Source organism: Pomacea canaliculata, linkage group LG2 (genome assembly GCF_003073045.1).
Source record: "Pomacea canaliculata isolate SZHN2017 linkage group LG2, ASM307304v1, whole genome shotgun sequence".
NCBI lineage: Eukaryota > Metazoa > Mollusca > Gastropoda > Architaenioglossa > Ampullariidae > Pomacea > Pomacea canaliculata.
Genome location: NC_037591.1, coordinates 44,255,802 through 44,516,902, shown reverse-complemented (window position 1 = coordinate 44,516,902; position 261,101 = coordinate 44,255,802). Strand labels below are relative to the sequence as shown.

The window sequence follows — 261,101 nt, the reverse complement described above, 5'->3', positions numbered from 1 at the left end:
GCGTAGATATGTATAAGACATGTAACTTTCGCTGTAGACATTGTATAAGACATGTACTTTAGCTGATAGAACATTGTATAAACATTACTCATGTACTTTAGCTGTAGGACATTGTATAAGACATGTACTTCGCTGTAGGCATTGTATACGTCACATGTACTTTAGCTGTAGGATATTGTATAAGACATGTACTTTAGCTGTAGGACATTGTATACGTCATGTACGACATATTAGCTGTAGAACATGTATATAGCTGTATATAATAATTACAATGTTACTTTAGCTGTAGATTTAGCATTGTATAAGACATGTACTTTAGCTGACGTAGACATTGTATACAGACATGTACTTTAGCTGTAGGACATTGTACTTACTTAGGAATTGTAACATGTACTTTAGTTTGTAGACAAGCCTTGTAGTAAGACAATGTACTTTAGCTGATAGGACATGTGATAAACATGTACTTTTAGCTGTTAGGACATTGTACGACATGTTTCTGAGCTGTAGGACATTGTATACGACATGTACTTTAGCTGTAGGACATTGTATCACTCAGACATTGTACTTTGAGCTGATAGACATGTACATTTACTTAGCTGTAGGACATGTGTTAGGACATTGTAATAAGCTGTACATGTACTTAGCTGTAGAATTGTATAGACATTGTATTTAGCACAGACTTTCAGCTGTTAGGTTGTATAAGACATGTACTTAGCTGTACTTTAGGACATTGTATAAACATGTACTTTAGCAGCATGTTATAAGACGACAGTACTTTAGCTGTAGGAACATTGTATACACATGTACTTTAGCTGTAGAAATTGTATATAGTACATGTACTTTGGAATGGCTTGTAGGTACATGTGTATAATGTACATGTACTTAGACTGTAGGAGGACATTGATAACGACATTGTACTTTAACATGTACTTAGCTGTAGACATTATACACATGTACTTAGCTGTAGGACATATAGACATGTACTTTAGCTGTAGACATTGTATAAGACATTACTTTAGCTGTAGAACATTGTATACGACATGTACTTTAGCTGTAACATTAGCCTGTAACATGTATAAGACATGACTTTAGCTGTAGACACTATACATGTATAGCGACATGTACTTTAGCTGTAGACATTGTATAAGACATACTTTAGCTGTAGGACATTGTATAGGAGACATGTTACTTAGCTGTAGACATTGTATAACATGTACTTTAGCTGTAGGACCATTGTATACGACATGTACTTTAGCTGTAGGACATTGTATACGACATGTACTTTAGCTGTAGGACATTGTATAACATTCTTTAGTGTAGGACATTGTATAGACATGTACTTTAGCTGTAGAACATTGTATAAGACATTGTACTTTAGCTGTAGGACTATTGTATACGACATGTACTTTAGCTGTAGGACATTGTATACGACATGTACTTTAGCTGTAGAACATTGTATAAGACATGTACTTTAGCTGTAGGACATTGTATATGACATGTACTTTAGCTGTAGACATCATTGTATACGACATGTACTTTAGCTGTAGGAACATTGTATAAGAACATGTACTTAGCTGTAGGACATTATAAGACATGTACTTTAGCTGTAGGACATTGTATAAGACATGTACTTTAGCTGTAGGACATTGTATACGACATGTACTTTAGCTGTAGGACATTGTATACGACATGTACTTTAGCTGTAGGACATTGTATAAGACATGTACTAGCTGTAACATTGTCATGTACTTTAGCTGTAGAACATTGTATAAGACATTACTTTAGCTGTAGGACATTGTATAAGACATGTACTTTAGCTGTAGGACATTGTATAAGACATGTACTTTAGCTGTAGGACATTGTATACGACATGTACTTTAGCTGTAGGACATTGTATAAGACATGTACTTTAGCTGTAGGACATTGTATAAGACATGTACTTTAGCTGTAGGACATTGTATAAGACATGTACTTTAGCTGTAGGACATTGTATAAGACATGTACTTTAAGCTGTAGACATTGTATACGACATGTACTTTAGCTGTAGGACATTGATAAGACATGTACTTTAGCATGTAGGACATTGTATACGACATTGTACTTTAGCTGTAGGACATTGTATAAGACATGTACTTTAGCTGTAGGACATTGTATACACATAGACATTATAGCTGTAGACATTGTATAAGACATGTACTTTAGCTGTAGACATTGTATACGACATGTACTTTAGCTGTATACATTGTATAAGACATGTACTTTAGCGGCTGATAGACATTGTAATGTACTTCAGCTGTAGGACATTGTATACGACATGTACTTCAGCTGTAGGACATCGTGTTATTGTATAAGACATGTACTTTAGCTGTAGGACATCGTATAAGTCTATAAGACATGTACGTTAGCTTATGACATACTGACGTCAGATCTGTTGTGTACATCCCCAGGGCTGGTGTATAGGACACATGTACCTGTGTCATCAACCTGCTGTTTATTTTTTATTTTGATGGAATGACAACGGAAAGGTATTTGTCGATGGCGAGTGTTTAGTGTGAGTGGGAGGGATGTTTCGTGAGTGAGCGTCTCACGACGGATGTAACGGGGTGACTGAGAGGTTCCACCCGTATCAACGGTGAAGATGAACAGCGCCATGTTGTTATGATTGATAGGATTGTCATCAGACTGAGACACAAAAATTCACAGAAAAGCAAAAGTGTGGGGAAATGTGTTCTGTAAAATCCTGTTGTTGTTGTTGTTGTTGCTGCTGCTGTTGCTGTTGCTTCTTATGACATCATGCCATGTTATAGGATATCATGTTTAATATATATTAATAATATGGTGAGGGATCTTAACCGGAAGCATGTTCAAGACGGGTATTTGTCCAGTTGTGACATGATGGCCTGTCTCAGTCTACCAGAGTTGCTGGCTGACCTACAAGAAGTCAGTTTAAAGACGCGATGTGTTCAAAGACCTTAGATGTGTGACGATGATATGACTGTGATCACAGTCGATGTCAGGACGATGTTCAGTAAGAAGAGAAGAAAACAAATGTAGTATAACAGTACTGACAGAGAGACAAAATATCAAAATACTCAGACAAGAGGAAGGAGAACAGGATGCAGTGTGTTACTCACTTTGTAGCAGGCGATGCTACACACGATGTTGACGGCCGCCATGATAAGAGGATACCACTGAATGTCTACAGTCTTGTACGTCAACGACCCCAGGAGGGAGCAGTTGTGGAGTGGTGTCTTTACTGTGTAAAACTTGAAAAAGCCGAGGATGCAGTCCTCGCTACCATAGCCGAACCACAGTGCCGGGAGTCCTACTGTGAGAATTATTTTCCACAAGGAGGTGACGAAGATGATCTTTGTTCGTCGCTTTTTGATGGCGCGCTTGAGGACAGTCAGCAAGCTGGAAGCCTTGCGTCCGCCGGCAGACTGCAGACAAGAGGCAGAGGGCAGAGGGCAGAGGCACTGACTTGTGTTAGTAGTAAACAGAGGAGGAGGACACGGAATTCTGACTCTACTACTCCATTCTACCACTCTCACACACCACTAATACACGCTGTAACTAAGGATTGATATAACAACAGACATAACATTAAAAATACAAAAACCCAGAGAACCATACAAACATTAGTCGTATGTATTTTATGTATAAACTATATGTGTAGTTGTATAACTTTGTCATCGGCTTCTCTCGTCCCTACAGTTTTCTTGTTGTTGTTGTTGTTGTTGTTGTTGTTGTTGTTGTTGTTGTTGTTGTTGTTTCTGCTGCTGCGTTATTTTGTGTGTGTTTTTTTTAAGTTGGGGTTATTTTTTTTTGGCAAATCTCAGGTATTTCAGTCTGACTTTTCTGAAATTGAGTAGAGAGTGAACTTTAATTTAGTTCACGATGATAGATGGTTTTCTTTGTCCAGATTAGTAAATCTCTAATGTGTTTTTTCAAATTCCACAATATCAGAGCAGTGACACAAATTCATTTCAAACTTCAAACTTGTGCAGTCCAGATTCCAGTGTAGCAAAATACAAGACACTTGTCCCCTTGCCCGGTGGATCGCACTATTTTAGGGAAATATTGTGGACGTCCACAGCACTGGACAACATGCTTGCCCTGGATACCATAATATTTTAGAAAAATCTTTTATTTTAAAGTTGACAGATTTGATGCTCACCTTCTTGCCAGAAATGTAGTTGTCCCACCATGAGAGGGAGGTGAGGATGAGAGACACGGGGATGAGGACAGTCAGCGTGGTGTTCTTGAGGACGACGAGGGCGCGACACATCCACACCAACATCGTGCCCACCTGCAGCAGCACCATCACGATGTCCAGAACTTTCTTGGTGACACTCGCCGCGTCACACTTGGTGTCGACATCTTCGAAGCTCGATTCCTCAGCATGCTGGCTGTCGTCTTGTGCTTTTGGTGACGACTGGAACATCTGCAGCAAACAAGTCTTAACTGGATCAGTTTCCTCCATGCCATTCTCTTGTTCGGGATTAGTAGAGGCTGCCCCCATCAGTCCCTCCTTCTTCACCTCCTTCCTTGATCCCTACCTGCCGTGGTCGGACTTTACTAATGACCCTTGACCTTATGAGTCGCTACCTGCACCTGCCCTCACCTTGATGAGTCCGGGAAGAAGCCGACGTTGAGCAGCAGGAAGCAGCCGATGAGCGGGTCGAAGCTGGGCAGGACGTAGAAGACGAGCAGACACAGACCCACGGAGTGCAGTGTCTCCACCACCAACGCCTGTGACGTCACAATACTTCCTGTGTACTCGTTATCATCGGCAGCAACGGCGACATGTTCATCAACAAGCTCAGGCAAAGCATTTTGTTTCATATCTAGCGATATATTGGTCCTTATCACATCTGCTCCCCCCACTCGTCACAATCAGTGCGAACTGAGTTACTGTTAGCATCCTGAGTTTGTACACGTGTTGAGAGGCATTACTCAGTGGGGTACATGTGAGCGTGCGTACATCTGTGTGCAATCTCCCTGTAATATTGTCAGGTGTATGTGTGTATTTAATACTAACCTGTGTATATATATATATGGGAACGGAAGATATCAGTCTCTCTGGAGTCTATTCAGCAAATAAGCGGATGAGATTATTTTCAGGAAAGCAAGAAATCATGAGACATCAAAGGCTTTAGTTACTTTTAGGTACTGCACTAGTTTGTACCTAAGGCGAGCCGCATGGTGTGATTGTTTGTTGTTTGCTTTTTGCCTGCGGATGCATTTATTCTGTGCAGACGCCGGCGCCGCCATGTTTTGCAAGGAACCAGTCTGTCCTGTGTTCCGGGTAGGAAAGCGCCCCCTTGTGGCCGCCAGTGGGACGAGATACAGAATATAGATACAGATACAGCCTTCAGACCGGTAGTCGGACCTCCAGGTGTGTACAGGTGACAATCACCTGAGTCCCCAGTCGGAGACTGTCGAGACAAAGGGGAGATAATGTTTTGATAGCTGTGATCGCACGGCTTATGTCGGAAACTGTTGGCGCTCAGGGCGATATTGGAGGGGGGCGAGGGGCGACTGAGGGGAGGGTTGGCACGAAAGGAGACGTGTGGTTGGTGTGGTCAACACTCCACACTTACGGCTCACGGCCCCACGTATTCCTACGCCGGCTCTGGCACCGCCTTGTCGTCTGCCAACCACTGCAGACCAGCGACCTTCTGTATCGAGATGACTGGAGAGTTGGGGTGTGGGGTTGGAGAGACACGGGACCTTTGACCTGTTGCCTGTGACTCAGGCTGTGGTGGACCTCAGGCTGAAATACAGGAGTTAGTTGCCATTCCTGTAAAGTTTAAGTGTGGGCGGTGCCAGCCAGTATTTGCTGTCACACTTTTTGTTGATTATTTTGTTGTTTGTTTTGTGGGTAATATTTGTCAGGTATCGCTGGGTGGGAAGGCCAGGACACAATATTGTTAAATGAAAAATCATTAAATGTCAAACTGCATGTAGTGTGATAGTCTTACTATCAATAAGTTAAAATCATATCTCAGAAATATAGATATTATGATAGAAATGAAAGCGATTGTTTTTTTAATATTTTCGTTTTCAACTTACAGCTACCAGAGGTTGACATCGCAGTGGCTGAGTTTTCTTGAAGATGATCTTCCACAGACAAGACACCGCAGTGAAGACGTAGGGAGCCGCCATGACGAGAATCAGGGCCCACACCCACACCAGGCTGAAGGGTTGGTTTTTTTCCTTTATCTTGTAATGATCCCCGGAACTTTTGTCGACAAAAAAGTCATGTGGGCGGATGTTGAAGGTCATGACCAGCAGCGACAGGCGCGACACTATGGCTGTGGCTGTGGTGACATCAAACAGTGACAAGACATCAACTCCACGAAAACATGGAGCAAACACACATGTCCACCTTCACCTGTCTGTTGACATATGTCTGTGTGTGTGTCTAGTTGTGTGTGTACACCTGTGTGTAAGTGGCGTGTGTGTGTGTACTTGTGTGACTGTGTGACTGTGTGAGTAACAAGCTGTCATGTTGTGTGTAAGACACGTGTTTGTGTGTACAGTGTCTGTGTGGTTGTGTGTGAGAAAGAGAGAAAAAAGTTGTTTGTATATGAATGACAAAGTGATGGTAACAGGCTTTTTCTTCTTGGAGTCTTCCTTTTCAAGCACAAAGGTCTACTCCACTACAGAACTCGTGAGTACAAAGTGAAAATGTAAAATAAAAGTTATCATACGACACCATTTAGTTCACAGTGTACACCACTGACATAAAATATTAGCTGTGTAAATACCAACTACCATGTTTACATATGTATTTACATATGTATATTTACCATATGCACTCACAGGACACCAGTATATGTTCACATGACACCCATAGAACATGTTCACATGATATAAGGCCTGTGTCTTACCGCCGACAGCTCCAAAGAAGACGATGGCAGTCATCAGACGCATGCAGATGAACACATTCCGCCATCTTGTATCCTCGGAGTGGCTGATGCCTGCGTCGTCTTCCCTCTCAGCAAATACATCCCACCTGTAATTGAGCCTGAAGTGAGCCTGAAATACACTGTCATCCCACCTGTAATCCCACCTGTAACTGAACCTGAAGTGAGCCTGACATACACTCTGTCATCCCACCTGTAATTGAGCCTGAAGTGAGCCTGACATACACTCTGTCATCCCACCTGTAATTGAGCCTGAAGTGAGCCTGACATACACTCTGTCATCCCACCTGTAATTGAGCCTGAAGTGAGCCTGACATACACTCTGTCATCCCACCTGTAACTGAACCTGAAGTGAGCCTGACATACACTCTGTCATCCCACCTGTAACTGAACCTGAAGTGAGCCTGACATACACTCTGTCATCCCACCTGTAATGAACTGAAGTGAGCCTGACATACACTCTGTCATCCCACCTGTAATTGAGCCTGAAGTGAGCCTGACATACACTCTGTCATCCCACCTGTAACCTGAACCTGAAGTGAGCCTGACATACCACTCTGTCATCCCACCTGTAACTAACCTGAAGTGAGCCTGACATACACTCTGTCATCCCACCTGTAATTGAGCCTGAAGTGAGCCTGAAATACACTGTCATCCCACCTGTCATCCCACCTGTAACTGAACCTGAAGTGAGCCTGAAGTACGCTGTATGTACACCTAGACTGTAATACATTCTATATTACAATCTTAGTATATCTTCACATCAGTCACAGGTGTAGTCACCCATCCCCTGTAAGCCAGGCTGTGTACAGTCCCAGTGTACACAACACATCAGTTGCTGCAGTAACGGCGCTCAGTGTTCAACGTGTTTTACCTCCATATTCAGTGTCGTCTGTATCGGAGTGTTCAGCTCCTGTTCAGCCCCATGGTTAATATTTGTGTTAATTTATACAGCTGTGTATTTCAGCATCCAGCACCTGTTCTGCTTCAGCTGACACTGTGTTCTTACCTCAGTATATGTACTCACTCTAGTGTATGACAGATGTGGTGTCCAGTCTGTCATTATTTGTGTCCTTTACTACCTCAATACTACCCGGAAAGTGTACAACACCTGTACTCGAGTACTCAGTACTTTGTACTAACTATTGAGCACCTGTTCCACTGGTTCTCTCTGTTACCTTCTCTGATAAACCGGCTTTTCCACGGCCTCGGGGACATTCTCAGGGTTATCCAGTTCATCTTCGCTGGAGGGATCATCGTAATCGTTTCTGTCGTCTGATGCCTGAGCGTACCAGTCACTGCACACACAGGAGGGCGAGCATGCATATCATGAACATATTGATAGACATACCACACAAACACATACTATACATGTAGACATAATAAACTTGATGCGAACATGTATTATACCACAATCTACAACATGCAAACAAAATGTACTATATACCTTACAGACATATGACTTCAAGCAATGCATCATACACTTTCTCTTGCTGAACTGTTTCCAAACTGTTGGGTAGGCATCGTGAATTGCAGCGAATTTAGTGTAGGCGCACAGCTGGACACCTTTGTCCCCTCCACTAGGTCCTCCAGCGGCGGCAAGGTGACAGGCCGCCATCTTGTCGGACTGTGGGCGACAGTCAAGACCTGTACACGACGACCTGTCCAGTCGTTGACTTACGTTAAGTCCCTTCTTCCTCTGACCACCGCGATGTCACTAGGGTACCTTGAAGGACAGGTCGACAGGGTGTCGTGTCGGGTCACATGACCATAGAAGACCAGCTTTTACATCACTTGACGTTGAAAGTAATGAGTTCCTGGTGTCCCACGAGGCGGCCATCTTGTCTCTACAAAGTCGTTGGTTCGTTTCTGTGTATAGATCGTAGCAGCCTCCTCAGCACTTTTCTTGAATGTCTGCATTCTTTCACACCCTGTCTTGCTAAACACCCTGCACTGTGCTAAACACCTGCACTGTGCTAGAGTAAACACCCTGCACTGTGCTAAACACCCTGCACTGAGCTAGAGTTAAAACACCCTGCACTGTGCTAACACCCCTGCACTGCTAAACCCCATGCACTGTGCTAAACACCCTGCACTTCTAGAGTAAACACCCTGCACTCAGTGATTTACCTCCCATGCTGTAACCCTGGCTGTAAGAAAGTTTTTTGAATAGAGCTAAATTCTCTGAGGCTCACAAGACATAATTTCAGAACTTTCAAATTGTCTTACCTACCCGTCTTCTTCAAAGCCTCATTGTCGAAGCCACCCTGAAGCCTGTGCATTCATTTGTCATCCTGCAAGATAAAAAGTGTGTGAGACAAAATGTTCCTACGAGACAAAACATCCTTCCTGACATCGTGTCCGCAGACAAAATATCAGACATTAATGGCCCACTGACCAAAACATTGTTAAAGGACTGTTTTTTTAGTTTCTTTCCCATTATTTACAGAGACCTCAGACGTATAGTTGGAGGATGGGGATGTAACAATAACTTGAGATTTTGTAAGGGTGGCGATGCAGAAGACCTAGGACAGCAGAGGTTCAGGGTCCTTATTGCCACCAATTAAACACTCAGTTGTAGAAGTTATACTTGGCTGCTCTGAAACTTGTGTGGATAGCAATGTAAAGGCTTTACAGAGCTGCAAGTCACAATATGTTGTTTGCTGCTGTTGTTGTGGTGGTGTGGTGGTGGGGTGGTGTTGGTGTGGCGTTTTTGTTTCTTGAGTTTTTTTGTAAAAAACATTTACCTCTGACAATATAACGGCACAATATATTCATTCTACAATGATGGCCTTCTATCATTCACTAGATTTGAATGCACTGGCGATTATGGTTTATATCTTCTATAGACATATATAAATGTGCTGACTTCGTGTGCTGTTCATCCATATTTTTCTTTCTTTTCCTTTTTCACAGCCTATGCTAACTACAACCTATACTGCTCACAGCCTGCATTTTCACAAAGGATGAAAGCAATACAAAATAACATAAAACGACCACAAACAACTGTTCATGCTGTAAATAATTTAAATTTCATAATTGGACAGTTAAGTGTGAGCAGATTCTGAAGACCAGTCCGTTTGTATGAGTAGTGTGAGTAGATACAATGTCCAATCATCAATTTAATCTCAACGGACCCGTCAACGACGTACTTCAACAGGTGCGGAGGCGCCCATCGTGCTGCTGTACACTCCCAGTGTATCTCTCCACACACACTCCACAAGTCGCAACAGTCGCCTGAGTGATGGCCGCTCACTCCTGGTCAGGAACAGCAAGAGCTGCTCATGTTTGCTGCCTTCAGGGGTCGGCCTCACCAGATGTCCGATTGGGCGAGGTCAACAGCGAGTCGGGTGCAGATGTGACGCGCAGACAAGCCAACGAACTTGCTGCTACAGTTGATTTTCTCGCATTTTCGTGTAGTTAAAGCATGGAACACTCGAGCACAGCAACAGCAAACCAAGCTAGCACGGGTCATTTAAGTGCCGTGTACAACTACACTTCACAGTTTCCGTCTTACTAAAGGCTTGTATCAATTAAAGTGTAAGCGAGTGTCTAAACGAGTAGTTTATAGCTATTATTTTTGTTTTATGCCTGTGTATGTTATTTTATACTAATTTGTTGTTTCCTTAGTTACAGATCTGTTTTTGTATCTGAGTATGTTATATTCACGAACTGATATTATCCCTGGACTGCTGGCAGACGATTTTTTTCCAGTTAACTGCTAAAAGAGGCATTAGACGACATAGCTTCCGGTTTAGTCACATTCTTTGTTGAGGCTCGCCGAGACTAGCAGTGGAGACCTTGGCAAGAGGCTAAGCGTTGGTCTTGGCAGACAGACAGCAGTCCACGTACACACCTCCTTGCTTATATTGAGTATTATTTCTTGCATGCCTCTATATCTGTTTAACAGAGTGTTGTATACCACTCATTATTTCCTTGGTTACAAGCAGTAGACCTGTTTTAGCTGAAGATATATGTTTCTATATATCTCAATAAGGTTTCAGGTGTAGCCTTTGTTCTGACTACGTCACCAGACTTACTGTCGGAACTGTAATGGCCGTTAGAGTTCCACGATGCTTGGGGAATCGGCAAGGCTCCCCTTCCCTAAATAGAAAGGTTCATTAGCAAAATCACAGGTCTGCTGAGTGACCCTCCCAACTTGTTTAGTCTCCCTGTGTCCTCTAGTGAGGGACTGCTATCCACGTATATCAGCAAAGACAGACACGACAAGAGGGAACATGTCTTGCCAGCTAACCACCACCTGACCCAGCAAAAACCTCATCAGCAGTTCCTGACTGTACGAGTCCCTGTACTAGTCCCTGTACTAGTCCCTCCTACTTCTCACCCTCTGTGTCCCTGTACTAGTCCCTGTACTAGTCCCTCCTACTTCTCACCCTCTGTGTCCCTGTACTAGTCCCTGTACTAGTCCCTCCTACTTCTCACCCTCTGTGTCACTGTGCTAGTCACTGTACTAGTCCCTCCTTGTCTCCCCCTGCAAGGCGTGGACTTTGCTTGGTGACACGGAAAGAAGCAGGCGTTGGGGGTGAAGTACCCAAACTTCATCTAATCTTCTGAACGGAACATGAGACCAAACAGATATGTACGAAGTATTGTAACTACCCCTAGGGGCCACCGGAACCTCTTGGTATAAGGTAAAGGAGTGGAACTGCCCTTGAGTTTCGGCCACGTGACAATAGTCTAACAGCCGTAATTCCGGTACGTAGGAGGGTAGCCGATAGCTAGACAGCCACAGAGAAGAAGTCTGGCTGGCTAAAATAAAAGATTGCGCTGGACTTGGTTTACTTACCTGCTCGAGTCTTTATCACCTGCTGCCTCAGCCCCACCCAGCCACCCACCCTCTCTGACGACAGCAATACAGGTGACCGACAAACCTGATCACCTTTCACCGGTCAGAAGATAGACACACGAACTTTTATTGTAAATTTATTGTTCGATCGTCCGGTAGCACGGGAAAACATCAACTTTGCTTACTTTTATCTTAGAGAAAAGTAAACAGCGGTGCAAAAGCAGGGAGGAAAGTGTGACTGGAGATTAGCACGTGATAAATGACAGAAAGAGTTCAAAGATGTAGACCTGCTGGCACAAAACAGTCCCCGCGTGAGAGCCTGTTAATTGGGTTATTATCACTACCCTCGTGAGACGTCACCCCGGTACTTCCTTGTAGATAAGGGAGTATGAGTGAGCCAGCTCTTTATAGACTTAGTACTGGACGCTGAGTGGCCATCAACAGTACTGACTGATTTACTGGACACTGAGACACGGTGACGGGAGTGTGAGATTAAGAGGATTGAGGGGGAAGGGCAGACATGCTGATGGTGAGGTCACGGTTGGTAGGCGTTGCAAGGAGTTAATACTGCATTTCGTCAGTCGCCTACAGAGGCTTACACCTGTATGTCGTCATTATAACACAGAGCTACACCTGTATGTCGTCATTAACCTACAGACCTGCACCTGTATGTCGTCATTATAACACAGAACTACACCTGTATGTCTTCATTAACCTACAGAACTACACCTGTATGTCGTCATTTACACACATCGATACCTGCAAGTTTGTCAGTTTAACACAGAACTACACTTTAATCAGCCATCCCTTGACCGGCACCTGTGTTTGGGAGGATCCCCTGGATAGACTGGCAGCTGACATCCCCAACTCTCACCTACCGTGGGTGACAGTCAGCAGGACCTGCACACGACGACCAGTCCAGTCTTTCACCTTCGTAAGTCAGTTCTTCCTCTCACCACCGCGGCGTCCACCTTGGTTCTGTGTTCTTTGTATGAGATCCGGAGCAGCCTCCTCAGCACTTCTTTTCGAATGCCTGGATCCTCCTGTTCGTGTCGGCGACTAGAGTCCACGTGTCACATCCGTAGAGCAGGATGGACACTACGAGGGTTTGTACAGCTTGTGCTTGTAGTGACCCTCATCTTGTGGCTATGCCAGATGCTATCCAGTCTAGTCATTGCCACTGTTGCTGTTGTGATCCTGATGTGGATATATGGTGTGGAACTGTCGTCCTTCGAGAGGGTGGCTCCCAAGTATTTGAAGCTGCTGACCTCTTGGAGCTGCACCCCGGTCATAGAGACCTGTGCTTTGCTGCTGCCATTGACCCTCACTTTGGTCTTGTCAGTGCTGGTCTCCATTCCATGAACATTTGAACTGTCTGTCAGTCTGTTGGTGAGGTCTTGTAGTTCTTTGTTAGTGCCTGCTAACTGGTCGTCTGCAAAGTGTAGATTGCAGATCGGTCCTCCTCCAATTGAAATGGAAGAATAATAGTGGTGTACACCTTCGCGCATGATGTTCTCCAAGAAGCTATTAAACAGTACCTGTGATAGTTGACATCTGATGATACGACTACTGTGGTGCGAAAGTAAGCTCCTATCTGTTGTTCAGCACACACTGTATTCACTGAGCTATTATACAGCGCTTCCATGAACTGAGCTAGGCCTTCTTTGATGTTTGAATTCGTGCATCACATGTCATAGCCTCTCGTGCCAGAACTCCGTCAAAGGCCTTTTTAAAGTCGATAAAATTGTGGTAGAGGTCTCGCTGATGCTGAAGTGAGTTGTTTATATGAGAATTCAGCAGTTGAAGATCTGCTCAACTGTACTTCTATGTGTCTGAAGCCAGACTGTTCTTCTAGCAACTCAAATCAAATAAACTTTATTGTCATGTCTGAGGAAGTTCAAAGAGTGGAAATTTTTCTCTTGCTCACCAAGCCATCCACGTACACAAACATAGTATGAGCATAACATAGAATAAAGCATAACAAAGTATAGTATAGCATAACACACCAGTAATTGACAGACTACCCGTACAAGACATTCAACACACGCACACCTACACCTTCTCTCACATATAATGCTACGGAGGATGCCAGGTAGTATGGAGCCCTACAAGTCCTTGTGCCTTATATTCAGGATGGTGATGGCTGCTGGCACCAAGGACCTCTGGTAGGCAGCTCTTTGCGCACGTAGCACTTTGTAGGCTTGCCCGAGGGCAGCAGCTCTGTGGTGGTTCTGATTGTAGGTTCTGTGACTTTAGCATGGCTTTGCTTGTGTGGGCTGAGAAGGCTCATGGTTCTGTAGTTCAGCTCAGCAGCTCATCTGGCACATTATCAACACCTGGCAACTTTTCCTCCCTCAGACTGTACAGCTCTTTCGACCTCTTCCCGTAGGGACTGGTAGGTCTGCGGGTTCACTGTTCTAGTCTGATTGTCTTGAGGATGTTGGTGTCGGTCTTCAGCTGGAAGTTGTACGTCCTTGCAGTACTCAGCTCATCGGTTGAGTACAGCATTGCTGAAGGTGGCCATTGCTGTCTTCGATGACTGAAGTCTTGTGCTGGTCTGTCTTAGTGAGGGCCTTTAGAAGTTGGTAGGCCACACTTCAATGTTCTCTTTTAAATACCGAGGCACTCTGTGTGCTAAACGTTCACAAAACACGGACGGCGAACACAGTTTTCAAGCCTACGTGTTGACACCACTCGGTACAAGCAAAAATCTGTGTCCATGAACTGCTGCAGCGTTAACTTGTATCTCTACAACACTCACTACACGTCTCTACCAATCATAGCTACGCAACTAACACTACAGGTCTAGTGTACACGCACACAAATACATACACTCACTTTACAACCATGTCTATACGGATGCGCAAACACACTCATGTTTGGTAGTGTATCGTCTTCTTCTCTCTCTCCCTGTCTAACCCTCTGTCTGTCTCTGAAACCTCACTCACTCTCTCGCAAACTGTCGCCTCCAGTAAACTCGCTTCATTGCCCTCTCTCTTCCCTCTCCTTATTCACTCGCTGGTATGCATGCATACATAAAACACACACATGCACAGACACACGTACACATACACTAACACACACACGCACGCACACACATACACTAGCACACACACGCACGCGCACACATGTTTTTTAATCTACTTTACTTACAAATCTGGAAAAACGTGGTGTCCACCGAGTCCATTGTCCTTGTGATGACGACTCAGTATGTGTCTGTCTGCTGTATGCTGTATCTGTATGCCGTATGCTGTATTTCTGTATGCTTATGCCGTAATGCGTCTGCGGTCTGCGGTCTGCTGACTTTCACACCAAATGTCGTAGAGCTCAGGTGTAGAGAACCACGACCCTCAGGGCCTCACCCTAACCCTGCTGTGTCATGGACCATGTGTTCTTCCAGCCAACTATTCACATGAGTTATGTTTCTCCGACTGTAAGACAATGCAGGAGGAAGTTTAGCCACAGCTGGACAGACAGACAGACACGACAGCCAGACAGACAAGACAGACAGACAGACAGACCATCACGTTGCACTGTAAATAATGCATGTTCCTGTTGAGCAAGAACTTATCAACATACGCTGCATGCTGGGAAAGTGTCAGCTATGTTAACGGCTTTCCCGCAAATTTAACGGACACTGGTCTTGTAGGCCGTCCACCTCACGAGAACTCAGTTAGATTGTAGGGACTTGACTAATAACAGCAAGTGAACAATCCTCGCACAATTCAACAGCACGTCACACAATAGCACGTTATGCAACAGCACGTCACACGATAGACCAGATGGATGAAATAGTGACCTATCACAGTTCAGAGTAGTGACCTATCACAGTTCACAATAGTGACCTGACTATCACAGTTCACAATAGTGACATGACTATCACAGTTCACAATAGTGACCTATCACAGTTCACAATAGTGCCTGACTATCAAGTTTCACAATAGTGACCTGACTATCTACAGTTCACAATAGTGACATGACTATCACAGTTCACAATAGTGACCTATCACAGTTCACAATAGTGACCTGACTATCACAGTTCACAATAGTGACCTGACTATCACAGTTCACAATAGTGACATGACTATCACAGTTCACAATAGTGACCTGACTATCACAGTTCACAATAGTGACCTATCACAGTTCACAAGAGTGACCTATCACAGTTCAGTAAGTCTTCGTTGTCTGCACTAGAGAGTTCACGCGGATGAATCAATCGATCTATCAGCCAAGCAGAGAGTCCATCAACCATGTCAGGAAATTCTGAGAAAGAAAAGACGGAAAGAAGGAAACAGAGAAAATGAAATATAGAAATAAGTAATTGGGTGAGTTGAAAGGAAATACAAGAAAATATAAAGAGGACAGTAAGCACCAAGATGTATTCACGGAAAGAGACGTGAGTTAATACTGACCCCTGCGGTGAACTATTGCCTCGTGCAATGTTTAGAAGGTTTTCAGTAAGAGAACTTCTGTGACTTAGCACCTCCTGCACCTGGGAGGACGACAGCGCTTAGCAGGCGAGAAGGAACTCTCGCCACTCAAAGTGCATTTGTTCCAGAACAATCGCAAGTCCCTCCCTGACAACCAGCAGCCAGGTGTTGCGTGTGAGAGCAGGTGCCAACTGCCCGCGAGCCTCCGCCGCGAGTCTTTTATCGCTCCGCTCGCGACAAGTCGCACACTCGTCACAAATGATCCGCCATCGTCTGTGATTTTTATTGTTGTCCCTAAACTAAAAGTGTCGAGCTCAGGAGGTGACATTGAACACAATGTCCTTAATTGCACCCTTATTCTCGTTATGCTTTACCTCCCTCCGTCCCTCCGTCTCTCTCTCTCTCTTGCCCTTCACTTTCTCGGGGCAAACCTGTGGTGTTCACCGGTCATGATTTACTGTCATGAATCACAACTCTCTGTTTTCTGTCGTCTGAGGCTTTTTGAAATTTCCCATCGCCCTTTTTACAGGCTGACCCTGCATCGCTGGTGGTGTGAGATCTCGTCACCGGCCGAAGACATGAGGTCAACTAATGACTACGCACAAAGGTCAAGCACCACCGTGTAAGAGGTCACTAATGATTAACGCACAAAGGTCAAGCAACACCGTGTAATGAGGTCAACTAATCACTACGCACAAAGGTCAAGCAACCACCGTGTAATGAGGTCAACTGATGACTACGCACAAAGGTCAAGCAACACCGTGTAATGAGGTCAACTAATGACTACGCACAAAGTCAAGCAACACGTGTAATGAGGTCAACTAATCACTACGCACAAAGGTCAGCAACACCGTGTAGTGAGGTCAACTAATCACTACGCACAGAATGAAGTCAATCTTTGAAGTCACGTAGGTCTACTGAAAGCTGATAACATCTGCGTCCCACTCTCCAACAGATGACTAGACCTACAGGCAAGTTAGCGGTCTGGGGATGTGCGTCTGGACAACACGGGGGAGTGGGTTTGGAGGGGCGAGGAGGGGAAGGGTTAAAGTATTTGATGATGATGATGATGATGATGATGATGATGATGATGATGATGATGATGATGATGATGATGATGATGATGATGATGATGATGATGATTTTAAAGAAAAGGTGGGGAATAGTTATGATGTAACTCTTGCCGTCCACGCGCGCACACAGACACACACACAGGATGCCATTGGACGAGAACACTGGACACACGGGTACTGGACACACGGGTATTGGACACACGGGTATTGGACACACGGGTACTGTTGCTGTGCCTAGCAGTGCTGCCTGTCACCCAGTCCCATTCTGGTAGGAACACAGGTAGTTGACCCGGGACTACATCTTGTCCAGACAAACCAGACTTATTTGACAGATGACCTCCTGATCTTGATACATTCACCTACAACAGTCTGGAGACAGGACAACCTAGTCTCAGCAACTCACTTCACTTACTTGTTTGTATCTATGTGGTATGTAAGGCATTAGGCATCCATATTGGTCTGTCAGCAGCAACCGTAGCCGTGCTGTTTGAGGTCAGTTGATGGTCCTTTATTTCTCTCTCTAAGAATCACATGCAACAACATGATCAACAGTAAAAGTGAGAACTCACATGCAACATATAATCAGTAATAGTAATCATCTGGGTTGTCTCCTACGGATTTACTGATTACTGAAGACTGCTGAGTCCGTGCTGGCTTGCTTTCTGGTTCTTAAACTAGATATCAACAAGGAAGACTGCTCCTGTCCCTAGGAAAGACTGAAAAACAAGACAGGAAAGAAAAGATGAGACTCTTAATGAAGGACTGGTAGAACAAGTGAGGATGACAGAGGTGACAGAAAGCTCGGAGTTTCCGCAGGAGGTACAGGTGTTGTAGGTGTTGTAGGTGTTGTTGGCTGTTACAAAGAACCGTGTCAGTGTCGATGTCACATTTAAACTCGTCATCGATGACAGAACCTAAATATTCGTGACTTGACTATCTCTCGAGGAAATCACCACGGAGAGTACTGCTTCCTACACCAAGCTTGCTCCTCCTGAAGCCAAAGATAATTTCCTTTCTCTTTGAGTCATTCAAGACAAGGAAGATCTGTGACAGATGACTGGGCACCAGTCCACAGGGACCAGAGACTGTTTCAGTGTGGAAACATTGTGAGAGAGGTCATGTTTGTCAAAGAGGGCATAAGAAGAATTAATGTTGGGAAGATCGCCAATGTAAATATGTGGACAGACAGACAGACAGACAGACAGACAGACAGACAGACAGACAGACAGACAGACAGACAGACAGATTTAAAGCTCTATTGAGGGCAGTCAACGTGTATATGTATGAACACATTATATTGCTAGGATATGAGGACCTGTAGAGCTTGTCCTTGTTGATGGCTAAAGCTGGACTGGGTTCCCTTCCTGATAAAGAGGCGTGGACTGAATCCACACTACCTTGGCTTACTCGGTATGCGGCACATGAGGAGTTATGGAGGGCTGCTTCACCAGCACACCTGTATTTTTTCATTATATTCGTAATCTCCACGTGTTGTGAGCTTTGTGGACACTCAGGTGTAAGAGCAAAGCAAGTAGGGGTCATTTGAGTACAGAGCACAGCCACACTTCAGACCTTCCATTTTATTCTAGTAAGACTTTAATTTAATTTCTGTTAGTTTGTTGAGTTATACAGAACTATTGCCAGGTTTGCTCTTGTATAAACCATACAAATATACATTTATTGTAAGCAGTCTGTATCGTGTGTTCTTGTGTACACAGTATAAACCTGTTGTACAGTTTGAGTGTTAGCTGGGTTGTACATTGTTGTTGTTTGTTGTCTTCTGACTGCTCCTGTCTGTTCTGCTTCACACAATCTTCAGTCTAATGTCTTTTTGTGTTTCGTGCTCTTTAAATGTATTTCTCCTCTCCTTTGCCGGAAGACACTGGTGTGAGGAGAGAGAGAGAGACAGTCTTGTTGAGCTGAAGACCTTTGAATACTGCTACTGGACAGACAGACCTTGTCCTCCAGGTTTCCTGGGAATCTTTACAAACTTCTGTAAACTTGCTGCCCGATCTGCTCTGGTGCCATTCACAGAGGGTTCATGTACATTCACAGAGGGCTTATGTTTGTGAGCCTCGTCACTGATGAGTCTGCTTTCTGAGTCTTATTTCTTGTGTCTCTTTTCTGTGCTGTAGCTCCATGTTGATGCCTAGTCCCTGTTAGGTTTTTCAGCTGAAAAATAATATTTATTACGTGTAATAATCTTTATTACAAAGGGTTTCACTACACAGTGTGTATGTATAATGTGCTGTGTGTATTGCACGCCTCCCTTTTTGTTCTTGATGATGTCCGCACCTCAATCTCCTTTCAAACTGTACAGCAATGGCCTGGCAGGTGGGGGTCTTGCACCTCCCATGTCCTGAGAGTGTCAGAGCTTATCAGCCGCCTGTATAACCTGCTACCTGTAACTGCATTAGTTGCATGACCAGGAAGAGGTGCTGGTGATTTATTGTATTTTTATGATCAGAGGGTCACGCGCCGACTAGGAGGGGATGTGGGGGGCGGGGTCGTGATACGTGTACTTGGTCGTCAACATCTCGCCAAAAATGCGAGACTGAGTTGTGACCTCTTATATATGTCACTGACTTCCTACTGAGCTACTGAAGTCATCAACCCCTGCCACACTGTGATACTACCATTGTCTCTCTCCTCAAGTCATCACCATGGGGCTCAACATGGCGCCTTTTCTACTCTGTGGCGAACAGACATGCAGTGAGTCCTGCTTACACGGCCACGCAGACAAACAGCATTGCAGTAGTCATGCTTGCAAAGGCAAAATATTTTTAATAAATGCAAAAAAAACCCGAAGAAAGAAAGTAACAACTCCAGAAAATAAACAATCGTCTATCGTACCATCGTAACCAGAGGTCTGAGCTTATGTATTGTAGCAATGTAAGTTAGAGGCAGGTACTTATTTATTGTACCAATGTCAGTTACAGCCAGGTGCTTATTTATTGTACCAATGTCAGTTAGAGGCAGGTGCTTATTTATTGTACCAATGTCAGTTACAGGCAGGTACTTATTTATTGTACCAATGTCAGTTACAGGCAGGTGCTTATGTATTGTAGCAATGTAGGTTAGAGGCAGGTACTTATTTATTGTACCAATGTAAGTTACAGCCAGGTACTTATTTATTGTACCAATGTCAGTTACAGCCAGGTGCTTATTTATTGTACCAATGTCAGTTACAGCCAGGTACTTATTTATTGTACCAATGTCAGTTACAGCCAGGTGCTTATTTATTGTACCAATGTCAGTTAGAGGCAGGTGCTTATTTATTGTACCGATGTCAGTTACAGGCAGGTGCTATTTATTGTACCTATATGTCAGTTACAGCCAGGTGCTATTTATTGTACAATGTCAGTTAGAGGCAGGTACTTATTTATTGTACCAATGTCAGTTACAGCCAGGTGCTTATTTATTGTACCAATGTCAGTTAGAGGCAGGTACTTATTTATTGTACCAATGTCAGTTACAGCCAGGTGCTTATTTATTGTACCAATGTCAGTTAGAGGCAGGTACTTATTTATTGTACCATGTCAGTTACAGCCAGGTACTTATTTATTGTACCAATGTCAGTTAGAGGCAGGTACTTATTTATTGTACCAATGTCAGTTACAGCCAGGTGCTTATTTATTGTACCAATGTCAGTTAGAGGCAGGTACTTATTTATTGTACCAATGTCAGTTACAGCCAGGTGCTTATTTATTGTACCATGTCAGTTAGAGGCAGGACTTATTTATTGTACCAATGTCAGTTACAGCAGGTACTTATTATTGTACAATGTCAGTTACAGCAGGTACTTATTTATTGTACCAATGTCAGTTACAGCCAGGTGCTTATTTATTGTACCAATGTCAGTTAGAGGCAGGTACTTATTTATTGTACCAATGTCAGTTAGAGGCAGGTGTTTATTTATTGTACCAATGTCAGTTAGAGCCAGGTACTTATTTATTGTACCAATGTCAGTTACAGCCAGGTGCTTATTTATTGTACCAATGTCAGTTAGAGGCAGGTGCTTATTTATTGTACCAATGTCAGTTACAGGCAGGTGCTTATTTATTGTACCAATGTCAGTTAGAGGCAGGTGCTTATTTATTGTACCAATGTCAGTTAGAGGCAGGTGCTTATTTATTGTACCAATTTCAGTTACAGGCAGGTGCTTATTTATTGTACCAATGTCAGTTACAGGCAGGTACTTATTTATTGTACCAATGTCAGTTACAGCCAGGTGCTTATTTATTGTACCAATGTAAGTTACAGGCAGGTGCTTATTTATTGTACCAATGTCAGTTAGAGGCAGGTGCTTATTTATTGTACCAATGTAAGTTACAGGCAGGTGCTTATTTATTGTACCAATGTCAGTTAGAGGCAGGTACTTATTTATTGTACCAATGTCAGTTAGAGGCAGGTGCTTATTTATTGTACCAATGTCAGTTAGAGCCAGGTGCTTATTTATTGTACCAATGTCAGTTACAGGCAGGTGCTTATTTATTGTACCAATGTCAGAGCCAGGTGCCTGTTTGCACCTAGACATCTGAGCCTGATCTTGCTGAAGGTCTATGGCTGACTGCTGCGATTGTGGATTGTTATCTGCCTGTCTACTTTATCATTTTTCTCGTGCGGCAAATAATAAGGGAGGCCAGTCCCCCTCAATTAACAGGAAAAACGGGGGAATCACCAGCTCTGACCTTATCTGTGCCCCCAGTCTCTGTAAGTGACTCAGGGTAGGGGGCGTTTAGATGACCACCTTGTCACTAGACACACATTCTGCATGAGGGTGTAGACACGCATTGTTACAGGATGTAGACAGGCATTGTTACAGGATGTAGACACCCATTCTGTATGAGAGTGTAGACAGGCATTGTTACAAGATATAGACACGTATTGTTACATGTTGTAGACACACATTGTTACATGATGTAGACGCCCATTCTGCTATAAGAGTGTCAACAAGCATTTGGCAGTGAGAGTGTAAAGGTCAAGTCTACTACTGCAGTGTAGGTGAGGATACTGCGGTCAACGTGTACATTCTGCCATCAGAGGAAGGAGGAGCTGGCCTGGTCTAGGATGCCTTTTGCTCCAGGTGTTCAGGAGGAATGTCTACAATGTCTTTCACTGTCAGACTTGTAGGTGTGGTCGACAAGGCCTCGACTAACAAATACAACTCGCCCACAAGTAAAGGCCGCAATAGCTACTGATAGCTTTATTCCAACACATTCTCTACTCCCACCTCATCTACACTTGAGGACATCAATGAGCAAACACCCACACCTTACCTTTAGTTTTCTTCACACAAGCAGTCTGCTTCATATTCCTGTTTTGGGAAAGAAACTTTTAATCATGGATGTTTGGCCACACGAACATTATTGCCATAGCTATGACTAGTGGAAATCATGGCTGCCCCCCTTGCCCCCCTTGCCACCAGGTGCCAGTCAAGAGACAAAAGACTAAACGACTAACTGTATCGCGCAGCTTCTCCTCATCAAAGGGGCAGGGAATGTAGGGAATGTAGGGAATGTTTGAGCGGCTCTTTTTCGTGAGCTTCTCAGATAATTGGTATCAAGCAGAAGGATTTAGCTTCTTTTTGCGATTGTCAAACAGAGAAAGTTCCCGCATTTTGTCAATACCTGAGCATGTGCTAACAGGAGAATATGTGTCATAACTTCAGGTAAGCGCTGTGCCTTCCCCAGTCTATGCAAGTTCAAAGCAAGACTCCGACAACGTCGACCTGTATGAACACCTGTAAGTCTCTCTGCGGCCTAAAACATTGAAGGAAAAGGGACTATCTCCCTTTCCATCGAGACCTATTTGCAACTTGCTTTGAAAGGTGTGTCTGCGACATGATATTTTAGTTGTAGGCTCCTAGCCTCACCATCTGACCCAAAGACGTCTGCACTGACACCATTAGTCTGCAATTCCCGCTGTGGGTTACGAACCGGGAGTTTGCCTGTCAAGGTAACCACCATCTGGAGCCGGAGCCACGAAGTCGCTACTCGGAACAAAATGGAGAAGTCAAGAAGAAACTGTGTGTCTAGTCACGATGGACTGTATAGACCTACTTCCATGTTACTGGACCCTAGAGTACCCTTGCCACTACCCTCTATACCTACGGTCTCATGGATAAGGCAACATCCGCGGTCTGGACACATTTTCTAACTACGGAGACAAGACACATGCCGTGGATTTAGCCAGGACAACGACTTACCCTCACTCCACGAGTGCGGTCCCTGGTTCCTTACCCAAGTCAGGTCCATGTAACCCATGTCCATTAATATAAGCCCACATGTGTATCTTATTTATAAAGACAGGCAATCAGCTTCAAAAGGTGAGGACTGGTTCCGGTGAACCACTTTAAGTTCACTGGCCATACAGCTGCATGTTAAGCGATATTTGTGTTTAGATGATGGGTGCACGTAGAACTGCCTTCAGTTTCACTCCATGATGTGCTCACCCTTGCCTCCCAACACTTAGCTCCAGTCTATTCTCGATGCCCTCACGACTGGAGGTCCGGACCAATCAAGTATTTTAAATCTTAAAGGGCAACATTTTTTCTTTGTGATCGGGTTAATTTTGAAATAATAATTTCCAAAATATGATTAAATAATTATGCTTAATTTTCAAGATATAAGCCTTTAAACATCGGCATTCTCACCTGCCTGTAGGAAAGCAGAAGAAGATTACTCTGCTAGTCTGGAGAGTTGTGTGCACACAAGTTGTGTTTGTAGGAGTGAGTCGGACTCACTTCACTAAAGCTTTGCATGTCTTCGTGTTGTCTTCAAGAGGAGATGCTTTGCCCAGAAAATGAAACGGTCTTTTACCAACAGTCGCAATGAGCTCTAACAGCTCGTGCTTGATGTTTGTTCAGTTGTTTACCAACAGTCGCAATGAGCTCTAACAGCTCGTGCTTGATGTTTGTTCAGTTGTTTACCAACAGTCGTAATGAGCTCTAACAGGTCGTGCTTGATGTTTGTTCAGTTGTTTACCAACAGTCGTAATGAGCTCTAACAGGTCGTGCTTGATGTTTGTTCAGTTGTTTACCAACAGTCGCAATGAGCGCTAACAACTCGTGCTTGATGTTTGTTCAGTTGTTTACCAACAGTCGCAATGAGCTCTAACAACTCGTGCTTGTGTATCGCTGGCATTGCTGTAGGAGGACGATCTCTGAGTTTTACTGAAAGTCCACGACTTGCCGGGACTGTGTCAGTGACTGGATACCAGTGGATGTTGAAATGTTTTGAGCCAGTTCGTGAGACCGGTGTGAGACCACTGGCGTTTGTTGCCATTATCTTCATCAGGTGACGATGAGTGCAAACTGCATCTGAGTGTCGAAGAGAACATTCAGCGATAGTTCACTGTCTGTTTTCCTTTACCAATCATTCCATCTTTCCTCTTCGAATTCCGCTCGTGCACACGACGCTATTTTTAGTAATACTATTCTTTCATCACTTCTTGTTTTCTCGACTAATCCAGGTGTGATTAGTCCTAACATACCACCGGAGTATGTTTTCGTAATACTCTGTTTCCAGCAATTTTCGCTGAGCGCTCGTGTTGACCTTTAAACTGACAAATGTTGGGATGGATGCAAGAGATGCAGGCGTGAAGAAGCTGTTTATAACTGCTTTGACTACACAACCGTTGCACGTCGACTGTAACTTCTTTAGAGACTTTTGTGTTACCTACCAGATACTCTGAGCTCTCGCCTACCCAGCTCACGCACATCACCAGGGTTACATTTCATTTTATCCTTTTGCATGTGCTTTATCTTCTGCTGACTTAAGTCCACTTTGCTTAACATTCCTCCTGTTGCGTGTTGCGCTCGTGTCGGCTGTCTTCTTAGTTTTCCCCGCCAAACGGCAGGTGAGAAGTTTCCTTACTTGGTCTTATCAATTCAACGCAAAACCTGAACCAGTTTACTCGGGTAGGCGGCGGAAAGAGAGCTTACAGGGTACTTTTAGAAGAAAAATTAAGATAAAATCCTTTGGCACAGGTGCGTGACTTACTCGATTTCTTGTTCACAGCGGAAGAAGAAAGAGTGATGGGCAGTTGGTACCACCGCCTGATACCACAATAAAAATCTGTTGTCATGGGTTTAAACGGGCCTCATCATATCTCTCTCTGTACGTGACGACTGCATGTATTTACCGACAGATGGGGGTGTAAATGTGGGCCCCGACATACTGTCCCTGTAGGTGACAAGCTGTGTGTGCATACACGTGATGCCTCACCTAGAGATGTGGGGAAAGTTTGTAACCTTTGCCCCAAAGTATGGGTTTGACCTCTTCCACTTTTGATGTGGGCTCATTGCTACATGTGCAGTATCTGTACAACGTCTGTGTTTACTACCAAATGAACTGTCGTGGAGGCATTGTTAGAAAACTACATTCAATCTCAGTTTCAAATGGCTAACTTTGTTTCTTACGAATTTTCTGAGAGCAGACGATGATGAATTGTGACTAATGTGGACGTAGAAATCCAGGCGACAGGCGACAGGCGCCACAACTTTCAGCCACGCATTATGCTTCATCGACATCAACATTACATTTTGGTCAGACATTTTTATTATACATAAAAAGACAAGATTGAGGACACATCCAGGGGAAAATACATACAGCCAGCACATAAGCAACGAAGTTGATCTTCTTTCACCTGCTTAACCTCTCTTTTCTTCCAAGCATGCACAGACCAGGGAGCCATAGAGAAGAGAGAAAAAGAGGAGGAGAATAAGTAAAGGAACACAGAGAGGAGAAAGACCAAAAGATGGATGATGTTATGGAGGTATACAGATAAAGAGGCAAAAAATGCTTATGTCATGTTTGGACTTTGTTCTGCCTCAGAGAAATGAAAATTCTATAAATCTCCACCAAAGTCAGCTTGGTGTAAATTAGGTCTCATGCCAGCACATGTTTACCTGCATCTCAAAACTGTAGTCTCCATTTTTACTCTATTCTGCTCTCCCTCCCCACATTTTTACCAGCTTGATTCAACAGCTGATGCACATTTCTGTATGCATTAATTATGTTTATATAAATATATCTTAATATTTTATGAGTGATGCAGATGAATTCTATTCTGTTGTCTCAATATTTATTATGAGCCTTTTCCGTTTGATGACCAGCAGCATACCAAGAGGCAAACCAGAGTATGCAGTATGCAACAGAAGTCATCAGTAATCAAGAGGGCAGCTACAAAAGTTGAGAGAAAGTATTTTAAAACAGGAAGCTTACAATTGTAAAAAAGTCTTCATCATATCAACATCAGTCAGTAAGACTATTCAAGAAACATACATCAGTTCAAAGTCAGCATCACATAAACTGAGGTCTGCATCATGTCATTGTTTTCTAAACATATTGCATTATTTTGCAGTCAATTTGAGACATCAAGCCCGGACTGCATAAAAACTCCACACAGATGTCCATGCATTTAGGACATTTCACTGCTATCTATTCTCCATCAGACAGCAAAGTTGTTTTAAAGCTTTGCCACACATAAGTTTTGCGTACACTCTTGGTTTTATCTGGCGACAAAACACATTTTTAAAGGTTGAGCTGCAAACATTAAAAAAGATAAATTTAGTTTTCACTATCATTCAAAGATTTAAAGGACCTCAAAAACTTCATCTTTACACAAAGGCATGTAATTATCATCGCCCTTTTTCTTGCTGAACTACTGCCCATCACTGCTTCTAGCTCTTTCTGCCTTTTACCTCAAATTAGTTGCCCCTGGCTCAGCTTTGTTTTATAGCTTCATTATAGTTGTCCTGACAAGTATGGACAACTCTCATAGCTTCTTCGATGTCCTCCTGCCATTAGAAAAGCAGGTTATCTTTATAGCCATCTCAGTAAATCATAGCTCATAAAGTACTCTTCTCCATTTAAGAGCGGGAAGTTGTGACTACACCAGCGGCAGATTTTAAAAGACGAGCCAGATTTTTTCACATAACACTTGTACAGCAATATATAATATCGAAAGCAATCTTTCCTCAGAACAGTATAACAACTCTTCTCAGATATGAAGTCCTACATTAATGCTCTTGTGTCGCTCTTTTAATGCTGAGACATATGCTCTACATATGGCTTCTTGAAACCGTAAGTAAAACTGCAAGTTTATGATATCTCATGATGAGAATGCTACTGCCGACAAGAGGACCATGCTGAGATATCTGGAGCTTCAACATAGATCAGGTGCTGAGTGGTATAATGACCAAGTTATTCATTGGACTCTAACGATGTCAAATAACAACTTCCCAGAAATGATCTTAAAAAAATAGGGCAACCATCATGATCCCCAAAATATGTACTCTTCGCACTTTCACAATAAAATAACTTACCTGAAATGTACCATATCTCTCATACCAATGTAGATATGCTCTAGCCCTCACCATGAGCTCTGCCCTTTGACAGATGGCATCAAAATATTGGGTCACACAGCTGCTGTTGAGTGCCATGGTTATGGAGGATGTATCCTTCGGGCCTGTGGTGTTCACAAAGGCTGGAGAAGTGTACAAACAGAAATAATTCAATTTTTAACTTTTTTAATCTTTTTCTTCTGCCTTGTGCCAGATGATTATTTTGAATTTTCAAAGAGCAAACCATCATATAGAATAAACAAACCTACAAACCCGTCCAAACATCTATGGGGAATGGATTCCAGTCCACAAAGTTCAAGGCTGATCTGATCCTTTTATCCAATCCAAGTTTGAGTGACTTATGGAAGCTGCCAGTCGTGTCTCCTCTGGCAGTAAGAACACTAGCCAGGGAACTAAACTTTGTTCCTGTCAAGGAGGTATGTACTTTTCTCTCAGTAAGTGCTTTAGATTGTCAAAATATAATTGAAAATGTTCCCTGAATAACTCTTTCACTGCTGAAAATAGTATTTTGAAATAGTTATGTGACGTAGAAAAAAGCAACTATAAAAGAGCATCAAAATTTTGGTAGACAAGTTTGTAAGTCAGATGAAACCATTGTTGGCATAAGAGCGTTGAAATATAGTTACTATTTATAGAGCTGTATACCACAGGGTCAAGTCAGTAAAGAGGTGATAGCAAGCTCAATATTACAGATGATATGGAAGGCACTGGTGTAACGATATTACAATTGGTGCAACAATATTACAATTAGACAGTCATTTGACTGCTTGGTCAGCCAATTAGGATGTTTACATAAACAGTCAACATGCAAGCTTGTTACCTTGTTGACATTAGCAGTTCCAGTACTAGTAAAGGATACTAGTTACCTAGTTGACACTAGCATAGTCAGCACTTGTAAAGGATACTGGCTTCCCCATGTGACTGTAGCGAGGAGTAGCATGGAGAACCTTTGTGACAAGCCCTTCCCAAGAAAGCTTGCTGAAACATGACAGCTAACAAGCTTGAGTCTCTGGTTCTTACCCTCTATTGCACTGTCATCTGATAAGAAAGAGCTAAACAGTGTCAGAAACCAATCTATTATTTTTCTGGTTTTCTAAGGCTGACAGGACTGAGGCATTTCATTCTGTTTATGCAATAAGCCAGCTAAGTAATAGGACTTTGAGGCTTTTTTTAGGGGGTTCTTTCATCTCTAAGATGCTACTATTTCAAACTGATGCTTTGATTTTAATCTGGCTTATGATGAATATTTTGACACAAAAATCTGAGGTTTAAAAGACTTGACAATAGAACTTTGAGTTTGTGAATTAAAACAAACATTAATATGTTAAGCGTACATCTAATTCTTTTCTGTATTATATATGGATGAGTGCCCACTCTGTGTGTGAGAGACAGAGAAAACTGTCATGCATCAGGGTTAGGATGGCAAAAGATGGAAGAGAAGATGCCTAATAGATCTGAGTGGTGCTCGTCACATACAGTGAGAATCAGGTATTGTGGGTCCTTATCTCAACTGTGTAGCATATCTGTTTCATACCTCACCTTTGGTTTTTGGGGGGTTTTTTTCCAGGTACTCTGGTTTCCTACTCTGTTTGTGATACATGGAGATTGAGTATTTATGTTTCCTCAGGTGCCTTCTAATGATGCCTACTGATAAGTGTGTGCTCTTGTGACTTCATCTAAGTGCCTACAGTCCACCTTTGTTGGTGGGATAAGGCATTCTATAAAAAATATTATTAATTTTTTCTTTAAATATTTCTTTGTACATCATTTAGCCCAGTATTCAAGCTCATTATGTACAGAGATAGCTAATGTAAACTTGGCGCTGATGAGACCATATTAAACAATCCTTAGTTTTCTTTCTTCATTCCCTATCCAAAGTAGAGTTATAAGAGAAGAAAATGACATTTTTTACTCACCTCTTAGCTAGATGAGTGGCTTGCAAAAATTTAGTGGCTGGCATAGGGCAGGCAATCTTCAAAAGTTCCCATGGCTCTTGACCTAGATTTATGTTCCTGAATGTGAAAAGACAATAAAAACAAAACCTTGGCCTAACCTTTGCTACAAAGACTATAATCATCAGCAAGTCCCCAAAACTCTTTAAAGTATGCCTTTACACCTGACATCAGCTGTTGGTGAAACAATGATTAGGCTGAATATGCTACAGTGTAGCTTTTTTGTAGCACACACTGTTTGCACTTGCTTCAATAAATAAATGTGCACACATGCACCAAGTGCTATACCTGCTGGTTGTGAGGGAGTCAGTAGGAAGCACAAGACCTGCAATGGTGTGGGCAATGACTTTGTTGACAGCTTCAAATGAAACTTGACAGTCTGGTGATTTCTTGTGCAGTTTGTCCAGTATGTCATCATTCTGAATGAGTATGATGCCATCAACAGTTCTGGGGACATAAGAAATTTTGTGCCAAAAATTCATCATGCCGGATCCTTAGCAACAAAAATTATCAGGTTTCTTTTGTAACAGCATACTAGCTAGTCACAACAGAAAAGCTTACTTTAACCTCACTGGTGTCGGTTGGTTCCTCATTTTGAGGTGGACTGATCTTGGAAAAAGACGTCACATGGTGAAATAATGAAAAACAATCAGTTACCTAACTAGGCTGATGCCAGCGGGTCTGATGACTAGTGCATACAACAATCAGAAGCAGATGCAGTAAGTTTGTCAGTGGCAGAGATCAATGTGCCCTCTCACAATATTTAAACAATTTGAGGCTTAGCAAGGATATTTATTTTCAGGGTTGTCACTGACATTAAAATTATATTTTTAAATCAGTCACACTGTTTGAGGGCATTTCTGACAGAACTTAAATTTTGTGACTGCTCTGTAGAAATGATAATGTGATACTCCAGTTGCTCTTTGCAGAGTCGCCAGTTCCTGCACTTCACCTTCACTGAAGTCTCTTGTTTCTCAACTATTTTATCCATTGGTGGTTGGGTAGAGTTAAACATTTAAGCACTTCAAGTAATGATTGCACTTCAAGTAAAAATCTGAAATGCTAGTCAGACACTGTAAAAATAGAATCGATCAAATATCAAACTACACTATTGAAAATATTACAACTACACCAAACACACATGAAGCCATCTTTGCAGTGATTTGAGCTGTGTACAGTTACACTCTGCAGTATTCAGATCTCTAATAAAGATCTGATGGGCTTCTAATTAGGCTAAGTAGCGTATTGATGAGAACCAGAGTGAACTGTGGCTCCATGTAAAAATGAACTTTAAGAGCATTATATAGATGACATTACACTACACTATATTGCGATTGTGCTCAATTTACAGTGTAAGCTAGCAAACAGTAGGACATTACAAAATGGTAAATGCTTCTAAATCATGAAAATCACTTCTATAATGTTGCAAAGTCACAAAACACTTCTCTGTAATGATGTTAAATCATGAAACTCACCTCTAATGTTGGAAAGTCTCAATTCTTATCTCTGAAATATTAGAAAGTTGCAACACACCTCTGTAATGCTGCTAAGCAGAGAACAGAATTGTAGTGCTGCAATGGGCTTTCTCCACTAGCACATGGTCCAATGGCCACAGACATTAAGTAGTTCACAGGGTACTTGTCTCTCAAAGCCTCACACAGGTGAGAACCAAATCCTGAAAATCAGACCAGTCTAAATATGAAAGCAGTATCTCAGCAAAGAGGTCACACTTCTATTTGCTATAAGCTGTGAAAACAAGCTGCTCAAGTAGGATGTGGAAGAAACTACAAAGACCCTGACTGTTCTGTACCTGGGAGTCTGGGAATGCAAGGAATGGGCCACGGAATGGACATACTCACTAATAATACCCCTCCCCAAAAAAGGATACAGCAGACAGTGCCAAAACTACAGAACTGTAAGCCCTATCAGCACCCAAGCAAAGTCATGCTAAAGGTTGTATAGAACCACCCCAGAAGAGCTGCTAGCAGAAGAACAGGCCAGCTTCAGACCATGTAGAAGCACAGTTGAGCAGATCTTTAACTGTTACATTCTTAAGCATCTTCAGCATCATCGGGACCTCTACCACAACTTCCTTAACTTTACAAAAGGCATTTGACAGAGTCTGGCACGAGGGGATATGGCATTTAATGCAAACATTCACCATCGAAGAAGGCCTCATTCAAAAAGCTGTACAATAGCTCAACAAGTACAGTCTGTGGATGATACGCGGACTCTGCTTGCTGAGACGGAAAGGAGAATCCAGGCTTTTGAGAACAAGTGTCTAAGGAGGCTGCTTCAGATCTCATACAAAGGGCATAGAACCAACGACTTTGTACAAAACAAGATGGCCACACTCGTAGGATACCAGAACCTCTACTCTCAACAGTCAAGCGAAGCAAGCTGGTCTTCTATCGTCATGCGACATGGTATGACACCCTGTCAAAGACTATCCTTCAAGGCACCTTCGAGGGTAGTCGAGACCGCGGTTATCAGAGGAAGAACTGACTTACAATAGGCAAAAGTGGGGGGCCCTGTCAGCTGCTGTGTCTATCCATGTGATCCCCCCATGACAGGTGGTGGTCAAGGGAGGACTGACTGACACTGCTGACTGTTCTAAAGAAGGGAAGAGGGTCCAAAGCACTTTTAAAAGAAAATTAATCTCAAGGTCTGAATGATCAATGTATTTACTAACCACAGGCAGGGCTTCTGCATACGCAAAAAATTGCGTACAGTACGCATTAAAAGTTCGGAGGACCCCTTCAATTTTCGTCAATGGGGTCCCCTTCAAATTTGGGCGAATAACAGGGACCCCTTAAAAATCTGAAGGGGGCCTTGGGACCCCAAAGAATTTAGCCTTAGCAGAAGCCCTGCCACAGGTATTGGAAAATTTCTGCACAGGTGGGCACTCAGAGGTTGATTCTTGTTAATTAATTTTTTAATCCCTACTTCATTTAAGTCAGGAAACTTTTTTCCTCTGAGGGCCCTTTGGATTTTTATAAGGTCATACATGGCCCACGCAAAATTATCAACTGAAAATAAGTCTGCTATATTTGGTCTGACATTGCTATGGCAGCGACACTACAGCTTGACGTTAAATTTGACAATTTCAGTATGACTTCAATTTATTACAGTATGTCAAATTTTCAGAGATTTGAAGATATAAGGAACTTCTTATAATGTTGTCCTATCATTTTACCATTAAAATAAAGTGACAATACATCCTATAGTCCTATACAGATGAACAGCTTGAAAAAAGCATAAGGAAAAATCCACTCATGATGGTGCATAGTAATCTCACTGCTTCATGTCAGAAGGTTTCTATCCTTTATTATAAGCATCTTTGTTGAAAAGGTGATAAGAATACATTAATAGTGATGATTATGAAAATATTTAGCAACAATTTTTGTAAAGATGCCATCTAGTATTTCTCTGTTACGGATCTACAATTTTTCAACACTAAATCAAGAGAAGACATAAGTTAAGCAAACTCAAGAAACAACTACACACCTGAGCCTGTTCCTCCGCTGAGACTGTGTGTAAGAAGGAATCCCGAGAACATATCACATCTGAAAAATAGGAAAATCAACAGTATGGACAAATGCACACAAAAAAAAAGATGCAATGGAATATTTTTTCACTCACAATGATAAGCTGTGATGGCTGCTCTTTAAGTCTGTGGAAGTAATTAAAAATGCTGGTGTCTCTAACCTAACTAGCCATTTCCCTTGCCTCTTCCTCGAGATCATAAAAGTTTCACTTTTGGTTCCTTTAAATTTTCCCAATAAAAAATTCTAGCTGCCATAAAAGATTTTTAAAGTGATCTTTTCTAGTTTTACATATTAAAAACCAACCTACTTCCACAGGTGTACCAGAAATCAGGGACACACTTGTGAAATATATACACAGACTGAGGACAGCCCAAAAGGTGATTTTTTTTTTTAACACTGTTAGACAAGATGCTGAATTTTCTAACCTTTCAACCTCTCTTCTGATACTCTCCAGAGTTTCTTCCAATAAACAATCATCTCCTGACACATGGAGGCCATGATAACCTGTAACAGATCTTCAATCTTATCAATAGAGCATAATGTGCCAATGTGTGTGTCTGTGCATGCGAAACCTATGCAAATCCACACTATTCATCCAATCCATACCAAATTTTGCAGGAATATTCCCTCAGGCTACATATATATAGGAAGATCTCAGACTATGTTTGACTAGTATATTCTGCGCCTGACCATGTTTATTTTTTCCATGTTAAGATTTTATTAGGGTCTCCAGATGAAGAAAAATATTATGCTCAGCCAATTGTGGTATACATCTTCGCAAAGGGAAATTTTGACATCCATGTCATTTGAAAGGAGACCTCATGAGACAGCAAAGCAATGACAGAGAGGGAGGGATGATAGAGGACCAAGTAAAAGTCACCTGACACCTAGTACTACTGCAAGTTTTATTTTTTGGAAAATGTACTGTATTTTTTTAAAACTGTATTCATCACACTGTGAATATTTTTTTTTTTAATGTGATCTCTAAAAAGAGCTGCATTAAAGCACAAACAGTTGGTCACAAGAATCTTATTTTCATAAACAGGTGACGTGCAAAATGATGCAAGTCATGATGAAGCACAATCAACTGTTGTGCACTTGTGAAAAACAAGGCACAACACTGAACAAGCAGTCTCTTTCAAAATTTACTTTATTTTACATGATTTCTGCAGAGAATCATGACGTAGGGTAAATAGTCAGCCAGAAGACATCTAAGAGTTCTTTGAAAAAATCATAATAGAGTACAAACTATTGATCATAAGTTGGGTGGGGAAGGTAGTCATAACAGAAATGACATTTATATAGCAAAATACATCCTTGAAGATGTTTGGGTCTTATCTATAAGAGGAGGTCATAATAAGGAAGGGCTTAATAAGGAGGTTCCACTGTACACACATACAATCATAACATACAGCATACCAATCACATGCACACACAACCATAACATATTGCATTCCAGCCAGACCCACACAGCTACAACCATAACATAATGCATACCAACCATACTCACACACAGCATAACAACAACATCCACACAGCTACAATCATAACATACAGCATACCAACCACATGCACACACAAATACATGTAAATGCACACACAAATTACTGACAATCATGCTTTCTAAGACAATTTAACCCTGATCAATAAAAGGTACTGTATAGATTGTGAATACTTTGAAGGCAGACAAAGGGATTCAACTAATACAGTGCAAGCAAGACATATGATAGTTGTTTTGTCATTGTCTTATGACATTAATTTTTTTCAGAATACAGCCTTAAAGTGGACAGCACTCAAGCTAGGTGTACTATTACTTCTTCACATCTGGTTCTAAATATGTTTTGATTGTCACTGATTCATAAAAACTGAGGTTAAAAAAAGTGTTAACCTAAAGACCAGTTGTTTCCACGACCTCTTTTTCCAGTGATGACATTTTTCTCCCTGTTAAAAAAAAAAGCATGATTTTAATATTTTCAGAGAATGCATATATTATAGATTAAAAAGTATAAAAATAAGAACATACATACTATCAGGTGGCATATCTCATGTGCATTAAGAAGATAATTGCAGCAAGTGTTACTGGAACTCCCATATAAAAAAAATATTCTGCTATTCAGTTGAGAGCTAAAGGGAGCTAAATATGTTTCTGTTAAGTATGTGAGCACGATGACTCATACACAAACGCATGCACATAACACACACAGAAACATCAATGTACACAACACACATAAACATCTATGCACACAACACACACAAAAACACACAGAGAATGGAGGAAAATGGAGTACCCATAGAATACCAAAGTCATCACTGAAAACAGGTTTCACATACAGAGTTAAGTGTGTTGGAGACCAGATTCCAAGCCACAACAACCAATTCACACTGTCATGATGACAAGAACTGCAGACACTGCATACCAACCACCCCAACTTAAAAACTTTTCTAAGGAAGCAAATTTATGAGCATTTTTCAAAAGTCACTCCTGTCATTCCGATGCATTAAACAAGTATTTTATCAAACTTTTAAAAGTGGCTCTTTCTTCTAAATTTTACAGCTGTTTTCAACTGACTAAAATAGTTTTTTTAACAGCAATGACCATAACATGGGGCGGAACATGAGGTGTTTACAAAAAAAAAACAGAAAAAAAAACATGAGACTATGATAACTGATATGATGACAAATTATTTAACTGTCTAGTTATTGAAGAGATTATAATGACTATCAATGAAAGCACAGCTTAAGTCTGTGAATAAAAAAAAATTGTTTTGAAGAAGCTTTGAATGTTTATAGAGAAACAATCCTTCATCAAATGTTTCATTTGCAAACTGTATTTTAACAGATAACGTACAAATTTCTACCAGTAGTGGTATCATTGTCTTATAGTGGTCGTTCCTTGGCGATGGTCAAGTTTGCCTGTTTGCCTGCCTTCATCCCTAGACTGGTCACTGGGGGAAACAAATAGACAGAAGATGACTTTCTTTAGAGTGGTGGTAAACAGGTCCTGCATGGAACAACCAGTTCTTCCCTGTCCACTTCAGCATTGACCACCCTCCATGGTGCCCTGAAGGACAATTTGACAAAGTGCCATGCCAGGTCACAAGGTCACAAGCTTGACTGTCGTGAGCAGGGTTCCTAGTGTCCTACAAGGGTAGGACATGTTTCATATAAAGTCACTGGTTTTCTGCTCTCTGTATAAGATTCAGAGCAGCCTCCTCAGGCACTTAGTTTTTAATGGATCTTTTTTCCTCTCTGTATTGGCAACCTGAGTCCATATCTCACATTCAGCAGGATGGGAAGTGTATAAGACTTGTTAAGACTGTACTTAATAGCAAACTTTAAAATGTTACTTTGCCAAATCCTGGATGCTGCTGCTGTTAATAATGCAATCATGATGTGGATATCTTATGCAGCGCCTTCTTTAGAATGGCTTGCTCCCAAGTACTTAACACTGTTCACCTCCAGAGATATACTCTATTCATGTTAAATCTCTGTTTTGCCATTGATATTAACCCTCAATTTGTTCTTCGGTTCTATAGTCTCCATTCTATGTGCATTAACACTATCTATCAGTATGTTGGGTTTTGCAGATAACCGTTGGTAGTATCAGTTCTCAAATTGTTTTGAAAATACTTTTAATTCAAACTTTTACCTGAAAATATTGCAACAGAATACTTAATAAGAAAATTTTATATAAGTTTAGTGTAGAATGACAAATTACCTTATCTTCATCACTGAAGATAAACGCTTGATCACTTTTGATTCACCATCCACGTGGACTGCCCTGTTAAAGCCTTCGACTGTTACGAAGCTCCGACTGAAAATAAACAACAACACACACACACACAAATATACAGTGATACGTGAAAATTCTTTCTGTCTGCTTCTTCACGATAATACGTCGATGTCTATGAATGTGCCATCTCCAAAACACCATCGCGACTCTTAATTTCAAAAGCTTTTACCTTTTGATGACTTCTGCATCCTTTTGAATGCATCCCCACAAGTGCTGACTTACTTGATTACCACATTGACCGACGTGAACAAAAAGAGTAGACATTTGCGCGCTTTCATCCCACCTTTAGCGTCTGTGGCGACCGCTGTCCAGAGTACAGTCCCTTGTAAACCCCATAAATCATCAACCAAATATTTCGTATTAAATAAATATAAAGAAAATCCAAAGGCTTAAACATGAAAACATATAGTTTAAGTCAAAATAAATACTAATGTATTAACACCCTTGGCTTGTCTTTATTATAGCGTAAATCGTTTAACTTGCTTTGTGTGGCTTACCTTATGTAAACAGAGTTAATCGACACTCCTGAAAACGCAATAACAGGCTTTAGACACGAATTGTTACTGAACAGAGAGAAATGGCTGGAGAAGGTGTTACAAAAGTAGTTAAGCGTTGCGATCAAGCTAAGGAGAGTGGAAAGCTGGGTAAAGTTAAGACATCTTTTATTGCTGCACGTTCTCAAAACATGTGGTCTGCATGGCTCTCGGGTGACCCATACACTAAGACTCGCACCATGCGTGTTTGAAGAACGCATTGATACGTGGCTTAGGGCCAGGGGACAATGACGACTTTTGGAATAAAGCGCCGTAATAAACTCTTAATAAATTGTCACATCATTTCGATCCATTCAGTTTAATTTATTGTTGATTAACCAAGTTCTAAATACGAGAATGTCTTACTACTCGAAACAAGCTTTATTATCATTCAGTTACGGTCTGCAGTTTTTTTTCCACACATTGTATCACAGAATGTTTACAGAGTCATTTGAAAGTCACTTTTTGTGCGCAATAAAAGCTGGATGCACTACTTCAACATTTCTTTGAAAGGGGCAGTTTACCAGCAACTAGTATACGTAAAGTATACACGAGATTTTCAGAAGTCAATTTTCGTTTATGATACAATCAGAATGTGCAAACTGTTGATACCTGCAGATCTTTCCGAATGTGAATTGGTTCACATACCCGATGCTGTGTACATGCTGATGCGTGACACAGTCCTGGACATCTGTAACCTATCTGCCAATGTCCTAAGACGTATTCCGGCTAAGCTTGCCACCAAATTCCCCAACCTCACAGGTGAAAATTAAGTATACTTTTTACTCACTTACCAATAGCTTTTCATGAAGGTTTTTTTTTTCAGCGTGACCAATAATTATTACCCAGTGCTTGAAGTGAGGTACTCAATGAGAAGCTGCTGGAGACAACACTTTATGCGCTATACAAATCTCATTATTATTACTACTTCTATACAATACTGCAAAAGTAGGTAAGGTGAGTTAATCTCATCATTGGATACAGCTATTTTGATAACATCAGTGTAAGTATTCCAGTATTGCTGCTGAAGAAGGCATCACCTCTTGTTGGAAAATGATTCTGTAGATCCATTGATGTTTGTTTTTTAAGGTGGGCAAATGTTAATGTGATTTCTATTTCTAATGGTGAACAGATTGCTATAGCTAAATTTGCACCTGTTTTCTGCAGAATTACATCTGAGTAACAACCAGTTGAGCAGCTTGCCGGAGGAGCTTCGTCATGTAGCAGGTTTAACCTTGCTGGACATTTCCCACAATCACTTTGAAGCTCTCCCTCAAGTTATCTATCGTCTAGAAGCTTTGCGCAAGCTTAGGGCCGAGGATAACAACATTAAAGGTATATTATGCTTAATCTTTTAATTTACATTATTTGGTAAGGAAAGAGTTTATGCATTAAAAAAATACATTTGTTTGCTCACAGATGTAGCAAATATTTCTAAGCAGGAATAGCCGATATGCAGCAATACCACAACCTGATCCTCATTACACAATGTACAAAAAATGGTTACAGCATAAAATGTTGGTGAATGCTTGAACTCGTGTCATTAGAAGAGTTACATAAACATCTGATGTTTACAGAAGCAGAGACACTGCTCATGTATTTGTAAAAACGCAGGGAGTGACATATAGCACAGCATGTAATTGAGTCTAGAAATATAAAAGTAGTGATAGACACTTGGTTTCATCAGTAGATAAAATACTGTGTTGCTTTTAATATTTCTTTGTCACTGCTGTATGGCAGAAGTCAATGTCACTCGTCTGAAGGCCATCAGCTCCCTGACAGAAGTCAACTTTCAGGAGAATCCACTCACAGATGAAGTTCACCATCAGCTGCTGGAGATCCGAGTTATCAATATTTTGGTGACGCCCAGAGACCCTGAGCTGGACACTGTTGACTAGCACTTAAATGTCTTGTACAGAGGATTATGTCATGCTTCAAGCTTGTGAGTGGATGTCCAGCATTTTCTCATCTTTGTGTGTTCAAACAATTTATTCAGTTTAGAGCCAGAGGAGTTGAAACTGAAGATGATGGATTGTGGTCAGTATCTCAGATATGATCACATCGTGGTGAGCAAGGTTGTGATGGTTGTGTTGTGATAACAAATTATTTTGTAAGGGTTTCTATTATTTATTCCCAAATCCTTTCCCTCCTGCTAGAAATGCATGGTTGCTTATTTATTTGGATTGGAATTCTACCTGGCTAAAGGAATACTTACCTTCAGTGCTTGTACTTGAAGCACATCTTGCACACAAGTGATGACGTGCACAAAAAATGCTTTGAAGTAATGTTCCAGTTCAGTCAAACATGAACTGCGTAGACTGTGATATTACTTTGTGAGGTTTCTGTATGTCAGATATATAATCTACATTAGAAACAGATTATTTTTGGATAAAGCTATGTTAGAGCTTGACGAAGAAAAACATAAATGAATATGAGATTACTATCACGATCCATGAAAGTCTCAATAGTGTGATACCAAGTCTGGCTCGTGATTTTTTTTTTTTAATTTTTCTTCAACAGCCTTATAGACAACTTGTGAAAAATGTTGTCATGTGGAACAGTGTTCCCTTATCAAGCATAGTTACGGTTTTTGTTTTCAGCTGCTTTGATTTTACAACTAGTTAATGCATTTTCATGTATTTTTCACTTTGCACTGTCTCTTACATTTGTCCAGCTTTATCTGGCGGCCCAGTTGAGTAATGGTTAGCACCTGTCACCACTACAGTCCAGGGTGCAGGTCTCATCCCAGTCACGCTGTTTTTTCTCTGCATTTGGCATCTGTTTACAGGGCTGGCTGCCTTACACACATTTGTCCAGTTTCACCAGGCTGCCTTTCTGTGATATAGCCTTAGTGCTGGCTCGGCGTAAAACACCAATTCCTACTCACCCCACTCCAGTTTCACCCTACAAAGAGATATGTAAACTTGTCTCCACAGCAGGTCACCACGTATGTTTATCTTTGTAGTCAATATCCACCAATATGAATCTTGCAGACTGATATTGCAGAACTACCTTTACCCTTGATATAAATTATCTAGTGATTTTAATAAAATCTCAAAAATTTAATAGCTGTATAAAAAATATTTTTGCTGCATGCTGCATATCTCTTTATTTTTAAATGTTTTATCTCTGGTCCTGTGGCAGTTGTGATCTTAATCTTTTTGTTGACTGACTTTAATGCTTCTAGTGAAACACTAGTTTTTTAATGCTATTATTATTATTATCATTGCCAACATTACAGTATTTATTGATGTTGATTACATCATATAAAGATGGGGTGCTTCAAATAGGCTTTCCCATAAATATGACATTTAGTCTTTTCATTTATTCATCCCTTGGTAAAATTACATAAAACCAATGATTTTGTATAAAACATGGTTACCACATTTGAAGGACACCAGGAACTTCTACTTGCAACAGTCAAGTGATGTAAGCTGGTGTGGTTTGGTCATGTGACCCAGCATGACACTTTGTCAAAGATTGTTCTTCAAGGTATCTGGAGGGCAGTTGATGGCACATTGGCCTGAGGAAGAACTGGGCTACTGACATCAAAGACTGGTCTGGTCCTCCTTTACAGGACCATGATCACTATTGCTCAAAACAGGTGAGATTGATGGGCCTTCTCAGCTGCTGCATCTATCCATGTGCTTCCCTCAAAGACAGGTACCAGCCAGGGGACAAATGACTGAATGACTCACTGACAAGCCAGGTAACATGACTCAACCATACCAAATTGCACCGGTTGACCGCTGCAAGTAGATGTTCCCGGTGTCCTACAAGTGTAATGACTTAACTTCATATGAAGTCGGTGGTTTTATGTTCCCTGTGATCTGGAGCAGCCTCCTGAAGCAGTTACTCTCAAATGCCTGGATTCGCCTTTTGGTATCGGCAAGCACAGTTCAGGTTTCATACCCATAAAGCAGGGTCATGGTAAATATCGTATTCCATGCTAAATCTGATGTTAGGGCAACACCAGCTGCTTTCAACACCAGTTGCTTTTCCTCTTTCATCAAGGCCCTCCTTTGGTCACAGAGATCTAGGATGTCATTCCTGACCCAGCAATGTTTCTTTTTGCTTTGTTGCCCTAGCAATTTTCTTCGAATGTTGACAAGAAGACCTTTTTGATGTTTACAGCATGGATGTCCATGTCTATGTCCCAGTCCACCATGTTCAGTGTGGCAAATTTAACTGCAACTTTTGCCCTGAAGATTTTGACAACTATGTACAACCATTGAAAGTTAGGTGTAAAATACTAATTTAAGTCATTGACATTGTGAAGTGATGCACAATATTTGTTTATGTGCCGCAGAATGGTCAGGTTACTAAATTACATCATACCGTGCAAGAACAAATAATTAAGGGAAGAATCGAGTGAGATTAGCCTAACCCTTTATAACAGATAAACTAAGCATCCTCCTGCATGTTTAACAGTAACAGAAACTTCCTGCTGCATGTCATGCTAGAGATGATTTTCATTTGCAGCTTTTGACGTGGATTTCCACCGCAGTAAAGTTACATGACGATCAATACTCATTAAACTCTACATTGCTGTCTAATATTTTGTGTATTCTATTTGTTTATATAGTAGATTTTTGAACTTCTTCCTTTCTTACACTCATTTTTTGCAAACAGTTGAACTTGGATCTATATAATTGCTTACCTTCTTTCGCAAATATTTAGAAGATGGAAAAAGAAAGTTATAAAGAAATTTTTTTTACATTTGTATTGCCATAAAGATTGTGTGATATTCAGGTCCATATGTCTACTGAAGAAACAAAATGTAGAATGATTTTTTTTTTATAGAACAGTGATGCCCAACCTTTTTCGGCCTGCGGGCCATATACATTTCCGACATGCGTGTCGCGGGCCGCTTCACCGCAAAAATACAAAAAAGAAAAAAAAATAGAGCAGATACCATTTTTTATTAGAAACAAGTTGTACTTAGCATTAATTATGTAGTAATTAGTAGGATATTTGAAGTTGTTTTCCAGAAACCAACTTCTGAATGTCCGGCTGCATCGTAGAGACACCAAGTCGATCACTGAACCGAACTGTTCGTCCGCGAGGCGATGACGTCAGACGGGTTTCGCCCGTTTCATCAGTGAAAACGTTTGTTCACACACATAAGTACTTGTAAACATCGTGATCATCCTTAACGCTTGTTGTCGGAGATTTGGACAAGTTTCTGCAGGCAACACGGCGTAGAAAGCAATTGTCTGCATCGCTCGAAATTTGTCAAGTAGGGATGTCTGGCTTTGCAAGTCAATCAGTTCCAGTTGCAGGTCTGTCGGGGCACTTGACACATCTGCCGCAAATGGATTTTCGAAGAGACGTATTTCATCCTTCAAATCATCAAAATCCACAAATCTTTCATCGAAATTATCCTTCAAGAGCCCCAGAAGTTGTATCATTCTTGCTTTGGGGAAAGACCTGTGTAGCAGGGTTAGGGTTATGTTGGCGTAAGTCAGGTGGTCCGCGGCTGACAGTCGTCATATGTCAGCAAAGTGATGTTTAAATCGCCAGATAGGCTTGTAGAAAACTTCAGTTAAGTAGGTAGTTTTGTGTCAACTTATTATATACTATTCTACTGTCACAAAAGGACATTTAGTTTTGAATTGTAATGAAACAAATGCGGCAATTTAAATTTGAAATTCATAGTACAGACTGAATTTTAGGCCTCGGTGGTCGCAATATTTTTACTTAAGTAAAATGGTCCGCGGTCCGAAATACTTTGAGAACCACTAAGATAACGCACTGTATGCTCGTCACCGTTGTAAGGGTTAGAGGGGAGATCATCTTGTGAAGAATAATAAAGAGAGGAAGATACCTTCTTGTGCCCCTTTGATTTTGTATATTCTCTTATATTTTCTCTCCATCTCTATTGGTTTTGTTTCTTTCCAATCTAAAATTACACTTTATCCCCAGCAACAACGACAACACTGCTGCTGCCTCCTGCTTACATCCTCACCAACCGCCCTTGCGAGGTACACGGACGTTTCACCGCCGGACGTTTCGGCGCGGGGCACTTCATTTCGGCATTTCACGCGAGACCTTTAGCCGAAGTCAAGTGTGTGACGCCCCTTAGCTCACACATTTCTCTCGCCATTGTATCAATGTATCAGTGAACTCTCTCTCACTATCCCTCCTCATGTGAACCGTTAGCTCACACATTTCTCTCGCCATTGTATCAATGTTTTTTCTCAAAGCTGTTGCGCATAATCTGTGACAATCAAAGTGAACTGTCTGTGAAGTCTGTGTGTAAAATTTGTTTGAAATAAAGAATTATTGTGTAATCTAGTAGTTACTTTCATTCTTTGAGAAGTAAGTAAGCTCTCTCTCTCTCTCTGACATAATGCGGCGAAACGTCTCATACAAAGGGCATAGAACCAACGACTTTGTACAAAACAAGATGGCCACACTCGTAGGATACCAGGAACCTCTACTCTCAACAGTCATGGGACATGGTATGACACCCTGTCAAAGACTATCCTTCAAGGCACCTTCGAGGGTAGTCGAGACCGCGGTTATCAGAGGAAGACCTGACTTACAATAGGCAAAAGTGGGGGGCCCTGTCAGCTGCTGTGTCTATCCATGTGATCCCCCCATGACAGGTGGTGGTCAAGGGAGGACTGACTGACACTGCTGACTGTTCTAAAGAAGGGAAGAGGGTCCAAAGCACATTCTTATACCCACGGTAGACAGTTGATGAGGGGCGACATTTGACCTTTGCTTGAGTGTCACACAAGTCGACAGGCAAGTCACTCATTGTCTGCATCGTCAACCGTGACATCTACTCATCGTTTATTTTACAGGCGGACTGAACATTGTGCCAGATGATAATCTTTAGTCTGAACGTCTAGAGAGAATTCTGCGATCAATAAAAGTAAACAAAGATGGAAACTCGATAATCACTCGTTTTTTATCGATCTCGACTTCCTCGGATACAAGTGACGTCACGACACCCGCTCATCACGAGCGTCGTGTGTTTGGATCATGTGTATGTATTTGTGCCTGCGCGTGCGTGTGCGCGTGATACACAGAGTTTGAATTAAATTTTCTAGGCTTTCAGTGTGTTTGTGTGTGTGTTATTTTAGTCATTCAGTGTGTGTCATCACTCAGCGGTGTGGAGAAGACGATGCAATACATGCAGTATGTGACTGAGTTCTTGTCACGCTGCCCAGTGCACTTTGACCTCACGTGGTCGGTCCTGTCGAACATGTCGGTCCTGTTGTCTGTTGACACCTGGCTCGCTGCCTGATCTCAAAGACTTGTTGACAAGTCATGCACCTGTACCAGCAAGTTCATTTTAAAAATGACAAATGAAGTATTTATGTAAGGTTTGGTGTGAACGATCTCATGAATATTAAGTTAACGTCCAAAACAAAGTCGGTTGTCCTGCATGTTCATTATTTTCAACATGGGTCCTACTGTGATAACAATATAAATAGAGTAAATAAGATGTGTACACAAGCAATGTCTGTAAATACCTAATCACATGTCATACTAAGCTGCCGACAGTTTGTGTTTTACACCTGAGATACCTGGCTACACAGCAACACCACAACCATCGTGCAAACTACAGAAGTAAGGATGAGTTTCATGAGATGGCTCTAGGTCAAGGGTGGGCAATTAATTTTCCCAAGGGGCCGCATGAGAAATTGGGATGCTTTTAGAGGACCGGACTAATATAGTTAACTCAGTTTTACCCAATACTGTATATATAGTATATATACGGGCGGGCGGGCCGGTCAGAGACAGGAGGCGGGCCGGCCTTTGCCCAGGTCTGTTGTAGGTGCTCACCCACTGCTAGCTGCCAGGTCAGAGCTCTGTGTCTCAGACACTTGCACGCCATTTTAATATCCTTAAATTTTTGTCTGTGTTTATGTGTGTTCCTGTTTGTGAGAGAGAGAGAGAGCAACTGAGGGAGGAAATGTGTTTTTATACATTTGTGTGCGTGCTTCTACATATATATTTATGTGTGTGTCCGTACCTTGCGTGTTGTAAGTCGTGTATTCAAGATCGTGTTTGTGTGCCTGTGTGAAGGCTTCATGACGTGTGTGTTTGTGTGTTTGTTTGTGTGATTTAGTGGTCAGTACGTGGAAGACAGGGAATTCACTCCGGTATTTTCTGTTGGTAGGTTGCCCAGTCCATTGTGTCCTCCGGTGATGATGTTTTCACTGTCGTCCTCGTCTGTTGACACCAGGCCTGACCTCACTGACCTGTTGACACGTGAGCTTCATGCATTGGAGCCTCCTGTACTTTAGGTATGTGGGGGAGGGGCTTACATCCTCATGTGAGCATCGCTGCGGTCGTTGGTTCTTCACTCGCTCCTGGTATATCTCCCTCTCCACACGTGCAGACTACCAGCAGTTGTCAACCTCTCCTCGTCTCAGAAGCTGCTTTCCTCGGGACATCCTGCCACTAACAGCATTCTCACAAAGACCATCTCCGGGTGAGTTATTTTAATCATGATGTGTTTGATCTGCGGTTAATTATTTTACTCAAATGGCTTTGATGTAAATGTCAGTTATTTTAGTAACTGTCTCTCGATCTCAAGGTGAATTTACTGAGTCCCTGAGGATTTATTTTAGAGACTCTATCGTCGACCTAAAGACATTTTTGTCATTTTATGTTTGACCTATGGGTGAGATATTTAAATCACTGTGTGTTTAAAGTAAAGTAAGTTATTTCTGTCATTAAGCTTCTCCCACATTAAGTTCGGTTAGTTCATGTACGCGGCATCTCCCCTTCAAAGGTCGCCTGTTACCTGAGGAAATGTAAATAGTTACAAGAGTTCGCCAGCCAGTCATCCACACCTGAAGCGCTATTAGTTAAGGCCCTTCGCCCCTCCTGGTGGATAGGCCATCGACGACAGTCCTCCAAAGCCTCTTGTCCTGGGCTACCGTCACCAGTTGCCCCCATCCGAGTCCGGTGAGCTTGGTGTCGGCGAAACGAGCAAAGAAAGCAGTAGGCAGGGCCGTACTCTCAACGCTTGAGATCGAGATTTTGGCTTTCGACCCCTTACTCCGATCGTCAGTAGCTTCATCTAACTGCAAAGCAAAATTGTGGCTTTTTATACGACTGATCAACTGATCAGACACGTCTTCAGATATCTCAGTTATTCTCCGGCGAACTGTGTAATTTGACAAAGGAAAAACTTGCACATCGCTCGTTTCTTCACTTTTTCTTTTCAAAAAACCACCGCAGTCAGTTCCTTTTCGCAGCACAAATTTATCCATGGCTATCTTCTTCAGAACAAACACGTGTATTTCCCCCCCAAAATTTGGATTAAAACTGCTGTCTTTATCCAGTCGCAGCGGAACGTTCCAGAAACTGTTTTTCCTCTGTTCCCACGGCCTGGTTACGTAATGTAGCCTCGACCTTTCCTCCCACCCCGCTCCACACCTGGGGTCAAAGGCCAGACTTCTTAGCCTTGTGTCCACATGTGGAGTGTGTGTTTGAGAGCGTCTATATGTGTGTGCATGTGTGTGTACGTACGCGGCTTGCATGTGTATGCGTGTGATGACCGAGTGTGTACATGCGTGAGTGCTAAAGGTGCGCCCCACCCCGCACTGTCTGGTCATGGCCTTCTGTCAGGGACCTATAGAGCACCTACAGACCTATAGGACTGAGCACGTGCGAGGGCGAAAGGGTGTGAATGATGGACGTTTCCTGAATGCCTGGCTTTTAGATGTTAAAAAAAAAAGGTGTGACTGGAGAGGGAGAGGGGAGTCAGCGATGAAAGATTGGGGGAGAGAGGGCAAAAGGCGAGAGGAGGGAGACTGGAGGCTTAATTGTTGAGAGGGGGATTGTGTTTTGAGTTTTGGAAGTGAGAAGTCACTGCATGCCGAGACAGTGTACTTGAATAGGGAGAAGAGATTTGGAGTTTGAGCCCCCGCACCACTCGGTTACACAATGTAAACTAATTTCACTAATACCGGTATAAGAAACTTTAAAAAAATGACCACCTTCGCGCCCCCCTTGTAGGCACGTGCGTGTGTATTGTCCGTACCTTGTATGTGGAACTGCGTGTACGTGTGTGTAAAGGACCATTGTTGTGTGTGACTGTGAATGTTTCACTACATGTGTGTTTGTGTGATTGAATGGTCACTGAGAGACAGTGTTTTGTTTCCTGTCTGTCAGTAGGGCTAATGTGTTGCTCAGTATATTTTGCACTACGGCGGTGACGTTGTGACTGTTGTTGTCGTCTGTTCACACGTCAGTCGCTCGCCGACCTCAGGGAGCTGTTGACGCGTGCACTTCATGTATTAGAGCCCTGGACCCGGTTGCACTGCTCGGGCGTTGCTTTGCACCCGACTAAGCGAAGTTTAGTCCGCAGCTCGGGCGTAACTTGAGTCCAACCAGGGGGTTGGCATACTGCCGACTAGCAAGTGACTAACTGACGAGCGTCCACAGCAACTCGGTTTTCGTTTATAAATTTTACAGAAGAAACATAGGACGACGATGTGAAACTTGTTTTTGGTAGATGAAAGTTATATTCTTTATCAAAATGGACCTTAAACTTGTTAATCGTTATCGTGAACTTTAACAAAATACGGCGAAAGCGAGCCTTCGGAGTCACGTTTTCGATTCTATTCTTCGGGATGTTTTCAGTTTCATGAGATACGATCAACGCGCATAAGTCGACAGTTTCTCGAACAATTCACCGTGTGTCTAAGGCTCTTACAAATCGACTAAATTGTAGCGGGAGCGCTGTTTAGGTCAGCAGGTACAGCTGACAGTGCCTAGTCCCTCCACCCCACATCCCCTTCCACCCCACGCATGGTCGCGCGAGCGGCGCGCAGCGCGAGACGGACAGCAACAGCGGGTGACGTAGTACCCAAGCTGCCCTGTACAAAATGCGGGCGAAGAGCTGTCTTAACCCACCAAAAGACATGGCACTCCATACTGACATTAGTAGTAACAACGGTGGCAAGCCACCCGCATGCTAAACTCATATAAACAGTTAAGAAAACGCCAAAGCCTAACCCTGCATAAGTTTCTATATACATAGGGAAATATACATAGGTAAAAAAATCTGAACAGGGGAAAAAAACAGCGAGCAGCATAAGCAAAAGTAATACCTCAAATAAAAGCCTAGGATATAGAAATAGGGCAACAAAAAGGGTGTGGCAACCGGGACAGCACCAGTAGACAACACCTGCGGCAAAAACAACGAACGAACGGCAACCCTTCTCCCACTCCCTTCCCCTCCTTACCACCGTCACCTACCCTCTCCAAAGCCTTCCCCTCCCCCAAAATCCCTGGCCCTCCTCCCCCATAGTGCGAAATCGCCTTGAGGTGGAAGCACTCTCCCTTTCAAGATCAACAACAACAACAACAAAAAGCGCCCGCGCCTTTTCTCTCGGTACGGGAACTGGTCCTGCTGGTCTGGCAGTAAGAACGTTTTGAGACTGAGCTAGCGAGAAGTACCTCGGTGCCGCAAGGAAATAGCGGCTCGCATCACTCAGCGTCCCACCCCTCGGAGTTAGATGTTAGGTTTTGGCTAGGTAGGTAGTTGTTAAGTTTGATAGTTGTTTTGTATATCTTGTAAATAAATTTATGTCTTGAACTGTAAGCACTCGTGTGAGCGTGTTAGTGTCCCTCAAGAAAATGGTGACATTAATGACGGAAGGAAAAACCGCAGACAGAACCCAAAATTCACTAACTCTGAAAATTTGTAGAACAACATAAATTTGTCTCAAGTAAAAGATAATATTTAAAATACAGTGAATATTAATGGACACCTGTACTTTTTATAACATTATCCCCATTGTGCTAGAAGGATTTTAAAGTAATCAGGTAGATATATAAATAATAAATATGTATCAGAATCAGTTTATTGAATAGGCCATCGGTCCTTGTCAAGGGGGAGCATAACCATCAAAGATATATATCAATAGTCATATAATTATAGGTAAGCACAACATGTCCAGGTGCAAGTAAAGATATGCATTGTCATTTAACCATACACCATACAGTTATATAAATATGCAAGTAAAAATTAATACTTATCAAATTAATCGTAGTCACAAGACAACATATAATCAACTAACATTAACATATCTTTGGTCTCAGTTGCAGTTTTTCTTATTTCCAATGCATTATAAACAAAAGAGACAAGACGTAGTGTAGTTCGCATTCTATTACCTGACATCAAGAGTGTGAAACGGAAAAGGGAAGGGTGCTTAGAATATTTTTTAGGGATAAAAAGTTTACAAAGGTCCATATATTTAGGGCATGTAAGGAGAAAGCGCTGTTCACTTTCAACTATGTCAGGGCAAAAGGGACAGTTCAAACATTCTGATTGAGCTAAAAAATAGCGCTGCTGATGGCATTTGAGTACAGTTATACCCATTCTAAATTTTATGAAGGTATCTCTTATGCTTCTGTGTTTCAACCAGACAAGGTAGTTGCTTAAAATAATATGAGTCTTGAATGTATTGTATGAGAAATATCTTGAACTGCAGTAGTGTTAACATTAAATAAGCTCTTTTCTGGAGTCTAGTTTGTGGCATTCTTAGCAGGCTGAGCCAATATCCAACACACCGCACTGATGCATTAACAGACAAAGGGAATCTACCACATTCCCCATATGTCAAGAGTTAGGTGTCCTTGTTGTGACTCCTAAAACCCTTTTCATTGCGAAGGTTTGAACCTTCTCAATGCTATCATTACTGGTACACAGACCCCATATCTCAGAGCCATTTAAAAGTATTGGCTGGACCTGTGCATCAAAAAGTTTGAAAAACAGGTTAGGTGAAGTATCACCAATGTACCATAACAGTTTGAGAATACTTATAACTCCCCTCTCTGCTTTTTCAGCTATATCTTCTAATGCATGTGTAAAAATACATCTTGTGGAGAAAGCTATACCCAAGTATTTGTATACATTGACAATTTTTAAAAAAGAATTACCAATAACCCTTTTTCTTTACAAGATATAAAACCACCATTTCGAAAAATCAAGACATTTGATTTATCAAGATTAACAGCAAGATTTAAAGACCTTGAGCACTGAAAAAGAATGTTCAACTGGTTTTTCAGTCCAATGATTGTATCTGATACAAGGGAACATCAGCAAAAAGTAAAATAAATATCTCAATAAGTTCTGGGGTTAGCTGGACATCATGCTTCCCATACTCATTTATGTCCTTTGTTATTTCATTTATAAACAAAGTAAATGATACAGGGCTGCAAAACTCACCTTGTTTAAGGCCACGGGGGCATTCAATATAATCAGACAGTTTTGCACCAGCTCCCACTCTAGCCTTTATATTATTGTACATGCTTTGGATTGCTAAAATCATTTTTCCTTTTAACCCATTTTTTATAAGTACATTATGCATTATGCAGATTTCAGAAGGGTCAGCACTCCGAACTTTTGTGTTCTGCTTGAATTTGTTATGCTTTTAGCGTTATTGTGCCGACCTGTACTTTTTATAACATTATCGCCATAGTGCTAGAAGGATTTTTCAAGATGCTCATGATAAAAGCACCACCCCAAATATAAACCACAACAAAATCGTCAGATAGAGTTAGGTTGTCCATTGCAACACACAAAGGACGTATTGAATTTTAAAGTAATCAGGTAGATATATAAATAATAAATATATAGTACAGTTGAGTATTTAAAGGGGCGCCTTTGCACGAGAGGCATACACCTATATGTAAAACTTGAAAGCACGCGCAGTGGGCCGATTTTGTAAGGAGAATCTATTCTCTAAAAGTAGATTTTTGTACATGAAAAATAATCCCTAATGCCTCTTTTGGGGCATAAAAGACCCGCTCAAGTTTTAGGGGAACATAGAAAACCCAGAACCCACGCTTCTAGGACATGCTTGTGTACGGGTTTCTCTGTCTTGTATGTATATCTTTCGATGAATCCTCTCCCCTGGTTTGTTGACAAATATCAGACTGTGGTCTTAGGTGTGCATTTCGCATCTGTCTTTCTTTGTGTATTAGTCTTTCTCTTACAAAGCGATTTGAATCTTCTTTGCAGTAATCAAATGCTGCTACACAAAGATACTTCTTCTTATGTTAGTATTATTATTGTTGTTATCTGTGGGAATTATAGCATTTGTAATCGTTCTAAGAGTTTAAAGTTTGATTTTGTAATATTATTTGTGTAATCGTACACAAGCTGTGCAAAAAATGTTTACTGTACTTGGAGCTTGTGTTCAGTGACGAAAGAAATATTAGCTACAAAACCCACAAAAAAATGCAAGTAGCCTTCATTACGGGTAAACACTTAATACATCTTTACTTTCCTGTGGCTACAGGTGGTCAACATGTGGACAACAATGATTTTACTCCTGATACTTCTCTCTGTGCTCTCTTGCCTTCATGCTCAGAACAGCGGCAGGTATGTCACGTGACCATAGTAAACTCAACTATATTGTATTAAAGTATTACAGTGTGTTACTGTGTCAGCTGACTGTTGTTTATAGCGCAGTCAGTCTTTAGGCAAAAGTGTCTTTTTTGTGATACATTTACTGAATACTGTTACTGGCGATTTTACAAAACCTGTATTTACAAGTATGTATTTCTTTCACAATATGACACAAAGTTTCTTATTATTTTAAATAATATGTTTTGTATTACTTAAGAATACATAGTTTTCAGCAAACACCCATCCCCCTAACTTTATAAAAACAAATCCACTAAAGACAGGACTAGACCTCGAGTTAATCGTTCGTAAGCTGATATCAAACTCTTCTTTGTGGAAATGCTAATTGATGTACAGGGCCGCCGAGAGCCAGCCCGGGCCCCGGGACTGACGACCTCTCCGGGCCCCTTGTACTTGTAATCGTAAATTATTTTCCCAGTATATAATTTATAAAAAAAAATGTATATAATGTAAAAAAAAATCCACTGACCAAGGCCAGGCCCCCTTGACAGCCGCGGGCCCGGGTACACCAGACCCCACTGTCCCCTCCTCTCGTCAGGCCTGTTGATGTACCTAATTCCCTTTGAATTTTACGTGAAAGCAACATTTCACGAAAAAAATGAGAACGGTTTCTTTCTCCTAATTTTCAACTTTCTATCCGCCGTGCTTAGTTTACTTGATATTAAAAAAAATAATTCAAGTATGTACAACATCTGCACTATCTATAAACAAGGGCAAGTACAAAAACAGAGCATGGATTACAGACACAAATACTTTTTCTTCTTTTGGATGTTTAAGATCTCGTATTCACAAGCACAGACAGACAAACAGTCTGGCAGACAGTCTCGCAGAATCGATGATAACATTCTCACAAATACTTTTTAATATCAGCCTCACAGAAACACACGATTAAAAGGTAACTGAATAGTTTTATATTCCCATGAAAATACAAAAAAAGAAAGAAAGAAAAAGAAAAACTGAGTCGCTATCTATATTAGTTTAGAAGATGTTGCTGTTTGAAGTTCGTGATTTCCGTCACAGCCATAACTATTTATTTTATGGACCATGTTTGAAACTCTCATATCATCATTAAATCTTAGAAGCTTTTAAGTATGATAACATACCAACACTGACCTTCTACTCAAGTGACCAAAAATAATTTGCAAAAAGACAAGTAAAAACTAACATAACACCACAAAATTTGTGTGGTTAATACAGTCATCTCCTAACTCTTTTGATTAAAGTGGTTGCTATTTTCCTTTCCTGTTTAAAAAAACAAACAACTTTGGGAAAATGTAAATGTACAAAACCACAAAATTTCCACAACTCAGGTCCCACTTTGGAACATAAAAAATGTTTAACTGCATATTCAGTTTTGTAATTTTGATATTTTGATATGTTGTTGCCCCATTTACTCTCCATATACGACCATTGTTGGATACTGGGAGATAGGTGTGTCTCCTGTAAATACAAATATATTTTCTACTTTTTATCAGGCTTTGAAAGCCCATTGTATGCATTATTTCCTAAAGCAACTTTCTTTTAAAAAAAAAGTTGATAATCGCTGCCTGTTGATTCATTATGTCACAAACGGTTCCAACGTGGAGAGTGTCGTCATCATAAACAGTCAGCTCGCACCAGTGTTTTGAAACAGGGTTGGTGTCTTTGCCAGCCAAGCGGTTGGCTATCACGAAGTTGACACTGCCATGTCATCAACCATCGGATTCAGCAGAAAATACACTTTCACCCTCCACTAGGGAAGCACGTGGTGTTTTGCACTTGGTTTGAGCTCCGTTATTTCAAAGTTGACAAATATTTTGTGTCACCTTTTATTGTGATTTGGAAATGTTACATTTCATTAAGAAATACACAGGCTTTTCCCCCGATCTTATGCGAATTATTTCAATATGTATACATCAATATCCATACGAAAGCTTGTGAACGCGAGCACAACTACCGACCCAACCATCCAAACGCGTTGCACGGGACACGATGTCGTGCCGGGTATCATTCATCCTCACAAACTACACATTATTCTCTCCATCACACAAAGCTTAGACACAGTCTGAACATAGACGAAATGTCGTTCTTTGTTGTGATTTAAAAGTAATATTTCTATTCCTGATAGTCCATAAAATACTTTGAATTGAAAAGGAGCGATTTTTTGTGCGATCGCCTGCTTACTGTCCGCGGCTATAATGGAATTGTCTTGCAGCGCCCCCTCGCAAGTGCAGCTACAATCCAGTAGCATGGACTACGTGCTGTTTGGCTACAACAGTCTCAAGGGATGCCCTTTGACACTAGGATATGATCCGGGCTTTACTTTTCCCATCTTTTCTGCCGAAGTGACCAGAGACAATGGCGGGCCACGTGGCGTGCTTCTGTCCCACGATGTGTCATGTGACACGTCGTTTACGTCGACGGTGGTGAAGACGCCGTACGAACTGACCACGCTGCTGACTGGCACCGCACAAGTCGGTGCTGATAGGTGGGGGCGTCCCTTCTCGGCCAGCCAACACTTTCAAAAGTTCTCCGAGGAACTGAAACAAAATGTCTTGGTCTTGTCAACCGCTGTGTGCAGTATCTATCACGTGAAGCTGTTACTCTGGCAACCGCCATCTTTTCATTCATCGTTCGTGGAGTGGATCATTAAACTCAACAACACTGATGACGAGGACATGTACCTGAAGTTCCTTGACACCTACGGCACACACTTCGTGTCACGGGCCCGCTTTGGGGCCTCGATAACAGTCGTGCACAAGATGGAGGATAAGGTTTATCGGAACCTCACGGAGGGTCACGTGAGATCAGCTGCCAGCTTTGTGGCTGCTGCGCTATTTGGACAACCCCAGACCTTGACCTCTGATCAGCAAAAAGCAACAAACGAGTTTCAAAATGAAGTGGAGACAACAACGATTGCTGGCGGTGTTCCTCTACCTTATGCAGGTAACAGTCTGACTTGGTTGACAGCAGCGAAGGATCAACCCTCCGCCATCCACTATGACCTGACCTCTGTGGAGGTTCTCTTCTCAGACACCCTCATGGGTAACTCGAGTCTCATTGGCAGTTATGGTATTGACCACATCAGGATCAGGAACAACATCGTGGCTGTCAAGACAAAGTACTGTTGGACTGTAAAGAGACAAGACCTGACAGGTGAGTGTGAAGGTAGTTCAGGTAAGACACTGCTTTCCACAAAGTTGATGGGTAAGTCGGAAGACAGAGCCGCTGAGTCCGCTGACCAGTGTGTTGAGGGATGCTATCAGCTTCCGGGCTGCGTGGCTGTAAGTTTTTGTCCTGAGTGTAGACAGACAAACCTCAGCAACAACTGTCACGTGTTCAGTACTGGCGACATACAGAGAGCAGTGAGCGACCCCAGGTGGCACACCACCATGTTAGTTGACAAACTGGAGACATTTGTAAAACTACAAAACACCACGGTGGTTGTCAACTCTAGTTCTCAGTCTAACATCTCTACTGTCACCTCCACAGAGGACTGCCTCCAATCTTGCATTGAAGATGCCACATGCTTGGCCTTCACCTTGACTAACACTTCTGGGTCCTTAATTACTTGCACGCGCCACACAGACTCACTTCAGTCCTTGACACAGGGAGCAAGTGTCACTGTGTACTTCCTCTCCCCGCTGGTAAAACGAATTTTCAGAAGTGGACAGACGAGAGGCCTTGCTCCCTCCTCCATGTACAACGACTGGAACAACACAGTCTGTGTCATCGACGACGAGTGTAGTCAGGAAAACTCCATGTGCTTTATGAACAGGTGCCGCTGTCGTCCAGGGTTCTTCTCAACACGTGACTACACGTGCTCTGCCAGTGAGTATTAAGTGGTTCGGCCAGTCTAGTGCAGTGATGCCCAACCTTTTTCGGCCTGCGGGCCATACACATTTCCGACATGCGTGTCACGGGCCGCTTCACCGCAAAAATACAAAAAAAAGAAAAAAAAATAGAGCAGATACCTTTTTTTATTAGAAACAAGTTGTACTTACCATTAATTATGTAGTAATTAGTGGGATATTTGAAGTTGGTTTCCTGAAACATTCATCTGAATGTCCGGCTGCATCGTAGAGACACCAAGTCGGAGAACTGAATCGAAATGTTCCTCCATCGAAAAAAAGATTGAGAGACACCCCTACGTAGGGATAAATACTTCTTTTTCCCCTTTTTTTCGTTTTTTTATGTCTATTTTAATTGCTAACATGCTGATTTCCTGCACTGTGGGCAGAAGTTTCGCGGGCCGGATGGCACCGCGTCGCGGGCCGGATATGGCCCGCGGGCCGTAGGTTGGGCATCCCTGGTGTAGTGGATTAGAACTCTGTCTTTGCATAACACTCCCATATCGATTATTTTAGTCCCATTTTTACTACAAAATCTCGGGTTTTTTTTTTCTTATTTTGTACATCAACCTGGTGATGAGTTAACGAGGACTACTCGGTACAGTGAGGAAGGTTAGAGGTCAGAAATGTGCACCCACCCAGAGGAACATGTTAGAAGTTTGAGCCCAGTTTTGATGCTTTTGTGTTTACCCTTGAACTCAAGCTGAGTGCTTTAGCGTAGTGTTTGTACACGAAAAAAAAAAGCCTTCAGGTTAAGGAAAATAATTTTGGACTATATTTGGACTTTTTTTTTTACTTTGTTCAAGCTTGTTGGACCTGACCTTAAAATATGTCAACTCTGCTTAATACAATTAAAACAGTCATACTTAAGTTTTCACTGTTACTTTATGTAATCAAACTGGCAATCATTCAGAGATATTAGGGCAATGTCTGGAACACAAAAGTGTGAAAGATGTTAACGAGCGAATTCCCATCCTAAATATTTATACCAAAGCAGCACTAGCTGACAAAGGGTTGATCATCATTTAAGGCCAGACATTCGTGACCAAGAATCTGGGTTGTGGTCTTGTATAAAGAGGACATGAGGTCAACCAAGTGTAGAAGCCTACAAAAAGGTTAAGAACCTGCTTGCGACGTCTTCAACAGTTTTGTGTAGAATCTTGTTTGCAATATCCAAGCATTGTAAAGAACTCATTGAAGCATGTTACTCATTAACAACCATCAAGGAGACTTCTCTCACACAACACTCATGGCCATAAAGGGTGGTTACAGTTGTCTGTACTGATTAACAGCCAACAAGGGAACTTCTTTCAAACTACAGTAAGTGCCCGTTGAAGCTGACCGCAAATGCCCGAACTGCCTGACATCTTCTGGTAGACCATCAGGTGGAAATCCCTCTCACCATATCTCCCTTTCCTTCACTGAACAGAATCTGCCGCATGAATACCGCTATCAGCCTTTTTACGAGGAATCAACTCTACAGTTTCCCATAATTCCCATTTGGCAGTGGGGTGCGAGATGTGGGCTTTTCCTCCCAATGTCTCCAAAGGTCACCATCTTTTCTGTACCGACGCCATTGAGATTTTCCTACAGTATACAGTGAGGCCGCAGTTCTAGAGTATAGAGTACAGAAAAACTAAACACAACAGCAACAACAACATCTACTGGACGTAGCCGCTAGTGACAGCCTGCACCAGTAGCACAGCAGTGCAGGTCACCACCTGGCGCTAATCAAATATTGACTAAATCAGCAAAAAGTCCACAAGAAAATAAAGAAAAAGGAATCTGTATATTTTATTATCAAAGAAAGATGTATATTTAAGTACTGCTTACAATATCATGTATAAGAAAGCTGCCAAACATAGTTTATTTCAAGAGGTAGTTGTGTGTGTGTGTGTGTATAAGTATATTATAATAATATAAGTAATTACTAGTTACAGCCATGTGTACAAGCCCACCTGACCCGCACAACACCTTCACGGAGTACCCTGACAGCGGAATAAGGGGACACAATCTCGTGGAGCGGGATGGAGTCAGTTTGCAGACCTGCACCAACCTGTGTGTCGGCAACAGAGCTTGTCAGTCCTTTGATTTCAGAGGTTTGTCTGACTATGTATCGTCATAGGCCTAACAAACTGACCATTGTGTCACGTGATGTGACTAGTTCACTCGCTTCATTTCTCTGTCGACCCCCAGCCCCTTGAATTGTAGTTTTAGACTTACGTTTGGGGGTTAGTTTAGTTTAATCAATGGTTATATTTATACAGTTTTAGTTACATTTTCTATCAGTAATTCATTAATTTACAACGTTGTGATCAATGGTTAGCTCACTTTGCATACTTGAAAACAAATTGTATATATAATATAGAGAAGCAGGCTAATATTTTCTAATATAATAAGGTGCATAAACGTCCAACACAATGCTGGATGCTGACTTCCTGTGTTTACTACAATCTACTGATATGGTGTAAGTACTGACTGTACTTCTCTTCACTGTTAGTCACTGGAGGGCGCTGTCTGCTTCATGAGGTCAACGCGCTCCAGGCTCAGTCAGAGTGGTTTCCTCAGACCAGTCGAGGCTGGACCCACTACCAGAGAAGCTGCCTGCAGTTTCCCACCTTATATCCTGGACCTCAGTGGTACCACACACCCTGCAACATCGACTTGGTTTGCCCTGAACCTAACAGTCAGTGTGTGTCGGGTAGATGTGTGTGCAGGTCTCCCTTCATTTTATCTGAAGCTAATGCCACGTGTCGAGTTCCTAGTAAGTTACATCATACTGACATTATTTGTTATCAGCTTTTATTTAAATATAAGCATTGTCTGTGTTTTTCTAATCAAAGAAATGTTTTGAGACTATTGGAGTAGCTTCAATACCTCACTGTTAGTGAGAACACTTGCATGTATTATGAATATTGCTTTAGTTTTACATCCACTGACCACATCATGTCATACATACCTTGATGGAGAGAAAAGTTAGTAGAGCAAGCTTAAAATCTCATCAACTGATTCAACTGAGTGATGGTGGTTTGGAGAATGGTATGACTAGTGAACTTTCTCCCCTAAACTCAATCAGATGCAGGAAGACAGCCGGCAGATGTCTTGTCCTTTGTTACAGAGTCAGCTTTGCCCTTATACATCCATCACAGAGCTAAACTTCTATGCCCCTCACAGAGTTAGACTTATATACCATTTACTGAGCTAAACTGTTTGCAATGCTCATGTAGACCTGCTTCAATGAGAACCCTAACCAATCACCACCGAGGACTTTTTGTAGGCGTCAGTGTGCATCTCCCGCCTAAATGTAATTCACCGTGGGACTGCCAGCCACCCTCTACACTGACATCACAAATACAGTTTATGTTGTCAACAACTATCCTTGTAAGAAAGTTGGTTTAACAAAGCAGCAAATATTTACTAACAATAATATTCTGCGTAACAGCAAATAATGTTTAAAGTGCAGTTTTTACTGTATCAACATGTAACTCAGTCCCTGTAATGTCAGTTAAACAGTCAGGATTGTACTGGTCTGTAAGTGTTGTGTTTACTGCTGTTTTAGTTAACTGTAATGTTATGAGTAATAATGTTGATACAACTGATGCTTTAATGGACAAGCATTTGTTTGACAGAGTCATGTCGAGAGTTGCAGTCAGCGGGAGCCAGGACAGGTGTCCACACCATTCAAGTGGGAAGAGAAAGTTTCTTGAGGAGAGTCTGGTGTGACATGGACACTAGTGATGGCGGCTGGCTGGTATGATTTCTTTCTGATTGTGTAACATGTGCTTATCTTAGCTAGTGTGCTATGAACATGATTACATTTAAGGTATAACGAATTGCGCCTAATCCTAAGACAGTGAGATATGTTTCAGAAATATTTATAAAGGGTAATAAATGTTGATTCGGGCTTTAAAGGGAATGTAAAGGCAAAATAAAACTGCTCAGAATCTCATAAAGAGTAGGATCCACTTGAATCTCGTCTATTTTCGCGTCTGTTCATATGGGTGTAACCGAGTGGTGGGGGGTGTATGGTGACGAAAACACACGTCCAGCACTCAAAGAAAAGGCAGGAACCGTCAGCAGGTGTGCGACCCTTTATTACACAGGCTAGTACACTGGCCATGGCTGCTCCACATCGCCAGAGGAGCTAACAGTCAGGCTGTCCCCTACTGTCACATGTCTGTGCTCTCTCTGATCCGCCGATGTCACCAAGACGGTTCTCTCATTTTCATCTTTTTGTGAATGAGTCACTTACACTACTCTGCTTCTGTGTTCCAAACCTTGCTGAAAATGTGACTGTATTGGATATTAACTTGCTGTCAGATTGTAGAAAACTTGGACTCATTACTAAGAAAACCGTGCGTGGAGTACGTGGTGGGAGGATAGTTGGAGTATGTAGCCTTGCTAATTTCCGTTCATACTTCGTGAGAGTGTTCACACCAAGCTCTGGCACCAGTGAGCCTCCTGGACTTACAGACTCTGTGGATAGTTTGTCTTTGGGGCTACGGCCCTGTTCCTGTAATTCTTCATGCTGCTGAGCACCCCGGCGCATTGAGCGTATCACCATGATACGGATTTTGCGCGATATAAAACCCAACATCATCATCATCATCATCATCTCGTGCTCTGTACTTGTAACTAAATATAGTTTTGAAACGTTTGACCGTCGCCACATCCTTATCACAAGCCTTGAGTATCCCTTCAAGTCCTCGTGTGTTTTGTGACTTGTTTTGTAATTTGTCGATAAGATCGATTACAAGGACTCAAGGTCTTTATTTGTAGCATGTAAAATTGTAAATGGTCTTAACACGGTCAGTATCGTATAGCATAATAGTGTATTAATGTTCAATTAAGTGAGTATAACATTATAGTGTGTTAATGGTCAATTAAGTGAGTATAGCATTATAGTGTATTAAGTGAGTATAACATTATAGTGTGTTAATGTTCAATTAAGTGAGTATAACATTATAGTGTGTTAATGTTCAATTAAGTGAGTATAACATTATAGTGTGTTAATGTTCAATTAAGTGAGTATAACATTATAGTGTGTTAATGGTCAATTAAGTGAGTATAGCATTATAGTGTATTAAGTGAGTATAACATTATAGTGTGTTAATGTTCAATTAAGTGAGTATAACATTATAGTGTATTAATGTTCAGTTAAGTGAGTATAACATTATAGTGTGTTAATGTTCAATTAAGTGAGTATAACATTATAGTGTATTAATGTTCAATTAAGTGAGTATAACATTATAGTGTATTAATGTTCAGTTAAGTGAGTATAGCATTATAGTGTATTAATGTTCAATTAAGTGAGTATAACATTATAGTGTATTAATGTTCAATTAAGTGAGTATAGCATTATAGTGTATTAATGTTCAGTTAAGTGAGTATAACATTATAGTGTATTAAGTGAGTATAGCATTATAGTGTATTAATGTTCATTAAGTGAGTATAACATTATAGTGTGTTAATGGTCAATTAAGTGAGTATAGCATTATAGTGTATTAATGTTCAGTTAAGTGAGTATAACATTATAGTGTATTAAGTGAGTATAGCATTATAGTGTATTAATGGTCCTAAAACAATTGAGTGAGTATACCACTATAGTGTGTTTATATATATCAGATGTTCGATGAGACGTGTTTAGCAGGCACGTGACGATGGACAAAGTTCTCACGTTTCCAAGGTAACGACCTTGTCTGTCACGGTCAGGTGTTCCAGAGACGTAGAGACGGTTCTGTTGACTTCGACAGGAACTGGACACAATATGAAAACGGCTTTGGTGACATCACCGGGGAGTTCTGGCTGGGCAAGACTTCGTTTTAACATTATCTCTGTATTCCTGGTTTTCTTCCTGGAATGAAAGTATAAAACGTCTGTGGGATTATAAAGCAATGAGAGAGTTTTCGTTCTTTGTTGTTTAAGAAAATCTCACATGTTGCCGTTTGTTTAAATATCTGTGCTTCCTCGGCAAATAATAATAATAAAGAATGACGAGGAGATAAAGAAAAATTAAGAAGAGGAGGAAAGAAAACGAACAAAAAGAATACGACGAAGAAAGCGACAGAAACTAGTGTTCAAATTTCAAACTTTGGATATTAACTTAGAATATCCAGCTTGAGTAAGAACGTTTTTGACTATATGCAGAGTTTATTTTTCTTTTTATTTACATTTATAACAATACATTTTGAAGATAGTAGATGTACGTTGAAGGATAAAATGTTCAGTATTCCTATCTAACAAAGATACCGGATACCACCATCGCAAATATGTCGAAGAGAGAGATATTCATCTGAGTATCATTAGTCTTCTTGTCTTGTTGATCAGAGTTTGGTAAAATTTAATTTTAAAGGATAACAAAAATGAACGAACAATTCTAGTCCGGAAGATTTGGTTATCGTCTGTATAAAGACATTAGAAAAGATTATTATATTAAAAGCTAGTCCTTTTTCTCACCCTTCCTTTTGCAATATCATGTTACTCTCAGCTCTTGTTCTTGTTATTTGGTTGCTCTTTGTGTTTTCTGTATTTGATTTTCTTCTTCGTGTAGTATGGTTGTTTATTCTTTTATCGTTCGTGTGTTATTTGTTTCTTTTCCTGGCCTCGTATGCTGTTTATTTTTTTCCATAATCGCTTTGATCTTAGCCAAAAGGCCGAGAAGCGTGTGCTGTTCATGTTTCGTTCTTGTTCTTAGGCGCTAAGAACATTCTCCTTAGGAGTGCTTTACAAATTTTGCACTTACTATTATTTCTCTAAAAGTGGGAGTTTTTGACACGCTTGTCATATTTGAGACATATATATTTATACAAAATAAGCATTAACCAATTATGTAATAAAAGGAGGAACCCTGTATAACAGACATTGTGATGTCTAGTTAATGACTTATTGACGTTTCCAATCTTTGCTGTCTAACCTCAGGGTTATGGGATGTGCACGTGCTAACCAGGGAGATACCACAGCGACTCCGTGTTGACCTGGCAGATAACATTGGAAACCGTTACTACGCTGAATACTCGTCATTCAGAGTGGCTGCTCGTTATACAAACTACAAAATGTTCATATCGAACTACTCGGGTGATGCAGGTACGTGTGCAGACAATGAACAAGCGTGACTGTTTGTTTGGCTGGCATGGTGGTTGACTGTCACTAAGCCCGAAATAGAAAATAACGCTGCTTGACGTTGCCATGCCTGACACAGATAATATGTAGCAACTCGAGATGAACACCTCTCATCTCCACCTCCTGGCCTCTAGCAGCTCACACAGCCATCACGTGCACTCAGCTCAACGAGGGAAAACCTCGCGTCTCGACAACGAAGTCTCTTAACTTTTTCCCTGGAGATTCGTGGAAACTTTTTTTCTCTCTCTCAATTTTACCTGTATCCGCTTTGCGTAATAACTCATTCCGATTAGACCGATTACAAACTTTTGATAATATAAAATAATGTTTCCTCAAAGTTTAAAACACGAAATGCAGCCTTAGCCGGTATACAGATCACAGCTTTGACCATGAGTGCTGCAGATGGCCTTCACCAGGCCAGACCACACAGTTCTTCATACCTTGACCTTCACAACGGACCGGCAGTAGCCTCGATAAATGTCTGGTCATGATGTCATTATTTTGCTCACCCGACTAGAACTGGATGTTCACCTGTCTTGACCTTGACTGGTAGACACGTGGTTGCTGCTCTCTCCAGTCGTAAACACTTGTTCAGACTCACACTACCACCGACCACTCCTGTCGTTCCTAGCAATAGCATTTGTCACATCAACGATGGAGTTGCTGACTATGTATGCCACTCTTCTGTAGCTTACTCTGTCTGAAGATGGTATGTGTTACAGTCGTGACTCGTGTGATGTACAATCCCTGGTAACACGGCGCTGTTGCAGTAATTTAGGAGACTTCAAGCTGACGATCCATAATCACGTGTCTGTGAGATGTTGTGTTATAATACTCGATCATTTTAAATCTGAATTATTGCACTGAAATTACTGAGAACATTCCTCTCCACCATGCTTCGGTTAGCAACTCCGTGTCAGCTGCTTGAAGCGGTTCTTACAGCGAGTCATGAAGACCTTAACTGGCTGTGATTTGTATTTTAATTGTGAACATGTTTGCTTATTAACAACATAGATGTGTTAATGTCGTTGGACTTTCATTTTGTATTATATGCTACGTCCAGCAATGCTGGCACCTACAGTTCTGTGCAAGCAGATTTTATCTGTACCCGCGTCTTTCTGTGTATCTTTGGCAACATTAAATGTTTCCATCACAAATAGGTTTCATGGTTGCGATGGTCAGTACCACCAAAGTAAATCTTCAGTATCAACAGAACCTCTACCACAGCTTCATTGACAGAGTTTGACACGAAGGGCTATGGCGTGTGATGCGAAAATTCTGTATCGAAGAAGGCCTTGCTCAAGTTACCGAAGCGCTGTACGATAGCTCGTTGAGGACAGCAATGCTGAACCTAATAGGAGCTGAAGTTTTGCACCACTGTAGGCGTACGTCAAGGATGTACCCTATACCCAGTGCTGTTCAACGTCTTGGAGAACATCACACTTCCATTTGCATTGGTAGAAGACCGATTTGCAATCTACGCTTTGCAGACGACAAGATCTCTTAGCGGCCCTAACTAAGAACTGCAAGACCTCACCAACAGACTGAAAGTTCAAATGCATATGGAATAGAGACCAGCACTGATAAGAGCAAAGTTGTGGTCAATGGCAACCGCAAAGAAAAGATCTGTATGAACGGGGTACAGGTGGAAAAGTCAGGAGCTTTAAATACTTGGAAGCCACCGTCTCCAAGGATGGCAGCTCCACGCCAGATATCCCCATCAGGATCGCGACAGCAGCGATGGCTAGATTAGATAGGATCAGGTATAGCCCTAAGCCAAGGTAAAGTTCACTAACAAGCACAAGCTGTAGAAATCCCTGTCAGTGCCGATCCTGCTCTACGGAAGTGGCATGTGGACTCTGTTCGCCGAGACGGAGAGAAGAATCCAGATATTCGAGAAAATGTGCCTAAGGAGGCTGATCCGGATTTCATGCAGAGAATACAGAACCAACGACTTTATACGAAACAAGATGACCACTTCCTTAGGACATCAGGAACCACTACTTTCAACAGTCAAGTGATGTAAGCTGGTCTTCATGGCTCATGTTACCCAGCACGAGACTTAGTCGAAGACTATCCTTAAAGGGACCTTTGAGGGTAGTGGACGCCACGGTGGTCAGAGAAAAAACTGGATTACGAACGTCAAAGACTGGACTGGTCGTCCTGTACAGCAGTGGTTCTTAAAGTGTGGTCCTCGGACCACTTGTGGGCCGCACGCATGGCAGGACCTGCTGACTACAGTATTGCCTACAATAGGTAAGAGTGGTGGGCTCTGTCAACTGCTGTCTATACGTGTGATTCCTCTCCCCCACTCCAAACAACAGGTGCCGGTCAAGTGACGACTGACTGAATGACTGATTGGTCTGTACCTATTCGTCTATTGAAAAGTGGATTTTTTTGAACATGTGACATTATATTTCGATGATGTCACAGCAAAACATTTGACGAGGGAGATCATTAAATGAATACACACATCATGCTTACATCAACTGTAAATAGAACTCACTAAGATCGTTGTCTAGTGATGTTATCTGTGAGGACCGAACGTTAAATATCACTAGAACATTATGGTAACGTTCACCAATGTCACGTGCCCTAGAAAACAGTCCGACTGATGCTGATGGACATGGACAGTAAAGATGCGGGTGTTGACTTTAAATATGAGAACTCGGTTAAAATGATAAATACTATTAATTATTAATAAAGACCCACAACAGGAGCAAGTTCCAGCAGACTGGAAGCTTGGCTTTTTAGGAAAGCTATCCCGTGACATAAAGGAAAAAAAATTGTCTGAACTTTTTTTTTATTTACTAAAAGATAATTCCTTCTCAAGATTATGAAGTCTTTTTTTACACACACCTGAAACACACTACTAAGAGCAATTTCTCAGTCTGGTGGCTATGATCAGCGTCTCCAGTCTCGTGGCGAACCTGGGCAAATAAAGAATCGATGACCCCTTCGCTAATGTCAATAATTATAGTTGTTAGAAATGGGGGTTATCCCCCTTGTCTGTATTAAGGAACAAGGATTGTCACCCTTAACTGAACGAAATGTTCACGGAACCCCTGAAGTTAGGAGAAACTCAGTTTGAAGATTCCCACTCCATTCGTCGAAGAAGAAAGACACTGTAGCAAATTTATGTGTGAAAAAGACCGGAGAATTGGAATAATTCCTTGCCTAGGAAAAGAAAGACGAGTTGAAGAGTATCGTCGTCAGCCAGGTGTCTACCCACTCAGTACCTACTGTTCTTGAATATCGGAGTGTACCGTCGTCAGTCGGGTGTGTCAGACTAGTCGACACTCATTGTTCTAGGGTAGAGACACCATCGTCGTCAGCCTGGCATGTTGACCCAGTCAACCCCAGCGGCCCCAGATTAGAATATTGAAGGGAGAATATTTCGGGGAGTGTGTGTGTGTTAGTGTGATCATTTATAAACTTCATCGAAAAATAAATGAAAATTTTGGTCATTCTGTGTGTATTGGGATACCAATCTGGGATATTAGGGCACCCGTCACGGTTCCCATTTGAGAAACAGTATGGTTTGCAAAACTAGTCATTTGGAACTACTGAAGTAACTTCTGTTTATAGCGATTGCAGGACTGGAAGGTGGAGAATCGCTTATGGTAATGATGTGCTATTTATACAGGTAGAGAGTGATCTATGTCATTCAGAGACTTATCTGGTTTATAGTCATTTGATATATATATCTGCGTTCTGTCTGTACCTAAAATTAAAAAAAAAAAACAAGCTCCCGAACAATAGAGAATTTTCCACCCACGTACAGGTCTTGGTAAGTTGTTGTAAGAAAGAAGACGTGAGGGACACAGTGCTTTGTGTGTCGTCCCCAACAATCTTGTGCACGGCGGATGGCCTCTTTATTAAAGCTAGAGAAAACATTAACTTGTAGGACGACTTGCTTTGCTTTTATATGCGCGTGTCCTTAACTTTAAAACCAAGGGGCGGCCTCTGATATTCTCATCATGGCAGACTGTTATAATACGACATATAGCTTACATATGTACATATAATTATAGCTTACATACTGCTCTGACTGTAACAACATTCGTAAATACAGCGGATTGATTAACAACAAACGTAATTATGATAATACATATAGATTACTGCTCCAACTGTAGCAGCATCAGTAATTACAGCGGACTAATTAACAACGAACACAATTATAATCCTACATATAGCTGACTGCCTCTACTCTAGCAACAAGAAACAGTGTTTTGGTCATATTGCCGTCAGCAGTGTCATTTTTTCCCTTTCTGTTTTATATTAAAGATATACATTGGTGTGGCGACCCCTGGGATTAGGCGGCGCTGTGCAGGTGCACATACCTATGGCCGCCCCTGTTATGGTTTAAATGTTCACCTGTTCGCTTCAGGGCTGTCTTGAGGTTCGTTTTGTTTCCGATATAACATAGCTGCAGTTTGCATCTAATTGTGTCTATGTGTGTGTTTACAGGTGACTCCTTCATTTATCATAACGGAGACGCGTTTTCAACCTATGACAGCGATAATGACAAGTCAGGCTTTCGGAACTGCGCTATGTATTTTAAATCTGGCTGGTGGTTCACAAAAGACTGTTACCACGCTAACCTCAACGGTCAGTACAACGTGGAAGCATACGGCATCAGTTGGAAAACGATATACAATGATTGGAGAAGCTTCGCATTCTCTGAGATGAAACTGAGACCAGCCTAGCATCGCCTTGTCTCCTGTGGTCTCACTGTTTTCATGGTCAGTCTGCCGTACACGACAGGTTTCACTGACGAGGTCAGCTCAGTGCATACTGCTCTCGTCGTGTTGTGGAGTCAGCGCAGCCAACTTTGTTGACTCTGATGGCGGTCCTGATTGTGGTCTGAATTACATTAAAACTGTTGTATTGTTTCTCTTAGATTAATTTTACTTGTTTCAATCAATAGGCTTAAAATGTAAAGAAATTCAATAATAAATATTTGATTATTGTAAAATATTTATTCCATGAAGGTCTCATAAGACATATCTGAATTTGCTTGTATGGTATTTCACATAGTATAAAACTTTCATAATGGACAAAGAAAGATGCAAAAGTGCAGAGACTGATTGTATCAAACTTTGTATCACACTTTGTTGTTTTTTTCATTACAACTGCGCATGACTTTATGTGCACCGTGTGTACAACAGCTGAAGACAATGAAGTCCATCTTGAATGAAGTCCATCTTGTACTTTGCTGCTACATTTACAGTGTTAAACATATTCACAACACACTGTTCTCATCCATAAATTGAAGTATTGTGAATAATTGATCGGTATTTCCAAAACACAATTACAATTTTATTTCTTCTTATTTTAATATTTTGTTTCTCTAACTTTTGCGTAGAAACAGTTAAGACACTAACATGATCATGCAACTCTCTCTGTCTCTCTCTCTCTGCCTCTACCCCTCTATTATTGTATTTACCTGTATCTCTGTCTCTCGCTGTCTGTCCCTCTCTGTCTCTGTTTCTCTGTAGTAAACGCATTTTGTAGCTACGGTCGTGCATGCGGGACAGCCAGATAGTGAAGTTTACAGAGAATAATTATCAAACTGCATTGAACTAATTTGCTATGTACATGCATTCCTTCAATTGCTTATTTTCTTTCAATTTTTTTCTAACAAGCTCATTGTGCGGATTTACCTGTTGGTATTGTAATGTGTGGAGAGTGTAGTTATTCAGTGGACACCTGGCTCCATTACAGTCTTGTTGTTTATTTACAGTGTTGACTAGACGTCACTACATTGATGTGTACTCCCTTGTAACGTATACAGTCGCTGATGATTGTCGCGTGTCGGCGATTTTTCTGCTGTCCGTGTTGTGCTTCCCGTACTGTGCTGGCCTGTCGCTGGGTGTGTACGTACGGATGGGGAGAATCAAGGGACGGTTCGCCTGTCCTTGTGTAACCCTATCCGTCTCGCGAGCCCAAGAGCCCTGACTCGCGGCGTCGTCGTCGCGCGTCAACTGCTGGCAGGGTCCTCACGGGTATCTTCTTTTTGACACGGGACAGCAAACCCCTCTTCCCTTTGACTTTCTCCCCCCCCCCCTTTTTCTGTGTGTTTCTTTCCTTTCGCGCGCGTTGGGGTCCTTGGCGCGTTTTTCTGTCTTTTCTGGAGAGTCTTCATCCGGCAACGGACGGCGCCGGACGTGGGGGACGGTGGAGGACCGTGGCCCTAGCGGCCGGCGCTGGTCTCTCACCATCACAAGCCGATTTGGGTTAGTAGAGTCTACTTTCTTTGAGTTCTACACGTTTCTAGTCTATAGGGCCCTTAGTTGGCGGTTGGGGTGCGAACGAATTGATCCTTTTGTGTTATGACTATGTTCACGATTTTTTTTTGGGGGGTGAGTGTAAGACCTGTGTCCTGTTAGGATGGCTTTTGTGTTGGCCGGGTCGCGGCGCATGTGGCGCGCACCCGTTTTTTATCAAGTGGATTTGTGTTTTAGGACCGGCGTTGTAATGGTCACATACATATACTTGTGTTAGGATATGTGTTTAGAAACTGAGCAGTGTTTGGAGCGCCGCCTGTTGATTGAATGAATTGTTTTTCTCTACAGGCTTTTTTATTTTCTACGTTTTTCTACATATTCTTCATGTTGGATTTGCTCTTCGTCCATGTCGTCGTTTCTGCATATTGCCTTTCGTGCTAATGTCCGCCATCGTGTCGACCATGCGCCTTCATCGCCTCTTCGGCGCGTGAGCGCGACCCTGCTGCGCGAGTGTGGGGCCTGGCCATCGAGGGAGTACCTAGGGTGGAGGCCGGCGAGCAGGGACTCACGTGACCAAGGTCTACCCGGACGGGAGAACCGAGGGGGGGGGACAGCTGGTCCAGAGGAGAGAGGGGGGGTCACCGCGGGCCAGAGAGGGCGGGCTGCCGCCAGCGAACACCTTGAGCGGACATTTGACTCGCCACCCAGCCGTGCGTGCGGGTGGTTTGTCTTCCCTTGTTTTTTTTTTCCTTTTCTTCGCCTACTGTAACATGCCTGTGCACAGGGCAACTCTTTTATTGTGAATTATTTTCGATGCTTGCCTCCTATTAGTGTTATTTTATGTTAGTTAATAAACCTTTCTGTTTTGTAAACTTTGTCTTTGTCATCGTTGTTGTTGTGGTCTGCGCTCAGCCTGTGGTTCGAATGGTATGTCAGCAAGCCGTCTCCGGCCGAGCGGAGGGGGTTGCGCGTTCGTACCGGCTTTGAAGCGGATTTCGGGCGTGCATCCTTCGCCGTCTGGGGGTGGTCACGCGACAATGATAATGGCGATTACAATATCACATCTGTGACACAAATGTAGGGAACAAAAACTACTTCTCTTTCAAACTGAAGTGTACAAACACAGACACGCTGACTAAAGGCGATACGCGCTCGACAATACCTGTGCTCTGTCTCTCTCTCTCTGTGTTCTATCTGTGCCTCTTTCTCTGTCTCTGTCACTGCGCTCTGTGCCTCTCTGTATTTCTGTGTCTCCTTCCCAGAGGCGGCGTTAGGACCACGCGGGGCCGGGGTAATGGAGGATGTGTATCAACATCCCTATTGATATGATGCCAAAGCACTGATTTATATACAGTTAGATAGGCTGGATCAATTTCGCGAAAAAACGCACGAATTTAGTGTTTTAATTATTTGCAACCTTTGCCACCGTTTGTGACAGTAGTGGGTTTTTCTTAAAAGCGCAATAATATGGTGACGGTAGAGGGCTGTTGTGTTCAGGTACCTTGGTACAGTGATCGACGGGAGGCTCTCATTTAGTGATCACGTGAACCAAGTGTACAGACAGGCCCAGCAACGGCTGTACCTTCTGAGGAGACTCCGCAGCTTCAATGTCAGCTCTGGGGTGCTGGAGACTGTGTACAGGTCTATTGTTGAGAGCACCCTCTCATTTAACATATCTGCCTGGTATGGTCACCTCCTCGTCCAAGACAAGGCAAGGCTGGCCAGAGTCATCCACCAGGCAAATAAAGTTATTGGTAAATCACAGCTGCCACTCTCTGATTTGTACCTTCATGCAGTCAGAATTGATTTGATTTAATAAACTGCTTGTTATTATTGCCGGGTTTAAAGTTAAGACATAGGTTCAATAATTTGCTTAATTAGAACTTAAAAGTGTTTACTGAACGTCAATTTTTTTGGTCACAACTTGTTTAACACAGCTGGCAATAAGTCATAAAGATGACCTCGGGGCTGAAGCGCGGGGCCCCTTCGAGAGCGGGGCCTGGGGCGGCCGCCCCTTTTGCCACCCCCAAACGCCGCCTCTGGTCCTTCCCTTTCTCTCACTGCGTTCTGCCTGTGCCTCTGTCTTTTTATTAAATTTAAAAATGGCATCGACCCAGATGCAGGCCTAAACATTTCATACACTAAATGGCAGAAATCGATATCTCTGTCACAAGTATAGATGGCCATGTCTCCGAGCATACTTATGAAAAATAAACTTATTCACATAGATAACTTCCCTGGAATGTTTAATAAATGCAGAATGTTACAGTTGCTGTACATAAGCATATAAACTGTTCATATTTATGCAATGAATTCACATTCATATCACAACTATCCTATCACTTCCTGTGCACAAAGTGTCTAGCCCCATTCTATCATATCACTCTTGTGATCAATCTACTTTACATTAACAACTATGTCCATGCAGTATATTTCATACACCTGTTATATACCATACTGTGCTGTGTAGTCAATGTCCTGCTATTACAGTAGGATGGGGCTGAGGTTGCACCACACAGGAATAAATCTTGTTTTTCTTGAAGCTCTTGATATTTTCAAGGCTATCCCAATACAAGAGGGCACAAAAAAAAATTAATAACCTAATTTTGTATACCTAGATGCTAGATGCTACATCCCCTAATGAAGAAAATTTGGGAACAGGAGCAAGTTCCAGCAGACTGGAAGCTTGGCTACCTAGTGAAGTTACCCAAAAAAGGTGACCTGACAAAGTGCAGCAATTGGCGAGCGATTACGCAAGGTGTTGACCAAAATCATCCTGGAGCGACTGAAAACTGCCCTAGATAGGAGACTTAGGCAAGAACAGGCAGGCTTTCGGCAAGAAAAATCATGTACCGACCAAATCGCTACTCTGCGAATTATTATCGAACAGTCCATCGAATGGCAGTCACCACTATACATAACCTTTGCAGATTTTGAGAAGGCCTTTGACTCCGTAGACAGAGAAACCATCTGGAAACTGATGCAGCACTACGGATTTCCACCAAAGTTCATTGCCATCATCTAGCAGTTGTATGAGAACTCGACATGCCGGGTGATACACAAGGGTAAGCTGACTGACCCCTTCGCAGTGAGGACTGGAGTGAGGCAAGGTTGTCTGCTCTCACCGACAATCTTCCTGATCGTCATAGACTGGATCATGAGAAGAACAACCTCTAACAGCAACACGGGCGTTCAGTGGACCTTCACCAGGCAGCTTGAGGATCTTGACTTTGTGGATAACATCAGCCTGTTGTCCCACAAGCAGCAACACGCAAAGACAAAGCTCACTCGGCTCGCAGAAGAAGCAGCAATGACTGGCCTAATCATCAACATCAAGAAGACAGAGGTAATGCGGGTCAGCACAAAGCAAGAAGCCCCACTCCAACTACATGGGGAATGTATTACAGAGTCTGACCGTTTCACCTACCTTGGCAGCATAGTCAGCAGCAAAGACGGAGGTACAGATGTCAGAAGCCGAATAAACAAAGCCAGGCTTGCATTCCACACCCTAAGACCTGTCTGGAACTCCAAGGCTTTGTCTCTACACACCAAGATCCGCATCTATAATACCAATGTAAAGTCCATCCTTCTGTATGGATCTGAGACATGGCGGGTGACAAATGCCATCACCAACAGGATACAGACATTCATCAACTGATGTCTGCGCCGCATCCTTAACATCAGATGAGCTGAGAAGATCTCCAATACAGACCTGTGGGAGAGAGCCAACCAAAACCCTGCCAGCCAAGACATCAAGAAGCGGAAGTGGGGCTGGATTGGCCACACTCTACGAAAGCCAGCCGACAATTTTATATTTAACGCGACAAGCTCTGGGCTGGAACCCACAGGGGAGGCGCAAGGTTGGGAGACCCAGACAGACGTGGAGGAGATCAGTCCACAGAGAGGCAGAGACTGCTGGCATGACGTGGTGCCAACTGAAAAGGGACGCCCAGGACCGGGTCCGATGGCGGGGTGTGGTTGCGGCCCTATGCTCCACTTGGGGCGTATAGGAAAGAAGAAGAAGAAGAAGAATTTTGTATACCTACCCAATAATAAAATAGTATGAACACATTGAACACAAGCTAAATGTGGCATCCACCTCTAAAGAGCATCAACATTCTACAATTCATGCACTTTCCAACAGGCATGGGGACTGACACTGTCCTATCATTGTGTTATATAAGCAACTTCTTATCAGACTATTCTTTTTATTACTTAGAATAACCATTAAAATTTAGGATATACAGCCCAAACATACCCAGATGTGCGAATTCTTACAACTACAGTAGAAAAGCTGGTTAATATACATGCTAAGTACTTACAGGACACCCGACTGAAGGGCACCACAAAGGCCTATGATCACAACAAAACTATTTCTACTAAATATAGCGTCTATAGGAGAAATCAAAGTTGCAAAATCATTCGCACAAGGTTAAGGTCAACTCAATAAAGCTGTTGAGCTCAGAGTCTTTGAAAAATTAGATTTTGCTCTTGAAAGAACTGAGAGACATTACAAATGTCAAGAACAGAGCATGACCTTGATGTCACGCAGTAAACACAAGCACCATGCGAAAAAAATAATTTAGCCAATGCAATGAGAAATTAACATAAGTAATAAATAAATGACTCGAAGTGATTCTTGTGTTACAATCATTGTCAGACATCTTGCTGATTCACTTTGCATAAGGCTTGTTAATGTCATGGCTTTTATAAAAATTGTCAGCTTTTGTCTTAAGGAAATGGCCAAAAGTAGAACTGAAAATGAAGAGTACATAGCAGCATGACATCTCAGACTTATCAGAACTTTGCTGCTCCACATAAGACAATGCAATCCACAAAATATTCTCACTCCCAGACTGCTCAAGTAACAAAATACAAATAAAGATTGGCAACTTTAGATAGACCAAACAATATCAAAAATGAGAAAAAAAAAACCCCATGCATCTTTTGTTCAGAATGGTTCTTTCAGATAGTCCACAGATGTAAACCTGTTCATTCAGTGACATCATCAGTAAGCTGGTGATAAATACATGTCTAATATCACTACAAGCTTGCAAGCTTATTATCACTAAGCTTGCATGTCATAACACTGTCATTATCATTTTTTTTCTGCTGAATGCTTCTTGGGGATTGCATGTTTAACATTTGTTTACAACACTTCTATCTTATCACCATGACTTGGTCTGCATGGAGACTGTAGATGTTAATGTTTAACATTTGCTCATGACACTTCAATCCTATCGCTAGGACTTTGATTCCTTGGTTAACTTGCTGCTGTCTTATCGCCATAACTTGGACTGCTTGGGTAATTTGCTGCTTTTGCTGGGTGCTGCTTGATGTTGCTGTTGCTGGTGCTGCTGCTGCTGCTGCTTTAGCCTCATGGCGCTTTTGGAGAAAGCTGGAAAACAAGAACTTGTGTCAATAAATGCAAGATGGATACTACTTCTCTCCCCTAGTGGAACTTTGTATTTTATTTCCCGTAAATTCATCATGTGTCAAAGAGTCTGTAATCTTCCCTACACTTGCTCTGAGCAACAAGAATAAGGCAGACAAAATGCCATTCCACTAGACTGGAGATGACACCTCACTCCCTCCTCATGGTTTCTAACAGTATTTATAAACAGGAAAACAAACTACAATATCATATCAGTTGCCACATTGACTTTTTTCACTCCCTGATTTCAGGATATTCAAACACTATAATTACACCTAGTTGCTCTAGCTTTGACAATCCTAGCATAACCAGACCAAAAAAAAAAGTGAGTGCCTAAACTACCATTTACAATCTTAACACAGAAGAAAGAGGACTCTTCTAAAAAAAAAAATGTAATCTGCCATTCCTTGCTTTTAAGTCTTACTTCATTTAAATTATGAAAACACCTTGAAGTTTCATTCACATACAGTACACTGGTTGCAACTATATAAAAAGTCTGATTGTCAGAGATGCCTCTATGCCTTCAGGTGAATGAATGGGAGATAATGCAACGTAAATATGACAATGTGCATAAAAGGGAAATAATGTGCTGCTGGTCCACAAGAAAGACCTACCAACAGATTTAGGAAGAAGTGAGCTATTAGGTATTCACTCAGACATGAGAAAGGATCGAAGTATTGTTGAGCCTTTGATGGAATGACTGTAGTACTAGTGAAACATTTGTATCACTACAGTCCCCTAACTGCACCCTAACCTTGTCAAATTGAGGTAATACTTTGTAGCTTTTGTTGCTGTTGAAATATTAGTTAAAAGGATGAAAGTTAATTAGGACTCAGTAAAGCTAATATGGCATTCTTGTAAATTTGCCTTATTGGGATAAATTGTAAACTGTATATGACTTTTTATTTTTTTCATACACATATTTCGAATAGTTTAATGTTTACGGCAATGGAGGACTAAGAAACATTAATACTTTGCACTGAAACAAGATTTGCATCTACGAGGAATAAAATGTGGTGCCCACAGAGCTGTAGGACTATGAGCAACATGCAAGTTACAGCTTCCTTCACCAGGCAGTTTTTTTTTTTTTTTTTGATGTTGTGAAGGCTATTCTTACATGATCCCCAGTGCCCTATGTTCAAACCTGTAAGAAGAGAGTTGATGTACCCATCCCTACAGTGGAGCCATAGACAATAGGGCAACTTAATTGTTTCCTGACTTTTTGGAGCAAAGGAGAATGCTTAAGATAGACACTTGACCCCTTGTAAATAGTATAAAATCTTAGACTTAAGAAAGGAAGTGTGTAGTTAGCAGTGTTTATGTTCAACATCAGGTTAATTTATTGATGAAGTAAGGATACTTAATTTACAGCTAAATTTTTCTGTGAGAAATAGTTGTATACATGCTGGAATATTTGGTTTGTGCAAATATTTGGTGTATATTCTATCATTTGAATTATTGGCTCTTTCAGTGCTGATCGCCCACCAGGTAAACCCACATTTTGAGATTGGGTATTTTCTGAATGTAGATGAGTGTTGAATACAGATATGTTATCAGCAAATCCTTAGGAAGACATAACTCATTCTCTCTATTTATGATCATGTGTTGGCACATAAATTTTCACTCTCGCGGTCTGGCTGTAGGTACGCGATACCTGAGTGCTGAACCAATCGTCACCGCAACTCATTCATTCCACGTGCCATTCACTTGATAAACTCTACTGGCAGTGATCTTAAAGTAGCCTGAGGTGGGCTGGGGTCACCAACTGTATCTGGTGTTGTTAGGAATGTGTGTGTGTGAGAGAGAGAGACAGAATGTGTGTGTGAGATACTATTTCAACATGTACATTTATATTATCTCTTTTATATCATGTATATGTATATATATTATTGCTAGTATGGGCACTATCTTAAATTTCCCCTGGGGATCAATAAAGTTGTGTTGTACTGGAATTAATTTGTGTTGTGTTGTCTGAAGTCCTTGGTCCAGAGAAAAAAACAAATGATATAATGCAACCTGAACAGTCCAAAGCAATTGTTGTGGTTTGTTGAAAGAACGCACAATTGTGATGAGTGCAGAAAACCAACCACTCACCTGAGTCAGTGGAATGGCCACTACTAAAAGTAGGCGCAAAGGTGCTGCCTGGCTTTTTTGGACGTGACACCTTCTCTGGTGCTGTCTGTGGTCGTTTTTCTGACCTGCAAGAGGAACCTAGACTGTTTGGCATGGCTCAGGCATATTTAGGATCACATGATAGAATCTGACACTGTTCGGTAACACTCAAATGTCTGAGGTCAAGTGACGTCATCGTTTACTGTTTACCATGTGAATAGGGTCAAAGTTCTAAGCTATGACAACATCCTCTAATGTTTGGAATATCTCAGTTATGCAAATGGTCTATGGCAGCATCCATAATATTTGGCGTGACTAAGGGTATGTTGAGCATAATGTAACAGTATCCTCTACTGACTAAAGGTATTTTGAGTCTGAAATCATTCTCTTGATCTGCAATGTCCTCAGTTGTGTGCTTACCCATTAATGTAATGATAATGATGGGTACTTATAGTGCACAGCATCATGACCAAGATAGATCACACTCTCTGCACTGACCAGTAATGGTAAATGAAAGATAACAGACAGCGCCTGCCACAGTTTGTCTTGTAATATATTGAGACAACTATGTCATAACTGTCAACCCAGGCCCAATGTTTTATAATTGGCAAAATAAATCAGAACACTGTAGCAGTTATTATATACTGTATTCTTGTTGACTTTTGGATATTCTTGATTTAGTTGAAACAGTTATTGTTGAGCATAACTGCATGATCCCAGTGAGCAGCAGCGCTTAGTCCCTCCCCAGCATTGCTTACACATAGTAGCCCATTCAGGTATCCCTGAACTTTTCCCTTTCATCCTACTTCATCTACTTCCCTGGCCATATCACATGTAGGGTCGCCTTGTTCATTTGAATACCTGGGTATTGACCATTTGGCTTCTAGAACAAGACAGGATGGAGGACCAGCACATGGACATCCAATCACAAAAACATGCACACACATTGCACATGTATTTTTATATATGCTCATAGGCATTTATATACCCACATACATTTCCACACACATACACATGCACTCACCTGCACTCATATCCCCACATACACTTGCATGCATGTGTGCACACACACTCACATGCACTCATGTGGTAGAGGGTGGCTTAGAGGCCAACTAAAGACCAGTTAGTTGGCAGCACCAGTCAGCAGTGCTGATTGGCATGCAAGTTTCTGTTGCCCAGAGGGGCAGAGGAAGCCACAGAGACCGTGACAGCTGCACCCAACCTCCCACTAGGCAGACCCCAGAAGCTCAATCACTGCTATCAGCACAATCAATGCTATCAGCGCAATCAGCGCTATCCTCCAATAGGACCAGGCACCCTTCATACATTACCCTTCTTGGTGAGTATATAAGGTGAGAGTGACATGCAGCAAGTATATAAGATGAAGACATGGAAGACATATAAGGTGAAGGAGACGTGAAATGCAAAGTCAGAGAGACGAGTCCATGAACACATGAGACAGACAAATTTTGAGAGTAAAACATGTTGCAGCACCACCAGCAGACTGACATCTCAGCCAGCAGTCCAGCTGAGGAGCTTGCATAAAGTTTGCTTGGAGTGCACCCTGCTAGATGGTAGAAGTAACAATTGCTGTAAGCAGGCTACAGACTAGCCAAGGTCAGGTGGTCACAGAACACAGGCACAGTGGGAAACCACAATGGGTTTAAGGGCAGTTTTATATAAAGTTTGTCAGTGAGGGGAGTAAATAGGGGATTTATATCTCTGGAATGCTGGCTGTCTTCTGAGACCAACTCTTAGTCAATCTTTAAGCTGTAGGCTGTCAGATCTGTTGAACCATTTAACAGTTTAATAGTCTAAAATGTGATAAAACTCTTAAAATCAACAATAGACTTGCTAATAAATTTGCAAAGACTTTTTCAATTTTTTCTTCTTTGGAAAAATTCTTTAACCTCTACTTCCCATGACTTAAAGCTGATAAAATGAAAACACAACAGACCATAAAGTTTGAGATTTTGTACCTCCATCGACATAAGTTCGCATCATCTGCTCTTCTTCTTAATAATGATAACAATGCAAAATTTGTAATGCACATACACTCCTAAGGAGTATGCTCTTAGCGCTTAAGAACAAGACGTTTATAGTTGATAGTTAAACTGGAAGCGAATTTGTGCAATGGCCTTGTTCTAGAAATTAAAATGAAAACTATTCTGCAAGGACTTCAGAAATATCCATCCGTGGTTCAATCTCACCTTGCTACAGGCACATCTAGCTGAAGTGGAGACACTTGGAGGTGATGACTGGCATGCATGGTGATTGGTTTGATAGCCCTGGACAAGAGAAATTTGTAGTGCTGCTTGAGAGGCCCACTGAAAGAAAGTGAGACATGTTCATTCTAGCAACTAGCTAAAGGACTGTTAGCTGACAGGCATTAGCTGCTAGATATGAGAAAATGGAGAAGCATTCATTCTAGTACCTAGCTGCAGGGCTATTAGCTGCAAGGTATTAGATGTTAGCTGCAGGACTGTTAATAATAATGAACGCACAGCATCACGACCAAGATAGATCAAACTGTCTGCACAGACCAATAATGATAAATGAAAGATAGCAGCCAGTGGACAGTGAGGTATGCACAGACACAATGACAACATAAAGATGAGGTACAAGAGTCGACCATAAAGCACTGGATGACGGTATGAAGGGATGTAGCTACTATAAACAGTGCAAGATGGAGTCGTTACATGTATTGCCAGAGAGTTAAGGAGTGTGTGTGTGGGGGGGGGGGGAATTGGTGTTTTACGCCAGCAGCTGAGGCCATATTACGGCAAGGCAGCCAGCCCTGTGCCAGAGAGTTAAGAATAGTAATTCAGGAATAGTACTTTGTGAACAAATATGTTTTCACACAGCATGTGAATGTAGTCTTGGAGTCCAAGTGGCAAGTGTGATGTGGAAGAGAGTTCCACTGCTTAGCAGCACAGAGGGAGAACATCTGTTGTCCATATGTGACTGTCTTTGTGGGAAGGAGGATAGAATGCTCAAGTCTTATGAGAAGTGAAGGTTTGGGGCAGGAGTGTGGACAGACAAGATTTCAGTAAAGTAGTCGGGATAGGAGCCTTCAAGAATCCATTCAGTGACAGGCACTAACCATTAGGGCACTGGGCAGCCCTAAAAGTGGACCAAGCACACAAAGCTGAATGGCACCACTCAAAATGCATCATTTTAATCAGACATACAAATTGTAAGATGCTATTCAAAATGAACTCTTGAAAGCAAATTCTCTTTTTTGAGGACTTACCAGATGACATGACCATAGGAGATGAAAGGTTACACTAGATCTTTAACCATCAAAAAGTTGTCTTCCTGACAGTGAGCTAGCACGTGCCTGGCGTGCAGATCACTCTACTGTCAGGTGAGCAATTGCCCTGTAACAACAAAAAAGGCCAACACCAGTTTTTGTTCTACCAACACTCTACCCAAACATCCAGGAGAGTCAGGAGGACCTTGATGTCATGTCATCTAGTAAGTCTCCATGAAAGAGTATTTACTCTCAAAATTTCGTGTTTTCTTTGGCTTTAGTAGATGACATGACAATAGGAGAATAAAAAATCAGAGAAGAAACAAAAATCCATCTGAGAAGCAGGATGCAGCCTGTTGAGCTGTATCAATCAGCCGCAATGGTGCCATAGAAGCAATGAGCAGGAAAAAAAAGGTTTCTCAACAAAAAGAAACATCAGCCCACTGCAGACAAGGCAAAGTTATGATGAAAGGCAAGGCCAGCACAAACACTGACAAGTTCTGGTCAACAACACTACTAAAAACAGTATGACAGGGATTGAGGAGACCTCTTAACACAGGTCGACCCTCAGAGGCCGACAACCAAAGCAACAAAACTTATTCAGGAAAGTTTAAAGGCATCATCCCTCACACAGAATCAACTCTTGAAACTGGCAAAGCTGGGTCAGCTGGTAAAGCATACATCTCAGAGACCTTTGTTGCAGTGGCCAGGGCCAACAAGAAAACTACCTTTTTCTTGACCCTGCTAAGTTACAGACTGAGTCTAACAGGTCTTGGAGTTAACAAACAACAAGATTCAGACAAGATTCCATTTGGGGAGAAAAGAATGAAAGGTAGGTCGTTCTCGAAATAAGTTGACAAAAGTTACAAAGCAAACTGACATCCCACAGGCTAAGATGTTGGAAAGCAACAGCATGCTCTAAGCCTAAGCATGGATGGCAGCCAGTTAACTTCACGGAACCAGTACAAAATAAGGGACAACCAAAGGTAAACCGCCTGGAATGTCGCCAGCTGGTGACCTTGCTCCTTGCCTTGTACCCTCTAGAACAGGGATGCACAACCTACGGCCCGCGGGCCATATCCGGCCTGCGAAACTTCTGCCCACAGTCAGGCCTGACGAGATCTGGTGTACCCGGGCCCGCGGCTGTCAAGGGGCCCGGCCTTGGTCAGTGGATTTTTTTTTCTTCTTCTCCTTTAAAGTATTACACTGCAAAAAAAAACAAAAAAAAAAAAAACAACAAAAAAAAGAAAAGCGGAAACAGGTGGAACTTCACAGAGTTACTGTATTCTGTGGTTATCCCGCAGTATTATACCGACATCTGTTGGAAGGGACGTTCAAGCCTCGCCGGTGGAAAAGGTTTCCTTTTAATCTTCATCCTTTGTGCAAGACCGAGACGTTCTGAACATCGTAAAAACACTTCTAATTAGATTCATCAAGATTTTTTATACGATAATACAGTGGATATTGACTTGTAACTCGACTTGTGACAATATTTATGTCAATTTTATTGTCTTAATAGTACGATTTGTTTCATTCAAAATTGTGTTTGAGAAGTACGACACATTCGATCGGCGGCCCTGCCCAAAGACAGTCGGCATGTAATTCAAAAAACAAAAAAACGAAAAAAGAAAAACAACTTCAAATATCTCACTAATTACTACATAATTAATGCTAAGTACAACTTGTTTCTAATAAAATCGTATCTGCTCTATTTCTTTTTTTTTTTGTATTTTTGCAGTGAAGTGGCCCGCGACACGGTTGTCCGAAATGGATATGGCCCGCACGCCGAAAAAGGTTGGGCATCACTGCTCTAGAAAGTATGGCCGGCAAGTGCTTGTGAATCTGCTTACTGAAGAAAAGACGTTAAGCAGTCTTCCATCTAGCAACCAAGGCTATTGACCTTGAAGAAAAGGAGGGGTTAAGTAGACACCCTTGCCCGTCATGCTGGTGCCGGTATCAACAGTGAACGTCAAAACCATCCATCAAGGCTAAAGGAGGGTGGCATGTAAGGTGTCTGGGACTAGGTCCTTTAGAAAAACAGTTGCCTATTTCTAAAAATGTAGGTAGCAATGTAAAGGTCGCATCCTGCACCGCCCCCAAGGGATGAGATCCGCTGCTGCATTCAAAAGACACAGATGACGCAGTCCTTCCTGCGCCGTCTTTGCAGAACTAGAGCAACAAAGACTGCTTCTTACTAGATCGTCACTGCCGGCTCCTGGGGTGGACAGACTCTGTATCTGCGGGCAAGGAAGTGCATTCCCAAGGTGCGAGAAGACTTCATGGGAGGAATGAATAAAGATCCCCCCTGAGCATTTTCTTCTATCTTCTCTTCCTCTCTAAAATTCGAAAGCAGTGAAGTAGCAAGTCGTCTAGGTAGGGTAAGCGTGTGCAGCTATGACTGGCCTCGTCGCAGATATCGTGGTGAACACGCAAAGCGATGGACAGCCTGACGGGCAGGGTCACAAAAGGTAAATTTTTATGTTTGCTTAATTCCTGTAAACAGAATAAAGAAGAAAAACAACGATGCCGAGCCTATGGCGGAAGAGGCGGAAAAACACTGAAAGCCGGTGGGTCAAAATCAAAGATGCTGGCTAAGACTAAAAGTATGCCCAGCTGATCGAGGTTCTCTACTGAGGAACCGAACACGACTGTGGCTCCAGCAAGAAGAAAAACTTTCTGCGAGACAGAATCAGGGTCCGAGGGCAATGTAAAAAAAAAATGTGGGGGGGGGGGCCTCCGGACCAATCTAAACAGCAGCATGCAAGAACGAACGAACGTGCGTCTGAAAAAAACTTCACACCGCGAAGTCCAGGCAGGCAACGCGGTGCACGGTGTACGACTCGTTATTATAGCTTCAAAAAAAAAAAAAAAAAAAAAACAACTAACATGAGGCAAAAAATGAACACTAAAGGTAGATGGTACCCCGAAGAAAGCACGGTGTCAAGAATTCTGACCAAAAATGCAGAAAACTCTGTAGAGGTAATACCCGTAGCGCAGGTGACAGACCGGAAAACGCGTTTTTTTTCTCAAAGAAAAGAAGTCCACCATCAAAAGAAATCCAACCAAAAAAACAAAACAAAACCAAAAAAACAAAAACAAAACCAAAACAAAACAAAAAAACCCAAACAAACAACAACGCAGAATTCACTGAAGCTGTCAAGCACACGTCTTTTCTTGGATAAATACATGTCCAGTATCACAAGAATCCTCTGCAGCGGTAAAACCGTAGCACACTGACAGGAGTCACATAATTTCTGATGGCAAAAGCAGAATTCTCTGTAGCATAAAAAGCGTGGCACAGGCGAAACAGTCAAGAAGTCTTTTCTCAAAGAAAAGAAGATCAGTGTCACAAAACTACGAAATCTCTGATGCTGACTGTCTGTCAGACTGTCTTCAGAACTGAGTCAGCAGCGACTAGTCAACCCCCAAAGTAACCATCACAAAAGCTGGTGTGTTGGCTGTTCCTCAGTTGCTCACCTGACTAGAGTGCTCTGTGCACCAGGCATATATTCTAGCTCACTGTCAGGGAGACACTTTTCTGATGCTTAAAGAGTTAGTGTAACTCGATCTTTATCTCCTATGGTCATTTCATCTGATACAGTCAAAGAAATGCATTATCATCAGACATACAGTGACATGATGCCACTTAAAATGAATCAGATACACGGGACCTCATAGCAGTTGCTCAAAAGGCATTAGTAAGCTGAAAATGCATGAACACAATCCCTAGTGTTGAAGTTTCTATATGGCTCTAAGTACATACATTCTATTTAATTAAATTATTCTATTCAAGTACATTTATTCTACATCTTTGTTACTATTTTGTGGTCTTGATCAGCGCAATGAGTCCACCTTTGGCTGAGCTATTGGGCTTTATAAATTCCCACTTCTTATTATTATACACAGAATAGTCTTAATGAAACACTAACCTCAAGTCATCATGACTAGCTGACTGGGCACTGCTAGATATAGGAGATGTAGTACTAGGCCGAGTTTCACCAAAAACAGCGGCTTCTGCTTCTCTGGTAATTGTTAAGGGCATCTTAAAACACTATCCGCACTATCCAAAGCCCATGGTAATTGTTAAAGATATCTTGAAAATCACCATCATCCCAAGCCCAAGCATATATAGACAATCTCGTTTTTCTCAAACTTCACCCTAGAGAAACACAAACTGGAAAGCTTGGATCATCAGTATATGTAAAGCCCGTGGACCAGTAAAGATTGCCTTAGCTGTTCCATTATTGCCGCAAAATAACTATTGTAATTGTTCAGTGATCATCTTATTGGCACTGTCTGCAGGCAAGTGCTTGCATTACCTAACATGACAAGTTAAACAATGTTTTTGGCAGTTGTCTCTTGCAGAGATCTTACACTAAGCCGCTAAATTCTGTGACAGGACATCCTGTCAGATCAAAGTTAACTGTTAGAAAACTGGCAGGATACTGCGCTTGCTGTTTCCTCTTCAAAGCTTTTAATGTGGCCGAGCTGATGCGAGGTCCAGAACCACGGGGGTTTTCTTCTCTGGACTGAAATATGAAAAATGAATCAAGCTATTAGGACAGAGGATGAGCATGAATCCAGTTAATAAGACAGAGGATGCAAATGAGAAAAGAAACAAGATTATATTTGTCATTATTTTTTCTTTTGAGGTTGTGCTATTATTGCTTTTTAAGCAAGTGACCAATAACTAAATCACCAGTCTTTCATACTCACTGTTAAATGACTATTTCAATGAAAGCACCGACTAGTTGAATGAAGTTGAATGAAAATGTGATGAGTACTGTGAACTTACATCAGTAATTAAGAGCTATGACCAGTATGGCTTACTATTTACCGTAAGACCACACTTAATCTTATCTACAGAGCTGTGCTACATGCTTAATGAGCTCTACCCCTCCCCTGTCTTGGTGTGTCATATCATCTGAGTGTATACCTTGTACCAGTTTATAAACCTGTGTTCATATAGTGTCAGTCACTCGTCCCCTGACTGGCACCTGTAGTTGGGGGGATCACATGGATAGACGCAGCAACTGACAGGGCTCGCCACTCTTGCCTATTATGGGAAATAGCCTGCAGGTCCTGTACAGGACAACCAGTCCAGTCTTTTACCTTTGCAAGCCAGTTCTTTCTCTAGCCATTACGGTGTCGGCCACCCTTCAAGGTGCCTAGAAGGATGGTCTTCCAGAGGGTGTTGTTCCTGGTCACATGACCAAAGAAGACCAGCTTATGTTGCTTGACTGTTGAAAGTAGAGGCTCCTAGAGTCCTACATACAGGTGTGCCAAACAGTGAATTCCACCAAGTGCTGGACTGTGACTGTCTTGAGAAGATAAGGCTATTTAAGTGTACCAACTGATAGATGTCTGTCCTAATCTTGAGGACTTGATCAACATCATTTCCTCATATATCTCCTGTCTAGATTGCACTTTTCTATTTGTGCTTTACCCAAACAACATACCTTGAGTAACCAAAAGCTTAAAATCAGTGCTAAATGAAAAGTTCTGCTCATGAGAAGATGCTGGTAAATAGAGAAGTCTGCTATTTGTCAGGCCGAGATACAGTATAAGGACAAAGGGTAGTCTCAGTTTGGTACAGACAACATCCATGCAGCTTGGCAGAGCCTCAAGAAAATGGCCGCTGTTGAAGACTGTCTTAAGGGCTCATCTAAAATCTACACCTTGGATGCTGACAGTTAGGCCCTGCCTAAAGCTTTTAATGCTTTCTTTACTTAGTTTGTGACACATGACTCATCTGCAGAGATTAAAGAAGTGCTCAATTCCATAGGATTGTAATTTTTGAAGAACAGGTAGTAGAGCTATTTAAGTGAGTAAAAATAAGCAAGCCTCTAGTTCCAGATGGTATTTGTGGCAGAACCTTATGTTTCAGCACTCCCTGGATTCTCACTCCCTGCTGCTTGAAAATTGTCTAGCATTGTACTAGTTCCAAAGAAAGCTCAGCATCTTAATGACTAAAGACCAGTGGCCACAACATTGTTGGTTATGAAAGGACTGGAGACAATCATTAAAAACCTGATTCTAATTTCCACTATGCAAACATCTTGCCCACTGCAATTCGCATACTCAAAAGAAGTCTTGATGCCAAACTGATTATCCTCCAATATATAAAAATATACACAAACACCTGGAAATACCACATGCCCATGCAATACTGCTGTTTGCTGATTTCTCATCACCATCGAAATCATCCAACTTTATTTCCTAGCTAGAAGACTCCTTGATGAAATTTTCTTGACCATCAGCTAGCGTCAAGGATCATTCACTGTCTGGTTAAGAGACACCAGTGAGTACTTGTCAATGACACCTTTTCTGACTCCATCACAGTATGCAATGGGTCACCCCAAAGATGTGATTTATCCACGCTTTTATCCTGTTTACCGGCAACTGTTACAGACCATGAAGGGCAATATCTTCTCAAGTTCTCAGATGACATTGCACTGCTCTCTCCTCTTAGCAGGCCAGTAGACACCCATGGCATAGCCTGGGATGAATTTATTGCCTGGTGTGATGACCATTTCTTAGAACTTAGCATGTAGGTAAAATTAAAGAGATTGTCTTTATTTTCCATCAGAATTCTCCACCAAGTCTCATAACTTGTCATCCATGATGAGAAGGCGGAAACTGTCAACACATTTCATTACCTGGGTACCATCTTTGACAGGAGACCTCTGGAATACCAGCACTCAGGCTATCATAAAGGCTCAACAGCACTTCTTCTTTCTGCGGAAGTTGGCCTTTCTCAGTGTTGCAGAGATTTCTTCAGCAATTTATAGATCCCATTCAAGATTGAGGCTGTTCACTGTTTTGGCCATGTTACTTCTGAAGGCTACTGTGTGCAAATAAATGTAGAACACATGCAAGCCTAAATCATGAGGGTCTGTTTGGTGAAGCAGGTACAAATGTTGGTATTGTTATTTCCCTCTGGGATAAATATAAACAAATTGTATATGAGGATAAGACTGAGTATTTAAATGAGGATAAGATTGAATAGTTAAATGAGGGTAAGAATGAGTAGTTAAATGAGAAGACTACTTAAATGAGATAATGCAAAATGTGTAAAGCGCACACTCACACTACTAAGGAGCATGCTCTTAGCGCCTAAGAACAAGAACGAGACATGGACAGCATACAAGAGATAGGAAAACAAACGAATAGCATATGAACTAAGAAAGAATAAACATCAGTACCTATGATAAATAAAAACAAATACAGAAAAGCAAAGAGGAACCAAATAACAAGAACTGAGAGTATCATGATAAAGACGAGCAGGGAAGGGTGAGACAAAGGACTAGCATTATGGGAAAGATTGTTAGGAGCAATATTTACAGAAGAAGTGCATTTTCAGTGCATGTTTAAAGGATTCAATAGTGGGTAGGTGGCAGATATGGAAAGGGAGAGAATACCATTAAATATACGGTTAACACTATTTAAATGAGACTGAGCATTTAAATGTAGTGAGTGTTGAGATTTAAATGAACAGAGTAGTAACTTGAATAAACAGAATAATGAGTATTTAAACAGAGTAGTGTTTACAGTTGTGAATATTGAATAAAAACAGAGTAATATTTAAATGAATGGATATTGAACAATTTAATGAAAAGAACTGAGTATTGAAATGAACAGAGTTCTAAGTACTTTAGTGAACTGATTCTTGTCATCTAAGAACCCATGATGTACTGGACAATGCCAATAAACACAAAATACAGTACTGTCAGCTAAAACTCTTAAATATATGCTGGATAATGCTAATAATCTATTAACAGTACTGTCAGCTAAAAACCCATAAAGTGAAAACACTGATAATGACTTATACAAGTATTTGTATACTGCATAAATGAGTTGTACTTGACACATAGTTGTACATATACTTGGTTGTACAAGCATAAACTTAGAAACTTGAGGTAATAGTAGGTATTGTGTTATGTAATGCGCACTTTGTGTTCATCTAAAATGCAGGTGTTTCTACAGCTATAGTAATCTACACATCCTTGCTAAGTATAAACAAATGATTTCTATATGGTCTTCTGCAGGAACATTGTACATGCTTACAGATGTGTGTTCCTTCTCCAGCTTGTGTTGACGTGTCTGCTTAATCAGCATCATCTTCTCTATGACTGGCATGTCAAAAAATATCTCGTGAATGTCCATCAGAGCAGCCTGAAGCTGAAATAAGACAGTTGTTTTAGTTAAAAGGAGGTACAGTAGTAGTTAAAACACTCACTTGTCACCACTACAGTGCTCAGGGTTCAGATCTTGGGACACTCTGTATTTGACGCAGGGCTGGGCATCAGGGGTTTTCTTCAGGTACTCCAGTTTCCTCCCCCTTCCCACTCCCCCTAATAATAATAAAGTTGATTTATATAGCTCGAGACAGGCTCAAAGTGCTTTACAAAAAAAAAAACCAACATACAGACATATTAATAATCAACATTGATCTAAAAAACAATAAGATTATTGTGTGTCCAACCAGTTTAGCCACTCATATTAAATAATGCCATCAGTACACATGCGGTCTGAAGCCTTGCCATGGTATGAAATCTTCGGTAAGTCAAAAAGTTCTGCTTTTAAAAAGTAGTTGAGAGTTAGTACAATGTTTTTTTTATGGAAGCTCAACTGTCAATCTTTGGTGGAGTGGCTTAACTTTTGCAGACAGAAACATGGTTCCATAATGACAATGGAATCACACTAACGGTCACAAACTAATTTTTGAAGAGATGCACAATGTTACCTTATCAGACCTGTGTTTGCTGGGCACAAAGCTTGCTGTGACAGCTCAAGCATCAAACTTTCTGGAGCAATTGTAGAAATGTAAGTTATGCCAAGAGGGGGCCGACATGGCAGTAGAAATAAAATGATGTAGAAAAGAAGAAAAGTGCAAAATCACCTCTCGGTGATTTGGTTCCTACTAAATAAACCAACTAGTTCAAAGGATGAAAGTTAACTGGGAGTGAATATGAGATATTTACATTTATGTGTTATTGGGATAAATGGCAAAAGATGTAAAACTTTAGAATTTTGGCTAATGTGTGCACGATGTAGGTGTGTCTTAAGAATGGTCTAGATCAGTGGTTCTCAAAGTGTGGTCCGCGGGCAAAAGTCAGGTGGTCCGCGGCTGACAGTCGTCATATGTCAGCAAAGTGATGTTTAAAGTGAGGATTCCTCGCATTAACAATTTAATTACAAAGAACGAGGTATACGTAGTTTTATGTCAGCTTATTACTATACTACTGTCACAAAATGACATTTAGTTTTGAATTAAAATGAAACAAATGCTGCAATTTAAATTTGAAATTCATAGTACAGACTGATTTTTAGGCCTTGGTGGTCCGCCATAGCTTTTACTTAAGTAAAGTGGTCCGCGGTCCGAAAAACTTTGAGAAACCAGTGGTCTAGATGTAAGATTGCATGTTTTGGGTTTTCTGTAATGCACCACTTGCCTTATTCTTATCTTTTAACTCATACTTGTTCTATTTTTTAAACTGAAGCAAGTTCCACATACTTCACAGCTGAAATGTATGGCCCATAGATCTGTAAGACTAAGAGTAACATACAATATACAGGTTCCTTCACTGGGCAGGTTTTGTGAAGGCTGTTCTTTCTACTTGACCCCTAGTAGTCTGTGTTCGAGCTTGTAAGAAGAGGGTGGACGTACTCATCTCTTCAGAAATGTATTGGTCTCCTATTGCAGTGACCACTGGACCCATGGGCAGATGGCAGCAGCCTAGGGCTAAGTGTTCACAGTATTACTGCATGCAACATGGCCTTACTGACTACATGAGGTCATCTGTCTCTCAACCGTGCTGAAAAAATTGTGCTGAAGGACACTGGTCTAAGTTTGACCTTCTGCAGCATGGTGACATTTTTATGACTGTTATTAGAAATTAGGATACTCAAATTATCAGCTTGCTGCTTCTATCTGAATGGTACTAAGAATGGAAGTACATGGTTAACAGCGTGTTTCAACATCAGATTAGTTTATTTAATGACTTACTGATACCAAATTTACAGTAAAGTTACTCTATGGTAAGTAGCAATATTCCTGTTTGGATGCTGGAATATTTGAGGCTTTGTTATTTAGTATAAGGTGAAGTTGAATTAGTGTCAATTCAGATTTACCTCTAAGAGGACCTTCAGTTTGAAAAACCAAAGTTTCCCTCTCTACCTTTGAATCTTTCAAAGTATTTGAACCGCAGATTGAAATTCCCTGCCATTTTACTTAAGCCATACCAAGAAACATAAAACTTCAAGAAAAAGACCTCAAAGCTCATCTTTACAGAAATACTTAACACAATGACTATCTATGTGTGTGTTTTTCATGGTCAGCAGCTTCTAGCTAGTACCTGGCACAATATAAGAATCATTAGTACTACTACCTGATTAATGATCCTTTCAAACAGATGTCTGTCCTGGCGGGACCATGGCCCTCTTGCAATAGCTACTTCTGACTGAAAGCTGAAGGCAAACTCCCTTGTGGCCTGCAAATAAACATAGTATTCAGTAGGCACACTAGAAGCAAGCAAACAGATCTCTTCTATAAAGGCAAAGCTAAGCAAAGATAGCAGGGTTTTTACCGACATTCTACACAATCAAACAGCAGGGAGGACAGAAAGGCCTTAACGTCATGTCATCAGGTAAGTCTCAAAAAAGAGAATTTACACCAAAAAATATCATTTCTTCTTTGACCTTACCAGATGATAGTACATTAGGAGAACAGAATTCAGAAAAAAAAAGCAAATTAACCTACCACCATACCAAGTCATCGCCAAAGTTGGGTAAAAAAATTTATGTATATGAAAAAAGTCTCTCGAACAGAACCTTCCATACATTAACAAATAATTTTCTAGATAACGTTATAAAAGCAGTTCTGAAAAAGGACATCATTGTACTTAGTGACTTGAATGCCAAGTTCAGCCCAGATGACCCAGATGAATGGTGGGTACATTTGGCCTTGGGGGAACCAATGACAGGGGTCTCAGACTCTTAGAGTTTGTACGGAGCCATTAACTTAGCCAATGCCTTACATACCAACAGGAAAAAAAATTCAAGGATGGGCGCCATTTTCTGCCAGGCTTGGGAACCAGGAAAAAGCTTAAGTAAAACCCCAGTGACATCTGCCAGATCACCCTCTGAACAACACCCGAACACCAGTTCCTTAACTGCATCCTGCAAAGCAAATTCTTCAGCCGGATATGCTGGGTATCTGGTCCAGATTGGTAAGGAGATCATCACTAGCTTAGACCATGAATGATAGCTGGCTGGTAAAACACAATAAAACAGTCTCCGTGGCACATTCAAATAAGCTAATAGAGCCAGGAAACAAAAATGAACATAGTGCAGCAATAAGCAACAGACACATCACAAGGCTAAAGAGCAGGTATCAAAATGGGTGGTAAGCACTACTGTAACCATCGGAAAAAAACTGCTGCATTGCTGTTTACTGTCACATTTATAGATTTGTAGGGCTGCTGCTCACTTGCACACCAGGCACATGCTAGCTCTGTGTCAGTAAGTCAACTTTCAATTGATAAAGAGCAAAAATTAGCCTATTAATGACCATGGTCATATAATTTGGTAAGGTCAAAGAAGAAACCACAATATACCTTAATGGTTTTAATCAGCTCCTGAACCTTGGAGGATTTCATAAGGCAACGGGTGAGAAAACCACGGGCTAGAGCTGTCAGCTTGTCAAATTTCACCTTCATGTGGGGCTCTAGTGCCTGCAAGACATTTTAGATATGAACAGCAGACACTGTTACAACAAAATATAAAAAAAATGATACCTTTCTCCACTGCCGTAATTTCCAGTAACCCTGCATATATTTATAGTTAAAGTCTATCTGCACTTTTTTTTTCAGTGAGACTGCATGAGACGCCATTATAGTAACATTGTCTCCATTATGCATTGCTCAATTGCTATTATAACATTTTTCACTACCATAAGATTTTTTTAAATCCTTTATCTATATTTATTATATACATAAATTTATACGATTTTCTATAGATAAATTACTTCATTATGAATATCTGTAGGAAGGTAAACTTTGCATTTATCAACAATTTGCACCTCATAGTACTTTGCAACTTAAGTTTAGTTTCAATTTGAATATCTTTAGGATAAAAATTAAAGATATGAAAATAACAAATATAATCAATACTTCACCTCTGGTGGTGTTGTAATTTTGTAGGAGCTTGTATGCCTGGAGCTGAACTTGCCAGGAGATCTGAGCACAAGACGATGTGTTGGCGGGCCAGAGGACAGTGCAGGTTTTCGTGCTGCAAAATTTCCTACTGTGTGATCCACAAATTTACAAGCAGGCAAAGAGCCTTGTTTTATCTGTGTTTCCTCGCTCCCTAACTCCTCAAAAGTGGGATTAGGCTGAACTGTTTTTGTCTGGACCTTGATGGATTCTGGTAGATTGGTTTCTAAAAATTCTTGCTGTTCCTGCCAATATTTTTGTTTAGATAATCAAAGGATTCATATACACAATATCATATAAACGCATTTGTGACATATGACAAAGTTCTCTGTGAAATACAAATATGCTAGTCTAAGGACATGCTTAACATCTTTAGAATCAATCATTTAGGACATCTTTCCATGAATATCTTTGGTACTGATGATAATGAGATCAATGGCAATTACGAGGAATAGTTTCAGTTAAACTGAAAACAAAATCTGAAGGGGACAGACTCGATACAACAAAAAAACCAAGGACAGGTCGGCCTATCGAAGAGCACTAGGTTGATCTATTAAAAAGAACTAGGATAGTTTGGTGGAAAAGCACTAGAATAGGTTGGTTTATCAAGTATGTCGATCAAATGCATAGTTTGGTCAATTGAATAGCAGTAGAATATCTTGGTTTATCAAACAGTATATTGGTCAAGTGTTAGTAAAGCAGTTAGTACCGATCAAGCGTTAGTAAAGTAGTTAGTCCTGAGTGGCCTGCTCTGTTCACTGCCATTTCACAAATTGGCAAAGTCATAATGTATGACATACACATTCTCACCTACATTTCACATGCTGGCAATATAATGTATGACATACACATTTTTATCTATATACACATTTCAAGCATTACCAAAACATAAAAAAATAAGAACTAAAAGTGATAAAAGAGCTAATCAAAACTAAAGCTGAAGTTCAATACATGTAGAATTCAACTGTTTTAACAAATTCTCCTTAATTAAGAGCTGTGATCAAGATCAGAAAAACCAAACAGACAAGAATCACTGATGTCTTCTACTTCAGAACTGTTGCTTTGTTTGGGACTTATGTCCTTTCTATGACTTCTAATACTTCTTTCACACAGAGCTGCATGTGTAAACATGTGCCAAGATGCCTTTTTTTTCAGAAAGTAAAAGGGATGTTCAGAAAATCTATGCACTCTTATTAACTGTTCTCCTGTTCAGTCATCCCCTGACCAGCACCTGTCGTTAGGGGGAGCACATGGATAGAGGCGGCCACTCTAGCCTATGGTGGGCAATAGTCAGCAGGTCCTGTACAGGACGACCTGTCCAGTCTTCGACCTTCGTAAGTCAGTTCTTTCTCTGATACCTGCGGTGTGTACTACCTTCCAAGGTGCCTTGAAGAACAGTCTCCTACAGGGTGTCGTGCCAGGTCACACGACCAGCTTACGTCGCTTGACTGCTGAAAGTAGAAGTTCCTGGTGTCCTACGAGTGCGACCATCTTGTTTTCTATGAAGTCGTTGGTTCTGTGTTCTTTGTATGAGATCTGGAGCAGCCTCCTCAGGTACTTGTTCTTGAATGCCTGGATTCTCCTTTCTGTCTCAGCGAGCAGAGTCCACATGTCACACCCATAAAGCAGGATCGGCACTATCAGGGATTTGTACAGCATGTACTTAGTAGTGAACCTTATCTTATGGCTATGCCAGATTCTAGCCATTGCTGCTGTTGCTGTTGTGATCCTGATGTGGATATCTGGCTTGGAGCTGCAGTCCTTGGAGAGGGTGGCTCTCAAGTACTCGAAGCTGCTGACCTCTTCCAGCTGTACCTCATTTAAAGAACTCTATGCTTTGCCGCAGCCATTGACCATCACTTTGCTCTTATCAGTGCTGGTCTCCATTTCATATGCATTTGAACTGTCTGTCAGTCTGTCAAAGAAGTTTTATAATTCTTTGATAGTGCCTGCTAACAGGTCTCTGTCATCTGCAAAGTGTATGTTGCAAGCCAGTCTTCCACCAGTGGAAACTGAAGTATGATGGTCATGGAGAGCTTCAAACATGTTCTCCAAGAAGGTATTAAACAGCAGTTAAGGAATGAACTCAAAGCTATGAAAGTTTTGACCCATTTACACACATTATACTTATGCAAAATTTAAAACATATTGCATGTCGATTATATTAGCAACATGTTGCAGTTTGCATGTGCAAAGGTGCTAGTGTGTTAAATGATTAGGGTTTATAAATTATGTGTGGCTATATAATCTGGTAAGTACATGTTTGCCTATAATGTTTCTTTTAACTCCTTGCTCTTACCTGTGTGGGGTAATGTCGACATAAAAAGAAAAATTGTAAGCTTGTTTACAATCTCAGTTTTGCATCCCAGTTACACATGAAAAATAAAGCAACAGCAACTTAGTTTGAAGAAATGTATGCTCCACAATAAAATATACTTGTACAGACTTCATTTTCAGCTACCTAAATATAACACAAAAATTTCTTTAATAAATCTTCTAACTAGAAAAGTGGTTATCATACAGTCTTACAAAGTCTTTCTCATACTGTAGAAAGGTAGCCAACTAACCTAGAGAAGGCCTTAGCCACATAGTTCTAAGGGAACAGTTCAAGAAAAGTCATCAAAGAAACAAAAAAAAGAACATCTTAGTATTTTTATTCAGAAAATTACCCTAAATTCATTGCCTATTTCCTTGTAACATCAGTTGTGTAAGATAGAATAGTCTATTGGACAGACATGTACGTATGGCATGTTTGCTAGGTAACATGAGTCACAGCTAGGGTAGAAAGCATCCTGATTAGCCAGTATTTAGGAAGACGTAGCCTTGATAAGTAGCGGCTTCCCCAGGAAACACCATCATTCAGAAGAAAATCTGATGGCAGTGAACAACAGTTTATTTCTTGCGCAGAAGGGGTGAGTTCGAGACATTGATCAACCTGAATAGGCTTGGCTAGCAAGTTGTTTACTTTTACAGATAAGAAGACAGTAGTTGGGTGTTTTGTAATAGGGAAGAATTGATCATCATCCACCTTTCATTGCTTCACCTTGTTACAGGTTCATAAAGGTAATGGTGTTTATTTTGTTGTTTATACTATGGGATAGAATGTTGAGGGTGAATGTGTGGTATGGGAGAGACTGAACATTAACTCAAGCCATTGAAGAATAATGATATAATTTATATGAACAGTTGTACCTTCATGCACTGTTGTGATAGCAGCTACTTACTTTCATACACCGCTGATGCTCCTCAATCTCAGCCAGAAGAGACATCTGTTCACGTCTCTGCTGGACAAACAAGTCCTCTAGCTCCTGCTTCTGCTTGGTCAGCAAGGTCTGGCGACGTCTGTCAAACTGTTGACTGTGTGCCTCAAGGACTTCCTCTGGAAGCTTGCCTTCACTCCCATCAAGGGTTAAGAGGCTTGACTGCATCTGTGTCAGGGACTGCAGAACATTCAAACTGCTCTGAAGCTGTGCATTGAGTTCAGGATAGCTAGGGTCAAGTACATGCAGGACATTTGAGGCAGAAGAATCCGATATTTCACCTGAATAATGAAGTTGTACTTGGGACAAGTATCTGCTCATGTGCTCTGCCTTGCCTGTAGACTCCAGATGGGAAGGGATATGCTGAGGGCTGTTACATTGCTTTGCACAGTCCTCTTCATGTATCCCTTTCTTGATCTCTTTAAATTGTGTACTTTGTTTGCCTACAAATGCTGTCTCTCCAGCCCTTTCACAGGCCCTGACCAACACAGGAGATGGACTGAGGAGTGTGTATGAGCCACGCCGAATGTGAGCCTTCTGCCCTTGGCTTGCACATAAATTTTCAGTCGAATCTCTTCCTTCAGTCCTGCTGATGGCAGTCTGCACCAATGGTTCAGCCGGCAATTTTTTTGGTTTCTGGAAACAATCCAACATTCTAAACTGGTGTCTTGTCCTGTCTGTGCCATCTCCATCTTTACCTGTGGGCTCAAACTCCCTGACGTTCATTCCAAGTTCCATGCCCTCTCCGCTGGTCACCACAGACTCAATAAGTGTACTGCTGCTGGACTCAGATGTGGCAGCTGTGGTATCAGATTTAGAAGATGTCTGTGATTCTGCGACACTGGCACTGCTAACTGTAGGGCCTCCTCCAGACCGCTGTCTGCTGTGACCACAGGCAGAAGAGGTGCCAGCTCCTCCTGGTACAAGTACCTGGTTGGCTTGCTTGGCATCATTTTCTTTGTCAGATAAACAGGTTTCGCTCATGGTATTCTGGAATGGTAAGCTAGATGGGTCTGTTACAGGTGAGTTTGGAGCCTCAAGGTCAGTAAGCGACACTTTACAAAGCAACCCTTCATCACTGCAGTTTAATTTTTTATTTTGTTTGCTTGAAATATTTGTTACACACAAGGAATCATCAGTATTCTGGTTAGCGTCTACTTCACAGCGATCAGTTTCAATGAGGCTTCTCTTATCACCACCAAAGTCTGCTGAAATCTTTTTCTTCACAACCGTAATATTTTCCGAGGATTGACTACTGCTATTGTCAAAATATTCTGTGACAAAGGAAGCAAAATGAACAGTGTTTTTCAGTGATCTTGGGCTGCTTCTGCTGCTCTTCTGACTATCTGTTGTACTGGTTGTATTGGCTGAGCTTACGCCTGAGGTGTTGGTGCTGCTCCCAAACAATGCGTTTACCTCTCCTTGTGAAGGCATGTCTGCTGATGAGCAATCAATGCTTGCGGTACCAGATATGGAATTCTCCATGCCAACATTATCTTCAGCCACTGTGAAATCCTGTCTTTCATGGTAAACACTAGAAGATTTATCATCTGAGGCACGCACATCTGTGCTAACTAAGTGTGCCCATCTATCATCCAATGCCTGGCCCACCAAGGACAAGCCTGTCCTAGTTAACTCCCCTGCATCACTTTCTCCAGTAGAATTAAAGTCTTTCACATTCAAAATTTTTGACAGCCTATTCAAATCCTGGGAAATCTTTTGCTGCCTGACAGATGTGAGAGGAACCCCATGGAAGTATGTGGGCAGCACTTCCTCCATGGACATCAAGTCTGAACAGACAGAGTCTAAAGTGTGAAAACCAAACTCTTCAGTCCCTTGTTCAATTGTGGCAAAGGTGTTCCCAGTGCTGGTCACTGCCACTGTACTTAGGCTCTCCACTGCCTCTTCTCTCCCATCTGACTTAATTAGGTTTTCTGATGAGTCTGCAGTGAGTGACCCCCAGGCTGATGACAGAACAGGTTTCAGCACAGATGGTCTCTCCAGTGGATACCTGGTGCCCCCTATTTGCCCTCCTCTCTTCTCCATGTGCTCACCTGATGCCTGTTGTGAAGATATATTACCAAGTTTCTAAAGTTAACACACAAATACTGTCTTAGGCAAGCCAAACATAATATCATTAGCCAATATATGAGCAAATAATCCCCCTTCATTGTGATGTATTATTAGGCATATCCATGGTCTTATGAGGTACACTTTTTACTGTGAATGGTGATAGTGATTAGCTTGTATTTTGAGAGGAATATTGTAGATTATAGAATATTATTCACTCAGATATATAAACAAGTATCTTGTACTGAACTCAACCTTAATCATTTCAAAAATTGAAGTGTAAGCATGGTTGACTGTAAGTCAAGCAATCTTATTTAAACACCTTTATGTTTTGCAATACTTATTGCCAAACTGCAAATTACGAAAATTATATCCCTTTTACATGATGCATTACAGAATACTCACAACTTGAAATAACACTGTGACAGCACTTTATGCTATAATTTATTAAATGTAAAACATAGAATGTTGTGTAACACATTATGTAAGACTTGTAGACGACCTCTAAGCCCTGGGAAGCTGATGGTGTTGACAAGACTGTTTTTTGTCTGGCACTGCAGCTTTTCCTAAACATAGCTTCTTGCTGAGCCTGTCTCATTTCTTGACGTCTGCTTGTTGTCATCTGTCAGCATCAAGACCAAACATGTCAAGACTTCCTCTGTATTGTACTTCTACTTATGATCATCACTTATGATTAATATCAGACTCAAAAGTTTGTGGATTGCTATTTCTTTGGTCCTAGAATTTTGAATTTCTTTCCCTTCCTTTAGTGCAATGTGTCAACACTGCAATTATTCAAGTTATGGCTTACCTACAATATTTCATGACAAGCAGGCCCTTCCTTCACTCTCTCTCCCCTTTTATTATTTTATTATTAAATATATCAAATCCTAATGCTTTATCAGAAACCTTGATAATTGTGTATATAAAGCACAAAATATAAACAAAATTATCTTAATATCTGTGCAAATCAAACACTGCAATTTGCTTATAGACCAAGGGGAGTGTTACAGATGCCAAGCTGTTTTTCCTGAATTGTATAAACATCAGGAAAAGCCTAAGTAGCACTCCAATGTAAATTTAAAAAGGTAAAGATATTGAGGCGCCTTTCCTTCCCCAACCCTCTGAAAGGTCTGGTACCCAGTCAGCAGATGCTTCAACTTCAGCTGCAAAAGGTTTTCTGAGACACATTGGTATTAAACAGGCTTAGCATGTGGGCCTCCAACTTCAGATGACTTCAGCTTTAACCATGTGGCTATCCACTTTTCCATGGAAAGTTTAGCACATAAATGAAGAGGAAGAGTAGGCTAAAAAATGATGCAGTGGAGGTGAAGATCATTCAGAAAAGAGAGCGATTCACCCAGCATGCTGAGTGAGTGGCATTTACACTGTTTATTGTCTGACCTTTGCTCCAAGAAAAAAGGGTTACAAAAATTAATATGTAATGATTATACACTTGCCTACTATATATATATTCCAGCTGATTAAGTTTTTGAGACATATTCTTGTGTGTTAATGACAAGAGAGGGTAGATTTATTTACTCTTCTTCCTATTCACCCCCAGTGGAGAATAGGGCCACAAGATTTATTTCCATGCATTTGTAATTATCCATATCTGTATACACATTTATCTATAAGATCAATATATGCATATTTATATGTACCGGCACAAATATATATATATATACTCATACTAACATGGTATATCTCCACTCTGGTAATATATATATCAGAATGTTAACAACACTTGACTTTGGTGGTAAGCTAATATTACTGACAGAAAGAGCAAGAGCTTTAGATAAAAGAAGTGAAACACTGTGGGGAGACAACTACACATTACAGTGACAGAAAGAAATAAAAATACAACGGAAGGAAGGATAGACTGAAGGAGACTGAAAAGCAACACTCCTTGCACAACCATATACAAACCACCGGAGGAAGTATGGGCACTCCACAAAAGCGGATGCAAGAAATAAAATTAGTTTCACTGCAGTTTGATGTATTAGACATGAGGGAGATGATGGAAGAATCAATGATGTCCTGGTCATCCAGGAGCTTGCTCTGAGACTCAAAATACTGAATCAGCTCCTTCATTGCTGCTGGCAAGGTACACTGTTCACAGACACAGTATGTTATACAAATGAAGCATGTGAACAGTCTAAAAAATAACAGACTGTACAGAACCATAAACATAAACACTGTATACACACTGTAGAAGTAAGTACACAAATGCTATGCACATTGTGCAAATACATAAACACTACACAGATTATTCTTGTTCCTAATCACCCCAAGTGGAGCATAGGGCCACACACACAGCATTGTACAAATACATAAACACTTTATACACAATGTACAAGTATATAAACACTACAAGCATTGTACAAATACATAAACACTGAGCACACACGTACACACATTGTACAATAAATAATGACATAGAGCTGCATGAACAGTAATGCTTGATTAACATAATAATAATAGTAGGCAATGATGCTGTATGACAGAGGTGGGCATCATAATCAAGCAAACACACATACATATGCACAGTAAACATTACAAGGAATGTAAAAAAATGCAGAGACAGAAGATGGAGAAAGGAACAGTCAGGGTAAAGCAATTACAATCAGGGTAGATTGATTACAGCATTTTACAAAAAAGATAGGTTTTTATCATGTAGCATCCCCACTGTACAGAGAGATGTAGGCAACCTCTCCAGTCTGATATATGGGAAAATGAAAAAGCCAGTGTGGGCAAAGGAAACTAACCTGACTGGGTTAGGGTTAGGGTTAGGGTGACATCTCAGAGAGATAAGTTAGGGTGAAGCCATGAACATGATAGCAAAAATATGGCAGTCTTGAATTTGATACAAGCCTGAACTGTCAGCCAGTTCAGATTGTGCAGAACTGGTGCAACATGATCATCCTCTTGCTACATTGCAATGTAATACAATAAAATGTAAGCTGCATTGTTCTAAGTTCTCTGGAGCTTGTCAAGAAGGCAGTCATGGAGATCAACTAACAGAAAGTTACAATAATTGACCCTAGACAACATGCACGCCAACATAAGCTGTTTGGAGGAAGCAACAGAGATCCAATGCAGTTCAAGAAAAATGGACTTGCAGACTGAGTTAATATGATTCTCAAGACAATGAAGACAATGATGCATCAAAAATTACTCTAAGGTTTCTGACTGACTAGGAAAGAGTAATGGTAGATCCAGAGTAAGTCAGTGATGTGGATAGAGGTAGATATTTAAGGAAATATTCAGGAGGCTTTGCGCATAACTTTTCCTTGTTGAGCTGGCAAGTAAGTCTTTCAACGCTTCTCCTTTAGTGTGGGAGGTCAAAACTCTCTGATTTGCTGTTGAGACCCACCAGCTTGCTTGGCAAATGGTCTTTATTATGTCCACTTGCTGCCTTCCTACTGACTTCATCGTCATCTCCAAGCATCGACAGAAGAACATTTTCCTGATGGGCCCAGTCTGCGTTCAGTTGCACTATGCGCCATGCTATATTTTTTCCAGGCCAATGATAACAAACTCTGTTGCTTAATTTATTGAAGCAAGTGCTTTAGTCCGTCAGTCCATCTTGGGTGACACTTGATGCTAAACAGCGGTCCGGTGGCGCAACGATTAGCGCCTGTCACTAATACAGTGAAGGTTGACTGCCCAGAATTCATTTCTCGTCTCGGGCACGCTGTTCTTTCTCTGCACGTGGCATCTGTTTACAGGGCTGGCTGCTTGCCGTAATATAGCCTCAGTTGCTGACACGGCATAAAACACAATTTCCCCCCCACCCCCCTGCATGCTAAACCACATGGATCCACAGCAACCAGACAATGAAGTGTGTCAGGAAATACAGTTTGTTCTTGGTTACACTGTTGCCACCTACAGCCAACATATCCTGCTAACAGTTGTCCGCCATCTGGCCATCGACATGGGCCAAGGTTTTTCCTGCAGTTAATCATCCTCCATACTTCCACTTCTAATAGCTGTGATCATTTTGTACAGGTAGGTTTGGTCATTCTAACTTTGCTGACTTCAATTTCTGGAAGAGGATAACTGTCGGCAATGAATCGAAATCCTTCTGCAGAAAGTGGCAATCCATTTCCAATGGGTCCTTTCCATAGTTGGTCCTTCAGTTGGATTAGTGAGTATTTTGCAGAGCTGGCAGAATGGAAGCTCGTTCAAGTGTAAAGAGCAAATAAAGCACTGAAAAGGGCGACCAGTGTGAAGCTCTAACAGATGTATTTGCCCCACTGTGATGCCCAGTGTTCACAGCTGTGCTGTCAGCTCCAACTGCCATGATCTTGTCTGTAATTCCCATTTCTTCAATTGTACTGTGAATGCTATCAGCAGAACCTGTGCCTCGTTCCAGTGTTAAATGGCCCAGATAGAAGGTTCTGGGTTCACCAATCATTACATGGTGTTTGTCAATTTTCTTTTATACTATACCACCATATTCCTGTCTTGTTGTTGACTATGTCCTAGTCATCATAATCATCATCATCGTCAGGATTAGGTTGGCTTTAACATTATCATCATCATCATTAGCAGCATCAGCCTCTTCTACACTGCAGGAAGCTGACTCTGACTCTGCTTGCACTACTGCAAACATTTCTGCAGGTGAAACTATGTCCACTATTCCCTCTGCTTTCTTTATCTTCTTTTTCTTTCATACAGTCTCCCCTGAATATGAGTCAAACAACAGCAGCAGATACAGCAACAGACCCTGGACAAAGTCCAGAATAAAGCACTGAGAATAATCACTGGAGCCATGAAAACAACATTGATAGAAAAGATGAAGCAGATAAATTCCTCTCCTTAGCTAGAGGAGGGAGTGCAGGGCACTTGTACAAGCTACCAAATACAAGCACATAACAGGATATTGAATGAGTACCAGACAAACAACTATCTTCAAACAGATGGGACAGCAACAGACACCATCCGAAATGGAGGAGCAGGGTATGCATCCAGTATCCCAGTGGATACAGGCAGATGGCAGCTACACCAACAGGCTCTCACTGCACCAACTACAAAGTCAAAGTTGAAACCCTGATCTTTGCACAGTCTACCTATAGAATAAGTTTCATAGCTTTATAAAGAAAATGAGGTTCACCTTGCCCAGCATTGCCAGTTTTTGTTTTTTTTCCAAATGAAGATTTATACCATCTATTATAATTAAACCGCCAATACACATCTACAATACTACAAAATAAAATAAGTAATTTTAAAAATTTTGTAACTCTGTAATGTAAGATAACTAGTAATACATTTCTGAAACATTTGCCTACCTTGTCATCCGGAAACGATTCCATCTTTTGTACTCTTGTGAATGTACAAACGAAAACAAGTTTGCTCCTTTCCACTACGGACAGTGAGTATGCAAAACATTTGACTACAGACAAGCATAAAGGGAAATCTTCATGATTCATGAAGGATGATACTGTGTGCACAAAGACATCATGTTCACAAGATAACTAATCGATGTGTATATCAAGTCTGTACATGAAGATTTCTCAGCTTTTTGTTGGTCAGAATAATTCTTCCTATTTGAGAGCACTGACCACGACAGCTAGGTCTTCCGTCTTAAAATATTTGTTTTAAAGTAACATATTCATAAAAAGTATATTATTAGAGCAAAATTAATAAACGGGGGCACTTTCAAGTTACAAAGCATTATGCCACTTTAACAGCGAACGCGCCATTTTGAAACAAATTGGATACCATGCGAGTCTGAACAGCGAAAGCTGACTGATTTTGATTGGAAGAATTTTGTGGCATTATCCAATCAGAATAGCTTGCATGAAAGCCTTCACGTCATTCGTTAGTGGGTCTGGTGGCCATCAGAAACATTTGGGGAATCTTGATCGAGATCATTTTAAATAATAATTTAATAAACTGTTTCATTTAATACTTATTTTTAGCATTCAATTATTCTCAAATAATCTTTGTATTGATTTTATCTTTGTAAATAAAAGCCGCGTTCTGGAAATTGTATGATTCGTTTGTTGTTTGATGCAAGCCAAACATCATGTGACCGTGAGCTGGACAGGCAGCTGACATGAACGCGATCATTGCTTTGTGTCACTTCTGTGAGCTCCATGGACCCAAAATACTTTATTGTACACAGACATATAGACCCCAAGAAAGAAATGGATTGGAAGGTGAAGAAGCTGTGGATGGATCAAAGCGTATGAAGTCCCCGTCAACTGGTGTTTTTAGTTCTGTTTCTGCTGTAAGTGTGGTCAGCGGAGATAGGGATGCACCTTTAAACTCGCCTTCCACACCTTCACACATTATTCACAAAGAACATGTGGATAATCACGCCAAAGATGCCTGTGAGGTAAAGGCCTGTTATTCCTTTCTTTCGGTCAGATTAGACAAACCAGGGTATCTGCCTTAATTATATATTTTTGTCATATTTCTTAATTTTTTTATCATAAAAACTTACCTTTACCATCATCTTCATTACAACTACCATACTTTTTGTCTTCTCGTCGTAAACTCATCTGATTTGGATTAGTGCTTAGCTTGTCACAGGGATGTGTAAAATGTACTTTGAATGTAAATGTCATTAAAGTATTTGTCTGTCCCAATCACAGATGAACTGTCAGCGGTGTGTGTGTGTGATGTGTAGGTGTGCATGTTTTTTTTTTAATTTTTTTTTTTTTCATATAAATATATATTGGAAACAGAGCACACCTCCCATTTAAATTGCCCGTTGGGACTAATAAAGTTGGTTGTTAATATTGTTATTGTTATTGTCTACAGGGTTGCAAGTCTGTCAGAACAGGTTATGTAAGCCATGATGATGAAGCTGAACTCAGTTACTTCAGCACCCAGCAGCCACACATTCCGCAGATCTTCATGTTCATGCGGCAAGCTTGTATCCGTAGTCTCAGCTGTGAGGTGAGTGTGTGTGAAATGTACTATGACACCTTTATAACATGTTTGTACTATCATAAAGAAAGCTGTACATATATAGCTTATATCATTCCACACAATTGTAGCAATACTTTGTTTCCCTATGCCCCTTCGCCATCTATATCAGTATACTGGATGATTTAGGGGAGTGTCCCTTAGCTAGCTGTGTCAGTTATGTATATGTGAGACAAGTGGCATGAGTGAGGCCAGTGCCCCTGTGCAGATGATGTTACACTAGAGTTTTTTTGGGGTGTGTTAATAAATATTAATAGTAGGCAACAAGCAGTTCCTGCACCCTGTTAACTACATACCTTCCCTTTTTTTCTTCCTTATTTCAAGTGAAAGAGAAGTATCGCTGCACTGTGTAGTGTTATGGCCTGGTGTCAAGTGGCTCACACCTCAAAATCCCTTAATTTCTCCCCTTAGTCATTAGTAACTTGGTAACATATGTAGAATTAGGCTTTAGAATATAAGGTGTTGGGTATTAGTAAAGTGCATGTGTTTCATTCTGGAATAAGCTCTCCTTTGACTGGATTGGGAAACCTAGTGGTTTTCTTCAGTGCTGTGTTGTTAACTCCTGACCAGACTTGTTAACAGGGTAGTTTATTCATTTACTTGAGGCGAGTTTGAGTCAGGATTGTTTTTTAATCTTTTGGGGTCTAAAGGATTTTTGATAGAATGTAAATTATTAGTTGGAGAATATTTGATTAGTAGTATTGTAAATTTATATTGATAAACAAGCATTCAAAGCACAACTGCTGAGGATTCTGTAACAACCATTTATCAATCAACTTGACCATGTTCTGCATAAAGTTATTGATGGTCATGCCTCAGTGTCTTGACATCTGATGCATCAATCAAAATGTGTAAGTTGATATTCACAGATTAATGTCAAACTCTGTAATTTGAAGTGAACTCATCAGCAAGCTGAACATGTTTGGCTGAAGATTGGACTCACCATACAGAAAGAGTTCTATAACACCACAAAATGATGCATTGCAAAATTTATACACATAGCCAAATAATTTTTTGCACCTCTTCCAAAGTTTGACATCTGCAGTTGAATGACTGGACTTCCTGCATGTTTAATGACTGGGAAAAATCCACAAACATACCAGATTAATCTCAGCTGGAAAATCTATGAACACAACAGTCTTTGTTTATCTATAATCAAATTCAAGAGTATGCCAGTATACAAAGCTCAGTTTTAAGGAGTAAAATCTTGAAACAATTTGTAGAAATACAGAAAACTATATTTAGGATTTTGTTCTTTTACAGGTGTGTCCAGGTCGGGAAGGACCTATATTTTTTGGTGATGAACAAAATGGATATGTCCTGAGTTACACATTTTATGTGAAGGACACTCAAGCTCGTGGTCTTCAGCGGTGGTACAGCATTATTGTCTTCATGATGGATCGCATCTATCTCCTCAACTCCTGGCCATTTCTTGTTCCACAGCTTCGCACCATCATTGAAGTACTTCAGAAGAAAGCACAAAAGGTTTGACAACTACATGAAGATCATACGTGTGCAGTGTGTAGTCTGATGCACACATTGACATTCAGAGCTTATCCAGCTTGTTTATTTGAGTTTAGGCACTTTTTTCTGTTGGAGATAGACATTATTCACTGCGCAACAGGCAGCTCAGTTCAAAAAGAACTAATGTCATAAAAAAATATTTATTAGAAGTACTGCAGGCCTAAAGAGAAATATCTTTATTAATTTCAGTAGAAAAAATGCTTTCACTATTAATTTAACTTCATGTTTTATTCTTGACTAAATTTGACTGATAAAAGAAAAAGGAAATCTCTGAACCTACCTTGACTCCTGACGAAGGCAACCAATCAAGTGCTGCTATTGCAGAAATGTCAGCACATGGCTCTTGAGACCTTTTATTTAAACTTTTATTGATTTGGTGTGCTTTTGATAGTGATACTCTACACTACTTTTTTGCTTTAAAAATCATTTTGTCAATCAATTGTTCATAAGTTTGTGTGTGTGCATCGATGAACACCAGACCCTAAATTATAATTATCAGCCCCACTTTTTATAGGCAAATGCCTGAGCTGGGATGATGGATGCTATTTTTGTTGGCAGGTGTGGAAAGAAGAGGTTGACAAAAATCCTCAGGGAGTAAGTAGCAGGATGGCATTCACTCTTGACCCAGGCAATTTTCTCAAACAGCGTGGCTGCAACAACAAGCCAGCCAGATCTCTGGATGAACTCACTGGGGACAAAAGCATTTTCAAGATGCTTCATGTAGCATTTGTTTGGACACTGAAAGCTTGTGGGAGCAGAATCACAGAGACTCTTTTGGAGGGACCCCCGACAGAAGACTCCATTATTGATATGGAAAAGCAAGAGGGTGCGAATACATTCTATCAGTATATTAATTATTGGTTGAGGAAAGCCTGAATTACAACAAAAAGTTTGCCATTTTTCATTACTTGGCAGTGGAATGTACTCGTAGCCACAGGTGACTAGTAAAAGGTCGCCATAATAAAAATATCAACAACATATGGCTATGCATTGAGCAGTACTGTTATAAAGGTATGCAGGTGTGTGCCATGTGATAGGGAACTTGATTACTTATGTACTAATGTCAGATTTCATCAAAACACTTTAACTTGACAGGAACTGAAGTTTGCATAACTTGCATTATGTGTACTTTCTTTTAGACTTTTAGACACTTTGGGATGTTCAAGCTTCCGTTGCCGAGACTTAAACTTGATGATTTTGTTAACTAGCTCTGTTGCATTGTGTGTGAATATCGTTATCAAAGCGATGTGTGTCTGAAAAGTAATGTACTGCACTAACTATTGTAAGTGAAAATATATATATCACCTTCAAAGAATAATTTGAATCTTTACATAATTACAGTCACCCTGAATCAAAGACGAATTTGTCTTTACATAACTAATCATTCCTCAGTATTCATTGATGATTGGTTCCTAGACACTCCCACCTCACCCTGTGGGTACTAGAATTTGTAGATCCTCAAGTGTTTGCATGTAACCTACAAATATCCTCACTGAAACTTTTAAATCGTTAAAGCGAAAAAATTTTGTTCCAGAAACTGAGGAGGGCTTTATTAAACTGTACTCCAGAAAAATATCTTCAGAAGCCAAACCCTCAGCAAGTGACTGTGTCTCAGGACAATCAGATGAGACTTGCAAGAAAGAGATATGGACAGCATCTGGAGTGAAAAACTGGGCAGAAGGCAATGTAAAAAAGCCAGTCATCAGAAATTTGAGGCATCTTAAAAAGGTTGATGCAGTTTAATTCTTGGTGTTTGACATCATCCTTTGTTTTTAAGAATGAGAACTTTCCTGCAGCAACTGTTAGTGCATTTGTTTTTTTGGCATGTTTTATAGGCATTAAAATGAGTTTTTCGCACATTTTTCAGCATGCATGGGATACTCATGTGCATGTACCCATGTGTTTCAGGTTCTAGGAACTGAGAGGTTCCAGAAACTTTGCCACCATGTCGTCATTGGGGACCAAATCATCGTATGCTGTTCTGACAAAGCAGTGCTCTGTTCAGTTTTTGATGCATTAGAGGTTAGCTCTCCATTTTATCCCCACTTTGATCTCCCACATTTTCTCAACATTGTCTCTCACCTCATCAAAAGAAGACAGTAGATCGTCTTTTATTTTAAAATTCCCTTGACCTTTTCTTATCACTAACTCCAAATTCTTTCACTTACAAACTTATACAATTTTTAACTTTGGTTCATTTAACCTCTTGGACACAAATTTGTAAAAAAGTTGCAGCATGAAATGTCAGTCTTAAAATTCCATTCAAAAAATGTGTTTGTGCTGTACTATATCAGTTCTTATTTGACATTTTCTGAAAATCTTATGAACATTGATGTATAAGAATGCCTAGTTTATTTTGTAAGCTAAAACATCTTTTGTCACTGACTAAAATCTCTCTTGCCACCATATTTTTTTTTCTGAAGATATCACATCTGTTGCAAAAATCTCACATTATTAGAGCATTTAAATGTTAGTAAATCAACGTTGGGTATCTGAGCTAGACCTCTCTGGGGAGAATAGTAGGTAGCTTAGTGTTAGAAGATGATACTAACAGTCAGAAGGCTTGATGTCATCAGAGGACAATGACAATTCTTTATTTACAAGGGGTAAAATAAGCAATAGAGCGCTTTTTTCCATTTAGCCCTTGCCCTTTACAGGGAAGGAAATTAACTACATAAATGAAGTAATTAAGCATTATAGAAAAAAATTGTAGTAAACAAGAAGAAGGGTGGATATGTGCAAGGTGATGGTTAAGAAGAAATATGCATATATATATACAAGGTTACCTGGAGCTGGGAGGAATCTCTAGAGGCCTCATCTATATCGTAATATGTCTTGAAAGTGTTTAGATAGATGGCATTGAAAGCAGTTCAGGGAGTGCAATTGCTTGAGATGGAGAGGGAGGTTGTTCCATTGCACGCTTCCTGAGAATTTCACACTTGATTTAAAAAGGTCTAGTCTAGAAAAGGGGTTATTCAGTTTTGGGAAGGTTCTAGGACGAGAAGACTATTACTGGGTTCTCAGGTATGATGCTGGTGACTAGACCTAATATTGTTCCCTGTCTTCTGTAGGTGCTACTTCCTCGTGGCTGTTGTCGGATTATTTACCACAGCAATGTCTATGAGGAATCATATAGGTGCAACTTCCTTGGACAGAATCCTGGGATAGTTTTACCAGATCATGTGCTAGCTGCTGAACGCTTTGTCATTGTTGAAGTTCTTGAGCAAGAGGACTGGACCAGTGATCCCCAAGACTCACAGATGTCACAAGCTGAGGATTTTGTTGGCTACAAGTTCAGTCTTCATAGCTATATTCCCCTGCCAGAAAAAGGTTTGTAATGTGTGGGTATATACCAGCTACAAGTTAAAAGTCTATGAATAGTTGGACAGTTTAGTATCCTCACAAGAAACAACTTTGTTTTTGTATGTGAATACTTTATTTTACTCACTCTAACAATCGACCACTAGCATTCCATCTACTCATCAACTTATCCTTTCCCCAGCCACTTTCTCTGCATGTAGCATCTGTCTTCAGGGCTGGATGCTTTGCAGATGCTTTGCTGTGATATAGCCTTAGTTGCTGTGGCACCAGTCACCCCCCTCTCCCCAGCCCCCTCGCTTATTTGCCTTCTTCTTTGTCTTTGCAGCCATTCATTCCCACCAAATCCAGAGGTTACTGTCCTCACACTCTGAGTTTCTGGATATTGACTACAATAGGGGTCAAATACCTAACCTCAGGCCACTAACTTCCAATGTAGATCATGCCTCTGATAAGACAGACATTTTATCCTTTCAAAATAGCATAAAATATTTATACAGTCTATGATAGTCTTCATCGACAATGGTGCCTACACAGCCATTCAAATGTTTAAATTTTTTCAAAAATCTGTTGTTTGGAGTCTATGTTTTAGCACCAAGCCTTCTGTACTTACAATTCAGCATCCATTTAATTCTCTAATTTATTATTAAAGGTAGATGTGTAACCTAAGAAACCATACTGGAAGATTACTGTACTGTGGCATAAACTTGAATCTCGTTTTAACATTTCAAGTTTACTATCATTGTTTTTATATGTACTGCAACAATTACTGTCTTTTTTTTTTTTTTATTGCAGCACCAACTGTTCTATCAAAAATGCTAATGGCTTTAAGAAATGAAAACCTGAGTGAGGAGGTGGTGTCACACTGTTTTGTCTGCTTGAAGGAGGAATGGATGAAGTGAGTGTCACATCGACATAGTTAATATTGAATCAAAACTAAGTCAAAGAATTTATAATCTCAGGTTTACTTCTCTGAGCACAAAAAAGGTTTATAATGTATTCCTGAGCTCTCTGCTGCAAACTTCTTCATGAGAACATTAAAGGAAAAGGTAATTGAAATGGCAAGTTGGGCTTAAATGATAGACTCTGATATTTCTCAAATGGTTTCTACTTGCTGGTTCTTAAAGACCGCCATGTTCCATGTTTTCCTTTTGCAAAGAAAAACAAGCAGGTTCTAACATGACAGTAGAAGTACTTTTTGACAAGCTGGCTCTAACATGATAATGGAACTACTATTTGACAAGCAAGACATTCTTTATCACACTGGTCTGCTCCACTTTGCTCACTATACTCGGTGAAACTCTATGGCACAATCCCCAGATCTGTGATATCAGCATTTCAACAACTACACTTAAGAGGTTTGTAAACTTGGGGAGAATTGGTTCCAAGACATCAGTCAACAACAAAACAGCAACCTTCTTGTGCTGCCCAAGATCTGTTTCAGATGCAGTTTAAATAATAATTGTGTTGCACTCCAAAATTTTAACCAGAAATAATTTTGCAAGTCATTTACTATCGTAGCCCAACTTGCTATTTCACTTTCCATTCCCTTTATGTAATTTTTAATGATGTGGACTCTACAGTCCAGATTTTCTTACCCCAATCTTCTCTATCTATCTATCTATTCCTCTTTGTGCATCAGGTTGCACATAAGGCCTCAACCAGAGTCCGCCACCGATGTCGATCGGCTGAAACACGCTCTAGGTGACCCCATGTCCAGCCCTTTCCTTTCATCTCCCTTTCCACTGTTCTTCTCCAAGTTTCCTTTGGGCGGCCTCGTTTTCTTCGGCCGTCTGGAGTCCATCGTAGGGCGACTCTGGAAAGGTCTGCTGTCTGCTGGCGGAGCACATGTCCAATCCATCGCCAACACCTTCGTTGAACCTGCGTGGTGATGGACTCGGTTTCACTTCTTCGGTGGAGTTCTTCGTTGGTGATGGTGTTGGCCAAAAGATGTTAAGTATGCGCCTGAGGCATCTGTTTTGGAAGACGTCAAGCTTGTTACTGATGGTTTTGGTCATCTTCCAAGATTCTGATCCGTAAAGGAGGGTGCTGATCACATTTGACTTGAAGATTCTCAGCTTGATCTTCTGGCTGATGTTTTTTGCCTTCCATGTGCTCCTGAGTGAGGCAAAGGCCTGACTGGCTTTCGCCAGTCGGGCTCGAATTCTCCACCTCCGCATCCCCAGTGTTTGACATTTTGGACCCAAATAGGTGAAACTGTCAACTTCCTCAATCTCTTCTCCATTTAGTTTGATGCTTGTCTTGGACTCTGGCGTTCACTCTCATACTGTTAGTCTTTTTGTGCTGACCTTCAAGCCAAGGTTTCCAGCTGTTTCTGAGAAGCCTTTGTTTTTTCCTGCATGTCTTGGTGGCGGTGTGACAGCAGGCAATGTCATCAGCAAAGTCCAAGTCTTCCAGTGCTGTTGTTGCTGTCATAGTCATGTCCATCTGAGCCCTCTCCTCTCCCTGTCGGTGGAAGTCTTCATGATCCAGTCAATGGCCAGGATGAAGAGGAAACGGCGACAGAATGCAGCCCTGCTTCACCCCGGTACTGACGTTGAAGGGGTCTGTGAGCTCCGTGTCACAGACAACCTGGATTTGAAATCACTGTACAGCATTGCAATGACCTGAACAAGTTTGCAGGGACTCGTAATGCCTCAGGATCTTCCATAAGGACTCGCGGTGGATGCTGTCAAAAGCCTTCTCCAGGTCGATGAAATTGATGTACAGCGGTGTGTTCCATTCTTGCTCTGCTCCAGAATCTGTCGCAGAATGAAGATGTGTTCGGAGCAGGATCGCCCAGGCGAAATCCTGCTTGCTTGGTCGGAGGTCTTTCTCAAGAGTTGCCATCAGTCTTGACAAAACAATCTTGCTGAAGACCTTGCTGGTGAGGGAAAGAAGTGTTATGCCCCTCCAATTATTGCAGTCTCCAAGATCTCCTTTCTTGGGTAACTTGAAGATGAGCCCTGTCTTCCACGCAACAGGGACCTGCCCTGATTCCCAAATTTGCCTGTCACATTCACGTCTGCTTTCAACATCTCTGCTGTTATTCCATCTGCCCCTGGTGCTTTGCCGCTCTTCATTGTCTTGACTGCTGCTGTCACTTCTTCCAGGCTTGGTGGGTCTGTGCAGATGTCAAGGTCTATAGCTGCTGGCTGGATGTCTGCAAGCTGAGGGGGATCTGGTCTGTTCAGAACTGACTCAAAATGTTCCCTCCAGCGCTGTAGTTTTCCTGCCTCTCCCTCGACGACATTACCGTTCACGTCTTTCACTGGCACATCACTGTTCTTAAACCCGTTGTTTAGCTGTTTGTTTATCTTGTACAGTGTCTTCAGGTCATTTTTACTTGCTGCATTTTCTGCTTCATCTGCCAGTTTCTCTATGTGATATCTTTTGTCGGTTCTTGTCATCCTCTTTACCTCTTTGTTCAGTTTTGCATATCTTTGTCTGTGTTGTTCCTTCAGGCGTTCAGATCTGGTGCTGTTGATTCTTTGTTTGGCTGACTTTCTCTCTTCTATCTTCTTCCATGTCTCTTCTCTGATCCACTGTTCTTTCTTTTTCCGTTGGAAGCCCAGTATTTTCTCTCCTGATTCCTGTAAGACTCGATTGAAGTCGTCTAAGGTCATCTCTTGTTGGTCTCCTAGTGCCTGGACCTGTTCTTTACTTCCATAGCAAAGGCCCTTTCGGTGGCTGGATTTTTTAGTTTGCTGGAGTCCACTCTCTGCTGACGTGCCTGTTTTCCTCGTGATCGACGCAGCTTCAGAGAAACTGTGGCTATCACAAGAGTGTGTCACTGGCAATGTCTGCTCCTCTGTAGGCTCTAACATCTTGAAGTGAGCTCCTCCATTTTCGGTTGATGATGACATGGTCTATCTGGTTCTTTGTGATCCCATCTGGTGATGTCCATGTTGCCTTGTGATGTCTTTGTGTGGGAAGAGTGTGCCACCAATCAGTAGGTTGTTTTCTTCACAAAAGTCTGCCAGTCTCTCTCCGTTGTCATTGATGCTTCCGATTCCATGTTTGCCCATGACATGCTCCCTGCAGGTGTTGTCACTTCCCCACCTTGGCATTGAGATCGCCGATGATGAGCAACATGTCGTGGCTGGAACGCTTTCTGAGGCTGCCTGGAGCTGATCGTAAAAAGCATCCTTGTCTTCTGCCTCAGAGTCATTTGTTGGTGCATAGCAGGCTAGCACTGTCAGCTTGGTGTACTTGGAATGGAATCTTGCTCTCAAAGCCTGGGTCCATAAGGCTTCCATTCCAGCAGTGCCTTTTCCGTTTTCTTGTTGAGGAGTAGAGCTACTCCTTCAGAGTGCTGAGCGTCTGATCTTCCCGAGAACAAGATGGTATGTCCTGACGCTAGTCTCCTCTTTCCCGTGCCGGTCCATCTGACCTCACTGACTCCCAGGATGTCCAAGTTGTAGTTGTCAAACTCCTTGACTAATTGGAGCATCCTGCCAGTCTGGTACAAGGTCTGGACGTTCCAGCACCCCACCCTCAACTTCTGCCTCGGCTTCAGTAAATCCGCTGTCGGGGCGCCAGCTCCCTTTCGGTTTGGCTGTCGTCCGTCATTAGTCCAGTCTCCTGGTGTGCTTCATTACCTTCGCCATCTGTGACGAGTTCTCTGGTTTTAGTTTCTGTAACAGGATTTTTTTTACATGGTGGGGTTGTTAGCCCTACCACAACCTATTTTACCTCTAGGTGAGGTGTCCACCTTAGTCGCCTCTTACGACATGCCTGGCTGGATGGCAGGGACCCTATTCTTGCAATGCTTGCTAGGCAAGCATACCCCGGGGTCCCACAGGGGCCCAATCTTCTCTAGATTGCAACAAAAACCTTTGACTCTATAAAGATTAAGTTATGTAATTATGTTTTATTTTATGATGTACATGAATGACTGTTGCTCTAATTATTTTATTTGCTTCTAATTCCAAACAGCAAAGTGAAGGTGCTGTTCAAGTTTACCAAGGCGGGAGGTGCACGTTCAGAGGATGAAACACAGAAACTCATGCAGGTCGTTGGGGCCAGAGAGGAAGACAAGCCTTTGTTAAAATTTTGGATGACAGGTCTTAGTGTTCAGTACCGTACACACATCTTAGCTTCTTCAAAGCAGAGATGAACAAGCATATGGGTGCTGGGTTTTTTGGGATTTTTTTTAAGGCAAGTAGCACTGATGTAAAGAAAATTAATGCTGACTGAGAGTGAACCTCAACATGTAACAGAAGCAGAACATACAATATTTATTATTCTGACTTCTAAGTTACTTTTTTCATGACAAGAAACAAAGGTTATCAAACACCAAGTGCTCAGCTAGCTAATGTAAAATGGTGAGGAAGAAGATCTTCATGTGGATGTGTGGCAGTGATGGGCACTAGGTGGCAGAGCCAATAAATGGGGCAGAAGGCAAAAAGGTTTGGAGGGTTAGGTGACTGGCTGGCTGCAAGTGCTTAAGCACACCAAGAGGACTGCAAGCACCATGGAGGTGATGTCTTCTCTATGTGTTACCTAACCATGCAAGTATATAAGTGCTGTATAGCACACCTTGTTCATTCATATTCCACAGCTGACCGTTCACAGCAAAACTCGCATTCCATTCAAGCCGTCAGTTGGGTTAAGCGCCTAACGTTCCACCTAGGAAGTGACTGGCAGTCAAGTTACAGAACTCTTGACGTCTGTAACTGGAAGCAGTCATTTAATATGTGAGCATATGAGATAGTGGCCAGAAGAAAGGCTGGGAGCACAGAAATGATTGGAATGCAGATGTAAATAGACGTGTGTATTTCATTGTAAATATTATATATAAGAGATTTTCAGGTTGTCTCTCACTCTATCAGCAGATGACTGATAGTTACTAAAATAAAGATATGATCATCAGGCATTTTTTGAGAATCTCTCTACAGCAAGAATTATTATAGCCAAGTACTACCAGCAATGGTTACACAAATATAACAGGCTACTTTCGTTGATACTTTAAAGCAGTTTCTGTTTACCATCCACAATGTGCAACAGCCACATAGTTTTACTTCAATCTGCTCATAAAAAATGAAATCGTTTTGGAGGTGTATGGTTACACTAGGGCAAGGTTGGGCAAGGTATGGACCATGGTCCACCCTAGTACATTAAGAAGGATGAAACCATCCCCTTTATGTCCTCCGTCAGAAATCTGGGATTCATGCCGACATGACCCCTAATCGTCTAGTTACAGCTGTCTGTCATTCTATTATAATAGACAAGTTAGAGCTGTCAGTCTGCCTGTTATGAGCTATGTAAAACATTCAGCCTCTCTGCACAAGCTGTTAACATTCTTGTCTGTGCGTTTGTTTTATCTAGGCTTGATTACTGAAACTCCTTGCTGCTCTGCATAAGGGCGGTCCGGTTAGCGCCTGTCGCCAATACAGTGAGGGTTGGGTGTCCTGGGTTCAGCTCTCGTCTCGGGTACACTGATTTTCCTATGCATGTGTCGTCAGTTTACAGGGTTGGCTGGCTTGCCGTGATATAGCCTTAGTTGCTAGCTTGGCATGAAAAACGTCAATTCACCCCCCCCCCTACTCTCATCCTGCCCCGCATACCTTATAGACTTCAGAAAGTACAGAACTCCGCTGCTCGTCTGGTGCTTAGAGCTAGGAAATAATAATAAATGCAAAATTTATAAAGCGCGTACTCATACTCCTAAGGAGCATGCTCTTGGCGCCTAAGAACAAAAACGAAACATGGACAGCACCAAGGGACAGGAAAACAACATGAACTATAAAAGAATAACACTAATAATTAGATTAGATTAGATTATTGCCCGTTATGCCGGTCGGCACGTAGGGCAGCGACAAAGGTCCTCCACTTTTGCCTGTCCTGGGCTAGACTCCCACATTACCCCAGCTGAGGTTTAGGGTCTTCATGTCTGCCTCCACAGTTCGGCGCCAGGTGATCTTGGGCCGACCTCGCTTACGTTTTCCTTCTGGCGTCCAGTGTAAGGCAGTTTTTAGGATGGAGTTGCTCCCGCCTCGGAGGACGTGACCAATCCAGCGCCATCGCTTCTTCAACAGGATGGTGGCCATACTCTCCTGCCCGCACTGGGCAAGTAGTTCTTCGTTGGAGATTGTCCTTGGCCAGAAGATGCCCAGGATTCTTCGCAGGCTTTTGGTGTGGAAGACTGACAGTTTGTTGAGGTCGCTGTCAGTCATTCGCCAGCACTCCGAGCATACAGTAGAGTGGACATGACCAGACTCTGGTAAAAGTCTCAGCTTGGTATTGATGCTGTACTGTGTCGACTTCCAGATGTTGCGTAGGCTACAAAAGATGCCCCTGCTTTGCTCAGTCTGCTCTGGATTCACGGCCTGCTCCTCCATCTTGCGTGACCACGCTGCCCAAGTAGGTGAAGCTTTCAACCATCGGCAGGTCTTCTCCCTCTATGCTGATCGGTGTTGGATTGGTGGTGTTCAGGGTCATCACTTCTGTCTTTGTCCGGCTGATGTGCAGTCCGACTGCTGCGCAAAAGTGTGCAGGCGAGTCGTCTTCTCCTGCATATGCCGGTGGGTGTGTGACAGCAGGGCCAGGTCGTCGCAAAGTCTAGGTCTTCTAAGTTCGTGGAGAGTGTCCATTGTATCCCCCTTGGTTCATCTTCCGTTGTATGGCGCGTTACCCAGTCAATGACAAGGTTAAAGAGCAGGGAAGACATCACGCAGCCCTGTCTCACTCCGGTCCCGACCTCAAAGTAGATGTCACTGTTTCCAACACAGCATGAAAAGTTCGCATAGAAGCTTTTGATCAGCAGTACAATTTCCATTGGTATTCCGTATGCTCTCAGGATGCGCCAAAGGCTCTCTCTATGGATGCTGTCAAAAGCCTTCTGGAAATCTACGAAGTTAATATAGAGCTGCCTCTGCCACTCTGTGCACTGTTCAATGATGTTGCGTAGTGCGAATATCTGGTCGGTGCATCCTCTTCTTCTACGAAAACCAGCCTGTTCTTCTCTAAGTTGTGTGTCCACTGCCTCTGAGATTCGTTGGATGATGATCTTTGTCATGATCTTGCTCGGGATGGACAGGAGAGTTATTCCTCGCCAGTTGTAGCAGTCGCTAAGGGATCCTTTCTTTGGGATTTTGACGATTACTCCTCTGGTCCAGTCATCTGGGACTTGCTTCCCTTCCCATATTGCGGTAAATAGGGGTTGCAGGATATTGGCTGCCAGTTCTGGGTCTGCCTTGAATAATTCAGCATTCAGATTGTCCTGACCTGGTGCCTTTCTGTTCTTCAAGGACTTAATCGCTGTGATGATTTCCTGCTTCTCTGGTGGGTCGATTAGTTAACCGTCTAGTTCATTTCTCGTCTCGGCACGCTCCCACGTGGCATGGCTTCTTGTATGTCTGCTTCTTCGGAAGGTGGTGGTCTGTTCAGGATCTCTCTGAAGTGTTCAGCCCAGCGTGTTTCTTGTTCTCTCTCTGTCGTTTAGCAGCTTCCCTCCCTTGTCCTTGACTGGGGCATTGTTGGTGCTGTGGAATTTGCCGCTAATCGTCTTGGTGATCTTGTACAGCTTTCCTTGTTCTCCTTTTCTTGCTGCTTCTTCGTCCTCACTTGCTAGGTTGTTCAAGTAGGCACGCTTGTCTGATCTCGCCGAGCGCTTCACTTTCCGGTTCATCTCTCTGTACTGTAGTTTGAACTTCTCTTGCAGTCTTTCAGATCTGGTGCTAGCCACTTTCTTTTTAAGGTCTCTTCTTTCCTCTATCGCCTTCCACGTCTCTGGTGTTATCCATTCTTTCTTCTTAGTTCCCCTCAGTCCAAGACTAGTCTCGCTGCTTTTCTGGTACACTGTTTTCACAAGGTCCCATCTCTGGTTTATACTTTCTGCGTCTGCTTCGCAAATGTCTGTCACGTCTGCAAGTGCCTGAAATCTGTTTTTCACTTGAAGAGTAAAGGCATTTTTCAGCTTGGGGTCCTGCAATCTTTCCACGTCAAAGCGTCTGTGTGCTGCTGACTTGCGTCCTGTACTTCGCAGTTTCATTTTTATGTTTGCTACAACAAGGTGATGGTCACTTCCAACATCTCCTCCTCTTCTCACCCTGACGTCAAGCAGGGAACGTCTCCAGGAGCCGTTGATCATTAGGTGGTCGATCTGGTTCCTGTCCCTACCATTGGGTGAGCACCATGTTAGCTTATGGACGTTACGGTGAGGGAATAGTGTTCCTCCAATCACCAGGTTGTACATAGTGCATAGCTCTACTAGCCTCTCTCCGTTCTCGTTCATGCAGCCACAACCATGTCTGCCCATAGTTCTCTCTACATGGGTGTTGTCGTTCCCAACTTTGGCATTCATGTCGCCCATCACAATCAACAGGTCATGATGGGGTGCTGCACTTACTTCTGCTTGCAATTGATCGTAAAAGGTGTCCTTCACCTCATCATCGCCATCGTTGGTTGGTGCGTAGCACTGGATCAAGGTCATTGCCATGTTCCCTCTCACTCTGGCTGAAATCAGTCTGCTGTTGATCGGCTTCCACTCTATTAGGCACTTATCTGTTCCTTTCCTCAGGATGATGGCTACTCCCTCATGGTGTTGGTTGTCCTCTCTGCCAGAATACAGCACTGTCTCTCCGGTCTGGGTCTGTACTCTTCCAGAACCTGTCCATCTGCTTTCACTTACTCCAAGGATGTGTAAGTTGTAACGCCTCATCTCGGCTGTAACTTGTGCTAACTTGCCTGTTTCATACATGGTGCGCACATTAACACTAATAATGAATAAAATCAAATACAAAAATTGCAAAGAGGAACCAAATGTCATCACCGATTGCTACCCATCCAGTCTATATCGGCCGTGGAAAAGTTCACCGATTAACAAAGGTCAAGGGGACATAAAGCTCGCTGAACTGCACGTGCCGATCGTCGTCTGCAGGTCGCAAAGGAACTGTATAGCTACCGAAACGAAGAGGTAAACCACATTCCACACACACGATCATCGATGACATGCCCGTCAAAAACTTGCAGTCACGTCACACGAGGAAGATAGACAACAGTCCGCCCGCTCATCTTCCTCTGAATCCTTACTGTTTGTTACCTCATTCCTCTTTGTGTCGTCTATAGTTGTGTTTTATTAGTTTTAATTACTGATGTTTAGTTTTTACACCATTATAGTGTGTGTAAATGGACCAAAACAGTCACAGCTTTGCCGGAACATTGAGTTTATCCCTTAACTGCTGTTTAATATCTTCTTGGAGAACATCACGTTTAAAGCTCTCCATAACCATCATATTTTCATTTTCAATTGTGGAAGACCGATTTGCAACCTACGCTTTGCAGATGATAAAGATCTTTTAGCAGGCACTAACCCAAGACCTCGCCAACTGACAGTTCAAATGCATATGGAATGGAGACATATGCACTGAAAAGTCAAAGTTATTATCAATGGAAGCGGCAAAGTACAGATCTCTATGAACGGAGTACAGCTCCAAGAGGTGAGCAGCTTCAAGTACCTGCGAGCCACCCTCTCCAAGGACCGCAGCTCCACGCTCTAATAATATAGGGCCATACAATACCTGGGGCATCCATTGCCTTAACAGGACAGCAGCGGTGCTGTGCGGGCTTTACGACTCGCGAAAAGTAGATAATATAGTAGAAATGGATTGTTCTTGGGAGCCAAGACCCCCATCAATCACTATCCGTTAAAATACTTGTGCAGTTTTAGAAGACAAAGCAAGTGTTTTACAGACTCAGTAACCAGCAGCAAGTGTTATTAACTTTAATATTTAAGTAGCTAAAAAGGAGAGAGTTTCGTGACATTGACATAAAAATATACATATATAGCATATTTTGGCTGAATTGTAATATGAACAAAGTTATGCAATACCAGTATTGTCATATTTTACCTGTTGAATAAGGCCTTTGTAATATTATATTTATGAGCTTTTCTCACAAACTTCATTGTTAGACAATTTGAGAAGCTTGCTAGTCACTCTCATTGACACTGAATTTTCTGCTTCGTCAACTGTTGTTTGCTGATAAACAGAAAATCATAGAAACATACAAAAAATACTACACTTACCAAACAAAGTGCAGCTTATCTCGTCCTTTTGAGTATAGAAGATAGCGTGCGACAGGCAGGAGAGTGCGGTGTGAAAAGATGTTAAACAGTGCATGTAGCTATCACTATGGTCTGTTAAACTTAGCGTATGTAGCTATCTTTAAGGTCCAACGTCCAAGCTTTCTTTGGTCCAAGGACTCCGAGCAAAAGGGACGGAGGACTCGTCTAAATAGCTCAAAAAGATGTCGGTCTTTACCTCCAAACCCCAATCATTTAGTTCCCATGAAATCCATTCTGTCGAGTTTCCAGAAACTATCACCCCCATTTCCCCTCTTGTCAGGTGGGCAGCAACGATGCATTGCGGCCCATAGGTGGAAGTTGCTGTCAACACAGTCACTTGCCTCTAAACCAAAGCAGGTCCAACATAATCTACCTGTGCCTGGATTGTGGGTGTCAAGAAAAGGATCAGTTTAATAAAAACCTAAACAAAGTTACTATTTGTGTCATAACAATTCTAGAAACTTCCCCTCGACCTCCCTTCTTCATCGTGAAACAAATATACATTACACGAAACTCCTTAAAAACAACATTCAAATATAAGTACGTGATTATTCGAAAAATAAATGTAGCAGCCACCACAAACTATATACAGCAGCATATGTGGCAGCTTCCTTGAATACAACCAGCGCACGAAAAGATCGATTCCGAGGTGGCTTTTGGGAACGGATGATGGGTAGAGCTCATCTCCTTACCCGGGTGTGCTTGTGCGAAGAGCGAAAGAAGGTGAAAGACTGGAAAGAAAAGTACCTGCACGGCGATGCTGGTACATCGCGGGTGGACGGAGGTCGTCTGATGGTCCTTCTCAAGGTGTCACCTTCTTTGGTTACGGTTGTCGCAGGCCCGGTGGCACTAACTTTCCTCCCCAACTCCTACCCTCCCCCCCCTCCACCCATCGCACGGACACCGTCTCTAATTAATTAATATTTATCACAGTAACCTCTTCTTTTTCCTCCTCCTCCCGATGTAGTTGTCTGGTAATGGAGAAACTGGAAGACAATTTAAGTTTCACTACGTGTCGCTAATTAACTGAAAAAAAGCATCTTAGACCTAGCTTTGAGGCGTCAGCACCAGCCCTGCGTACCGTAACGCGGGAGCTCACCGCGGATGCCCGCGGGCGCTCACTCACGCCTGTGAGAGCCTGTGATACCCTTCGCCCACCGTGGGCGCCTGTTAAAATGGCGGCTGACAGCGAAGTAGAGATTATAATTTTGTTGATGGACATATTTGACAACGACGACGAATTAATAGAAGCAATCTATTGCAGCGCCAAACAATATACTTCTAGTGGCATTCATTTGGGAACTAAAGAGGAAAAAGTCCATGAGAATTAAAAAGAAAGAACAATGCGGTAGTCAAGCATATCACGTAAAAACAAACGACGAGCAGACTTTCTGTTGTTGTCGTCCCGATTCGAAGTTTCAAGATCGAAGGCAAATTCATCTACCATCTCTAGAAAGACATGACGATGAAATCTGAACTTTTAATACACTGCTTTGTCGTCGTATATATCTATCTGTTGCAAAATACTTATTTATTAGAAGATCAGTATAAACCACCTTTTGTGTTTTTCTTTATTGTTGTTACTCTTGCAGACTTTGCTGACAGCCTTTGAAGTCATTCTGGTGGTTAAACCGGAAGCTTTGTGCCACCAGCCTCGTTCTAGTAGTTGACTGAAGAGAGAGAGAAAAAAAAAAATTAACCCCCCCCCCAAAAAAAAAGTCGTCTGCAAGCAGTCCTGGTTATTAGTTCGTGCTTTAAACGTGCACCGAAAACGCACCTCTTCCGTACACATTACTCCTAAAAACTTTTCCCATAATGCTAATCCTTTTTTTACACCCTTCCTTTTGTCATATCATGTTACTCTCAGCTCAATTACACGTCCATGATTTTATTCTTCGTTTAGTACGGTTGTTTATTTTTATAGTTCATTTGTTATTTGTTTGTTTTCCTGTTCCTCGTATGCTGTCCATGTTTCGTTCTTGTTCTTATGCGCTAAGAGCATGCTCCTTTTATTATTACAAGGCAAGTGCTGATTCCAGGGGAAGTAACTGAGATCCGGAAGTTTTGAAAGTGGCTGAGCATGCGCACACCGCACGAAGTCTGCTGGCCAGGTCTGACCACATCAGTCTTCGTCCAAAGTAAGTAAACATCTAGTACATCAACTGTACATGCAAGGGGAATTTATTTTAGCCTTATTACTGGCTATCATTTGACAGGGGATAGTGCGTATGTTGCATGCCAACGCCGATACAACTGTGCATGATAGTATGGCAATGGATGTGACCAGCTACTAGTACCACAACAATACCAGGCCACAGTGAGTTCTTAGATTTATAATCAACGCATAACTTTCTTGCTTAGACTGCGAATATTATATTTGCAATCCCCACACATTTAGGGGCTACATAAACGGTGTGAATTTATTTTCGGAAGGTACAGGTAAACAATTGCAATACTAGCTAGCAGAAGCATGTGTATATATATTTTCCTGTCATGTTGATGACACAAAAAGTTATGATACTCATAAACTGTTTATTTTTCAAAGTTAATAATATCTTGATTGTATCTCATAAAGAATTGCGGAAGATACGACAACAGTTAAGTGATCCTTCAGATCATTTACCTACCCATAGTCAAATATGCTGAATGCTGAATATTGCTGTTCCTGTGTTCATTTTTTTTTCTTTATTTCAAGAATTTATTTAACCCTCTTAGCATAAGTATTAAATGCAAATAAAATGCAAATAAAAGCATAAGTATTACAAAGACTAATAATTGAAGACTTTGAAGATACAGTGGGTGATGTTTGTTTTTATTATTGCTGCTTACATGTAAACATTAGACCAAGAAACCTATACAGCTTGAACTTTGCAATAAAAGTAATTAACATTGCCTTCCCTGGCAAAGCCATGATTGCGGCTCATAATGTGCATATCCAAAGATGTATATATATATTTAAATTCAAAGCTCTTAGAGCAGCATGCAGTGGACTTAGGGGAATCAGCATTTGATAGGTATCAAGAGTTTAGGTACCCTAGAGTTAATACAGATGATGTGTTGCATCACAAATACTTAAGATTGGTGCACAGAAATATGATATTTTAATGCCAGTGGTAGATCCGTGTGTGACGCATCACAAACTCTTGATCGCAGGCATACACACACCTGATTCATGAGCGAGAGACATTCTGTATAGACATCATATTCCCTAGAGCAAAATGTTTTTTCAAGCTTCTTCCTAACACAAAAGGAGAAGTCTTCATATATATTTATAAAGCTAGATTTTTAAGGTTTTACAGTTGTCCTGACTACTGACCATTACGTGTGGTTTTGACATGAAGAAATTTATGTTTATTCCCTTTTTTTTTTCTTTCCTTGTGAAACACTATGGTCTGGCTACACTCTATGCTACTGAGAGTAATGTCCCTTTGCCAAACCGGCTGTCATTCACTTTTCATATTTGCCAATTGATCTCGATGAAGTTTTGTGTCTAATTTTCATCAGTACATCTGTTGCGATATTTGCTATGTTTCTGTGTGCACCACTTTTGATCTTTTCCTGTGCCATTTTATTTATATCTACTGTCACCTTGCCCCGTCTTACCATTACTTAGATTTGAAATCTACATATTGGCAGTGTCATCTTCAATTCAAACTTTGATTGCCTTCCTCCAGCTGTTTCAAAATGTCGAGCTATCACAGCAAGCTTTGCATGAGTACAGATCAGTCTGCAATGACTGTCATCTGGTATCTCCAGGAAGCTCAGTGAAATATGCCACTACGATGTGTTTCGTGTCATCCTGCATCTGGCTCCATCCTAGTTTCTGGTCTGTTGTTGTGTTATGATTTGTTTGGAGAAGCGGTTGAACATCTGTGAAAAGCTGCATGAAAAACATCGCTGTGACATGTTGGCAAGTTTTATATCAGACTTTTCTGTTGGTAGCATGTCTTCCATATCCATTTGTTCCCTAGTTTTGCAAGTTGCTTCCCCTCTTCCTGCAGGGCCAGCTGGATCCTAACTATCAAGTTGGATCACTAAAGAAAGGGGGGATGTCTGTTCCATGGCACCTAGCAATAACATTTTTCTACTTCTAATATGATGTATTAATTAATATTATATCATTTAATTATTATTATATGTATAAATTAATATGACGTGGTTGCATGCCTGTATATAAAGTGCCTTGAGTCTGGCTGGTGATGGAAAAAGGTGTTATACAAATGTACTATTTATTATTATTACTACTACACACACCCAACAACTCTTCGAATTCTAATTTTATTAGTTATTCAAACAATAACAAAAAGAAAATGACATCAATATTCACTACTTAAATGAGGTGAAAGAAAATGACACCATGATTGATGCTAAATAAATTAAATGTGAAGCTGAACAAACAAAACAACAAGAAAGATCAATCCACAAAGAACAAGGCAATTCAAATGACACACACAGGACAGGGTGTGCATGTGTGTGTCAAGCATGAATTTGTATGGATGTAGATTTTCATGTTTTGGAAGAGGGCAACAAAAACAACAGCTCAATAGTAGCTGCCCGGGTAAAAAATAAAAATGTTATTTGCAGAGTGGAAAGAGAGTAATTTCTTGTTGAGTATTGATGAAACAGGAAATGCTAACAACAAAATCAGAAGTCAACAGAACAAAAATTACAAATATGACTAATTGGGTGCCAGAAGCATTTAATAATAATAATAAATGAAAGATTTGTATAGCACATATTTATGCCCGTAAGGAGAATGCTCTTATTGCTTAAAACAAGAATGAGACAAGAAGAGCAATGGCCAAGCACTCAAGTTTCACCTGGCAGTCTAACAATAATTTTGTTAAAACAAGTAGCCCAGATATTTTAAAAAGAACCTACTGTTCTGCTTTCTTAATACTGGTACATATAGCCTCAGTGTACCATCTAGGGTTTTACAATGAGTTCTGACATTAAGGTAAAAAATCATTTGACTAGCTTGTGTATGGGGCAAGAACCTTGCTATTGACCGTCTTCTGGGGCCTGGATTAAAAGTACTATTGTTATAGCGTGCAAGGAAGTATTTTCCACCTGATGTAGGTGCCCTGAATATTTCTGAGCTGCTCTTCCCTTTCGTCCCAGCTAGACAACTCTGCTCCTCATCTGATGATCATTTCCTTACTCCTCCTGTCACCAAAAAACAACATATGGCCACAGGATCTTATTATTGTGTAGTGAAACAATGGAACTCTCTCCCTTTCCATATCCGCCATGTACCCACTACTGAATCCTTTAAATGTGCACTGAAAGCATACCTCTTCTGTAAACATTACTCCTAACAACCTTTCCCATAATCCTTTTTCACATCTTTCCTTTTGCAATATCCTGTTACTCAGTTCTTCTTGGTTCCTGTTTGTGTTTTCTGTATTTGATTTTATTCTTCGTTTAGTACGGTTATTCTTTTATAGTTCATGTGCTATTTGTTTTCCTGTCTCTCGCATGCTGTTCATGTTTTTTTCTTGTTCTTAAGCGCTAAGAACATGCTCCTTAGGAGTGTGAGTATGCAGTTTATAAGTTTTGCATTTATTATTATTTGCAGCAAAACATCCCTTCATGATGGGGCTCTTTTTGAATTGGATTTTTGAAATATAAATAAATTAAGCTAGGCTTAAATAGCAACAAAGTTTGTCTGAATGGATAACAGATGAGGCGTGGCTGACATCAACATTATGCAACAGGTTCTTAGCCTTAGGTGCTATGACTATCATAACCACTGCTACCATCACACGTGATCAGTATTAATATAAAGACCACTTCTGATCATTATTATCATAACCACCACAACTTATTATTATCATTATCAGAATCTACAGAAAATGATGCTAACATGTTTTCATTTGTTTTATTTTTTTTTATACCTCAGGATACGTTACAGCTGCTATGAAAGACAACTCCACTACATCAACTGTACTACAGGCTGGGAAGGGAGATAATTGTTACCCAAGCATGTGGCATCAGTGCATCAACATTTGTGGCCTACAAATAATGCCATCAGCATGGAGTGGTATTTGAATTTCGCTGCAGCCTGTCCTGATGTGACCTGAGGTCATTCTAACCCTGGGAAACTGTGCATGTGTGCATCTTCACCCAGAATAAAGAGAATGTTTGAACAGTTTCTTTTACAAAACCTATTGGAATCTAAGAACGACAACCATCTTCTACCCTATATTTAGACATTGTAATAAATAGTAAATGCCGAAAAAGAATCTGACTCTTAACTCATAATGATTCTGATGTTACATTTGTGTTCATTGAATAGTATGTACATATATTCTCTTTCTGGCAGCACAGAGTAGCTGTACTTGCCAAGATCTGTCATGGAGTCGCAGAAGAGTATTTGTCTTACAAGTTGTATTTGAATTATTCAGTTATTCATATGCCGTAAGCCATTAGGCTTATGATGTGTGTGTCACAATGGGATGGTTAAAGAACTTGCTTCTCAGGAATATCTGCTTGAAGCGGGTTACACTGCTGAAAGCTTTGGGTTTTGTGTTGCTGCTCAGTGTCATCTCTTCATTCCTTTTTTCCTACCATCTGATGAACTTCAGGCCTTTCAGGCGCATTTCACAGCCACCCCAGCCTCGTGTAACTTGTCGCATAGACCCCCTAATGCCCCGGAACCTGTCTCATCAGCCTCATGACCACCGCTCCAAGGAGAGGCACCGCCTGGGTCGCAGGGCTCTGATCATTGTTGAGACACAATATTCCAAGCCTGGCACTAAAATCAGGAATTTACTGGATGCCTGGAGGATAGATTCCAAAGTTGAAGCTGTTGCTAACAGTCTTCCATCTCTCACTCATGGCGAAAAGGGTAAATTTGCAGTGGTTTTTTTTGAAAATTTTTCCACCTACTTAAACATGGACTCCTGGAATCGACAACTGCTGGACAAGTATTGTCAGAGTTTCAGTGTAGGTATTGTAGGCTTTGTCCAAGCTAAAGATGAAGAATCTACATTGGAAAACATAGAGGGGTTTCCTCTAACAGTGGAGTACAATGTGCAGCTAGTAGACTACAGGCTGAATATTTATTCTGATGTGTGGCGTGTTACCAAACCTGGAGAGATTTTTGAAGGGGGATTGCCTGGGGACACATGGTCAGTGTTTCATTTCAATGATTCCAACTATGAACCTTTAGCATATTCTCTTCTGTTATCTACATTAGAAAATCAGCCAGATTATGACAGTGAAGAAAAATACCGTGTACCAGTTATTCATGATAGAGGGCAGGTGGATGGCATTCAACGAGTGCTGTTTGGCGGAAGCCTGGACTTCTGGCTTCACCATGTGATGCTTATGGACATAATATCTTACCTGTCACATGGTAAATTGTCTATGACACTTGACCGCTACATTCAAATTGATATTGATGATATTTTTGTTGGCAAGGAGGGCACACGCATGAAGGTGGAAGACGTAGAGGTAAGTCAAATGAGAAAACTGAGCAGGTTAGTGATGATGCCATTTGTTTCGCACCTTATTTGAGTCAAATGAAATTGATGGCTATTTGTATAACACCTCTGTTTAGTCAAATGAAGATGATGAATCTTTAGATAACACAGCCCTAGTCATTATTGGCCCTCAGTTAAAAAAACTGAAAACTAAATTTTTCAAATTCATTCCATTTAAAATTGAAAAGTTTGAGGATAAATACATCATTGTATATAAAAAAGTTATTTACAGGATGTGTACAGCCCTTATAGATGCTTATAAATTTGTAGATTTGAGAGTGGGAAGTTTAAGACCTTAAAAGTGCATATTTTTAGCAAATGGATCCTTATAAACTGCAGTAAGGTCCTTATAGAAAAAAATAGGTTCTTATTATACCTTTTTGTGGCAGCAAAGAATTAGTCCAAAATGGGTGGGTGGGTGGCGAGATGAGAGCATACTTGACCAGCTTGACAAGTGATTAAGCATGGCTACTACTGTAACCGTCACGGTATATGCTTCTCACTTCCTCCTCTGGGTAAAACCATTCTTTCCTGCCATAAGTATAGGTGTGATGTCTTCATCCTGAACATGACCAACCTGGGGTGTTAAATACAATTCTGGGGACGGCAGTGAATAAGGATGAGGGTAAGACAGGAGAAACTACAAGAAATTAGTTCAAACAAACGAAGTTACTTGTAGCGAAGTTTTGAAACCATCTGTGACTGTTATTTGTCACCATCCATAACAGAAATATCATGAGGTTGGGGCTGTTGAAAAGATGTTGAAGTTCTATCAAAAGCCCCCATGGAAGGCTGAGGCCGTTGACAGGTGAAGAATGGTATTGTTGAAGGGAAATAGGAAAGTGACCAAAAAAAAAAAAAAAAAGCAAGGCTGCTATAGGAGAATGCTGTGCAAAAAACAATGGGGTACATGATTTGATGATGTTTGTTGCCATTGGAGTCAGTATTAGCATCATCTCATTGTTATAGAATGTGGTTTGCTGTTTCTTTCAAGACTTTTGCTGCCAAGAATAATTCTTTAAACTTCCTCTTTATAGGTTCTTACACCTTAGGAAATTAAAATAAATGCTGCTGTTCCTAAAAACTTGTGAATGTAGACAATTTAAAAAAAAGGCTTCACAGCCAAAAGAAAGCTATCTTGCATAAGATAAGCATGGTCTAATATTTGCAAAAATTTCCTTTGAGAATGGCTTGTTCAGATCCCATATTTCTGACTAAAGAAAAAAAACCCAGGTTGCTTGTCTTATTTTAAAAGAAGTATGGACCATTTCAAAGGGTCTCTCTCTCACACACACACAGAAGGAAGAGAGGAGGCAGGGGTAGAAAAAGAGACCCTGCATGAAGAAGACAGGAACCATTAAAAAAAAAAATGTGTCTCATATTAAAACAGGTCGTGTCAGGAAAAGATAGAACTTGATGAATTAAGTAATATTGAGGACACACTAACAAATGTGCTATAGCACAATTAGATAATGTTATGACAGGCGATCTGAGCTTTTTTGGTAGGCCAGAAAGAGCCATGTACAATTTTAACAATTACCCTAAAAATGAACTGCCCAAGGCAAAGATAACTGTTCACTTATGCAGGAAACTTCTTATAGAGCAGAAACTAAACTGGGCCTTGATAAACAAAATTGCTAATAAAAATGTGATCCATGTTACATTTTCTTTCTTTAATCTATAAATCTCTAATAAATGAAATAAAAATGAATAACTTGTATCACGATAAATTAGCATTTTAAAAATTTAACCCATTGAACTAGTCTTCAAACAGTAATTATTCAAGCCTTTGAACATCAGCATTTTTATCTACACACAGAAAAAAAGTCAAATCTGCAATACCCTGTTGGAACAGGGATGCTGCAAATTAACTTTTCCATTATATTTCACATAAGCTTTGACCATGAAAGCATATGCATGTTCTAAACTGATGTAATGGATTTAAATTCCTGAGGAATATGTATGATCTTGAAAGCTTGTTCTCCTAAATGGAGGGTATCTTAGGTATCTTACCATTTACTTAAAATGTTAATAGTCCTTAAAATTAGGCTACATTATCTTAAATCATAAAGCATCCTTGCCATAGGCACATTCTTTACAGTCTTAGGAGTATGGATAGTTTGTTGTTGTTTACATGTGGACAGCATTGTTGTCACAAAAGTGTTCTGTGAAGAGTGCCTTCATAGTGAATCCAGGCCATACTAGATCTGCAATAAAAAGACTTTGATACCATTGATTTGTGAATCAAATTGTAGGTTTTTAGAAAGAACACTTTCATTTCTATTCTTTGGCCATTGTTGATAACCCTCTGTCTGCATAGAGCTCATTTTTGTTTTTGCTAGGCCCTGGTTGCCAGTCAGAAAAGGTTGCAGGCAGCAGTTGATGGCTTCCACTTCAATCTGGGATTTTCAGGGCGTTATTATCTACATGGAACACCAGAGGAAGATGCTGGGGACAAAAAGTTATTAGGTAAATGTTAGAATTTATAACATGTTAAATGGTACTCATGAGTTAACATATAAAATGTTGTAGTACATCATTATTCTATTATGCCATTTTCATCACTTATTTGCATGCTGTAAGCTAGCCAAAAATAAGCTGGTATTTTGAATCAGTCAAAAATAATTCACATATTAAAGACATTGCTGAATAATTTACATTTTTACATATATTGATTGATATTAGCAAAATATACCTACCCTGTAAGTTATAACATATTATGCACCGCTATTTTGAAATATCTGATATGTGCTTTTGTACCTTAAATCAAAGTGTGCTAAGACTAAGTCCATCTGGAGTGCAGGAAAAGGGTTCTATGTCTCTAATGTTATGCTGCCTATTATATGGCTTTTGTTAGGTTGTTATCTATTTAATCCTCTTCGTGCATCAGGCTGCACATAAGGCCTCAACCAGAGTCCGCCACCGATGTCGATCGGCTGAAACCCGCCCCAGGTGACCCCATGTCCAGCCCTTTCCTTTCATCTTCCTTTCCACTGTTCTTCTCCAAGTTTCCTTTGGGTGGCCTCGTTTTCTTCGGCCGTCTGGAGTCCATCGCAGGGCAACTGGAGAGGTCTGCTGTCTGCTGTCGGAGCACATGTCCAATCCATCGCCAACGCCTTCGTTGAACCTGCGTGGTGATGGACTCGGTTTCAGTTCTTCGGTGGAGTTCTTCGTTGGTGATGGTGTTTGGCCAAAAGATGTTAAGTATGCGCCTGAGGCATCTGTTTTGGAAGACGTCAAGCTTGTTACTGATGGTTTTGGTCATCTTCCATGATTCTGATCCGTAAAGGAGGGTACTGATCACATTTGACTTGAAGATTCTCAGCTTGATCTTCTGACTGATGTTTTTGCCTTCCATGTGCTCCTCAGTGAGGTGAAGGCAAAGGCCTTGCTGTGATATAGCCTTAGCTGCTGGTTCAACGTAAAACACCAATTCCTCCCCCAACTCCTCTTCAAACTACTGCTGCCTGGGTTACTCTAGGTATAACTATCATTATCTGCTGTGTCTTATCTTCCACCTGCTCCACTCTCCCAACATGTAGGGTCTTTCAACCCATCTTCCTTCTACCCATCTTTTCAGGGACTATAGTGGGTATCACCCCTGTAGAGCTGGGCTGCGAGAGATGATGGGGGGAGTTGTTGGAATTGTTATTTTTTGTGAAAGATTATCTCTTTTAATCAAGGGCTCAAACACATTGTGCCCTCCATTTGGCAGCACTGTTTCAACCATTAACTTGACAGTCATCAGCCCGACATTACTACTAGATCTTTATTGTGACATGATAATCTCTAACCCTGTGGGATTTTAATTGAAATATTTATGAAGACCTCCTTGGCAGTAATAATTATTTTATTTTATTATTATTATTTTATTTATTTTATTTTAATTTTTTTTGTCAGACATGCCTTTCTCTGCCATGGTTTTAGCTTAGTCCTTGTTACCCCTTGAGGAGCATAGGGCTGCAACAACACCTCACCAGCGGACCCAGTTTTGGGCAGCCCCTTTCAGTTGGGCCCATGTGGTTCCTATGTCCTTTGCCTCGCTTTCTACTGTTCTTTTCCAAGTCTGCTTTTTTCTGCCAAGCTGTAGGATAAAGTTCAGGCTGCTAACCAAGAACGTCTAGTACCTTGAACATGTCAGTTACAAATAAGCCTAAGTAACTTTATTAAATTTCTATAAAACTGTTCTTTAGTGATTTTGACTTTGAAATGTTAATTAGTGCGATAAATGGAGTCTTTAGAGCACAGTATACTTTTGCATTTGGTATGGTATTTAAATAGATAAGAAATAAAACAACACATCGAATGAGTGAATAATCCACATAAGCCCACTTTGTAACAAATGCAGAAAATACACTTCATGGTCTTTATTGTAGCCACCTATTTGGAGTAAAGGTGACATGCAGGTTAGAAAGAGGAGTGAACAGTTCGTGTAGTTTTTACCAATGGTATAATTCTATTTTTGAGGAATAATCTTTAGTGGCAATTTTTCTTGCATTAAATGCTAATAAAGTACAAGACTATTGATAGTTTGACAACAATAACCTCTTTCTATTTAAGGAAGCATACTATGTTTATACTAAAGATAGAAAATGCATGTTAGAGCATGAGGTATGAATGCTGTGTTCTGATTCAGCTAGTGTTATGCTTATTATTAGGTGCTTATTAAGATATATTAGGTGTTTATATAAGATCATTAAGCAGATATCTGTGTTACCATCTTTTATGTAATGTAATGCCATAATTTTTTATGTTTGTCAGTTGCTGAATGTTATATTCTAAAAATATTGGAAAAATTGTTGCTACTCTTTCCCAAGATTGTAGTTTGTTTGTACAGAGTACCGACACCAGTTCTGGTGGTTTGGCCACATGTACCGTCATGAGCAGGCACACAAGTTAGATCTCAGTTCCCTGGAGTCTACAATGATTTCAAACAAGCAGTTTGCGCAGGTAAAAGTTTTCATCTATTGGAAACATTTGATTTGTGAGGCTTACATTGAAAAGTGTGAAATATATGAGACTGCTAATAAATGTACATGAAACAAAATTTTACCTTGTGATGTGTGCCTCATACTGATCTTGCAGCTGGTAAGCTTTAAACTGTTCAGCTGTTATGCCAGGAGCATTTTTGGAGACAGCACTTAATTTGCACCCACCATGCACACCCCTCCCTTCCCTTGACCAGTAGCATGGTCACTGCTCAAGACGAGCAACCCTGCAACAGGTAACATAGCAAGTTTTCTTGTATAAATAGCGGGTAAAATAAAGTGCCCCACCCTGTTTAATGTAGCATGTTAGACCATACCTTCCCTTTCCCTTATTTCAAGTTCTGGAGAAGCACTGTTTCACCATGTAGGTGTTATGGTCTGTTACCTCAAAATCCCTCTCCTTCCCTTTAGTTGACCCTATTTTGAGTACAGAGAAGTACCACTGCACCGTCTAGGTGTTCTGGGTCACTGTCAAGTGGCTCGAGTACCTCAGAATCCCTTCTCACCCAATCATCAGTAACTTAGTTCTGACACGAGTCATATTCATCTTAAATCAACTTGACCTTCTCCGATTGCATATTTTGATGCCAGTGTGTGTGCAAGATAGGCTGTGTGCCCTTTGGCGAGTCACAGTGTGATCTTAAAAAGGATCAAAATGTTCGCTTAAGTCGCATGGTTGAGACATGAAGTTTACTTGACAAGAAGTCATATTTGTCCTAGCCTGATGCACGTGTTACCATGCAATTTCGATGGGCAGAGCAAGAGACGGGGTTAATGGTAGTCAATTGTCATGTGAAAGAAAGCTCCAGAGACCCTCTTTTATGTTGAATTTTCGTATCACATGCCATAGCCCCTCATGCTGTCAAGAGCCTTTCTAAAGTCAGTGAATTTGTGGTAGGTCCTGCTGATACTGGAGATGCTTCTCTATCAATGTGAGAATTAAAAATCTTTTCAACTGTGTTCCTACCTGGTCTGAAGCCAGCCTGTCCTTCTAGCAGTTCTTTAGCTGTATTTCTGATGTGGTTCTGTATTTACTTTAAGCATGACTTGGGTGGTTGATTAGGTTATTTGTTCTATAGTTCTAGCACTGTTTGCTGTTTCCTTTTTATTGGGAGGGTTATGGCTAGTGACTGCATCCATTCTTTGGGTCCTTCTCTTTGGCACAGGGCAGTGTGAGCCTTTGTTGTTTCTTCCCCACCTTGCTTGAGCAGCTCAGCTGGGATGTTGTCAATGCCATTGGACTTTTCTCCCTTCAGACTGCGTACCACTTTTTCATTTCAGCCTCTTCTCATAGAACTGGTAGGTCTTCAGGTTTGTTGGTTCTATTCTGGTTCTTTTGAAGGATGTTAACATCTGTCTTCATCTGGAAGATCTTGTGCAGGTCTTGCAATATTCAGTCCATTGATCGAGTACGGCAGTGCTTTCTGTGAGAAGGTGGCCATTGGATGACTGACCAGACTACTGACCTGCTATTTACCTAAAATAATGACCATCATTGACGCACCATTTTAAAGAGCATTTTTAAAATATTTAAGAACAGGATTTAAAAGAATTATAGGTTTTGTTTTGTACTAAATTCAAGTGAAGGATGGATATATTTCATGAAATATATCATACATTAGTATGTTTGTTCAGACTGTAGTAATAGCAATGTGTGGTAGAGGAAATAATATATTTGTGAACTGTATCATGGCTGTGTAGACTATAGTACAAGTGGCATGAAGATTAACTCATGCAAGTGCAAGTTATTACCAGCATATTGGGTGCCACATATTTTCATCGGTGCCAGTTTTTAGATCCACTCATTCGTTACACATGTTGATATACAGGCATTCAAGGCACAGCTGCAGATAGAGCTCCTCCAGCCATCTTCTGTTGAGCAACTGGACTGTATTAAGCGCAGAGTGGTTGATGACCATGCCCTAGTGTCTGATTCACCAGTCCAAATGTGCACCTTGGTTTTTGCATATCCATGTTGAACTTCATGACCTGAAGTGCACTCTCCGGCAAACTGAACTGTTTGTCAGAAGACTGGACTTACCATCCACAAGGAGATTGATGATGGCGCGAAGCATTTACAAGGCCAAAACATCCTATCTCCTATCTATCTATTCCTCTTCGTGCACCATAAGGCTTCAACCAGGTGACCCCATGTCCAGCCATTTCCTTTCATCTCCATTTCCACCGTTCTTCTCCAAGTTTCCTTTGGGTGGCCTCGTTTTCTTCGGCCGTCTGGAGTCCATCGTAGGGCGACTGTGGAGAGGTCTTCTGTCTGCTGGCGGAGCACATGTCCAATCCATCACCAGCGCCTTCGTTGAACCTGCGTGGTGATGGTCTCGGTTTCAGTTCTTCAGTGGAGTTCTTCGTTGGTGAAAAAGATATTAAGTGTGCTCCTGTTTTGGAAGATGTCAAGCTTGTTACTGATGGTTTTGGTCATCTTCCATGATTCTGATCCGTAAAGGAGGGTACTGATCACATTTGACTTGAAGATTCTCAGCTTGATCTTCTGGCCGATGTTTTTGCCTTCCATGTGCTTCTCAGTGAGGCGAAGGCCTGGCCAGCTTTCGCCAGACGGGCTCAAATCTCCACCTCCGCATCCCCGGTGTTTGACATTTTGGACCCAAGATAGGTGAAACTGTCAACTTCCTCAATCTCTTCTCCATTTAGTTTGATGCTGTCTTGGACATCCTATCTCCAGGCCCAAATAATTAATTGCACCTTTTCCAAGAAGCTATTTGGTATTTGCAATCAAATGACTGGACTTCTCACGGCAACACCATTGCCCACTGTTTACCCTGCTTCACAGCTGCCACAAGTTTTTAGTGATTATTTCACCAGCTGGATATCAGACATTCAATCATCCTCAGACTCCATGTAGGCACATGACAGCATTTCTTGTGAGGATTTTCCCTGGATGCTCCCTGACCTAGTTTCAACCAGTCTCTGAGGCCGATGTGAAAACGATTATTCTAAAATCTAAGCCAGCAACTTGCCAGTTAGATCCAATACCCACAAACATTCTTGAGTGCTTAGATATTTTATTTCCTGTTATAAAAAATATTGTAAATGACAGTCTGTCAATGGTGTGATCCCATCTTTGTTTAAAAATACTCTGGGGAAGCCACTCCTTAAGAAATCCTCGCTTGACATTTATGTGTTGAACAACTACTGCCCAGTGCCTTTTGTCTTTTTGTCATCTTGTCTTTTTTCTCTAAGATCAATGAAAAAGTAGTTTTGAAGCAGCTCTGGGCCTACTTACAAGAGTACCATCTTATCCCACAAGCTCAGTCAGTATATAGGCTTTCTCATCGCACCAATAATAATTAAAGTAACCACAGGTATTTTATCTGCCCTAGACAGCCTTAACTCTGTTGGACCTATCTGCTGCATTCGACACTATTGATCACTCTCTGCTTCTTTATAGACTACATTGCAGAATATCTGGACCTGCAATCTCATGGTTCAGCTGCTACATCACCGATAGGACCCAGCCTGTGTTCGTTGATGGTCAAGCATCTCGCCCTGCCCCACTTTCCCAAGGCTCAGTTCTGTCCCCGCCACCAGTTGGTGCAACTTACCTTGTAGTGGTGTGATGGCTCGCACACCTTGTCGATCCACAGAGCTATGTCGGCAGGAGCCTTGTGCTCCTTGCAGATATAACCAAGCTGAACAGATCTGTCAGGGGAAGAGGCCAGACTAAAATGTTGCACCCTGGCCCTCCACAAAGACCTGGACCACGATCATCCCCAGTGACTAGCACTGCTGATGTCAACACAGGCAACAAAGGCACTAATGGCCTAGGAACCAATCTCGCCACGGCTTATGTCAGCACGATTCAACGCTAAAGGAAGGAAGATCACCATCATCCAATGCTATGTACCAACAAATGCAGCAGAGGAAGAGGAAAAAGAAGACCTACAGCTCCCTGCAGTCTCTGCTTGACTGCAGACCAAGGAGAGATCTGAAGATCATCATGGGAGACCTAAATGCAAAAGTTAGAGATGATATTCCAACAGGGAACTTATCATGGGAAGACATGGCGTCGGCATCTGCAATGAAAAGCGGGAACTCTTCATAGACTTCTGCGCTTTCAATGACCATGTCACAGGTGGCACTGTGCTCCTACACAAAAATAGACACAAGACAACTTAGACTTCCCCTGATGGCCAGACAAAACCAGATCGACCATATAAGAGTTTCTCAAAACATCCACGACATCTACAGATGTTCTAGGGAAGAGGGAAAGAAAACACAAGGAATGGATGACTCCAGAGACCTGGGCAAAGATTGAATCAAGAAAGAGACTGAAACAGAAGCTCAGCAAGTGTCAAGAGAAGGAAGATCTCAGAGTTGAATATTGGGAAGCCAACCGCCAAGTAAAGAGATCTGTCAGGGAGGACAAGAGATGCTTCAGCCATGAACTGACAGAGGAAGCAGAGACAGCAGCTATGCAGGGAAACATGAAGTGACTATATGAAATAACGCGAACTCTGTCAGGCAGGAGTACTAACCCAAACAAGCCAGTGAAAGACAAGGACGGCAAGACCATAACAAACGATGCAGGACAAAGAGACCGCTGGATGGAACACTTCAAAGAGATCCTGAGTCGACCTCATCCACCATCTTTGCCTGACATACCACCAGCAACTTAGCAACTTCACGTCAACACCAGCCCTCCCACTAAGACAGAAATCATCAAAGCTATCAAAAGCATGAAAAGTAGCAAAGCAGCAGCCCGGATGGCATATCCCCAGAAGCATTAAAGGCAGACCCAGAAACAACAGCAACAATTTTACAGCCCCTTCTTCACTAGATCTGGGAACAAGAGCTAGTACTAACAGACTGGAAACTAGGCCACCTGTTCAAGTTACCAAAGAAAGGAGATCTCTCCCAGTGCAACAGTTGGCTGGGGATCATGTTGCTGTCCACCCCCAGTAAAGTTCTATCAAGGGTAATTCTAGAGAGGCTGAAGAAGGCACTAGACAAGAGACTGAAGCCAGAGCAAGCAGGTTTTTGCCGCGATAGACCATGCACTGACTACATTGCCACCCTCCGTATCATTATTGAGTAGCAGTCCTCCCTCTGTGCAACTTTTGTGGACTTCGAGAAGACATTTGACAGTGTAGACAGGGATGTCATCTGGAGGATTATGATCCACTACGGCATTCCACCTAAGCTCATAAACATTATTTAGGGCATGCTACAGCTGTCAGTCTGTTATGATAAACAAGTTACAGCTGTCTGTTATGACAAGTTACATCTGTCTGCCTATGATGATAGACAAGCTGTAGCTGTCTATCAGTCTGCCTATTAAGATCAGCACCATCTGACACTTTCTTTCTACGCATGCCACCAGCACTCTTGTCTGTGCATTTGTTCTTTCTCTGCTCAATTACTGCAACTCTCTGCTTGCAGACTTTCCTTCATACGTTATTCAGAGACTTCAAAAGGTACAGAAATCCGCTGCATGTATAGTGCTTAGGGCTAGGACATGGGACCATGTCACTCCTCTCCTTCGTTGTCAGCATTGTCTACCCATCCATTCTCACATTCAGTACAAACTGTGCTATGTTTTAATTTCTGTGCAGACTACTGCCCTGACTCCTGCTCTTCTCTTACCCTACATTTCAGCAAGACAGCTACATTTTTCATCTGAAGACTGTATCCCAACTATTCCTGTCACCAGAACAATAACATATAGTCACAGGATGTGCAGTAAAACAGTGGAACTCTCCCCCCTTTCCATATTCACCACCTACCTACAATTGAATCCTTCTAATCTGCACTGAAGATGCACCTCTTCTTTGAGTATTACTCCTAACACAGTCCACACGATTGTAGTCCTTTTCACCCTCCCACTTTTCTGCTTTTGATACTTTCCTTCTTGTCCTACGAAAATCATGATTTTCTCAGTTCTTGTTACTTGGTGCTTCTGTGTGTTTTCTATACTTGTCTTCTATTAGTCGTCACTCTTGTTTATTCTTCTGTCCCTCATATGCTGTACATGCTGTACATATTGTCCATATCTCATCCTGTTGTAAGTGCTAAGAGCATGCTTCCTAGGAGTGTGAATATGCGCTAAGTAAATCTTCATTTAAAAAAAAATTGTTAAGCTCGTTTCTTTTTTTAAAAATTAATTTTGTGCAAACACCATTTAAAACTGTGTGCTAACAATTCTGTCATTGCCGGTTAGAAATTTGTATGCATTACTCTTCATTAAGACAGTAAACTGCTTTTTTGTTATTGACAGATTTGATATTATGTTATTGGCTATCCTTCAGACAGATTTGATATTGTGTATATGATTGGCTGTTTGAGGACTATGACATCCTTGTTATATTATCATATTGTTTCTGTAGTTTCAGGACTATGACATCACTGTTATTTATGTTACTGATTATGATGTGGTTTATGCTGTTTCAGGACTACGACATCCCTGTCACTCAGCACTATGCTGTTGCTCCTCATCACTCAGGGGTGTACCCTGTGCACGAGGAACTGTATCAGGGCTGGCGCAGCATTTGGGATATTAAAGTGACCAGCACAGAGGAATACCCATCATTGTACCCATTCTGGCGAAGACGAGGCTTTATACATAATGGCATTATGGTAAGGACAGATCGGAAGACATGTGTGGCTGAGGTAAGGAAGGCTATTAGATATAACACTGAGTGAAAATGAGAATCACTTTGGCATTATTTTAAGGTAAAGAGCATGGTTACTAGGATCCTGAGTGGTACTCACAGACCATCTGTATGTGTTGTCCGATGTACTTGATAAACCTGAGATTAGTTCTACTGATTGTGCAGGTACTTCCACGGCAGACATGTGGCCTGTATACCCACACAGTTTTTGTTGCTGATTTCAAAAGTGGACTGCAAGATTTGGAAGAGAACTTCAAAGGAGGAGAACTATTTCTGACCATTCTCTACACACCTGTAGGTTCTTACAATTGTTTGCAGCATGTCTTTAATGTTTATGTTACCCATAAACTATGGCAAAGGGGACTACATGTGACCCACCACAACGAAATGTCTTAACCCGTGCTGAACAGTAGAGGCTCAGATAGGTGATTATAGTCAATTTTGTGCAATTTGACTTTTCTTAAAAAATAGACTCCTTAGTTATAAAACTAACGGGAAAATATGTTAAAATAGAAGTTTTAAAATATACAATTTGCAAAATCTCAAATTTCTCAGTTAAGACTCATTTCGTCATGGCGGGTCACATGTGAAGACACAGTTCATAAAAAATAATTTCTTCTTGGACCATTACCAAAGGGCATAATCTCCTTATTCTTGTGCTTATGTCACTTGAATTGCATGAACACAGTGCTCACCTCCAATTCTCATCCCACCTCCAATTCTCACCCACTTAGTGTTGCTGCACCTTTGTGTTACCGCTGTCCATTCTTTGCCAGGCCTGCAGAAGTTTTGGAGTAATTTTTGACATATCATTGTTCTTTATGTTGTCTGCATGCAAGTTCATTTTTCTTTAACTGTGCAGGATCAGCCACATCAGACATCTCTCTATTGCTTCCACCAAGCAGCTTGTGTTGGCATGCATATTGTCCAAGCTGAGCTATCGTAATTGTCTGTCTGTAAATCTCCATGACCACCTGCTCGAAAATCTCCAGATAACTCAGAACAATGTTGCTTGCATTGTATTCTGCAAGTGGAAAGCTGGTCATGTCATACCACTTCTGCACGATCTGCACTGGTTGCCAGTTCTGGGTTACATTGAACTCAAGTATGCCATGCTTCACTATCGTGATGTTCAGGGCCTTTCCCCAGTCTATCTGACCTTGTGTTGCCCAATCAGCCTGGCAGGTCAGTTCGCTTTGTCCACGCTGGTTTTCTCACTGTCCCACGTATCATATTAGATGAGATTGACTGTTGGACATTCTCTTTCTCTAGTCATGGTATTGGGAATGCCCAGCATCTGCCTGTCCACACAGCAGGGATGCTACATGCTTTCTGGTCTGGATTTAAAATCTTCTCTTTTGGAAATACTTAACTCGTTTCTGGTGTTAAAGGCTTGGGAAGTGATGCAATAAAATCTACAGCTTTCGTGTTACTCCATGAGGCAATAGCTTGAGGGCTTGCATCGTACTACCTGTACATGCCAAAGGTGCACCATCAGTCACTTGATCCTGTTTATGCTGTCCCAGGAATTTACACATTTGAGTATGGTTGGCTGCTTACAAATGAGTTTTGCTGCCAGATGCACTTATAAAAGACTGTTCAGAACTGGGTGTTGGGGGTTTTCACCCTACTTGCAAAACAGAATGTCATGAGAGTAGTTCAGGGTGCTGAAGTTCCTCAAGATGGCAGCAGATGTCAACCCATTGGGCAAATGTGTACACATCCAATTCAACTGTTCTCCATAGGAACCAAGTAACACCATTGTCACAAGTATTGAAGATTCATCTTGTTATCTGGAAGGGATCTGCTTAACTGCAGAATGCCTCTCTAGGAGCCATTAATGGTTCGGATCATCTTGGTGGAGGAGACCATGATAGTGTTTTCCTTCATGTTACAAATTCAGTTTTGTTTCAACAGTTTATGTACATCACTCAGTGGACAGCAGTGCTGCTATGCATATCTGAGCCTGTAATTGATGTGGCTGGCATTGGCTGTGCTGCCTTGAGCTTGCCTTCTAGCATATTGCACTATCATCTTTCATTCAAGCGAGTTGTAAAATGTTCTGGTTGATGGTGGTGTTAATTTCATTGCTTAGTGTTGTGTATGAATGATTGTTGCAGTTGTTTCCAGAATATTACATAATCATTGACAGTGTGTGAGTTGAGTAGACAGGGTGCAGAAAGTGTGGAGAGAAGACAAGGAGGCAGTGTAGAGACCACCAGTATTAGTCCACTGAAGTTTGCATGTTCAGCATAATCTTGCCCATCTGTTGCCCCCTATGGTTTCTTTGAGATTAGCACTGCTGATTCGGTGAGCTATAAACCATCAACATAGTCACAGGTGCCAGGGTCTTGTGTAATGCAGGAGCTATAAACCATCGACAGGATCACAGGTGCCAGGGTCTTATGTACCACATCATCTTATGCCTTTTTTTTATTCTGTGATCATAGCCTTCCATTGCAAGCAAACAGGTGAAAAATTTCATTGATATTGTAACAGGTTGAATTAAGTTGGTAATTGGTAAGGCTTATGATCACTTATCCCTACAGGCTAGTCATTATTGAAAATTACATTACCTGAAGTCTAGGCATTGTCTGCAAGCCTATGTTGAATATTTGTTCTTGGCTATAAGTGCAGCTGGCTGGAAATCATATTGTACCTTTGCAAAGTTCTGCCTACAAGACTTTTGGATCCATTTCAGGGCCAGTCTTTGCAGGACAATATCTGATATCTTTACCAGATTCATTTCACGTGCAAGTCCACAGGACCATGAAGGCAGCAACAACCTTAATTGGCAGAAGACCGAAGTGATAAGAACCAACAACAAGGTTGGAACTCCCAATCCAACTTCAAGGAAAGAACATCCTGGAAACAGACGGCTTCATGTTTCTGAGGAGCATTGTCAATAAGAATGGTGGAGCGGAGGCCAGGCATGCTTCAACAGCCTACGCCCCATCTGGAACTCCCGAGCATTATCCTTCAGCAGTAAGACCCGCATCTTCAACACCAATGTGAAGGCAGTCCTACAGTATGGTTCTGAAACCTGGAAAGTGACAAACACCATCAACAACAAACTCCAGACCTTTACCAACTGATGCCTATGCCATATTCTGGGAATAATATACCCTGAAAACATCTCCAGCAGCTGCCTGTGGAAAAAAACCAACCACAATGCCACTAATCAAGACACCAAAAAGCGCAAATGGGGCTGGATAGGACACACCCTGCACAAACCATCTGACACCATGGCCAGGCAGGCATGTGACTGGAACCCTCAGGGGAAGAGGAGAGTTGGGAGACCAAAGCAGACTTGGAAACAGTAGAGAGAGAGGCAAAGGATTTCAGAACCACATGGGCCCAACTGAAGGCGGAGAGGGGCTGCCCAAAACCGGGTCCGCTGGTGAGGTGTTGGTGCGGCCCTATACTCCTTGAAGAGTAACAAGGACTAAACTAAACTAATCCTTGCTTGGCAGATGAGCACAAGAGTAGAGGACATTTTCAGTCTCCTGATGAAATCTTTGATCAGATGAAAGCAATAATAATAAGTGATGTAATAAAAATTCTTTCAGCATGCTAGATGACTTGATAAGGGTACCTTCCTACCTCCCCCCCACTATCTGATATGGGAGTTGGGGGAATCGGATGAGCACTGTGTTGATGGCCAGTCATGTGAGCATGAAAATGACAGGACTGGTCACTCTTGTAGTTTGAAGGACAAATAATTGTACAAAAATGTAAAACATGCGAAATTTAGTTTAGTCTTGAAAATGTGGCTGCCTTGTAAAGTCTTATCGGTTTATTCAACTTAATCAGCTGTTTGTGTGAAAGACTTGCTTTTCTGATCAATCATGATTGAATTTCTTGATCTCCAGCTCTCTTCCCCTTCCCACCCAGTCACAATCTCCATGCTTATCAGACATGTTCTACATCAGTGATGCCCAACCTTTTTCGGCCTGGGGGCCATTTCCATTTCGGACAGCCGTGTCGCGGGCCACTTCACCGCAAAAATACAAAAAAGAAAAAAAAAAAGAACAGATACCATTTTTAATTAGAAACAAGTTGTACTTACCATTAATTATGTAGTAATTAGTGGGATATTTGAAGTTGTTTTTCCGAAACCAACTTCTGAATGTCCTGCTGCATCATAGAAACACTGTCGAAGCACTGAATCGAAATGTTCGTCTGCGAGGCAAGGACGTAAGACGGGTTTCGCCTGTTTCATCACTGAAAATTTTTGTTCACACATATAAGTACTTGTAAACATCGTGATTATCCTTAACGCTTGTTTTCGGAGATTTCTGCAGGCAACATGGCATAGAAAGCAATTGTCTGCATCGCTCGAAATTTGTCAAGTAGGGATGGACTGTGGGCAGAAGCTTCGAGGGCCATATCTGGCCCTCGGGCCGTAGGTTGGGCATCCCTGTTCTACATTGCTTAGTGTTGTACATCACAGTTAGCAGTTAACTTAGTTAATCTAAAGTTGTTTTGTATGTTCAGCTCAGTGTGATGCATGAAGTATATGTTGACAAAGTGATTGCGATTTTTGCAGTTCAACATATTTATGACACACATGAACAACTATGGCAATGACAGGCTGGCTCTTTACACCTTTGAAGGCGTTGTAAAGTTTATCCAGTGTTGGACCAATCTTCACCTTCTGTCCGTACCTCCTGTCCAGTTAGGAATCAACTATTTTCACATGTTTCCTGAGGAGAAAGACCCCATATGGCAGGTGGTTAAAGCTATATTTAGCACAATATCTACCTTCGTACCTTCTTTACAGTAAAGGAAAAAAATAGAAAACTGTGTGCATGCAGGTGTGTATGTGTGTAACATGGGTACATGGGTGGGCGTGTGTATGAGGATGGAGGGGTGGGTGGCTGTATGTGCTTGTGTGTGGGGTGAGTATGTGGGTATGTGGGTGGGTGTTCATATGTGTAAGTCTGTAAGCCACATGACAGAGTACAGGGGCTGACATCAGTTTGTAAGCAACCAGTAGCCTGCACCTTATGCTGTAGCATGGCTGAACAAAGCATGTGAAACAAATGAGGTAAAGAAAGTATTCACTGTTGCAATTGCTAGCATACTAAGCATTGTTATGGTGTTGTCAATCTGTACTTTCAGGTTTAAGGTTGGAAATTAAAGTAAGGTTTTGAGGACTCAGCATATCTTTGATGGACAGGTTTTCCATTTCTGCCTTAAGAATTTTTACTTGTTTAGCTGGTTTTCATCATTTACTTGCTCTCTTACGTTATTGATATATCATTAGGCAGTCATACTTTATCCTGTTAACTTAATTTTCTTAGTTAATATGGCCGTTTATCACTGTGATAAAGCCTCCATTGCTTATTATACAGCATTGAACGCCACTAAGGAACAACAACAGTCTCCATCATCCCCTGGCATAGTGAGATAGTTGAGGACTTCCCAATACTGTTTAGTTTATTCCATGTTTCTCCCTTGAGGAGCATAGGGCCGCAACACCACCTTGCCAGCGGGCCCGATTTTGGGCAGCCCCCTTCATTTGGGCCCATATGGTTCCGCTGTCCTTTGCCTCTCTCTCTACTGTTCTTTTCCAAGTCTGCTTTGGTCTCCCAACTCTTCTCTTTCCCTGAGAGTCCCAGCTCCATGGCTGCCTGGCCATGGTGTCAGCTGGTTTGCGCAGTGTGTGTCCTATCAGCCCCATTTGCGCTTTTTGATGTCGTGACTAGCAGCGTTCTGGTTGGTTCTTTTCCACAGGCTGCTGTTGGAGATCTTTTCAGGCCATCTTATTCCCAGAATATGGCATAGGCATCAGTTGGTAAAGGTCTGGAGCTTGTTGATGGTGTTTGTCACTCTCCAGGTTTCAGAACCACACAGTAGGACAGCCATCACATTGGTGTCGACGATACAGGTCTTACTGCTGAAGGATAATGCTGGGAAGTTCCAGATGGGGTGCAGGCTATTGAAAGCATGCCTGGCCTTGTTGATGTCATCATCCACTCCACCGTCCTTGTTGACAATGCTCCCAGATATGTGAAGCCGTCTGTTTCCAGGATGTTCTCTCCTTGAAGTTGGATTGGGAGTTCCCGATTATTGTTGATTATCATCACTTCAGTCTTCTTTCTGTTGACCTTTAAGCCGGTCTTCTCTGCTTCCTCTGCTAGCTCACTCAGTTTGGTTTGGGCATGTTGTTGCCGATGAGATAGGAGACTAATGTCATCTGCAAAGTCCAGATCCTCTAGCTGTTTGGTGAAGGTGCACTGGATACCGGTGTTATTGTCTTGAGTTGTTTTATACATAATCTAGTAGATGACCATCAGTAAGATTGTTGGTGATAATATGCAACCCTGTCTTATGCCTGTCTTAACTACGAAAGGCTTAGTGAGTTTGTGAATAACTTGGCAGGACGAGTCTTTGTACAACCCTTGAATGATGTTTATGAGTTTAGGTGGAATGCCATAGTGGATCATGAGCCTCCAGATGGCGTCCCTGTTACGCTATTGAAGTCCACAAAGTTATATAGAGGGAGGACTGCCACTAAATAGACTGCTCAGTGATGATATGGAGGGTGGCGATGTGGTCAGTGCATGATCTATCGTGGTGAAACTCTGCTTGTTCTGGTTTCAGTCTCTTGTCTAGTGCAATCTTCAGCCTCTCTAGAATTACCCTTGATAGAACTTTACTGGTGATAGGAAGCAGCATTCCACTGATTCTTCTGTCAGTCCTGAAAGGGCCTCATACTTATTCCCAATACTGATATAGTTGAAAGTATAGCTATTAGGTTTGGTTGCCACCCTTATCTCTTGGTCCTTTGTCCTTTGCTGGGAACATATTTCAAGATAATATCATAACATCAGATTTACTATGAAGTCTAATCTGTTTATACTGATATGGGATGTTGAAATAGATGTGTAGACTCTGATTGCTGATATAGAGAGGAGAACATTCGGGAACAAGTGCCCGAGAAAGCTGCTCCGGATCTTTTACAGAGAACATAAAACCAATGACTCTGTACAAAGCCTTACTTGTAGGACACCAAAAACGCTGAAGCGGTATAAGCTGGTCTAGTTTGGCTATGTGACTCTTGTAGAAGACTGCCCTTTAATGAACGTTGGAGGTGCTCAGTGCCGTGGTGGTCAGAGGAAGAACTGGCTTATAAATGTGAAGGGACAAGTCATCTGGTGCAAGCCTTACTCATTGTCACCCAAAACAAGCGTGAGTGGCATGCCATGTCAGCTGCCTCTGTCCATGTACTTCCTCGCAGTCATTGGTACGAGTCAAGGGACGACTGACTGATTAAAGGTGCAAAACATGAACTTTGCAACTGGATATTTCGTGAGCAGTTACATGCAAGATCCTGAAGTTTAAACAGTAGTTTTATTTTTTCCCTGTTTCTGATACTGCAAAAAGTATGTAGTGGTCAATATGGTCATTAAAGTGATTCCAGTTCCTGATTATAAACTGTAACTCTCATGAGTCTGTAATTAATGACAGTACCTGGTTTTCTGAAAACTAATGTGTTCTTTCCTACAGAACCCATGTGACTACAAACGGCACATTGCAATCTGGTCTCAAAACAAATCCTGCAACCGACTTCCAAGATTTCTTGTGGTTGGTCCACAAAAAACTGGTAAAAGAAATAAACCTCAGTAGGCCTTTGTGTGTTGTGTACCAGTGTGTGAGAAGTGTGACTGTGTGCATGCACAAGTATATGTTGTTGAGTTTTAGTGCGCTTGTGTCTATGTGCACATTGTGCTTGTACTTGTATGATTTTTATGTGGATGTGTGTTTGCATACATATATTTGTGTGCAATGATGTGCATGTTTCTGTTTCATTTAAATATGTGATAATAGTTATTATAAATACTATATTATTATAATTTATTATAAAATAGACAAATAAATAGAAGGGCTGGTGTGTCTGACCAGAAGATTGTTCCTTTCATGTAGGTTTTGCTATTGGCTATGTAGGTCCACCAGTCTGAGGTGTTGATGGGTGCTGTCCCTTATCCCTCATTGGTCTACATTGCACAACAACACAATGCATTAATGTATATACCACAATCTTTCAACATTTTGAATGGTTAAAGATTTACTTCCCTACAACAGTTTTACTGTCAGTAACATTGTTAATGACACATCACTGCCCTTAAACAGATGTTTCTTTTTTGGATGAGCTGTTCTTTAAGGTAGTATACTTTTTATGATAACTCCTTTGTCATGTTGAATCGTATGTGCATTCTGAACTTTTCCCCTTTTTACTTGTTGATGTATTTCCAGTTTAATCTGAATTTTTGATGTCTGACAATTGTATATATTTGCATTTAAGATTATTGGGTCTTTGTTCACAGGTACAACAGCATTATACTCATTTCTGTCCATGCATCCTGGTGTTACCAGCAATGTTAACAGCCCCACCACCTTTGAAGAAGTGCAGTTCTTCAGCAGCAACAACTATTACAAAGGCTTAGACTGGTAAGACTTGTGCCTTTCTTTTACATGCTTATTATACTTGATCATTGTGGTGGGAGGATGTGTTTGAAACAAGCACTTGGGTTAGAAATGGAGAAAGATATACAAATATTTTACTAACTGGCTGTGTAGTGAAGAGAGTGAGAGCTGGGTGGGTAAGCTGGTTAGTTGTTAAGTTGTAGGGAGAGGAGTTGATCAGTTACATATGTTTTATGAGAGGAAGATCCACAAGACCCAAGGTATATCATAGCTGACATCTGATAGCTGCATGGCAGGAAATGCTCTATTATCGTTTTGCTTTTTTCTCTTGTGAGCACCATCAGAATCACTCTTCCATTTGTTTATATTATTCTATATTGTTCTGTGTTGTATTCTGTGTATGAGAGATAGAAATCTTTCCACATGTAATTCTGTATATTCATGTGATAATTAAAAAAAAATTGTAGTTGTTCGGCAGTATTCTTTTATCATGCTTTCTAGTTAAAGTGTCTGAACTCTTCACTGTGGTCACACTCTATGAGCTAGTAGTGTTTGGTCACTGAACTGTGAGCTAGTAGTGTTTTGTCGCTGGGCTATTAACTAGTAACACTTTTTGTGTTAGTAAGCTAGTAGAGCTGACAAGAACTAGTATAGCTGAGACTGGACCATATCAGCTGAACTTTTCTTGAGGTAGTATGAATGGGATAGTGTTTGAGCCAGCATAATTGAGTTGGATGTCATATGATTCAGTGAAATTGAGTAAAATGATGGCATCTCAAACTGGTATGTCGTTTGTTCTGTTTACAGGTATATGGAATTCTTTCCTGATCCAGCTAACACATCTGCAACAATGCTGTTTGAAAAAAGTGCCACCTATTTTGACAATGAAAATGTTCCTCAGAGAGTGTTTAGCCTCATACCCAGAGCTAAAATCATCTGTATCCTTATTGACCCAGCCAAACGTGCCTATTCCTGGTATCAGGTACTGTGAGTGTGCAAGTTTGAAGCGTGGATGGAGGGGGAGGCAGGAGTTTGTATATTGCCATGGTTAGGATTTAGTGATTACAGGTGATACATACAACAGGGCTTCTGCTAAGGCTAAATTCTTTAGGGTCCCAGGGACCCTTTCTTCAGATTTTTAAGGGGTCCCTGTTCTTGCCCAAATTTGAAGGGGACCCCATTGACGAAAATTGAAGGGGTCCTCCGAACTTTTAATGCGCACTGTACGCAATTTTTTGCGTTAGCAGAAGCCTTGCATACAATGATGTGGAATAAAGTCAGAAGTTTGTACAGCAGTCAGATCCCAGCATCTCGCCTGACTGTCCTTCAAACCCAGATGCATTGAAAAATCTGTATTTAAGTATGAGAACCAGACAAACATGGTGGAGGGGTAAAATAAGTTCCATAACCTTTGAGTTGCTGAAGTATTAGAGGCTGCACTTTGGTCCAGCTCTTGTTTTGTGAGGGCATTAACCATCATCTTTTCTCACTGCCTTCCCCAAGCCACTAAGGTTAAAGGACAGTAACCATCTTCTTTTCTCATTGTCTTCCCTAAGTCACTTGAGTTAAAGGGGTCACCCAGTTTCTGGGTCAAAGGCAGGGAATATGATGTTGCACAGATACCAAACATGCCACTTTTGGGTGATTTGTTTGGATAAATATTTATAAGAAAGAGGATTAATAAATCAATTCAAATAAATCCTGATGCAACTAGGCATAAAACAATCGTGTTCCAAAATATAGTTAAAAATTCATCTATAAATATATATAATTAACAGTAGATTAAACAAGTATACAAATATTAACTATCTGTAAATACATAATTAACAGTATTTTACAAATGGATTGTTCCTCTGGATCTGCTTTTTTTTTTTTTTTAGCTATTCTGTGCTGGAAACTTCCATCGGGAAAAAAGACATTAAAATTGGTAACATGAAACTCTACATACTATTTGCATGAATTATTTTCTTGTTGCAGCACATGCGATCAAAAGCTGATGTCACAGCACTGAATTATACCTTCTATAGCATCATTACGGCTGATGAACGCATGCCTCGCCATGTGAGAGAACTACAGTCTCGCTGTCTTGTTCCTGGCATGTATGCTCAGCATCTGGTGCGCTGGCTTGACTACTTCCCCTCCCGACAGGTAGCAGATGTTTCATACGTATGGTGATTGTTCATTATCGCTGACATCTTACGCAGCATAGCTCTCAAGTTTGGGGATTCAAGGCTATCTAAAGCCTCTAGAAGGTTGTCTTAATGGTGTTCAGCTGTCATGATGTGAGCCATTGTTTTATCATTTTTTTAAAAGAAAGGGACATATGGAAAAATTCATTTTTTTGAATCAACTTCTTTCTATTTCTCTGTTAAGAGATGTAATTCTCTTGAACATTATTCACCCAGTAAAACGATGGGATTTGTTCTTTTTTGTTGACATAGTTTAGAAGTAAAAAGTATTTAGTATGATGGACAACTGTGGGCTGCTCAGACCCAATAGTTGCTGAAAAGACGAGACATATTTATCCTCCATGGGCTCAGAGAGTTAAATAAGATCCATAAAGCAAATGGTGACTAAGTTTCTGTGGGTTCTATCTCATAAAGGAAATGAAGAGGCAGAAATAAAACAAAACATAAGATAGCTACATTTACAATAAAACACTGATAAGCTAACTACATTTACCATAAAACAAAGCCATAACATTGTCAACATCATCATTTCTATTTCTGAGGAGAAAGAAAGGTGGCCATTAAACTAGCACTGAAAATACAAAAATGAAAGCAAATGAACTAGGAAACAAAAAGGTCAGCAGTCTAACTAAGTTGGTTTTTTTTTCAATCCCAATGAATCTGATGTAAAATATACTATGTATAAAGATCCTCTTGCATGCAGCTATGGAGATATCTGTACATGCTTTTGGTATGTAATGAAAACCTAGGGAAAACAAGAACTCTAAAAGGTCTTAACTTATTCCCTGTAGCAGTTTCCCATTGCCTGAGCTATTCAAATGAGTATTCTGTGTGATTGCAACATTTTTACTGTCTTAAAAGCTGTATTTGGGTTTTTAATCCATTCTAAGCAGTAACTGGCCACATTTTTGTCATCAGTTGTTGGTAGTACCTGAGGAAGTTTTAATCCATTCTTGGCAGTAGCTATTTTCTTAATGTATGCTTTTGAAAGGTGTTCATCATTGATGGTGAGCAGCTTCGCAACAACCCCATCCACGTCATGCACAAGTTACAACAGTTTCTTCATGTCCAGCCCTATTTTGACTACAGTCAGCATCTCAGGTAGGCAAATAATCATCAGTAGTCTCTCATGCACCCGCACCTGAAATGGGTTAGGGTTAGGAGTAAAGCTGTGGTGTCTTAACTGTAGTGTGTAATTACTTGTAACAGTTAAAGCCGTGGCTGCAGTAAGAAACCTTACAGAAAACAGCGGGCTGCATGATTTCATAGTCTGTTTCTTTTTGGCTCAGTATTAGCATCATCTCATTGTTACAGATAATCACTTTCAGTCCTGTTGAAACTGTTTCTGTTTGGTTCAGTATTAGCATCATCAGTTGCCTGCATCCAGTTATTAAACGTGGTTTGCAGTTTGGAATAGGAGCTATTTTTTGTAAAGACTTCTGTTACCAAGAACAATAATTTAAGCCTCTTCTTTTATGGTATGGTTTGATAAGTGAGGAAATTAAAAGAAACCAATGCTGCTGTTCTTCAGAACTTGTGGATGTGACATTTAAATCAATTTTTGTATACAAGTAATATAAAGCTGACCTTTTTATGTAGGTATGACTCGCAGAAGGGATTTTTCTGCCAAGTACTGACAGACCGTCGTAACAAGTGTCTTGGACGAAGCAAAGGACGTACATATCAACCAATGGATGAAGTCAGTGCTGCTCATCTTCGCCATTTTTATCGCAAATACAATATAAATCTTTCCAAATTATTAAATCGCCTCAATACGCCTGTTCCTGACTGGCTTCAAGAGGCACTGTCAGATGAAGACTGACTGGTGGCTGATAACAAAGCCTTGGTCTCTGCACATGCCAGAGGAGTTGAGAAGTGAAGGCTCAAACTTCTCAGTTGCTGGGGGCACTGTCTACAGACATCAGATTACTTGGATTAATGCATAGAACTTCTTTCAAAAAAGTGCTTGAAAAGAAAGAGTCCAGTGAACAGTTTATGTGTACCAACAAACCCAGGTAAAATATTTTGAGTGGTTCATGTGAGCAGTAAGATGTGGAGACTTTACTTCCAGCGTGTGTGCAGTGAGATGCCATTACAGATGTGGTGACTGGCAGGTTATGGATGGCATAACAAGGTGCTGTTAAGTTGTGTCATTTGTTTAACATATTACATGACACTCTTAGTTCACTGGTCACATGGTAGAAATGTCAGCAAGCTTTGCAGCTAATAACTCATGCACATGTTTCTCACACTGCTGTTTAGAAATGCTGCTGGGAAAAAATATGGCATAGATGCAGACATTGGTAGAGTGCAGTTGTGATTGTAAAGATATTGTTTTTGTAAAGGAATCTGCATCATCATACAGATCTGGTTAAGAGGTGCAGCTGTTACCTCATGTTCTGGATTATATATATAGCTATACAAGCTCACCTCATGTTCTGTACTGTATAAACCACAAAAATACTTCCTTTGACAACACTGGGCTGAAGGGCTTAAGTTTGGGATAGATGTAATCAGTTAGAATCTAATGCTGAATATGCTGCAGTAACAATTTTCAAGCATATTTGTCTATCAATATGGTAACTATTACTCTAGGTAGGGCCTTGAAATTATGAATTTGTTGGCCTGTAGCCAAACACTTTCCACATTGTGTCTCACAATACAGATGGCAGCAGTTCTCTTGTAGAAGTTGCTTTGCTGCATAATGCATAAGTTGGACTGCATTATTGAAATGATAATGGAAGGTGTTTGAAATTTCACATCTGGCCTTGGAAAGCAGGGCTGAAGACTGGTAGATAGAAGGACCAGTATAGTTGGTGTTGGAAAGTACAGCTAACATTTGTGGGTTTTATCCAAAGCAACGAGCTAAAAAAGAAAATGCTCAGTGTTAGCATTTAGCACTCATGTATGTTTTTCTAACACTCATCACAAATGTTTTACTACTTTCAAGTAATAAAAAAGGATTATGTAATTTATGTTTATTTATATAGCACTTTTCCCATCATTAAATGTGGGCTCAAAGTGCTTTACTAAAGAGAAAAACACACAAACATAAGAATGGATGCTGGTCTCAAAAAAGTTGTAGAATCGCTGTATGTTTGTGACCTTCGCCTTTTGCAGTCTATAGCTGCTAGGCACAGGAGACACTGTCAAACAGCATGATGACCACTTATGATGATGACTCAGTGGTGTAAAGAGTGACCATCATCTTGTTTTCTGATGGTGGAGAATCAGTTGAGATTTGGAACAAGCACAATGTTTTGTTAATGATTTGTCCGTCATGACTTTTGTCCCTCATTAGCCTCTTATCACTCGTGAACTTTACCAGCTACTTGTTTTAAGAAAGACATAAGTACAGTAACCAGGTCATGGGGAAGTGCGGACATAAGACGTAAGTACAGTAACCAGCTCGAAGGCCTCAAAAACAAGTTGGCCTTTTTCAGCATCAGCATTTAGTCTGAGCGACACGTTTCACTGAGCTTCCTGGAGATACATAATGTCAATCATTGCAGACTGATGTGTCCTCACAAAGCTTGCTGTGATAGCTCAACATTCTGACATTATGAAGCGCCTTGAGCTTGTCCACATAGCAGAATAAGGCGTTACATAAGCCAGCGTTTTTTTTTATTATTATTATTGAAGCAGCTGGAGGAAGACCGAGTTTGAAGTCGACACTGCTGATACACAGATGTCAAATCTAAGTAATGGCAAGATGGTGCAGATGTGACAGCTGAAATAAAATGGCCCAGGAAAAGAGCGGGAGATCTCCAATCAATTTGTAGTGAGGTATGATAGGTCGTGTACAGCTTCAGGTATGAACAGTGTCTTTCATATCTTTAATATGCATCACTCATGAGAAGTCATTTTAGCAAAAATAAAAATGAGGTACTGTAGAAACTTTAACAAAAAAGATATCTGAGAGCGAGTTGCTGTGTCCTTGTGTAAATGAAGATCTTCAGGCAGTTCACTAGAGAGCATATGGGAAATTATTGATGCATATTTTGTCTCAGAGAATCATTTACAATATGTTATAAAGCTTTATGTTGTGGGTTCCAACACAATACTGTTCCTATATAGTTTACAAACTATTGACCCATCCACAGTCACTCTACCAGCTCAGCATCTTGCCTCAATGTGACTGGTGATGCATTCTACTTTTGCTCACTGCCTGCTCAATCAGTCTGCCATTTAATAGTCTTACAAGATTTGTGCAGCTTACACTTGCAATGGAGTAGAGGGGATGCCGGACTATAAATCAAGCATTCAAGGGAACAATATGGACGATGACCTTCATGTACGCTAACTTCAACAACTCACAGCATCCAATGGATGGACAACTACTACTTCAGGGGGTTATTAAAGTTGTGTTGTACCATGTCCTACATGAGTCAGTGTGCATCACATGCTTCCTTCAATTGTAATGGAAATCAAATTCACAGGAAAAATAAATCCTAAATGAATTTAAGGGTTCTCCTCAAGTTGTCCATTATTGCAGTGTGCTATATACTAGGAACATAAATATGCTGTGCACATGCCTGCTCGATTAAAGCTGCACTCCATGCATATCACTTGAGGCTTTGAATGACTCACAATTTTAAAACATTTCAAGTCATTTCTCAGTGCTTTCCTGTTAACCCTCTGAACACTGGATAAAAGTACATGTATTACAAAGATCGGCTAATAACTGAAGACTGTGAAGACAAGTGGGTGAAGTTTTTTTTTATTGCTGCTCTTAGGTGAACACTAGACCAAGAAACCTATACATTTTTGGAAAGAAAAAGTTTGAATTTTGCAATAAAAGTAATGAAAATTGCCTTCCCCATGCTTCCCCAGCAAAACCACGATCGTGGCCCATCATACCCAAAGGGTTAAAGATTCAGTTACTGTGTGATTTATCACTGAGGATCAGATTGAATTTCTGCCTACAATACTTAACACTGAAATACATCATCAATAATTGACAGTATGACTTTGTCCTGAAATTCTTGTCTTTAATGGCCAGGCGCTAGTTATACATTTCTAATTTTAAGCACTTTTAGGGCTTAAATCATTTTAAACAAATTTATAGCAGTCTTTAATGTGATGTACAACACAATTTAAATTTAGTATTTTCCAATTGAAATTGTTTTAAACAAGAAAAATGTTTATGCTGGACTTTTCTTCCTGCTGGCTTTTGCTAGTGGAAGAGTGGCAGCTCTCTGGAAACATCAAATGATAACTCTTCATACAGTGGGAGCAGAACTGCTGAATGCCTTGCTTATCCACTGACAAACAGTTATACTCGTCCACTGGTAACTACCGTGATTGCTGTTTAAAACTGTTTTAGCCAGTTAGCTTAACTACTTTAGAAATGAAAATCAACTGTACAAAATTGCTAAAATGAATGCATCTAAATGGTTAAATGATCAAAACTTGTTTGTAAATTTATTTCTTGAGAACAGTTAAGCTCAAGATGTGCAACTGTGGTCTTAAGTGCTGTAAAAGTCCAAACCCCAATTCCAAACTAAAACTCCAAGGCAATCATTTTCATTTCTGACAGAAATACAAATGCATTAACTCAATTGTGATGACTTAAAATGCCATTTAATATTATTCTTAAGAAACTTTCGGTCCTCAAAAGCAGCACATTTTATAGCTTGACAACATTTGCTTAATGTTGAAATTATTGCAATTCTGTTACTTTGACTAAGAAGTAAGACCTACGAAAGTCCCATTCACTTAATGGAAAGCTATCCTGACCAAGAAAAAGGCAAACTTTTCAGTACAAATAAAAACTGTATTCATTTCACATTATGTGTAATTTATTATCTGGCACCATTTTAAGATTAAGGTATTGTGGCCTCAGAAAAGTGGTGGCAATCAAAAGTGCAAAACCACTGTATTACAAATCAGATACGTCATCAAAGCAAGATATAATAATGAGGATTTATAGAGCACCTTTCCAAAGATTTGCTTGTAGCCCTTTACATAAATAAGATATACCTGAAGATCAGTAGTCACAAATGACTCGAGAACATGATTATCAACGTTAGTTTTAAAGCCCACATGCAAGAAAAAGATATGGACTCCCAATGCCTAATGGCCAAAGGGGTACCAGGTCTAGAGCTGAGCCCAACCTTCTTCCATTGCTTTCACTTTTCCAGGGATCTCTAGGGTGGGCAGGAAAATAGAGCAAGTCTGGCATTTTATCCGTTTTAGCCCATCTGCTTCCAAACTGAAAATGTGAAAGTACCTCATTTGAAGACCTAAGTTCTTGCATACAACAGTACTATAAAATGATGGATCTTGCACTTTGGAATAAGGCTATTAACCCCATACAAATCTTAATAACTTTATCAAAGAACAAGATAAAAAGGACAGACATTTATATTTTCTGCATGATGTCAACTGTTTATTTTTGAAAGTTAGAGTGCATACCTGTTTACCATTAGGATAATTGAACTAATCTTTCCACTGAAGGTCTGTACTCTTGCTTCAGGATCTTTGATAAGTTGCAGAACAAAGATATGCATGTGTATTCACACCTTTCTGTTCCATGCTTTAAATAATTGTCATGAACAGTGTGTTCAAATTCATCTATTCTTTTGATCCACGTAGAAGATTTAATGTTTTTCTTTCTGGTTGGATATGACTAGCGCTGCAATGAAATTTATTGATGATGCTGTTTTGCTTCTGCAACACCTTAAAAATGTTGTAATCTGGAAAGGCTGCTATAGGGGTTGTTAGAGGCACATTCATTTTCACTGGCATTTCTGTTATTGCTTCAGCATGTATAACATTTCTTGACGAGGCAATGAGCTTCTATCAGCACTAGCCATAAAACAGAAGTGCCCTGAGATGTCAAATATTTTGATAACAAAAACAGTCTTATATTTCTGGTTTGTTTTTAAAATTTCGGTAATATTGAAGCTGCATCTATCATAATGACATCACACGCACTCATCACCAAGAACAGACCTTTTTATTCCAGGAATGTCATGGTATTTGCTGCAAAATTTCTGAACCTGAAGGATTCTGCCTTATTTTACTGGAGCCACTTGCCTGAGCATGAAGGGAGCTAGACATATGCATTTGACCTGTTGGTATCAACATCTTGGTGTGAACAGAAAAGCAATAAACCAAACTTACAGTGTTCTTTTTGAGTGGCTGTTGCTGCCACAACAGCCGATCAAGATAAATTTTGCATCATCTTTAGTTGATAATACTCTTCCATCACATTAACTGGTGTACAAAAAACAGATAACAAGAAAGAAAGTGCAGATACCATGAAAAAAAAGAAGAAAAAAAGCCTAACAAAATTCCTATGCATTTGTTTCGCAATATTCACCTGTAATTCTAAGGATCTATAGTGGTAAACATGTCTGCAAATGTACTCTTTTGTTAAAAATGAGCCCAGCAAAGAACAGCTAGTGAAATTACAACTCTTTAAACTGCGTTGGTTAAAATGCAAATAAATTTTAACATTATCATTTAACACTGTTCGAGTTAGCTCATGGTGCTTAAAAATGTTAAACATTTATTTTTCTTATAACATCACACAAATTAAAGTTTGTTTTGTACTCCAAACTCTCACATGAAACAAACTTTCTTCTAGTGACACCACAAAAATTAAAGTTATCTTAATGTGCTCAAACTCTCACATCAGTAGAAGTATGAAACCTCCTGGCGAAGCCTCAGATGAAATGTATTACAGGTTTGTATTAAGTCCATTAATAATCAAATAAAAACCAATAAAAGACAACACTTGACTTAGAACAAACAACTGTAGTGAAGTCATTCATCCTGTGACTGGTACCAGCTGCTGGGGGGAGCATAATGATAGGTGCAACAGCTCCAAAGGCTCATCACCACAGGATGGAATGATGCAGCACAAAAAAGATGTGCAGACATTCACTGATGTTGGAGCATGGCAAATGAAAAGACTAAGAAATCCATCGACCATACAAAGAAATTGTGTAATACAATTTGCAGACAGATCAAACGTCTGACTGCAACTAGCACATAGGAGATATCTGGCGATAAAAAAGATATAGGGGTTATCTATTCTGTGTGACATCCCACCATAAGCCACAAAATGCCTGCCCCCACTTTATGAGTTTTCTGTTCTCCCATCCTCTATCCATACACACTAGTGTCATGCTGGTACTCCCCATTACTGTCACACAGTAATAACTTAAACACTTTCCTACAGAATTGATTACATGCTTGTAAACACTGCAATCTGATGGGTTGTTAAATTCATGTGTATCATTTTTATACTGCAGCCTCCAAAGTGAAAGAAATCTTTGAGAGCATTTATCTGTAGCTTAACTTCTCACTCACTGACATGCACACATATATACACACACACATGCACACAACCACATAAAACATACACACAAGTGCAAATCATATTGTGGTCAGTTAAGACATTTTTGAAATCCCAGACACACCATTGGTTATTTAAAAAAATGTAATGGGTACTATTGACACATTTTTTTTATAACTCAATGGTCAAATATATATAAATATATCAATTTGTGTGGTCACAATTAAGAATGCTTGCCAACAGTGCAAAATAGTTTTAGTCAAGAACAGTAATGATAATTACATAATGAAAAATGGTTACAAATATGAAAAAATAAGAGAACATTTTTGCACAATTTACAATATGGTATCCCCTTTCTCTCCCAAAATAAAAAAAACAACAAAGTGTACATGCAAATATATGCCCTTGGATACAAAGCTTCTCCAATGGAATGATACTATTTCATTATTTCCTTAATTATGCAGTTTGGCCCATGATCTGCAAACTATTTTCCCAAGAAATTTCCCAGACTGCCTGCTTTCACTCTCAGATACAACTACTTCAATATATCTGGTTCTCTATTTTTAAAAAAAAAATAAATAGGGAGTGTGGGTGGGAGGAGGGAAATTAAGGGAGAGGTTCAGCCTAGTTCATGCCTAAGGTTACTGAATACTTCTCAGCTAATGCCTCTCAGCTGTCAATGATTTGCCAATGTAAAATTAATAAAGGAATCTATGAAACACACCTAACAATTATTACTTTTGACAGATGGTATGTGAATACCAAACAGTTGTAAGCTTCAATACTTTTGATTAAAGAAATATTCAGGGATTACACCAATCAGCAATCATATAACTTGCAAAATCCCCCTTTTCTGGACATTGATAAATCAAGCACTGGTGTGCACATTTTGTTTCCCAACATTATTTTATAGCAATGCCTACAGCCGCATGCTCACTAGCATATACTGTCCAGAAGTGCCTTGTCTCAGGTGACTAATGGAGACTAGACTGACTCTACTCTCAACTTTAAGAAACATTCACTTAATTTGGAAAACTTGCAATGCTACTTTCGAGTATAAGCAAAATGATTGTTTGAATAAGGGAAGATCATTTGTGCTTGTCTCACCACATCTGCTGTCAAATTATTCTGTTTATGGAATACGAGGAATGAGGACCTGCTTCATCACTGGCTATAATAGCTACAGGCCTGGTACATTTCACTTTTGGTCAAGTTAAAAAAGAATGTATAGAAATGATGACTAAAGAATTTCTATAAAAGAGGCAGGGGGAGTACACTCCAGCAGTCATACTATGCTATCTATACCTGTATGTATTATTTCTCTCACTACACTTAAGGAAGTTATTCAGCAACAAGGATTGGTGAATTAATCCTCATTGTGCACACAGCAAGGTTTGACTATACCAGTCCAGCATGTAGATGGTCAAAGTAAATAAGAGCTATATACATATATACACACACATGTATGCATCTTCCCAACACTAATGGATGCTTTGATTTTCGTTCACTTACTTAAGAGGCCTTTAGCATGCACCAAAAGAATGGAAGCACATGATGGGACGAAGCCTGCAGAAATTTTGAACAGTTGATGCCAACCATTGCTTAGCCCACCAGTGAATACAGATGACTGCTGTTTGGGTAACAAATTTCAATGCTAACCATTCCACAGATATACTGCTCCACTGCTTACACTGATATGCCACCATATATATGTATATATATCTGAGCAGAATACTGCACCCCATACAACCTCTTGTGATAATCCCTCCACCCCCATTTCCCCTTTGTATACAAGCTCAACACACTGCATCAAAATAACTCCTATGTAATTCTCACCACCAAAGGTTGCAAGGTGATTATATTCACTAGCCAGGCACAGTTGTTATTTATAATTTCTATAGACTTAATCATACATCATGCAGCAAGCAAACCATGTCATGAAATTATCACTGATTGGTGCATGTATGTGCTCCATCATGCCTTGTGACATACCTTGTGTCCATGTCTATGGCCACATTCATATTTTCTCTAGCATATGCATGCACCCAAACACGTGCATGTATGTGCATACAGTGCATGCTTGTGGATGCATGTATACTATGTCCAAAATGTATCCACACAACAATGACATTGAAGCAAACACTGTCCACCATATGCTATTAACGTGCATTCTGCAGGCCAAGTTGTCATTGTAGTTTAGTGTACATGGCATCTATCTGTGGCTTGAAGTATGTGCACAGCTCCTGGCGTTTGGCCTTAAAGGTTGGAGTGAGAAGCCCATTCTCCACAGAGAACAGTTCTGGGTACACATAGATGTCCTTGACCTAACAAGCACATAAAATAACAGCAATGTGACATCAAGTTAACCAGTCCGGTAAGTCATGCACAAAACAGCAACATCAAGTTAACCAGACCATCAAGCACACACCACACACAGCATGTCAATGATAGCAGATAAGACAGCCTAAAGCATGGTATACTGCAACAGCTGGAGGTAGGCAAGAAACTGTAAGAAAATTGACTGCTGAAAGACACTTGACTAGCTCAGTGGTGCTACTCTGCCTGAGCATACATACGTACATCCCTCAACTGGTACTAATGACGGTGCGGTGTAATAACTGTTAATGCTGGTCGTCAAGGGAAGCAACTGGATAGGTGCATCACATACTGGCTTTTCTTGAGATGATATCTCTCACTACTTACTAGCTTGCATGGTGGTGCGCAGGTCCTGCTATGAACGATGTCCACTCATTTGTGCTTCCTCTGTCCATCTTGGCATTGACTTCCCTCCAAGGTACCCTGAAGGAGGGTTTTAGACAAGAGTCATGCCAGGTTGCATGGCTGAACCAGAGAAGCTTGCACCACTTCACTGTTGCAAGAATGTGTTTCTGGTGTTCTATGAGATAGTGACCATGCTCCATACACAGTAACTGGTATTATGCTTCCTGTAAAGATTCGAAAGCAGCCTCCTAGGGCACTTTATCTTAATGTCTGTATTCTCCTCTAGGTATCAGCAAGCAGATTCCATATCTGACATCCACACAGCAGGATAGGAATAATGAAGGAGTTGTCCAACTTGTACTTGATAGTAAATGTCATGATGTATCTGTGTCAGATCCTGCCCACTGCTGCTGTCATTGTTGTGATTCTGGTGTGAATGTTTGCTATGCAGCCCTCACCTTTCAAGAGGGTGATTTCCAAGTACATCTTCTTCAGCTGTACTCTGTTGATATAGATTGTTTTGCTGTTGCTATTAGTGGTAATTCTGTTTTGTTGGTCCTTGTTTCCATTCTAAACATCTGCTGTTGATGCCCGACATCAGCTCTAAGTGGTCTTCAAGGTACTGAGTGCACACGGGTCTGCTACCAACAGCGGTGTCCATTGTTGTATGAACAGTACAGCTGATATACAACAGTTTGCATTTGGTTATCTAGTACTCAATAAGCTCTTGTGCAGTGCTTTGATGACATGAACAAGGCCTTCTTCCATGCTGAATGTTCACATCACATGCCACAGCCTCTCGTCAGACTGTCACATTTTTTGTGATTGACAAATCTGAGGAACAGGTACTGCTGTTATCAATCTTTTCTTTTTCAATCAGGATATGCCATTTAAAGATCTGTTCAACTGTGCTCCTGCCTGGTCTGAAGCCAGACTATTCTGCTAGTAGTTCCTCAGGGCAGGTACTGAAACAGTTCTAGATTACTTGCATCACTTTGTCTGGTAGGCTGATTAGGTTTATGGTCCTGTAATGTGGGCATTCTTCGCTGTTGTTTTGTTTTCTATGGAAGAGGTAAGACCTGTGACCGTGTCCATATTTTAGGTCTTTTGCATAGAGCAGTGAAGGCCTTTTAGTTTTATCTCCACCCTACTTGAGCAGCTCAAGCTCAGGCAATGTCAATGGCAGTTGAATTTGCTGCCTTCAGACTGCATTCCACTTTTTCAGCTTCTTGCCATAGGACTGGCAGGGTGGTATGCTTGCTGATTCTAGTCTGGTTGCTTGAAAGACACTGGCATCGGTTCTCAGCTGGAAGGTGTACAGTTCATTGCAATATTCAGTCCAATGGTTTAGTACAGTAGTACTTCCTGTGAGGTAGCCATCTGGTCTCAGCTGGAAGGTGTTCATCAGTTCATCGGTTTACTACAGCAGTAGTTCCTGTACATCACCATTGCTGTCTTCGATGACCGAGGTTTCGCTTTGGCTTGTCTAGGTAAAGGTGTTGGTAGGTCTTTTTCCTACCCTGCTCTACAGGTCTAACATTGGTCATTGATTCAATTCTCCTTAGTTGCATTCATCCCTTTCATCCAATTCATAGCTTTGTACTTGGAAGCTGCTTCGGGGCTGTTTCTTCTTTCCATCCTGAAGGCCTTCCTTTGACCACAGATATCTAAGTTATTTGTCTCTTCTTCCTCTGCCTACCGAGTACTTGAAATTAGAACTGCCTCGATATTGTCAACTTGTCTACATCAAACTCCCCCATGATTAAAACAATGAGTATACCCGGCAATAGCTATGAAATGTACCAGATGGGTATGAATGGCAATGATGACTATAAATGGAACGTGTAATTGGCTCTCATTGCTTTATGGTAATCTTCACACACAAACATAAATATGGCATAGCACTACCATTTTCTACCAATACGTTTTACAAGAATGTTATAACCTGTTACAAATATGGAGGAATTTTCAAATCCTGTACATAAATGTGGATTTAACAGCTGCTAAGGTTATACGGAGGCAGCAATTGATCATAACTGACAGCCCTAGAGCAGGGTACTATGCTACATGTTGCAGCAAATAATTCTGTTACTGGCTACCCAGCCAATTCTAAAATCTGCTTTTAATCTGTCGAAGCTTTTCATCTTATTTAATCTGCAACTTTTGAATGCCAGCAACTTACGATTTCAAGAGATGTGAGACCAGACTTCCTGCCTAACTCCACCAAATTGCCCAAGATCATTTTCTTGACTTCCTGTCACACCAATAAACAAGGTCAATAGCAAGAGCATACCAAATAGGCTAAACTGTGAGAATAGTCCAAGGTCACAATACCATCAGAGTAAGCTCAACCAGTGAAGACTTAAAAATGAAAGATTAAATCAGTGATAATTATACATATGGAACAGTGAAGCATTTAAGTGCTGTTTGTCTTGAAAAAGGCTTTTTCTCCTTTTCTTTAATGAACTCCTTTGGTCACAAAGACCAAGGATGCTATTTGTAAACCAGGGTTGTTTCTTCTTCCTTTGCTACCTTAGCACTCCTTAGTGTGGACTGCTAAAAGTGGTTGTCTACGTTTACAGAGAGAGTCTACATCATTTCACATCATGTTGTCACGGACCAGTCTGTGCCTCCGTGTTTTTCTGATTATTTGTTTCCCTAAATCCTGACCATCTGAACTCTGTCAGTCCCACAATGGTCCACAAGTATTGTTCTAGCCCACAGCTGATGAATAGGCCACTCCAGGTACTAATGGATGCTCCTTCTCTCAGCTTATGGCTGATTGGGCTCTGATAGCTATTTACTTTTTATGACGTCTTTGTAACATGCTTGGGTGCATACCTAATGCAACAAAATGATAAAGACAGTGACAATATAGCAGTTCTGCTTGCTGCAATGAACAGTAGCTATAATCAGCAACTCACCGGATGTCTACACAGCTCTTGATAGGTTTCCTTGATGCCAAGCTTCTCTTGGACATATCTGGGTAAAACCTCCGGATCTGGAACCACCACGCCTACCAGACAAGACTAAACAGAAAGATACATAATTAAGAGGTTTTCACTGATTCACCAGGCATGTTCATTAACAGCACCTTATCCTAGCCTTATGAGCTAGCTCATGACATTTTGTAGGTCAAACAGCTCTAGACAGTTTGTGCTGCTCTAGCCATCAAGCAGTTTTGCCGCATAGCACAAAGTTTATCTTGTTGTCAACGTGTAAACAAGAAACTGGACTGATATGAAAATGATGAAAATGGCATTGTCAAACAAAAGAATGTTGGTTGATAAACAATCTGAAGTTTACATCAGCTTATTCTGGTAACCCGGCGGTGACTAGTTAGGGCAATATAAGGGCAGAACTGAGACGGGACGACAGATGTGCTGGAGATCCAAGCAGCGTCATGGCTCAGAGCAAAGTCATAGTTACTAAACTGACATGGGGGGGGATGCAGTAAGGGATTACTGATCAAGCTTGGCCGAATAAAAGATGCAACACTTGCTGAGTGTGTGGGAGAAAGTTCACGCCTGACATCATACAACACCCCTACCACTTGGTTACACAAGTTAAAAGCTTTTCCTAAAAAGTACAGGGTGCAAGTGCCACTCTGAAGTTCAGTACACAAAAGAAAAAATTATTTACACTCACCTGCAAACTGTCTCCATGTATGTACATTTGGGCCACCAGTGGAGACTGAACGCATACATTCTCCACCTTTTCTGGGGCTATGTATTCTCCCTGAGAAGACACCATGGAAAGACAGCATAAGATTAAGAAGTGGTCATCCAATAGATTGCCAGGCAATGAACCAGATAAAGAAAATATTACAGTGGGATATATCTAAGCAAATTCAGAGATTAGGTAGTCTAGCTACCCCTAATGTCTAGGATATATGCATCATACAGATTCAATGGTAGAGAAGTTGTAACTAATCCTAATCTCTAGGAAACATGCTTCACACACATTCAATGGCAGAGCAGTTCCAACTAACCCTAACATACATGCATGCTGCACTCACCTGGGCCAGTTTAAAGATATGTTTCTTCCTGTCAATAATTTTCAAAGCTCCAGTCTGAAATTGTAGAAATTAGGCTTGACACATTAAGCATTACAATCAATCTCAGGTCATTCCAAAAGAAAAAGGAAACCCCCCAACCCTTACAACACCTAGTAATTTTTGCATTTATTTAAAAACACTGTTGATGAAGGATTCTCTTGGGAGCAGAATACTGCAGGTACTCATATAAACGCAATTTACCTAGGCCAATTGATCTGGTATGGTAGGAAGTGATGGTTTAGCCAAGTTTGTACTTCGGCCTACTGATTTTATTTTTTTGTCCTTTTTGAAAGAAACTGAAAAACTAATCTGAAATGAGGAACATGGTATGACTCAGCAAGGACACTAGCCCTGGTGATTTCCACAAGTATTTAGACAAACACTTCTATTCACCTCTAACCACTGGCCAACATCGCCTGTATGTAGCCAGCCATCTTTGTCAATGGCTTCCTCTGTTTTTTCTTTGTCCTTTAGATATCCACAGAAGACATTATGGCCTTTAATGCAGATCTGCCAATGACAAAAACAAACTATACAGGTACAAAAATCAATGTATTTTACTCCAGATGGCTATGCATTTGATTATTTTGTTATGAAGGGTTAAGAAAAGACAGCGTAATTTTGGTGTGACTCACATGGTAATTGAGGGACAGAACTACTGATGCAAGAAAACCAAACCAAAACAGCAAAAAAGCTTTTGTGTTACTCCTGGCTTCAAGATTCCAAACCCCTGCCTGCCTAAGCAATGAACATTGTTCTAGCTAAAATGCATTGTTGAGCTGGTTCATCCGTGATGAGGTTATGAATCCACACACACACACTTTGCTATAAAATTTGACATTTCACATGCACCAGCTCACTTCAAGGTTCTGTTTTATTTATCATGTATACCAACAGCTGATACAGTAGCCATGAAGGCTATCTTGTCAAATTATCTGATGACACAATACTCTCTTCTCAGTGGGCCAGCAGACACCCATGGCATAGCCTTGGAAGAATTTATTGCCTAGTGAGATGATAACTTCTTAGAACTTTATATCAGCAAAGCCAAAGATATTTGGTATTCATTAAAATTTTTCAAGTCCCTTAACTGACATCCATCATGAGGTGGAAATCGTCGACATTTAAATACCTGAGCACCATATCTTTGACAGGAAATTGCTGGTATACTAACACTCGCACAATGACAATGATCAACTTTATTTGTCCCAGTGAGCAATTTGAACATGGGAAGGTGCTTGTTAATAAGGCTCCACAGTGCTTCTTCTATGAAAGCTGGTCTTTTTCAGTCTTCCAGGGTTTCCTCATAAAGAGTGTGCTATCATTTTCATTCATCTGTTTTTACAATTCATCAGTGAAGGACAAGAACAGCTCGCATTGTTTTGTAAACACCTGCTCAAAAGTTACTGGGCCTGCCCAGAGTAACCTTCAGACTATGTGTAACAAGCAGATATTTTTGAGTGTCTAAAATTCTGTAGGCATGTCCTGTTGACAGAGTTCTGTCAACTTCAGTCGGGCCGTGGATTCTGTGTACCTGCATGTAGGACCAACAGACTGAGGCTGTCCATTGGTTTGGCCTTGCAACTTCTGAGCAGTACTGTGTGAAAATGAATGTAGATCACATAAGAATCTGAATCATGATTGTATAAGGGTGTGTATGGTGGAGCAAGTAAGAATGTGCTCTAACCCTTATTTTCCTATAGAGCTACTATAAGTTGCCCTCTAGGATGAATAAAGTCATATCTATTTCTCCCTTACAAAATGACAGTCACATGTAGACAACAGACGTCCTCCCTCTGTGCTGCTAAGCAATGAGACTCTCCTCCACATCACATTTGCCCCTTGGACTACAAGGCTACATTCACGCGCTCTCTATCTTACACTGTTTATAATATCTACATCCTTTCAAACATTGCTTTACCTCCTACTCTTGTACCTATCTTTATGTTGTTCAGTGTGCCTATACATATCTCTCTTCCGAAAGAACTGGAAGATATAAAAAGGTCAGTGATCATTTTGGTGTACAGATGGGGGGTTTTTCGTCAAAATGGACATTGAAGTCACCTATGACCACAGGTATGCCACTGAGCGTGTTGCAGTAGTCAAACTGTGAAATTCTGACAAAAACACGTTGTCAGTCAATTTGTGGTGTTGGGTGGTGGTCTTTATATACACATAGGATGAGCTTCTCTTTCTGGCAGCAGAAGTCTTGCAAATTTGAATAAAGAGTTTACTAAAGGGAGATCAGTGCCAAACGCAAGGTGACTCATGAGAGATGTTTTAAAGATCCCAGCAATTCCTCCTCCAAAACTAGAGGTGGTCTTGTGGCAAAACAGTTAGTGCCTGTCACCAATACAGTGAGGGCTGGCTGTCCTGGGTTCAGCTCTCATCTCAGGCACACTGTTATTTGTGTGCATGTGGCATCTGTTTGCAGGGCTGGGTTGATAAAGCTGTGATATAGCTTTATCTGCTGGCTCATAAAGTAGTCCAATTACCTCTTATGTCTAGGATATATGCAACCCCCCTCCTCCGCAACTGGCATGGGAGAATAACTGTATACTGTAGTTAACTGGGGTCAGGTCAACACGGACACTTCTCATCACCACCATCTCTGCGTAACGTTTCGGTCAATAGCAGATCATAGTCACTGATAAACTCCACAATCTTCGCTCTCTTCTGCTGGTAGGATGAGACAGACAAGGTGTTATAATGCTTGAGACCGAGGTGTAGCAGACAGGATGAAGAAGAAGAGCGTTTCCTACAATTCAAAACTGACAAATGAAGGGCTTTAACATTTGTGGTGTAATCATCAGAAAATAATTGTGCACCACACTTGTCTTTAAATAATTTTTAAAAGGCAAAACTGAATAGTAAAGTGAGCCCTAAATGGTGCTGTGGTTTCTTATTTCATTCTGTTATCTGTTGTCACTCATTCTAGCAACTGATCCACCCTCAGAAAATATATGCTGGACAGTTGCATGATTGGTTCAGCTTGACTAACAACTCATTAATGCCTAAGTGGTCCAATCCCCATACAAAATGTCATGCTTTATCATGTTCCAATGCTCATGTTTCATTTTCTGTAGCTTAGATAATAGTTATATTTATTCCAAAAGTACCTACGTTTTGTAAACAATAATGTCTAGCAGGGTTTCAACAGTTTGCTTCTGAGTACTTGAGTCATTTTAGTCTCTCTCACTCACACACACACATATGCATGCATAATGTGCATGAACACGAACTCATGTTCATACATGGGAAAGAGCGACAGAAAAAAAAAGCACGTACCTCTCCCTTGTTTTCGCTGGCAGAGTAGTTCATCTCAGGAATATCTGTCAGCTTTATTGCACAGCATGTCAGGGGTACACCCACATTGCCTAACCAAAAGAACAGTAGTGCACATTAAACTATATAGAAAAATACTGCAACCTTATGCTAATGTATGCATAGTAAGAGTATATACATAGGCAAAAGTTATAAATCTTGACAAGCCTGAAAATGAGACAGAATATACAATACAGTTTACATATACAGACATTCCTCACATAGTGACCATGTAAACTTATGACCAATGGGTTCTGCATGCTGTACAAGAACTTTAGTTGTGGAAAATGGCAGCACAGTGGCTCAGCTTTAAGCATTTTATCTTGCATTATTCCTCTCAGTCAGGATCTTCTTCCCATAGTCAGTTTCTCTTGTAAACGGGGCAAAGGTAACATTAAAAATAATATTTAAAAATGTTTGACACAAACCTACAAACAGTAATTGTATTGTACTACATTATGCCTGAAATATCAATACAGGTGGCTTCTAGCTTGTCAACCATTGGTTTTTCCACCAAGTTGTAGGAATAGAACTTGGTCATTTTGCAAGTTGTTTTAAGGACTGGCGGGCTATAGGGCTATATTAGCCTGCTTCTCTTTCCTTGCTGCCATAAAAGTGAAAGCATTCACAATCAGTGACCATTTCTCACAAAACATTTTGTGCTATATGTTTTTCACGGACCAGCCCGTGCCTCTGTGTTTTTCAAAATATTTTAACCCCTTTGCGACTTACTGAGTGCAAACGTATCTTGAGCGTATGGGAAAATGGATGAGAACATTAGATGGAAAGGGTTAACCGTGACACGAAGTGTTTGGTGAACCCAGTTTAGCAGTAGATTTTGGTGGGACCAAGGTAGAAAATGTACTCAGGCAGGGAATAGTGAAGGAAGAAGACGTGCCCGAGTCACGACATGTAAGTCTCCTGAGATTAGATAGTAGACCAGGGAAGTGGCCATCGACGCTGGATGCGGCGCGGTACTGACCCCTTGTGGATCAACCTCGTCTAGACGAGGTGTTAGTTCTTTTTCTGTTATTGCTGATGGAATTATAATAGAACTCGCATAGGTTTCAAAGTTGTAAACACAATCATATGAAAGATGAGTGGATTGGAGAATATGTTTGAAATTGTAGTATAGTGTAACCTCGAGTAAAAGGTTTTAATTATATGGGCTGATTTAACTGGAGCCCTTCTGGATAAGGAAGAATCGCCTTCCAGGACCATTCCTTGATCACCTTTGGTCCAGCACCCTGCAGTGCTTGGGCTAGGAACACCGTTAGTCCCATGATATCACTGCAGAGTACCTCCGTTGTGACCCCAGAAACCGCCTCCCTCACCAAAATGGCCTGTGTGTATGGCCTTCGCGTGTGCATTTGTGTTGTTGGATTCTAGATGGCTGGAGATGTGGAGTGCGACACCCTAAGATAAGTAGGTCGATGAACTGTAACGTACCTAATGATTGCTAGAGCAGTCAAAAGATATATAATTGAACCTGAAACTTATTGCTAAACAGTAAAAGAGAGTGCGGGGAGTACATAATCTTCATATTTTGATTGTAAGATTTGACTATGTTGAGATTGATCATGGGTGTGCCCCGGATGTAAACATTGCATATATCATTTAGATCTTCGTCGCCTTTAGAAATTTGTGCTAAGGTGAGTTGCTTACAAATGAGTATTTGTATTGTGGTCTGTAAAGTCCTGAGCCACTTGTTAACGAAATGAACATGATTTGGGCAGCTTCAGGCAATCATTTTGCTGTGTGTTGAAAGAACGCGTATTTGTCTGGTGTGAGTGTGTTGTTAAGCCATCTGTGCCGTGATAATGTTGCTCCTGCAAAAGTGAATGCCTTAACAACCACTGATCCTTTCCCACACTGTCATACAAACTGTGCATCACAAAAACACACTGCACTATGCAAAAATAAATGAATAAGAGGAAAGAATTGTTGGCTCCTTCAGGTATTGTTTTACTACGAATTACTTCCTTTAAAAGACAACATTTTATTCTTTATGATCACTTTATGATCAGTTGTTCTGACATAGCAGCATTGCTAAAGTCCAGGGACATAACTGATTTTTCCATGCATAATAAAAACAGCTTTGTGAGCAGGTCCAGGAGGATGCCACCATCCAACATGTAGGCTTTTGCAGAGTCTCCCCACAATGAATGTCTGTCCCCCAACAAGAGTTCTGCAGTGCCACTCCAGTGATGCAGGACAGACTGCTTATCAGTGTGCAGAGCAACACCATATGGATATAATGGGTCGGGCCATAGAATGAAGCATATCATAAGGTCATCTCTTTGTCAGCTTTAGCTACAGTTGCATTCTCTCAGAAAATTCCACGCTTTTAGGATTTCTATATCAGGATCAATTATACCTGTTTGATCTACAAATAAGAGATCCAAGAACTAAGTTAAACAGTAAAATAAGATACCATATATTCACCATTAAGCTTAAACAAACAAACAAACAAAGCTTAAATTAAAATATCATTCACAAAAGCATATGCTACCATGCAAGTATAGACCAAACAAAGTAAATAATAAAATTTGTACATGACAAATCTGGACCAACAAGATAACTTTTATCAATATATGTGCAAGTACTCATTCTTCGCTGCAAAATGAGTTCAAATGGTTCAGCAACACATCATATAGTACTGTCTCATCTTGTATTACAAATCTCACAGCCAAAAAAGAATGTATAAAGTGTGTGTAGTCACCTGAACTGTAATCACCAACCAGCTGCAGATTAGAGATGGCGTGAGACTCTGTCTGACCATAGCCCTCAAGTATCTGAAAAAATATCAAAATAATAGAAAGACTGACAGCACACTGACGCAATAAACAGTTCCCCTTGTTCATGTTGCCCATTTCCCTTTACCCCCACAACGCAAAATCACTTCTAGGTGAAAGTACTTCCCCTTCAAACTCAACTAAAGAGGAAAAAAAAACCATCGTGTAAGGTCTTACTCCAAATGAAAATTAGAATAAAAAAACAGAATGCTTGTTGTTTTTCACTGCACCAACAACTGAGGCCACATCACTGCGAAAATTAGAATGCTTGTTATTGTTTTAAGTGACAGCCACAACTGAGGCCCGCCCTATCATGGCAACAAAGGATCATTTAAGATAATAAAATGTAAGTTCAAAAAGCTTTTTTGTATGTCAAGCTATTGATTGCCATGAAAACAATTTAAAATGGTGCTAAACAAACATTTTTAAAAGCTTATAACTCCATTAATTTAGTGAGTTAACTGAAAATTCTTTTTGAAATGGTTAACTAAAAGAAAGATCTACAATTTAAGGTGGGGAAATTAGTAAAATCGACTTAGTTGCTTTTAAAAGAATTTTTTTTGCGTGTAAAACTGTGCGTTTACGTTCAAGAAAATTGGATTCAAAAAACGGTAACTACTAAACTACTAATTATTTTCTAAAAAGCTCACTTTTAAATGTTTAGATTTATATATAAAAAGAAAAACTCAACCAAATTTTAGGTCTACAAGACATGTCAATAGGAAGTAATAGGATTTTGAAGTAAAGCCAAAATACAAGAAACTGAAAGGAGAGGAAAGAAAAAGTGAAAGCTTAGTAACTTCTTAACTACTAAACATTTTTTAAAGAGCCCTCGTAGCAATGTTAAAATATATAAAAAAGAAAAGCTCAACCAAATTTCATGTTTGTATCACGTCAGTATAAAGTTACACGGTTTTAGAGTAAACAAGCTGCAACAAAAACAAGAATCAGAGAAAGCAAGAAAAGCTTGAAATGTGTTTGATGGAAACTATAACTGGTATCATCCGACTGTAAATCTGTCCTCATGGCCTATGTTCAGTCCCTTTGGCAATGCTACTGGGACATTCTAGCCCAGAATTTTTCTGACTGCCCACCTCTATGACATTCTGTGGGGGGGAGGTAATACTTACTAGATGGGATGAGGCACACCTGTACCATATATTTCCCACATTTTAGTATTCTTTACCCTGGTGAACCCTAACCAGGTTGTCCTGGGTTTCAGGGACACTGTTTAGTAGTGGTGTTATTGTATCGCATTGTCTTTTTTATATTGTTAGGAGTGGTGTTTCTTTATCACCTTGTATTGCCTTGTTTACATCGTTGGTGGTGGTGGTGGTGTAATTGTATCGCCTTGAATTGTCTAGTTTTTCACCTGTTCCATGTAATGCCCTCATGCCATTGTATAGCCTTAGTTGCTGACATGATGTAAAACTCAACCAACCAACCTGTTGGTGGCCACAAGGTCTCTCGACAAAATGTTTTTTGTTTAGCTACTTTCGTGCTGGATTACCTGTTATACATTTAACGTTTGTATTAATATATTATAGGACACCCTTGTTTTCATGGTTTAAGGGCAAAACAGTTGATATAAACAAATTAGCAATATCATGTAAAACTTAAATTGTGTAAAACTGCTACTATAGCACTTTAAATGCAGACTTTCAGCATCTGAATAATCCAAAATGTCGCTCATTCTCTCTCTGTTTGGTGTTGACTGCTGGCAACGTAGTGATTAGTGTACTAGCATGACATAGTAAACTGTTAGCGGTGCTCTTTGATCGCTGGTGCGAGTTGCGTACTTTGTTAGTTGATAATCAACTAAAGGATAGGTTATAGAGGCTGAAATTTACAGGTTAGGTTTATATCACCTATATTTGAAAATAATGCAAACCATTTGGGTTGGTCTTTAAACACAGAATTAGTTCTAAAGTATTAAAACATCAAATTGCTAATTATTATTCCAGGTAATAGTACCGTCATGTTTTATGTAATATGATGAATACAGCATATTGAGCTCACATGGGTAATACACCTTATTCCTTCTTTTCTCTTTTATTTTTTGCTTTTGTCAGAAAGTGATAATACAAATAAAACAAGCTGCATGAAGAGTTGTGGATTTGGACAAATTACAGGAAAGGAGATGTGAAGGTTGTATCTTATGCTATATAATCCTAAAGACTTACTGGACATCCCACGATGCACCGCAGAAAGGTAAGAACTTTTGCAGATAGAGGAGCCGAGCCTGTTGTCATGAGACGAACTTTGCCCCCCAGTGCAGTCTGGATGGATTTAAAGACAATCTTGTCCCACAGGCTGTTGTTGCGGATGATGTATCTGGAAATGGGGTAACATACTTAACATCTCTTATTAAGTAAGAAATGATCTCCCATACTTTTACAGGCAGAAGAGGCCTGTGCATGTATGGTCTTCTTCACTAAAATACAGAACAATTCTGAAGTCATGTTTTATGTTTTCCTGCTGTTGACAACAACAGAGGATCTTATGTGTTCAACTAAATCACTTGTAGTGTGAAAAAGAAAGGTTTTGCATTTCACCAAGAGCTCAGAAATCTCGTTATTAAATAGCTCATCACACCTTTTAAACAATGTGTATATGCACACATCCAAAATCGAAACAAGTAGCGGATAATGTAGCAACAAAGCACAAGGTCCATAGAGGGAAAAATGTGAAGAGCACATGGTCCATAGATTGGAAACAAAATGTTATAATTGCAAAAAAATGGAGACAAGTAATCCATCAAGAAAAAAACAAAAATAATTTACAAAACTTCTGAACAGATGGTAAGATAAACAACAGAGTGCGGATTGGCAGACTATTAGTGGAAGATAAGATGTATATGTCAAAACAAAGAAGGGTTCACCATACTGAAAAGACATACAGTGGTTTTAACTGTTTCCTAGTGTTTCTGCAAACTTCTCAACCAGTGCCCGTTTTGCACATTGTAATGCAAACAGGGTAGTGTCACAAAACTCATAATGTTGACATTGTCTTTGAAAAGAAAGGTACATCCAGAAAAATTCACATTTTCAAATGTCTTCCACTTCCTAAAAAAATACTTGCCTGTAAAACAATGACACAGTTATGCTAGCAACAGTCTGCTTGGCAAAACCATTAGTATTCCATTCCTGTCAGTGTTCCCTGCACAAGATCTCCCACAGAAATTTGAGGAGTTCTTCATCAATAAGACTATATTGATAAGCCAGAAGCTTGACTCTACTGTTGTTCCACCTTCACCTTCATCTGTGTCAGATACAACTTACAATGGTCCTACATTATGTGGTTTTGAGATAGTAAAAAGTTTAAGGAAACTTGTCTGAAGAGCAGCCCCAAAATACGAGCTTGATTCTATTCCACCCTCTCTGTTGTCTAGATGTCCTGTTACTGCAGATAACCTATATCATTAATATTCTCTCACGTCTGGGCACTTTCCTCCCGAGTTCAGGTCAGCCATAGTCCGCCCACTTATAAAGGAACTGTCTTTAGATCATAACTGCTTAAGCAATTATAGTCCAGTTTCGAACCTGTCCTTTCTGTCTAAGGTTCTCAAATAGAATGTTCTTGCCCATCTTATTCTACATGTGGAGAAAAACCATCTCCTTAATCCATTCCAGTCAGCTTATAGAAAGGGCCATGGTACTGAATCTGCACTTGTTGTGAATGATCTACTTTTCAAGGTTGACAATGAAAAAGTGTCATTTCTGGCCTTTTTAGACTTGTCAGCTGCATTTGATACTGTGGATCATTCTATACTTCTACACAGATTTTAGCAGTCTTTTGGTATTCACGATGTTGCTTTGTCCTGGTTTTGATCCTATCTCACAGACCGAATTCACTGTGTGTGAATGGTGTTCACTCAGATGCTTTTATGAGATATGGTGTCCCACAGGGATCTGTATTGGGTCCAATACTTTTTGTATTACATACCTCACCCATGTCTGATGTTATGTCACACCATGCCATGTCACATGTAAGTTATACTGATGATACACAGCTTTATCAGTCAGCTTCACTTACTGAACTCTCTGGACTTATGACACGGACACAGGAAAATATAGATGATGTGAAGTCCAGGATGCTCCAAAAAAGACTACAACTGAACAACGATAAGACTGCTACTTACTCATCCAAAGAAATTTCTAGGTCATCCTTATCCTAAGTGTCTCTGTCTATAAACAACTCAACTATTCCTTTCTTCACCTCTGTTTGCAGCTCGAGTGTCATTCTCTATCAGCGTTTGACTTTTCATCAGCATATTTCACATGTCTGCTGTAATGCCTACCTTGAACTTCGTAGGATGAGTACTATTCATCATTATCTCACCACTGATGCAGCTAAAACTCTAATCTGTGCCTCTGTGCTATCAAAGATGGACTATTGTAATTCTCTTTCAGCTGGAATTACCAAGTGTCTTCTTGACAGACTTCAGAGGATCCAGAATAATGCTGCTCGTCTCATCTGTAGACCATCTAGATGTGAACACATATCACCTATCAGTCACTCTCTTCGCTGGCTGCCAGTCGTGGACCGTATAGCCTATAAACTTTCCATTTTGACTTACTCTGCTGTCTCTGGCACCTTCGATACCTCTCAGAACTCAACTCACTTCCATCTATACAACCACTTGACCTCTTCACTCATCTTCTGACACCAAGCTTCTGCAAGTCCCACTAGGACAGCGGTTCTCAACCTTTTACATGTGGCGACCCCCCTGACGAACACCGGTACGTCAGCGACCCCCCTTAGCCAGCTAGGTCGGTGGAAGAGCGGGGGGGGGGGAGCTTTAGCTAACCTCGAACGCCGCGTCGAGGAAATCAATGCAATTCAACAACGGAAGAGCAAAGTTCGTATCTGCAAGAAGTATAACTGTTAATGAAATTTTACTAAAGCTAATAAATATTATTTTATTGGACACTCACTTTGATTAATGAGAAGGTTGAGCCTGCTTGCTGTTGCATAAAGAAGCGAACCTGGGTGCGATGTTCGTACCCACTGCTATTCGCAGCTCAGCCTCTGCGTCCACACGATTTCTGTATTTCGACTTCAGTGCTGCCAATGCTGAAAATCCTTGCTCACACACATATGAAGTTGAAAATGGCAGCAGAACTTTCATTGCTTTCTCAGAAAGGAGAGGATATTCACCGTTGATGCTAATCCAGAATGTTGTCACTGGTGTTGTTTGGAAGACCATTTTCAGGGATTGGTCACTCGAAAGGTCGATGAGCTGCTCTTCTTCTTGCGTGGACAACCCGCTTGTGCTAGGATCAGCCAGAAATGGATTACGAATCCAATCGTATTTAGTCACATCAATTTCAGCGAAATAATGCTGAAACCTTTCTTGCAGTCCGTTTAGATGGGCAATAATTACATTCTTCACCTGATCAAGATTCAAGTTGTCAGCCTTGCACTTACACAAGCACGGAAAACATATCAAAAATATTTTCTTGGCGTATCTTTTGCGTCCACAACGAAATTTTTCGGACGAAAGCATTCATCTTGTCAGTTGTTTGTAATATGGTGGTGTAATATAGGGGAGTCAGCGATGAGAGATTGGGGAGAAAGAGGGCAAAAGGCGAGAGGAGGGAGATTGGAGGCTTAATTGTTGAGAGGGGGATTGTGTTTTGAGTTTTGGAAGTGAGAAGTCACTGCATGCCGAGACAGTGTACTTGAATAGGAAGAAGAGATTTGGAGTTTGAGCCCCCGCACCACTCGGTTACACAATGTAAACTAATTCCACTAATACCAGTATAAGAAACTTTTTTTAAAAAATGACCACCTTCGCGACCCCCTTGTAGGCACGTCGCGACCCCCCAGGGGGTCGCGACCCACAGGTTGAGAACCGCTGCACTAGGACAAAGACTTATAGACACAGGCCTTTCTCTTACCAAGCCACATCAACTAGGAATGGATTACACATCAGCCTTCATCACTCTGATTTTCTTATCACCTTTAAATCCAAACTTAAGACACATCTTTTTAGAATGATTTCACAGTGACCCTGAGCATGCATGACGTGTCTGTATTTACTTTGTGTGTGAGTAGCATCTGTAGCAGGAGTGAGCATGTCTGTTATATGTGAATATGGGTGCATGGTTGTTTATGATCTATTCTATACTGTATATCACTTATGTAAAGCGCTCTGAGCAAAAAAATACTGGACAGGGGCTACATAAATTCGTTGTTATTTCTCCAAAAAACTAACAGAGATAGAGACTCAGGTTTAGCTTTGCTATTGTTATATTTTCATAAACTTTCATGTGAACATATCAAAAATACTCCTTTTTAAAAATGTAACTTTGCGTGCCAGTACTTAATACAGCACTGTCTATATAAAGCGTTGTGCCACATTGCCTGAAGTTTATGAAGCACACTAACCTTTTCAACTCTCGTTCCTTCCTATTGAGAGCAATGCTGAACAGCCATCTCTTCATAGCACTTGCATTGACTCCCATCAGGACCTATTGAACAACATCTATGTACATAAGCAATAGTCTAAAGTTATAAAAAATGTAAAGTTTCAGGTAAATACGACTTTTACCTAAGCAGGTTGCCTGACATACAATGAAGTTTACTCATAGTAAAATTTACTAAAAACAAAGTTGTGATAAAATATTTTAAATATAATAAATTAACAACTATGATCACTGAATGACACTGTTAAACACCCACATGGCATGACAGCTTCAATACTACACTGTAATCAGTCTTCCCATGCAAATACAAAATGTCTTTATTAACCCTCTGGGCACAATAGGCCACGACAGTGACTTTGCCGGAGAAGAACGGGGAAGATGATTTTCATTACTGTTACTCAAACTTTCTCCTTTCCCAGTCTTCAGTTATTAGCTGGTCTTTGTAATACTTATACTTTTAAGTAGTACTCAGAGGGTCAATCACTTTCAGGAAATGCATCAAACCTTATCATAGAATCTGTTAAGCAAACGAGGCACACAAGGAAACACTGTGGGTTGTAGTTCCTTAATGTCATCCATCAGTTTGCGCACATCTCCTTGGAAAAATCCAACCTGACCTCCAATCTGGAATACCACTGCCTACAGAGACATACATACAATTGCCTGTAAATATTTTATTTATGTTTTATTTTAGCGATATTTTAGAAATCAAACAATTAACTGTTTAGAAAGTCCTCAAATATAATGGCTGCAGAATTGTTGTTGCATATTTTAAGATTCTCTTCACATGATGTTTATCCTGCCCATGATGTAATAAGGAAAAATACAAATGTGTGCATCCACCCACCTTTTCTCCCTTCACACACACACACCTTTTCTCTGCCTGTACATCTCTTTATCAACCATCAGATTACTCACATGAAGTAGCCTTTCATATGAGTGTGCCAGGGGCAGGTAAGAAATCATGACATCTTTGGAAGTAAGATTCAGCCCACCTGCACGCTATAGCAATACAATGGGTTATATTCCTTACAACAAATTGATTGTGATGCATTTAAAACAAAAATCAAAATAAAATCTAAAAGCTAAATGCCTATGGCAGTGAGACTGCTAATAAGAGGTTTGTGCTTGTGTCATTGATATTACAGAAGAATGTTTTGAATTCATGATGCTATAGGGATGAAAATGAATAAACAAGAAACTGGAAACATAGATGTACAGGAGACAGCATTGCATAACATTTACATTTATTCATCCATTAAGTTGTACTAGCTGACACCCAGGTATGCTGGCCTACCAGTCCTGGAGGGAACTTGGATAAGTGTAGCAGCTGATGGTTTGCAATGGTAAATTTATGTTAGCCAGCAAATTTTTTTCTCTGCCTCTGTATCAATCACCTTGAAAGGTTCCTTAAAGCACAGTCTTACACAGTCTTACGCTGGGTGACATGGTTGAACAGGACTAGCTTGCATCGATTCACAGCTGACAGGAAAAATTCTGGGTAGTTCAAGAGGGTGGTAACTGTGCTTTGCACACATTTATAGTCTTATATTCCATGTAATCAATTTGAATTTTTGTGGATACTTGGACTTGAATGTCTGGATTCTTTTTTTGGGGTTTTTTAATTTTATTTTAACAAGCTGAGTCCACATTTCATATCCATGCAGCCAGGCTTATATTCATGGTCAGTGTCAATTTAATCATGGATAAAATTGCCTTAACTTGGTTAGGTAACTAATGAGTAACATTAACCTGACAGACAAAATAACTCCAGATTAAAAAAAAAACCATGGAGAAAGTGAAGTTAACTAACCAGCTGGCATAGCAGGAATTCCCCACAAAGCATGAGATTGCGCAGTTATTTGAAATATCAAAAAATATCAAACATGCGAGAAACTGCAAAATGTCCAGTTTATTCATTCCAACCAAATGGTGCTTGGTATGCAAATATTAGAGAAAAATACTAGGAGACAAAATAATTCATGGAGAAGGGGTGTAGGGACCAAAGTTACTAAAAGTTATTGACATGGAACCTGTTCAGGTAAGCCTGCCTGGGTTATGTTTTAAATCTATGCAAGTTTCTGATTAAATTATTAATTAGAGAATAATAGATTAGTAACACAGTGAATTTATATGGTTGTCAGATTTTAAAGAATGTAATTTTCCCTCCAGATTTTTATCTTTATCTGTGGTCATTGTTGGCTGGTGTGTCGGATCTTATGAAACTTCAAGAGCAGCAGCAACATGGCAGCAACTGGGAAGGATGTTTTTTGAAGCTTCCGACCTGATGGCAAAGGCTTTATCAAAATCAAAATCAAATCAAAACAGACTTTATTGTCTGCCCAGGAGGACAGAAATTTGTCTTTGCTCACATACCCATACAGACATTTAACAAACAGTTAGGAGTAAAAGTGAGGAGTAAAATAGTGTTGATTGCACCAGTCCATCAAGGCAGTGTATGTTTATTCTAACAACAAACCTTGGGTGACCAAGGGCCTTAAAAGCACTGCTGAACAAAAAGAAACATTTGTTCATCACGGGCAGAAGCCCACGACAGAAGATTAGTACATAGAGAGGACCATGATGCTATCCGTTGGGTGGGCAGAGGCTCTACGAGCATACTAGTTAGTCCGCTTTCAGTAGTTTGCCGGTGGACCAACGAGTGTCGACGAGATTGAAACAGAGGTCGAGTTAGCTCTCGCCATAAACCCGATGTGTCAGAATGCGGCTCGTGGTTACATCTTGAGCTCGCTGGAGGGACCTGCCAGACGTCGAGTGTTGATGCTTCCGCATGACGCAAGAGATACGCCGAGAAAGATCTTGGGTGTCCTAGTGGAGGCGTACGGCGAACGGAAGGATGTCGACATCAGTGCCACAGCAACGTGATGAGGTGGTCGACGAATACGCCGCGAAGCTCCAGAATTTAAGCAGGCGAGGTAGAAGGCGGCGCAGAGCGTCGAAGTGGCGGCGATTGACACCATCTCGGAGGACTGCAGCCCGACCGGTCAGGGAAAGTGACTGCCCCGCGTCTCCGTAACAGGATGACAGGGAAATAAAGTGTAGCTGGCTGACTGGAAAGTGTCCGACGGCGGAGGTTGTCATTTATGGCAGTTGAGTGATGGCGTTGCTCGACACCGGCAGTGAGGTAACGACGGTCACTGACGAGTGGGCACGAGGGCACATACAGGACTTACAGCTAAAACAAACTCAGGAGTGGCGGTGGTGGACATGTTTACGGCCAGCGTCTGAGGACGTTCCTATCCTGGTGGTCAAGGACCTGGTCGATGTGGTCACAAGTGAGCGCAGGAGGCGCGTGTCGCTTCTACTAGGGAAGAACGTCCTTGATCAGATAATGGACTCTACCGAAGATGTGGCGCAGGCAGTACAGGCAGCCGTGCATGAAGCTCATCTTGAGAAGACATTGTCAACAAAAGGACTGGCTAGGGCCGCTGGCAACACGCCGTTCCAGGATGCCAATGGGTCTGACGTCCACACCAGCCACTTTCCAGAGGTTAATGCAGACCACCATGCGAACTGTTTAATTTCAGTCCTTCTTGTGTACCTAGACGATCATTTGGTATACTCCAAGATAAAGGACATTCAACTGCGGGAGGCGCCATACCTTCAGGATGACGACAGTGAAGAGGAAACGCCAGGGTGGTATGCTACTCTTCCAAACCATCACCACAGAACTCTTGTGACAATGCCTGTGGTGCCAGAAGTAACAGTGTCTGTGGTGTCAGATGACAGTACCAGAAATGAGTCCCTATCGTGTCCGAACCGCGCAGATCGCAGCGACTTACCGCGAGACAGGCAACAAACTCGCACAAAGTGTAGGATGAAACAGTTCGTGCGACGCTATGCCATGGCAATATGAATACCATGGATATATTTTTTAGTTGCGGTGATCGGTGACACCGTAGATGACACGTACGCATTGATCAGTTGTTTATTTTGCTAATTGTTCATTTTTCTTCAACTTTACCGCGGCTGTGTCCAGAAAATGTCATTGACAAGAATGACACACGAGGTGATGGCTGACAATAGATGTCAGCACTCACTCTTCTTCAGTCTCTGTTTGATTCCTCCTGAGTCTTGTGCCTTTATTTAGGATGGTGATGGCTGCTGGCACGAAGGACCTCTGGTAGGCAGCTTTCCTTATGCGTGGTACCTTATAGCGCCTGCCTGAGGGCAACAGCTGGAAGCTAGTGTGGAGAGGGTGTTTCAGGTCCGAAATGATGTTATGTGCCATCCTTCTGACTGCATGAAGGTACAAGTCAGAAAGTGGCAGCTGTGCTTGACCAATAATTTTATTTGCCTGGTGGATGATTCTGGCCAGCCTTGCCTTGTCTTTGACTAGTAGATGACCATACCAGGCAGCGATGTTGAATGAGAGGATGCTCTCAACAAGAGACCTGTACACAGTCTCCAGCACCCCAGAGCTGACGTCGAAGCTGCGAAGTCTCCTCAGAAGGTACAGCCGTTGCTGGGCCTTTTTGTACACTTGGTTCACGTGATCACTAAATGAGAGCTTTCCGTCGATCACTGTACCAAGGTACCTAAACACAGCAGCCCTCTGCACCTGCTGTCCCTTGATTATAAGCAGACTTGCTACAAAGTTACCTTAATAACCAAAGACGTCTATCCTAAAAAGGGAAGGATGAGGGGAGCTGTTTATGTCTTTGAACCTATGATGGATTAGGTTCACTATTTTTCCATTATTATTTTTATTTCTTAAATTCAAATTTTGTTGGTGTTTTGATCTAGTCAGAACATAGTTAACCATGTGTTTGCTTGTTAGTGCTGGTACCTATTTCATATGCATTTGCACTGTTAGTTTGCTGGTAATGTCTTGCAACCTGTTCTGGTTGCAATCTAATTAATAATAATAATAAATGCAAAATTTGTAAAGTGCATACTGACACTCATAAGGAGCATACTCATAGCATCTAAGAACAAGAACGAGACATGGACAGCATACAAGGGATAGGAAATCAAACAAATAACATATGAACTATGAAACTTCATGAGAACTATGAGAGTTCCATTTTTTCGCTCTACAGTAACTAAAAATCCTGTGGCCAGATGTTGTTGTTCTGGTGACAGGAAAAGTAAGGAGACGATCATCAGATGAGAAACAAAGTTGGCTAGCTGGGACATAAGGGAGGAGAAGTTCAGAGATCAGTGTAGGTTGCTTATGGGCCTCTCATCAATGGACAGGTATGGTAATGAAAGGTTCCTGGTATTAAGTTCTCCAAGATGATGTTGGACAGTACAGGCAATAGAGCATCTCTCTGATGGACACATTTTTATCAGAAATATGTCTATCAGTTATTTGAAGACTTGAATGAAGTCCTATTCAATGTTAAATTTTTGTGTCACATGCCACAAGCTGTTCTGCCAGACTGTCAAATGCCTTATTAAAGTCAATGAAGTTGTTTTCTGTCAAGATGAAATAGTTAAGATCTGAACAACTGTGCTCCTGCCTGGTAATGAGTAACTGTAAAAAGCCAGCCTGTTCTGTTTAAAGTTCCTCAGCAGTAACTTTAATAAGCCAGCCTGTTAGCAGTTCCCCGGGTGGAAAATTAAGCTGATGGTGGTGTTGCTGACTTTGTTTAGCAGCAACTTTCCTCTCTTTGGAAGGAATTTGATTATCAATTTTATTCATTCTCTGGGCCATTCTTTGGCATAGATCAGCGACAGCCTTTTCTTTTCCACCCTGCTACAGCAGCTCGCCCAGGATGATGTCAATGTCAGATGACTTCTTCCCATAGGACAAGTAGGTCTGCAGACTAATGAACTGATCCAATGGCTTTGGAGGATGTCAGCATATGTCCTCAGCAGGAAATTGTGCGGTGTTCATGATTTAGTAAAGCAATATTTTCAAATGAAATGGACTGGAGTGGTTGCATGTAGTAACGTGACAAGAGTGGGAACACAGTGAAAATAAACAGATGAGAAGACAGGTCCCATGAGCAGTAGTCAGGTCACAGGTTTGCAAGGTAGATTTTGTCATATGAGAAGACCATTAACAGAAACAACACAAGCACTTATATAAAAACACAAGCTGATAAAGTCAAGTGACAGTATAAGTAACTGAATATAGCATGAAATATACTTCACTAGCTGTACTTGTATAACATGAAAGAGACTTTACCAGCTGTTGTGTGCAGGCCGCTGCCGTTGCCACATACCCTCGGTGCGTCAACATGGCTCCCTTAGGTATGCCTGTAAGGTATATGTGTCTTCTCAATGGCATAATGTGTCTATCTCATAAAACTTAATTACTGAGCACCCAGCATCCATGCAAGACAAGCTAGAGCCCAACTCAACATTCCCATTTTTAAATATTAATAAATAATAATAAATGAATTGTTTGTATAGTGCATGATCACACTTATGAAAAAGCATGCTCTGTGCTTGAGATAAAACCAAGGCATGGACAGCACATTAAGAACAGAAGGATAAACAAAAGAACTGATAAGTAATGAAAGTCAGACCAGAAGATACAAAAAGAAATTTGGTAGCACACAATATGACTGAGAAAGAGTTACATGCACTAAATGAAAAAAAACTGAGAGGGTTAGAAGATGGACTAGCATCAAGTAGATTGGTAGATTGTTAGGACTAATGCTCATGGAAGACATATTTTTCATGCCTGTTTAAATGACTAATATCAAATGGATTGTCAGGAGTAATCCTCATGGAAGAGATTTGTTTTTAGTGCATGTTTAAAGGATTTGAAGGTGGGTAGATATTGCATATGGAAGGGGAGAGCATTTCATTTTGCTGTACAGCAACTAATAAAAATCCTGTGGCCATATGCTGTTTTACAATGTTAGCCCAAAACAGAAGGAGTCGGAGAGGCCAGCTCCAACTACTGTCACGTGATTACATTTTTTCCCCAACTTGCTAAGGTTGCCTTTGAACACCCATAACACATCTAACTTGTGCACACAAGCAGCTACAATTGCTAGTGGCTCATCCTACCTGTGGTCCCACTGGTGTAGCAGATAATGCAGATATCATCAGGTTTAGCTGGCTGATAAACACAAAATCAAAATCAAGTCATCAAAAGAATACAGATCGTTTCTAAACATGATTAATGGGTGCAAATTTTAATTTTCAAAATCTAAAAACATGAAGGTATGGGGGACTGCCTGGTGTCTTGCAGACAAGAAAACAAACTGAAACCTAACTCCCCAACCACTGCCAAACCTGCGCACATAAGCTACAATGCTCAATGTCTAAGTAGTACTAAGTGACTGTACGAAAGAAGGGAAATATATGTGCACACATTCATAGTTTAAAAAACATTCTCACATTTAGCCTGATGTTTTCTTGTTTGCTGCCTTTCTCCTGCAATGCAACACACAATAAAAAAAAACAAGTTAATATAGTTATCTGTAAAGACTTATATCCCATCCATTAAATTTCCAAAGCTAATTATGCTGACAATTGATTGCATGCACAAGTGCAAGTCAAGCATGAAATATGTATGATAATTCTAACACATCACAGAATCACAACATGAGGTACTGGTGTCAGAATGTTCATTCCCAAGCATACTGATGTTATTTGTTAATTTCCTGGACTCATACTGGCTATCCCATGTTGGTTAGCTCACACTTGTTAATAATGCAGACATTTGGGTATGTTTCATTCTCTAACATCTTTCCTAATTATTGCTTCAACAGCAGATCTGTAAAATCACTAGTGGGGAAAAAAGTAGGAGGATATGAGGTATGGTGAGCTTAAATTTGTAAGTACAATCATTCTGATATGCTGAAACAGGAAACTATCACAAAACAATTACACTGAAGCAGTGTGACCTCCTCTGGTTCCCTTTATGTCAGAAGAATAGCAGTTTAGTTTGCTAGTGCTGAAAATCAAAGCCAGTGAGTCTTAGAGGAGCAGACTTCTTTCAGATAGCTAACTGCTAGTGATTAAAGGGACAAGTGGTGTAGATTTTTTATAATGCCTTTTTGCAGAGCTATATGTCAGCATGACTACTGCAATATACAGAACAAGTTTGTCATCTATTTGACATCAGACTAACCTCTAACTTGCTATATTGTATGATCTCCACATTCAGTTCTTTAGCAGTGTCCTGATTCTCCTTGCTGACTTCTTCCATCACCACAATTGTTTTCAGACTCGGAGTTTCCTTGTGCCGGCTCAGCAAGTTCTTTACTTTTAAATTAATATCACAGATAACCACACTTATGTCCGCTGCAAAAAACCATAAAGCAAGACATACTGTGAATGCTAATAACATAGTGGCTTGGTAATTGTAGCTAATTCACTAAACAATACACACTCATGTTGAGATTGAGCTAAAAATAAACCTCTAACTTCTTCCCAACGGCAACCAAAATTCATAAATGCTTGTGTGTAAGCTGCAAATTTTGAAAAACTTGAAAATAAAATGACAGTTAAGCCATCACAGAAACAATATTTCATTAAAATATGCAATTTATAAATCAGGAATTAAAATAATTTAGTAGTCAAGTGGACGGAAGTTATCACTGCCTAAAGGATTTTTACAAATGATTTTAAAATTAATTTTAACTCCAGCACCTTTAAATTGTCCATGTAAAATATTCTGGACTGACTGTCAGGACAGAAGCCTCTATAATATTCATAAATTTCTTCACTTTGTGCCCTTTAGTTAACGTCAAACACTTCATCACTTTAAGCTACAAGCAGGATCCCTGTACTGTGATTAGCGAGTTCTGGATTAGCTTGTTTCTTCTTTACATTAAACTCTTCTTTCCATATCTTCATATACTACAGCTGGGGGAACAAATACCCTGCCTGTGAGATCAATTACATCAGAAAACAACAGGGCTTGTGCTAGCTAGCAGCTTACTTCCACAACTAAACCAGCTATGGCTGTCAAACTCTTGGCCAGATCCAACAGAGTAAAATAATGTAACCTTAATCCTTTCCTTCCATTTTGCTCTCAAAGTAGCAAACATCTCACAAGCACAGCAAATGTTTTATATAATGTCATACAAATTGATTAGCATCACAAAACAGACTGGACTCTGCAAAAATAAATGATTAAAAGATGAAACTATTGGTTCTTTCAAGGATTATTTTACTAAGAATTTCTTCCCTTAAAGAGCTGAACTAGACAAGCAATCATGTACTGTTATATTTTTTACATGAAAGTAGGCATGATTCACTCGATCTACATCTAGACTGAACCATGTGTGAGACGCATGCTGGATTTGAACGACGACAGCCAAAAATGACAATATAATGATCAAATCCCAAGATATATTCTAATAAAGTATTTTATCCAAGCACTAGTGGAGTGAATGAATTTTTGATAAAGTTTGAGATGAGGCTTATCAATCACAAATGACAGAATTAGAATGACAATGTGATCACTGTCATATATACAGGATTTTCTGCAGAATATTGTCATTACATTTTATATACTTATGTACACAATCTTCTTATATCTATATATAAAATGTACCCTGGTTGATGATGTGGTTACATGCCTCAGGCCCCAACGTGTCGTAAAGAGGCACTCCAACCATGGAAAAGCTCCACAGCGCCAAGTCAGCAATGACATACTGACAATGCAATAATAACCAGATTAGCTTTCATAAAATAAGAATAGATGCATGTCATCAGTGATTAGAGCAAGATAAAATGTCCATAGACCTGTTAAGGCATAATAATTAAACTTGGAGCATAACATGTACTCAATGAATATTTCTAATCTTTCTAATGCAATCTTCAGAGAGAGAACCACTGTGATGGCTAAGTATTTTGTTTTTCCCCATCCTAAAAAAAAAGTACCTATGTTTCTTCCTTTTTGCATTTTTGCCAGCCAACTTCACACTGAAATGGTCTATGGTCTAGACTGATTAAGAAATCCAATGCATCTTGTATATTGCAATGGTTTCCATCAAATTAATAATAATGCTCACTTTTTTTTCTTTCTTCTATTACCTACACTCGTTTACTCTGAGAATAACCTACCTTCAATCCTTCAAGAAAAATGACAATACTTTATTGATACTTGTAGAAATTAACCCCTCCACAATTCGAGTTATTCAGTGTCAAAATCATGTACTCCCAGGGAAAAACCTATGCTCTTTCTCTGAGATGGTCTACCAGTTGCAGAACAAAAATATGCATGTGTAAATGCATTTTACCTTTCAGTTCATGGGTTTTAAGTGTCATTCACAATACATTCCAATTTAATCATTTGTGTCACAATACTGGTAAACGGTGGTAGACTATGATGAAACAAAAATGAATAATCATGGCGCACAGCATTGGCTGGCAGCCTTTCCCTTTTCTCTCGCAACTACATCAGACATGTCAGCTGCGTTGTTATTTATGTAGTTTGTGTTTGACTGTTATGTGCTGCTGATTTCTAACAAGATGTCGTACTCGATAAATTAAATTTCAATCAAATGAACCTAGGTTGGCTTTAAAAATAAAAAATAAAAAAACAGTGCCCTTCACATTTTGGCAGACAGGTTGGTCTAAACATGTCCGCAGAGCCGTAGTTTGCCCACCCCTGCTCTATGGCATCTCAGGCTCCCCACTTCACTGGTTTTAGTCATATCTCTCAGTCAGTTATAGTGGATGGCTGCTTGTCTCCACCAGTCTCTATACGCTCAGGTGTTCCCCAAGGTTCTGTACTTGGTCCTATCCTCTTTATCATATACACGAAGCCACTTACTACTCTAATTCAATCTCACTCTATATCTGATCATCTTTTTGCTGACAACACTCAGCTGTATACCAGCTATTCTCCTCAGGTACACACTGCTATCCAGAGCATCCAAGACTGTGCTTCTGATATTAGACAAATTTCCCTTGTATTTATTGTTTCAAAGAGGGAAGCCAGAGTTTACCCTTCACTGCCTGTCTCTGTTTGGGAAAGCGATACATGTCTCTTGATAAGCATGTTTCTCACATCTGTCGTTTTGCATACTATGAGCTCCGGAAGATCAGTGCCATTCTCCATGCTCTATCCATCTCAACACCAAAATTCTAATCTGCTCATTTGTTCTGTCTAAACTAGACAACTGCAACTCTCTTCTTGTTGGCTGTCCGCAGTACCTCATTGACAAGCTTCAGAAAGTCCAGAACTCAGCTGCTCGTCTCATTTTCCTGACTTGCAAATGTGAACATATCACACCAATTCTTCACTCTCTTCATTGGCTACCTGTTAAAGCTAGAGTATCTCAACTCAATGCTTTGGATTCTTTGAAGGTGCCTCCCCTACTACTTTACTGAAATCTTGTCTGTCCACACTCCTGCTCGAAGCCTTTGGTCCTCATCAAACCTGCACATTCTATCCTTCCTTCCCACAAAGACAGTCACATACGGACAGCGGACATCCTCCTTCTGTGCTGCTAAGCAGTGGAACTCTCTTCCACATCACATTTGCCACTCCAAGACTACATTCAAATGTTCTCTGAAAATATATCTGTTCACAAAGTTCAATCCCTGTATTACTATTCCATCTCTACACTGTTTACAGTACCTACATCCCCTAATACAGTGGTTCTCGAAGTATTTCGGACCGCGGACCACGGACCACTTTACTTAAGTAAAAGTATGGTGGACCACCAAGGCCTAAAAATCAGTCTGTACTATGAATTTCAAATTTAAATTGCCGCATTTGTTTCATACAATTTAAAATTAAATGTCCTTTTGTGACAGTAGTATAGTAATAAGTTGACATAAAACTACTCTTTGTAATTAAAATGTTAATGCGAGGAATGCATTACTTGAAACATCACTTTGCTGACATATGACGACTGTCAGCCGCGGACCACCTGACTTATGCCACTTTGGGACCACACTTTGAGAACCACTGCCCTAATACCTTCATCCATTGCTTTATGTTCTAAGCTTGTACTTCATCTTTATGTTGTTCAGTGTGCCTATAGGTACCTCCCTGTCCCCTGGTTGTTATCGAATGTTCATTCATCATTACTGGTCTGTGCAGAGTGCGACTTATCTTGGTTGTGATGCTGCGTGTTATGAGTACACATTATTATTATTCTGCCTTTCCCTACAAGGCTGTTTGCCTGAGAAGGAGAGAGACCAGAAATATGCTTTCTACTTGCCAGTGTTGCCATCTTGGTATGAACAGAAAAGCAAAAAGCTGAAGCTGAAGAAAGGGTTTCATTTTTGTGTCTGTTACTGCCACAACAACCAATGAGTGTAAATTTTTAAGGACATCTTCAGTTGACAATCTGCTTCTGAGATATCAACTGTACAATTAACAGAAATTTAACACCAAAAATCTCCTAAATAAACAAAAGAGAAAAACCACAGATACTGAGTAAAAAAGGGAAAAAAAGCTTACATGCTCAAAAAAAAATTGTTGGTGTTACTCTTATTTCCCATATTTCCCATACTGAGTACAGTAAGAGTATAAAGAAGCCTGTTGACTCTATTTTAGTGACCAAGAAATGAAAATTCACAATAAAAACATATTTTATTTACAAACAATGATTAACAAAAATATGAAATAACATCAACAGGGAAGAGCCAAATGCTAACTAATTTGGATGTCTGGTGGCACAAACCAAAATAGAAAAAAAATGTAGAAGTTCCAAATAATACTGACCTCTGGCCTGTTCTGAGAATAAACACCAACATGAGTGCTATTCTGAGGCAGAAGGCCAAGTGCTAGCAATCCTGCACCAACATTTTTGGCCCGCTCCAACACCTGCAAAACATTATCACCAACATGCATATGACAACTTTTGCAGAAAAGTGAAAAAGTCACAAAATTGGATTCTTCATTTAACTGCCAAAGGCAGTCATACTATAAGGTTATTTACCTCTAAAGATGATAAAATGAAAGATCCCAAATAGCTTAATTAACTTAAAAGCTATTTATTTCTAAAGAAAACACAAGCTATGGTGTTAAGATGCTACAAAATGGTCATTAACATCTGCTACCAAAGCCCAATAACAAACTACGAAACAGAATTAGGAAAGCAACTGGTCCATATATAAGCTCAGCCATAATGCAAAGATAAACTTAAGGGATTTAAGTACCAATTACTCTTGTCCAGTTGACAGTGGTATGTTGTACACATTGCTTCAGGAAACACTTGATAAAGTTAAAAAAACTGGACTCGATGTAAAAGTAGTCATAATCCAGGGTTCCAACAATAGAAGTATGTTTGAAAATACTGCAAACTGACTGTTTAAAAACCATTCTTTGTTGATAATGGATACCAGGTCTTTGTGATACATGATCGTCTTTATTGTTAACAACAAAGAAGTGAAGCGGTGCTATTTTCAGGAGTTCTGTGAAAGTTTGGTCTTCTGGTAATTTATGATTTGATAGTGTATTTGGATGTTCTCATTTATCTATATACTGATTTTTCATCCTCGGAAAATAATCAAGTAATTTGAAGAGTTTAGTTAGTTTATTCTTTGTTGCTCCTTTGAAGAGAATAGGGCCACAACACCTCGCCAGCAGACCTGGTTTTGGGCAGCCCCCTTCAGTTGGGCCCATGTGGTTTCGATGTCCTTTACCTCACTCTCTTTTGTTCTTTTCCAAGCCTGCTTTGGTCTCCCAACTCTCCTCTTCCCCTGTGGGTTCCTGCTTGGCCATGGTGTCAGATGGTTTGCGCAGGGTGTCCTATCCAGCCCCATTTGCGCCTTTTGATGCCTTGGCTAGTGGCATTCTGGTTGATTCTTTTCCACAGGCTGCTGTTGGAGATGTTTTCAGGCCATCTTGTTCCCAGAATATGGCGTAGGCATCAGTTGGTAAAGGTCTGGAGCTTGTTCTCAATGGTATTTGTCACTCTCCAGGTTTCAGAACCATACAGTAGGACTGCCTTCACATTGGTGTTGAAGATGTGGGTCTTACTGCGGAAGGATAATGCTCGGGAGTTCCAGATGGGGCGTAGGCTGTTGAAAGCATGCCTGGCCTTGTTGATGCGGTTTTTGATATCATCATCCGCTCCACCGTCCTTGTTTTCTTGTCCTCTTTACAATTAACTGTTTACTCCTTTATATTTTTTATGGCACCTCTTTTTTTAAGACTGAGTGTTAATACATTATTCTTTAAAATCTTCTTTAAATTGATCCTTTTTGTTGTTTTTTTTACTGTTTGTTGTTTTGTTTTGTCTGTCCTTCAGTAGAAAGTCAATATGTGAGCAAGAGTATCTTTACCAGCTTTCTCTCTCAAACACACACATCAGCAATTACAGAATTAAGAAAATGAAGTCAGATAAATTAATGGTGATGATATTATGAAAATTAGTGCACCAATGTACTCAAAGGCACTGTTTGCATCAAGCTCCCATTTGAAATTTATTTGTACTTGACAGTCAGGCTGACCATCATTACACTTGAGTTACTAGTGATCCACTGGATCTACCTTGGTTAAAAATAATAAAAAAATTAATAATGCAAAAAATAATCATCATATAAAAAATATCAAAATCAATGTAAACATTCTCTTCACGCCTACTGATGTAGGCCTATTGTTTGTTGCTGCTAGTGTTCATAAAGAAACAAACTATGTATCAGAAAAACTTCAAAGACAATAAGTACACACTGTAAAATATCATCATGATGGTGTACACATCGCAGGACTGTGATTTACTAGAGGACAACAAACAAAATTTCTTCGTCGATGGTATGTAATAATCTCCCCTGAATCTATGCCTCAAGGAGAATGCTAGAGTAGCTGCGTGCAACGCCGTCATCACTATTTACATAGAAGACTTCGCGCTTTGACCAATCTTGAAGTATTTACTATCTTTGACTCAATGAAATCATGATGATCATTTTGTTGAGTTCAAAGGTTGTCCACAGCTACCTGTAAGTTAAACTGAAAGAATTTAGTAATCTTTTTCCCAAGTTCATATAAATATATAACGTAAAAGTTTAAAGTGTGATATTTTTAGAATATATCTGTCAGTATGGTTACTAATAAAAAATGCAAACATGGCCATTCTATGTGTATCAGTGTTTGATTTGAGGTGCTTTATGTTTGGAAAATCTCCTTTATGTAAAAATAAATGTAAAATTGGATGTGGAAATGTATTTGTGTAGGAATGTGTGTGGTTCTGTTGATTACCATGCAAAACTACGCCATCTTAATCAAATTTTGCAGGAATAGCCCCCCTTCTCCCCATCTAAGAGCACATCGGATAACTATTTTTACAGCTCTAGAATGTATTGCTAAAATATGAGATGGGGAATGATTTCAGTCACACCAGTCTTTACTGGAAATAAATAAGAATGACTAAAACATTTTCTCTAGATTGCTTTTTTTTTTTTTTGCAGTGAGATGATTTTAGCCTTAGGATCATTGCTTTTTGTGACACAGGTCACAAGAAACATTTGGTGTGATTAAGCGACATATTACAAAAATTGTAATAAAACTCAAAGGTAACAGTCTGAACTTGCGGAACTCAAAAACAGTAGGCAGACAACCTTCAAACATATACAGTAAAACTTCCTCATTAAGATCTGCATTGTGACCCCCTTTTAGATATGACCTAAGCAATCTTTATGGATCTATTCGTTAAATAAACACTCTCTCTATTACAACTATCTACTCAATGTGACTTGCCACGGATTGTGCACTATTACCACTTAAGTCACATGGTGAAAAGTATTAAGTATCTTCTAAAATAGATTGCTTCTGACTGTTTGCCCTATTTTATGGCTTTCTACAAAATTAATAAGGATTTATCTGCCAAGTGACATTGCACTAGACATTTGTCTTGATAATGGTTGCCGCTTATGGTCAACAAATATCAATTACATCCACACAAGCCACTACTCACATCATTATTTCTATACTTCTATACTAAAAAATTCCTTCAACATGCAGGCAAACAGGTATGCACACACACACACTCTCATCCTTATGGATGCTTGCTTGTACACTTGCATTATGCATATCCCACATAGAATGAGGAGAAACATCTCAAGCCATAGCAGAGTTCAGGAAGGCTACTGCTATGGCCAAAAAGCCACTTCATAGATGGGAAGTTCTAGCTTGGATGTGCCTTTACCTGACCCCAAACGACATGCAACAGAACAGGACATTGGCTGGGTGGGATGTGTTAGCCACTATCTTGTGCACACTGCACAGACTGTGCGTACAGGGGGTTTATCAGTTTCAATACAGTTTTCAATAGTTGTGATTACAATTAATAAAATAGTAATTTATACAATTAATAAAATAAAATTCATTAAAAAAAAACCAGTTGACTAGTCCACCTGCTGGTCTTTCTCTGCAGATTTATGACACTCTCCATCCTTACTGCTTGTTCCGATTCCTCTTTGTGTCCTCTATGTTTGTCTTTTATTGCTTGTCTGTATAGTTGTTTCTTCTTCCATCCTTTATATGCTGTCCAAGTCTCTTACTTGTTTAAAGCGCTGAGAGCATTATGCACTATGTAAATCACACATTATTATTTAGTTTTTAGCTATTTTTCAACTCTCTGCTTCCATGTACTTACCTCATTGTAAGTTATCCATGTGAAAGGCTCTGATGGTGATGGCTTCCAGCCAAGACAGCGACCATTCTCTAAACGACAGGACAACATATACATGTATATTAAATAGCAGTTTCAGTTAATATGTACATATTAAAATATTCAGATTAAGAATAAGAAACCTTCAAATTCAAGTTATCAATTAACTGAATTAATAACAAGCAAAGATCATAGCAAAAGCCATGATGATTCATTATCCAATGCATGTTCCTATGTTCTTGCACATACATGATGCTACTTTTATTTTGCTAGAGGAGTTACCAATGGGAAAGACTCCTTTAAGACTAAACCTACTGCAAAAGTACACTTGACTTTTAACAATTAAAACCCCATTTGTAGAAATAATTGAGGCCTTCAACTCAATCAAAATTTTTTCTTAATTTTTGAGAAATTTGATAAAAACGCTGCTACTGCTTTTCTGTGATGGAGCAGGATTTTGAACCTCACATGGATTAAATGTGCAAACTAAATACTTTACAAGCGGATACTTCACAAACTGCATATAAGACACTCTGATTTACCGAATTGATAGATTTTATCATTATCTATCAATATCTCATTAAAAGACAGCAAATGATTCAGTATGCTCTTTAAAAAGCAAGTCATTCACAAAAAACAAAAAAAATTGCTGCATGGTCATATACAGTGATAATATAATAAGAAGACAGACCGCTAAATACTTGCTAGACACACAACATAAGAATTATAGGAAAGAGCACTAAATACTTGTGATACATGGCTAGCAAGAAAAATCCTTCCAATAAGAATACAGTGATACCTCGGTTCTCGAACGCCTTGACTTTCGACCAAATCGGTATTCGACCAGGAAATTCGAGAAATTTTGTCTTGGAATCCAAATATTTGGAACTCGAACATTGGTTGAGCAAATGGCGTTCACTCGTGCTTGCGTCACAGTGTGAGTGCAGAGAGAGAGTTTTTTGTGGACCCAAATAGAGCAGACCACTTTCCGCAGCAAAGGAGAAAAAAACAGCAAACAATTGACAAATTCTTCCGTAAAGAAATCAGACAAGCAACTGCAGAGCAAGATTCTGATTCTCCTCAGCAAAAGATACAGAGAACAGAAAACACCGAAGAGCAGTTACCTTGTTTTTATGAAGAGGACTCCCCTTCAAAACAATAACCATTCCCTTCTCTCCCTCCACATACAGGTACAGTAAATGAAACACAATTTACTGTACTGTACAGTACATTTTTTTTTTTTTAATAAATACACTTTTATTCTTATTCTTGCCAAACGAATTATCCAGTTTCCATTATTTCCTATGGTTTCATAACAATTTGGTTCTCGAAACGGATTATGTTCGAGAACCGAGGTATCACTGTATGTTAGTTTAGTACTCCTTGAAGAGCATAGAGCAACAACAAAGAATAATATGAAAGACTGCTAAATACTTACGAGACGCATGGCTACCAGAGACAAAGCCTTCATATAAAGTACGGACATCCTCAAACAAGAATTCCACCAGCTTTCCATCTTTACACAATCCTGAGATGCGCGAGCCATCATCCTGCTGTTGGGGAAAATGCATATGAATGTGAAAAGACCAAGCATCTTCAAGATGACAGCCTACAACTCAAACAACCACAAAATACAGCCTGTCAGAAGGTTCCAAAAATATAAAATAAAGTGTAATAAGCATTTCAGATGGTACTGAGAGAAAATCCTTTTTAGCTAATAGATGATGCACATCCACACTGGCAGCAGGTAATGTTAACTGGCTGTCTTTCTTACTAGTATTATTAAAACTGGTTGGCTGTTCAATGTACACAGATTTGAAATCATCTTCACTGGTGAAATAGACTCCCTTGCTGATATAAACATCTCAGGATATCACATCAAATGGCTTCTTGCTTGTGCTTATTTTACTAGACATTCTTTTCTGTCAGCAGCACCATGGTAGTAATCAGTGTAGGGGTTATGACTATGTGCCTGTTATACATTAGTAATCCTACAAATTGTGTGACTCATTCATTTGTGTATCTCAGCTGCTTACTGCTAAAGCTATCAGGATGCTGGATGTTCCTGGTTTTGTCTCTGTTGAAGCACTTCCTTAATGAAACAAGTGAACACATCAAACTTTTAAAATAAAAGGGAGTTAGAGTTAGAGATAGGCAAGTTAGATAAATTCAGTTATCGACAACTACCTGATCTGTTTCTCAATGGTTTCTAACATTCCCTAAAACTTCTTTCCATTCTATCATAATAGTAAACGTATGCTTTATAATCATGGTCTGCTGGTTAAGACAAACTTACCAAATGATCACCAACTATCTGAGTCTCAATGAACATTCTATCCAAATTTCCCACACGTTTTTCCCTTTCATAATAATAATAATAATAACAATAAATAATAATAATAATAATAAAAGTACAATTTATAATTATACAGCCCATATTCATACTCAAGAAGGAGCATGATGTCAGCACTTAAGACAAATTAACAAGTTAATACAACTAATGAAACATTTACTCAAGATAATACCAAGAATGCTAAAAAAAAAACAAAAACAAAAAACCAAAAAAAAACACCTGTTAACAGGCACAAAGTGAACAATAAAATGTGCATGCTTGTAAGTAGAAGTGGCTGGGGGGTAGTGGTGGAGGGAGAGGTAAGGTTACTGCTTACAGTAATCTAAGCTAGAATACTGTCTAGTCTTTATTTTAAATAACTTAAAAAATTCAATTAGTAGTTTTGCTATCTGTTAATGCTATATATTACCCATAAATTCAAGTTATCTCATGATTTCTTGAGAACTTGCTTTTACCAATTTCTGTCAACCTTTTTATTTCTAATTTACACATTGGTTTTTTTTTTTTTTTATAATTTGTTGGCGGTTTTGTACAATCAGTTTAACATGAAGTGACCTGCAAATGTTACAATATTTGTTCTTGTTAGTTCATATTTTAGTCTCTCCAGTTTTGCTTTTCAACTGTCTCCGGGACTTTATTCTTCCTCAAGATAAAACATGAGAGCAATAAGTATATATATTTCTTAGACATATAGCAAGGGCATACAACTCACCACAATGCTCTGGCTGTTGAAATTAACTGGTGCTGGTAGTGGCTGGGGTATACACCTCATCAGATAGAAGGCTGTAGCTGTGGTCACTGCGCCTACTGTCACTGCTCCAGCTCCAGCCAGTTTTAGCAAGTCCATTGCCGACAAGTTCTGAGAACCAGTAACAAATGTGAGAAGCAAGCCAGTCTTCCTTAGGTTGGTTATTTATTCGTGTTACTGTATCTTATTCCAACAGGATGCAAATGGAATGCTTGGTAATCATAGAGGAATTATAAAGGATACAATAATGAATGTTCAGTGACAACATTGTCCTACCAATCAAATGTTACAACAGTTTAATTTTGCAAAGAGTATGTGATAATTTAAAATGAGAGTTCAATGTTTGTTTAAACTTTTAAAAATTCATTCTAAATGCTTTCTGAAACCCTTGACACCAACTAGCAATCAGGATGAAGGAAAATGACCAACACTATGATCTGTTGCTAGTTGAAAGTCTAACATTCAGTACAGCACTGTTTTCACTACTTGAGCCCTCTAATATACCAGGATTTTCAAGGTTGATTTTATGTTCCTTATTTGGTTTCAATTAATTTTAGCATCTGACAGCAATGAGCTGTAAATCTTTACAATATTTTATTAAATTATAATTAAGAGAATGTTCCCTATATTTTATGAATTACTGCTTCTTGGGCCTTATGGTGATGGACGATACTATAAGCTCTACTCTTCTTTCCAATGTACTAGGACTGACCTCTCTATGCCAGGAATAAAACAAAAGAATTCTTTTTCCAGTTTAAATATTTGGAATTCTCTGCCCCTTTCTCTCTGAACTGTGACCAAATTTGAAGTCCACCCTCAAAACCCTCTTCAAACACCAGAAAAACAGATGCGGGTTGATCTTTAATTGTGGCGCATGCAAAACACCAGGAAAACAAAGCTGGGGGCTGATCTTTAATCATGGTGTATACGCAATACTGATGGATGCTTTCATGCATGTGTATCCTTTTTTTTTTTGACACGTATAAATTAGGTATCCTAAACTTAAATATAAAAAACAATTTCACAATTTATTTGAATACTACAGGGTTAAAGTTCTTTATTTCCTGCTTTGAATGGAACAAACTATTTCTGAGTTTATTAAAAGTAACATTTTTAATTTAAAAATCTTGCAAAATTATTGGAACCATTTCAAATTTGAATATTCGTCACGTTTCAGAGCCTGTAGCTTAAAAGCTGAAGTGCTTATTGGGCTAAACATTGCAGATGACAATATATATATATATAAATTCAACCACACTCAGCAATAAGGAAAGCATGCCACATAGAATGTTAGCTTTTACATGCTTCTATTTCATTGTTATAATTATTATTTCTTGAATGATGTGGTGGCGACCGGGAAAGCTTGTCCCGTTTGCGATGGAAACGGCGGTTAAATTTTATAACCACCACCTCAATCTTTAGGCGTTGTGCTTCGATTGAACATACAATACATCCAAGCTGAGTGCATTAATTTCTGGCTTGATTTACTGTTTCTAAGACAAAATATTTCAATTATTTTCAGCTAAACTTTGATAAAGTCTTGGCTAAAAAGAATTAACTGCACTTTAATTATTTTTCTTTAAAGTGTAAAGAAAACAACTGATCAATATGGCTGCTACTATATCCGCACTATATGCTTCCACCATTGATGGACAAAATACAATGCACATCGATCACTGAAATAAATTTGCTAGACACGCTGCACACATAAATGTCGACCCTATCTTACCTCACGAAAGACTGTGAGTTTTCTTGTAAGCTCTTGCATGTTTATGCCTCTGTAGTGGCTATCTTCGCTTGTAAGTACGTAAATGTCACTAGCAGAATACTGCTATAAAAAAAAATAGCCAAAATACTCATCAGTATCTACTCTTTCGCCGTTATAAAACAATGAAGGCTGGCTGCTGTGAAAGAATACACATAGACGCAAATATCTTGTCGGAATATACAAGACGGCGTCTAGCACATGAAGGGAGATCACTGTCAGGTGGGTCAAAGGTTGCTGATCAACAAGCCCTCGCCCACTGTCAAACCCAGCGCTTTCTCCTTGCCAGCAATTGTGAAAATAGCGGAGTCCTGGCAAGGATGTGCAGATCGACAGAGCAAACAGTTTATTTTATACTTGTTTCTATATTAAATAAATACACTTAACACTTTTGGCGAGGAAACAATGTAATTTTATATTTGCTATCACCGAATTTACACCATTTTGAATGCATTTTAGAGTACTATATAATGGTTACTTCGAAGTAAATGTTTTTAATGTATTTGGTAACAATCCTTGCAAAAGAGTACTTCAAATATGTTTCTTTCCACACATAACAGCGAAACCAATGTGTTTTTCCAGTATGTCTATGCAAATTAGCTTTTCAGTCACTTGAGCAGAGAGTCAGTGTCGGCAATTTCTTATATGAAGTACTTGGGGGGGGCTTGTAATATTTTAAGAAGCTGTATATGAGAGCTTCAAACATGGTCCAAAATATATTTGTGATGCAAATCACAAGCCTCAAAAACAGCAATATGTCATAAATTCATAGAGATATCACTCAGTTTTTGTTTTCTTTTTCTTATATTTTCGTTTACTTTCATGTGAACATAGAAAACTTACCCATTTAAAAAAACACAACTAATTTTGTGTGCCTGTTCCTACTATGTACACAAGCTCTCTAAACAAAACTTTATCTTGATAAGTCCTGCACACCTTGGACTTCGTACTCAGGTCATTGCACCCAAGGGCATGATGAATTAACGCAGGTGACTGTCCCAAAATAATCTGACCATAATGAATGTGCATGTGTCACACTGGAAATATTTAGGAAGGGTATTGGCAAGTACAAAAGAGGAAAATATGTATGCGCAAAGGTACAATAAATGTTGGTTCAGTTCCCTCCTAATTATTTCTCAAACAAAATTCACATTCTTAAAAAAAAAACTCTCATCAAGGTTGTGGACATGTTTCCAGGAGAGGTGTGAGAAACACCAAATGCTTCTAATGGAACAAGATTAGTAGCCAGTTGCTGCTTAACACTCCTCCCTCCCACCACCTAAACCAACTGAAATAAACTGCTTGTCAAAATTTATACTACTCAATAAATTCTTATTTATAAAGGGTAAAATATGCATTAAAGATGCTGTAGAGTGTAAAACCAAGCGTAGCATAAAATCTTTCTTGGACAAACAATGGTGATTTGCAAAGATATCAACCAAACCCCATCTCCTATCATACACATCACTTCCAATCCCTGCCATTCCTTTGTGTAGAATAATCAATGTCCTACCTATCCTTGTCTATTCTACTCTTCATCGAAATGAATTTTTTAAAGGTTATATTGAACTGAAGAGCCATTTAAAACACATTAAGGAAATTAGAAAAAAAGATGTCATGTATCAGATGTTAAACAAAATAACATACTTCACTATTTTTGGAAACAAGTAAAATATTTATGATTAATTTCTATCACACCCTACTAATTTACACAGACAATTTAATGTGCATCAGAATGCCAGAATTCAAAATGAAATGCTACTTAAAATTGAAAACCAGGTCATGCTATAATATGGAACATTTTTGTGCATCGAGGAGTATTTGTGATTCCTGCAGAGACCAAATATAGATTAACTGCACACAAGCTACCCAACAGTGCAAATGATATGTTTTTCAGTTTCTAAATTCTCTTAAATAATTATACAATGAGAGTTACCAAACATTTCATCCATTATTGCATAACACACTTAAATATATAAAACTACCATCAAGCCACAAATTACAAAAAAGACTTTGCCAAAAATAGTTATATAACATCAAAGTTCATAAAAGTGTAGCCTTCTCAAGCATGCTTTAGTCTTCTGCTGGTGTTGTATATGTACAATGTGGCAACTTAGTGATAATCTAATGCTAGCCGTAGTAACTCATGGTCACATCAAAGACTGTAGTTAAATAATTGCTTGATAATTTTTTAAAAAGCATAAACATAAGCCCCATCAACTTGGACCAGATTACCTGTCTGCCTTTGTCATTCCAATTCTCTTACCATCTTTAGGTACAAACTTAAGATGATTTTATTTCTCGAACAGAGACTTCACTCTGACCCTGTCCTCACCTTGAGTGTGCATAACATGTGTCTATATGTACCTTGTGCATAAGCAGGTGTTTGTGTTATAGAAGTGAACGTGTCTGTTATATGCGAATATGGGTGCATGGTGTAAGTGATTTCGTTTATGTGGATACATGTCTGTTTATCACTTCTGTAAAGTACTCTAAGCAAATCTTCGGAAAAGCGCTATAAAAATGTTCATTATTATTAAATATGCAGCCAGTACTTGTGCCATGATAAACTGCATAAAGAACAGTGGGCTAATGTTAGAGTAGTGCATGACAAGGTCTGAAATGTATTGGTAACAGTTTTGGTAGAAAATTGCAGACTGCTCCACTATCGACATTTCTTACCTGCATGCCATGAGGTAGAAACTAAAATAGAAATCCCCCCATTCGTTTCGTTACCTGATATTTCTTGATTTATGTGCTACGATCTATTAGATCCACAAGATTTTTACACAACCGCGGGAAGGAAAAGGGAAAAGCATGCGGATACATGTAGTCTCAAAATCAAATCACATGCACGCTGCATACGCCAAGCATTTACTTGTATCAAGTAAGACTACAGGTAAATCAATGGTTACCAAGTATTTCAACATGATAATAATAATACTTACAGACTTATACCTCAGCTTCTAATGAGGAAAACACGTAGCCGGGCCAAAGTCCTGCTTCTGATATTAGTTACGTCCTTCGGTGATGATGATGACACGACCGCTCACACCACTGTAAACAGGCATGACCTAACTCTGTAACACGCCGTCTCATTGGCTCACAGTTAGCCAGTTACACAGACCCTACACGGCATCATATCTTCTCTACTCTCTACACGGAAGATTTCCTCGACTGAGGCACGCAAACACGCACGTGTACAAGTTCGTGATCAAAGCCCCGGCGGGAACTTCTCCCAGTCTCTAAATACATGTAATAACTACAACTAATTACTATACTTCGGGGTTTTCCGTAAGCATGTCTTTGTCCTGCCTTTTTCCTTATCATGCCTGTCTTTGGATGTCGCGCTTTTTCTCTGTGGCCTCCTGCGTTTGCCGTGCAGGGCGATCCGTGTCGTGGGAGGATGAGGTCCTGGAGGTTGCATCCCTGATGGGTAACGGCCAAACATACCAACACGCTTCTCTGGCCAGGACTTCTCTTAGATCAGTGGTTCTTAACCGGGGTTCGATCGGTGAGTCGGTCTCAGGGGTTCGGCGGAGCCTCCGCCACGGAGGTCAAGACACACCCGCAATTCGTGATGACACTAAAGCTAGAAGGGTTCGGTGAATGTGCATATGAAACTTGAGGGTTTGGTACCTCGAACAAGGTTAAGAACCACTATCTTAGATAAAGTGACCTTTTTTTGGGGGGAAGGGGGTGGTAGGGCGCGGAGGGATCCGGGAAACATGGAGGAGGGAATAGCGTAGACTACATTCGTCTCGAGAAAAATTCATGTCTGGTTGTGAAAATACAGTTTCATTACGACGTGCGTGCTTACACGAACAAGATAAACTTAACGCAAGATATCTTGCAAGGACTGGAGATACGGACAATTTTTTTAATCATAAATACTGTAGCCGGACTGATCGAGACGTTCCTCGCTAATACTAACACTGTGGCCCCTATATAGCGCCAAATGAGTCCTTTCCTCGATCTTTGGTGTTCCAGGGAAGAGGATGGAAGTTCCCAAAGAGAATTTTCGTCTAGCTCTCGTTCGTCGGGTGCGTTGCCTAATCTAAATCTTGCGCTGTGTTTGTTCTGAGTACGAGAGGAGCACCATTTTGCCGCAAGGTGCTTTGGCCCTGCTGGAAAGCTCCTCTCATACTGTGCTTTTACTAGAGGGAATGATTGAGTGACGTGAGCCGCTTAAATTTCCAGTGGGACCATGACACCTTATAGTAAAATGGTACTTCTCACTTATAACCAAAGTTTTACTGCTTTTTCAAGCAGGACTAGTCGTCTTTTGGCAAACAGATGTAAACACTGACTTTTGCCTGCTATTTATACTGGACAGCTTGGGAAAGGGGTGAGGGGTGGAGGGAACAAGCATTGTCGCTGCTCTAAACCAGACCTGGGCAAAGGCCGGCCCGCCCGCTATATACTATATATTATTATACAGTATTGGTTAAAACTGAGTTAACTATATTAGTCCGGCCCTCTAAAACCATCCCAATTTCTCATGCGGCCCCTTGGGAAAATGAATTGCCCACCCCTGCTCTAAACAATTTAAGCGCTCTCGCTACAATACATTCTGTAAAGTCTGCATCAGTTCAAAAATCAAAATTTTTGTATAGACATTAAACTTACGATTCCGTTTAATGATGATTTACACGAATTTTTCCTGGCATCTTCCAAAGTGTCGAAATCGACATCGCGATGCATCCAAAACTGTAAAATAATGATTTGCAACATCAAAGCATCCTTTAATTTAAAATGTTAATTAAACCATAGCATTGCTTATTCAAGTGGATAGAAATCCACATCTGACATTCCCAGGCAGTACAAGCTCATCCTCAATTGTGTGCTGTGATTGGACTGTCCTTCCACAATATGTTTTTCAGAAGAATGAATCTTTTTCGGATTCCCTATGTTTTCTGGCTAACAGAGCTTCTGGAAGAAATCTTCACAAGGCATTGAGAAGTTTACTTTAACTGTCAGCAAGGACCGCATTGCATTCATTTGCGATTTTTCGGTTTCCAGAAAAAGTTCATATGACTGAAAGTTCTTTCCACTTTCACATTGCTGGCTGGCAAACAAAATGCAAGTTTTTTTACGTTGATATGTGACAAAACTTGTTCTTTTAAGTGTTGGAATATTTCTTTCCGCAACGTTCTTCTGCAACGTTCTTATGACTGGTTTGTCCAGCACTGAACCTCGTGGCTAGGTATAGTCTTTTACGAACGTAAATTCATCAAACATTAAGTTGGTATTTACTTTGAGAATAGGGCATTTGATTTGCAGTGTTTCCACTGCTCTCTCAAAGTCATTTCTTTCATTGAATTGTTCTCAGCAGTAGGCAATTTAACTCGTGAAGATTATACAAGCGTTTGCCCCATGATTTAATTTAGTCAATTGCTATGTAAAAGAATGTATTTGATGTTATAAATACTTTTCCCTTGTAATGTAGCCATTGAATTTACGAAGGGGAAAGGAGACCTCGAACCAGCATAGGAATAAATTTGTCTTCTTTCCCGGCTGTCAGCTTTTGGGTCAAATCTTTCAAAATAGAGAGCTAGGCTACAGCTACTTCCCATCCCTGGACACAAGTAACTATTAACGTGAAGTATTACCTAGGGAGCCATACGTACGTTGTTGGCACGCTATACACATACATGTACAAGGTGGTGCCTATAAACAGAGCCACGCGAATAAGTTCAACTAAGGTGACCAGATGTTTCGGGGGCGAAAGCGGGACACGTGCCGATGATGGTGTCGTCATCGTCAAAAAACGCCGAAAAAAGTGATTTTTAAAGACAACCGGGACATTTAATGGACTTGCCAGAAAGCCAGAAAGCGGGACATTAGGCGTCCTGCTCGATGAGCAGGCGGGACAAGAGGTCTAAAGCGGGACGTCTGGTCACCTTAGTTCAACCAACCATTTGACAAAGATGTGGCCGCTTGGTAAGACGCTGGGGCGAGATGACCGGCGCCCCTCATTATCACGTGATCAGGCTTCTACTCTATTTATAGCTCTCAGGCTGAATGCAGCCAAAACACAACGTCACATCCGGCTTCTGCATAACGAGGAAGACAGCGAGTAATTAACATTTGTTTTGGATTCTCATATTTTGTAGGTATAATAAAGATTAAAAATATATAGTCTTTTCACCCCGTTATCATTTTACTATCTGACAGTTGCATCACTTATGCTATAAGTAAGTCGATATGGGTATGTGTGTTGGAAGTTTGGCGAAGTCATCAGATGAAGAAAGTCTGAACCGGTGTGAAGTACCAATCTAGAACTATATTGATGAACTCAGGGTAGGAAGAACTCTAGTGCCAATCTACAATTGTATTGATGAACTCTAGTACCGATCAAAAATTGTATTGATGAACAACTCTAGTACCAATCTACAATTATATTGATGAACTCCAGTACCGATCTACAATTGTATTGATGAAGAACTCTAGCACAAACGAAAAATTTGTTTTATTTGGTAACATTTGTAGATTTATAAATGTAGCATGAGTCATGCTATGATGCTTTTACGATGCATGAAACGGTCACAGTTCATAAAGACAGTATTTTCCGTCTATGTATTGTTTAGAGACACCGAGTTAAAATACACCGATATCCAGTTTTGCTCTTACGTATAGTGCGTCAAATCTGGCTCTTAAGCAGTATGCAATGTGCTTGCAATGCCACCAACAAGTTAGAAATTGCTGGGAGCAGAACATCCTTGTGTATTGTAAGGATAACTAATGTTGCTACACCTAGGATCATACTCTAATAAAAGTGACAAGTTATCACGCCAAGTTTGAAATAATAGACCAAGAAATTATAATAATAGAAGATCCAAATCTGCTGTTTTCTCAGCCATTTTTCTTACATGATACATCTTTCAGTTCATTCTTCATGCATTCCCTTGGCATTATTCTTTTGTTTACCTGATCTCATATTCACAATCCATGGGTTGATTTCTTAGTTAGGTCTACAGTACTGTTGTCTACCATTTCACCCACTCTTTTCCAGTTGGTAAAAACACTGAAGTGCTTATGCAAAGTAGAAACAATTTGGTGCACATATAAACTGAGACCAGTTCAGTGCACTTGACAATTATGGTTACCTCTAAATTGGATACTGGTTTACTTTTGGGTATTTTCAGACCCTCAGTAAAAATCTGATCTAAGCAACTTTACAAAATTTACTGGGTTTTTATTGACCTTCATGTTCTGGCTGGAGGATACATATCTAAGATACTGTCATCATGCCTGCCAAATCAGTCACTGGTCTTCATATGTATGTCTCCTGTATGCATCTCACAACAGATAAGACAAATTTGGCTGGTTTTTTTCCATTTTTGGTCTTACTGTATTCAATGCCTCTGACTTCATGCAATGACTGCCATCAGAACTTCTAAGTCTTGCCTAAAACTGAACTCTTTTGTGGATACCATTGGTGGTCATCTTTTTTCACCCTCTCCCTCTCCCTGAACACAGTCCAGAATAATATATTGCTTATTTACACATAAACTAGTATTGACCATAAAATTGTTTTGGCATGTTTTTGACATGTAACTTTATCACTGCATTACAGTATTAAGAATTACAACCAAACTATTTCTTTGTATCCTAGCATTATTTTTCTCTGTGAGTTCTTTTTAAATCTCTGTGATTTTTGTCTGATTTTCTGAATGTTTGTGATTCCCTGTGTAGAGGGGTTGGGGTTAGAGGTCAGGGCAGTGTAAGAGCAGAGCTGTGGTAAGATGTCATAGTTGTAATGACCTCAGAAACTAGTTTGACATAGCAAGGAGACAATTGGTGAAGCCCTCAGATTAAAGAATGCAACACATGCTGGCGCTGATGTGTGGGAGGAAGTTTACATTTCACCAACATCACACCCCCACCCCCTAACCAGTCGGTCACGTGCAGAAGTGTGCAACCTTAATAATAATGATGCACATGATGTTGGAGGAAATTCTGACCATTACATTTTATCAAAAGGATATAAAATTGGAGGTGGAAACCTCTCCTTGCATGGTCCAAAACTGTATTCAATTTTATTCTAAGAGCATGTTTAAATCTAAGATGCAGTTTATACACACTGACAACAGATAAATAAAAGAAATACTAAATAGGTGATGATTTATGTGTTGCAGAGTTCGATATTTGTCAACCTGATTTATGATGTCTGATGACAAAGATGTTCCAATGGAGGACAAAGACATACCAATGGATGATATATCAGAGGAAGATGAGAATAAACTGGTAGGTGTTGATGAGCGAGCCAAAACAACAGAAAGCTTGGATGATGGTATGAAAGATATTAAATTGGAGAACTCAGAGGAGACAAAGGATTCAGAAACTCAGAAAAAGACAGTTGATGAAAATACTGAAGTGCCAGAAGATGATGACGAGGCGTTCAGTGATTCTGAGTTTGCAGCAGATGATGATCGACCCAGTATATCAGGTCAGTTGAAACATTGGATTTTGTATTGAATTTTGTAAAGTGGCTTTTTGTTTTGATTGTATTTTTTATTTTGTATAAGATGTTTGTAAATAGATGCGATTTAAGCAAAGCTAGTTTCTTCACTCTTTTGTCTATTTTATTTTGAAACACAACCCTTAACTTTTAGCATGCATGTGTAGATATTGTGTTATGCATTTATGCTACCACAGCAATATTTTATTTTTTGGTTGGATAGTCTTTTCAGAAACCTACCTTTAAATATCATTTCATGCCATTTTCATTGTCCTGTTGATGGTCATCATCAAACAAAAAATGTTTTAATTGTATTATGGTAACATCAGTAGAAGAAATTGAATACACACTTATCTTTCTCAAAGCTCATTCATTCATCCATTGACTGGTACTGGTTAATGAGGGAAGCGCATGGATAGACACAGCAGTAACAAAGCCTGCTATGAGCCTGTCTTGGGCGATAGTGAGCAGATCCTGAACAGGACAACCAGTCCATTCCTTCGTGATTGTCAGCCAGTTATTTTACTGGCCACTGTGGCATCGACCACCCTTCAAAGTACCTTGAAGAACAGTGTCAAAAAGGTGTCTTAATGGGTCACATGGCTAAGCCAGACCAGCTGTTGCCACTTCATCATTGCAAATAGGGGTTCCTGTTTTCCTAACTTGTGTGGCAACTGTGCTTTGTACAAAACCACTTTTTTGTTCTTTATGTGAGATCTGGACTTATTCTCAAATGATGAGATTCTTCTCTCCGTATTGGTAAGCAGAGTGGACATTTCACATCCATAAAGCAGGATTGGTACTATGAGGGACTTTTACTTTATAATAAACCGGATGATGGCTGTGCCAGACCCTGTTCAGCTTAGCCATTGCTGCTGTTGCTCTTTTGCTTGACAAATATCAGATACAGATATCTGTCATGGAGCTGCCTTCTTTGTATTATATTTGATGTCGTAGTTGTTCCAGACCCTGTCCAGCTGTTCACATGTCTGTCAGGGAGCTGTACAAATTGTACTTTGTAGTATTCCTGATGTTACATCTGTGCATATATCAGTCATGGGGGTGTAGATGTCACGAAGCTCCTTCTTTGGAGAGGATGGCTTCCAAGCTGTTAACATTTTCAAGCCATACCCTGTTCATGTAGATCTCAGCTTTGCTTTGCCAGTGACCACAACTTTGCTCCTGTCAGTACTCGTCTGCATTCCATACATTTGAACTATCAGTCAGTCTGTTGGTAAGATCTTGCAGTTCTCTGCTGATGTCTGCTATCAGATTGATGTCATCAACAAAGTATAGGCTACAAATGAGCCTTCCTATGATGGAAATAAAAATGTATCATATAGCTATCCAAAGGAGTAGTTCCTCATTGAGCTATTACACAGCAGTGCTTCGATAACTTGGATGATACTCTCTTCGTTGTTGAATTTTTCTTTTACATACCATAGCCCCTAGTGCCAGATTCTATCAAAAGCCTTTTTTCAAGTCTGTGAAGTTGTGATAGAGGTCCCGCTGATGCAGAAGATGCTTCTCTATCAGGATGTAACAGTTGAAGATCTGCTCGTCAGTTCTTCTAGCAGTTTTTCAGTGGTGGTGCTGATGTGGTTCTGTATTACTTTCAGCACGACTTTAGTCGTGTGGCTAGTTAGGCTTGTTCTGTAGTTCTGGCATTGTTTGCTGTTTGTGAAAGTTGTATGACCATGACTGCCTCCATTCTTTGGGCCATTGTTTGCATTACCAGACTTCTTTGCACAGGGCAGTATAAGCCTTTTTAGTTTCTTCCCCACCTTTCTTGTTCATTTTGTATTGTCGTAGCCTTTGCCGCTCTTTTTGAGCTCACTGTACATTAGCTTATCCTTTACTGCTTTGTTCCTGGAAAATGGGCACCGTCAAGCAGCAAACAGTGGGGCTTAAACAGGATCTAGAATATGGATTTTATGAGTTAAAAGCTATATAATTAGTCTCGACACTACAAATTTGACTTTCTGAGACGAGCAGACCACTTTACACTTTGTCTCGTATGTCCAACAGCATTTAAGACCACAGCTGTCTATACACTTCCTTCCAGCAGAAGTGAATGTTTTGCACTCTAATGCGAGCTTGGTAGTGCCGCAAAACACACCATGCTGTGTGTAAATGAATGAACATGTAAAAGATGAAGCTGGTGGCTTCTTCAGGGGTTGTTTTATTTTTAATTATTTCTCATATGGAGCTCAAATAGTCAACCAATCAAGTATTTTGCTGTATTTGAAAGTAGGGAATAAGTCAGTTGGTCAAGATACATTTTTAAGACAGTTGCCAGTTACTCAATTTAACATGGATTTTATACTCCAGCAACCAAAAATGACAATATGATAGTAATATTTGAAGTCTAGTGTATATTATAACAAATATTTAAATGTTGGCTTTTTATTTTTGTATATGTTGTGTGAATAATTTTTTTTAAATTTCTGCCTCATAACCTACTTTTGTGACAGGAGCACTCCGTTCCATACAGTTAACATCTTTCAATTGAATTTCGTATGAGAAAACAAAATCTTTATTCTTGCAAATCATGTCACTTAAATGTTTTAAAAAATGCTTTATAAAAGTAGTGTGTTAATGATGGTTATCTTTATTGTTGGTTAATAGATGTAAGTATTGGTACACATTGTACTTCGTGCGACCACTAGTGTTAGCTGTTCAATCACATTGATTTTCGTCTGCATTGAATGAGTTAAAAGCACACATTTAAAGAAAATGTTGGGGTCCCATACATCATATTTAAATAAATATTCAAGACTTATGTGAAATTTTAATGCACTGGTGAGTTTATGTGTCTTTGTGTGCGTGCGCGGATGTGTGTGTGTGGATGTTTTGTGCCTTTGTTTTGCACTTGCAGAAGAAATGAAGTGGTGGTGGCATATTGAAATGTACCCTATAGCCATTGATGATTTGCAGCTTGACAATTTCATCAAAATGTGCAACATAGCTACGCACTTTCAGATCTTCTACAAAACAAATTTTCTGAATGAAAAAAAAGGGTGAGTGTAGCTTATAATCACAGAATCTAGGCTGTTTGATAGATAAATCTTTGTAGTCATTTTAATGGGATATGGGTTTTCCATATAGAACATATCCACAAAAGTCAGTATTGTATACATGCCAACATTGTTTACAGTCCACATTGTTTTTGTTTTGTTTTTTCTTTGTACAGGAAGTACTTGTACATGACCCCCTGCTTGAGTTTTATTCCTGATTAAGCTTTCCTTTGATATTCCCTGAATTCGTTTAAATAGTTTTCCATTTGTAATGATGTATGTGTGTGAGAACTGCGAAGAAATTGGAGCTTGCTAAGTGAATAGCTGCAGTTAGTATATTTCAAAACAGGATGATATCTGAATAAATACAAGTGTCCACTGAACAGGGCAATGAGTACCATGTTTTTCTGAGAAGATTAATAGTGTCAGAAGAATAAAGCCTGGATCCAGTTTTTTAAGTGTGCCTGAGACATTGAGAACCACTTACACTACAGTTTAGCGCATGCCGCTATTCTGTGAAATTGTTTCCCACCTTATGTTTTAAAGCTTATATTCCACCTTACAGCAGATCCAGATGGTTGATCAGTTTTTAAATCTGAACCTTGTTTTTATTTCCAAACATTAAAATAATAAAAACAAACAAACCCAGAGTTTCATTTAGAGAGTGGGGGCCCCTTGTGCTGAAAGTGGGGGCCCCCAAGTTCTGAAAGAGGGGGCTTACAAATGCTTTCATGACCTGTGTGTCATTCCTGTAGATTTTTGCTTGATAGATGCCCTTGGTTTTAACCATGACTTTGATCTTGTCAGTTCTGATCTTAATTTAAATATTTTTGCACTTTCACTTTTTTGGTGAGAACTTGCAGTTTGTTGTTGATTTTTGCCATCTGATCAATGTCTCTGCAAAGTGTAGGTTGGATATTAGCCTCCTGCTGATGGAAGTGGATGTGTAATGGACCTTAAGGGTTTTTAGCATGGTGTTCTCTAAACTTCATTTATTGATTTCATTTTGGGTTATCTTTAGATACCTATATAATGCATAAAAGAATTCTGTTAGTACAGAACAATGTGCATGCACCATTTTAGTCCTGTTATAAAATATTTTCGTATTGCTTGCATTGACACATAGGATTTTTGTGGTGTACAGAGAGGTGCACTTGTACACAGAGGAAATGCAGGCAGCCAAGAATATAGTAAGAACTATGTGTTGCCGCAAGTTCAGCAACGTCAGACCTTATGTCTATATCTATAGACGAGTGGATGAGACCTCAGAAAATTATGAGATGGGTAAAGTTTCAAACACATTTGAATAGTCAAGCATTAGTAATGGTATATCCTGAAATCAGAAAAATAGTGATATGTTTATATGTAGCTTCTTTGTTTACTTAAAGGCTGAACTTACACCATTCGGCAGGAAAGAATGGATTTGATCTGCTCAGATAAAGTTTCTGCATTTTCTCATCAACGCAAAACATTGTCCCTGGGGAACTATGCACATGGATGACAGTTATGAGGCAACTCTTATCACCCACAGTAATCTAATCTTGCAGGGGAACAAAATCTACTGTGTTCAAATGTCAATCACTTCAAATCTCGCCACATGGCTCACAAGTCCTCAACTCTGCTTTTCCCACAACAAAATATTTAGCATGTATGTTAGAGTACAACAAGAAAAGCTTTAATAAACATACAAATTACACAAAATACATACTACCTATTTAACTGCTAGACACTCCGCCCATTGCAGTGACATCATGATCAATCATATCGCAACTTTGGAGAATCCCAGGGAGAAATTGTGCCAGGTAGAGTTGCGTCACCTTTTCTGAGACATGCACTTTGTCCAGTACTATTATGCTCATTGATTTCAGTGAAATAATCATGGTAAAAAGATGCGCTTGGGGTTTGTGCAGCACTAATTCTAGGTACCCTGAAAAACTTGAAAATGGACAAGTAAAGGTCATACCATTTCCAAGAGTGTATCACGACAGGGTGAAATGTCTCAGATGGATAAAACTTTGCAATTGATCACATGGGCAGCGTAGCATGAAGCATCTAGTTAACAGCTACACCTTTTACATTTGCACCAAATTAAGCTGAATAATTTAGCACCAGTCTATAAAAAATACAATGAAAAAAGTGTGAAAACATAAAAGCAAATAGTGTTTGACATGTATAATTTTGTTTTAAAGTAGTGAATGACAAATATTCCATGAAGGCAAATGTTCATCAGCACTACAGAGTTAGGTACACGTATTACATGGATGCAGATTTCAGATCTTTGTACAAACAAAATTTTTTATTGCAGCGTTTTGTTGATGGTGCACTTGGAGACAAGTAAAATGAGATTAATATGACTAAATATGATCACATCAGGCATGTAAGATCAACAACTGTTTTGTTGAGAACAGTTGGTTGGTTGTTGGTGTTTTATGCCATGCCAGCAACTAGGGCTATATCACGGCAACAAAATTAATTTTAAATTTAAAGGTCTCGGGGTAAATCTTCTCAAGTCATGTATCTTTGAAAACAAACCAACATAGTAAGTGAACAAGGTGTAAAAGAAAAAATGAAGTGTAAAAAGGGTGGTGAAGCCCAAAAAGGCCACCAACACACCAGAAATCAAGAGAGAACCATCAGAATGTAAAAATTTAAATTTGATGATATAGTCCTATCCTTTTTAAAAAGGTAAAGATTGCTGCCAATGGGACGGACCTAAATAAGAAAAATAAAGAATTTACTGCAAAAAACTGTCGACGGATAGTCTGCAGCTCTGGACAGATAATAAAAAAGTGTAACACGTCAAAATTCCCCTTACACCAGGGTAAGGCTGGTAGTGGTTTACCTCGCAAGAGGTATCCTTGCGTGGCATAGGTGTGTCCTATCTTTAGTCTTGTAAGAACTACCTCCTCCCGCCTTGTAGTGCGGCACAAAGGTGGGCGGTCGGAAAGACAGGTAAGAGTGGTGTATAATTTGTTTTGACTTAAATTGTTCCAGTGGCTTTGCCATAAGGTCAGAATGTAGGTTGAGAATAAAGGTTTGCAGTCGGATGAGATAAGTGACTGTATTTTACCAGGGGACTGACGTGCAGCCTTGGCAGCCTGGTCTGCTCGAACATTGCCTGGAATACCAGAATGGCCAGGAGCCCAAATAAAAACAATGTCCTTATTTCGTTATTTTGAGAACAGTTGAAGCTGTGAATAACCATTAAGTGTATTGTGTCATAATTCAGTCCAGCATCAATGAGAGAACTGAATGCAGTTTTTTTTTTTTGTATATAATGTACAGCTGTGATTCTTCACTATAAAAGTATTATTATTAATAAATTGTTTCTGTTTTCATTTACCTAGTAAAAAAATTCATCATTTATCCTCCCTTACAATCACAATGGGCTTCCGTAATTGCGGTGGCTCCAATGGTCATGTGAATTCGATGTTGCACTGACTGAATGAGGCTTGCAAAACATTTAGCTGGAAAATGTCAATCTGACCAGCTCTGCAGCCTGCAAAAAAGTTAGACTTTGTGAAGATAGCTTGCTTAATTAAAAAATAAAAAGTTGTGCACCTTTTGGCGGAGTCATAATGAGATGTTAAGGGGTAAAAATGATGGCCAAAGTCGCATGGCAGAGACGTGGTGTTCACTCAAGATGTAGCCATGTTTATCTCAGACAAGGCTGCATGTACCATTCACTGTCAATGGGTGAGCAAGAGGCGGGGTTACTAACGGTTAAGGCTATCTATGCCATCCAGACTTCCATTACTATAGTGCAGTCTCATCAAAAGCTACAATATACACACGTGCATACATACCTCAGCTTTGCTTTGGCAGTTGTTACTTGTACGCTCATACTGCAAATTTTTCCTATGTCTCAGTCTCCTGTAGATATAACACAAATTAATGCAAGAGAAAAGCCTAGATAAATGTGTGCTAAGATACGAAAAATACCCTGAATGAATCCTAGGACATTCCAATAATAGCACAACAGTGCATTAATATAGTTGTGTTAGTTTAAGAGCAACAGTCTGAAACAAGCATTTCAATATAAGGAGGGCGTAATCAATTAATGCTGCTTGTTAAAACAAGACTAGGACGAGCAAGACAAGATCATAATATTGAAGGCGGTGTGACTATAAAAAAGCTTATCAGAATAAGATGATGTAGGACAAACAACACAAGATCACAGTATTGACGGCTGTGACTATAGAAGAATTCCATCAGAATTTGCTGCAAGATTATAATTCTGAAAATTATGTGCATTCGCTTGATCAGCATGCTAATTGTGTGTATGATGGTACTTGAATAGTCCCATGTGTATAAACAATACTTGAACAGCCCAGTGTATATAACAGTACTCGAATAGCCCAGTGTGTATAACAGTACTTGAACGAACAAATGAACATTTTTATTGATTTGCCCCTCGGCCCATATCAAAAGACTAGTTATCACATGATTTTGTTGTATTAATAGGGCATTAAAAAAAACAAATTGCGTAACTAGGTAAGCATATATAAAATTATACAGATAAAGACTAGTGTGTCATGTCATTATTCCTCTGTTCTAATGCTTTGTAAAGATGAATGGCAAAATGTGTTATACCTGGATTATTATCAGCCCTAAGTACAGAAAATTTAAAGTGAGGTGGAAATTTACAGAATTTGGGTGGAATATACCCTTCTTTAAAATTGGTATACCTAGGACAAACAAGTACAAAGTGAAGTTCAGTTCTAATCTAACTCTGACTGAGGTGTCTTTAAAACCTATATATCTGAGGTCAGAGAGATATGGACTAAGCAAAATAACTGTTTCAAAAGAAGAGCATATAGACAAATGTGAGCTACTGGCAAGTTTATTGTGCCAGTCCTGTTTATGACAGTCTATAAGCTTAGTTTAAATTCTCTTAAGAACAGTTTTACCCAAACAATACCGAAACAAAACTTATAGTGTTATCATTATGTGGTACAGCCAAGTTGTTTTGTTGTTTTGAAGGAACTTTTCTAACATTACTAGTTCTTTCCTGGGTAGAAAGTTCAAAGGGAGATGAGTTATTCTAAGCCAGTATCTAATGCATCTTGTATACGTACATATATAAAGTGGGTATCTTCCATACTGACTGTAAACTAGAGTATTTGGGCTCCAAAAAGTGATGCCCAGAAAACGTTTCATGACAAACTTATGAATGTTTTCTATAATGTTAACATCAGCACCAAGCACCATATTTCAGAGCCATATAATAGAAATTTTTTTATTTGGTTATCAAACAATTTAAAAAATAATGATGGGTTACAGCTGTAATGACCATAAAAACTCTCAAGATACTAGCTACTCCTTTCTGTGCTTTTCCTGCAAGGTCTTGTAGAGCCTGAGTAAATACACAATGAATTGACAAATACAGTCCAAAATATTTATAAGTATTGATAATAGTTTTTTGTTTTCTAGGAACCTCTCTTCATTCTTTGAAATAAAAACCACCGTTTCTAAAAACTACAATATTTGATTGATCTAAATTTACTTTGTTCTAAATGTTTAGTCATATTCAAAATATTTAATTGATTCTGCAAACCTACTACCGTATCGGAAAACAAGGCAATGTCATCGGCAAAAAGTCTCGCAAGGGCAAAGACATGCCAGGTAGAGTCTCATGTAATGCAAAAATAATCATCGTTTTTACTTGATTTTTGTAATACTGTGAGCATGATAATTGTTAGCAGATGTTTTTGCTCTGATAAAGTATTGGCAAGTGCACATGTAAGGAGGTTAATGTGGTTGACTATGCTATTGTCTCAACATGGCTTATAACTTGGATGAATGGCTTTGAAGTGCTTGAGTTTAATGGATTGTTCTCTGATGCTAACTGTCCTGTTGTGTTGAAGCTTGACATTGGTTGTAATGATAACAGGTTAGTGTTATAGATTCTGAAAGCCTAGATGCTGGTACTAGCATTAATGTAAAGTCCTGAGGTTTAGGCTAACCTAGATGGTATGAAGGTAAAAAAAGAGTTTTTTTTCTGCTTCCTTGTTCAGACAAGAATATTTGAAACCAAAATGTTAATAGATTCCCTATGGGTTGTAGGTGCTGATGCAACCCACAAACATGTTGACAACTTAGTACAGACAGTTAATGGAATTATTAACCAAAGTGTGCAAATGAGTGGATTGCTCACTAGCCATAAGACACAACTACCATTAGAAAAAGCAGTGTCCATGGCGTCATTATGAATGTGAAAGAAAGCATGAAGCCTTTTTCAGAGCAAGAAATCAGCATAACTGTGAAAGTAATGAAGCCTATAAGAAAACCAGTCAAGACTATAATAAGGAAATAAATAAGCAGTTTAATAAGTTTTAGTCTAATATTGTTAATAATATAAGCACTCAAGATCCTAAAGCTTACTGGAGAATTATTAATGGTTTGAGCTCTTAGACAAGAGAAACCACTGCACAGATATCATGTGATGTGGTTCTTAAGACAATACTTTAAAAAGTTAACAGAAGATGAGGAGGAGACCTTAAGGCATTAAAGGACCACAACTGTGTGGCATTTGCTGAGCAAAATGAACCATTTATGTCAAATAAAATTAAAGATGAGGGTAGTAACTTGAAATGTAACAAACGAATTTTTGGAAAGCTTCTAATAGTAAGATGTGTACATTGTTCTCACCTCCCTCCCTCAGGTCGAATCATTCTTTCCGGCCCTTACCTTTAAGTTCGGCCTTTAAGCATGTTCTAACATTACATCAGTTTTGACTTACTGCTATCAATGATGCAGACCTCAGTAATAGAAGCTTTGGTCAGGTGGCTCTTCTACTCCTTCAAAGTCTCACATAAGTTCAGTATTATTTTCAGATGCCTGGATTTTCTTCATTACAAGATTCTAATGCCTAAGATCTGAGCAATTAACCATCTTCCTTTTGCAAGATATAAACCTTCAAACATCAAACATTGACTTTCACAGAAAGCGGTCACAGTCTTCATGTCTTGCTTTGTACAGGTGAGAATGTTGATGTTTGAAGGTGTGTATCTCATGAATAGATGGGCTTTACTCAGATTTTGAGTATTAGCATCCTATAATGAACTTTACTTGGTTATGTAGAGAAAACTGCACATAAAAAGTTGCAGATTGATACTTGCAAGTCTTATTAACGATTTATAAAATTATATGGAAGATTGATTTTGTTCTTGTGACTTCAGTAACTCTAATTTGAATTTTAAATAGAGCTGAAGCCAAGAGGTACATAAGTGATTGATAGTGGTACTTTTCTTAAAGATAAACATTGTAGTTTAGAGGAAGAGCCTTTAGCTTGTGTTAATTTAAATTGTGATGCTAACTTCTTGACTTAGCTGAAAAGGATGGATCTAAAATGGCTTTGGCAGTCATAGTGAATCAGATGTTTTCTGTTTACTTTTCTTTTCCTTATTTAAAATGTCATCGGAATGTTTGTGACCAAAACAGCTGGTAAGCAGAGTAAATCAGAAAGGCCGATAACTTGAAGGCCATGTCAGAATTTTAACAGTTATTTCATTTTAACTGAAGTGAAGGCCTTCACAAACATTTTGTACCATAACGGTAGTCACTTGATTTGTTAAAGAGATCAGGTTTTAGAGATGTTTGGGGACAGGTTTGTATCAGTTCTTTATTACAAACTATGAGATTGCTCCCTTGCATGTTCAAATATATATTCAAAGATTGATTTCCCCCCCCCCCATAAAATGCTAAAGGATCTTATATCTTTAGGTAATAATGAAGATGCAATTATGCACTAGCTGTGTGCATAGTGTTACGTATTCAGTTAAGAAGTACCTATATACATATTTAGATTTTATTTGTTCTTTTCAGCCTCATTGAGACTTGACTTAGTGGATGCTGCAAAAATGCGATGGGACAGACAGAAAAAATCACAGGGTACGTACAGCTGAATAATGAAATATATTAATATCTTATAGGCTTCATAATACTATAAAAATGCTAAAACATTCTTTTCTGGTGTTAAATTTGATGTTGTCTTTTTGGTATAAGGGCATTTAGTCTCTCCATCAACAGTCAGCACTTACTGTGTACACATATTGATGCCAGTCCTCATGTGTAGTGCTAATTACACTAAAGCCAAGGTAATGATATTCTGAAAGCATTTTGTTCCCAGATGGCTACCACTCTGAATGCCCTATGGTCAGTGTGAGAGCGCTGCGCTCTTCACTGTGTCGATTTTTGAATGCCATCTCCTGTGCAAGAGGGCGGTCATTGCTGCTTGCTTGCAGCAGTGATTGCCTGACCATGGCCTTGACCCTGCCTAGTACTGTTGCAAGCAGTGGTCAAAGTGCTTGTCTTGCTCTCTGAGGGCAAGGTCAAGCTGGGCTGTGTTGGTCACACAGCCTGAGATTTGCCTGTGATGTTACAGGGGAGGCCAGCTCGCGCATCGCCAAGGTCAGCAATGTGCCTGTAGGCACATCCAAGGAATTGTTGAATGTTGTCTTTGCTCGTGCTTTTCAAGTCAAACGAGAAACTGACAAGAGTGCGGGAGAGGAAAAACAAAATGAGGAGAAGGCAGAGAATACTGATAAACCTGAGGGCAACCATCATGATGATGATGATGATGATGGTGGGAAAGAAAGAAAAGGCAAAAGTTCAGCAGAGGAAAAAGAAGAAAATATTGCTGAGGAGGATGAGTTGGTTGGTGAGTTTAACGGGTAAGTGGATCAGGAAAGATCAGTGGCATCAAGACCTACTGAGGTAGGGGTGCAGGTAGTTGAATGGTTAGCCCAAACTTACTCATTGTTGTTTTATGACATCCTAACAACTTTCTGCAGATCTCTGTTTTTGTCATTTCAAGGGTGAGGTAAGTGTCACTTGTATGAGCCTGTAAGCTTGCTGCTTTATAAGAACCTATGAAAGTTGTAACAATCACCTTTTCTTAATAGCCATAGCACAAACTCATGGCAGGCTTTGTAAAGCCTCATTCAAGCAGATCTCCCCCACCCAAATATGACCTTGTTTCTTCTCATTTGCTTTTTGTTGTCAGTTAATCATTCTGTTGTCTTTCTGTTTCAAGTCATGAAGTCCATGTGTTGTATCTGACTTACATTTTGTTCTTTGTGACAACCGTTTTAGAGCATGATTTCAACATAATCAGTACAGGTGTAAAATGATCTTGTTTTCCAAACACCTTGAATACTCCTCCATGTTTTACCTCAGTGTGCAAAAAATGAAATAGAAATAAAAATGCAGATAATTTCAATATACAATAACTTTATTGCAGGACTGTGACTGTTGACTGCAGCAGCCGGACCAGCCTGAAGGGATTTCTGCTGGGTTATCGCAAGGTCTTCATTAACCAGAACCTTCTTGAAATAAAACCACTGGACCCAAAGGAAGTGAATGGTATGATGAGGGTTGGCTTGTGAATTAAGGAGCTTGACACAGTAGTTGGATTAATGGAGAGAATTTACTATCAGCAGAAAAGAAAAGAGAACCACTTGCAAGTAGTGGAAGTTACACACTACTTTTGCCAGCACCCATCCATTGAAATAGGAGAAAATGCCATAATAATTGTGATAAACATTCTAGTGCCTTTTAGTTGTAGTAAACTGGATCCTATTGTACTGCATATTAGAGCTGACTATAGCCAAGCAGGCTGTGACCACTTGTTTTGTTCCTTTTAAATCATGAGCAGAATTTGTGGTGGTTGAAGGAATTGATTGTAGATGTTACATTAGCAGGTAAACACTAAACATTTTATTTTCCTTCAGCGAGTAGTTTATCATTACATTTTAAAACTTTTATTTATTCGATCCTTTTAACTTTTCTTTTCTGCATGACAGATCAGATTGCAAGAATGTAAGTGAATGCAGCAAAATCATGGAATTTGGGGATTGGGATTGTAGGGGGTGGAGCATACAATTCTAAAACAATTCTTTTTACACTCTTAAAATGAAAAATGCAGTAACTAATTTTATGAAGAGAAATTCAGATAGTATAAAAATTTTACCACTAGCTGTCTCAAACAGAGTAAATTTTCTAGCACTTTCAAACCCAGGCGCTGCTCCTCTGCTGGCCGCAGTCTGCTCCTTTCCAGAATCTTCCGGCAAGAGCCTGGATATTTGAATTGCTCACATAGTTGTTATGCCCAGTAAAAGCCTGCATACTTTAATTGCTTACATAGCTGCAGGCAGTAGTAGAAGCCAGCAAACAAGACTGACCCAGTTGATACATGTGTTATAGCATTTGTTGTGCTATATACCTTTCTCAAAAATATTTTAGTATGTATTCTTTGCCAGATGGCAGTTTGTGTAGTAAATTAGACAATGAATCTTTGTTTTAGTAGTGCATGTGCTGTATCATAGATTCACTATGGATTTGTAGATGCCTTGCGCTAAAGACAGATGGTGTAATTGCTAGGATCTCTGTAAGAAGACAACTTACTGCATTTTATTTGATCAGATTGTGACATGCAAACGAAAGTAGTGTCATAAATTGTTTGAGGGTCAGGCAGCAGATGACTAAATGCTACAAAATGACATCTAGTGATTGACTTCATTTCATTTTAACAACAGTTTCTTTGAAGTCAGCCTTGGACTTGCCTCCACAGAAGATGCAGTTTCAGCTGTTCATGTCTTTCACTTGGTTGTCCAGTTTTGTCGTGCTTTCTTGTTTTTCATAATAACTTAAAATATACCAGTCAGTCCTGCATTTTAGGAAGAAAAACTAGAAACTTTAATGTATACTTGGCATTATGCTTGCTTCAATCAGGAATTTATTTACAGTGGAGGCCATTCGAAAGGATGCACGCAAGAAAAGGAAGGAAGAAGCTGCTAAGGGGAAAGAGTGGGTGCCTGCCTCCCCACCCCGTCGTTACAGCAATAACGAGCAGATGAGTTCTGTTGCTGCTGGCAGAGGCAGAGGCGGAAACTCATATGGAGGACGGGGACGAGGAGCAAATCAACATGGAGGAGGAAGAGGAGGGGGCTCAAATGTGCATCGTGGTGGAGGTCAGGGAGGTGGTTGGTCTCGTGGTGGCTTGGTGATGACAGGTCGTCAGAAAATGAATGAAAAGTCCATGCGGCGAGGTGGAGGAGGTGGAGGAGGTGGAGGGCCTGGTCGGGACATCAGAGGCCTAAGTAGCTTCAGCCATGAAATCATGATGTTACAGTCACAGCTTCAGATGAACACCATAGAATTGCAAAGACAGATTGCATCACTAAATGCAGCTGAACATTTCAGGGATTTTCGTGCAGATTACCCACGGGATTTTCGAAGGGATTATCCCATCGCATGCTTATGGCATGCCGAGGCACGGGTAGGTAATTCCTGAGTTTTTTTTGTACTGAGTTATCAGTTCACTTTGTGAACTGAAGAAGTATCATGATCAAAGATAACTTTACATTTTAGTGTTTGATTTACAGCTGACATTATGTAAAACTGATAAAATGTTTACATACCACAAATACCTTTTTCTGGCAAGTTCGAATTGTAAAAAAAAACAAACATAGACTTAAGCTTTGTGGAATGACATGAAACTCAACAGAAAATGGGAAATAGCAACAAAATCTCCCCAGTTAGCTTTGTTTTATCAACTGTTTATCAACAGCTTTAAATTTGGGGATAAGATATTAGTGCAGCATTAACACTTGCAGCTGTGACTTGTCACTACCCTGGAGGGTTAATTTTAAAAAACCCACTGAAAAATAGGAATGGAATGTCATTAAACTGGTTCTATAAATGGAATGTCATCAAGCTGGCTAAATAGGTAGAAGGTGGTTTTGATGGTTGGGAGAGGGAGGTGATGAGAAACAAAAGTCTACATTTAAAGACAGCCATCATATCTCACCAAAAATTAAGCAGGTCACATCAGTCACAACAGAATCAAATGAAAAATCAGTAATGCTTCTAAACAAATATAAAAGAATTATGGAAGAAGCTGTATCTAGAAAGGATACTGAAGAAATTATATGTGAAAATGGCAAGACAAGAGTATCTGATGATAATAGCAGAAACACCTGAAACATAAATGAGACAAATAATAAGTCACCTGCCCATCAGATCTCGCTAAATGTAACAACATTTTACAATGAATAGACTTGGCAAGAATGCAAGAATGTGAAGATACTGAACCAAAAATGATTAGGTTGGCAAGTTTATCTTTAGATACATAGTGCAAAATACTTTTGTTCCAATAAGCACCTCTTGCAGTCTGAATAGGCTTTCTTTTTTTTTTTCTTTTTATGTGGAGTAGCACTAGTCCCTGGCTTGGAAAAGTTAGAATAATCCAGATAGAGGGTGTTTGACTTTGTGCAGTAGCCTTGCTAGGTGTGGGAATAAGCACTGTGGTATTTTAGCAGAGAAAACTGCACTTGTTTTTAGGTGCTATGTTTTCAACAGACAAAACTGCACTTATGTTTTAGGAGCTGGATGGATGATAGCTGGGACTATCCTGAGTCTAGCAGAGGACGACATGGTGGAGGTAGGAAGCCTCGTGGAAACAGGCGCTGAGGCAGCTCTTACCTTGATCAGGGTTGTTTTCTTCAGCAAAATTAGATGTTGAGGACTTGACAGTACCTAGCTGTAATTTTAAGTTTCACTCTTTGTCAGTGTATGGAACTGTTAGTTTCTGTACTGTTAGTTCCAACTTACCATGGTTTGTTGTGCATTTCTAGGTAATAAAAATATTTGTTTTGTTTTGTTTTGTTTTTAAAAGTGGGAGCTAGAATGAAGGCTTTATGAAGCATGCTTACATTTATGATTGCCCTTATATGTATAATATATTTATTGTCAGCAAGAACATTGTTACAATCATAGTAGCACTGTTACAATAATAGTAGCATTGTTACAATCAAGACTAAGAATATGATGATAATAGTAGCAGCACCACTGTTACAATCATGACTAAGAATATAATGATAATACTAAGACTTAGAATATGGTGATATTAGTAGCATCCGTGTGTAAATCAGAATGTATCTCAGAATGTGGAACTGTGTTTGAAACTGCAACATAAGAAACATGCAAAACTGAGAATATTAAACAGCTTAACTTTTAAAATGTGTTAAATTTTATTCTGGTACCTTGACCTAACTGGCTGTTGAGGGAACTGGATGGACAGAGAGTATCTCAAGTCCCCACAATATCAGCTGAATAAAAGCTACATGGAGTAAATCATAAATCAAATAAAAGATAAATTCAGTTGGAAGTAATGTACAAGTACAAATTTACAGGGACACAACCAAAAGAGGAAAAAGGACAACAAAATAAGCTAGCAAAGGTCAGTATATCAACATCATCGTTGGTGCGTGCCAGGTGCTGCAAGACCCCCATACTGGACCCAAACATTTTTCACAGACGTATTTCGCGATATAAACATCTCTCTTACGACAACCCACCTTACCTCCTGGAAGTTTGAGCTCTGTTACTTGTTTTGAGTGCAAAAGTTGTGTACATATGAAAAAAAGTATATTTTACATAACAGACTGCTTCTGGTCGGCCACTTACCCTATATTACGATTATGTACAGAAGTCAGGTAAAATAAGTACATTTTGAAAGGAACTCGTTGTTCATTGGGTCACCGGTCATTTCGACCCGAATCATGTTACCATCATAGCTGCCATGTCCCAACACCGAAAGTCAGATCCACTCAGGCCTCAAAGATGTACGGTCTCCAGTGACAGGCTGTCTATAGACGTCAGAATGTTATCAACAGAGCCATACTTACTTTAAACAAGTTCAGCCAGCCATCATGGTAAATAAACCATGGCCGCTTGGCAATACACAGAGTAAATCACACAGTGGCGTGTAACACGATTTTCTTGTGTATGTTTTTTTAAAAGCCTGTGTCGTGGTCACTCGTTTGTTTTATGACTGTATAATCGTTGGGTTTTTATGAAACAAGTGTTATTGCTCTGGCATTTATTTAGCCCAGGGCCTGCTTGATTCGGCTTTCACTTTGGGACGATGAGGTCTTCCATTGAGGCGTGGTCAGGGAGGGTCGATGAAGGCAGCAGGTCCACAGGTGGAAATGACCAGCCGCTTCCCCACCTCTCTTCTTCCTGTTCACTGTTGTACCAGCACACATCATGAACGAGCATCTTTATCTGCTATGCTACCTGTGTATTGATTGATTACTGTCACCTAGAAAGTTGGTTGTCCTATCAATCTTCAGTCAAGCTTAAAAATGACATGATGGGCCAAATGAAAGCCACGACGTCCCTCCCCCCACACCACCACCACCACCACCACCAAAAAAACAACTGAATTTTCATTTCCATATTTAAATCTATTTGAATTTATAGGTGTTTGAATGCATGGTCCGGGGAATGAAGCACACTGGTTCATCTTAATATGGTCCCTCAGATTATCGTGGCCTGTTTCAGGACTCATCACTTTTGCATTCTCGAGAACACAAGTCAAAACATTACCAGTCATTCGACAAGTTAAGCAACAATGCCAGTCTATCCTTAAAGAAGTATTTTTGGTGACAAACGAGCATTATAACCTAGCTGAATGTGTAACACTTATCCACTCAGGTGTTTTTTACCTGTTGCCTTCCCGCCCACAGATCTCACCAAGCGCAAAGAGCGGTCCGGTGGCGCAACGGTTAGCGTCAGTCACCAACACAGTGAAGGTTGGCTGCCCTGAGTTCATTTCTCGTCTCGGGCACGCTGTTCTTTCTCTGCACGTGGCATCTGTTTACAGGGCTGGCTGCCTTGCCGTGATATAGCCTCAGCTGCTGGCACGGCGTAAAACACCAATCCCCTCCCCCCTCACCAAGCGCAATGGAACCGCGGACATGTGCAGGTGGACTGCTGTCTGTCTGCCAAGACCAACACTTAGCCTTTTGCGAAGTTCTCCGCTGTTAGTCTCGGTGCCGTAACAAAGAATGTGACGAAACCGGAAGCCTTTTTGTCATGCCTCGTTTTAGCAGGCCAGGGATATTAGATCGTGATGGAATGTTTTGTTACGCTTTACAACCACTAACTCAACCACTTGCATCCATACAAGCAAGAAAGCTGGAGTCAAAAATAAGGTAAGAAGACAACCTGACAGGTGGACGGATGGTACGAGGGCGACTCTAAGAGACGCTAACAATTCAAAAGTCGTAAAGTACCAGTGTCCAGGTGATGCCAGCACCGCTCGGTGTCCGGCCTGATAGAGTTCGTTGAAAACTAGAGAAGTATATAGTCTATAGGTCTTAATACGATGTCACGGCATGGGTGGTTTATAACTCACTCAGCCAGACAAATGCACGTTGTTTACACAATAAAACGATTGCCTGAGGCTGCCCACATCATCTTCATTTGGTCGTCGAGTGGCTGATCAGGACTACAAGAAAACACGCATTAAGAACAACTCGTCTCAACACCTCGTTCTTAAGGCGACAAACGTCTAACGATAGACACAATGTTTACATCCGGGGTACTTCCCCGATCAATCACAGCATAGTTCAATCATACAATCCAAGTATGAAGATTACACTCCTCGCACTCTCTTCTGTTTAGTAGCGAGGTTCCAGTTCTATTATCTATCTTATGACTGCACTAGCGATCGTTGAGTACGTTACTCACAGTTCATCCTCCCTCCTAGGGTTGTCGCTCTCAGCATGTCCCGCCAACTAGAATCCATTAACACAGTGATGCCCAACCTTTTTCGGCCTGCGGGCCATACACATTTCTGACATGCGTGTCACGGGCCGCTTCACCGCAAAAATACAAAAAAATAAAATAAAAAAAAAACGAAAAAAAGAGCAGATACCATTTTTATTAGAAACAAGTTGTACTTGCCATTAATTATGTAGTAATTAGTAGGATATTTGAAGTTTTCCCGAAACCAACTTCTGAATGTCCGGCTGCATCGTAGAGACACCAAGTCGGAGCACTGAATCGAAATGTTTGTCCATCGAAAAAAAGAATTGAGAGACGCCACTACATAGGGATAAATACTTCTTCCTTTTTTTGGTTTTTTATTATTATTATTATTACTAACATGCCGATTTCCTGCACTGTGGGCAAAAGTTTCGCAGGCCGGATGGCACCGCGTCGCGTGCCGGATATGGCCCGCGGGCCGTAGGTTGGACATCCCTGCATTAATACGATACACACACGACGGCCGTACACATTGGTCGTGTCTATAATCCATTAACACACACGACGGCCGTACACACTGGTCGTGACGTCAGGCGGGTTCCCGGGGTCACAGCAGGTAATCCGCGGTGACGTCACGGGGCTCCTAGCCCACGCGCTGCTGGGTGCAGGACCAACGTTGATGAAGGGATGGTCCTGGGAGGCGATTCTTCCTTATCCATAATGGCTCCAGTTAAATCCGTTAAATCCACACTATTAAAACCTCGTCTAGGCGAGGTCACTCCACAAGGGGTCAGCACCGCACCGCATCCAGCGTGCATGGCACACCAATCTCACTCGGGACATTTACAACTCGTGACTCACGCACGTCTTCTTCCTTCAGTATCCTGAGCCTGAGTACATTTCCTCCCTCGTTCTCACCAAAACCTACTGGGGAACTGTGTTCACCAAACACTGCGTCACACTTAACACTTTCGCATCGAATGTTCTCAGCCATTCAGCCACGCATTCAACATACACTTGCAGTCCGTCAGTCGCAAAGGGTTAACAGATTCTGGAAAACACGGACATGCGCATTATGTCTTAATAAGCGATTTCAAATATTGTGTCAATACAGCACAACAACAAGCTATCCCGCCAGAAAGTTTGACCGTGTGAAGGCAGGTAACTGCTGCTACAGGATTAGTCGACAATAGGTTATCTCCCCTTGTCAGACCGTCAAGAAGTAAAATAACCGTGCGTGTGTTTGTTTGCTGCTAAACCCCGATCTCCCAAATTAATTTTTTGAGTAATTTTGTTTTCGTTGTAAAAGTGTTATTTGGAGTCCCCGGAACACAAAAAATGTTAGTGTTTGTTTATTTTCGCGTGTGTAAATACAGTCTATCCTCTAAATATGACACTGGGATGACGAGTTAAAGAACCTCTGCACAATATGACAACAATATCGATGTACAGCTCCATCGTCTGACTTTTTCATCTCTCTTGACCTTAGTGGGCATGTGGGTGTGATATCGAGACAGCAGATCCATGTTTGTAAAGAAGTGATCAAAAGCACAAGTGGGTGGATCAGCAATGTATTGTAGAGCATTCAAGACTACGCGAGAACAAAAGGCACAACTGTTGCCATGGTTTCCTTTCCACAATACAACGACAGACTGTAATAGCAACCCTTGCTTGAGCACGTGACCCAATATTTATACCCAGATTTTGAGGGCTTTCTCTCATAGCCTTTCATGAACATCTCATCTATACTGATGTTGGGTGTTAAAACAGCCAAACTTGCGGAGATTCTCATTCAAAGTGACTTAATTCCCCTTAAATGATCGAGGTCCTTTGTTGCTGTCGTCAGTAGAATTTGTCCTTGCAATGACTATTACTCTTCAATTCTGGAATAGGCTTTGAGACAGCATCGTGACAAAAGCGCGGGTGGAGTGTACAATGGTCAGACACTCCACGTCCCCTCACATACCTCAATACCGACAGTTTGTGTTCGACAACAGGAACATGGCATGGGGGAGGGGAGGAGAGAAATTCTCTTCCCAGCGAGTCTCTCTCTCTCGCTTCCCATGTCTTTGTGTACGACTGTCTCTCGCTCCTGCGACTGTCCCTCTCCTAAATACGTCTTTCTATTTCACTCTCTGTGCGTCTGTCTCTCGCTTCTAAATCTCTCCTGTACGTCTGTCACTCTCTCCTAAATCTCTCTCTCAGTGCGTCTGTCTCTCGCTCCTAATTAAATCTGTCTCTGTGCGTCTGTCTGTCGCTTCTACACTTATTGCTGATCTTGCCTTCTTCTCACACTCGTCACACTCGCTCTCGTTTCGTGTCAGTCATGCGAATGTCATTCACCCACTCAGTCGCGACAGTCATCTCGCTGTGTGTACACACTCACGTGCACACCTACACATTCATGACAGTGCCATGACAGTGCTATTAATAACATACATTCTATATTTGCACAATTCAATTATCCTAGATAGCATTCAGACATTTTATACGCGTTTACAGATGGTCGAGAACCCCTTGTAAATGTTTATAGCACGTTTAATGCTATCAGCGATGTACTTACAGAATGCACTCTATCTATAGCTATACAATATGAATTATTTATTCTCTATTTATACAATTCAATTCTGTACTTAAAGAATGCATTCTATAAATAAGTACAGAATAAATTGCGTGACTAAATACAGAATGCATTCCATAGCGAGAGAGAGAGAACCTCGGTAAAAACCAAGTGTTTCATTTATATTATACTCATTAGCTGCTATCCAATTCCTTTTATATATAATTCAATATAATTATACAATACAATTGCGTAGCTACAGAATGCATTCTATAAGAAAGGAGGCTGGCTACTCTGCATTCTCTTTTTGTTGCTTGCGGCAAGAAGGTCAAAGATCAGGCGAGCGGGATGTGTCGGGTGGAAGCATGGCGTAACCACAGCATCGTAACCAGTGCGAACGCTCCAATACTCAGGCGGATTTTCCGAGAATTGTTTGCTCGTAACCTGAATCGCTCGTATAGGGAGACGCTCGTAACCTGAGGAGCGACTGTATACAACGTGTACGTACACCCGGCACAAAGCAGGCACAGTCTGACAAGTTGACTGTTGTGAAGGAGAGTATACACTAAACATGTGCTACTAGATCTGCCACGGGAATGTCCTGTAAATTACATAAAGGAACCAAAACAAACAAACAAACAAACAAACAAACAAAAAAACAAACAAACCCAAAAAAACAAAAACAAACGCAGCTCATTTGCTAATTGTAGCATCTATTATTAGCAAAAATAAATAAAAAATCGAAAAGATAATTGTGAAAAATAAACTTGCGGAAGTGCAGTGAAAGGGGGTGTAAATATTAATGTAATCCTAAACGAAAAATTAAATGGACCTTCTCTGAAAGCTTAATCAAATCGTATGAAGGAAAAAAAGAATGTTCACTTTTGTTTACTTTCAATGTCGCTCTGTGTACTTTCACTTTTATTTGTAGCAGACATTGGGTGAGCGCCTGCACAAAAAGGAAAATTTCTTGTTTGGTGCCTTCAATGTTTGTGTGGTCATGGGTGTTTTATTGTTTTATTGCAATGATTACTTCGAAGCAATTAACTTCACGGGGTTTCGTGCTTAATTTTCACAAACGGTGCCGTTACGCCTATCACAGTACGGGATCTTGCTCTGGTGCGGCATGTTTTGTGCGTGCGCGTCATGCCCGTTGCATGCTGGTCGTAGCTTTGGACATGTGTTACACGTGTGGGTCGTTCGCAACTCGTATTACACGTGTACACGTCCGCGGGTCTTACCGGAACGAAAACAACGTCAGCGCCCGTTGGTGGGGGCTTGCTGCGGGCAGACAGCGAACCTCAGCATCTGTGTTGCCACAAGATGTTAACTGTTGCAGATCATCCCCCAAATAGCCCACAATACCAGTGTCACATGGTGGGCCGGTACCTAGCCCACAATACCAGTATCACTGTATCACAGCCTAACTGGCGATCGAGTTGTCGCCTGTTTTGGCAAAATTAGTAGCCGGATGTGATGGCAGGTAGAGACACTTTCCACCTTCACCCATCTTTTACCTTGCATCATGTTAGTTAACCGTGATGTAGTTTGTGTGGGTATGTGCGTGTGAGGGTGCATACCATTGAACACTTAAAGCTATATTACATTAAGTTCTATTTCGTAAGGTAGTAGGAGACAGAGACGCGGCGAACTGTCAACGGTAGTGTAGCTAGGCACTAGGAGATTTGTGAACTGTCAATGGTAGGGTAGGGAGGTAGTAGGAGACAAACGCGTGAACTGTCAACGGTGGGGTAGGGAAGTAGTAGGAGGCAGGAGACGGCGCTAGGCGGTGTGTAGCTGGCCGCCGAGGGCGGAGGTGTTAGTGAGAAGTGCGATTTGATGGTGAAACTGCGTGGGAGATGCGAGCAAAGTTTATGGCCCCACCCTGGACAGGCGATAGCAACATGGCTTCGTTACATTCACTCCCTCAAGGGGGTGGGCACGTGGTCATGGCAGACAGGCGAGAAGTGCAGGTGTTTCAATAGAGTTCCAGCTGCGGGCCGGGCCGCTCGTTGCCTCTAATGACGTAGGTAACATCGTCCTCATTGTCGTCAGCACGGGGGAGGGGGAGGTGGAGGTGGGCCCTACCCCCTAGGTGGGCTTCTTGGCATGAGCGAGAGACCGTTGACATTAAAGGCTCTTTAGGGATAGCATTTAACTGTGGAAAACGTGACTCCCTTTCATTCATCCATTCTAACTGCCACCTTCAAGATGCGCCCAAAATTCCTCGCTAATCTACGATGGCTGTAGCACATCATCAGCATCAAGCACCTTGGCTGTAAACACCCTTATGAGAGGCATACACTGCAGGGTAGATTTACAACACCTACATTTACATTTAACTTGCATTTGAATGCATCGTAGGAATGGCGTTTCTCCATTTTTAAGTCTTCTAATATTTGTATTGTAAACAACTCATATTGGGACAATATTATGAAGCACTAAACTGTGCGTGTATGTGTAAATACAGCGGTTAACATTTGTACATATGCTATAAATAGAACGGTTACACTCTCAACTTAGATAGCTAAGATAGTTAAACTCATTAATCGTGATGAATGATAGGCAATGTCACCATAAATAGCTAAACGTACTCAGTAGATGCTACGGTAATGATCATCCTCAATGAAAAACTGATAACACTGGTGTAGGAAGTTGTAGGATTATACAGGTACATGTGGTTGTAGGAATATACCGGTACAGGTGGTTGTAGGAATATACCGGTACAGGTGGTTGTAGGAATATACCGGTACAGGTGGTTGTAGAATATACCGTACAAGGGTGGTTGTAGGAATAAGGTGCTGTAGAAATATACCGGTACAGGTGGTTGTTTTCAGAACTTTATACGGTAATATAATTATACCCGTACAGTTGTAGGAATTATACCGGTAGGGTGTAATATCCGGTATGGTGTTGTAGGAATTACCGGTACAGGTGGTTGTAGGAATATACCGGTACACGGTGGTTTGTAGAGGAATATACCGGTACAGGTGGTTGTAGGATATACAGTACAGTTGGGTTGTAGGATATACCGGGTACAGGTGGGTGTAGGAATATACTACAGGGTGGTTGTAGGAATATACCGGTACAGGTGGTTGTAGGAAATTATACGGTACAGGTGGTTAGGTATAACAGGATATACAGGTACAGGTGGTTGTAGGATATACGGTACAGTGTTGTAGGATCATAACCCAGGTACCGGTACAGGTGGTTGTAGGAATATACCGGTACAGGTGGATTGTAAGGTGTTGATTATACAGGTACATGTGGTGTAGTATACCGTACAGGTGGTTTGTAGGAATTATTACATGGTTGTTAAGGTACAGGTGGTTGTAGGATTATACCAGTACAGGTGGTTGTAGGAATATACCGGTACAGGTGGTTGTAGGAATATACCGGTACAGGTGGTTGTAGGAATATACCGGTACAGGTGGTTGTAGGAATATACAGGTACAGGTGGTTGTAGGAATATACAGGTACAGGTGGTTGTAGGATTATACAGGTACATGTGGTTGTAGGAATATACCGGTACTGGTGGTTGTAGGATTATACAGGTACAGGTGGTTGTAGGAATATACAGGTACAGGTGGTTGTAGGAATTATACAGGTACAGGTGGTTGTAGGAATATACCGGTACAGGTGGTTGTAGGATTATACCAGGTACAGGTGGTTGTAGGAATACCAGGTAAGGTGGTGTAGAATATACAGGTACAATGGTGGTTTAGGATTATACAGGTACAGGTGGTTGTAGGATATACAGTACAGGTTTGTGGGTATGGTTGTAGGATATACAGGACATGTGGTTGTAGGAATATACGAGTACAGGTGGTTGTTAGGATATACGGTACAGAGTGGTTTTAGGATTATACCGGTACAGGTGGTTGTAGGATGTACAGTACAGGTGGTTGTAGGAATATATACAGGTACAGGTTTGTAAGGAATATACGTACAATGGTGTGGTATTACATACGGTATTTATACATGGTGGGTAGGAATATACAGTACAGGAGGATTATACAGGTGGTTTGTAGGAATTATACCAGGTACAGGTGGTTGTAGAATAACAGGTACAGGTGGTTTATATACCGGTACAGTGGTTTAGGGATATACGGTACAGGTGTTGTACAGGTGTTGTAAATATACCAGGACAGGTGAGGAATGGTACGGTAAGGTGGTTGTAGGATTATACAGGTGGTTGTAGGATTATGACAGGTGTAAGTGGGTTGTAGGATTATACGGTAGGTGGTTGTAGGCAGGTGTTGTAGGATTATACAGTACAGTTGTTGTAGGATATACCATTATACATCAGGTGGTGTAGGATTTGATACGGTAGTTATACCACAGGTTGGTTAGGAATATACAGGTACAGGTGGTTGTAGGATATATACCGGTACAGGGTGGTTGTAGGATTATACAGGTACAGGTGGTTGTAGGAATATACCAGGTACAGGTGTGGATTGTAGACATGAATATACCGTACAGGTGGTGTAGGAATATTACAGGTACGTACAGGTGTTGTAGGAATATACAGGTACATTGGTGTAGGATTATACAGGTACATGTTGTTGTTGGATTATACAGGTACAGGTGGTTGTAGGATTATACAGGTACATGTGGTTGTAGGATTTGAGGAATATACAGGTGGGTTGTAGGTAGGTACATTGTGGTTGTAGGAATATGATTTGTAGGATTATACAGGTACAGGTGGTTGTAGGATTATACAGGTACAGGTGGTTGTAGGATTATACAGGTACAGGTGGTTGTAGGATTATACAGGTACAGCTAGTTGCATAGATTATATTGGTGGATAGGTATGAAGGGTCTGCTTGTAAGAAATGTTTTCATTTTCGGGTCTGTTTCCTGTTCTTAAGTAATGAACCGTGACCTTATACCGAGAGCTTAGATGTAGAGAGGGTGCACTCCTTCTTTGTCCTTACTTGTTAAGAAAAGTAGTGACGGAGTTGCTACTAGCAACCACTACTGAACAAAGTCGTCGCTAGCAGTGTTTATCTTTGGAGTAAATGTCTAGGTGTTTGCGACATGAAATTACTTTTATCTAAGAACAGATTTTTGTGTCTTTTATTGATGAGAATTGCTTAGATGAGGGTAGTTTGGTTGAGTTTTAATACAAGTATGACAGCTGACTATTTTTAAAAAGGATAACTTTTATAAATTCAAACAGCACATCCATGAGCACAAATTTGCATTTATTTAAAATCCATAAAAATCTAATTTATGAGAATTTATGAATATGAGAAAAGCAGTTAAAAACAGACTTACACATAAATATAAACAAGCCACATTCTGAAGACTTGCTCACATACTGAGACATATAGATTTTGTTTACATACAAGCATGAGCAATAAATTCTCACACAAATCATAATACTACTAATAATCATAATTAATAACAAATCATAATACTGCTATTAATAATAATGTATATATTTATATACATTCATATCCCTTATTGTAAGAACATTGGTGGACAATTTCAAGATAACAGCTATGCTTGCTATGAAATATACAGCAAGCAGAAACTCAAAATGGATCATTCTCACATGTACTTTAAATAAACATTTATAACATTTTTCTCTCTACATCTAAGCTCTCTTCTTATACACTTGTCGTGGTGTCCCGTCACTCAGGGATGTCCAGACTGAAGTCGCTGTGGGATGCTGCCTCTTGTGTGAAGTCGCTGGTTCGCCCCAGCCGTTGGGACCGTTTGATGCCGCACGTGCCGCCTTGGTGTCATCCTTGAGTCTTGAAACAATCCACTGATGTTAAACGTCATCTTGGGGCTATGTTTGCTTGAACACAGTCACCTCATTTAAAGCAAGTAAAGGGTAATGACCTGCACTTTGTAGGGAGAATGAATGATAGGGTCTTTCTTGAGTCGAGATCACAGCAAGTGAAAGGTGGCCTCAACATTCTCCTCTACCTTTTCTCTCGTTAGATTCACATATCTGCAGAATAGTCAGGAGTGGTGCTTTAACATCATGGACCAGAACAAGTCTCGAATTGCAACCTTTGTTCCAAAGTTGTGTACACTAACCATCAAAGCTTTTTAACACTCGCAGATACAGGACCCTCCTTCTAGGTGTCATCTCCACAAATACCACTCTGTAAACACAGACTTCACAACTATAGGACCTCATCAGAAAATGGTCTTTTCAGACACAACAAGGCCTCCAAATATCGTCTTCCCTAGATAAAGGACCTTCTCTACAACGGAAACCCTCAAATGCTGGCCTCCAGGATACAGGAGAATTTTGTTCATTCTGGAACTGGAAATGGAATTGACGAAACAGTTGAAAAAGGCTGGTCACTTAGGCCTGTGAATGTGGTAAGCAAGCTGGCATGGTGCAGCCAATACATAATTATATTTTCTTATATAGCACGCGTATAGAGATATCTATAGATATAGCACACGTATAGAGATATCTATAGAGATATAGCACGCGTATAGAGATATCTATAGAGATATAGCACGCGTATAGAGATATCTATAGAGATATAGCACACGTATAGAGATATCTATAGAGATATAGCACGCGTATAGAGATATCTATAGAGATATAGCACACGTATAGAGATATAGCACACGTATAGAGATATCTATAGAGATATAGCACACGTATAGAGATATAGCACACGTATAGAGATATCTATAGAGATATAGCACACGTATAGAGATATCTATAGAGATATAGCACACGTATAGAGATATCTATAGATATAGCACACGTATAGAGATATCTATAGAGATATAGCACGCGTATAGAGATATCTATAGAGATATAGCACACGTATAGAGATATAGCACACGTATAGAGATATCTATAGATATAGCACACGTATAGAGATATCTATAGAGATATAGCACGCGTATAGAGATATAGCACGCATATAGAGATATCTATAGAGATATAGCACACGTATAGAGATATCTATAGATATAGCACGCGTATAGAGATATCTATAGAGATATAGCACGCGTATAGAGATATCTATAGAGATATAGCACGCGTATAGTGATATCTATAGATATAGCACACGTATAGTGATATCTATAGATATAGCACACGTATAGTGATATCTATAGAGATATAGCACACGTATAGAGATATCTATAGATATAGCACACGTATAGAGATATCTATAGGGATATAGTGCGTGTTTCTATTTTCTCGCTAGGCCGACCTACGCTGTAGGGCTGTAGCCAATCGGAATGGCTGAACACAGTTGGCTCCCTTCTTACCTCCACATTGTAAACAATGGTGATGTGGTCGTAGGAGAGCTGTGTTCTCGTGATTTCTCTTTGGGAGAATTATCGTGTCTGTTCGACACTGTACACTCGGATTACATGAACAGATATAAGGCCAAGAGTGCCTTCACGGAAATCGCTCGTGCTGTGGGGAAATTAATTTAAGAAGTTCATTAAATGTAGAAGATGACATTCAAAAAGCGTCTACACTCACGTGGATCTTCCAAAGATACTTCTTTTAAAAGACAAGAATATGCTCCTAATCGACTCCTACGTGTTATCCACTCCCTCATCAACATCTCTTTTTCTTTATTTCTCTCTCTCTCTCTCTCTCTCCGCTTCATATATTATAATTATCGTCGCCACAGTTGCTTCTAAAACTATCTCGTCGATGTCGCCTGCTATATTGTTGACTTCCCATAATGCGCCGAGCGGATGACGTCAGCTCGCAAGACACGTGCGTGGCCTAGCTATGGGGGGGGGGGGGAATTGGTGTTTTACGCCGTGTCAGCAGCTAAGGCTATATTACGGCAAGGCAGCCAGCCCTGTAAACAGATGCCACGTGCAGAGAAAGAACAGCGTGCCCGAGACGAGAAATGAACTCAGGGCAGCCAACCTTCACTGTATTGGTGACAGGCGCTAACAGCGCTAACCGTTGCGCCACCGGACCGCTTGGCCTAGCTACGTGAGAACAGGACGATGGCGCTAAGCTGCCTCGGCGCAAGTTTTTGTACAAGAACATTGCCGTGTGAGAATAGGCCTTAAGGCAGAGCCTATCTTCTCTTTCTGCAGTCTTTGCTCTCCCTGATAAATAACAGTCTTTGGTACTGACAGGTGAGGTGGTCTACAGTCTGCTACTGACAGGTGAGGTGGTCTACAGTCTTTGCTACTGACAGGTGAGGTGGTCTACAGTCTTTGGTACTGACAGGTGAGGTGGTCTACAGTCTGCTACTGACAGGTGAGGTGGTCTACAGTCTTTGCTACTGACAGGTGAGGTGGTCTACAGTCTTTGCTACTGACAGGTGAGGTGGTCTACAGTCTGCTACTGACAGGTGAGGTGGTCTACAGTCTTTGCTACTGACAGGTGAGGTGGTCTACAGTCTTTGCTACTGACAGGTGAGGTGGTCTACAGTCTTTGGTACTGACAGGTGAGGTGGTCTACAGTCTTTGCTACTGACAGGTGAGGTGGTCTACAGTCTTTGGTACTGACAGGTGAGGTGGTCTACAGTCTTTGCTACTGACAGGTGAGGTGGTCTACAGTCTTTGGTACTGACAGGTGAGGTGGTCTACAGTCTTTGCTACTGACAGGTGAGGTGGCCTACAGTCCTTACCCTGTCTGATACACCTGGTAGCCACTACTACCTGTGGCGCTAGTTTTCATAGGTCCCAATAGTCGTCTATGTTTTTACTTCTGTTAATCTACGTACGTTGAACTACAAGTACCAGACATTCTGCTAATGCATATTTTATACTCACAACAGAGTTATACAGCATATAATGACAATAGTATTATGTATCATATACTTATCATACTTCTATGTAATGCTGGATCACAATATTTTTATTTTAAGTAAGACAAAGACGCCTGGACAGAGGTCTTTCTTCTACCAAGCCCCATCAACTTGCAACAGATTACCCGTCAGCCTTCGTCACCCACATTCTTTCACCACCTTGTCTTCACATCTTCTCACAACGACCACTTCCCTGTGACCCTGTCCTGACCCTGCGTGTGTCTGTATTGTACTTCGTGTGTGAGTGAATGTTGTAGGAGTGAGTGTGACTCTTCTATGCGAATATGGTTGTGTGGTTGCTGATGTTTTAGTTGACTTCTATATTTCTTTTCTGTATAACACATCTGAGCAAATCGCTGAAAAAGCACTTTATAAATTTTCATTTTATGTTTTCTTATTTTAAAATAAAGTTAACCCAATAACAAACAAAAAATGCTGTACTCGGGTTAGCATTTAAGTGTTTCGTAGTCTGAATATATTTCAAAATCGCATTGCGTCTACTGGTCAATGGAGAAATTCTCTATATAAATATGTATCATCGTTATTATTATTATTATTAAATCTTTTCATCAAATGTCAGTCACTATACGTAATGTATAATGCGTTGGCAATCGCTAACTTGTTTTTTTTAACATTTGTTCTTCAACACGAGGCTCTTGATCTTGACACTTGAGTAGATGTCAACAGGTGCTGAGGTGGATCAACAGGTGGTGAGGTGGATCAACAGGTGGTGAGGTGGATCAACAGGTGCTGAGGTGGCCTGTTTCTCAAATCACACGAACAACGCTTGTCTGCGTGACGATGCCCATTGTGTTGTTGATGGTGTGGTAGATGGTGCGGTTGATGGTGTGGTAGATGGTATGGTTGATGGTATGGTTGATGGTATGGTTGATGGTGTGGTTGATGGTATGGTTGATGGTATGGTTGATGGTGTGGTTGATGGTGTGGTAGATGGTATGGTTGATGGTGTGGTAGATGGTATGGTTGATGGTATGGTTGATGGTGTGGTTGATGGTATGGTTGATGGTATGGTTGATGGTGTGGTTGATGGTGTGGTAGATGATGTGGTAGATGGTATGGTTGATGGTGTGGTTGATGGTGTGGTTGATGGTGTGGTTGATGGTAACATTTCCTGATCTAGAGATCTTCCTCCTCAGCCGACAAGACTTACGAACGTTGAGTCGGCAGTTGAAGTTTACCTGTCAACACTTTAGTCGTGGCTTGGCTCACCCAGACTACACCTACATCGCTACAGGGGATATGGGCTTGGGAGAGATTTCTACTTTCTTTCTTTCAATGAGGATTTTGAAAACTCGTCAGCCTACCCTTCACTGGAATGCTAGTGACCTTGTCCAGTCCATTAGTCTCTTTGCACTGCACTCAGTCTTTCTAGCGATGTGTCAGCTTAGAAAAGTCCAGACAATAAAGGCCTGAGTAGACAGTGTGATAATCCACCTCCACCTTGACTTGAAGACACAACGACACACCCTCTCCTATTATGGGGTGAGAGTGTGGAGCGCTTTCCACGACAACAAGTGTTTCTTGTGACCAGCGAGCAGACAGTCGCCAGCGAACAGCACATGGACATCATCAGGAAAGGGCCGGCCACCAATGGAAGGGTCACCATCAGCACAAAGCTGTATTTGTCTGGCTTGGCAAAGCATTCCTGTTGATTTTACTAGTATCTTCTTCGACTAGCAGCTGATCCGTTCATTCATCCATTGACTGCTGGCAGTTGACGAACTGTTCTGCTGGATAGACAGAGGAGCCTGTCTAAAGCGAGAATAAGTAGGTCCTGCCAGACCACCTCTTTATGTTTGCAGGCCACTTCTTTCTCTGTCCACCTCGGCGTCGGCATGTCCTCCAAGGTATCCCGAAGGACGGTTTTCGACAGTTTTCCTGCAGAGTCACGTGGCCGAATCAGACCAGTCTGCGCAGCTTCACGCATCATTGTTACGAAAAACAGCTTCTGGTGTCCCAGGAGGGCAGCGACCTTGCTCCCTACAAGCTCATTAGTTTCATGTTCGATATAGGAGATTCGGAGCAGCCACGTCAGCCACTTGGTCTCCAATGCATGGATTCTCCTTGCCGTCCAGGTCTGGAATCCACACAGTAGGACAGAAACTAAGTCACGTACAGTCTCTTCTTGGAAGCAAACCTGATGGTACTGGGTGCCAAATCCTGTCCAGACTGGCCATTGTATATGTGGTTGCTATAATCACAATGTTACTGAGGATTGTTATTCATTTTAATGCCTCTGCCTGAAATGAACTTATCCATGTCACCGGAGATTGTCAGCTTTCCGAGAATTAAAAAGATAATTACTCGTAATTTATCACCAACTTGAGTGAGCGTTGAAAAATGTCAACAGCAAATAAAAACCTCTACTTTGGCACATTTTCATAGAAACCCTGGCAGTGGTGTTTTTCCAGAAGAAGACGCAGGAGACGTGGCCCTGACGGTAGGCGGAGTAACGGCCGTGTACCCAGGCTTCAAGGTGCGTGTACAACCGCTCTGCTCTGTAGAATGATTCCCGAACTAAAACTTGCAAGATGCAATGATTGCTGTCGATGTATTTCAGACAGGTGCGCATGTCGTTTCAACAGTCAACAACTTGCGTGGGAGAGAGGTGAGATAGTCTCACAGTTTTCTACATTAAGGCGAGAATGATGGTGGGGTGGGGTGGTGATGGAGGCTGTGGACCTCACCCTCACATTTACTGACTTCCTGACACAAGCACAGGGGGGAGGAAGTGCGACCATTAGCGTCAGTCACACGGCGATTCCTCAGTGTCGGTGGCACGTAGTGACCCTGACGGCGCCGTGCAGCGTACCCTGATGCAGCAACACACCCTGATGCAGCAGCTCACTACACTGGTGACAGCTGCCAGCTACCACACCCTCCTAGCAAACAATCCCTGTACATCTCCGCCTTCTAGCGCACAATTCCAACATTCACTCTTGTAGCAATCACTTTAACACTGATCCTCCTGGCATACAGGTCTCCAGCACAGGATGGGGTAATGGAGGTGTGTGGGTGTGTTTCAAGTACACACTAGGGTAAAGGAGGTTGTATTCTGTAATCCCGAAGACATAGTATCTTGCACTGAGCTTTACTCATTCAGCGGAAACAAATGCATCCTTTATACCTTTAACAATCACTCCCACGCAGTCATTCTTAGAGCCAGGAAACGGGACCACCCCACCCGTGTCCTTAGTTGTCTGCACTGGCTACCCACCCGTTCTGGCATCTAGTACCAACTGTCCGTGCTGTGTTTTGATTTCTTTGCTGGCACCTGTCCTGATTATTTCTCTCAACTGCTCTTCCCTTACGTGTCATCGTCTCCTTACTCTTCCTGTCACCACAACAACAGATGGCCAGAGGATGTTTAGTCATTGTGCAGACAAACAATGGAACTCGCTCCCTGTCCATAGCCGCCACCTACCGGCTATTGAATTCTGAAAACGCACCTCTTCTCTTTTCACACCATTCCCCCCTTTTCCGCTTATTGCTACTTCCTTGCTCGTCTTTCTTTAGAAAAATCCAGAAGCTCTTAGTCTTTGTCCTTTGTCCTCTTTGATATTTCTGTATTTGTCTTTTATTCGTCATCAGTGCTGTTATTTATCCTTCGCTCGTTCATATGCTTTTTGTTTGTTCTTCTGTCCATGTCTCGTTGTTGTTCTTAAGCGATAAAGGCATGGTGCTTAGGAGTGTGAGTATTTTTAACATTTCTCCTTATTGCAGACACGGACTTTGAAAGTCTCCAAAACATGCACAGGACAGTGATACCTGCTCAGCATGGCCTCCCAAACACCTACAGGACAGTTATACCTGCTCAGCATGGCCTCCCAAACACCTACAGGAGAGTGATACTTGCTCAGCATGGCCTCCCAAACACCTGGAGTAGCATGACTACATGCTATAGCTAAGCAGGACTATGTCTAAAACACGTACATAGCCTTCATCTTTGTCGACAAGAATATGTCGAAGATGGCGGGGGGCTGACTGTGCCCCACAAGTGTCGTAAGCACCAAACATCGGCACTCGGGTGACCTAACCTCAGGACCGCCTGTAGTCACATCTGACAATCAAAGTGTGACGGTTACACTCCTCGCTCTCTCCTCCTGTTATCAAGGTTGCAGTTCTCATGTTTCGGTTCCATTACCTGCCTTACACCCGCTCTAGCAATCGTTACTCACAGGTCATCGTCTCACTATCTGAGGGTTGTCGCCCTTGGCATCTGCAGCCACCTACAGTCCACATCACACCCATACACGTCACATACAATCCGTTGATCCTCCCCCGAGTAGTGGGTGGGGGAGGGTGAGCTCTTTGGTCGCTCCGCTTACCTCCGCTTTGAGCAGATCTACTCAGAGTGATAGAACTACTCACACTTACTTAGCTCTACTTATAGAATGATATATACATATACTCGGATCTACTCACCAACTCATAGATCTACTCACAGAAAAATAGATCGACCCACAAAATGATAATCTATTGAGATCTACGCCTACTCTCACAATGACAGATATACTCATGGAACTCCTTGGATGATGGAGCTACTCTCACAATGACAGATATACTCATGGAACTCCCGAATGATGGAGCTACTCTCACAATGACAGATATACTCATGGAACTCCCGGAATGATGGAGCTACTCTCACAATGACAGATATACTCACATGGAACTCCCGAATGATGGAGCTACCCGCTACCCCGACCTACATACGGAATGATAGCTCTACTCACAGAAAGTCAAAGTTACTCAGCGCCACTCACAGAATAATATATGTACATGTACTCAGATCTACGTACAAAACAAAAGAGCGACTGACAGAATGAGATGTGCCAACATTAGGAGAATCACAGAACAGATGTAACGAAGGCGAGTAACAGGACACAGGTGGGATGTAGGAGAGTTAAAGAACCGGACATAGGTGATGATGATGATGATGATGTAGTTTTATAGCGCGCTAGTATCCGCATCGAGCGGCAAAGCACCAGGGGCAGATGGAATAACAGCAGAGATGTTGAAAGCAGATATAAATGTGACAGCTCCCAAGCTGACTGAAATCTTCAAGCAAGTTTGGGAATCAGGGCAGCTCCCTGTTGCTTGGAAGACAGGGCTCATCTTCAAGTTACCCAAGAAAGGAGATCTTGGAGACTGCAATAATTGGAGGGGCATAACACTTCTTTCCCTCACCAGCAAGGTCTTCAGCAAGATTGTTTTGTCAAGACTGACGGCAACTCTTGAGAAAGACCTCCGACCACAGCAAGCAGGATTTCGTCCTGGGCGATCCTGCTCCGAACACATCTTCATTCTGCGACAGATTCTGGAGCAGAGCAACGAATGGAACACACCGCTGTACATCAATTTCATCGACCTGGAGAAGGCTTTTGACAGCATCCACCGCGAGTCCTTATGGAAGATCCTGAGGCATTACGGAGTCCCTGCAAAACTTGTTCAGGTCATTGCAATGCTGTACAGCGATTTCAAATCCCAGGTTGTCTGTGACACGGAGCTTACAGACCCTTCAACGTCAGTACCGGGGTGAAGCAGGGCTGCATTCTGTCGCCGTTCCTCTTCATCCTGGCCATGGACTGGATCATGAAGACTTCCACCGACAGTGAGAGGAGAGGGATCAGATGGACCATGACTATGACAGCAACAACAACGCTGGAAGACTTGGACTTTGCTGATGACATTGCCCTGCTGTCACACCGCCACCAAGACATGCAGGAAAAAACAAATGCTTTCTCAGAAACAGCTGGAAACCTTGGCTTGAAGGTCAGCACAAAGAAAACGAAAAGTATGAGAGTGAACGCCAGAGTCCAAGACGGCATCAAACTAAATGGAGAAGAGATTGAGGAAGTTGACAGTTTCTCCTATCTTGGGTCCAAAATGTCAAATACCGGGGATGCGGAGGTGGAGATTCGAGCCCGACTGGCGAAAGCCAGACAGGCCTTCGCCTCACTCAGGAGCACATGGAAGGCAACAAACATCAGCCAGAAGATAAAACTGAGAATCTTCAAGTCAAATGTTATCAGCACCCTCCTTTACGGATCAGAATCATGGAAGATGACCAAAACCATCAGTAACAAGCTTGACGTCTTCCAAAACAGATGCCTCAGGCGCATACTTAACATCTTTTGGCCAAACACCATCACCAAGGAAGAACTCCACCGAAGAGCTGAAACCGAGACCATCACCACGCAGGTTCAACGAAGGCGTTGGCGATGGATTGGACATGTGCTCCGCCAGCAGACAGCAGACCTCTCCACAGTCGCTTGCGATGGACTCCAGACGGCCGAAGAAAACGAGGCCGCCCAAAGGAAACTTGGAGAAGAACAGTGGAAAGGGAGATGAAAGGAAAGGGCTGGACATGGGGTCACCTAGAGCGGGTTTCAGCCGATCGACATCGGTGGCGGACTCTGGTTGAGGCCTTATGTGCAACCTGATGCACGAAGAGGAATAGATAGATAGATCCGCATCACAAAGATGCGCTCAATGCGCGAAGTTATGGAGAACTGATGTCAGATCACAGTGGTTAAAATCTCCCAAAATAAATTTTGGAGCATCAGGACAAAGCGAGTCGAGATGGTGAGTCACATCTGCAATGCACTGTAACGCATTGGAAACATTTGCCCTGGGATGAATATACACAAGCGTGAAAAACAGCTGGGGGAATTCTCTCGGGAGGTAAAATGGGCGAAGCGAAATTGTGAGAAGTTCAAGGTCACAAGTACACATCCTTTCACGAAGAATAACCGTTTTACAGTACCTGTTGTTGACATAGAAACACACTCCGCCGCCACGCGCCTTGCCAGTAACTGCAGCAGATCTATCAGATCTAAACGGGCCAGAGAAGCCGGCGATGTCTAGATCAGCGACACCGTCGTGTAGCCATGTTTCTGTAAACGCCAACAAACAAGTATCCCTGTGCAGTCGAAAGTTGTGTATCCACACCTCAAGCTCATCAATCTTGCCACGAATCGACTGGACATTGGAGAGCAGGATAGAAGGAAGAGGTGGAGATCTGCGTCAATCGTCCAGACGAAACTTCTTGAGTCTCCGCTTCACACCGCCTCTGCGTCCTCTCCTTCTTGATCTGCGAAGTGGAGGGAGCCGTGCGATGTCGACTTGCAGCGCCCGAAAACTCCGGGTAACAGAGGGAGATGAACGAAGACGGAGCAAGAGCTCGCGGGAGTAGAGAAGCCGTGGACCAGCATGAAATAAGCTGACCGCCATCTTAATAATGTCGGCTAGTGGTAACGGCCACAGCCATCCAAAATGATAAACGCATGCCTAACACAATGAACGTAAAAATCATCATCACTAGACACAGACGCAACACCCTAAGTCTATAACTTGACAACTAACCTACACAGGGTGAGACGAAAGCGATGAAAAATTGAAATAAATTTGAATCCGAAGTGAGAGCTGCAGACGTCGCACAGCTAGGAGCGGCCATCTTAGTTCTTCACAGTTCTTCTGTCAGGTGTAATGTTAGAGAACTATATACCACAGGTGTAGTGAAGGCGAGTGACAGGACACAGGTATTACAGAAAGTAGCCTGAAGAAGGAAGGTGTAAATCATTTATCTACTGCTGTACTGTAAGATGTGAAGACAGCTATAGTGTGTTAGAGGGCTGTTAGAGGGCTACTGTGTGTGTCTAGCAGTATGAAATAGTGCACATGACATCAGGAGTATGATATGATCACACATAGTACAGATGACAACAGGAGTATAGGATCATATAGTACATATGACAACAGGAGTATAGGATCATATAGTACAGATGACAACAGGAGTATAGGATCATATAGTACAGATGACAAGCATGATAGGATCATATAGTACAGATGACAACAGGAGTATAGGATCATATAGTACAGATGACAAGTATGATAGGATCATATAGTACAGATGACAACAGGAGTATAGGATCATATAGTACAGATGACAACAGGAGTATAGGATCATATAGTACAGATGACAACAGGAGTATAGGATCATATAGTACAGATGACAACAGGAGTATAGGATCATATAGTACAGATGACAACAGGAGTATAGGATCATATAGTACAGATGACAAGTATGATATGATCACACAGTACAGATGACAACAGGAGTAAAGGATCACACAGTACAGACCACAACAGCAGTGGTATATGATCACACAAAATTTAATTGTTCCAGTCACATAGAGAGACGAGAAAGCTAGCATGTCACCGTCTGTAAGGTTACACAGAAAGGTCATATCCGGCGACAGAGTTTGGCGCCGTGTGCACAGGCTGCATGAGTTGTCTCGTGTCGTTGTGTACTCCAGTGATGGCAGGGATGTTGATGTATCGCCTGTCAACACCAACACAGAGAGGGCAACAGCGCCCTCTCTCTCTCTTTCAGAAAGGGAGGTAAGCATGGAGCAAGGGCGAAAAAGTAGAAGAGAAAGTGAAAGTGAAAGAAGAGACAGTGAGGGATAAAGTAAGAGGCGCGTAGAGTGAGTGTGAAAGAGAAAGTGAAGGGACAGAAGAGTCAGCGGGAGAGGAAGAGGACAAAGAGACAGAGACAATAAATGAGACACAGAGCGACGAGTGAGAGAGAGGCGTGTGAAAAAGAAAGGGAGAGACAGAGAGAGAGGAGTGGTAATGGCTCTCTAAAGGTCAAGGACTACCTGCTCGCTCTCTGCCCGAGAATGGAGAGACAGTGGAGTGATGGCGACACAAGACAGTTAAACAACCTTTGTTTTGACTGCATGTCGAGTTCCCTGCACGCAGACCTCAAGACACTGACCCTGATGTACCCTGCAAACAGTGGGTACACTTGTCTACACAGTGAGTGTAGTCCTTTTGTCTCCATGGAGCAGCTGGCTTGCTCGCTTGTCTGTCTGTCCCAGTTATTGAGAGGAGGGCACTGTACAGGGGGTGATAATGAGGCCGACATTTCTTGTTGACAGGTTGTTGTGTGTTTTCTGGTGTACACGTGTCTTGCTTTCATGCAGCCGACACTTCACTCACAGACTTTGTCACTTGTCACATTCTCCTTAATGCTACATAATTATATATACAACTATCTATTCTATAGAGAGATTACACAGACACTGAACTGTTTTCAGTCTATAATATAGGAAATAAATAAGATGTCATTTACTGTTTTCAGTCTATAATGTTACTAGCCAAAAATCGTAGAATTTGTTATCAAACCAAATCAACAACTGGGATTGGAAAATCGCAGTCCATACTAGAAAACAAGATCTCTTCGGTACAGGTGAAAGTTGTCGGATAAAACATTTGTCAAGCACCTAAGCTGCCCTGTGTATCACTGGACACTGTGGACATGGGCAACTAGCTTACAATTCTCTCCGCACCGGCAGCTCTGTCTTCTACTCTTTCTCATTCTCTGCTGTCTAATATTTTTGACAATTTATTTGTCTAGGTCCCTCCCAAAGTAAGAAATGAAATGATGACAATTAGTTTGGAAAATAGCTTCCAGTAAGACGATTTTTAGAATAAAAAAGCAAAGCAAAACAGTAATTCTAAGATCACAAAATAAAGTGGGTAGAAAATGTGAACATGAGTGACAACAGACGGGGCCCGCGGACTCTACAGTGCGTAGAGAAAATATTAAACTAGTGTACACACATGTTATCCTGTAATGCAATGTTTGCCGAGCTTTTGTAAGATTTGTGTGCCGAGAGTCTGTGTAAGTGAATGATACTGAAGTACTGTATGATTTCTAAAGGTAACTCGATGTTTGGTGTGTGATAGAACTGATCTTTTTAAACATGCCCCATATTTATCTTCTTGTAGCATCATGAATCGAATGCACTTCAACTAAAAACAAACTGTCATTTAGAGTATATTTTTGTCTCAGGCTCCTCTAAGTGTAAAGACACCACATCACTTTTCCTCGGGATCAATAGAACTTCGCTGGTGTTTGAATGTCGCTCGCCATTGATGGAAAAGAAGTATACTTGTAACAGTCCTGTGGTAGAGGTCGCCACACGTCGACAGGTCACCGACCACGAATACTGAACTGCTACCCAAGATCACAGCCAACATCAATATTGCTCCTGTTCTCAGACCTTGGCAGTATTAAAGACATTCCAATCAGGATGGGCCTGTTAATAATGTATCCTAAACGGCTATTGAAGGAGTTCTTTTTGCTTCAGTCATCAGGGGCAGTGAATATTGTACCCACATTCCTCGCATAGTTGGCATTCCATGGTGTACCTCTCGCCAGGCGCTGCATATTGTCTGTATATCACAGCTAATACTTTCCGGACATTTCATTACATTCCTTACGATTTGGCTCACCACAGACTCCCACTGGTACTGACACGCTGGAATGTTCCCCCTTCCCGAGCTCGGCGGACACTCGCAGCTTTCATCGCCAGAAGTCGTGCTCTCCCTTATCGACCAGTTGTGCCCCTTTCCTCCTCCCGCACTTTAGCCCCATTGGTACTCGTGCCCAGACGCATGCACGCATGGCCTATTTAAGACTCGGCATCAGATATTACAAGATGAAGTCCCACACTGTGCAGGCTGCAGCAGACAACTTGATGTGCGTGCACCATTTTGGCTTCCAGCTCTTTCTCTTGTCTACTTGTGATAGCGTGCTGACGGCCGCCACAGCTTCCCACAGTTGGCGGGTGTGCACCACCACCAGCACCACTACCGCTGCCACACAGCGCACAGTGCAGTACAATCAGCACCACACCAAAGGGCAGACAAACTAGAAAAACTTGCAACAGAGCAAAATACAAATCATGGCATTACAAACATCAACATCCATATTTCAGCAGCAGCAACAAAAACACGAGTATCGCTCAAGTCAGCAGTATAATTACTGTCGGCAGCATAATTACTGTGGGAGTAGTATCGCTCAAGTCAGCAGTACAATTACTGTGGGACTAGTATCGCTCAAGTCAGCAGTACAATTACTGTGGGAGTAGTATCGCTCAAGTCAGCAGTATAATTACTGTCGGCAGCATAATTACTGTGTGAGTAGTATCGCTCAGGTCAGCAGTACAATTATAGCAGTAGCACTCAAGTCGACAGAGGGTCCACCTCACACCGGGTATTGGCCGTTAGGATGCTGTCATCAGCAAACCATAACCCTGATTGTGGTGACCATACTGCCTGTATCCACAGTGTGCTGGTATCTACCCGACAACAATCTTGGTTTGTTTGTTGTTTTGGAAGGGGAACTGGGTCAGCTTGTTGATCTTGCTCGTCAGGGACTGCAGTATGAGTCGGTGTAGCTAGAAATGAGCTTGTAAGGCTGAGAGTGAGTCTGTGAAGGACACTGCAGGGTATAGTCAGGATACACGTGAGCCGTTGTAGTGCTGACAGTCGGCGGAGAAGATGTCTTTCTTGGGCTTAACCTGTTAACCTGCTGTAGAAGAGTCTCTGTAGAGACGAGGACCAGAATGTCAGCCACGAGGCAGGCATGGATACGACCACCTACTGCAGGACAGGATTTGGCGATGTCGTTGATCGTCAAACCTTTCCAAACAGCAAGGATATAGTTTTGTTGTCATTTTGTAGCCATGCCAGGGTTAGTGTTCCTAAACTGTTTATATAGTCATTGGCGGACGTCTTGCTAAGAATAATATTTTTGTATCTAAGGCCATCAAAACAATGTTCACAAGTGTAGTGTAAACCTTGTTATCGCTGTACCAGACCCTTCACCTTAGCATGCCGCTTGTGGTGGTTGTGATCCTGTCGGATATCTGCCGTACAGCTGCCATCTTTGGAGTGAGTGGCTCACAAGTACTGAAAGCTGCTTACCAGAAATATCTGGTGGTACATGATACTGTAAATCATCCATCGTTCTGATGTACCTCTGACTTGAGTTTTTTGTTTCTTTGGATGTGCATCAAATGAGGAGACACGCAGGAGCCAGATTTTGCAGGACTTCCTGCTTACCTGGTGAAAATCACTAACTTTTAAATTGGATAATAACAAATTGTTTCATTTCAGGGGCTAAAGCTCACAAAATATATTTATTTATTTTCCTAGTAAAACTTGTGCATAGGTCAGATCACCCAACTGAGTATCTTATGGAGAATGTAATATGTACTCAGATCCTCTTATATGGAGAATATAATAATATGTACTTACACCATCTTATATGGAGAAAATAATATGTACTAAGATCATCTTATATTTGGAGAATATAATAATATGTACTTAGACCATCTGATATGCAACTGCAGATATATACTTAGTATCATACACGTGTTGTATTGTGTATCAAAATTAGCCAAGAAGGAGAAGTCAAAAAGGTGTAAAACAAATATAATCAGAAATACTTAAAAAAAAAACTTACAGAAGATAACACACTATATTGTCGTCAATTCGGAGATAAAAATCAACCCTGTCACAATTATCTTCAGCTGTAACATACTTCACACCGAGTAAAGGCATCAAATACCCGTGTAAAGGTTATTTTAATATATTTGCATCTTGTTTTTAAACCCTAAAAACGTATGAGATCAGTTTCTGTATACATTGGTGTTTTTAAGTCGTTCACACGAACAATATTAATGTGAAAATATAAATATGTTGTACTCTATTACCTTATAAATAAAAATGTTTCGCGAAAAAGAAAAGTCCGTTTGGTGCGATGGTGACGAGTGGCAAAGTCTCTGAACACATGAGGTCTGGAGACAACGATGGCGAGGCAGCAGACAGACAGACAGACAGGTCACTAGGACAATAATGTCACCAGGATGACAGCTAGTATGACAAGTGCAACAAATGGCATGGATTTTATGACAATATGCCAGATCTTCTGATAGTGCAGTGTCGTATACATTTTCTGTTCACATCTGATCACAAAATCTGTTTTTTTCCTTTCCCACGGAAGACAAGACTGCAGCTGTTTGTGATGAACAATTACAACAGATGTGTTTTGCTGCTTGCGCACTTCAAAACTCGTTGTCTGTCTGTGCTGAGGGGTGAGTGCAACTGCTTTTCCCCGTGGGCTGCCTGAATTCCACCTACCTTTCTACTTGTACTGCTTTTGTCTCCTATCGTTGGTATGGTATATTGTAACTACGACTGTACGTGTCTACACTTCATTCATATTTACATGTGGCAAGTATTTTCAACTACACACTACGTGCTCAAATAATTGTCTAAAGGATCTACTGTTTTCTGCATACAACAATCAGCTGCTATACTTGCAAAGGACCTGTTGTTTTGTGCTTATATACCTTCAACATCTCAATGTGCAGGTAACCTGTCTTACCTGTGTGCTCTTCTTGTGCTTGCAATGTCATTTTCAAGGTAACAAAGTGAAACCGCTTTTGCCAAATTAGTTCAAGACAGAAAATGGCAGTGCCACTTCCTATCAGCATGAAAGACAGCAGTGCCACCTCACCTAACATAAAACCTGCCATTTTTACATTAGCTCAAGACAAAACATGTCGATGTGGGTTTTCGCTGCCTACGAGGTGTATATGGTTCAGCAGTTTGACCCACTTGTCAGGTACAGAGTGAAGTCGGCCAGGTGAGGCAGGTGAGACCAGCCACCTAAGAGTCTTTCCCGTTCTCCTGAAATCCCAGTCTGATCGCCTTTCACTTGGCGACTTGGCGTGAGTGAGTGTGAGAGAGAAAGTGACGAGAGAGAGAGAGAAAAAAAAAACTAACGGTAAAAATGTCACGAATTGTTGTCATTCTTTAACCTCAAGGTCACATCGACTGCCAAACTTGTGTGCGCCAGTCCTGTAAACAACTCAACGTGTACTCCCTAGCTTACCTGGCTCCCACACCCACACCCACACCATGCATCTCTCTCTCCCCTCCATGCACCCCCGAGGCTTGCCTTGTCCTGCCCGACTTTTGCCAACGCCGCATTCCTGTAGGCGGCCGGCGCGCGCTCTCGCGTTCTCTCTCTCCCTAACGTCTTTGCTGCACGAGACGAGCACCGCCTGCAACAGACATATTCTTGTCACACACCAACCACTTACAGCACCAGTCGGCTTGATTATCCACAACAATTCCTAGTTTTAGTGTAAGTTCACAAAAAAATATATCGAATCTTTAGAATGCTCCATTTTTTTCTACCCCCAATGTCTCCGAAGCTTTGTTCCAGAACACGAACAGTAAAATAAAATGGCGAGAATAAACAGGCCAAGCACATTTTCTCGAAGTCCCGGTGGCAAATCTACTTTCGAGGTAGTTACGAACCAAAAGCAAAGATGCACCACTGCCAGTGAGGTAGAGGTGTCCCTAGGGCCCTACCCATAGAGTAGACAGGGAACAGCGAAGGTCTAGTGACAAATGTCCAGTCACCTCACAGACAACTCTGTACACCCAGTCCTCAGTTACGTCCCCTGGGGTTCTTGTAATCAATCAGGTGTTAATGAGTTTCAAAGGAAGGGTGAGGGCTAGCTGATGTTAACGGGTTTGAAGGAAAGGCGTGTTTGAGCTCATGTTTGAAAGTTTTTAAGCGATTCGATTTGAGATGATTTTAAAGGATCTGAGCGCCATGTTTAGCCTGCTTACCGGGTGTCTGCCTTGTAACACTCTTGACAAAACAGCTTCTAGTGAAATAAAACATATCTGCACGGGGTTAAGGTTAACCCTATCCGTAAGACATCATTTCTACATTTCCACTCGATCCCGTCTTCTACACATTTGACCAAAAGACATCAGTTCAAATACTTAAAGAGACACTCTCTCATAAGCAAGATTAACCAGCAAAATGGCGACATTCAGCTCCTTTGAGATCCCTCCCACAGGAATAAAAGGAAATGGAGAGGCTGATAAGCTAGTCAGACTGGCAGTAAAACACGAAACAAACCCCAAAGTCACCATCCTAAACAGTAGCAGAGAGAAAAAAAAGCTTCAAAACAAAACCTTGAAAATAAAGTGGTAAGAAAAATACAAAATTGCAGTGAAAGGTACGAGGAGACTGCTACATGACCAACCTGGTCACAATTTCATGTTCTTAAAGTCAAAAAGGTCTGACCAAACGAAAATAAAAAATGAGGGTTAACGGAGAGTACCTAACTAGAGCCTCCTTCATGTGTCTGTGGGGACAGAGTCAGCACCCCACATGTGCTGCTGGAGTATTATGAAAACAAAACAGAAAGAGAACTAAAACATTTCTTACTTAGATAAATACAGACTGGTACTACACCTTAATAACTGCCTCAACCCACCAAAACAAACAAACAAACAAACAAACAAACAAACAAACAAACAAACAAACAAACAAACAAACAAACAAAACAAAAACAACAACAAAACAAAAAACAACTGAGTCACGAGATAATGATGCGTCGATAATAACGAGCAACGAAAGATTTGATGTGAGCGAGGTGACATGTCCTTACTGTCATAACTCACACAATCCACACAACACGGGCAGTCAGACCACGTGGCACTGTGAGTATTTCAAAGCTGTTTTCACACGATCCATGTTTTGTGTCACACGATCCATGTATATATTAAAGCGACTTGTTGTTGATGGCTACAAATCACACAACTTACTAAGACACAATAATTATAATTACAGCAAAACTGTCATCTACTCAACGAATGTTTTTGTATGTAGGCCAGTCAAACTATTGGTTACATCAGCAATGTGTGGCCATTATATCATCGCAGCAACAGTCCAAGAGACATCTCTCACTCCATGAACACTTTAAATAATGGAGAGGCAGTTCATTTTGCTGAATACAAGCACAAAAGAATTCATAGAAAGGAAATATAAATGAGAAAGCATAAAGCGAATTACAGAATACCGAAGACCGAATACAACTGGCTGGCTGGCTGGCTGCTGGCTGGCTGTTATTCGATCAGTGTTTCTCTTTCCATTCACTGTCTCTATATCTCCCTTACTTCCTGGTCTCAATTTTTCTTTTCTTCTTTTTCCTGCTAGAGCGCAAAATACAAGCGAATTACAAGTGTATCTGTGGATAAAGCTCGCGCGGGGAATCCTGTGACGTCAGCAACGTATTGTCGGAGGGACCTTGACACGAGCCATGAGAGAAACTTTGTTTGTGGCGAGCGAGGGAAGATGCTGGGGTCACGGGATGACGCAAACCCAGTATAATATCCGAGTGTTTCTCTTGGGGTGCACGGTGGTGTGAACTACAACTGCTCCCTCTTCACACATGAATAAGTTGCATCTATATCATTATATATATATCAATTGTTCATGAATAAATTATAAGTCATCTTCCAATATTCTCCTGGCGGGGAAGCCCATGTCGACATCACCACAACCGTCGGTGCTGGAAGGTGTGTGAAATGTGCTTGAGAGCTAGACGAGAATGACGAGGTCACAATCGACCCCAGCGCGATGATGACAAGGACAAGAGCTACACAACAGTCACAACTCTGTGACATGTTGGTAATTACTTTAACTGCACAATGAGGTCGTGGGTAGTGATGATATTGATGCTCGGGGATTAATTATCAAAGATAATGAAAGCTAGGTAGAGAAAGTTCGCCTTCAAACGACAGAAGAGAGCAAAGATTTCAGTTATAACGGCTAAAGTTTTCCCCGACAGTTTCGCACCGAGTCACAAAAATCTACATCTGCAAAGGTTCGGCCAAACGTCACTAAATTAGTTCCCGTGTAGTTGCAATTGTAGTAATTATTTACAACATATTTCAGAGGATTTAGTCGAGCAGATTGAGTACCTCTGCACTTTTCATGCTCGGACATCCTTGGTTTGAAATTGGCTCAAGTAGAGGGAAGCAAGGAAGTAGGGGGCGTTGTAGCTCTGCCGCAATTTCAGAAATGTCAGACGCCCAGTTCTCTGTATCATCATCCACGCACGTGGGTGCGCGCACACGCACAGGAAAACAGTCCAAGAATCTGATGGCAGAGGGGAGGGGCGTACCGTCAGTCGCTCTGCCCATGCCGCAGACCTGCCGGATATACATCGTTAAACAGCATTCAAACATCATCGCCATGTCATCACCTAGTCATCAAACAAAACGTCTCTTACCAGCGCTACATCGTTAAAGTGTCAATAAGGTAGAGAGTCTCTGCTTTTTCCTCTTTTGGTATGTCCTTCTCTTCGAAAAAACAAACCTCCTCCTATTCTCCAAACTTAACGCATTCTGTCTGTATTTCTTTCTTTGGGATTTGCTGACTTGAGCTAAAGAAAACCTCAAATATTTTGTAGCCCTATAAGTGAGACTCAGCAAGAAACCTGAAAGTCTGACATAAGGAAGACACTGCTCTATCTGTATCATGGACTAACACGCACAGGACATCCGCCTGGGGGCAGCATGCATCATTGAAGTCCATCACGTGATATCAACAATATAAAGATGGCCGCCTCAATACAAATTTGTAGGAAAGACTCGCAATGGTTTGTTTGCTGTTTTTGCTTTCGACAGTTATAGTTTCAATTCAAAATAGCGCATAACTACAAGTAGATGAAAAATGGAAAGAGAAACAACTATGCAGACAAGTAATAAAACGCCGCCAGCAAACACGAAGAGGAGTGAGTGAACAAACAGTAAAGATGGAGGGTGTCATAAATCTGCAGAGAAAGACAAGCAGGCGGACTAGTCAATGACGATAATCACAACTACTGATGGCGATGTTGATTGGTTGCAGGAGTATTACTCATTAACAGATGTGTTTGTGGTGCACCTTCAACCTGACGGATAACACGTGACAAGTTGATGGCTCTTGGTAGAAAAAGACCTCTGTCCCATGTCTTTGTATGGACAGAGTGACTTGTAGAAGTTAATGAAGAAGCTTGGTGTCACAAGATGAGCAAAGAGGTCGAGCGGGAGTGAGTTGGGAGAGGAACCAAGGACTGGTGCCAGAAACAGCAATGTCAAAGCCAACAGTTTTAGGCTATAGGGTCCACGACTGGCAGCCAGTGAAGAGAGCGAATGATAGGTGATATATGTTCACATCTAGATGGTGTGATAGGTGATATATGTTCACATCCAGATAGTGTGATAGATATGTGTTCACATCTAGCTGGTCTACAGATGAAGCAAGCAGCGGTATTCTGGATCCTCTGAAGTCTGTCAAGAAGATATTTGGTAATTCCAGCTACAAGAGAATTCAATAGTCCATCAGTTGCAGGAAAGTGCCCAGACGGAGAGAAGCATTAATGATAAAAATTATATGCAGTAGCAGGACATCTCGACAATCGACAAGCTGACAGGAGGGAGTAGGATGGAGTTCACATGTTTTGGGGTGCTACTCAGACATAACAGGCTCAAAAGCACTGTGGACCATTGTAAAGTACATCTGACACAGATGAAGATGGATCAACAGCAGAGTAGAGCTTCCGGCGTATCGATACAGTCTCACTGGTGAAGAAATCAGCACATTGTTTGTGGGAATTCTTGAGTAGAAAACACTGCCGGGAGTGAAGTGCCAGTGGTTTTCTCCAAGCAGTTCGTTACCAGCACTAGATAACTGTTCAGTGGTCTTACAGCCAAGTATCTTTAGCCAACAGAGCGGTGACTTTGCCCGATGAACAATGTCACGGTCAGGGTAGGGGGCGAGGTAGTGAGTACCCCCTCTCTTACATGGAGTAAGTTGAGTGACTGACGTGTTAAGCTTGAGCGTCCGCCGTTGGCACTGACGGCTCAGGGATCCGTCTCGGAGCACCTCTCAGTATAACACTGTCCGCAGCGTCTGTGCTCCGCCTCTCTCCTTGTCCCCCCGCCCATAGTGGAAATCGTCGCAAGGTGGAAGCACTTTTCTACTACATAGCCAGGGGCCTGACTGACTTTTGCTGGATCCTAGAGCGTTCGCCGAGAGGTCCGTGCATGCTGCCTGCTGACAGCGGGAGCAGAACTGGCCTGTAAGCTGAGACTGTGCTGAGACACCGGACAGCTGGCGAGTTGGAGACAAAGAAACGTGGGCCAAGTAAGCAGGCGTTGAGCAAAGGGGCGGTGGTGGTGGGAGGGGTGAAGGACTCCACCGTATGCTGTCAGAAAGCCAAGTGGGGCCAGCAAGCAGGTGTTGAGCGAAGGAGAGGCCACCCCAAGCCGACAGCGGCCAGAGAGACGTACCTTGGGAGGGCTACCCGACGGCCACCAGGCCGTGCCGTAAGCAGTAGACGTCTCGCGGCAGTCGTGGGTCTTCGTCCAACACAGTGGACCGCCACTGGGGCTGGCAGAGACAGACAGACCAAATTGGCATGTGGCTGATCAGAGCTGAATGACAGCTCAAAGGATGTATGGTTGAAGTGAAAGCTGTTTGTGAAGGTGATGTGTGGCAGCAAGCGATCACAGACAACAAAAGCAATATACCCGTCCCCCTCCTCCTCCCCGTGCACGTTGCTGCAGCACGAGGAAAGGAAGTGGTCGTGCAGCCAAATCATGACATTTTGCCTCATCACTAGCCTCCCCAAACCAAGTTTCAATTATACAAAAAACATCTATGCCATTATCTAGAATGTAATCATTGATGGTTAACCGTTTCGTTCTCGCTGTCGTTCCGATTGACTGAGCATTGAACAGTGCAACCTTTACAACTTCGAACAAGACCAGGATGCCAACCTACGGGAGAGTCCCCTGCTTCAAGGGGGGCCATATCCGGACGGTCACTGCGGCGACGTTCGTTCAGTGGGCCATCCGGCCCATCGGAAGCTTCTGCCCACAGTGGAGCAAGAAACATGTTAGTAAGTAAAGAACCTTAAAAGAAAACGAAAAAAAGGAAGAATGAACTGTATTTTCCCACGTAGGGGCGTTTCCCAATCTTTTTTTCGATGGACGAACATTTCGATTCAGTGCTCTGACTTGGTGTAGTGGAAGTAGTGGAGTCCAGGCGGACTTATCGACATCATATTGTTGGTGAAGAAATCATCAAATTTCTGTGGAAGTTCTGGCTAACACTGCCCCTGAAAGATCTGCAAGGATGGGCCACTCACGCTCGTCTCTTTGCTCACTCGTGGCCCCCAGAAAGCTTGGGCTCCACACATTCATAGCAGTGGGAAGAATAGAGAGGGCGACGAACTATGCCTGGCGAGCGTAGTATGGAGAGTACGGGTGGTATGCCGGGTACGGATAGCACGAACAATCGAAACTGGTTTGTATAGGCAGAATGTCAACAGGTAGGTTAGTACATCCAGCTTACTCACCTCCCTACAAGCACAGGGAATGTCTGATTTTGTAAGGGTTCTGTGATTATCGGCTTTGTTTCGACATCTTCTACATAAGGCCTCTCCATCCAGAAAGCAAGAAGCTTCTGAACCGACTACTCAGTGGTAGCAGTATCCTTTACGAATGTGAACACTCGCCTCGCTGACCGTTTGCAGTGACTTCTATCTCCGGTTCGATGGAGTGAGAAATTACCAGAGACCAGAGTTATCGCTCTGAGATGAGAATGCATTTATGGTAGTGCATATTGCGGTGGGTGAGACAGGCAGACATGACACTCGTGCAGGTGACTGCAATGTTCAATGCGCAGCTTGACAGACAACACGAGCGCTCAGCTGGAAATAGAGCATAAAGTATCATAAAAACACATTTCGGTGATATTTTATGACTAACCATGGAAATTTGTAGTTTCTTGTCCTGGAGGTGGGCCTATAAGGCTTTAAAATTATTAGTACTGGTGATTGGTAATGCAGTAACATCATCAAACAAGGCATCAGTCAGCTGTTTTCTCTGATCTTGTAGGGTAGCCACCATCAATTGTACTTTCTGCAGCTACAACCTCAAGCCTTTCAATTCCAGTTTTACTTCAGACATCAGTCTCACAAAGCTCTCAACCTGATTCAGACCTAAAGTAGAAAAATAAATACCTGGATTAAAAAAAGGGTGAAAAGCACATTTAGTATTTGAAAGTGAGCTTACGTAAGAAAACAGTCACTTTTTAATCTCTGATTATGACATTCACTACTAAAAAAGTTTGCTGGAAAGAAAAGACAAGCTGATTACAAGAAGAAAGCCACAAGAGAAAATATGTTTGCTATTGTGACTTGCTATTTTGGTAAGCTTTAGTTAAAGCTGCATGAGCATAATACCTGTCTTAGCTGATGCAGTGGTAGCCTCAGCTGGCTGCCAAGCTGTCCACAGTGATGTTAGACTGGGGTGGGCCACATATCTGCAGTAGGTGTTGGGAGGATTTGGCAGAATTTTGGATTTGAGGAATTTTTTTTTTTTTTTTTTATTTTTTTGATGATTTTATTTCATAAACTTAAATACACCAACAGATACAAATAAATAACAATATTTAACATTGTAGGAAAAATACAACCACAAACGCACAAGGCACAGTCAAAAAAACAAGTCATACAACACAGTATGCGACCACTTCCATGTCAACCCCATATGTTATTCTCTCAAGCCCTGAAGCAAAGCACGACAGTAACAAGAAATTACATCCAACAATCATGTGACCTAATACCTCCACACACACACATATTTAAAAACACTTTCCAGAAATGTGCAGTTGTTCTAGCATAAATCAAATTTGAATGACACAAAAAACTGCAACCATATTTGTTCTCACAAAAAACTTATTTCTCCTCCATCTTCATTGGTTGCATACCACAGACTGCAAAACACTTTCCAGAAATGTGCAGTTTGTTCCAGCATAAATCAAAATTTGAATGACACAAAAACTGCAGATTTGAGGAATCTTGCTTGAGAATTGTGACAGACATCTTCCTCCTCAGTTACAGGAGCTCTAAAGAGAACAAAACAATGAGACTTTAATAAGTGACAGTTACAGTTTGGATGAGTTGGGAATGGTAGTCAAAACTTATTCTGTATGCAGTTAAAACATATTTTACAGGGCTTCTGCTAAGGTTAAATTCTTTTGGGTCCTACGGACCCCTTCTTCAGATTTTTAAGGGGTCCCTGTTCTTCACAAATTTGAAGGGGACCCCATTGACGAAAATTGAAGGGGTCCTCCGAACTTTTAATGCGTACTGTACGCAATTCTTTGCGTAAGCAGAAGCCCTGATTTACATGTAATTTGCATATAAGCATTTAAAACATTGCTTGCAGAATGTGACACAGGGCTGACAGTTCATGTTTTCTCCTGGTGAAGTTTCCACCATCCTCTGTGTATGGTGTAGGTGTAGTGCTTTCTGCTGTAGTGACAACAAGAGGTACACTTGATGACTACCTATGGCATGTGCTTGTGCATCATTGTACATGCTTGTTCAAAGAACTGTCAGCTCACCTTCAGTGGTTGTGGCGAAGGCAGTTGATTCAGATTTCCCTGTGCCATTCATTTGAAGTTGGAATAACTGTACACAAAATATGAAAGTTGCAACAAAATTGCAAACAAAAGCTATCATACTTCTTTTTCCTTTTACTTGATTGGGTCTGAACACAGAAATCTTGTGCATCAGTCTCCAGGCTTGTGAACAGGGCATTCTGTGCATGGTGTCTTACAATGAGGTTAGATGATCTCAATATTTCTCTGATCCTGGGGTCTAAACGATATTCGGAAAAATTATGTACATTTACAAAAGCCTGACAGACAATATAAATTTCTGTGTCTCTAACCAAAATAATGCGCACCACACCAATTTCATCTCCAAATGAAATAGCATTAGCTGTAGAATTCAGCTTACACTTACTGATGATACTGTAATTGCTGCTATCCATTGCCTCGTGAGTCTCATCATCATTGAAAACTTTTGTTTTGAATCAATGTACACCGCACTATTTTGTGGTGAAAATGAATCTCTACCAACAGCAATATTAGAAAATGAATGGAGCTGGTGGTGTGTAGAGTGCATTGGTAGCTGCGGCCGTTAGTTCTGTTGCACAAGCAGCATTTCCCTTCATTTTCAGCAGGAAGACATCCTGACCTGCTTTATCTTATCTAATCGAAATACGGACATTAACCTGCTTGTAGTATGTAGCTAAGTACAATATAATTTTCAACCTTTAACTGTTCAGTGCCTGTTGTCTGTTCCAAGTCCTGTTTGAAGCTGGCGCCAAAAGCACAAGGTGGAGTTACTTCCCTTGATGGCTGCGCGCACTGACCCGAGCTGACCTCAAGTGTCAGGCAGTTTGTTTTCGTACCTAGCATTGTAGTTTCTTTCCTTTGAAGTTTGTGCACCGTTTATACTGATCACTAGTACTGCTTGAGATTCAGATTTGCATGTGACCTTTCATGTACTGTTCGCTTACAGTCTTAGTTTCGCAACTTCCATGCAAAGCAAATTTTTGTGTTGTACTCACGTTGCAGCGCAAACTGCCAACCATCCATAAACAACAACAACAACAACAACAACAACAACAACAACAACAACAACATACTAACAGCCAGTTATTTTAACGCTCACATGTTATCTGGGTGTGCCGAGTAGTCGGAGTCGATTGGGAGTGTGGGTACTGTGTTGACTGATGCACTTTTATGTTTCCTCACTACTTCACTCAAATCACGTGATCATTATCCCAACAGGTCGTTCAAAAGTTACTTTAGGATTAATATTCAGCTTCAGTCTAGGATTATGCTCCAGCAAACATCTTTATCAACGTGCGTGGAGCAACTGTTTTGTCACCGGCTTCCAAAACTACTAAATGCTTCGAGTTGCTCCACACACAGGAGACTAGGAGGATGGTGAGTGAACATGAAATACAACAATCCTCAGGCACAAGACAGATGAAACATTATTCTTCCTCATGGGCTGACATTATGTTCCTCCTACATCCTTCTTTTCTTTTGTTCTTCTTTCTACTTCACTTTCTACCCCTTCCTCCCTTCCTCTCTCTCGCTGGTGAAGAGGGCAGAATACAAGCATCTTCCTTACAGAAGCATCTGTCG

The 261,101-nt window shown here is 40.8% G+C and overlaps 10 protein-coding genes and 2 long non-coding RNA genes across 30 annotated transcripts; 5 read left to right on the top strand and 7 right to left on the bottom strand.

The window, feature by feature from the left end:
- Window positions 1-4,191: 4,191 nt before the first annotated feature.
- On the bottom strand, window positions 4,192-9,226 carry LOC112557685 (chitin synthase-like). The gene is made up of 6 exons (XM_025227680.1): window positions 9,166-9,226; window positions 8,111-8,230; window positions 6,897-7,021; window positions 6,076-6,323; window positions 4,625-4,752; window positions 4,192-4,444 (listed from the first exon to the last, which is right to left on the bottom strand). Exons 3-6 carry the CDS (start codon window positions 6,937-6,939, stop codon window positions 4,324-4,326), a joined length of 540 nt encoding a protein of 179 aa, XP_025083465.1. The 5' UTR covers window positions 6,940-7,021; window positions 8,111-8,230; window positions 9,166-9,226; the 3' UTR covers window positions 4,192-4,323.
- Window positions 9,227-25,793: 16,567 nt separating this feature from the next.
- Window positions 25,794-37,226, bottom strand: LOC112557313 (tubulin delta chain-like). Of its 4 annotated transcripts, none has more exons than XM_025227087.1 (13): window positions 37,074-37,226; window positions 36,830-36,925; window positions 35,000-35,052; window positions 33,537-33,615; window positions 33,071-33,129; window positions 31,097-31,238; window positions 29,852-30,010; window positions 29,528-29,623; window positions 28,517-28,589; window positions 27,864-28,008; window positions 27,573-27,733; window positions 26,949-27,044; window positions 25,794-26,759 (listed from the first exon to the last, which is right to left on the bottom strand). In XM_025227087.1, the coding sequence occupies exons 1-12, from the start codon at window positions 37,166-37,168 to the stop codon at window positions 26,970-26,972; spliced, it is 1,233 nt and encodes a 410-aa protein (XP_025082872.1). In that variant the 5' UTR covers window positions 37,169-37,226; the 3' UTR covers window positions 25,794-26,759; window positions 26,949-26,969. The 4 variants fall into 4 exon arrangements, with proteins under 4 accessions (XP_025082872.1, XP_025082873.1, XP_025082871.1 ...); XM_025227088.1 differs by having other exon boundaries at window positions 25,794-26,427; XM_025227086.1 differs by having other exon boundaries at window positions 25,794-27,044.
- Window positions 37,227-37,403: 177 nt separating this feature from the next.
- Window positions 37,404-43,546, top strand: LOC112557314 (leucine-rich repeat-containing protein 20-like). 6 transcript variants are annotated; one of them, XM_025227095.1, is made up of 4 exons: window positions 37,404-37,548; window positions 38,056-38,199; window positions 38,605-38,772; window positions 39,178-39,932. In XM_025227095.1, exons 1-4 carry the CDS (start codon window positions 37,482-37,484, stop codon window positions 39,333-39,335), a joined length of 537 nt encoding a protein of 178 aa, XP_025082880.1. In that variant the 5' UTR covers window positions 37,404-37,481; the 3' UTR covers window positions 39,336-39,932. The 6 variants fall into 6 exon arrangements, with proteins under 6 accessions (XP_025082880.1, XP_025082879.1, XP_025082877.1 ...); XM_025227094.1 differs by having other exon boundaries at window positions 37,404-37,554; XM_025227092.1 differs by adding an exon at window positions 43,363-43,546 and having other exon boundaries at window positions 37,412-38,199; window positions 39,178-39,379.
- A 1,648-nt stretch (window positions 43,547-45,194) lies between these two features.
- LOC112557480 lies at window positions 45,195-68,135 on the top strand. Its single transcript, XM_025227364.1, has 9 exons — window positions 45,195-45,889; window positions 51,720-51,802; window positions 54,042-55,657; window positions 57,612-57,776; window positions 58,178-58,441; window positions 59,307-59,428; window positions 61,390-61,486; window positions 62,596-62,760; window positions 67,267-68,135. Exons 2-9 carry the CDS (start codon window positions 51,729-51,731, stop codon window positions 67,503-67,505), a joined length of 2,742 nt encoding a protein of 913 aa, XP_025083149.1. The 5' UTR covers window positions 45,195-45,889; window positions 51,720-51,728; the 3' UTR covers window positions 67,506-68,135.
- Window positions 68,136-72,846: 4,711 nt separating this feature from the next.
- On the bottom strand, window positions 72,847-103,155 carry LOC112556634. Of its 2 annotated transcripts, none has more exons than XM_025225810.1 (13): window positions 102,665-103,155; window positions 99,300-99,482; window positions 97,873-97,992; window positions 95,265-97,361; window positions 92,004-92,285; window positions 91,444-91,560; window positions 90,217-90,318; window positions 87,893-88,006; window positions 84,272-84,354; window positions 83,755-83,847; window positions 78,783-78,860; window positions 76,555-76,658; window positions 72,847-74,424 (listed from the first exon to the last, which is right to left on the bottom strand). In XM_025225810.1, exons 1-13 carry the CDS (start codon window positions 102,803-102,805, stop codon window positions 74,306-74,308), a joined length of 3,633 nt encoding a protein of 1,210 aa, XP_025081595.1. In that variant the 5' UTR covers window positions 102,806-103,155; the 3' UTR covers window positions 72,847-74,305. The 2 variants fall into 2 exon arrangements, with proteins under 2 accessions (XP_025081595.1, XP_025081593.1); XM_025225808.1 differs by having other exon boundaries at window positions 78,783-78,899; window positions 102,665-103,153.
- On the top strand, window positions 92,342-115,028 carry LOC112556635 (folliculin-like). Of its 3 annotated transcripts, none has more exons than XM_025225813.1 (10): window positions 92,342-95,103; window positions 103,504-103,716; window positions 104,145-104,282; window positions 105,576-105,797; window positions 106,395-106,662; window positions 107,371-107,564; window positions 107,745-107,858; window positions 108,908-109,166; window positions 109,950-110,052; window positions 114,093-115,028. In XM_025225813.1, the coding sequence occupies exons 2-10, from the start codon at window positions 103,567-103,569 to the stop codon at window positions 114,271-114,273; spliced, it is 1,629 nt and encodes a 542-aa protein (XP_025081598.1). In that variant the 5' UTR covers window positions 92,342-95,103; window positions 103,504-103,566; the 3' UTR covers window positions 114,274-115,028. The 3 variants fall into 3 exon arrangements, with proteins under 3 accessions (XP_025081598.1, XP_025081597.1, XP_025081596.1); XM_025225812.1 differs by lacking the exon at window positions 92,342-95,103 and adding an exon at window positions 102,699-102,747; XM_025225811.1 differs by lacking the exon at window positions 92,342-95,103 and having other exon boundaries at window positions 103,207-103,716.
- Window positions 115,029-117,561: 2,533 nt separating this feature from the next.
- Window positions 117,562-118,857, bottom strand: LOC112556071 (craniofacial development protein 2-like). The gene is made up of 2 exons (XM_025224686.1): window positions 118,207-118,857; window positions 117,562-118,032 (listed from the first exon to the last, which is right to left on the bottom strand). Exons 1-2 carry the CDS (start codon window positions 118,855-118,857, stop codon window positions 117,562-117,564), a joined length of 1,122 nt encoding a protein of 373 aa, XP_025080471.1.
- Window positions 118,858-122,253: 3,396 nt separating this feature from the next.
- LOC112557821 (bifunctional heparan sulfate N-deacetylase/N-sulfotransferase-like) lies at window positions 122,254-154,428 on the top strand. 2 transcript variants are annotated; one of them, XM_025227879.1, is made up of 13 exons: window positions 122,254-122,360; window positions 126,125-127,680; window positions 130,052-130,178; window positions 132,547-132,659; window positions 139,121-139,306; window positions 139,507-139,635; window positions 143,891-144,073; window positions 146,857-146,953; window positions 147,675-147,798; window positions 148,582-148,756; window positions 149,752-149,922; window positions 150,955-151,064; window positions 151,563-154,428. In XM_025227879.1, the coding sequence occupies exons 2-13, from the start codon at window positions 126,676-126,678 to the stop codon at window positions 151,783-151,785; spliced, it is 2,643 nt and encodes an 880-aa protein (XP_025083664.1). In that variant the 5' UTR covers window positions 122,254-122,360; window positions 126,125-126,675; the 3' UTR covers window positions 151,786-154,428. The 2 variants fall into 2 exon arrangements, with proteins under 2 accessions (XP_025083664.1, XP_025083666.1); XM_025227881.1 differs by lacking the exon at window positions 143,891-144,073.
- A 1,101-nt stretch (window positions 154,429-155,529) lies between these two features.
- Window positions 155,530-202,077, bottom strand: LOC112557822 (long-chain-fatty-acid--CoA ligase 1-like). Of its 4 annotated transcripts, none has more exons than XM_025227883.1 (22): window positions 201,922-202,077; window positions 197,173-197,319; window positions 195,546-195,660; window positions 194,093-194,160; window positions 190,219-190,320; window positions 187,090-187,189; window positions 185,659-185,831; window positions 184,923-184,958; window positions 184,590-184,641; window positions 183,757-183,827; window positions 178,518-178,601; window positions 178,104-178,238; window positions 177,562-177,644; window positions 173,352-173,502; window positions 171,096-171,168; window positions 168,338-168,426; window positions 165,443-165,559; window positions 165,011-165,064; window positions 164,641-164,730; window positions 163,917-164,021; window positions 163,175-163,246; window positions 155,530-160,595 (listed from the first exon to the last, which is right to left on the bottom strand). In XM_025227883.1, exons 2-22 carry the CDS (start codon window positions 197,305-197,307, stop codon window positions 160,458-160,460), a joined length of 2,043 nt encoding a protein of 680 aa, XP_025083668.1. In that variant the 5' UTR covers window positions 197,308-197,319; window positions 201,922-202,077; the 3' UTR covers window positions 155,530-160,457. The 4 variants fall into 4 exon arrangements, with proteins under 4 accessions (XP_025083668.1, XP_025083669.1, XP_025083667.1 ...); XM_025227884.1 differs by having other exon boundaries at window positions 201,932-202,060; XM_025227882.1 differs by lacking the exon at window positions 201,922-202,077 and adding an exon at window positions 198,938-199,166.
- Window positions 202,078-204,925: 2,848 nt separating this feature from the next.
- Window positions 204,926-223,477, top strand: LOC112556822 (nucleolin-like). 4 transcript variants are annotated; one of them, XM_025226195.1, is made up of 9 exons: window positions 204,926-205,052; window positions 207,115-207,425; window positions 210,316-210,457; window positions 211,599-211,738; window positions 218,282-218,347; window positions 218,841-219,129; window positions 219,699-219,820; window positions 221,203-221,735; window positions 222,841-223,477. In XM_025226195.1, exons 2-9 carry the CDS (start codon window positions 207,140-207,142, stop codon window positions 222,853-222,855), a joined length of 1,593 nt encoding a protein of 530 aa, XP_025081980.1. In that variant the 5' UTR covers window positions 204,926-205,052; window positions 207,115-207,139; the 3' UTR covers window positions 222,856-223,477. The 4 variants fall into 4 exon arrangements, with proteins under 4 accessions (XP_025081980.1, XP_025081978.1, XP_025081979.1 ...); XM_025226193.1 differs by having other exon boundaries at window positions 204,930-205,085; XM_025226194.1 differs by having other exon boundaries at window positions 205,012-205,089.
- Window positions 213,713-217,435, bottom strand: LOC112556823. The gene is made up of 2 exons (XR_003097828.1): window positions 214,261-217,435; window positions 213,713-213,953 (listed from the first exon to the last, which is right to left on the bottom strand). It is a non-coding gene; the product is annotated as an uncharacterized LOC112556823 (long non-coding RNA).
- Window positions 223,188-226,166, bottom strand: LOC112556824. The gene is made up of 2 exons (XR_003097829.1): window positions 224,968-226,166; window positions 223,188-224,486 (listed from the first exon to the last, which is right to left on the bottom strand). It is a non-coding gene; the product is annotated as an uncharacterized LOC112556824 (long non-coding RNA).
- Window positions 226,167-261,101: the final 34,935 nt, after the last annotated feature.

Excerpts from the sequence above, each read along its gene's own strand:
- LOC112557685 (XM_025227680.1), bottom strand. The coding sequence starts at position 6,939 with ATGCGTCTGATGACTGCCATCGTCTTCTTTGGAGCTGTCGGCG. Across the intron at positions 4,753-6,075 it reads GATGTCAACCTCTGGTAGCT|GCGTTGGTGGTGGAGACACT; the intron begins GTAAGTTGAAAA and ends GTGACGTCACAG. Across the intron at positions 4,445-4,624 it reads TTCTTCCCGGACTCATCAAG|ATGTTCCAGTCGTCACCAAA; the intron begins GTGAGGGCAGGT and ends TGTTTGCTGCAG.
- LOC112557313 (XM_025227086.1), bottom strand. The coding sequence starts at position 37,168 with ATGTCTACTCTTTTTGTTCACGTCGGTCAATGTGGTAATCAAGTAAGT. Across the intron at positions 36,926-37,073 it reads GATGCAGAAGTCATCAAAAG|TCGGAGCTTCGTAACAGTCG; the intron begins GTAAAAGCTTTT and ends GTTTATTTTCAG. Across the intron at positions 31,239-33,070 it reads CAGCGGAGGAACAGGCTCAG|GATTTGGTTCTCACCTGTGT; the intron begins GTGTGTAGTTGT and ends TCTGATTTTCAG.
- LOC112557314 (XM_025227092.1), top strand. The coding sequence starts at position 37,923 with ATGCACTACTTCAACATTTCTTTGAAAGGGGCAGTTTACCAGCAACTA. Across the intron at positions 38,200-38,604 it reads CAAATTCCCCAACCTCACAG|AATTACATCTGAGTAACAAC; the intron begins GTGAAAATTAAG and ends TGTTTTCTGCAG. Across the intron at positions 38,773-39,177 it reads CGAGGATAACAACATTAAAG|AAGTCAATGTCACTCGTCTG; the intron begins GTATATTATGCT and ends GCTGTATGGCAG.
- LOC112557480 (XM_025227364.1), top strand. The coding sequence starts at position 51,729 with ATGTGGACAACAATGATTTTACTCCTGATACTTCTCTCTGTGCTCTCT. Across the intron at positions 57,777-58,177 it reads TCAGTCCTTTGATTTCAGAG|TCACTGGAGGGCGCTGTCTG; the intron begins GTTTGTCTGACT and ends CTTCACTGTTAG. Across the intron at positions 59,429-61,389 it reads CTAGTGATGGCGGCTGGCTG|GTGTTCCAGAGACGTAGAGA; the intron begins GTATGATTTCTT and ends TGTCACGGTCAG.
- LOC112556634 (XM_025225808.1), bottom strand. The coding sequence starts at position 102,805 with ATGAATCATGAAGATTTCCCTTTATGCTTGTCTGTAGTCAAATGTTTT. Across the intron at positions 97,362-97,872 it reads CAGCTTCCCAGGGCTTAGAG|GCATCAGGTGAGCACATGGA; the intron begins GTCGTCTACAAG and ends TCTTCACAACAG. Across the intron at positions 92,286-95,264 it reads AGCATCAGCGGTGTATGAAA|GAACAGCAAGAATTTTTAGA; the intron begins GTAAGTAGCTGC and ends AAATATTGGCAG.
- LOC112556635 (XM_025225811.1), top strand. The coding sequence starts at position 103,435 with ATGAACGCGATCATTGCTTTGTGTCACTTCTGTGAGCTCCATGGACCC. Across the intron at positions 103,717-104,144 it reads ACGCCAAAGATGCCTGTGAG|GGTTGCAAGTCTGTCAGAAC; the intron begins GTAAAGGCCTGT and ends TATTGTCTACAG. Across the intron at positions 107,565-107,744 it reads ATTTGAGGCATCTTAAAAAG|GTTCTAGGAACTGAGAGGTT; the intron begins GTTGATGCAGTT and ends CATGTGTTTCAG.
- LOC112556071 (XM_025224686.1), bottom strand. The coding sequence starts at position 118,857 with ATGTATGAAACAGGCAAGTTAGCACAAGTTACAGCCGAGATGAGGCGT. Across the intron at positions 118,033-118,206 it reads GTTCCCTGCTTGACGTCAGG|GCACTTGCAGACGTGACAGA; the intron begins GTGAGAAGAGGA and ends AACAGATTTCAG.
- LOC112557821 (XM_025227879.1), top strand. The coding sequence starts at position 126,676 with ATGGGATGGTTAAAGAACTTGCTTCTCAGGAATATCTGCTTGAAGCGG. Across the intron at positions 146,954-147,674 it reads GGTTGGTCCACAAAAAACTG|GTACAACAGCATTATACTCA; the intron begins GTAAAAGAAATA and ends CTTTGTTCACAG. Across the intron at positions 149,923-150,954 it reads ACTACTTCCCCTCCCGACAG|GTGTTCATCATTGATGGTGA; the intron begins GTAGCAGATGTT and ends TGCTTTTGAAAG.
- LOC112557822 (XM_025227882.1), bottom strand. The coding sequence starts at position 198,976 with ATGCAAGAGCTTACAAGAAAACTCACAGTCTTTCGTGAG. Across the intron at positions 183,828-184,589 it reads CTACACCAGTGGGACCACAG|GCATACCTAAGGGAGCCATG; the intron begins GTAGGATGAGCC and ends TATACCTTACAG. Across the intron at positions 163,247-163,916 it reads AAGAGCTGTGTAGACATCCG|GAAGTCAAGAAAATGATCTT; the intron begins GTGAGTTGCTGA and ends TTGGTGTGACAG.
- LOC112556822 (XM_025226195.1), top strand. The coding sequence starts at position 207,140 with ATGATGTCTGATGACAAAGATGTTCCAATGGAGGACAAAGACATACCA. Across the intron at positions 207,426-210,315 it reads TGATCGACCCAGTATATCAG|AAGAAATGAAGTGGTGGTGG; the intron begins GTCAGTTGAAAC and ends TTGCACTTGCAG. Across the intron at positions 210,458-211,598 it reads TTTCTGAATGAAAAAAAAGG|AGAGGTGCACTTGTACACAG; the intron begins GTGAGTGTAGCT and ends TGTGGTGTACAG.